At 41.3% G+C, this 272,054-nt stretch overlaps 1 protein-coding gene and 1 long non-coding RNA gene across 3 annotated transcripts; one reads left to right on the top strand and one right to left on the bottom strand.

The window, feature by feature from the left end:
• Positions 1–35,439: 35,439 nt before the first annotated feature.
• Positions 35,440–217,953, top strand: LOC139818466 (uncharacterized). Its single transcript, XM_071787209.1, has 6 exons — positions 35,440–35,602; positions 36,010–36,787; positions 143,366–143,571; positions 155,986–156,124; positions 178,012–178,145; positions 209,996–217,953. The coding sequence occupies exons 2-6, from the start codon at positions 36,517–36,519 to the stop codon at positions 210,317–210,319; spliced, it is 1,074 nt and encodes a 357-aa protein (XP_071643310.1). The 5' UTR covers positions 35,440–35,602; positions 36,010–36,516; the 3' UTR covers positions 210,320–217,953.
• Positions 217,954–240,335: 22,382 nt separating this feature from the next.
• LOC139817572 (uncharacterized) lies at positions 240,336–243,082 on the bottom strand. Of its 2 annotated transcripts, XR_011733272.1 has the most exons (5): positions 242,857–243,082; positions 242,633–242,742; positions 242,263–242,386; positions 241,886–242,005; positions 240,336–241,579 (listed from the first exon to the last, which is right to left on the bottom strand). It is a non-coding gene; the product is annotated as an uncharacterized lncRNA (long non-coding RNA). The 2 variants fall into 2 exon arrangements; XR_011733271.1 differs by having other exon boundaries at positions 240,337–242,005.
• Positions 243,083–272,054: the final 28,972 nt, after the last annotated feature.

Consider the following 272,054-nt stretch of genomic DNA (forward strand, 5'->3'; position numbering starts at 1 on the left):
TCGACCGCGCACGTGGAGAGGGAGTAAATAATATCCTGCGTGAAATTACGGTGTTTCGGAACGACTCGCGAGTGCTTGCGGGAAGCAGCTTTTATGGACAGTTTTGAGTTTAACGGTGCCCGCGGACTCACAGCCAAATGGCTGACCCACACCCGTATCCACTTACGGTTGGAATGCCGCTAGACGCGGAGCTTTGTAGCTTCCCACGTTCCACCCTCGTCTCGACCCTATTATGGTAATAACGCAACGAGTCCGGGGGTGTACTTGAGCGGAGCGCGAGTACACGTCCGGGAAATAATCCGTGACGGAAGCTGGGATAAAGACTTTCCGAGATGTCTGCTTTGGTTTTTCTCTCCGCAGCGAACCGCTGCGCCGCACTTTTTACGGATGGTAACGGCGAGCGTATTGGGAAACACGGAATGTTTGGCGAACGCATCGCGTGTCGAGGAATCGATTTGGCTCGTATTCGTGGCTTTTATTGTTCCACGATAGGGTTCGTGATTGAAAAATTGAACGGACACGATAGAGATATGTTTTTTTAACGTTTTTATTTTATACATATTTAAAATACAAAGAAAGGAAACGCAGATGAGAGTAAAATTAATATACGAGTGAATGGGATTCGAATTAATTGCGCAATGATAATTTTAACACTATTGCGGTATACTTAATTAAACCCTTTTAAGTAAAATTTTCTACTAAAATAAATGTCTACTACATTCTAATAAAAAATAGTAGACATTGGTCAATAATGATATTTGATTCAATCGCTATATTTTTTCCAGGACGGGAATTTCTCACTCTAACTTGATTCATCTTTTGATCCCAATCACTTTTATACTATGTACAGTGTACACATATTTTCGAAAAAGTCGTTTTGTACCTAGTTGGCTATCACTCGAATGATCGAACGATCGTTCATTTTGTTATGGTTTTTTGTTTTATTCCAACAATTTGATTGGGGATAGAGGAAATTTAGCATGATTGAAATTCATTCAAACCACTTAAGTGAACAATGGCACAAGTGCCTTTGTACTCGCCGTCGCTTGTCGAATAAACGTAACGTATATTCAATGCACTTTGACGATGGAATTTATGTTGTCGCATGTTCCGAAATTAATTCGGTCGAAAATTTTATAAATGTCAAGTATCCCGGTAGTAATGACAGTGACGGACTGCTCTCGATAATCGATTATTTAAATTGATTTAGAAGCTAAATATGCGTACTGTAATTTTATAATAAGGCCATCATAATATACAATTGATCGATTATTCGTTTGTTTTATATAGAATGCGCTTGTTATTATTTTTAACATAATGACAGCTATATCTACGTAATGTTTATAGTTCTTAGCAAATTGGCACAAATCTTTCAACAGCAACATAACAGAGATTCTTCTGCATTGTGCTGCGGCAACTTCTACATTCCTTCTGCAAAGAATCCGCAACAATCGATACATCTCGGCTTCAAATTTATTGATGCGTAGTCTTTACGAGAATGGAGATACGAGCGAACTTATTTTAACGATTGCTTGGGCATTTCTGCCTTCCGACAGGGTATTTCGATTTTGCGAGAATATATCTTCAAAGGAGCTTATTTGAATCTAGCAATTCGCAATGGAATGGATAATCTGTTTTTAAAGTCGAAACGAGAAGAATCGAAGAGAAATGTTTGAATCTTAAACCGGACATGACGACTCCGATTACTTGATGGAAAATCCAATGTTGTAAATTGTGGCATCACGTCAATAAGCATTCTAGTAGGTTAAAAATAAGTTATTTAGCGAAATTTTTATAGTGATAGAATCGTAGTACATGGTACATGTAGCAGTCGAGCATAAGAGATAAACATAAGATTCGCGATTACTTGGATCTTTTAAAGACGTAATGTAAAATCGTGATTTTTCCTTTGTATCGCTATCTGCCGTCGTTGATGCTAATTGTCCACTTGCCTCCTCGTTCGTGCTTCGGCGAGCGTTAAATCCGGCGGTTTGCAGGCAGAGCCGGAGCCCGGCCGCGCGGAAGGAATCCGTTCGCGGGCTGTCACGGCCAAGCGGCAATAATCCCGGCGGATTTCGAGTGTAATGATGAAGTTTCGTTTACGGATCCGCGGGGAACTTCGTCGTGAGCCGGCCGGCGAAAGTTTCGCGCGTTTTAAGTTCGTCCAACCGCTTGGACGTGCACGGTCGGCCGGGAGGAAGAGGATGCGCCACGGCCGAGCAGGCCGCGTTGAACGCGCGGCTCCGCGCTTGGAAATTAAAGTAAAACAGAGGCGAGGAACGGAGTAAGCGAATTGTTCGCAACGTTGAGACACTCGCGCCGAGATCCGAGATCGCTGCCGCCCGAAGTAAATCACGACGGGACAAATACGGGACAAGTACGATTAAATAAAGCTTATATATGTACAACGGCATCCGTGACGCTATTTAATTTCTTCGTTGCGTTTTAACCCGTTGAACACTAGCAAATTCAAGAGACTCGTGCATCGAACGCAAAAACTTTACTATTTTTACAGATCCAGCAACGTAATTTAAATTTACGGTGTTTTGAATTTAACTTCAGAATGAGTTAATTACACACTCGTGTCTGATTTGTAATTCAATTTTCATATATGTGATTGTTTATTATGTATTACAAAACATTAATGTCCAAAGTGCGATAACGATGTAGACTGCAGTATTCAAACTTTCGTAAGAAAAGATCAATAACTGATAAGCGAGAGAAAGATACTGACAATTTTAGAATACTCTTAAATATTTTGCATTTCCATGCTAACGTGACAACGAAATTTTTTTCGAGCAGACAACATTCGATCAACGCGTACGATTGTAAAAGGCCATTGTTTGGAAATTTTTTCGGAAGGTTGCCAGGTTGGTCCAACAAATAGTCTCAATAAAACAAACGGTAAAACAAACGGTGAATACCGTGAGGTGTCCTACGAGCACGCGCGACGATGGGCGAAGCCGCAGTGTAATTTCAGGTTTCAGGGTTACTCGTCGGTCGTGCATTCGTTAAAACAAGTTCGACCGTAACTCTTCGTCGTAAAAGGGAAGGTCGTTGGACAAGTTTGATAACGAGATCCTGCGGAATCACGGGTGACGAAAGATTTACGAGGCAGCGCGTGTTCGGCTATGCCAGACCACGGAGAAACCTGACGTAAATTCAGGCATCGCGCGGGCACATCACGTAGAAGTGCTTAAAGGACCAACGACGCCCCTTCGGTTTGGATTCGGACGCGATTTGATTATTTTGGTGTTGTCCCATCTCGAATCTTCGACTTGTTCATGACGCGGACGAGGTCCACGCTTCGACGATTAACGGTGAAAATCGTTCGATCGGCTCTCACGATGACTCGATAGAATTTTGCGACACGGGGCGCCAGCACGGTATTCGATTTGTATGCAGGATAAAAATAAAACAAAAGTAATGTAAAGCGTATAAAATTAAATTTATACCGTTAGAGCATGCTAACCTCGTAAACGCGGAAAATCGGTTTTAAATTCTGTTTCTCAATCATACTTTTATTGTTTCATTCGCATGCATAATTACTATGCCCTGGAAATTGTTAAGCTTCACAAATTCGCTTTTTCCGTGAATAAAATACGTACACGAGAGAATTTGTTTATTAATGGAATAGTAATGTATTTTCGGAATTTACCGTATGTGGATTTCAAAACATCGAGGAATTTTTTATTCGTGCAGTATAAAAAATTTCTCATCGTTGAAATCTCGTTTTGTAAATTGGTTTCTAAAGATTAAGGATGCACATCAATGAATTTATGAAATAATTCGGCATTAAAGCTATATAGTGCGACAGTGTTTTACATTATTTGTAATCTTCGAAGTGAAATTACGGCCGATAGTCGCTGGACGTTCTTCTGAAATGAAAAGCGGGATCGCATCGATTTTGAGAGCACGCGAACGCGTGATGAGGGATCGCAGGGTAAACAGCGCACACGTGAACGAAATAAAAACATTACTTGACGAATCGAACGAGTATCGCCGGATCGAGTACCGGGCGAGCGGGATATTAACTCCCGCGGACGCGCCGCGTGCAATACTACGGATTAATAATTGCCCGCGCTCGGGAAACAGGTGGGCATTGTGTTTAAAAGTTTACAAAAACTGTTCGCCGGGTTCTTTTTTTTTCCTACGGGCGCGAAAATATACGGAAAAACGTGCGGCACACTCGCACATGCACGTGTAACACGTACACACATGTCGCGCGAGCGAGTGCCGCGCCGACCGCGATCCGGTTTGCACGTTGACACGATGTGTAATTTCATTATCTTCTTCCGCCTTGGATCTCTCATGCGGCACGGAAAATTTCGAATTGGTTTCCGCTCTCTTTCGCGGCAAATTCCGCGCCGAGCGACACACTGAAAGGAGAAATTTAATGAATTTTCTGGAGAGCGGGAAAGTGTTGGCGAAACCGCGGGAATTGGCATTTTATGTCCGCCCCCTATCTTCGCGGCGATAATTATCCATTTTCACACTTCTTTCTCAAATTATTGAGCTTATAGTGAAATAGGTGTAAAGTGTTTAATCGTGGATCAAATTTAGAAAGGTTTAGATCCGTTACATTTGCGTTTCTGCTGAAAAATTCGGCTGAAACTAGACTTGAGACATGATGCAACTTAATAAATAATGTATCTTAAAAATCAATTTAATGTACTTAATATTACATTTACTATGTATATATAATCATGATTTTATTGAAAAAATATTTATATGATTATTTTTTCAAATAAAATTTTAGTCACGACTATAAATACGAGCCTCATTTTCAGTCGTAAACCATTGCTTTGGAAACGATATAAACCTATTATCGTATTCGATCGTCTTTTATATTCCACGAATACTGCACTTAGTTTTTATCGCTCTTTGAACAATTTCTGATTCTTTGACGTATAATGCTATCACACTGATCGACTTGAAATAAAATCACGAACAATTTTGTCGACGGTAAGCTTAATCTCGCTTTTTTGAGAGAGTTGTTATTTAAGCCCGCGATAAAAAATCTAACTGTGAACGAGTGACAATCGAACGGAAACGGATTTGTCGCGGTTTTATTACATCGTGATCGCACGGTGGGATATTTTGTATATTTGCGAAGTAATAGCGAGCGAATTGTTGCGAAGACGAGAATTTAATAATGCGCACGGTGCCTAGACCGCTTAAAAACAACGTCGCGTTGCTCCCGCGCCGCGGAAATATTTTGTAACTTAACGGAAAAAGCTTGTCACTTTTTCTTCCGTTTCCGTCGAATCGAATGCGAGTGCAATGTGGAACGTTCGATCATACCGTCGATTGGCCGTAATTCCTCGTGGCGGAGAAGGGAGATTCTCTACTTTATCTTTTTTATTGGAATTCCCGCGTTCATCTAAACTACTTTTTCGTGCTTTTACCCCACGCAGGATATTAATCTTGCGGAGTAATTCTGAAAAGTATTCTATTTTATCGTACCAATATGTAATCACATGATTCTGTTAATGGATTTCCAAACCATAGATATCGTTACCTTATTTATGATTGTCTTGTACTTACATTTAATCACCATCTTTATGGTGGCAGAAAACTCGAGTAAGGAAGGTAAAAGGTTCTCTTATGTATAACATTGTTATATGTCTAGCGCGACGATTTCCAATCATCGCACCGAGATCTGCACCTGCCAGTTTGTACTGGATATTTTCATATTGTTTCAACTGGATATTTCCATTTTATTTACTGAAAAGTACGCTGTAATATCGAATACTAGTTCCACTCACGCACTTCAATGATGTGTCGGCTATAAATATTCCCCGTTTTTTTTAGGAACCAGAATTGTTGTACAGAACTTTGTTGACGTAAGATTGCGAAAGATTAATTGCATCGCCGGCGGTGCTTTACGTCGTCGGTCGTCACAGACTATGGTTTCCGCGCTTTATCGCGAGTTTCCCATTTACACACGCGAGGATGGACTCGTTTTGCGTGCCGCCGCGCTGTGCTGACGAGTTACGCTCTGCCGTTACGTAAAGTTCCATGTTAACGTATTTATGGTACGACCAAACGTGATTTAACGCATGCGAGGTGTGCAACCGTGACGCAGCTCGCGATGGCATAGAAATTTTTATTAGCAACCATGTTGGCGATATTTAATTCAACACTCGTTCCACCCTGTTTGCTCGTTCTTGTGGTCTTTGTAGGCAAAAATGGTGAGACAAAGAAGAACAAGAGAGTACGTTTTATATTTGTCTTCTCTTTTCATTGTTAATCACTGTTACTATCGGAATTCGTTTTTTTCCGGTTTTTACTTCGCTAGAATGTTAAAGCTACCTCTTTTACGAGAAGCGAAGAATAAATATTTTTCTAAAAAACTTTTTTACGTATATTTTAATATGATTTTTTTTCTCGCGTATCATAATTCTTCAAACTCACATAATTCAAACAAGACGTTGTTTCGTGCGGATGAACAAAATTAACTTGTTCGGAGGAGATTCGCCGACGGTTGTAAATATGAAACTTACCGATCCTGGGTCGTTAGGAGCGACGTGATCCATTCATTCCCATAGCTCACATGAATAAGAAGAGGAGCAGATCGATAAGAGTTTGCGTGGGAAGGGCCTTTTACTACTTTGACACGTAAATAATGACGCGCCGTGGAGCGAATCCACCACGTTCGCTGGGATTCTGTCATTTATCACGCGGCGCTTTTCAAAAACCCTCAAAAGTGTCAAGAGATGGAGAGGAGAAGAAGAAGGAGGAGGTGGGTGCACCTGTAATCGAATCCCTTTAACGGAGAACCCAGGTGGCCATTCTCAAGTGTCGGCTTAAATTGTATCGCGGCCGTAGGAAACAGCGAGAGGAGGAGAGTTCATTATTAGTTCTTGAAATCCCCTGGAAACGACTGTTTTACGGGATTATAAAGAAGTCTTTTTCGACAAAGTCAAAACAAAGCTGAGAGAGCATAAGAGAGTGATAAAAGGATCATTTGATTGTCATATTTCCTATAAAAGTCTTCAATCAATTTAGCGACAATTTAACAGTTTGGCCTATATAAATAATATGTAATAAATCTTTATGTTAAAAAAAAAGTTTGATAGGGTACGAGATGGAATTTAAAATAGTATCATGCTCCGTGGACATTTTTTTACCACTTTTAAGCGTAAGTTTTATGGAAGAAAGAGAAATATAATGAACAGAAGACAGATACGATTATCGATAAGTATTTCAAGTTCTCGATAGCGAGATTACGGAGAGCAGTGACTAATTGGTGTTCATTACGCAATACAATGATTAGAGAGGAATGCTTTCGAGGATGTTACAGATCGTCTGCTTTCTCGCGCGACGCGTACTCGTTACAGTCATTTATCTCAATCTTTTTAATTGATTACGCGATAGGCTGTGCCTTCTCATTGTGGATCGCGAAATGTTTCGTGGCTCCGAGGGTGAAACCTTCGAGGCACAGATTTCGCGACGAAACGGAAGGAGTCGACAGAGAGGAACGACCGTGTTTCTCTTGAATAATTCCTCGATTAGGCAAAATTACGAATCTCGTCACCCTCAGCCGAGTCGCCGGTTTTCAGGCTAAGACCGATCGACTTCCGCATCCTTGATTTCTCCGGCGATTTTATTACACGGGTTGAAAAACGAGTGGTGGAGACGCACGGAATGCGCGAGGCCAATTGGACGGGAAAAGTTTCGAAAGTCGCCCCTTCTGTTCCCCGTATAGCTCCTTCGGTTCTTCTTTCTGATCGTCCCTCTTTCCAGTTTCCTCCACCCGGCGACTTGATTCTCCCTTTACTTGTTGGCGCGAAACTTTCCACTCTTTGAGATTGAAAGGATCGTCAGTGGCTCGCGAAAGTAGGAGTTGCCGATTGAGTATGCAACTGCCGGCCGTCGCATTGGGATACGATTGTTCGTGAATCGTTTGCGCGCGATTCCTCGAATTCGTTTTCTCTTTCTCCTTTTTCCACGTGCGGCACAAGACACTCGTGGGCAAGTGCGATGTACAACGGGATAAAGTGGAGCACAGCGAAAATCGATTCTGTGAGTGTAATTGCAGTAGTAGATAAAAAAAATTGCAGATCTGGGAAAGCTGCGTTGTCACACGATTTCTGCAATTCTCGCTTGTGTTGACTTCACGTGCCCGCTACAATTTCCCGGACGTATTGTCGGATTTAAAATAATTTCGCGGGTAAGTCGCGTCAGTCGGGAGAAAACGAGCTCACGTGCGACCACAAAGGTCGTGTAAATTGTGCCTCAGAAGAATTACACATTTATTAAACGTCGGAGTCACCGTGCTGGGAATGTTGCGTTTTTTCGGTGGCAATAGTCGAGATTGCTTTTTCCGTCTTTATGTCTTCGCAGAACTCGCTCGCGAAACGTTTGCAAGAAACTTTCACGCCCAGCACATCAATGTCGTGCATGATTTAAACGAAGTAATAACATACAATTATCTTTTAAGGTCTGACTTTCTTCCGATGCGAGTCGACATGAGCGGCGCGTAACTTCATCGATAAGTCTCATTAATTATTTTTCTTAATTGAAATTTCCCTCCCTTGTGATAATTACACAAAAGCGAGAGGGCGAAGAGCACACTGTTAACACTTTTCTCTTGTTTCTCTCTCTCTCTCTCCATCTTTTCCTTTTTTATCCATGTTTTACCGTTTGCTCGCGAATCGTGTTTTACCTGTCGCACCACTCGCTGGATTTTACTCGCGAAACGAAAAATCTCGCGTCACATGGCGGAACAAATTTGTCTACATAAACCGTGTTTCGTGGAAATTACACGCGTTTATTTTAAGCATCTCGGCGTCATTGTCAAAAATATATCGTATCTTATTTTCGGCAGCGGAAATAAGATTCAAAATTTATTTAGATTTCATGTCTTTACGAAATCTGTCGATAGCCTTTATAAGGAATATCTTCAAAGCGCGTTTCATATGATTTTAGTACTCGCAGTACCACCCTACGCAGTACCACCCTCTGGCGTCGTGACCCTCGATTTAGCGCGGCGACGATCCCGGCGAGTTCCGTCACGGTACCGCTCGCCGCCCGACTCGCCTACAAATGAGCTCGCAAAGCGCCGGCAGCTTTAAGGTTAATAACCTCATCTTCGAGCGTTGAGCGAAATTAAATTGGAGCTTTTCTTGCTGGTAAGCTGCGACACGTGCGGCACGAGGGGGGCCAGTGGGCGAGTAAGCCCAGGCGCGAGGAAACCCGGCGCTGGAGAATCGTTCCAGTGTAGGCAGCCTCTCCCTTCGTCAAGTTTCGATCGAGTAGCCGGCTTCTATTTCCGATCTCGTCTTTCCTTTACTTTTCCATTCTCGCGAAACTTGGACGATACGAACGCGCGTTAGTGGCACTCGTAAGCTTCTCCTATAGGTATAATCCGAATTTGCGGTGAACGATTAAATAGAATTTTTCTTGCTGTCAATTTTCCGGAAGTACCTTTCTCCAAGAACTTAAGAGTTCCTCCGTTACAAAGAACTTTAGTAACGTTACTCGTGAAAAATACCATTTATTATTTCCATCATCATGTATTGAAGAAAAATCTGTATGCGGATTTGTGATGGACGATTTAAAAAAGTATCTCCCAGTGTCGCGAGTATCCGCTCGAAGAGAATTGCAGTTAGACTTACCCGACGGTTACGGATAACATGCGAAATGATATAGAAATATCTCCCATGGACTGATATTGATGTAGTTGATATTAGGGCAGCGGGACCAATCCTCGGTGATATCGATAACAAATTGCGACAACGCGGCAAATGTCGGGAATTCGGTGCGGTTCGTTGTCTAACCGTGTTTTGCCCAAGTCCTTCGTGCTCTCCATTTTTCAATCGGCTGTCCGTCGTCGGCGTCGTTCTGTCCGACCGATTTTTTTATCGACGGCTGGCGACAGTCCTTTGCGAGCAGAATCCGGGCTATCGACGTCACTCATCCGCCGGCGGCTGCCACGAGGGATTTGTCTCGTAAGTCCCCGTGGGATCCAGCATGAGCATTCGTCGTCTATCGGTGGATCCGTGTAACGTGTCATCCTCTAGATCGGTCCTGGTACTATGACGGGATGTTTTACTATGAGAATAAATTTCACGGAGTGTTGCAAGCATTGGATTCGTCAGAGTAATTAATTTTAATAATCGCGACCAGATTTTTACGATACATAAAAATTTAGAACAAATTAAATTAAAAAAAAAATTATAAATTTCTTGCTCCCTTTTTTAATTAATTTATATTGAATTTTTGTTCGATGGAAATATAATGTAAAAATATAATTATAATTGAGGGGATTATTTAATATAGAGAGAGGAGAGAGAAAAGAGAGAGAGAGAGAGAGAGAGAGAGAGAGAGAGAGAGAGAGAGGAAATGAAAATGTGCGTATCTACATCCCGCCATGAAATGAAGATAAAGACTTATTTTGAGCCGAACTTTCCTTCTGAGCAAATCATGCTAATTTGCTGAAAGTTCCGCAAATACCGCGGCTTTCTGATCCTTCCAAGATATGACGCGTAATTAAATTGAAATATGTAAATGTAATGAAACGTAAAGGTATATATATATATATATATTAATTAACAAAGATACTTTTTAAAGGAATTCTCGCCTTTCTTTTTTGAAGCATATAACAAAGTGAAACAGTGAGAAGTTGTCATTGACGATGAGCCGATAAGTGAATCTATCAATGTCGCGTGCGAACGGTATAATAACTAGTACATGCACTGTTTGACGTGTGTCCGCATATAGGATATATTTGAATCTATAATCACACATTCGTCCCACCTGTCAGCTGGCTTCGATACGAATGACGTTCGCTGTCGGGTAACGTCTGGCAGCTGTATTGTCAGATTTACAGCATCCGGAAACTGACGCCACGGAATTAACTAAGCGTATCTGCTAGGATGACACAAATATCACTGTCGCGTGGGGCGCGGCCGCGATGCCGTTATCCGTGATTATCAAGAAACAGTAAAAAAAACCTGGCGTAATATGCAAGTAACTTTTGATACAAGCCGCCCCAAAATTTGCATTTGACGTGACGTTTTTCTCAACAATGTTTTACAGGACTTAATTCTTTCTTTAAAGTTTCTCATATTTAATATTAAGTATAGATTTAATCAGTTTGTAATTAAGAATTTACTACAGTAAAGTTAATTAAGAAATCAGAATATGCGGTCGCCCTATATTCTCTTACGCAGGAATGAAAAGAAAAAAAGAAAAATGCGAAGATCGTATGACAGCTGTATTAATACATTCGAATGGTCACAGAGCAGACGTATCTTCAAATCAGACTGATCACAATTCGGCTCATGAATAAATATTTCGATGCGCGTCTATAATCACCCTGTATTTCTATGCATATCTCGCCGAGCTATTATTACTATACTTCGACCCTGCTCGTCGTTCAGCCGGATGCTGTATCCGACCATTACATTTGAGTATGTTACACGGCGGACGTCACGCCCGTCTCCGCCTTAAATGCTAATAACAAAAAGTTGAGTCGTATGCTCATGGAGTTTGCTAGGAAATAATGAAACAGATTAATCAGAGGAAAGGAAGGGAGAGATAAAAGCGAGGGATGCGGAGGAACGAGGAGGAAGAGTAGAAAGAGCGGGGCGCGGTAAATGAAACAATGGTGAAAGTGTTGCTGGGAGCAAAATACTTAGCCGACGACGGTAAATTATTTCAGTGCCGATAAATTTAACGATGAAAGGCTTATCTCTCGCGGGAATTCGCGCTCTCACGCTTACATACGTGCCAACCGAAGTTTGCCGGAAATTATTTACCGAAGAGTTTGAGTACAGCACGTGATCCCCGTGATGGAAGTTCCGTTTTCGTAAATTTCATTAAAGGCGCACGGGAACACGTAACTATTTCCATGAGCTGTCGGAGTAAAAGGAAAATCCTTTTCGTGCTTATTATAAAAAAGATATTTCAGAATATATTTTGTTTTTATCATTTTTATAAAGCAAAGAAGAACGTAATCTTATCTGTAATTTAATATCAAAGTTTCTTAATAATGATAAACGTTAAAATCATGAGGCGTAAAGCGTGCATTTTTTTTCTAAAGATCAGTGTCCTATACAGGTGAAGGAGGAATCGTTATTAATTGTGTTAAGATACGCCGAAGTGGGTGGGATAACTTTTGATCGCCTAATTAAGCCCGTCCTCTTGATCCCTCAAGATCCCTCTTGAGAGACGGGAAGTTCCGTCTTGTTCCGATTAACTCATAGTTAAACTTCATATTATCTTCGCGCAATCGCGCGCAAGAAGGAAGGGCGGAAAGGACCGCGCAACACTAACCACCCATCCTATCGTCCGACTCGTCATCGTACAGGCTGCATTTACATACGCAAATCCGGCTTGCACACCCACGTAGAATGGCAGACCCGGATGTTTCGAGTGGGTGCAAATACTCGGCCGTTGCACACGCGAGAGTACAGAAACAGTGGTGGTTACGCGAGTAGATTCTGACCTAACGCCGAGCGTGAATAAATCCGAGGAGATTTGCGCTCTCTCCATGCATCCACCTTTTCCAGAGGAAACTAATTACCGAAATAACGTTTGCGTACGTTATTTAGGAAAAGTTAGACACGGCGGAAACGCGCTGTTTTACGTCAAAGTGATACAGATAAGAGTAGCGCGAGCCAAAACGTCGTGTTGCGCTCTGCAACGCGCAATTTTTTCTGTTAAAACAATTAAAATTTCAGGTGTCTGAAATTTTTTAAGTCTCTTATTGTTTTAAAAAATGTATTTAATAAGAGAATTGCTTGTGCGCGTTAACATCGGTGTTTTAGCTAGCGTTGCAGTCTTCATCCGCTACTCCCTTTGATTTTAAATCAATATTGTACATTCTTGTTATTGTGCTGCTTTACATTTGCGCGATACAGAGTTCTATTTCTAAAAAAAATAACAATGTAAATTCAGGATTGAAAACAGATAATTCCGAATTTTTTTTCTTTTCGAGATTTTCTTGCAGAGGATATTAAGAATGGCTGACTATATGGAATTTATAACTACTTACATCTCCTTTATGTCAATATTAGAGATTGTCATAATATTTAAAGCAATCGCTGAGAAAGTTATTATTTAGTTAAACGTTAATTAATTTAACGCTTTGCTATTTATCTAACACAACAACATAATATGTTTGCCCTCCACTCATGTATGATGAACTTGTTCGATTCAATTACACAAAATGCATGCTCGCTTTCACGCTAATTATAAGATTTGTCTTTGGAAATGTTTTTGTCGACATTTCTGGTCGATTGCTTGTATTTTCTCTAAGACCGTCTGTAATACCATCGCTTTTCCAAGATAACAGTTGCCAGAAAGAACAGCAAAACAAAGAAGTCCGAGAGAGCGCCGTATTCTCCTCCACAATTCCTGCGGACTCGCCGTTCGCTTCCTCCGGTGCACACTGATGTACTCGGAAATTATTCATGAAATTTTCCAGAGGACAATGTAAACTTACCAAGACTCCGACCGGGTACTCGAAAGGTTCCCGAAAATACATAGGCTACGTTCCTATACACGGAAATCAAAAGAGAACTTTTCGCTCGCCGGCACATATTCACTTATTCATTACTTCCTTATTTAATTTACTAATAACCCGATATGAACAAACCGTTAACTTTAGACGGACTTTATCGCGAATATTTTAATGGCATTTAATTATTATTTACTGAATGAATTGCGATACATTGAATGAGTACTCATAGCTGTGCACTAATAAGATTTGAGAGAAAGATGAATATGTTCTTCAGAATTAACTCTAATTAGAAACCACTTCCCGATCTTCGTACATAATTAGCTTGGTGCAAAGGTAAAAGTAGCAGTAATAATACAGCGTGGAATACAAATTTGTTTTTATTATAATAGCTACAAATTAATACAGACGTACATAGAAATATAAATTTGAAGTAGGAGGCTTTGATAACTTTGATAATAAATATCAAAGCCTCCTATCCATTGGTAAAAGGGACGAGTTAATTAAGAGTTCAGCGCGATAGACAGTGCGCAAATTATTCTTCTTTGTTGAGTTTATTTTGAGCAGTTTATTTTTGTATGTTTCGGTTCTAGTTTTGGGCCAACAATTAGTCATCAATTTATTCCGGCATGTCTATCGGTTACCTTAGTAACGCTTACGATGTGGAGAAGTGTATAAAACTTCCCCATCGCAGTTCCAGTCACAAAGGGAGAACTTGTCTAGTTCTGCTTAGTTCTGCTTAGTTGAAACCATTATTTATATCAAAACTTCATCGACTTTTGTATTTAAAATACAAAAACGCAATAAACACATGTTTATAATTTACGCGTGACTCTTCTGTCCTCTTTCGTTGGTTTGTCCGTCTCATTCATCAGCGAGGCGAAGAAGAGAGGCAAAGCATTTTGCTCGCGAGCCAGAACTTAGACAGGCCCGCTTTAGATGATGGCGCACAGTCGACCGAGTCCGGTCACCGCCGATCCTTAGCTTACTATTACAGGGCACCCACGGCTGAAACTATCTCGAGTTACACGTGCGAGCGACTAAGCCAGTAAGTAGAGTCCATTACTGCACAAGGGGTGTCCGGCGCGAGCCAGGCGTTCTTTCTCTCCTTAAATACTAGTAAAATACCGGATGCTGCTTCACCTTCGAGACATCAATCTTCTGTTCTGACGGAAAATACTTTACAAGACGCATCGTTACTTGCGGAGGTAGAGTTAAGAGATTCCTTTTCTTTTAAGAAGTTGCGAGAAAAAACAGTGACTAATTAAACTCGTGAAGAAGATCATAAATTCATCAAAGAATCGGCGATAGTAGCCGATGATAAAGAGCACGATTTTCGGAGCACACCCTGTATTTGTCATCATGATTTTCGCCTTCGTGGCGAAAGGACGGAAAGGGGCAAGTTGCGGGAATCGGGTGCAGGGTGAGTTGCTGACGGCGGTGGCGAAAGCGTACGTGCTTACGGTAGAAAGGGTTGGCTGTTATAGTTGGGTTACCTGCCCCCCGGTTTTCCCTTAGAAGGTGAGTCCGAGCGAAGTGGAAAGAGCGCTCTTTGGGGAGAGATTTCACGGAAACTTCTTGTCGGAGGGCAGTTTCGCTCTGCCATCGCGCATCAAAGGTGATCCAAAACGTCCATCAACGAGATAAATGTAAATTGCGGATAAGAATCAAAAGAACGAGTTCTAGCATTATCAAGAGAAATACAGAATAGCCATGTGTTAACAATCAATTATCTCTTATAATACCAATGAAAAAAATTTAAGTAATATAATATAATCTGATGATACGTAGTGGTAATTACATTAACAGATATTTATTATCAAATTAAATAAATGGTGTTGCCTTGAGGTTTTTTCATAACTACAAAAAGCTATTCTTCTGCATTGTTTGGTCGAGAGTAATTTGCGTATGAAATTTAATAAAATTACTCAAAATTAGCGAAGTGAATCCTTTTGTATATACGTAGATGTGCATGCATTCGTCCGTTTCGTAAAGTTTCTTTCAATTTCAAATTAATCGAGTAAAAATTGCTATTAAACGTAATTATTCAGTGCAACGTGTAGCAAGTACAAGCCAGGAATTACGGTGCGCGTAAAAGGTCACTGGCTCTCATCGGTCGCGCTTTTGTTCACGAAAGTTAATTACATCGAAATAATACGCGCGACGCATATATGACATGGATGTTTACATTGCAACGACGCCATCGGGGAAATCCTTTTTGGCGTACAAACATCGGCGGTATGCGCTTTCTCTATTCCGCAAGATAGGTAACGGAAAATAGAAACGACGCGAATACGTAACAGCGTTCTGACAGCAATTTCGTAATTTTTTATAATTATATTGTAAATGGATTGCGAGGGAAAAATGCAGCTGACAAGCGATGAAAATACTCAACAGCCATGGAAATAAGAGTGTGGAGATAGATTTTTCATATTTTTCGAGGAACGAGGAGAGGACTTAAAACCATAAAAAAACAGTACAATAAAATGTCCCTCTTGTAACGTACAAAATTTATTTATCTTACTTATTAAATTGAAGTACTTGAATTTCATTAGCAGAAGATTAGCATCACATACTACCTATTTTACAATCTCAAAAATTGATTAAGCAATAAATAAATTTAAATAGAAATATTTGGTAAATCAAAAGGATTAAACTTCAAGTAGATAAATTTTAAAACACAATAGAGATAAGAGATAAAGTATTTATATTCACGAATACATGTTGAATGAATTATCTCTCACGACATCCGTCAAAATCGTTCGCATTGCGGAACGTAATGCGAACGATTTTTCCGATTAAGTTTGCGATTAAATTCTACGGTGCGAGAAGAAGGAAACGGCGGTTATTTAACGCCGCTATAAAATCGCAGAAGAAGTGAACGCTTGCAAGCTTCCGGACGTCGAAGGAAAGTAATTGAAAGGATAGGAATGGGGACAATGAGACGAAAGAAACGAAAGGACAAGAGAAAGAAAGAGAGAGAAGAATAGATAGATAGAGGGAGAGAGACAGAGTGAGGGAAGAAGGAGGTCGAATGCAGGCGGGAAAAGGCACGGCAGCCACTGCAATGAAAACACTGTACGGAGAATATTAAAGAGCCGAGTGCTCGGAACGACTGAACGCTCTTGTCCGATGATGTTTCCTGTAAAGTTTGCCGAGCAGACTGGAGAGCTAGTTTCTAACGGAGCGAAGCTCTTCTGAAATGACTGAGGGCAATAAAAGCTTAGGAAGGGAAGGAGGTGTTGCAGTGGTGAGCCGTGCCGCGCGTGCAGCGGCAGATACCAGCTAGAATAATGAACGTCGGTGTGCTTAAAACCTCCCTTAAAACGGGTGCCCTACTAGTCGCGCAGGATGCGTCGTTGTTTGCAATGATAAGCCGCTCGCGGCCGGCAGTGTCTTCCGCGGCATACTTTGCGCGAGTCCAACAAGTAAATTGTTCAGAATACTGCGGTATTCAGGGCCAGAGGAAATTACCGGAAACTTAATGTTTAGGCACGAATTATGGATGGTCGCGACATTAGGATGAATTTTATTTTATTTAAGATTTTAGAGAAAAATTTAGGACTTAACGTTTATTTAAATTCTACGAATTCATGTTCGGAATTTTTTAATTGTATTAACAATGTAAGTTATAATCGTTGCAAGACCTCTCTCTCTTTTTTTCCCTTTCTCCCTATTGGTATATCTAAAATGGTAAATTAAAATTGATACGCGATACGAAAACAGCATGGTTAATCAGCTTCGATTCAGAAATGCAAGGCAATAAGCAATAAAGATGTCTATGGCACTCGCGCGTGGTGTATTTTCGTTATCGCCGGGTGCGATCTAATGGAGCAGCGTTGCTTGTTGTTCAAATTCCACGACGGTGGAACAACCGTCGCTATTCTCTGTCCTCGGCAAGAGTAATAATGTCTGCGGCGGGGGTTGGTGAAATAGACAGCGCGCAAGGGCCGGTGGCGAGAGCGCCGACCGAGATGAAAGCTGAAAAGGGATGAGAAAGGATGGTAAGAGCTAACGTAGTCTCTAATGGACGCCAAACAGGACAATGTTACACTAAAGCACGACACACACAATGTATACCAGCTATCTCTTTGCCAGTCTCTCTCTCTTTCTCTTTCTCGCACACCCTTTTCTTCCTTTAGAGTTTAGACCAATATTTCCGCTTCATTGAATTCGTCGTCTATGATCCTATATAAATGATTTGCAAACAAGTTTGCAGGAAAATTCATCCAAAGATTACCGTAGAGATTCTGTCAAAATTTCGAAAATCTTGTAAGGGCTCGATCATGATAGTGACGACTAGCGTGTGATGCATGTGAATTAATTAGGCCACTCTAATGTAATGATAGCATGGAATGTTTTGAAGAAATAAAAAAAAAAACAAATTATGCGAAATTATTAACGGTAAAAAATATTTGAACAATAATGAGAAAATTAAAAAAAGATATAAATTATAAAAGATAGAGGAAGAAATGGTTGCTTATTTTAAGCTTTTGCGGATAAGGTAAATTAAGGTAAAACGTGGAAAAAATATGGAAAATTTTTGTGTACGGAACAATAGAGAGGATAGAAAAGAGCTTTAAACGACAATTATTATTCAAGAGAAATTTTCATAATCGCGAGTATTAAATGTTAGACGTGGTTCGAGAGAGAGACGGGTGCATTAATCGCGTAGTCGAAATAAATCCGGCTGATTCCGCGGAACGCCAGTCGATGTCTGGGGCGTCGTTTCGAAACGTTTCGAGGTAATAATGTCATTTCGAGTGGCTCTTCTTATCGAGGGTGCAGAACGTCCGGCCACTCAAAGTCGAGTTACACACAGGCGACCCTCGTCGACACACAAGCCCGATTCTGGGGAAAAAAAAAACGCCGACGAAGAACTCGGAAATAGGCAGAACGAGAAAGCGAGGCGTTTCGACGTCGGCGACGACGAGGAAACGCGCGACGAGGGGGAGCCTCGTTGCACGGCGGGAACGATATCACGAAAACGGCGCGAGGATTATCGCGCCGGTCGAATTTAAATGGCCCTTTCGGTACGGGGAAGGCGGGATGGGCGAGTTTAATCGAATCAATCGAATCCAATTAAAGGCACCCTCGAGTGCGAGACCCGACTACGCTGCCTTTCGCCCTGAGCCTCGTAAGACGTAACGGCTAACCATTTCGAAGCTCTCGATCCTAAACGGAGGCGAAGGAACAACGGTATGAGGGAACGTGAGTAAAGGAAAGGGAGAAGGACAGAGAAGGATAGAGTTTCCTGCTTAGAGGAGCTTTTCCTGTCTCGAAAGGGAGACACGACGCTCGCACATCCGGGCTTTTCTCCGGCGAACTCGCGATAGGACATGACGGTGACGGAGGATGGTTCCGCGTGGAGGGATACCGGAATTATAGTTGACAATGATGTGATAAAATCACGATATCGACATCGTGAGTTTATCTCAATTCTCGTCGCGTTATTATGAATATTCACTTTACGCTCATTATTAACAAAAATACTGGAAGGGATAAAAGTAACCAACAATTTTTTAATTTCTTTATTGTTTAGGAAATTATTTTATCTTATTTATTTTTGCAAAAATTACTTGAATTCTAGATTTTTGTACAAATTGTTTAATTTGCTGTGTGAAAGTCTCCATTTCTGACGTTCCATCTCTCACAGGTGTTATTGTATTAATGTCTCGATAAATCCTTCTCTTGCCATATCCTGTAGCCCCTTGCCTGTGATTATCCGCCGTGTGAAACTGATATGTGCACTTTCTTAAATTATTTTCGTTTTATCCGAGTTACATTTCATCACCGACTGTCCGCTGGTTTCGTCTGTTTCTGCCGTTACTTTATTAGCGCCTCGCTACACAGCGAGAGACAAAATCTTTTATCAGATCGTAGATCTGCTATTTCTTTCTGTTGCTTTCCTCGTAATTTACGTCATAATACAACAAGTTATACCAGCAAAAGTTTAGTTTCTTTTGATTATACTTAACGTATTAAATAATTATGTTTTAAAAAGGAAAGAACATTTCTTCCTCTGTTATATAATACCTGAATGAAAAACTTATTACGACTCGATATAATTTTAATATAGCTTTCTCTGATACATCTACTCTTTTTCAGCCGTGTGTTAGCCTTTAATAAATCGCCATAACATTTATTAATCTCCGCAGTATCACGATTAACGCGCGCTTCGCGCCGCTTTGAATCACGTCGAGTTTTTTTTCCTCTCTCGTCTGCGCGACGTCAATGGGTCCGGCGGGTGTACGCGCAAAACTTAGTAGAAGCGCCGGTGCATTTTTAATTATTAATTAACGCCACGCGAAAGATAATGCCGCGGCTTAAAAGTTGCCGCACGTAAACTCGCGGGAACGTTGTTCGCGCGTCTGCGAAAACACAGGGTCCGCCGTAAGACCCTCATTAACCGTCCGATGCAAGTCGCTTTAACCGTTAAATCCGTCGGACGCATATTTTTCCTCCATCTTCCGTTTAATTCCTTACCTCTCATTTTTCCGTTCGTATCTTACCTGCGCGAGGCTATTCCTCGGTTTATTGCCGGTCTTGACTTACGGTCATATAATGAGGAAGAGCATCAGCATATTTAATTTTGATCATAGTTTAGACCCCATTGGTGGCAAAGTACTTAAACAGTTTATTAAGAAGCACGATGTTTTTCAAGAATATTTTATACTGAAAAGTTACATGAATTATTTTTCGGTTCTTATAAGTAAAAAAACGCGAAAATTAATGAGCACTATAAATTCAGAATAAATATCATTTTTGTCTGTAATTTTTCTTTGTAGTTTAAATTCGTGTCAGAATAACGTAATCGGGCCGTTACATAATTATATCGAGAAGCGAAAAGCGGGACTTAATCTTAGGTACAATTCGCGGTGAAACGCGGCTTACTCTCCGAAACGTGTCCGATCGAGGTCACCTGAAGTTGCAACGCGGATTAGTTCTCCGTGTGTAATCAGGGGAGAAATTACAACATGAGGATCCTCTGACCGCTGCGGTCAGTATGTAAGTGACTCGGTCAGCGGACAGCGGACATTTCGATCCTTGATGGTATCGAGGATTCGGGAATTCTGTCCGTGGCAAATGCCGTATGAACGTAGCCGTTTGCACGGCTCCGCGCAATTTACATACCTTGACCAAATTATAGATGGACCGGATTCAACAATTCGGGATTGTTCTCGTATTGTTGGCACTGTCCTTTCCACTCGCCGACAAATTCGTTGTAGTGGAATTGGCAGATCGGTTAACCATTTAAACAAAGATATTTCCTCGCGATAGAAAAGTAGGCTGTTACACAATAGAAAAGTATAATTTTTTTATAAGTCAATTAAAATGTTACAAATAGAGAAACAATTAAAATATATACGCGAAAAATTTCACTACAATCGAAAGGTATTTTAGAATGTCTTCGATATATTTATATACACAATTCGAATTAAATATTTGCGAATCGAATTGAATTTAATTCAGAATCAATTAAATTGCGATGGAAATGGCCGTTTCCAGATTTAAAATCCCGATATTAAATTGGTCGCTTTTAAATAAACTTATCTTCAAAATGTGACGAAAGTAAGAGTGCCGAAGCTCTCCTCTGATTACGTCCTCGTAAAGAAGAAGCTCTTTAATAACGTGAAATGCGGAGAGAAAATTTTACACCAAAGAGAGCTCTAAAAATCCTTATCAATTCGTCGAGAGAAAGAAGGATATTAACATTTTACAAAGCGACTAGTAAGTGGATGGTAGGTTCTCGCCTTTGTCCATCATACAGGAAAGCAACAGAGTATTGTTTTTAGTCACTAAATCAAGGATAACATGGAGACCGCCTCGATTTATAATATTACAAAGATTAGTATTACTTATCATTATTATATCAAGTGCAATTGTATTTTGAAATTATCTCCTTGCTTAGTTAAAATTGCCTTTTTCATTTTCATTATTTTATATTAATTACATTTACCACTATTCTGAGAGGATTTGGTTCTGCAATGTCAAGTAAATTAGCTGTTCTTCCGTCTCTAAATTATACGTAGAGCTCTTTGTACTTTCATAATGTCGGATAATCCGTGTTCGAGCACGGGAAGATAATGTTGTCAAAAGTGGAGAGCCTGAAGAAGTTTTGCACCCTCCCAAGTGGGTGTTTTACACGAGGCGTCCAAAATCTACTTCCGGCACTTTCGACTTTCCACACAAAACGCGCAACAAACTTATCCCCGTTACACATCGTGAGAGGCGAAGTGAGATATGGATGACACTGCCTGTGCAATCTTGCGCCTTTCGTGTGCAGCGGGACGTAAGTAGACTTGAAAATCGCATTTTCAAAAGACGAGAGGAAAGGAAACGCCTTCAAGAAATTCTTCGAAATGTCGTTCATTTTTATAGCTTATTTCCTTTTAACACTTAATTCGTAATTCGTATATTCACTCACGAACAATTGCTTTTTTTTCTAAATTAATTTTTGAGGGGTGGACCGATTATGTAGCGTTTGTTAAAATGACATATAACTTTTTTTGCAAATTTGAAACTTAAGAAAGCTTCGCTGAGAAATAAGAACTTTTAGAAGCTGTGTGAAGCCGCTATCAGCGCGTCATCCGTGCGACTATCCCACGTTCAGGTTAAATTCTCTCGATCCACCGAGCAGAATCATTCGATAGGCGTTGGAGCGTGTGGCGTTCGACTTTACGTTCTCGTGAAAATGTAAAGATCCATCGTCTTCACGTTGGCGTTGTATTGCGTGAGTGAAAAAATAAAAGATCGCGATGTTAGAGTCACGTCATTGGTCCTCGCAAAAGCGTATATCAACTACGGCGGCTGTAGGCCGCTATTTACCGTCTGAAGCGATTGTTCCGCGTTTTGTGCCGCTAGAATTGAACTTCGTTGTAAATCTTGTCGTGAGAAAATATAATAGAGTTGTTCTTTCATCCTGGAGTTGATTCTTAGCTCATATATCTTTTAAATTCTATCGTTTATTAATAGATCAGAAATGAAGCAATTTGTTATATGATGTTCTTCTGTATTATGGTCATTACTCATTAGAAGAGTTCCGATTGGCCATTCTGGTTGCGGTGCAGTCAGTATATCGCCATGGTGCTTGCATTGCAATGCAAACGGCGCTACCGCGTATTATGTTGCGCGATGAGGTTGCAGCTAAGAATCGCGGTGCGGAAACGTCGCGCCGACGACGCGGCGTTAATCCCCGCGCACGACAAACAACACTTTACACCCGCGGAAGAGCGGGCGAGTCATAAAGATTTTTTGCTATAAATATCGTACGAGCCAGGGGGAGGGTTGTCGACCTCTTCCGTTGTCGTTTTCTATTTTCAATGCACGTTGGTTGGCGCGAAAGCACCCACCACACTGGATGGCGTCCCGACGTGTTAAGATCTCGGTGTAATGGAGGCGTTAGCGCGGTTCTTAACGCCGATGACAATGTCGATTCGCGAACAATTATATTATTCCCGGTCTCGCGGAACTGTTCCACGAGCAGGAACGACGTTGTGTCTGGGCGAGCGTGAAACCGCGCGCAACGTAAATTACTTTTATGATTACGTCCGACTCGCGACGCGAGATAGTGCTCTTATAACTCCACATGACGCATATGCGCTTCATCTGGGGAAAGGAGGAAGGGAGGGAAGAATCGCTTTCCTGCTTTACTGTTCCCAATATTTTCGAGATATAATATTTCTCGCATGTTTGTACATATATAGATATTAAAAGACATTTTTATAAAAATAAAGAATAAATAGACGAAACATTATATTATTTAATATTTTATTATTATTTTTTCATGTACTATTAATATACAGCTACATTATTTAATGAAAATGTAATTTTATAAGATATTATTATTTTACATACATAACACATACAATTTTCATTTGTACAAAGCAACGCGTAATGCGAACAATCGCGAATTAATTCTACGTTTTAGCATTGCGTTTTCCCATATTACGATTTTTGTCGATAATACTACGTCGCGCCGGCTCGTTGTTTATTATTTATACGTTACACATTTGCTTGCTTAACTAATTGTATTTGTAAACTATGGGTCTTTATGTAAAATTTACCGAGCGGTCAGTATATTAATTAACAAAGCCGCCGATCCCCACCGATGGGATATAAGATTCCAACGAGATATCATTATGAGAGAAAGGAAACCTTTGCTACATTATCAGCGGAACGTCTAATTTACAGCAATTTAAATATTGTAATAAACGAAAACGACGGCACGCCAGCCAGCCAGCCAGCTAGCGAAGCAATTTCCGTACGTGTTCGGCGCAGACTCCTTTCCATATAGACACGCCGCTCTCGCATGCCGGCAAAGTTTCGATTCCTGATGCTCACAAGTGCAACCTGCAACCCCCACTCGGCTTGATGATCGCCCTCTTCCTCTCTCACTCTCTCTCTATTCCTCCCCAAAGAGTCGGCGATTGAGAATACGGAAAGTACCTATAGCAGGGATTGTAACGCCGAGAGTTTGTCGTGAGCACAAGTGCATGAGAAGGTAGTAAAAGGGGGAGAAAAGACAGGAACGGGACATAGTTGGCGAAAATAGAGAAGACAGGAGAACCTCGCTTATAGGAGTGCAGTCACTGTATAGCAGTAGCAAGAGTAAGTAAAGTGTGAGAGCTCTCACGAACACGAGAGACGACACACGATTTCGTTTCTCCATCGTTCGATGTAGCAGGAGACCCGGAGGCAGGGATGAATGTATGTCAAGATGACACATTCTCAAACGAAAATTTCACACTTGAAATACTAATTATCAAATTACGTTAGGAACTCTCAATCGATTTGAGAGGCATTTATTTTCAAAAACATCTGGTTTTTTAAATAGATCAACTCAAAATTTAACAACTGAAATTTAACAAATCGTTTGAATTAATTATTTAAAATTAATGGAAGGTAACACAGAAAATTTCGCAAGTGTTTCAGTTTTTTCAAGTTTCTAATATTTTGCTTTTAATACAATTTCAATGCAAAAAATTTCGAGTAGGTCTGGACGGTAAGAGAGATAAGTCAGAGAAAAATAAAAAGTAAAAAGAGCCGTCACGTTACAAAATAGATATTAGAGGATGTGTGCTAGAAGTGGAGATCAAATTAATCGCAAGTGAATGACTTCATTACCGATACACTTGGTGATCCGCCCGGTGATGCCTGGTTCTGTGCAACGGGTGTCTGAGTAACGATGACATTGCTTTGTTTGCCTATCTTTGGCGGCAGCGAAAGTACTTGCGAAGTATGCGAAACTTCTTCATGGTTGCGAACTTGCTCGGCGATCGAGTCGGACGGCTGAATAGGCCTGAAACGAAAGTGCAATTAAGGCACGAGTTTGGACATTTCAACAGTTGTGTCAAAATAGGAATATTTTATTATAAAAACTCTTTTCCTCTGCTCTCGCAAATTTCTTCAATTCTTATTTATAACCTTGATTGAAAGCATTCTTAGTAATAAATCAAACTAAAAGTCTAGTATATGTTCGCAAATTAAAGGATATAATAAATTTATATCCATTAATCCATTAATAGCCTCTTTATTTAGTTTATCTCAATGAGATCTCAATATATTTAACGGTTCAAGAGATAATAGGTGTGTTAACACTTAAATGAATTACCCTTATAGTCACTTTTGCAGAGAAAAAAAAATGAGATAATAATCCGTGCGTGCATCTGAAATAAATTTAATTTAAATTTAATTCAGTGTTTCACACACTATCAATTATCAACCGCGATTATAATTGCGAAAGGCAATGGCTTTTATTACGTTATTTATGTCAAGTACGTACTAATACGTACGTTTAATATATTGCTATTTATTTAGTTGAGTGGTTAAGGGTTTGTTTGTTCAAATGGCCGTATTATGATTTGCTGTATTATGTAGCAATTGTGTTCTCCGTGTGTTTAGATAGGGCAAAGTTCGTTTGTCACAAAGAGCTCGCATGTTCACTCGACGTCTCGCGTGTTGCGAAAAAGCGCACGCGAAATTGCGATTGTTGTTATTGATGAGAGTTATTAAAAAAAAAACTTGTGTTTCCGAGTTGTATTGGCGTGCTTCTCAAATTAGCGCTATCAATAAGCATCCGATTCTCATAACGCTGACAATACGATAACTCGTTGTAGACTATACCAATTATTTAACTAACGATCATTTCGCAGTGATAAACTATAGTTACTAATAATTAACAAGTAGCAATTTCGTTAATTTTTTTATCGGGAAATTGCTTCTCCCTTACGCATCGTCTCGTTCATTTATTTAAGTTTCGAGCAACCGTTCCAACTGTTGCGAAATATTACATGCGGGGACTTCCGAATATTTTTTCCCGGCTTTTCAAATGCGCGATATGTTTCCTCCGCAAACAAAAAGATCGCGTGCCACGGGTGTAATACGCCACTTGAAGTTCCCCAATCGTAACTCGCTTGTTGGGAGGCCCTCTCGAGCCCTGTAATTTGCCGGGTACCTCATATCTTTCCCGAGGAGTTGCCGCTTGTTTCCTCTCTCGAGCGTCCACTCTGGCGTTCTCTTGCCTATGTAGTAATTACCCTTTCGAGGTATTCTCAATTATCGCGCGCCCTGCTCTCCGCGATCTGTTCGGACGTCACCCACTTAACCTTGCGAATAATCTCCCCCACGTGAACTCCCGATCGAAATGCCCTCGGCTACTCCGATCCTTCAATTATCTCGCGCCACCGAGACTTTCGATGGTTCCCCGTAAGTAGAACGTCGGCTTTTTCATGTGGCTGCCCACTAGATTTATCTTATTAATATTTGCATTTTCTATTACTATACCATAATGATATCTATTTCGGTCTGTCGGAACATCAACGAGAATTTCCGCAGCTTCCACGGAGGAGAAGATTTTCAATCGGTTTTCCGCGAAGCCCCGCCTATCTACCTTTGTATAACTATTTCGTAATTGTCCATCAGGGTCTTCCCCATTTCGCGTTCTCGTCGAAAGCTCTCGAACTCTCGACCGACCGTCGAGGCTGTCGTAATGAGCTCGCCAATGTACAACTCGTATCGTTCATTTCTCTATCTTCGATCGCCAAACGATCACGTCGAGGCACCAAATACGGAAGTCCGCCCACGTGCTTCCACGTGCAAAGAACACCCTGTCGAGTGTTCGCGATACGCGAGTGCGTCAACATTCGTTATCGGCTCGCCTTCTTCGTTCTCGTTTTCGGCCAGTCGCGCGCTTTTTGCGCGCATCGGCTGTACGGCTGTAATTGGAGGGTCCACCAACCGTCCCCTTCCTCCATTTCGAGAGGATGGGATTTTTACCGGTAACGTAAAATATCTTTACCAGGGGGACACATGAGGTAGTTCTCTTTCCACGCGCTCCCTCTTTCTCTTTCTGTCTATCTGGTCGATTCGCTCGCTCACTCGCTCGTTCGTACGCGGAACGTTTAATTAATCCCGGTTTACCTTTGAACCCGGACGCGAGCCGCGAACCGGAGTACGTTCAATTAATGATTTTTGATATAAGCTCTCGGTCGTGCTGCGACCGCAGACGACAGTGCATTATATTGTCGGTGCGGCGAGTGTACGCGGCCCCGATTAATTCAATTGCGCCGCGCGCTCGCACCGCGAATTTCAAAGCGCCGCTCGCTCTTTCGTGATACGTGATAAAAAGCGTGGATCGAGGGAGTTATGGGCCCCTTTTCCGATCTTTCTGATTTTTAGTTTCGTTAGAGGCTTTTTTCGTACGTAGTCGAGCACGAATCGGGAACAGAATCGAAATTTTCGACATAATTGAAATAATTTTTGTACAAGACACTTTTCTCTCGATTATGCGAGCAGTCCGCGAGATATGAAATAAGAAATGATAGACATTGATCTTTTTTTCTTTCCCCCTCCCCCGTTACAGTTGGCGATTTAGTTTTAATAAAATTTTACGTAGCCGACTTTGTAATTCGGAATTAATGCGGTGACATTCGAGATCTCCGTAACTTTTGCGACGTGTCTGTGCGCGATGGTATGAACGCATGAATAATTCAATCCTTCTACAAATCGCTTCTTATTCGCAGAACTTTGCTATCGATTATGTCATACCGCGAGCCGCGCAAGCTATGTCGTATCCATTAAGTTACATTCGATTGCGATTCTTTTTGTGAGCTTGGGATAATTCGAGGATGGATAAAGGATGTATTAATAATGTGACCACTGATTTTTATAATAAATAATTGTAAGATCTCTATTTTTGCAAAACATAATACCGCGTTTAAAATTGCAATCATATAACAATTGAAAATTTGTAGCGTAAAACGTTTGCCTTTTTCATAGAAATATATATGATATAGGTATATTTGTTTCATTACTTTGTATAATACTGTCGATTCAATGGTTGGCCATCGGTTGTTTATCGATGCATCTATGCTAACAATACAAAAACCGTATCATGCTTCGTTGAAGCAGCGTTTTACGCCGATCCTTTTCACGCTCGGTAAACAGCGTTAATTTATTTGAACTAGGCAAGGAGGATCGCTATCGATCGCGAAAGAATACGTGCGATAGGACGAAAACGCGGGCGTAACTTTTGTTAAGTGCACAGCCGGCTCTTATTTTTTTTTCTCTCGCACGCGAGAAACCCTTGTCTCGTCGTCGCTTATTTACGGTTGCGGCGGTCATTCTCGGTCGTATACGAAATTACGGGACCGTGCTCGGCATGCCCGTGGCCCGCGTCGCCACGGTGTCGTAAATAAACTCACCTTCGAAGATCGCCGGGAGACACGTGAAAGCACTTTCAGCCTGGAACCAGTTAAGTACGGCTCGCGCCACTTAATTTCCGCGCGCGATGCGGCGCGGCGGCGGCGGCGCTTTTATTCTAATAAGGCCGGAATAGTAGCAGAAACGAAACGAACTACTGCAAGTACATTTAAACGCTCATCTATTACTGAGCTACTTATGTTTGCACTCTGGAATAATTAGCTCGGGACTCTCTGAAGCGCGTCTGGAGAATTAAATCAATAATGTGTGGTATTACCTTCAATTTGACTAACGAAGCAATATTTGCGACAAAAGAAATTTTGATTTATTTAGAACACAGTATTAAATGTCACGTACAATGTAATAACTTTTTAACGAGAATATCTCAAGAACGTGTTGAGACGTTTTGTGTATTCATAAGCTTTTTAATCTTCGACGTGAGATTCGCCAGAATTTTTTCCGATTAGCGTGAAAATCATTCGTTACGTCCCACGATTACGTCCTGAAAAATGAGAAGAACGCAATGCGCTTTGAAGGAGATTTATTATGCGACGTCCAGCAACGCCGGACAGCTTTTTTTTCATAGCGTGGACTCTGATGAGAGTAAAATCTCTTTGACGTTTCCGAGCTCTCCGCGGCGCGACGTCCACTCGTATTATCTGCGATACGTGATGCCAGCGAAATTAGACCTTGTTTTTCGCAAGAAGTACTCGTTTAAACTTATTCACTTAAAATGAAACTGAGTTTACTTGTTCGGGAGCTTTATATTTTTTAACACTGAGTACTGACTTTAGTAAGATTATTAGCATTAAAATATGCATATAATAAAATTACTATTTGACCTATTAGAATTAACGGAAAGATTCTACAAAATTTTATTCAAGATTAACTTAAACGTTAGAAAATTGTAAACAAATTTTGAATTTTTTCTATGAGAGAGCTGACTAACATACAATATATTAATCTGTTGTTAAAATTATTGCCATTAATTTGAAAATTTACTATGTACTTGTGCTTTTAATGGCATTCCAATTTTTAACAACGAGATTTACAATAATATTATTGAACACATGCAGTTGACATTGCGATTATTAATCGCAATATATTTTATTCGCAGTGGTGGCAGAGAGAAGTTCGTCATTGTTCGGTTGAAAAATTTTAATTTTCCTACAGTTAGTTCGATGTTGTTGCGTTGTCTGAAGACGAGCGACTCCCGCGTGAACTTTCGCCTCTCTTAATAGCCGTTTGTCTTGCTGAACTTTGGCGCGACAGCTGGCTTCTCGCGGGTCAGCGAATGACGGAAGTATTCCTAAGAGAGAGAGATAGATAGAAGGTCGGAGGGAGATGAAGAGGAAGTATTCGCGTTGAGTCTTGTGTGATACTCGCAGTGAGCATCTGCTGTGCCAAATTCGCAATGGACTTTGTGCGACTTTCGCCGTTTGCGAAATTCGGCGGGCAAACTTCGTTCGTCTACGAAAGGTCTACGAAAACTCGAGACCGAGACGGTAAGAAGATTCTTCGCGTGGAACAACAGGATCTGATAGCAGCATCGTGAAAGATAAGTTTATTTAACTGTTGTATATCCGTGTGGGAAGTAATTTTTTGCCGTCATTTTGTGTAAGAATGCAGCTTAAATTATTTTTCAAATTTTTGACTTGTATAAAACACATCACACATTGAATTAAAATTTTTTATCTTTTTAGAACTGCTAAGATCCTGTAAACATAACACACAGTCCAATAAATCTTACATTAGAAAGCAAATTAATTATTACGATGCCAATATGAACTCGTTACTCAATTACTGATTTTAAAGCGCTAATTACGCTCTAATTGCTGGTCGGAGACTTTATCACAATTGCCATTATGCGGTTATAATGCAACTCAATATGAGCGTCCGAGCGTTGATCGAAAAAGTTGCTCGCTAATTACGTTCTATTAATTTAACAAGTTGTGAACAATCTTGTCTTTCGGCAGCGAGAATAGAGGTATCAAATAGAGGTATCGATTCTGTCAATACAGTACAAACGAAAAATCGAGACGACCAACACCAGACACGCGCGCACAGACAGGCACACGGTTCTTGAAGAATTTGCTGCCATTAAAGATTGAAGCAATTTCGTTCCGTCCCACGTGAGCGTGCGTCACAACGAATTCGCACGTAGTAAAAATATATCCAATTCGATCTGACTAAAACAATCGCGCGGCAGATGTCTCCAGAAAAGATCTCCAGAAAAGATCGTTTTTGCTGGTCGCACACTCCTCGCGCGTGCTGGATCTGCTTCATAGAAATGTCAACTGCAGAAAAATAAGTGACACAAAACAATATATTAATCATTGATTGAGCAGCGATTTCTTTTGACAATTGACAGTTATCCCACATGAAATTCTTTGGTATATCTTATAATTAGCTGCAGTGAAGTCTCAAATTATTAGATTACATTTTTAAATATTAATGAATTATAATATTTGTCTAGTAATTTGATTTGGTTAGATATTTGTAAATTTTTTTACTTTTGCAAATTTTAAGAAATGCAAATTATAATTTCTTCGGAAATCTATTTTATTGCAAGAATTAATCAGATTTAGCTTTAATGCTAAAACTAGTGATATTTGCAATTTATATAACTTCCGCAGATCTTATATTGTATAATATTAAAAGGCGCATCATTTTCCATTTGCAAATTAATCGCAAAATATGTATATACAAATCGATGTCGTGGAACTTTTTCGTATTTCTCGAAGTTGCTTTCCGGACGTAAAGTCGACATGGAAAGACTCGCGAATGCTCTCCTCGTCATTTCCGTGAGATGCATAGCGATATGCGCTTTTGAAGGCGGAAGCCATACGCTTTTGAAGAGTCGCTATAAATTTGCGTTTGGATCACGGCAAGAAATCCGTTATTTCATGCGTGACCTATTCGATTTATACAAATTCTCAATCTTCGCGAAATTTACAACGAAAAAAGGGCTGTTTCCTTTGCTACTTTTTCATCATCTATTCATAAAATCTGCCTTCATAAAAAGACACAGTTGGATGCGTTGTTTATCATACTATGTCGCAAATTGTTAATCAACATGGCAGCGTATTTTCTCTCTGCAATTATTGACACGTTTAACACGCTGGCATTATATTACTCGTGTAAAAAAGAGAACACCTTCGCTTTGCGTAATATATTGAATCAATCCGAAAGCACATTTCTATATTTCATAGCACGACGTTTAATTGGCTATTAGCGAATTAACGGAACTTGCCGAAAAGCTCATGTTAAATTAAATATGGAATTAAATATGGAATACGTAAAAATTGGATTCGCGCGGCTACTTTGTTTTTTGTCGCATTATAGATCGCGCGCGCACAAATAGTTACTAATTAGCTTTTCATTAGCGGCATCGTTAATAAATGTCTCTATCAAAATAATATCGCCGACCAGTTATTTCCGGCCATTACTGACGCGTTTTAATCCGCATTAAAATCGTACGCGCATTATTATTTGTACATGTTATTTACGCGACCATTTGATTAGAAAATAATTGATGCGCGTAATTGAACGTGGTATTTACAAATTTTCAGCGATTTACACGCCGCATTGCCAATGGGTGCATCTGTACACGCGCGCGCGCGCACGATCGTATTAAGCGATTAAACTAATGATAAAATAACCGGACGAGCAATTAAATGCGCAATTCTATAATTAATGTTAGACATGTGAAAGTAATGAACCTAATGTAATGAACTCCGTAATTATCACGATTGAAGCGGATCTCGAGTCAAAAGCCGTAGAAGATGTGCAAGATTACTGCCTCAAGCGTTTCGCTGAAAAAAATTCGAGCCAGAGCAAAAAAAAGAAGTGATTCTCACAACGATAAACGTGTGAAAGTAGCGCTCGCAAAGCTCACTTTGCGACACTCGATTGGTGTTGGCGTGAAGTCTTTTGAAGTTGCAGACAAAACTTCGGGCTATTGCTCGCGCTTTCTCCGCCGGCGTGAAGGATTCCTCGGAGATCCTTAAGTTATTCAAGATCGATCGTCGTCCCTCTCGTGAAGTTACATCGCGCGTTTTTCTCGGTTGATTACGTCTGCGCGAATCGGCGGACAGCAACGCCAGCAACGTGTAATTCACGAATTTTCAGCGTCGCGACGCGTCTTCTCGCGTGTCGGGTTAACGCGTCGTACAAAAGAATTCTCGCAAATTTTCACTCACTTTCGCTGGAGAGAAGAGGTAGAAACTTTTATCTTACACGTGTTATTTTTATGGACAGAAAACAAAAAGAAATAAAGAGACCCGTTTTATCGTTGTCCATCTTTCGATTTTCCTGACTTTCAGAACTATTGATATATTTTATCACGCAAAACTTCAAGAAAAGCACTTAAGATCTAACTTTTCCGCGTCTGATGTATTATAGAGAGCGACTCAGATTCATCCTTATTTATATTTAACTACAGATTCTCCGACAAAATTGATGTACCACGTAGAAACTTTATCTTTCGCGATGAAGTGACGGACAGTGGAAACGGACGAACCGAACCAGACATACGGGCAAGTAGAAAGACAAACGATAGGTCGTACAAAGTGTTCGCGAAAATATTTAATAATATATCCAGATTAATATTTTATAATTATATGTACTAAATGCAATTCGATCTCATAATTTGTTTAGAAATATTTTGTTACTCTGAGCAAAATTCGTTACGGAGCACATTACATTTATTGAGCGATGTAACCGGATGAAAGCTGGCTGCTCGCTTTTCCGTCCACGAAATTCGTCGTCCATTTCAATCCACGGCCGTGACTTCGTGTAATATTTCATTCCTCTTTTCTAGTCTCCTCGGAGACCATCGTGGTCGTGTGCCTCTTTACAACAGGCGCACGACGACGAGAATTAGCGTTTTCAGCAGCGTGGCGGAAACGGGCGACGCGCATTAAGCTCCAGCAAAGCATACGCGACCTCGAGTTTTGATTTTCCGTGAGATCAGATGTCATCCCATATACATCCCGCGATGCAGAGTGCCTCAGAAGTTGCGCGGTATTCCCTCATAAATTTGTTGTCGCGTCCAATCTCATTAACTCTTCACAATAACATCTCTTGACAAGTTTCCTTTGATTAGACGTTATGCTGCATTTCAGATATTTTTTTAAATATCTTGTAAAATCTTAAACTAAATTTTAAAAGAAGAGATTAAAAAAGTACCTGAAATCGATTAGACAATAATATTTTATCCCTATTTACATTCGTAACACGTTTCTCCCTCTAAAAACTTTCAGTTTTTAATCGCCTGGTAAAACAAAAACAATCGATATACCTGCGGCGATATAAAATAGCCGCTATTTTTTTTAGTTTCGCTTGTAGTGTATATAGGTTTTTTTTTGGGGGGGGGGGAACTATGTGGGATTTCTGATGCACCCTATATATCGTTCTGTTCTTTGGTTCTGCGCTCGCGTCCGCAATGTTTGTAGTACGCGGACAAAGCTTAATGCACTGTCCGAGTAGACGGCGGTTTCGCAAGTTCACGTTACCATCAGACTAATTGGACGCTTTAATATTTGAAACGGAAACAAACGACCTCAGAGTCATTTCCGCCGGTGACGTTTTCTCCCCCGGATGCGTTAGAGAACCTGTCGTTTACCTAGTAATATATCTAGGATTGACATATATACACTCGAGGTACACTTACAAATCTTCCTCTTCTAACAACAAGTATATGATATTTCTAAACGTACATATAATAACGTTTTTATACGCAGAAGTATAACTATAAAGTTATTTTATTTAAAATGTAAATGCACTTTTAATTACACGCGTATCACAGCCGAGGCTAAAATACATATGTCGGCATTTAGGATAAAATTACATACTGACATTATAATTGCGACAAATGTGCTCTAAGAAATGTTCTTTATTTAAAAGAAATGTAATATCATTGACATTACTCATTCGAAATTAACGTGGCTTATTGGAGAGCATTTAATTCATTATCGTCGTACAGTCGAACATTGTTTATTCATGCTCGAACTCGAGACGCGAATCACGGAGCGAAATTAGCTATCTATCTGCTATCCGTCGGATTCATGTCAACACGCGCAATGCGCAATGTATACACGGCGCGAGCGACCGTAGCCGGACGTGATTGTCGATTGATCGGATGCCGATAATCCGATTTCGATCGCTCCCTGATTACTGTCCCGTCGCTTTTTCGTCGGTCGCCATTGAGCGATATCGTTACGCATAATTACGGAAAAATTACAGAAGTGCGTCGGCGTCGCGCTCTCTCGAGCAGCTAACAACCGCTATTGAATTCGTCACGAATCGCGCCAACTTGGTCTCATTTCCCACTTTCTGTATCTGTCATGTATTTAATTAACGTTTACGTCGACGATTAATTATCGACATTGTTACACGTAGCGAGGGAGGGGGGAAAAAAGAAAGAAGGACTGTCAATCACGATGGGCGACATTGAGTGCCAAGCGTTCGTTGCCAGCGATCCGCAAATTGTTCGACGATTTTCTCTATGCGAGCAATATTGTTGCTGCACGCTAATTTCGTTTTTGCGAAACGTCGTCCCGTTCACGATTGGATTCCACGCAGAGAGGAGGAGATGAGAGGCGGAGAAAGGGGGGGAGGTCAAAAATAATAATATGCAAAACAGTTGCGGCTTGTCAGCGCGCGTGGGGATGTGTACGAATGCCACGCATTCTGACGAAAATTTATTCAGCTTCGATCACAGAGCGCATAAAGCAATGCATCGTTCGATCGTGGCGCTTAATCGAATTCTCTTGCTCCAAAAGCATTGTATGTCACGAACGAGAATTTTTTTTTCTAGATAGGTACCGCGTTGCACTCTTGCATTGTATTTCGATTCGCGTTTGACATGGCAAACCAGAATGGAATGAAAAGAGCAAATGGAAGGAAGAATCCACTAATTATCCTAAATTTTTCAAGAACAGTAAGTGAGAGAACGAGAGAAGAATATAAACGCTAGCACAGGCTCGCAAAATAAAGGGAATCGCGAGTGAACGATACGTAAGGAGAAACACGGAAGTACCGGGGATTCACACGGGGCTGCGCGGAATAATATAAATAATTTTACACGGAATAAAATAAGATCAAGAGCCCGGGAATATAAAATTCGATATATAAAACAAAGGGGAGAGTGCGGAAAAACGAGCGAAGAAGAAGGTGCGCGGGAGGGAAAGGAGAGAAGGAGAGAAAGAGAGAGACATGAGAGAGAGGAGAGAAGCGAGAATATCCGAGGCGCGCCGCGCTGCCATCATCCCTCTGCGCCCCCGCAATCTCTCACCCCTTCCCAACCTCGCGTAGCGGCAGCAACCCCCGAACGGGCTCTCCTTCGCCTCAGTAGCGCCGGGCGTCTCGACGCGGCAGCACGTTGCGTTGGGGGTTTCAATACGCAGCTTTGATCGCGATTTCAGTGTACATTCTCACCTTCTCTCTCTCTCTTTTTCTCTCTGTATCGTTCTCTCTCTGTTCATCCGTCAAATATCTAACTCTCCGTCTCTCTCTTTCTCGTTCTCCACTACTGTCACCCGACATTTCCCCCCCTCCCCCCGCAACCCTCTCAAGGGTTCACGGCGAGACCCGCCCACCCGCGCGCGAGTGACTTTCCTCTTCCCCCCTCTCCTTCTTCGGCGTTGATTCCCACCCCCCCTCTTCTCTGTCACGGAGGACAACAGCGTTGCAACGCGAGCAGTCGCGTTCGCCGAAATCGCAAAATTGGGAGCGCTTTTCGAGATCGAGAGCCGCGAGCACGAGAAGGGCTAGCCTTTCCGGCCCTTTTTTTCTTTTCTCTGTTCTCTTTCTCACGGTCTTACCGCGCGTAGCGCCCCGTTCGACCAGGGCACGACGAGAGAGACCTGTCGCCGTTATGGGGGAGGACCTGCCCTCCGGAGACGCCCGGCGCGGTTAGTTCTAGGTGGAACCGAGCGAGTTCGCGAAGGCGCGCCAGGTGTAGCGCCACTCGCGCGGCGGTTGCAAGTGACGGTTTCGGCGTTTTGTTTTGACAGTGGCCAACCTGTCACCCGTTTGTCGGGATCGGAGGCAGTAACTGAGTTGTTTTCGTGTGCCCTGCAGCGCGCTGGAACAGCTCGCAAACGTGGCAACCGTAGTGTGCGCTCCCGTGTGTGTTTCGTTTGGATTGTGTGACTGTGTCGGTCTGTGACGATCGTGCCGCGGAGCGCCCGGCGCCCTGTCAAATTTCTCTGCCGCGTCAACCCTGGTCCCCGAGTGATTAAAGGATTACGCGGAGGAGGTCCTCGAGATTGTGCGCCAGTGACGTTGCATCTCGGAGCAACCTGATCTGAGGGAAGGATTTTAAACAGTGATCAGTTATGGCCGTGATGGGGACGACGTCGGTATTTCGACTGGACGGCGGCGGTGGTGGCGGCGGCGGCAGCGGCGGCGACGATCGCGGCAGAAGATCACGTCGATGCAATCCTCGGGCGAGCAGGATGAGGACCGGCGGTCGCCGAGCGTCGAAGGGGTCATCCGGTGTCAAATGTGGATCGGTTGCGGCGAAGCGCGGTGGTTCCGGAAAGTTTCTTCTGGTTGGCGCTGTCCTGGCCATACAATTCGTCGGTGCGGCAGCATTAACCAGCAAGGGTGAGTGCTTTTTCTTTCAAGTGAGCGTCTTGGTCGATGTAGTCGGAGGATAAATCTTTCTGGTTACAACTAGTGTGCGTATATATGTGCGCGTACTTTCTAAGTTGAAATTCTGAGGATAAGATGGCTCGAAGGGAACAGCGGGATATTGATAAATTGCCTCGAGTTTTTACACGTCGTTCTTGCACTAAAAGACATAAATAAAGCATTTTAATACTTGGATTTAGGAATATGCCCCTAATTCGGGAGATCTTATATAACTCCTGAATAAATATAAGATTGGTCTCCGAACGATATAGAGAAAAACTGATTTTGTGTTTTAATATAATAAATAATCGATGAAAAAGTAAATATCGAAAAGGAAGGTCTGTTTATCAAAGTTCTGCGCCTTTAATTATAGCCAGGATTTTCTAGTCATTATTTTCGAGAAATACTCTTTTCACTTCTGTGACAGAATATGAAGGACATTTTTCCTATAACGTTTACTTCTACTTATGTTACATATATTATGAAGATCGCGTGTTCAATTTTATAACGCAGAACAAGGCTACTTGTAGTCTTTGTACTCGGATGCACGAGACCGAAAACCGTCGCTCATTCTCTGCTGTCGATACCTCATAACCCAATGCCGCGACTTCGACTTTCCAACTTCGGCCGTTACTGGAACGAGTTGTGGGAGAAACGTGCTTGTCGGCGAATTATATCCCCACGTTCGATCCGCGAAATATTCCATTGCGAATCGGGGTAATCGACGCTGCCGACGATCGTGGCACACGCCTTAGGAATTCGCTCTTTTCGCCCTCCGAGCAATCAGCCCTCTGGCGCCGATTTCTGATTATCGGACTGTACGACGCAGACGAGACGGGGGGGGGGGAGGGAGAGAAGAGGAGGGGCACTCCGACCCCGTGATGCGCGACCCCGTCGATTTTGTATTCGAGGTGACCGACCGCCGTAACTGCGTACAGGATTTAAGAGATCGCCTAAGTAATACCGGGAGACGAAGATGCATACCAAGTGATGCAGTAACCCAACCGATTCTCGTTTCTCGCATTCGGATTGCGCCGCGTCAAGGATGAATTTCAGACAGTGTCCGGCGAGAAAAACTGTAATAATTTTTTTCTACTCTTTTTCTTCGTAACGCGGCGATTGCGACGTCCCGATGTCAACACAGATAAAACGAAATAATTGGCGCAATTAGCGTAATTTCGGAATATAGAGGAAATTTCATATTTTCGTCGCGCTTTTTTACTTGTTTCGAATTATTTGATAAATATTTTTTATTATTATTAACACGTGAATGTAGTAATTTTTTATTTATTTATTTTTATTAATATTGACATACCAGAATGAAAGCGCGCTACCGATAATATATATACATATATATAATTGCATTCGTCACACATATTGTTTGAACGCGCCTCGATTGATGATCTCGTGTTATGTGATCGTGCACCGTGTATACGAGACGAACTAAAAGACGTTAATGTAAATTTCCTGCACGACGTCGCAATATCGCGCGCAAACAATTCTTGTGTGCTCGTCTCGAGTAGCTGCATTATGTAAGGCAAAGAACGATATAGTTATCTAATCGATAGACGTAGCTTAATGCTTGCGTACTCGTATAATACGCACGCACACACATCTGTAAAATATACGCGTACGGGACAATAAACAATCACGAGTACTGTTTCGCAATCGCCGATGCTGCACATTTTGCGATGATAAAAAGCTATTTCGGACATTCTATATTGAACGTTTCGCTTGGAAATTATGCAGCAAACAATGGAATTACACCTACCGCCCCTTTTATCGTGCACGAGGTCTGAATATGAATCGCGTGTAAATTTCAGAAACCGTATTATTAAACCAACGGTATTTTATATGCACAAGAGAGAGAGAGAGAGAGAGAGAGAGAGAGAATTTATTTTAAATAAAATAACGCCACCAAGACGTATACATGGCTCGTGCGATCCGCCGCTCGAAAGACAGACATGGATGGTCCGCTATCTTGCAAGTTCTTTCGCAACGTCCACGGGACGTCGAATCACATCGGTGCGCCGTCGTTATCGTTCGGCGTATCGTCCAGCGGGACCGACGTTGAATTAATTGAAAGCCGTCGTGTCTCGTGTAGCACAGGCTTCGAGCTCCACCGGAAGACGTCATTTTGATCTGGTTTTAATTAAACAACGGACGTGTCGCGTGTCTCGCGATGAGAAGAGAGAGGGAGAGAGAGAAAGAGAGAATCGAGAAGGTCGGATCCGCGGCCGTAACCGACATGGGACGGATGGGGAAAATACGAGACTGGAGGAAAGAGACTTGACGAGCGCGGGAGCTCGTTGGATGATTGAGGGCAACGATGGAACGTTTAACGCGATTAAAAAAACGTCGCATGGCCGATCAAAGGCGTCCGCAACGATCGCTCGTGCCACGCGAAATCCATCGGCCGTCGCTGGTAAAAGGACGACGATCTCGTACAATGTCGCTCGAAAACGTTCGGCCGAACGTTCGCCATGTATAAAAGTGCAACATGATTAACCGAGCGAAAGACTCTATCGGCTAGAACGGTAAATGGGTTGAGTGAAGTTCACGCTTATTTCACGGAAAATAACACGATTTTTAAGTTTTATGTTTTACTTCTTCTAATAAAATATGATTGTACATTTGTTTCGTACATGTGTGTGGTAGATAAGATAATAGTATTCAATTCGTATTTTAATATAAAAGTTTATACCCATTTTACGAGACGAAATAAATGAAAAAACAAAAATCTATTTTGTATACATATATATACGATTAGTATACTGTTAATATTGATAATTAATATTCGTAGTTAATATTTGATCAATTAATACTGATGGTAAAAGTTCATCTGGCTGAATTATTAGCAGATACAGATAAAATAGCTAATTTAATATTTAAAAGATGTTAACAAACTTTAGCTTTTATCCTCTTTCATGTTGTATAGATTTCGCGGAAATAATAGGACTTTATCCCCCAAAGCTCGTCACCTAATTACAATCAAAACGTGCCGGATATTATCGCGGGTTCGCGCGACGGCTGTAGTTTCGGCGAAATTACGATTCGCCAATGGATTAACGATACACTGCGTCAAGCCGGATATTTGTACAAAGTTTGTCGGTTGGTTATTATAACTAGTTTGCACGTTTGAAATGTGGCGTGCTCATGCACGCGTCGTTGAGTCGATGCCGTAATATGAACCGTGCAAATTGTCGCAACGAAACGAAGATCAGTGGCAACTGAATTTATGGTAATCATACTGCTTCATTAATGAAACTCGACGAAATGTATAATACAAATGATATTATATTGCAATGCGTTGCGGTTATACCGTATTGTAATATAATATTCTTTAGTATATATTAATTAAATTTTATAAATAATTCGTACAATATATAATTATATTACATTAGGTCAGCTTCGTATATAAATCGACACGTTTTTATTACGCGCATATATTCGCGAGTATCTATTTCTGCGGAAAATAAATTTTTACTATTGAAAAGAAATTAATAATATTTTATATTCAAATATGAATCGGCGAGTTGTTTAAGTTACATATAGCTGTTATTTTGTAATGAGTGGATAATGAATTAAATGCTATACTATAGATTATAAAAGAAGCCCGTCATAAAAAACGATAATATTTAATTCATTTTTAATTCATTTCATTCTGTTCATTCGTTATAAAATAATAGCTATTTAGTTTCAGTATCTTCTCGATTTTCTCTCCTATACTTGGCTTCAAGATTACTTAGGAATGAATTTATTAATTAACCCGATATGGAAATATGGACGATATAGTATTATATTTTATCATATATTTCGTCTCATAGTTTTACTTATGACACCGTGTGCATTAAGTGTGATCACTTTCAGCATGAATCAGAGGTCTCTCCCATGTCATCCTCGAAAGGGTTAATCTGCGGGAAAACACCTGAATTACCGGCGTATAAGCGCGTATTCATAGAGGCAGCTTTCGCGAGCCGCCAAACTCAGGCGCGTTATTAAAATTAACATCGCGTCGTATTCAAGGGGAGGCGAATATCATGGGAAACCGCGAGAGCGAGCGAGCGCGCAGCGAGATTTTCGCGAGAGTGTACGACCGTTTTATCTGTACAGGAGTCACGTAACGCCACGGGTATCCTTTCTTATCCCGCGCGAGAAGCGATATGTGATTCGCCCGTGCTTCGTAAGGCCAGAATTATACGTGGACGTTTTATCAATTTTCATTCGTGAAACAGTCCGCGCTAAGATTGGCCGCCGCGTAACCTGGCGAGAGAACCCGAGAAGGCTTCACTCTTTCAAAGGACTCTCGATCTTTGACTCTAGAAAAGAAAAGAAAAAATATTTCTAGTTCTCGAAGAATTTCCTCGAAAAATTTACAAGAAATAGATAAAATTAAATTGTGTGCTTTAATTAATCCTAGGTCTGCCCCTCATGTCAGCAGAATTTTATTTTTTAAAATTACTCATAAAGCGAGCTATTATTAAAATTATGTTCGGTATTTTGGGATTGTATTCGCCATAACTTTTGTATTGCACGTCACTCGCAGACACAGGCGGAGTTCGCGTCAGTGTTGTAGGGAAGAGCGTCCGCACTCCGCGGTGACTCTAAAATTTTGGCGGACGACATGATGCGGTCGCGCATCGAGTTTCCTCTGTCTATGTCTATAACGTTAAGAGCTGCTCGACGGTACACGGAGGGGACGCGTATCGATAATGCCCGATAGCGTGCGGTGGAGTTTCACGAAGCTGAAACGCGATATGATCGAGTGAGTGGTCCGGCGGTCTCCGGTGGCCGCGTCTGCGAGGTATTTTTATGGAAAATTTATTAGCCTGCGGACATCAGATTGCGCCCGTGTCGCGAAACTATAAATTAAAAGCTGTCCCGTAATGCGACGGTCCGTATGTGTGCGCGTGCGTGTGTAATCGCATGCCGCGACTAGAATAAAGTGGATTACATTACGAAATTCTCGCGAATTATTAACGAAGTTTCTTTGGAATGTAAACTGCGAGCGACGAGGATGGATTCGGTTAAACTAATCGAACAGAGTGAGATTTTTATAACAATGGTATATGCCGAAAGGGCGAAAGGGCGTTTAATTTAATGAATAATTGTGCCTCGCTTTTACCTGCTTTTTCTACAACAAACTGGTAACATAAGTTTTACGCGCGTCGTAATTTTTACCTTTCCATATATAATTACAAAAAAAAATACGTGATATTTTTAATTCATATAATATCATGTTTTATGCAAATGTTTAATATTATTGTGCCAGCCTTTCGTGTTTTAACGATTTCACGTGGTAACGTCACCGACGTCATTCATTCGGATGTTATGCAAAAAGTCGCGATTTGCATAGAACGGCCATTACTTTGGTATCGTTGTGTCTGATAAAAAAAAATCGAAATACGTATTTGTTTTATAATTGAAGGGTATCTTGAAACCTACTTTACTCTAATACTCTTTGATTAAAATGGAATTGATTGTTTGTGAAATTATTAAAAAATAAGAGCTTATATATAACGATATAAAATTACAGGATCATGCGAGAGAGAGAGAGAGAGAGAGAGAAATCGAACTTTCGTCGAAGAGAAATATGGTCCGAATTTAGTCGGCAAAGTCCGTAATAGAGCGGTGTGGCATTCTATACGCTCTATTATATCTCTATATAAAATATCGTTCGCTATCTTGCTTGACTCGGAACGGAGAGACTCGCAAACCCGTCGCGCATCGGGGGGATTGTAACGGGTAAACGGGGAGGTCCGTGCGACTCACAATATGTTGCCGTTAATATTACAAACGGCAGACGAAACAATAGCGCGGAGTGTTTACAGTTTCGCAACGTTCACGCTGCGCTCGCCCCGGCAGCTAGGAGTACGATCGTAGTTTGCTCAGACGGCAGGCTGCTCCGCTCCGTACCGTACAAAGTGACTCGCTAGGATTACACGGGAGATTAAGGCGCACCCAAGGCGCGCGGCGTGTACGTTACAAGTCTCGAACGCGTTCTCTGCACAGTCTCTTAACGGCAGGCAAACGGACTAAATGCGACGAAATTATTTCCGTCACGACGGAGACACCGGATATTGCGACAGACACATTACGTACATCACGATCGAATGAGTCACGGCAGGCGTAATGAACTTCGCAATAATCAACTTATCTTTTCGCGTTATTCTTGAGTGCGCACGTTGTGCGATCCGATTAAGAGTAAATCTTGCAGCACGAATAGAATGATAGAAGTGTAAATTATATATTGTGGGGGATTACTTGCTCAAAAATGCAATATTTAATGCGGCTCAAAGCAGCTGTTGAGATATTGGAATTGGAATTTTTAAATTCGGAAATTTTTTATTTTTTTAACAGATTATTACTTCGACACAGTACGTTAAAAATTTAATGGAAATATTAGTATAAAGGCATTATATTTTAGACTTTAAATGATTATAGAATATTATAGAATACGAAATTAAATTGTTAAAGCACCGGTGTTGCGAAATATTACATTAATATAATATTCGCAGCCTCCGAATAGCGGAATAGGATACGCTCAGGCTGCACAATATAGATATTCGTGCGCCACCCTACGTGCACCAATTAAATTGGAATTTACCTCATCCTCTGAACAGATGCTCTCTCTCTCTCCCTCTCTTCCACTGCAAGAGTACAATATAATCGCGCGCCACTTTGCGATTTGGTATTCTTACGACCTCTGTATTGACGGCAAACTGTTATATCGGATTACGTGTCAAGATGAACGCATAGAGATGCATTGCGTGTTGTTTCGCTTAAGTAAGTTCTCGATTTATATACACGAACACGAACTCGTCTGACATCTCGCCTCGTATCTCGCACTTTCGTATCACCCCGCATTTTCGCGTCATAAATATACGCGCTAAAACGATTCGCGATTCGCGAGCGTTCATCTCGTTTCGAGAAACCTGGAAAACGTCGATACGTAATTTTCAGCGCTCTGCAACGGCCGGCCGGGCGATATTTTCTTGCGGTTCCATTCGGGAAGAGTTCGTTAACGGTTACGGCGATCGAGTTCTCGCTCTACTTCCACCGTCGTTAGCTGATTGAACCGGGATAACTAACGGATTGCGGCGGCTTGTTAAAAAGTCACCGGCCGCAAATATTAGATAGACTCGCCGTATATAGAGACTCGTCTGTCGACCCGAAAGAGAATCAGCATTGGCATATGCATAATTGGAATTAAGTCTGCGGTCACTGCATCAAGTGTACACTGCCACCTGGATAATTAACACACCTCGTTGCGTCTTCTTGTCTCGCAAGACCACTGCGTGTCACGAATTTCCGTTTTGATAAGAAAAGCTAGCTCATTTGAATTTAGATTATCAAATTTCGTCAGATAAGAAATATGATTAAACATTATGTATACATATTATCTAGCTGGTTATCCAGTTAAATATTCTAGATATTCTAGGTAATGTTCTAGATAATTTTCTTGCCTGATTGATTGTTAATTAATGTAATAATTAAATCCCGATTAATTTCCTAATTAATTTTTGACCAATCTACTCAATCTTTTGATTGATTCTATAGTTAATTTCTCGGATATATCTTTATTTGATCTCTTGATTAATCTAAATTTTACTAATTTTCTAGTCAATGATATTTATTCAGTTCAAGGCAATCGTTAAATTTCTGATTAATTTTCGAGAAAGATGATTGGGATATAAGGTAAACTACAATTTAAATATTTTAAATAACGCAACGTTACCATTCTTTCAGCTTTCAACAACATCGATTTATTGCAAATTGTAATATCGGTTTGAAATTACCAGCAATGCTGAAACGTGACGGTTAAATAAGATTTAAAGTAAACTCGCGGTTGCGATCACTCTCGCATTTACAAGACCGATTAATCACTATTGGCTTATCCGCTTTAATTGCGCACAAACGGATCGCGAAGAGTCATGAACGTCCGTACGTTCCAATGTAAACGGCATTAATATTCGTCACACAAAGTGGATACGATCGGGGGTCCGCGATATACGTCGATCGGCTACCATTGTTCTGCGAATTCAAGGATTTTGTGTGTGTATGCGTATGTGTATGTGTACGCGCCTATTTACGCTAAAACCAGCAGAGTGCTTGTGCGCCGCCAGAAACACGTTACTCGCTGACATTTGTGCGTGTACTCGCTCGCCTATCCGACCATCACGCTATGAATTTATTTATACGCTCATGAAATTGCTCCGAGTTTCCCCGCAATTCTCACGTTTATATATGTTTGTGGCACGATTTGGGCGAGGGTCATGTAGGGTATGTCGTTCTCCCTTCGTTCCAGTCACGGGCAGGCAGTGTTCTTTTGTCAAAAGCGCTCTATGTGTGCGTGAAACAAAGTAGAGGCGCCAGTTAAATAACCGTTTGAAATTTCCTATTAATTTTCGATATCGTGAGGTAAATTGGATATAATATCTTTCCTTTAATATATTCTTTAATCTATTAGATTAATTTTTAAGATATTAGATTTTTATTATTTTTTAAGAAATAAATATTAGAAGGAAACAACGTAGAATATATTATATCGTATAGTAGTGTCAGTTACATGTGTATTTACATGCTGAGATTACTTATTATACTCTTCTTAAAGAAACTTATCAAAGATCACCGAAGGATTTGCTAAATCTAAAATCATTGCTGTCTCTTCGAGTTCGTCGCTCGTCGATGTTTCGTTGACACGATCGCAATTTTGCTAGGACAGCCGCACGTGATATGTATGAAAATCATACCGGACGTCACTCGCTGTCGCGCTTTTACCAGCGACGTTATCGTCAGTTAGGATTTGCCTCTTGAAGCCGCGCGTACCTAACGAACGCACGCAGACGCACGCGGTGACGTCGCCAACCCTACCAATATTAAATAACATTGCTGATTAAATACTGACTGACACGAACAGCAGCGAAGGACACGGCCGGGGGTCTGACGCCCCCTCCTCGCTCAGAACCGTCACTGTACGTGCGAAACGAGATTAACCCGCGACACATGTAAACCCTCAAAGCATACGGGGGTGGCCCGTTTGCGGTATATGCAAATTCGTTCGCGGTAACAGCCAGTCAGCCAGCCCTTTTCCTACAGCTTTCATTGTCCTGCGCTGCCGGCGCTTTCAATGCCGGCTCATGACGGGATTCGAAACGGTCGGGGGAGAAGAACGGTTGACGCCTATCCCGCATCGACTGGGTGGTTATATCCGGAATTTTCGTTCCACGATCGCGGCACGAAATATTTAAAACGATTCGTCCGAGGGGAGATATTTCCGTGATAATTTGACGGCCAGAGGCGGCAACCGGAGATAAATTCATTTGGGGATACGGAGATCGCACGCAATTAATTTGTACAAAAAAATTGTGCAGTAGTGCATATAAATGTCCACAGAAGATATATAGAGCGATATTTTGAAAATTCTATGATCTGCATATTGAGATAGTATCACTTTTAGCGATAGAAAAATCTTTCTCGGTAATATTTTTCCCCCTATTCTTCTCAGCAATAATTCACGAAAATTCATAGTATTACATTCATTAGGGACTGCGGTCGTTTATCGAAATTGATAATTAACCTCGTTTTATAAGCTCCTTTATATTATAGAGATACCTATATTTAAGATATATACCTCTATATTCAAGATATTTGCCTCGAGATGCAAATATTTTAAATATATTGTAGTATTAATTTCTCATATTATATTTGACAAATATATAGCTTAAATAATCCAAAATTAATGACAATAACGGTTGTGACTTCGTATTTCAAGCAATGTGTAGCCAATCCTTATTAACTAGCATATTTTTTTATAAATTATGTTCAAGTAGAAGGAAATTGAATAAGCGCTTTTTATTGGACATCAAAGATATATTGGGCAATATTTGTATATGCATGATATCCGAGAGTAGATTCAACAAGTAGTCAAAGGGAGCGTTTGTCCTGATCCGTGAATAACTAGCAGGGTTCAATCCAGAAGACTTTATCGAATAATCTCCGCGCGTTAATAAAGAGGCCCGTATTAGCATCCGGACGAGATTAACGATAGAAAATTAGAATTAACCGCGAGCGATTATTCGACGTTGAGCGACTACATCTTTAATTGCGATCCGCGGGCGTTGAAGAAGAATGGCACGGGTCGCTTTCCCGATAATAGAGATTTATTTCGCGCGCAGCACGTCGGGACGAATTGTCCCTAAATAAAGATGCATTGCCCGAGATGAAATCTTTTTTTACGGTCACGTCGTCCTAAAGTGATGGCCTGATAAAAATGGCAAAAGGTGATCGTTCGGACATTGATTTAGAATATTTGAACTTTGCTCGTTTTGACAAAATTCCTGATATTCTTAAAGAGGAATCTCTTCAGAACATATTTTTGTAAAATATCGCTTCAAGAATTATTTTGTTTAAAATTAATCCTCGCCTTTTTTAAACTAGTTTTGCTTATAAAACGCAGCAAATCGCTATTTTCCAGTAAAAGAGATATGGAAAAGGCTGCTGTTGGTCTCCGAAAACGAAGGCTTATGTTACTCGTGACAAATGATAAATATGGTCGTGTCTATCAAAAAACGCAAATTTTAAATTCTTAAAAAGGAGAAAGACTGCGCGAATCCGGCAGAAATAACCTGGAGATCAAGCGACAATGCCCGATAAAAGTGGAGTATCACAAGGGACGTATCACGTATGCGGGATGCCGCGTCCGGGACATTTTTTTCCCTTCCTTCCTTTTTCCTTTTCCCCTTTATTCTAGATATACGACTCGCCGGTGGTTACGCCACTCGGGACTCTTAGGGCGCACGGTTCACCGGGGAATCGGGAGAACGAGCTCTCTCGCCGGCGCAAAAAAGGGAAAACTTACGTACATACGTCGTGTCGCGTTCTAGATCTCGAAATAGCTCGACGACCCTTCTCTCGCCCAGGTTAGAGAATACCACTCGCCCGTGAAAATACGAAATAGCAATATAGAGTGTTTCACGTACTTTCTCTTATTTACGAATTCTCAAATCGATTTGGAGTAACCTCTTTCCTAACTTTCCAATAACGAGGACATCGTAATGCTTGTGGAATTCATTTCTGATTGAAGAAAATTACTCCAAAGTGCTTTAACGCGTCTTCAAAAAAGCTGCGAATCTTCGTACGAGTTTCTTACTTATGTTATGTTACACAAACAATACTAATTTTTGTATATTGTAAAAAAAAAGAAGAGCGTTTTCCAGGTAAAGTGTATCGCATGTCGAATAGTTTATATAGAAAAGCAAGCGCTCCGCAGAGAGAGGATAGACGCATCATCGCTTTATTTATGTCGCGCATTATATGACACAGCCAAACCAAACATACGAAGCCAACTAACTGGCGTAAGCTCCCGCAAACTTTACGAACCACAGAACTGCTAACATGAAAGACATCGCGTTCTCACGGCAGCGCTCATAAAACGCATTTCCGATCGTACATGGTACGTACAAGTCTCGATAAGAAGCCGAAAGAGACAAGGACGATCTGTTGAGCGTATATACACGATGAGGAGAATGGAAGGGAAGAATAGGCAGTGTCGCTGAAACGAGTCGAGCTGGGCGTAGAGGAACAACCATAACTTCATCTACGTAATGGTTCTAGCCCGAGCTAGATAAGGAGCTGCCTTTTCGCCGCACGACTATCCGCCGTCATCCAAACGACTCATCCTCTTGCCGATGTGAAAGCCCCACATAATTCTCGTTGGCACACAGCCGTCGGGTTCCCACCTCCGCGTTCCACGCAGGCTAAGTCAATTACGGTGCGGCGCGTATAGGAGCGCGCGGAAGATGAAGAAGAGAAGAAGAAGCGGAAGACGACAGCGTGCACGCGCGCGCGCGTCGAGATTTTCACGCTCCTTTCTCCTTCCTCCTCCCCTCTAGACGATTTCGCCATCCGCGAACACGCTTCTCTCGTGGGAAGGAAACTTTATTTCCGCTCATCGATCGCGTTTGTGCGCGGGGAATACCCCGTTAGCCGAGCGAGGTCTGTCGATTATACTTGAACTGCGCGTTGATCGGAAATCAAAGTTTTTGCTCTCCCCTTCGGGGGAGGCTACCCTGGCGACCGGGAACATCGCGAGTTTCACGACGAACTCGGAATTTCTCGTAAAGAACATACTTTCGAGATGCTAGTAAGATCCAACACTTTTATCGTATTCCGTGTCTAAAGGACAACGCAGAATTTTGATATACTCGTGACTGAAGGATTGTAACGCGTATTTTACTCTTTTCCAAATAAATCTTCCCTTTTTATCACGGGTGTCTAAATAACGAGAGTGTGGCTATAAAATAAAATTAAAAGATCACGCTCTTTTGAGGGTTAATCGACCGTCTCCCCTATGTTCTCGCGTTACTGTCGCCGAGCTTTTAATTCCAGTCGGACACGCCCTCGGTGGCGGAAGGGTTGAGGCTTCCCCGTATCCCCCGTATCCCCCGTAGGCTCATCGAGCACGTGAGCGTGTACGAGGGCTTCCAGAAAATGTTTACTTTGCGCTTTTCGTTTTCGGATAAGAACGTACAAACGGCTTTTCAATGCCACCGCGCCCTTTTGTGAGGGAATGTGTCGTGTGTTTTACGGTTCGATAAATTTCAGCGGCGCGCACCAGTGTATACAGACAACGTATGTAGACCAAAGCATAACAATGTCATCAATGTCTTCCGGTCGACAGAGCACTTGCTGGCGTCGGCTCTAGCTTTTCTCGTGCGCGGACTAAATCGTGTGACGTTAAGGGGGTAAGAGGATCTCAGGAACGACGCGAGCCGAACACACGTGAAATCTTATCGCGTATCGACGTCATATCGCGGCACCTTCGTTTTCCTCCAAGCACGTCGTGCGATTTTACCGGAACGTGCAGTCTCGTATTTTGGAAAATACTCTAACCAAAACGGAACGCTTGTTATATCAATGGAACACTTGTTCGCAGTTCGAGACTTCCGAACAGGAGAACAGCTATGAAAAATGACAAAGCTGAAAACGATTTAGGAAGAAAGAACATTTCGATAACGAGCCGCTTGCAGATAATTTAGATTTATCACATTGTTACTCGGTAGAATTTCATATAATTATTTATTACGAAATTTATCGCGTGTCTGCAACGAAATGCAGATTAACCCCCGCGGCTTTAATCTCTAAATTAAATCGTGCGTAGCTTCGTAATTGATTTTGCAAACGAGTCACCGAGGATTTCGCCCAACAATGGGAGGGCCGTATTTTAATGTCGTAAAAAAGGGTTACGTTATTTCTTCCGTTCGCCGCTCTAACACTGTGTATCCTTATCTTCTCGCGCTAAAATACGAAAACGAGGTGACACCGAAACGAGAATTCTTCTCTCATCTTCCGCGCGGATACGACCGCGATTTCTCTTCATTTTTGGAGCAACACACATTATTTACCTGCACTTTATCACCATTTCCGCCGGCCCCTGGTGGTCACCGTAACACGGCCGCTGTTTTATCTCCCGTTTCCTTCACCACGTTATTCCGCTCCTTTACAACCAACTTTGCCTTGACGTCACACATATGCACGCTCAGACGGCGATGTCAGCCCTTTACCAGACTCAAACTTCCGCTTAAACTTTATGCTTTCCACTTAAATCCTTTAAGTTTTATCTGCTATATTTAGGAAATGTTTTGTAGAAACTCGGAGTAGATATAAAAAAAATTTAATGAATGTCTTGGTCAGATGACTTGATTTTGAAAATTAGAATCAGGCGAATTAAACTTCAAAGAAGCTGCATTTTACAGTTTATAAAGCCTTCCTTTGTGGACGACGTACGTAACTGTTATTATATTTAACAGTGTGAAAATGGAAAATAAAAAGAAGGAAATATAATTTTATATTCGCTGGAAAAAGAATTTTTTACCGTTAAAAACGACGACGTATAATTGAATTATTTGTGCACATGGTAAAAAACACTGTCGCCGCGCGAATTGAAGGGGCTAATTAGTCGTCATTAATTTTCGTGTACGAGGATAGTAACGATATTGCAGGCAGTCGCGATAACTCCGGTACATCGAAATAAACATGTAAATTCTACGTGATAGCGCGTTATATTTCGCGCTGCACGCGTTTTCGTTTGCAGCCGTGGATTTTTCGACGTCGGCAATTTCGACGCGGCAAAATATCCCCGGAGCCTCGTCGAGGCAATATCTTTGCGACGTACACGGGGCGTTTCGACGTTCGAGCTTTCGGCGAAGCGTCGAAATTAAATGATTTATTCCCGCGATGGACCGGGCTCGAGGTGTCTTACGGCAGAATCCGGCAAGTTGCCTGTGGACCTTGTACCATCGCGGAGTACAAAGGCTGGGTACTTGGCCGGGAGTCACGGACGGGGGCAGAAGGAAGCGGCGCCGGCGTGCGTGTCCTTACCAGGGTGTTCGTCATGGAATTAATGGCCAGCACGGGGAGGGTTACGGAAAGCATTATTCGGTCGGAAAGGCGACGAGGCAAGAAATTATGGTTTCGCGTTCATCGGGGTCGACGAGGGACCGTATCACCCGTCGGACGAAAGGGGTCTGGTTTATTGGGGATTACGACGAGGATATTGGAACATATGCTTTCTGCTTTACGTTCGCGGGGAGCCTTCGGTGAAAGCTATCGACTGCTTGATCGTCCGGAAAATACGAGAATGGCTTTACTGTCCATTCGAGCCACCGGTTTTTGCGCGCAAATAACGACGCGAAGAGATGACAGAGGAAGAAGTTAATTGTGACAAATCTGTTCCGTGATCGCTAGACAAAAACTCGCGAAAGAATCTATTAATTACATTATCTCTTGCGTCACACAGCGGAAACTTGCGTCTCTAATTAAAATCTCGTTTGTCAATTAGTCGCAAAATAAATAAAATAATAAACTTCGTTTTGGAAGAAGAATTTTATTCTGGCCTCTACATGGCCAAGATATCCAACATGGGAAATTAAAGTCGCATGCAGTTACGAAGTTGCAGATCCCGCGTGATTTTCGTCAAGACAACTTCGACTGCGAAACTCATTAAGGAGTAATCGCGCATTTAGAGCTACCGTCACATTAAACTGACGATATCCCAGTGCCCGATACAACGTTTCGGAATAATTGATCGCTGCTCGACAGCCATGGGATGCATTTCCACGCCCCGAACCCTCTGTCTCTCTCGTTCTCTCTCTCGATAGAATGGGACCGGATGCGCATACGTGTCTGCCACGTTTCATATCCGCGATACGTCCCGCGATGAGCGCTATGGCCGTCGAAAGACACGAACGTGTGCCCCGGGTGCGATTTGCTGACTGGCTTCCCCCCGGTCCGTGCAGACGAAGTTAATCGGCCCCGAGATAAGGGATGACGCCTCACTTCCGCGGTAATTAGGTTGTGCGGTTCAGCAACAATGGTGATAGAACGCGATAACGAGCAGCCCGACGTGCCCGCGGAAATGCGCCGGCGAAATGCTGGATTTATTGTTGCGACATTCTCCGAGCACGATTCCTCGGCTCTGCAAGGGAATTCTTGATGATGTTCGCGCGAATGTTCTCCCGACAACGAGATTCGTTACGTTTTGAGGGTGCGCCGAAACTTTTGCGTCTAATTAACTTAGTCTCCAATTAAAATTTCACGAAGTTGAGCGATCAGTCTACAATTGATACTAACTTTGCGATTACTTCCATAACAAGATGTATAAATGTGATTATATTTTAAATTTGTGATTATAAAAAAAACCATAAAACGTATAAAAACCATAACACGTGTAAAAAAATTCTCGTATATATTCATTATTATCTAATTCGAAATAGTAAGGAATTGATTTTCAAAATGTGATAACATTGTGTTAAAGACGAATGTATAGATTGTCTTTGATTTTATTGCTCTTGATTTTTAAATCTTTAGTACAAAAGTAATTACAATAACATAATTCGACAGCGGCACATAATGATTTTTATTAACAAAGTTTTATTGCTGTGAAAGCTCAAGAATAATATAACGATCGTTCCGTTTTACCTCAAGTACCTTAGCGGCAATTCAACCAAATACGTCGATACGAACACGACAGCGAAACGCCATTGAATCGCAGTAAACGTTATATCCGATCACAGTGCATTGTACGTGACGCATGACATCCTTACTTCTCGATCTGAGTCCCCTGTCTCTCTGTTAATGCGCCACTTAAAGGGGAATTCGCGTAAGACCGCATACATATTTCCGGGGAAATGGGATAAAAGTGCGACGCTACGCTTTCACTGGAATTGGATCGTGTAGCCCAGTAATAATAGTGATATAGTGTCTCTGCGGAACCCTATTATTACCTCATATATTACGGAGACGTTTCTAAGGTAATAAAACGACCGAAACGAAACTATGGAACGCCTCCGTCGCTATCAGTAATCCGTTAACTCTTAGCAAAACAGAAACTTTCGCCAGCTTAACGGAAATGATAATTCATCGTATCGGTTTAACTATAACTTTGCGTCTCCTATGATTGTCGAAACCGTTGACTTATCGTTTCCTCACGTAATACCGAAATACGAGCTCGAAGCCTTTATTAATTCTATGTCTTTTTATACTCTATTATCTCATCTCACGATTATCTGTAGAGAGATATCAACCCTTTTAGTAAATGAAAGCTCGAATCTCGGCCTGGTCTACGAATGAAAGCGCGGCATCGATTATGAATAACTTTGAATACCGAGCCAGATGATTTGCAAAAACCTCTGTGAAAAGAGGGAATCGCTGTTTTGAGCTAATTAGATTTTGCGCCTCAGTAGCGACGATTACATTATTGAATAGATGACAGCCCCGTCATGCCACTGCATCTCCGGCTTAATTTACTGCACATGGCTTTGGGATTGCCTTCGAGGTAAAAATATTGGATTCGCTATTCATTCGCGTGTGAATCAAAACGTATCAATTTTCAACAATTTCTATTTTCAGCCTTTTGCATAAAACATTGCTTCAAAAGATTGCGCAACGTATTTTTATCACATACAGAATATAATTCAGTTCATACAGAATATAATTTTAAAATCCCTCTCCAGACCTCGTTCGATTGCAGTTCAATTAATATCAAACACGTTCTTATTGCAGATATAATATATCTTATTGATATAAATAATTTTTTTGCACAGAATTATTAGAATTTCTCATATATATTATATATATGTATAAATATAATTAATATAATATTTCTGCAAATTTAAATTTAATTTTAAATTAAAAATCATATTTGATAACTATATCAAACCATTTATTGCAATATTACATCCAATATTTGCGCGCTCGCCAGAGGCGATATTTCCGGTTGACGGTCTGTCCTGTTTTTTCGCGTGAATTCACGGCAACACTTTTATTTGGGTTACATCAAACCTCTTCTATTACCGCCGGTCATATGTATGTATATAGTTATTCAATTAAAGGACAGCTGCATTTTTTTGTCAAATTATCGATCACGACTCTACATCCGAAATTTTCACGATTGCTCAGGACAAGTCGCGGTCTGGTGCTATCATGAAATCAGCGTTATCAAACACGCTTTTTTCTTTTCGTGTCCATTAAAACGACGTCTCATTGGACGATCTCCAGTGTTACGTAAGTATTACGATTTACGTTTAACACTTTAATAAATACCTTAGTTTAATGCCTATTATAGAGGAAACAAATGTCAATGAAGCATTTATGTTACTTCTTGCAACGCAAATTGGTGGTGTCGCTCTCAGTTGATCGCGCGAATTCAAATGCGATTTACAACCAACAGATTTACTCGCGGTACGCGGATTCCGCGCGCACGTTACTGGCAGCTGCATATGGATAAACGGCGGCGCACTCAGGCCATGTCCCGCCGATGTTAATCGTCACTGGGATAAGGGCCGACGGCTGCGTTGCATGGCAATTAGGTCACGTGACGCAATAACGATAACGATGACAATTATAACCGTGTCGACGAGGTGATAACCGGTACGTTCTCCCTTCAGCCTATCTGAGAGAGGAGTGCGTCCAAGTATTTCGCGCGTCCGCCTTCTCTCGTTCATTGCTCATCGTGACAATCTTCGCCGAACAATAGACTCGATAATTCGTCATTGATTCGACGAAGAGAATCAACGACATCGAGAACTGTCGAATTTTGCATGCGTGATTATTTATTAACCAGATCCGTGAGAATGAAATGAGAGCGATTTTCCGCCCGCGTCTCTCTCTCTCTCTCTCTCTCTCTCTCTCTCTCTCTCTGCGCGCGAGCGAATCGCAGTCGATTAATCGCGTTGCTCCGGATTTATTTTGCCCGGCGCGATTTTTCTGGTCATTTTCAGCGCACGCCATAACGTCGTTTAGATGCCTCGATAAAGAACGTACTGCACGGTGATGCAGGTAGGTTTCACCTGGAACTGGCTTAAAATCGGTTTTTAAACACCACTCTAAGGCTAATATTACAAATTTGCACTTTATACCGATTACATGTATGTCATACAATAATAATACATATTGTAACACTTTCGGTTCTTTTTTCCTGGCTTTTCACTCGAGCAACCGTGATGTCTCTAACCATCTAGTAAAATCGCTTAATTAATCACGATATGGAACGATCGAACAAAAGAAAGGGAAGCAAGTTTGCGACCCTTTGAAGCGACCCTCTTATCACGCGATGTATATATACCATAACTTCTGTACCCTTATAAGTTCAAACGAAGCGTCGGATATCTACATTGATGCATCCCTCGGGGGCTACAAAAATGTTAATAATGCTTAGTTTCATTATCTTACTTCATCCACCTAGTCGGATCAAAGTACAATGAAGATCCCAAGAAGAATATCCCGAGGGTACAATGAAAATCCCCGACAAGGCAACATTTCCCTTAATTATCTCGCGGCATGTAGCTTGCGCGCGGATGCAAGAAAATAACATCGACCTTCGATTTATTTAAATATTATTTTATCCATGAATAACGTCATTTCTCGTTGTGCTAGGTATGTGCTTGTTTATAACGTAGCCGGCTCGTCTACGTTATTCCTGATTCCAATTTGTTCGATTATAACATGGCCACTCCACTCTAGTCTGTTTCGTAACGAAGCAGTCACCGTGACTTACATTGAAACGCATTTCCGTGTTACTTAATGACATCGCGATGCAGAATCGCGCTGTTGTTTGTCGTTCCGACGTTCGTTGATGGCGATCTTCTCGCCCGAGGGATTTCCACGCGAGTCGGAGCGAACGCAATCACGGGATCGTCCTAATTACTCGCCCACGCGACATGTCCGACAGCGTAACCGCGGGTTGAATCGGACTCGCGAATCTCGGCACTTTTTTTTTGTTTACCCTCGTCGGGATTCCACACATGACTCTTGTGCATTCTCGCGCTTCTCCCTTTATTGTACACATCCCAGCATCCCACCACGGGGTAGTCCTACGAATCGCAAATCTCACCGGCGCGGCGCATTTTTAAGGCGCGTGCTCCGCCCTGCGGTCGATTTTCCGCGGGGAAAGGAAATATTTGCGCTACCACGCGTGGTAAATCGGCGAGCCCATTGCGATGCAACCGGCGCGGCGGCACCGGACGCGGCCGCAGTTGCATCCAAATGTGAGTCCGCGCGGGCCGTCCGAAACGCTGATTGCCGGGCGTACCTTTGATTGCACCAGTGCTACGCGTTATGCTAACTCCCCTTTATTCCCCGATCGCGTATTAAAGGCCTGAGCCAGGCATTACGCGGTGGTCGGGTTGGTTTATGGCGTGCCGTAAGTGCGCCGCATATACGCGAGCATTAAATTCGCCGGTAACAATGGCCGCGCTGCGCGTAACTTTGGCCGCGTGGAACTTTCGATGTTGACCCTCCGACGCGCTATGGAATTAATATATCCCTGTACGCGTCGCGGACCATTTCCTGATTATACATACATATCCATATAAATATGTATGTATATGCACATACTCGCAATTAAGTCCATATAATGCACGCTTTATTTTTGGCGGCAGATTTTCGATCTTCGTAAAATACACAATTTACGTAGTAGACGAAATTTTAAACAGAAATACTCTGTAATTAGTTCCGAATTTAATACAGAATTCTAATGATTTAATGGCGAAGCAAGTAACACTCTTGCTCTGCGTATCGCGAGAAATAATTTTAAAGAGTTGAGATTTTTACTTCACTTTGTTCTGCACTTAGCAAATTATCGTCCGAGCGATATGAAAATTTAGCCGTCACTTTAAAGTTTATTATGTAGAACTTTAGATAAGGTGCAAATTTAATAGGGCATCGGAGGGTTAATGTCCGCTGCAACTGGGGCAGAGTAGATCCACGGTAATTAATAAAATTAGGGTCGATCGAGGCGCAACTTGAAAGTTGCTACTCTCGACCGTGTACTTCAGATTGATCCAGATATTAATCTATTACGACATCTGCTCTATTATCAGAGAAATTTGTTATATTACTTGTCACTTATTTAATATGCTTATAACTTATTACACTTGCTTCTATTGTTTTATACGTTTGCAAGTTATAGTGTTACTATTTTAATATTATCATTTTGAGGTATACATTCATACTAATAAATGTAAAATTTGTTGTTGACATTATTGGCTAGAAGACGATGACGAGGGAGAGTTCACGAGATAACATTAGAATAACATTATTCGATAACATTGCATCGATAACACTGCATCGATTATCGCTACCAAAATGAGATTCTAAGCGGTCCAGCGCTTTGCGAATCCATTAGTCGATATAAAAGATAGTCAGGCGAGGGATTGGGCTACGCAGCGGTATTTTTAAGCAAGCGCAAATAACAGTGCATTTTCCCCTGGTAAACAAACGTATCGACAATCCTCCGAACGGATTGCCATAATTTGCATCGGCCCAATCGCGGGCCGATATCACCGGTAGCGGTAAACCCCGCGCCATAATCGCGACAATAAATGAGCGGTATTCGCGCGTCCGCATAAAACTGCACTCGCATTTGCAGTTACAGCTGCAGCTGCAGCACGCATCGACACACGTCTGGCACGTAACGGGCCAGCGCCCGCCATTTATATAACCGTCCGCCGCGAATGGCTTCGAGTGGGGAATGGATATTGCGTATGGAGGAGAGGGGTTGCGCCCATCCGTACTGCTCGATGGGCGCCGAGGGGTTGGGCGAGGGTGAGCCTGTGGGGCTGCGAGGAAGCGCCAACGTGTGGATACGGTGAAATGGAGTGACAGTCGTCGAGTAGTTGCGGACCGTAGAGGGGAGTAGATAACGTTAAGTGCATTACGCTGCTGTGCACCGGCTTCGTGCTTACACAATGACTGTCTCTGCGTTCTCTATTTTACACCCATACTTGCACACATACATATACGCACTGAGAGTAGTGCATACGTATTTCCGTCTCTGTCCTGTTCTCTCTCTCTCTCTCTCTCTCTCTCTCTCTCTCTCTCTCTATCTTTTTTGTACGCTTTTATCTCTCTCCTTCCGCTTTTATAGCCTCTCGTTCCGTCTCGTTTATCGCTCTCCACCAATTTCTTTCGTTTTTTTTCCTCGATGCCCGCCGGGACGGTTCTCGGCCGCGTTAACTCGTCGGGACCCTTTACGTATCATTGCCCAGCCGAATCGACTGAACGGCTCGCTCCCGCTCTATTGGCCTCTATAGAATGCTCTCCATCTGTCAGTCCATGTTGAGTTTCAAAACAAACTGCGGCGGCTCGTCGTCGTCGTCGTCGTCGTCGCAGTCGCTCTATATATGTGTTGGCAGTTTTCGACGTCTAGCGCAAGCGACAGAACGCTCTCGCATGGCCGCGATAGATCTCGCTGCCTCTATTTCCCTCCGCTTTTACAGCCGGTTTTCCCAGCCTCCGCGCCACGAGTGTTTGTCCTTTCCCGCATCGTTCTTCTCCCGCTCGCTTTTTACTCCCGCATTCGTGCACCGTTTGTTCGGCAATTTGCGAGCCTGCTTATTCTCGGGCACGGACGATATAAACGCCAGCTATCGATATCAGAGAAAAAAAAACAAGTGGCGAACGCGGTGTTACATGATAATGAAATAATCCATCAAAGAGATTGGCTTGTCGGCCCAATGCGCTTTGCATTTCGCGTGTTATTTCATTTTCTCTGCTAATTTTGCATAATATAATCATGCAATGATATAATTTTCGTTAATATTCTCATTATTAACACTTTAATGGCATATATTATACTATAAAAAAATATATATACATATAATATATATGCCGTTATACATAGGATAGAGCTGGAACACATTATGCATTAAATAAGTGGCACATACCGTACATAAATAGAAATACCATTCACGCTATCCTCCGCTATATCAATTTGCGTCAAGTTGCTGCGAATATGAACGAATAAAAAGAGCTTGCACGGAAATGAGAGGCAGATTTCTGTTTGACTCGATGGCACGTGAATTATGAAGCGACCAAGATCTGACGGTATCGTCGTTCCCGCGGGGGACGCGAATCGAGCGAAACTTTGCCGAGATGAAGCAGGCGAGACGTCCCCAGGCCCCGGACGTCCGTCGGTGATGCTAGAACACTTGCCTACGACGGAATGAAAGTTTCGGGTGCTTTGGTACTGCTGGTAGCTGGTACCATGCTGACGAATCCTCCGTACGTAAACATGCTAGACACGCTGCCACCGTTCGCGATTTCTGAACTTTTCGACGGGATTTTGCTGAAATCGTATCTTCACGAGACTCTGGAGACTCCCTCGTACGGAAGGTTCCCGTCGACATCGACTCTGTTCTACAGGAAGAGAGTTAACGTCGGGCGCGGTTGCTTCCCGGCGGGAAGCGACTGTCCTACGGTGCGTCGAAAGTACGCCGTTAAGATCTCCTCGACGTTAGAATTTCGTCCGTGCGAGAACATGCAGCCACGGGATTTATCAGCGCGAATGCGCCACAGCAATGATTTCGGAAGTCGCAATTTCGTCTTCACGAGTCCCCCGACGTTTCCGTCATTCCGTTGCATTACTCCTCGCGATCTCCGTAGTCTCCGGGAGTACTCCGCAGTCTTCCATGGCCTTTAGATCGATAAATATTTATCCTCGTCGTGTTCTCGATTGCGACACTGAGCGGCGCAGACCGAGCGGGATGAAATCGCGCACGTTTATTCACGCGTACGTTTCCCACGTTCGTAACATACGTTTCTCTCCGACAGAGAGAAACGCCGGATGGATTTCCCGCGGTTCAAATTCAGGGAGGGATATCGCGAGGATGTTAAACGCATTATCTGCGCCAGCTCGATTGCGGTATTTCGGTAACGCACGAATAACCGGGCGATCCACTTGAGCAATCGACGAATGCATTGTGTGATGAATCGGCATCGAATCGATTGTCGTAAGATGAAATAAACGCAACAGACGGAGGGGGCGATGGAGAGGAGAAGAAACAGGGCAATACTGCGATACCCGATTTAACTTCTCCATGCATACCAATCGGCCGTGGATTTCAGTATCATTAGTTTCACCGTTCTGAAATCCGAGCGATAGCTCGATAAACGATTGCTATTGGATGTTCTATTGATATCGGAGTTTGTTGTGTATTCGCGCGGGTTATGGCAATTTACGGAAATGAAATTCGACAAAGAAATGGATGACTTTTTAGACACGCGTGAAAGACATTTAAAACATTTTAAAACAATGTCTCAAATACGTCATAAATTGGGACGTAAGGTATCTTATAAATATTATACAAATGTCTTTCTGATAATTCCAGAAAAAGTCTTGGAAATTTTAAGACTTCTCTTGACGGTTTTTAAACGTTATAATATATCTTATAAATTTTCTGACGATGTTATATCGCGCACTTGTCGCTTTGAGATGCACTGGTTTGTGAATTTTTACATTTCGTTTATCACGCGTTTGTAGCTACGAATTTATTTTGCAAAAATTGGGACGAAAATCGAATATCGAGGCGGAAACTGAAAATGCGTCATTAAAATTACCGGTCAAGTAATTACGTGTATACCAGTCGCTGTTACGTTACTCTCCGTAATATCAGTTGTTTCGAAATGCAAGCACACGCGCGTGTCCCGCGTGACCCTTTGTGCGACGAATGCATACGAATGCATAACGCGCGGAACGATAAATCTAATTCCGTCGAACGAAACGCATCGAGCGACGTAACCCGCAATCGAGTAGTGGACCAGTCGCACGAGTAGTAATCTCCGTATGATAGCGAGATTAAACGGACGTGAAGTTCCAACTGTTGCCTCTGGAGATAGATGCATTATCAAAGCACGCGCGCGTTCCACCTCTCATAGATCGTGTGTGCTAGGCGCACCGCAATAATGACTTCACTTAAATTACAGTTGGATTAATATTGCGGGCGCATTCAAGATATTTGGATATAGTTTGCGACCGCAAACTCCATAACGGATACGAAATTGATTTGTGGTGAACTATCATTCGCAATTTCAGACTTTATCATTGAATATCTCCCCCGGCGTGGTTAAACGAGCTAAATTTCTGGGGAAGAATATAGTTCGAATTACACAGGAAATCGAAAAGATGGGGGTATTGTGCAATAGCCTGATACAATTCATTGGAATTAATATGATCGCGCTCGTAACGCGACTCAATTATAATGATCCTAGGCGAAATCGGAGGCGATGGAAGGTATCGTCAGCGATTTCTTTCACATAGCAACCGATCGAAAGGATCACGGCACGCAAAAGACTGACGGTGTCTTTTGGCCCGGGTATAAAGCACAGCCAGCTCCCCGTTGTGCGCAACCTCGATTCCACGGGATCAAAGCCACGTCGCGCGTCGTAAAGTTGAAGCACGTTGCAAAAGTCGGCGGGAGCGGAGATGACGGGGGTCGTTATTCATGGCGCGCCGAATACAAAGTAACGAGAGCAATTTGGCGCTCACTTGTCGCCGCTGGCTGGGGTAAGGTGCCGGTGCTGTGCCCGTACCCTGTCCTAGGTTATGGTCCTGACATCGCCGTGTTTCCCCCGAACCCTCGGTTACATCAGAGAGAAGTCTCGCCTGCTTGGCTCTCCCTCCTTCTCTTCCCCTCCTCTTTCTCTTGTCCGAGAATCTGTGAGCCCGAGAACCGGAGTCCGGTGGCCGGCTTGAAAGCTAAAAGCCATCGAGCATCAGCAAGAAGAGATGGTTTCCTGCTTTCATAGTCGGTCAGCGAGAGAGAAAGAGAGACAGCCGAAGGAAATTTTCCAACGTCATTCCTAGTCGCGCGTCCTTGGAAAATGAAACGTAAAAATATAGGAGAAGGAAAGAGAACGTACGCAAGGAGCTCAGGAGTGTAAAAGAGAGAAAAAAAGCTGAACGGAAACTAGCGAATCGGCGGGAAGATCGTCGATAGCTGGGTCGTCGTCGTTGTCGTCGTCATCGACGTCGAAGCGAAGCGAGGCGGGTCGACGACGACGACGACGACGACGACGATGGAAGCAGTGGCGATGGCGGTGGCTAAAAAGTTGTGCTTGCTCGGCGAACTACCGAGCCTGTCATTCGCACGCTTCCGCGAACGCCCTGGAACTGATTTAAAGACGAATGAAGGTCCACTCTCCTTGCGCACGGAGCTCCGGGATTAAGGAGAGCCGTTAGTTGCGCGTCGTTAATTGCACGACGACGAACGTCGTCCTTTGACCCGGGCCTTTGAAGGGGTCTGGCCGGCCGATGGAAATTAAAGTTGATGGTGATCGAGGGTTGGTTTTTACATGGAAGACACATGCGGCTGGGGGATAGTAAGTAATTTCAGCGTAACGACGGGAACAGTGTCTGATTTATGAACTATAAGTCTTACAGCGTAGACCCTCGATAATGAGGATAATTTTCATTACTTTTCATTAATAAAAATTATGGAACGATGATAACGACCTTCTCCAATCTTAATTTTAGCGATAGATACTCTTTAACTTATCTAGAGACAATTTCCTGTCGCCTGACATGCCGAGGTACTAATAACTTCAAGTTAGTTTACAAACTGTTGGAGGGAAATAATTATGCAAATTAAAATTTATATGCGCGAATTTTATTTTCCGTCTTCTCTGTTGTAGCACAATTCGTATTCTTCCGTATTGTTTACTGTTACATACGTGACAGTCGTGCTTGATGACAATAAAAACTAACCGAATTATCGATATAATGGCGGCGAAACAGACATGAAGTACCTCTCACCTTTATTACAGCAAAACCTTTGTTACATCGTAGCGTTTTACATTCGTAAATTGTGACACCGGGGAGTATTTTGCACTGTGGAATATTGCAGTCGCGAGTCCGGCGCCGTTATTTGCATACAATTCCGCGCGACCCCCGAAGAGTCGGCCACGTTTCGTAAAAACATCGTCGGCCGGAGCCGTGGTAAAATGAGAAAACAGAATGACAAACTGGTTCTACGCGGCTAAATGACGACTCCCGTCGTAAGGAGGAGGCTTCATCATTAATGAAGTAAGAGCCTTTTACCCCTCGAGATGCGCGTTTGCTAGGGACTGAAGCCCGCGCGTGGGCTTTTAATTAAATTCGTTCCTCCGCCAAGCGCGGCGGTACGCTTAAACAGCTTGCGAATACAAAATTCGTATTTGGGATTGCAAACAGTGTTCTCGTGCGCGCGCCGATAAGTCGGAGCTACGCAAAAAAAAAAAATGAAAAAATGACGTGCCAGGAATTTTAAGGGAACGCTGCGTGCCGATCTGCAGAGCGTATCGCTGCGTCGTAGCTAGGGAACGACGAACTTGCACGTCCGGCTTTTCCTTTCGCAAACACTTAAATAATAATCTAATTACATCGGGAATCATCCACTATATTAAAATTGCACAACGAAGCTTCGGTCTCGCGGAAAGTTCCGCGGAAGCTCCATAGAATTATATTTTAGCAAAGACTCAGTTTATTAAAAGCGTCTCGTGTCCGATATATGTCACGCGGATCCGGATTCACCAATTCCGGAGAATGCTCTCGTCGCACACCGGAAGTCCCCGGTCTGTCCTGGTCTGTTGGCGGCGCCGACGGGGAAGGTGACATTTCGAAAATACCCCGGGAACTCTCGCGTCGCGTCGCGTCGCGACGCACCGAGAATGCGGAGCGTCGAAGTGACGCGGCGCGTCGCTCGGATGCTCGGTGTCGGTGGCAGGCAGGTAGGACGAAGGGGCAGGGGGGCACCCTTTCACCCGTTAAATTACGCAATATCCCACGGGAAATTCTTCAGCCCGTGCGCGCCGGAAGTTCGGGCACCATCCCGCACCTCGCACGGAGCGGCCGCGCCACATTGCGAACAACGAAGATAGATGACGCGGACTTTGGCGGCCGGATCTCTGTTCCGCGTCTTCTTATCGAGCGCATAAATCAACGATTCCATCCCGCCGCGTCTCACTTCTCTCCCCCTTCGTCCTGCTGCTTCTCACTTTTCGTCTCTAGAAGCGAACGAGACCTCCTTGCCTGATTTTCGTTGCGTCCTCGATCTACACCTTCAACGACTCGACGATGATGAGGGTTTCGGTATGTTTTCCCATCGCTCATCATGTCCTAATTAGCATTTTACTAGCCACCGATAACGAGTTAACTTGTTTATAATCGACGATCAACGACCGCAAATCCGTGCAGGCGACTGCACCGCGTTACAATGACGTTTTTTCTATACCATTAATATCGGATGAAATAAGCTATCGAATAAATTTAGTATCAAGTAACTATCAAAGTAATTAAAAGGACAAAAGATGTTATCTTACATTTTACAGTATTTTAATTTTCCACGCAAACGCGAATCTGCTGTCTTCTTCTTTCTTAAATATTTTTTATTTGCATTAAATAAAAACACTCGAAAGATATATTTATGGAGCTTTGCGCCACGAACCAATGACATCTTGTATAAATGTATTATTTGAATTGTGAGACTTTTATCGCTCATCGTAGACACAAAAACGCACGTTCTTTCGACGTGCGGATCTTCATTAAATAATATGCTCCTGTTACGCGGCACGCCGTAGAAAAATGTAAAGAGTAAACGCGAGTGTGTGTGTGTGTGTGTGTCGCTTTTTGTGCGACACTCACATGAAAAATGCGACACTCGCAACTTATACAGATACAAAGTAAGAAAAGTTCTTTCACGATAAACGGACCGGAATAGTTCTTTCTCTTTTTCGCAGATGTCTATTATTCCTCTTCGCAAACGGAATCTGCTTTCTCGCAGCTGACTCGTTATTCCAATGTCGCGTTAATATATATCACGCGTCTTATTTTTCGATGGGATTCAAATACCGTCAGGGCAAAATTTGTGTGCAATGCAACGGGTAAGATACGAGCAAACCACGCGACTGGGTTTTATATTTGAGCGAATTTCGCGACCGTCAGATATAACGTAACTTTATTTACGCCAGAGTCTGATATTTAATTAGCGTTTTCTTGCATAATGCTGAGCGGCAGCGACTCGCGCAGATGGGAATTAAACTCTTTGACTGCCACTAATTTGAATTCCTTCCTTGCGCATGAATTGTGTTCTCTATGAAAATAACTTAATACGTTATTGAACCATAATACTCTTCGTCATTCGAGGCATTTCAATTGTTTCTTTACACTTTACACGCTTCATCCTTAACTTTAAAAAATAATTTCGATACACGTAATGTCTTTTTACAACGTATAAAGATTGTCTTATTTAATTTTATGTTTTTATATTTTTATTTCTCTTATTTCATTACATTTTTAAATTATATATTTTATTTTATACCTCTGGTAGCGCAAAAAAAATGGAAATTAATGTCGTCCTTTTTTTAATCGCCAGCAACAAGTACACCCCGGCGAACGTTTCGCTGCATTTCTGTCCTCGCGTCTCACGGGCGATACCGGTTTGAGTGATCACCTAAATCGAGAGGGGTTGTCCCGTTTGTCGTGTTCGAGATGAATCCCCAGGATTCGTTACGCTCTCTCGATTTCAACGCCCGTCTCCCCCTTTCCTCTCCTTCCGACCCGGCCGATTTATCCCCTTTAGTCGAGGTCTAGTTCTCGCGGAATTCCCGCAAATTACCAGAATCTGCCTGGCGACGTTGACTTTCCTCGCGCAACAGATTTCAATTATCCCGATGAAAAGCGGTCGGGGATCGAGTGCGAAATTCGTGGACGGCGAAAACGGATTCAGTTGTATCTGCAATTTGCACCTACAACACGCGCAAACGGATTTCTATCTGCACTTTACGAAGAACGCGCGGAAATTGTCTCAAAAGTTGAAAGCGGGCAGTTAGATTCCCAATTCAACTTTACGGTTAAATGATCGAAGTATTATTTGCACTGAACTATTGTTATAACCCTTTTTGTGAGATGTTTCTATAAAAAATATATTGTAAGAATGTTACTTTGTCACATTTTGAATATATATTCGTCTTAGTATCATTAGAGATTTAGTGCGCACTCTCTCTTTTAGTTAGAATTTATCATCTATATTATTATCATGCAAGTTAAATATTAGTACCAAAGTGGAATACTAAGCGACTCTACTTAGTCATTAGTACTTGGGCACTATTGTCCCAAGAGCTTATTTTGAGAATATACATCTCTCACGTAGCAGCCATTGCGACAAACAAACGGCGACTCGTTATGGAAGGTCCCAAAACCTCATTAGAGCCTTCGTTAATCTTTCTCTTTCACTTATTATTTAGCGGATTAAAATTATTCGGCCAGATGTATCCGACGAGGAAACTCACGAACTTATCGCGAAAAAAGATTGATAATGACAGAGCTGTCATATTAATCTGCGAGAAAATAGAAAGCTATCCGGAAGGTGGCTAGGTCTCTTTCTTCACGCAGCTGACTCTTCACTGTCCCGTTGCACAAATATTTGTGCGACTGAATTGCAACAGTAGGAAGTGCTATTTAAATTGCAGATGAAGCGCGCGCCAGTTCTGCGATTAGAGTTATTAAATTTGAGTGGTTAATTAAGTGAGAGCGCGGTCCACATCGTCACACGCCTTTACGTGGCTCTTCAAATGCGCGATAGAGTCATTAATGAGTCGTGGGATCCTGAATTTCCGAGGGGAGTAATTCGGATTTTGATAACGTTTTTATTGACCGCTGAAACCCGTGGCAAATCATCTGGGAGAGCATTAAATCTGTTTGCAAACGTGAGTAAAAACAGCAACGTCAGTCTCTTGATTGAGTAGAACTTTTCTTTTGCGGGATCAAATAATATATAAAATTCTAATATAAAATTATTGAGAGAATATCAGAGAATGTGATAGGTATTTTCTATTTTATAACAGCAGCGTATATCGCGCATGGATCAGTTTTATTATTTAACGCAGAAATCGTTGAACGTGCACCACCGTTTATTGACAACGAGATGCGTGTGCTGTACGAGATGGGAAATCACAAACAGCGGAAGGAATTTTTTATCCATCGTATTTGCAGAGCGCAATTGTATTTCGCCTGGTTCGTCGAAGGAAATGCGTTATTGGAAAGCTGCCACGCGATAGAAACTTTGTTGAAAACATTATCTAATATGTTCTCTTGATCTCTCTCTCTCTCTCTCTCTCTCTCTCTCTCTCTCTCTCTCTCTCTCTCTCTATATATATATGTATGTGTGTGTGTGTGTGTGTGTATATGTATATAGATAAACAATATGTCAAGAAAATGTGTTACAGCTGCGATAATTTCGTTTACTTTCTTAGTCTGGCAAGGGAAGTTTCGTGAGAGCTCAGCGGAGATCAGAGCACAAAAGTTCATACTCTCATTACATAATCCTCAAAATTATTATTCATAATTATTATTCACGAGATATTTACGTAACGCGTATTATTTAAGCACTTAATGTGTCACGACATAAGCGGGTTGGTGAAAATTTTTGCTCATCTCGATATTTGCGTAATATTCAAATTTGAAACTTTAAAAGGGAATTGGATGCGCGCAAAACGTTCCTCGCTTTTGGCGATCTTTGTACGTATAGCGGGAATTAAACAGCAATATACGGGAAAGCAAATCTGTCACCTTATGCAAACAAATTCTTACGTCGCACTTGTGCGGAAGCACCGGATGCAGAATGCATATTAAAGGTTCGCGCGAAGCGTCTCATCTAAAACGTGCGCTGTTTAAAGGGACCTATGAATCGCTTTGAGGATGGCATTTCTTGTGGATGGTCTATTCCCGCAGAAGAGAGACAGAGGGAGATGGAGAGAGAAAGAGAGGAAGGGGGAAGAGAGAGAGAGAGAGAGAGAGAGAGAGAGAGAGAGAGAGAGAGAGAGAGAGAGAGAGAGAGAGAGAGAGAGAACAGGCGAGTGATCCGGAGCGTAATAATTCCGCGTCTGTTCTTACCGTTAAGCGCTCTCGTATTGCATGGTTACGCCACGAATATGCTGTTAGAATTTAATATTATGTACGCGACGATAATTTAAGCGAGCTGAGCAAAGCGTCTCTTATGTCTTGCAACCTGTATACTTTAGACCTTAGACACCTTAGATTCATTAAACCCAGTATAAGAAGTTTGTCGTGATCTAACAAGTGCGATCGCTCGCAAAATATCGGTCATAAAATTTATCGTAGAGGTTTCGAACGGCGTAAACATAACATTGAAGAACTCCAGAGTATCTCGCTCTCATCTTCTGACGGGCTTCGATAACCCTTAATAGCGCTATACTTATGGAAATGTACTTCTGAATATGCATTGTAGTTTGCGTACATAATGGAGCCGTGGAATTCCAAGCGGAATTTAATTAAACGAACTACTACTATCTATGCATGTGTCCTTCCAATTAACGTCACATACCGGTCCGGATATTACTAAAATTCGATGGACTTCGATGGCGAAACGACGAGTCGAGGAATCGCGCTCCTTGAGAGCTACCTACGAGAAAATTACTTCTTTGAACGTAGCTCGCGCTAGGTCGAGAGGTCGAGTCGAGGGTCTCGACCGAGAGGGATTTCGTGTTACAAAGCCCAAGCTGTACATCACGCGCTTACATTTCAACTTATTCGCTGTGCGCGCGCGCGGAGGTCTGCCGCGGAAGTTCAAAGGGAGTTTCGCGAACACCGTTCTCATCCCATCATCCCTCTACACGTTGCCGGATAAGGTTTGCGTTACGGAAGCTGCAGGGATCCTCCCAGTGGCCCCGCGAAGTCCCTCGGAATCTTGCGCGGGGATCATATGAGATAGCGTCACGCTTCACGCATATAATACCTCTTTCTTCTGTCGGCGTGATTGCACGCTGTAATCGTGACTGCATAATGTCGGGAAACCCGAACGACGGCTGCAATACAACCTTTGGTTGTAGGAGGATCACGATGTGTTAGACTGCGCGACACGTTCTCAACGTGTTAAAACGAGGATGGCCAGTATCGTATGTAGAAGAAAGAGAATGGTATCAGATCTTATCCTACTGTAAGGGCTGTATTATTAAACTACGCTCTTTCAGCGTATCGATAGCTCGAAGCTAGGAGAGTTAATATCGCTTTGCTCTTTGGAGGCAAAAGAAAGAAAATGATATATGCACAGATCTTATTATTAAACTCTGTAACATTTTCAATGATCGATAGCTCGAAGAAAGAACGGCCGACATCGTCTCGCTCTTTAGATGTAGAAGAAGAAGAAAATGGAGATTCGAAATCTCCGCAAAAACGTGGCATATCGTCAAACTTTTGGTGAAGACATATAGTCTAAGGTTGATACCCTGATATTCAGATGTGAATCGCCTTTATCGCCATTTATGAAATTTTGGACCGTATATATCGCTCAGCTTTATTTTCCATTTTTATTGCAACCAATAATAACGAGCATCGTGAAACAACAGTGAAAAATTTACGTTTTTAACTGTAATACAATCTATAGTCGGTATTCATAGTCAGACCTTATATTTAAGATCGTCTTAAGTTTATGCTGTACGACTCTTTTATTGCCTACGAAGTATCTAAAGATGAGCTTAAGACTTATACATATAAGATCTGACTATGAATACCGGCTTATATGAAATAATCGTATATAGATATAACATACGCATCTTTTAGAATGCAACCGCGTGATCTCGTCAAGCGATTGTGCGCCGGCATCTTCAACAGCAAGATCGTGGAATCTTACACGGTAGATTAAAGCCATTAGCTACTATCGCGGTTATATCGATTCTCGGCGATATTCATTCAAGAGTGTCGTCTGATGCAATATGTTTCGTGCATTAATTATCAGCGATCGTTGCAGTTGACGGGTACGTTTAGTAAGTTTAATTCCTTTTAACAAGACTTACGTCGGTTGTGGGACGTCACGACGGACGCGCTTCCGACAAAGCAACGAGGGAAAGGCTCGTAGCCCTCTAATTATGAAACGTCGCTCGTGCCAGGCCCTCAATTACGCCTTAATTGGGATCGAATTGACTTGTCCGCGACAAACGGATTCCGAAGCGACATTCGACGAATGAATGTGGCCCGCGATCGAAAACTATGCAGCGTCGCGTCGCGGCGTCCGCACGATTGGATTAATTTTTACCGGCAACACGCTGCGCATTTTTTGCGTGCCCTTTGGCAACGCGTAGTTACCGCACCAGCAATCGGAGACGTGTGATGACGTCGATTCCCGAGTTGATTGACACTCGTGTTGATTAATCTCGAGTGAGTTGTGTTAATTGCGCAGTCATGGATAAAAATATGCGGTGTGCTTTCAATAAATTATTGAAAATCAAGCTGATATTTACGTGCACAAATTAATAGCGCATATAAATAACAGGTAAACAAAATTAGTAGAAAGGATTTTTAGAACAAATTATATTTTAAATTTAATTAAAAACGAGCACATCGTTACCTCGACTGATTTCATATGCTTTACGTATTTAATTTCACATAAAATGTAATTCTATGTGTATCGCGTACACTCGGAAATTCGAGGGATAAAAATACTTTTGCATTTGAAAGAAAATACGAAATGCTACGAAAACTAACAATAAGTAGCATCAGGAAAACATCAAACCACGTAAAAAATAAACTGTCCAGACGACAGCAGAGACAGCAGAGACCGTAGAAACGATTCGTTGATGAATCCAAACGAATAACAATGTCGCAAGCGAGACACGAGTGTATCCCTATCTCTTGAGGACTGGAAAAAGGATCGAGCCGTGGGTAGAGACACCTGCAGTTTGATGAAAGCGCCCGAGGCTCGGTCACAGAAAGGCCAATCCGTGTAAACAGAACGCGAGAGGAGAATCGAACGAGAGGAAAATGAGAGAGGATCATCGATGGAAACGGCAACCGCGAAAATAACCCGAAGACAAATCAAATCTTCGGTCTCGAAGGGATTTACGCGACTGGGAACACGCGCGTTTTTCGACTCTTGCGACTCTTGCGACACGCGAAATAATAAAAGCCGTCAATGTCCGCTTGTTCGAGGTGTCGGTCGGTGAGGAAAAATGAACGGAGAAAATCGTCGGGCGAGTAATTACGCGCCGCGGAAACGGGGACAAAATTCCCGATAATGAGAAATTCTCGTTTTCCCCGGCGTGAAAACGACGGCTGTTTATTTTTATAAATGAACGTCGGCTCGAGAAAGAGAAAGAAAAGGAGAGAAAGCGAGAGAGACATTGAGCGGGGGAGATAAAAGATAAAGAGAAAGAAGTGTGCGATAAAAATTAGACATGTTTATATGTCCGGCTGGATACAGCAAACAACGCGATCTTGTTGTTTCCTTTTGACTCTTTTGTTCCTTTCATTTTGTCAATTTTCGATACTGCATGCGATTTCACGTGCCGAATGATTGCGCGTTCGCTCGTGATTTATTCTATTTCGAAATAGCGGCGTCCGCCGTAACTGCAGTCGAGAATGCGAAACCAATTTGCGCGCAATTCCTCTGGGAAAGAAAAAAAAAATAATAATAAAATTTTGTTTTTTTCCGTATTCAAATCGAGCTCGTGTATTTTTCGGCGGTAAAACTCGTTCTGAAAATATTGCGTGGGAGGGTTGTATGTACTTTTCTGCTAATGGGAAACTGGCAGTAGTGCACGCGCCGTATTAGTCAGACAAAGAAATTCAAATTAAGTGAAAATTATATTTCATTCTCTTTCCCTTCAAATATAAATAAACAAATTAAGATATTTCTGTTTTCGAAAAAGTTTAGATCTTCTTTTAGAGGAAAACAAAATATATTTGTCGTAGAGAATAATTTTCCAACATTTATGCTTTTTAGGACAAATTTTTCAACCGTTTTTACTTATTTTAAAATTACGACTATCATAGTGGATAAAAATTATTCATCCGTTAGCTGAAAGTCCCATAAAATCAAGATACACCTTTATAAGCAAGTCAGGGGCACAGTCCGGGGAGTAATCGAGATTCGTAGAGGAGGATCGAGAATGGGCGAATCGGCGAAGCGAGAATAAGCGAAACGGACTGGGGGAAGCGGATTGAGCCTTTGCCAAACGGGAGACTGGCGCGGGTACGCTATTACGTCTTAATACGTCGGCGATGCCAACGGGCGGCCATATCGACGCGTCGTAACTCGCCCGAAATGTGCCAAAACTAGACAGATGCCTTATTAATAACACCCCGCGCTCCGTCGCCGCGCCGCACCGCCGCTGCCGGCCGGATCTAATCTTGCGGATGAGCCACTGACCTGTAATGGGCAAGATGGGGCCCGTGAAGCGGGACCTCCCAATATTTGGTTGACCAAAAGCACCAATATTTTTGTATTCTCTCGGGATAGACGCCAATGAAGCGACTCTGCTTATGCTGCTATAGATACTTGATTGCTCTGGCGCAAAATTATCTTGAGCAGATGCAAGAATATTAATTTCAATTTTACTTTACGTGTTCTCTCGGACATATTCATTGTTGCAAAGAATGACTAAAAGCTCGGAGAACATGGAGCACCCTATATATTTTTTGTGATAATAACGTTTAATTTTATTTAATTCAATTCAAAATAATCAGACCAAAAATAAGTTTTTGGATTCTCTATTGAAATATAATTAATTTTTATAAGCGACATCGACGACAGGATACCTTAATGAGAACTTTAATGAAAACAAAAGAGAATATGTGATTTATCCATTGGCCGTACCTGTTGCATTCTTTTTCGGGATATAAATAATATATTGTTCTCGCATGTGTATTTACCACTAATTATCTTTATTTACGAAAAAGCTCGCGGCGTCCATATTAATTATCCCAAATAATTAACTTACTATGTATGTTCTTCTCCGCAATGCTAACATCCCCGATATCAAATAAGTATAATTATGCTAATAGAAAGATTTACTTAATATTTACTTTCTCGTTAAAATAACGAAAATAAAATCTGTCGGTTGACGAAATGCTATAGATTAGACAAATGATGGCAAGATAAATATCAACAGCGTTTTATAAATATTTTGAAATTCCGGTTAGCCAACTTTTTTCAACGATTCGATCGTATAATCTTTTCAACGGTGACGCTTTAATTTATCAAGAATATCTCGGCAACGATGTAAGCTGATTATTGTAATAATTTATTCGAGCATGATCGTGAGCTCCAACATCGGTGACGTCCAGCTCAATGAGGAACAGCGCGCCGATGCAAATAACGAAGCCTCGTTAAGGAAGGAAATCCGCTTTTTTCCCAACCCGCTTGTCCTCCCTTGGGAGCTTTCTCCTTTTTTAAATGTGAGGGACCATCAATCCTCTTCTTTAGCGCCGACAGACTCGACCACCGCGTGCTATTGACAAGCGAAAATTCGCTGGACAAAGAAGACGTGGAAGGCGCGGAAAGACGGGGGTCTGCGGGAGAGAAGGGGAAGCGAGGGGCCGGACGTGGAAAAGAGAAGGGAACGGGTTGAGGCTGTCCTCGGCGTTTCAGAACGCCAGTCGTACTTCACCGGCCTGCCAGCCGTCATTCTTGACACGGGACATTAAACCCCGTGTTTTCATGGGGGGGAGGGGTGGAAAGCAGGTGAGAGACGCGCGTTACACGGTATGAGTCTTCATGAGCTTTTGTTTGAAGATACAGGAATGCGGAAGAGCGCAATTGCGACGTGTTTCGCGATAGAGATACTCTGCACGGAATTTTAGTGAGAAGAATTTTTTTTACATCCATCTATAAATCTTAATTTCATATACTGATAACACTTATCGTACCTTACTGCGAGCAACTGTTAGTGATATTACGATATTATCGTGCGTTGTAAACTTGAAATACTAGTTGCTTTGTGGTATCTCATATAATTATCTTTCTATTCCATTTGATGGATTTTTATGAACAACAGTCTCGAGAATTAAGATTAATGGGACATAAGAGGTTTGATAAAGACATCGCTAATTCGCATATTCACGAATAGATCATATTAGTCGTACTACTGCCAATTTTTATTACAAGGCGAGTTCCGCTCTTATCATGCAACCTTCGATTGACTGGCTTTGATCAACGCATCCCGCGACGGAGGTAATTTTCGCCCGCGGCTCGATTTCCAGCCCTTTTTCAGCCTTTTCCATGACCGCGACCTGTGGCGATTTCTGGGATTTCCTCCTTTTTTCTCCGGATTTCGTTGATGACGCGGTCCGATAGTGAGTTATAATCCACGTAGGGACCGCACGTGTAAAGCGGAGGGTTGCACCAGTGCGAAAGGGAGAAATCGGGAGATGGGGGGAGAGGGAAGGGAGAACACAGAGTGGAGGATGGCGAGTGGCAAGAAAGGTGGAGTGAGAGAGGGAGAGAGATAGAGAGAGAGAGGTGGCCAGTGTTCAGTGGCCGTTATAATCCGTCCATTGTGATCGACACAATGAACGGTCGGAGCTCAATTCCGCGTGAAGTATGGCTCCATAAACGGCGAACCGCTATAACTGTGTAATAGATATCGCGTATCGAATATATACGACCTCTCTCTTTCTCTTGGTCCCCTGCTCTGCCATTCCTCTCCAGAAGTGCCCGCGTCTTTCACACTTTTCCCGGCGCGGCGTCGCCGTTCCTCGATCGCGATTGTGGTGGAGACGACCACGATTTAAAATCCACCGCCGCGCGCGGCAACGAGAGAATTTTGTCAGAGATAAATCAGGTGTCGCGTATTGCGAGGTGTTAATCGACTGAAATTGGTTTTTGGATTTCATCTGCGAAGATTTAATTCGGAAAATCCTGTACAATCCTTCACCATAAAATTTTCATAAAATGTTCATCATACAGATTTTTTTAGAGACGCTAGAAATTCTCTTTTAATTTAATTAATTACGTGACAAAATTATACCTTTTATAATTATCCTCTGCCGATATGTTATTTTTAAAAACATTATATAAAATGAATATACTAATGAATATATTATATATACTGTATAAAAATAAAATACATTATTATTTTATCGAAGAGCTGTTATTTTTTTAATGGTATGAAAATAGCGATCACGCGATATTACTCCTGCATCGTGAGTAATTTTTAAAGCGGTAAGGAACATATCGCTATATTTTTCATACTCGCACCTCGCGTTTAATGTGTCGTTATCAAGTCACTATTCGCGCAGCGTAAAAATGCGGATTTTGTATTGCGATAAAAATGCATCGCAGCCATTAACGGGGGCTCGGGGGATACAGGAAGAGGGCGGGGAGGAGGGCGACCGCATAAAGATCGACGGTTACGTGCGTGCCGATAAATTTTTCATATTCTCGTCGGAAAATGCGCAGGTGACGGTCGCCGGTGTAAGCCCGGGTTACACCCATTTTACATCGCGCAACCACGGCGTCGCGTAATTTGAATAATAACGGGGCCACCGCTCCGCTGTTGTAGCGTGTCCGAGATTCTCTCATTATACCGATCCGCGATGTTTTCTAAACGCAAATAGACAAACCCGGCTTCGCGCGCGAGACGCGCGTGCACGCCGCTGTCACGCATTTTTTTTTTTTTTTTTGTTACCTTTTTGCATTCTCTGCTTTTCTTCATTTTCCTTTTTTGAGGTCGACACGCATATCCAAGCGAAGAAAATAAGTTACGAGGACGTGTAGAATGTAGCACGGAGTTAGGTAGAAAAATGTTGCTGTACATATATCACGGCATGTTACTTTGCCTGCACGAGAAACTTCAGGTCTTCCTCGATTTTAATTTGAATCGCGGTTCTTTTAATCAATTTAGGGTTGATTTTTCCCGAACTGAAATTCGGAGACACCGATAGTTCCCGAGCTACGAGGGAATAAAAATTCTCATTGTAGAAATGTATCTCTACATTAATTCTGATATATTTTATATATACAATATATACCTATATAATATCTTAAATATTTAATTGTCCAATAGAATTGTGAATATGAGCTCAAAAAATATAGTTATATTTTATTTTTGTAATCATTAAAAAGTCACGGGAAAAATGTTTTCTCTAAGATTCACATAAAAACTATATCGTCTCTAAAGTAACAAATTGAGGAGTTTACTTTACACCAGGTTTTAAGAAAGTTTGATGTATAAAAGTACGTCATTACTTATTTAAGACTGATTTGAAACATTCTATTTTTATTGCAAATTTCAAATTTATAGTTTGTGCTACCAGAAAAAATATCAGGCAAGTTTACCGTCGATAATGCCACGACGTAAAATAGTTATAGCTCGCGGCTCTAATAATTCCGGGATTATTTTGAAATTTACTGTGAGCTGTTTTCAGCTTCATCGGCAAAATTCTGCATTGGGAAAAAAATAAAATGCACCGAAAACAATGCAACGATAATACCCAAGAAAAAACTGGCGCATTAATCGCCTATTAAAAAGTTCTTTTGCAGCAACAAACGCGAATCTTTTCATTCTGTGTCTTTTATGCCCGGCCATTCTGCCCTGTGCTTTTTTCCACATCATCGTAATGTTCACAACGATATATTGCTTCTAAGGCTGAAACGGGGTATATCATGAAACATGAGAGGGCAAGAGGAACGGAGGGGTGAAAGGGGCGAGCGGCGAAGCAACGAGATTTACACAAGACCCCCTTTACTTTATTCCGCCTTGCCGTTTATGAATTATGAAATCATTTCAAACGTCGCGTCGCGTTTCGCAGTCGCGCATTAAAGCAGAAATATTCCTTTTTCCGCAATTACGCTTCATAAGGTCCTGCGCGCGATAATGTCGCGTAAAGTGCCCTTTCACGTAATGGGAGTCAGCGTGTAACCGCGGTCTCGCGAGAAATTGCTCTCGCTTCGTGTCCTTTGAAATTAATTTTTCCGCTGAAATTAATTTTCGAAATTAATCCCTTTTCTTTATGACGTTTCGTGACATTCCGAAATTATATGCATTCACTTAAGTCGTGGAAAATACGCGAGCTAAAGATCCTTTGGAGATTTTCTATTCAAAGAAAACAATTCGCGGCATGTCAAGCCCGAAATGCTCGGATATTCGAAATTTTGATATTAAAAATGATACTAGTATTTAGTATTTATATTAAATAGCAATTAATGGTTGGAATTTGCGCTCGAAGAACGCTCGTCGTTTTTAGTTGATTGCGATTCTTGGTAACCATCGTGACTATTCTCGAACGGAGAAATTACACAGAATTCGCCGCGGAATCGTTACGACACAATTGCGCGCTTCTTACCTTACTTACTTCGCGCCGCTAAATTTTCTCCCTCGTCTCTTGCTATTTCGCCTCGAAAGCGAAGTGCACCCTTGAAGACATTCGCTGTCATTATTCTAACGACGGCATAAGTGACACTCGAGCCGGCCGTTTATATAGTTTCGCGCGGCCGATTACCCGACGTTCGGATTCGCGCTTATTTCAGAAACTTCTTCACTAGAAAGAAAACACAAAGGAAGGACATTCGCAACACGCTTCCGATGGAAGAAACTCTATATCGAATTATCAGAGTTCCGTGCAGCCGTGAATAATGAAAGAATAATGATCGGTTGTTACGAGCGAAAAAAAAAGAAGACAACCGAAGGTGGATGAGAAACGAGGCTGCGAGGGCGAGGGAGAAAGGGGTCGTCGAGGGCGTAGAAATGGAGGCAAAAAAGACGTCGGATTCGCGGAAGGAATAAACGAGAACGACAGATCGCGCCGGAGTAGTTTCGTCGCAAGATGGGTAAACTTCCAGTTGGAGAGAAGCAGTTTCGCCGTGTTTCCTTTTTTACGCGGCCCTCAATCCCCCTGTCCGACCCGTTTCGTTCTTTTTTCACTGGTGGCTCCTCGCGTCCTCTCTGTGGTCGTCGCGCGACCACAATATCGCAATATTGCGAAGGTATGTGGAAAAAACATATCCAGCTTGCGTTTTGCCTTGTGGCTCACCCGTTATGCCCTGGGATCCGTTGCCCGCTTCTCCAGGAGAAGAAAGATAATATCATCCATATAACAAGCATGTTTATAAGAGACGCCGCGTTCTTTCAAATATCTATAAGATTTTATCATATTAAAAAAGATGTTTTCAAGACTTTTCGAAAAGATGCCTGAAACTTAATTTTTACAAGACATTTTTTAGAGCATGTAACGTTATTTATATTGTCGCAATAATTATTGATTAGAATGTATGATATAGCCAATTTGGATATAACATAATCCATATAAAGATACTAAGAAAAATTATATAAAATAATATAACGCAACATGAGATTTTATAGAAAATGTTTTTAAAAACTGCAACATATATTGAATATGTGAATATGTTAAATATTAAAATATATATTAAACATTAAAATTATTACGTTAACGTTTTCCAAAACAAATTTCAGCAATACCTTTTCGCCGCTCTTCGTCAAAACGACACTTAGGAAAATAACGAGGAAATTTAATGGAATTTTTATGAAGAATATTCTGCTTTGCTAAAAGCTTGGATCTCAATTCTTGCTGTTTACATTAATCTTTACGAAATACCTCGATAATACGCTCTTCTAATTGTTCATCATTACCACGAGTAAATCGTAATGTATAGACGAATCGTCGTTATTGCAAGTGAAATTGGCGATAAATTGCCGTACAAAGTTTGACTGATAATATTGAATCGATGAATACATCATTAATCGCGAATTCAGCGTGTTTTCTAACTTCCGTAGTAAAGTTTCGCTTGAATCCATGTCGGGTGTCAAACAAATTCGCACGCACGTATACATGCCAGTTATTTAATATACGATAAATGTAACGTACATATATAACAAACTATTGCGCTTGATTAAATTGTAATTAGCGCAAGGCGTTTACCTTCGACATGCAAAATGCAACGCCGCATAATATTAGCAATGCTCGGAGCACCTGTCGGAGGTAATTCCAGGCACAAGTGCTACAGACGCATAGTCAATCTTGGCCTCATCCCTGTCTTACGTCAACGTCAACCTCCTTACCTCCTTTCTCCCCTCGACCGAATCTCTCTCTCCCTATCACTCTTTCGCGAATCCCTCCGGGCTGTTTCCCCTGAATAATACCGGCCGGGATGATAGAACAGACTGGGTGAATATCGATGGAGCTTAACCCAGCAATCAGGCGGTAGTTTCCTCCGAATGGAACTCTCCGAATATCTGACGAGGTAGCGAAGAGCCTCATTCGACGCTCTAAAGAAGCGTGAAAAGCCGCAGCGTCGTGTATTTCGGTTCTCGGGATTTATGGCGGAAATGATGAGCAGATTCTATATCGAGGTAAGATCGAGAGGGCCAATTGAAATTTTTCAATAAACTATCTCTTGATCTCTTGACGATAAATTTAATTATTATTCCTTTATAACGCATTTTCTTAAATAAACATTCTTATCCTTTTTCTTGTCAATATTTGTTTTTCTATTCTAAGATATAACAGAATGTCGTCGAGATAATAAATTAATATCTCTTTAATATCTTTTTATAATTAATATCTTTTTAACATTAATCTTTTATGAAATGACGGTTTATGTAACCCAAAGCACGCAAAATAATAATATGTAGGTATAATATGTGTTACATTGTAATTTTATCTTGCAATATAACCGCTAATATATACGTTATTGATAACGTTACATCTAGTTCACAGCTAATTAGTGATAATGCGAGAATTTACGCGATGGATGTATGACAGGATTTTACGGATAATGTTCTATGATTTTAGCAATCTCAAATATACGTTCTTCCAATAACGTTCATTGTGCAGCAGTGTTTACGAACATAATTAATTATTGCGGAATGTCTAAACAAACAAGATTGATAATTACGGTTCGACGATTCTGCGTATGGAAATTTTATACACATTGCACAATCCATATCGTGGACAAAAATGCAGGTACTTAATTGATTGTCAAAAAATTCTCACAGTGTTTTTCAATTGTAAATAAGCGCTATGTACAAAAAAATAATGTAAATACTTATTTCACAACTTAATCGCTGATATCAATATTATCTTCAGCGGAAATTTGTTGTGATAATTTATGTTATTATTATTTCCAAATACAGATGTTTAATGATTGATAAAATGTTTTTAAGAGATGTTTTTATTGCGTAGTGATGAAAAATTGTGAAATTAAATTTAAAAGTGACGTAAACTGCTGATTTGTAATAATTCTGCGTTATATAACATAAATATCTATTATTTTTCGCAAATCAATTTATAATAATATACAATAATATATACTAATTAAACATTCATCGATGTATGGATTAAAGACCAAACTAAACCGATGCAAAATAATCTTAAATCAAATTTCTGTCGAAAAAAGTTCACTCTCTCTTCATAGCTACTATTAAAAATTTTTATAAAGCTTGAAATTTTTTGTTCGATCGCATATTGATCGAGGAATTGGTCGGTCAAAAATGAAGCGTCCGGGAAAATTCGCAGATATTCTGTACAATAATATCTACGTCTGTATTCCGCACAACTTTCTCGCGCTCACTTTTGGCGCGAGCAATTTTTCAGACGAGACCGCAATCGCGATGGAACGGAAAGGAGTGGATAAAATAACACCAGAAAAATGCCAGAGAGACGTTTGCCACGAGAAAGATAGTGAGAGAGAGTGAGAAAGAAGCAAACAGTGGGTGTCGGAGGACAGGGTCGGATATCTGGCGGGACGGATCAGGTGGAGGGAGGAGGGATCGATTTGCGAAAACGAGATTTGCGCGTTTGATTTGCGGGCTGGGGCAGCCGGGCTGGGGTCGATCACGGATACGGCTATGAAAAAGTAAAGCTTATCCAATTCGGTGCTCGATTCGACGTGGATTTGCGCCACGAATCATGAACTCATCCGGATGATTTAATCCTGCTTAGATGGAGCGTATAACGAGAGACGCGAGGACGAACGCGTGATTAGCCATCATTAAGTGTTTTAACGTTGTTTGTTTGTTTGTTGTCCGAATTATATACGTTGGCATCCTCCATTCTTATCAACAATTTTTTGTCAACTTCAGAGTTGCTAATTCCAAATTGATAAGTCAGAATATAGTTTTATTAATTTTGGACATTTATTTAAATATGCGCTTTTGAATTTAACAACTACTCGCTCGCTGTCTCGTGAATTTACCTAATTATCTTATATCTTTGTAAAAGAGGCACAAATGGATAAAAATCTGAAGAGCGAACAGAAATTTGAATGTAATTTTGCAAATGGCATAATATAATTTTGCATTACACGGTATCGTTGATTTTCGCGTAAAAATAATTATTCATATTAATACTCGTTTCATTTAATGCTATTTCGGTCTCGCGAAATTGTATTTTAATTTAACGTAATAAAGAGAAATAGTGATACAGAGCGGATTATTAAAAAATATGATACCGTTAGTTGTGCGGCGTAAAGTAATATATACCTATGATGGCCCTATTCGATTGATCTTCCCTAATTTAAATACGGTAGATACGAATATATGGAATAATAAATCCAATTCCGGTTGATGCGATACGATTTCAAACCGAATGTCGATTTCGCAAAATGATTTCATTCTATGTCGAATAAAGCATTAATATCAACAACGACGGTTGGCAGAAATCGCTATGCTCGAAAAATATCATGCTTTTTCATGAGTTTTCGCTATCGTTTTCCCACTATTTTCCTCATCAAAATACTTACATTTTTCTAATCTTTAATACAAAATTAAAAAACTTCTTAACAGAGTTACTGTGATATAGGACTAATTTGATTTCAATAAATAAATGTTATAAATATAATTAAACGATGCGTTTACACATCGTACAAGTGATTATATAATCCATGTTCACAAAATAATTTTTATTTTACTTTTAATTATTCACATCTCGTAACTACACGTAAAATATCCGTGACGTCTAAATAAAATTATCAAGAATGTATGAGGAATTAAGGGATATTTTTCTTTATATATACATATATTATATATATATAGATGTGTGTGTGTGTGTATATATATATGCGCGAGTTATAAATTACAAATACTCGTGAAATTTCCGCGATATTTTGACAAAGCTGCAGCGGGATTGCCATCAATTGTGTAAGGCCAAATATTGTAACCTTTGCAAATCCATGAAATTGAACGGGGATTACATGGATTGGCGCGCGGCGTTTTATTTCGATGATACAGCATCAATGTGTGTGCGTATGCGTGTATGTGTGCGTGTGTGTGTATGTGTGTATAAAAAGAGAAAAGATTCCTGCGAAATTCGACCAGGGTATCGAATCCAATCGCAATTCCAGGAGATGATTTAATTCCGTCCTAAACAACGTGTATCGAATGTAGCGCGGCTGGCGAAAATCGTTCCGCGCGAAAGTCACCTATTTATAGCTAAACGTTGTTATCGGGTAACGCTGTTACGATATATCAAGATAACGTCGTGTAATTCATGTTGTTACGTAGCTCGACATTACGTGTCGTGGTATAAAGCTGCCGCGCGGCGGCTCTAACGGAGACCGTCAGAATTTAGAACGTGCCTCCGCGCGTGTATTAATAGTAACGAAACACGCACCCGCGAATATAACTATATTAATTTTCTATCCTTTAATGAATCCTTTGTGCTCTGTATATTTAGCATTTTGGCGCAATTTGGATTATACGAGCGTCGCGCCCGTCGTGATGTAAACGTCGCGTCGCGGGGCGGCGGGGCGCGGCGGGGTTAATCCGCGAAAAGAATTTTTACGCAAAGCAATAACATCCGCGAATGCAATAACGTTCAGCCAGCCACCTTAACGTGGATTTCCGCGTATGCAAAGGTGGTTTTTGTTCGCCTTTGCACTCGTACTTCATACCTCGCAGCCGCGTTATATCCGCGCGTAAAAGAGAACGCATGCGAATTACATGCGGGCGCAGTAAAATGCGTAATGTTTTTTTATTGGGACGCGCACGCGGACCAGATATACAGGCATTGTTTCCCTCGAGGCTAGATCCGCGCTGCGCGCCCGGAAACTATATTTTTCCGCGATTATAAATCCTCCGCTGAATTTGGAGCGGAGCGGATCCTTCATTAGCGCAAATTTGGCCGAGAGCTGTTCTCTATCTCTCTCTTTCTCTGGAAACATTGCGCGTCTTGGCCATTGAGCCGCTAAATTAGAATCCTAGAGGCAGAGTCCACTTGAAATTAAACGAGGGACAAGATTTAGCCTTTTCAGTCGCATCTCTGAGGCTCAAATTTGCCAAAAGGTCCTTTGATCTTAAACTTAATGAAATAAGATCAGCAGGTAAAATTGAAATGACGTTGCGACGAAAAATATGAAGGGAATACAGATGGACTTATATAAACATGTCACAGAATTATTTCAACTTCCATAATTTTTAATGCAATCCTTCTCAGACGCTCTCTGCAAAAATCTTGATCGTGACGAGGTACACGCAGAAAGCCCGTCCATGAAATTTCGAAATCTCGACGAGACGTTCCGCGAATTTCGTTTGTCGTTTTCACTTCGAGGGAGACCGACCCGTTAAATTTTCTTTAAATCCTCGCATTTCGAAATCGTCTTGCGCCTTCGCGCGCGCGAAGACACGCGAAACTCGTGCAAAAATCGTGGAACGTGTCACCGTGAAATTCGCAATCCTCGAGTCATAACGCTCGTTCACCAGCCGATTTATGCGCGTACTCGGGGGATAACAGATTTCGCGATAAATCCCCTCTCGCCTCCTTGATACGTTATCTCGAAAATTCCGTCGAGTTTTGTTTTGCATCTCGCCGAAACGTAGCTCCCCGCGCTTCTGCTTTTAACTCAGAAATTGTTCGCTATTTTTCGACAAGAATTCCGCTCTTGCTCTCGTCGCGCGCGAAAATAACGACTTACAGGACGTGATTTTCCATTAGCTAAGCCCCAAGTATGTATCCCGGCGAGAGGGAAAACCTGCCGCACTCGCGCGACGACCTGAGCTATCGCGTTATCCGCCCTGCCTCCCGTTTTACGTACCAGTGCGAGAGTTTTAAAATTCACAGTTGATCTTAAAGTCGAGAGTAGCGAGCGTGGGCGAGCAAGAGGGGAAGGGATTTTCATTGGCTGTAAATTTTCCCGGCGTTTTCACGTGGAACACGTGAAAAATCACTATAGCCGTATGGAGGCTGCTGATGCGCCATGAAAATGAGAGCGGGAGCACGGTTGCGAAAGAGCGAAAACAACATTTTATTTGCCATAAAATCGATTCGCGATAGAGTTCACGCGAGATTTCGGTGTACAGAAGCGCTGACTCAAACCAACGCCAACGCGCGTGAACGACACGCGAAGCGATAGAACAATGAAACGCTTTATTTGTTATAAATTCGAATTGCACCAGTGATTCGCAATCTTCCGCGTATCTCTCGCGCGCGATTGCGTCCACAAAAAGTTCGCGAAAATTCCTTCGGGAAACCTCTCTGGGATAATACGAAACAAACTAGTCGGAAAAGCACTCTGTGGGAAAAAGACAAGTGCGAAAATAAATGCGCTATAAAAGAACTCGAGGTGATAACATATTAAACAATAATAATGATAATAAAGCACTAGGGGATAGCAATATAAATTTTTGATCGTCATTATTATACACAACGTCAGTAGAAAATATAAATTACGATTTTACCCAATAAATATGGTAAATATATTTTTTTTATATATGCTCAATATTAATTTATATTTTATTTATTCCTTTATTTATATTGATCTGAAAAATCGTTAAAATACTGATCGGAAAGGCCAATCAAACAAGTTTGCTAAATTAATGTGATTTTATTCGCCACGAGGATTAAAACTCGTCGAGGATTACTTTTGGACTGGAAATTTTTGCCTCTCGAAGATATGCCTCTCGTAAGTTTCAGATGATCATGCTTTTCTATCTTTTTTGTCTCGGAGTGGCTATCAAGTGGTTTCGCAGCATCGCTCCGTCGCCGTCTGTTTGTAAACCATTAGCGGCCCAGGGGTTGGGGGCTAATCGCACAAACGACAGCTTTCCAGTCTTCCATCAACGCGCCTCTATCTGTTTTCTTTCCTACATCTTTCTTACGTCTGGTATCCCTATTTATCTCCTTCTTCCGCGTCTACTTCCATCCGCCATTTTTACACGAGATTTCTCGTAAGAATGCATGTGACGTTCTTCAAAGAATTTACACTTACTTTTTTTTTATATAATCGCCTCGTGACGCGATAGTTTCGCTGTCACGTGAAAAATCTGAAGTCAGAAAATTTATAAAAAAGAAATTTGTGTCTCGTCGATGTATTGAATTTTTAATTTTACGATATTTTATAGTACCATATATAATTTTTACATCCAGGAAGATGTATATTCTGCGATTTATTTTTTTTTATTGATAAAAATTCACGATCCGATACTATCTTATGACTGTCTGGAGAAGATTGCCGCGTCGTTTGCGATTTTAATGTTTCTCGTGTCGCCGGCGAGTTGAACGATGCGCCCCCGCGGCTCAATGTATATCTCTTTAAACATTCGCCGTGTCCCCTCGCCGCTCCGCCACAATGCACACTTCGCCGCGTTCCACATTCCCGGGCTGCGAAACCGATCGCACAAATCCCGAGGACCAACGTCAGAGTCCGCCGTCGAAAGCCCGGGGATGAATTTCCAAGTCCGATAACATCAATTTTTCATACGGATCGTCGCTCGGCGTCGACCAACCCACGTATCTTCGACCGGCTCTCGATATATCTCGGCAGAACCAGTTACCAACACTCTGCTGAGTCCACCCCTCCCGGAACTGCCTGCCCCGCGGAGAATGTAGGAGATCTCTTGGCGCACCGGCGAAGATGAGCTCCGTTCCGGGACTTCCAGGATAAGCGTGAGGAATACGGAAGGATTAGAGCGCGAGCGTGGGCGAACGGGAAGGGACAGCAGGAAAAAGGGGGTGGAAAAGCTGCCAGAAGTGCATTAACCTCCCTACCAACTCCTTGCAACGAGAGGGTTTTGATGCAGGCGGGTCTCGAAAATTTATTATGGACCCCGTCTTTGTCTTCTTCTTTCTTTTTACAGTTCCCCTTCTATCGTTTTTCCACTCCCTTTTTTGAATCTATATATTCTCTCTCTCTTTCTTTTGCCTCCCTGTCACTTTCTGCATCTCGTCTTCTCGCGTTTCTCGAAAGAAGAACCGGAAATTTCTCTCGCGAAGAGTCCCTCTTTTTTGTAGATCATCGCAAATTGTCTGATTAATTTGGACGAATCTGTCTCTTGACGCGATTTTGTCTCCTCTGACCCTTTCTCGGTCACCCTTTCGCTCTCCGCCTTTTCCTCTCTTCAAGCATCGAACGAGGTCTCGTTTTTCGTGGAAAGTTGTTTATTTTTTCGGAAGGTTTTTCACGCGTTTTTTGTGTTTTCTAAAAGTGTTGGAGAGGCAGAGGGGAACACAGAGGGACAAGGGACGTAGGGACGCGAGCACGACGCATCGCTGTTTTGTTTCGCGCTCGTCTTTTGTCGCTCGCTGGTGAGTGAGTTTTTCGGGCGTGAGCTTTTTTGTCGGGTGTGCTAAGCTTTGTCCCGCTCGTTTTCCGGCACGCTGCGCGCTGCTCGCCGCGTGTACGTTAACTTTTTTTTTCGCAAGGCCGAGTTTCGAGAGGAGCGCGCATTGGCTTTCTCTCTCTCTGCCTGTATTTCTCTCTCGACTGATGCCGTTCAGTAAATACTTTTCATTGAGTTTCGACAGAAGCTAAACACTTGTTAACTTTTATAGTTTCGATGGAATGGATATTATTTCTAATACAAATAAATAGCACAAAATCAATGACCAATTTCATTTTATGACTTGAAGGGGTCATAAAATGGTAGTGTGTGGACATATCAGATAAACAAATATAATTTTTCTACCAATATTTTACTTCCAAATTGATTTTATCTTTTAAAAACAATTTATAGCTTAGACTTTCAATAATCGTCGACATTTTGAAAATTACTTTTGTAGTACCTTGCAAACGTTTGTTTGGAAGTTCGCGAACGACTTATTGTGCAAACATTTTATATATGGAGGTTCGATAGAAATCTCTAAGTTTTTACTACGGAAACAGCCTGCCCGTCGCTAAAATTTTAACGAAATAAAAAGATCGTTTATTCAAACGAAACGCATATGGCCAATAATCAATGTTAATGCGTCTTTTTCTTATTCCCTTACATTTATGACAGAAATAAACACGTAAAATATAAGTTTGAAAAGAGCCTGTTCCATGCTCTTTTCATGGAAAATTTCTCCTTTAATCAAGGTATTCAAACGGCTTTGCAATGGTGCATAAATATTTCGTTACCACTCGAGAATTAATTATCATCGCGATGCTTTATCCACTCATCAACGATGTAAAATAAAAAATAGAAAGTAAAATAATTCTGCTATCTCTAAATAAAACATTAATCTCAACCCCGTTTCATTTCGCGGAATAACACGGTGATGCGTGCGATTATTAATTTATTATAACTATTTACAGAGGAGTGCGTTGAAATAAGTCAATACCCGTGAACGCGCGATTTTTATCTGGCATCTCATAATTGGAATGTCGCGGCGTCGACCCGCGAGGTTAATTACCGGGGCCGGAAATCGGCGAGCTATTTACGAAACAGCAGCTATTTTCTCAAGTACCATAATGAGCCGGGCACGTAAATTAATATCGGATTATGCGTTTCGTGTAGCCGACGGCGTCGAGGGTCGCTTATGCGGATCCGACTGGGGAAAGAGCCGACTGGATTATCGATTAATTATGCTCGTTAGGTGGGCACCGGAATCATCGTTGGTGGCAATTAAAGCAGTACACACTTCCTGTATTTAGGATTCGCCGCGGCGTGCGCGACACTCATTAATATATCGCGGCCATATTCGACGGCTTAGTTAAACCAACAACGCGCGATTAAAATCGCGTGTAATTCCGGTAACATCGCGCGCGGCCATTTGGTCGGGCCGTTGTAGTTGCCGCTGTTGTTATGTCGGCCGAGCCGTTCTTGCCGCTGCACTGTTGTCTCGAGCGGATTCTGCTTGCGTTAATTTATCGATTAGTCGGCTACCAGCCAACCGTTTTTTTTTTTTTTCGACGTTTTGTTCCCGCCCAGATTATTCCGCGCTAGGGCCGATCGATAATTGGTGATTGTAATTAACGGCAGCTATCGACGAACTATTCCCTCTTCCTCTCACAGTGTAAGGAAGAGAGCTCAAATTTCCGCTCGTTCAAACGAAACGCCTCTGCTCAAACGTTGAAGTCTGATGCAAGGAAGTTTCGTACTTCGGAACAACAACGAAAGTCCGCGATGACGGCGATGATTTGAAGGAGGTGTTGCATACTTTCTGAGATTTTCAAATATTTGCTATCAGATTAAGGAATTGAGGAAAATTCAAACATTATCGTAATCTAAGTTTCGATTTAGGTTTGACTTTAAAAGTAGAGATATTAAATCCACTAAAATACATGTAATATAAGGGATTCGAAATTCTATGAAAAACTTTCAAGCTTTCTGAGAAATATATATTTACATGTACATATCGTCCATGAGAATTATATTTTACGAGGTAACGGCACGCTGTGAGATTAAAAAAAAATATCTTATTATGAGATCTGGCGAACCGGTAACGAGAAGCTTTCGTCGCCGACGATACGCTGTTGACGACCGCTTCCGATCTGTTGGCGCGAGCTTCCCTCGAGAAAGCGACCACGCTCCATTTCCGGCCGTGCCGGAAGCCAGCCGTTACCCGGGCTCACTGACACCGAGAAAATCTCCGGTGCAAGCTGTCGTTCTGGCGGCGCGTTCTTTAGCAGCATGCTGCACCGCAGCACGTGCACTCGACAATCCCGGTAATGCGCATACAAGCGTGCGTTTACCTATTTGTGCATTATGGTCGTTCCGTGCAGATAATTAACCCCGCGACGTCGACTTTTTGCAAGTTGCCGTAACGATATCTCGATGTTTCTCGGCGGGAAAAACCGGACGCTCGATTTCAGGTTGTTTAGAGAGTGAATTCTTGTTACTTAATCGAAATCAGATCGAACACATCGGTGCGTGATTAAATCGCGACAAAAAAAAGAGGAACCTCCATAAATTCAATTGAAATATCCCTTGTCCGATGAACATCGGCGCGGGTTCAGCTAATTTTCGCCGCGAGCGTTCCCGTAAATGAGAATTTTAATACCCACGCTTTTTTCTCTTTGAAAATAGCTTTGTGCTCGGCGGGTACGCGCGGCACGCGCTAGCTGTTTGCGCTATAGACACACGAAAAACAGCTTTCCGCCAGGGAGATTTTCCACGGTGTTCCGCTTTTTTTTTTTTTAATTTTTTATCCTTACTCCTTTTACGCGGGATATGCGCACCGCGTCCGAGCGTGAGCCGGAGCGCGAACACAATGAATCTTATTAAGGAATCCTGACCTCGTCGGGCTCCGGGTCCCATTGTGACCCCCTAATCCTGTTTAGCATAGAGCCAGCCCTCGGGATATACCGAGGCTGCCTCTATGCTATATGTTGCCGGTTAATGAATGCAAAAAAGCGACGCAACCGGGCTGTACATTATTCGATTGCATTATCCGATCTGCTACAGGTCGATCGATCAGCCTGGGGAATTTTGCTACTCCGTCGAGAAAGATGGAAATTGCGAAACAAGCGGATCAGAAATCAAAACAATACGCGATTTCTCTCTTAACAAAACACTTAGCACTATCTTATTTTATAGATACTGAATTAAGAATACTGAATGGTTTATCGAAAAATTCCTACATCTTTTAGTGTTATTATGCTACAAAATCGATATAACAATTTAATTAGTGGCTACAATGATGCTTAAGGCAAAGTTTTTACTATTTATATAATCCTTCTTAATTATGTTGCATACTCCTTTTTCATGCACATAAACTTCTGGCACAAGAACGTGTGCGTTAATATTAACTTTTATATCAGCTAAGTGAATAGCGCGTCACAGGGCTGATAATAGTGCCAGTGTTCCTGATGTGAAGCTAACATAATTTTGTACTGTCGTGGCGGTGCGAGTGTCGTTGTCGCGCTATATTATACTGACAGGGCTAAATGGCGCGCGAATTAATTCATGCGTTCATGCAAATTTCACGCGATTATCCATATTAATGCCGCTGTTCTGTTAATCTATTTCTTCTCGTTTAATATACGCCGCGCCGCGGCGCGGAGAGGATGGTGGGCACGCTTGGGACTTGCATGAATCCACGTAAAACAGCAGAGCTGGGTACGGTTAACAAAATGCGCTTCGTTCTCCGACGGGCATCACGCGAATCCCTCGGGTTGACGATACAGCAAATATCCTATGCGATCGATGGTCCCGGAGGGACGTAAACGCGTCAAAAAATAACCTGTTTTAGCAGCAAAAAACATTATTTTCAAACGCCCCGCATTTATCTTGTTTTTTTTTTAAACCCACTCTAAACCATCTATAATTTGTATTCTCAGGATAAAAACCTGACGCGTTTTTTTATTTCTAATTTTTCATGGCATGTACCTCGAATATGTGTGTGCTTAATAAATATATTTAACATATCATAGACGTATATTCTGATTCTTCAACTGTTTTATGTATTACATAGCGCGTAAAATTATAAATATACACTATTTTAAATTCTGATCGAATTATAGGTAATCTAAAGTGTGCTCTCTGAATTCAATATACGTTTATGAAACATTGTCAGACAGTTACAGTTCGCCCTTTTTTGAAAAACGTAGCAGATCTAGAAGTAATTCTATCTTGGATAAAGAATTGACATCTCTCTTACCGATATTGTTCTTGTAAACGTCGCAGTATACACAGTATATAAAATTTATGCACATGAATAGCTGAACATGAATAGATACATGAGATTTATCTTCGAGTCATGGTTCTCCTACGGTTGTTCTATCCTTTCGGAGAATAAATTTTGCTCAAGTTCAAGATAAAAACGACGTCGCATGCAAAGGAAATATTTGCAAGCCAAAATATCTCTCTGTTCCTTTTTTAACGGACCCATCTTTTAACAATCAGCTTCAGCGAGAACCGTCGAGGAAGAAAATTGCGCGCGGCAAAAGTACACGTTCACAGACTCTAATAAAAATCATCCGTATACATCTGGCGCGGCGAACGCACAAGCGGCGAGATTAAATAAAGATAAAATATTTCCACCGTCGTTCGCGCGCGCGTTCGCGAGTCCGGGGATTTGGACGTGAAGAATAGCGGGTCGTATCTCGACGAGCAGCTCGTGGCGGCGACGGCATATAAATTCTACGTACGATTTCGGTGTCGTTGTTATGGGGCCGAAGCGACCGCGTTTTCTTGCACGATGAAGAATGAAGAAACGAGGCGGCGTGGAGCAGTGAAAAGGAAAGAAAGAGAGAAAGAGAGACGATCGGGGGAAAGCGGGAAGATATATCGCGAGGTAAAGTGGAAAAGAGCGAGCCGGGCGAGTAGAGAAGGACGACGTCGGGCCCGGCGACACTCGTCATCGTCGCATTAAGTCGACATTATCGAAATATACAATCGTCGTCGTTACACCCGCACGGAATGCGAAGTGCGGAATACCGTGACAAGCCGCGATTGCTACGCTCTTCCTCGTAAATTCCGGGACTCGTCTTTTTATCGCGTCCCTCCGTCTTCATCAGTCAGGCTCGACAATGTGCGGCGCGGCGATAAAGTTTCGCACTTTTGGTGAGAATCACGGCACTTTCTTTCGCCTTGATACGTAACAATACCGCCAAGGAACACGCAAAACTGCGCACAAAAGCTCGTTCAGTTTCGCAGGTCTAGTCGAGTTGCTGAAGAAAAGTTATAAACGAAGATGCATGCTTCCTTCCGGCCGAACTGCCTTTAGGCGTGATGCACATTCTTTTCCCGTCATGTTTATGAAACATGATCATATTACACTTGTTGCGATTTGCATTTTTTTTTTAATATTTGCAAATTATGGGCGATAAAAACTTTTATAATTTTAGATCCAATTGGAAATACGTATATATAAATCTGTACAATAATTAGTTTTTTTAAGATAAAAATATCTCTTTGCGCGGCGCGGAGATGATTTCCCAGAAACTGCGGTAAAAATTAGAATAAAAAATGTCTTTAGAAAATGTTTGTCGACAATTTAACTCCTGAAATGAAATTCTAGTGATCATAAATTATTATGGATTGCGAAAGGAAATGGAAAAAAAATTTGCTTTCTGTACAACGCAACCCTCGTTTGGGATTTACTCCCTTCTACTAGGATTTGCATGTAATATACGAATTTCTTTAGACTTCCAAGCGCGTAAAATTTCTTTCCACGAATTTCGATTACGCGTGTCACTATTTGCATGACAAATTTATGAGATAACATCGAGGGTGTGAGCCAAAAGTACACTGAGAAAAAAATTTTCTGCATTTTAGTAAATATTAGTTTGCATACAACTGTGACTCCATTTACTAAAATGAAGAAAATTTTCCTTTTTATTAGTATATGTGTATTCACTAAGAAAAAAATATACTAATAAAAAGAAAAATTTTCTTCATTTTAGTAAATGGAGTCAGAGTTGTGTGCAAACTAATATTTAGATACTAAAATGCAGAAAAATTTTTTTCTTAGGGTAACGATCACGTAATAGTCCGACACATGCATGTAATTTATTTTAATATCGTTCTTGTTATATTCTAATCGATATTGTTATTATATATTTGGCGTTAAAAGTGTTTGTTTTTCAAAGTTTTCTTAAAATTATCATACGTTAATGGTCAGCAAGTAGTGTCATGTGCACTCACGTCAAATGCTTTCAAAGTTTATTAATGATAATGATATTATTGAACATATACTTGTTACTAATAGCATAAAGAGGTACTTGCTCTTGTATTCTTGACATCAAAATATTCTAGACATAATGTACTTTTCAAATATATAAGAAATCGAATTCGTTCCTTGTTCTAAACTATAAATAAAATAGTTTGTCCTCGTAGAGTTTGTTCTTACTGCGACAGTAGGAACAAATATGGTAAATAAGAGCTAAATGCGTAGTGAAACTTTAGCTCCATTAGTAATTATGGGCTTTGATTCAAAGACAATAATATAATCGGCCACATGTGTACTCATTAGTCGAGCGGAAAATCGTGAGAATCCGCTTGTTTCGCGCCACTCACATATTTATAATTGCACGAGATGTTAATTAAGCCGTTATCGATGCCACTGATTATTTTGTCAAATGTAGCGATAAGTGTATTATGATGGACCGAAAATCAATATAAGCCGCTTACAGTAATCGCTCATTAATTATAACGGCGCATAATTGTACAACGGAGCAACAATATTCGTTGTTACGTGTCATTCTCCCATGATGAAAATTTCTCGCCGGCACCGTGGCGGGGCAAGTAATAAGCGCGAAAATGGAAAAAGTTTGTGCGCGATTACGAAACATCGAGAGAGTAAAATTAAACGACAGAAATAAAATAGATCGCCGCGTACTCGAATTCGTTTTTTACAATCACCGTCTGAAAGTTTTGAAAATTATCTCTTCGCCAATAAAACACTCCATTTGCATTAGAGAACATAAAAATTCTTGTAATTAACAAACGATACGTAATTGAAATGAAATTATTGTCAATCCAATGTGCAATCGGAAAGGAAATATACGTATAACATTTTCATCACCATTTTCCCACCAGTTTAACTCTTTAATTTCTGTCTTTTTTCTGCGAAATAAAGTATCAAAGGCAATAAATAACACGAGGATGCGTGTGGCGAAATGGAAGTGCGATCGATCGGCCCGGAAGGGCTTAATCGTCCCGTACGTCGAAATTATTTCTTCCAAGGCTGTCTGCGTGCCTTTCAACCGTAGATATATCTCGACAATGTGGCCACCGACCCGGCACGTCTACCGGACAGGAATGGCGGCTCATCACGCTTCACTATATAACCCAGAGAAGATCCTGCCAGTTCGTCTCTCCTCGCGTCCCTCTCTCCCCCTCAATGGCAGCTGCCTCTGGTACTCCGGCAACACCGGCTCCGTCGTGTAATAATTTCATTTATTTGCTAAATCCCGCCACGTACGTGTCACGAATGATTAACGGCAGTGCGAAGATCCTCGCGCCCTCCGCACAGCCTCGGCAATATCCCTTCGAACGAGGGGGAGGGAACCACCTATTTCCCGTCCGCTTTTTCACAGGGCGCAGGCGAGAAAAAGCGAGCGAAACGGCGGGATATTCCCGGATTGTAATTCGCCAGAATCAGCTGGCTTACGTATCTAACGGCGCTTCTCCTCTCCTATATCTCAGCTTTCTTTTTCACATTTTTAAAAAGATATTTAGATTATGAATTTCCATTTTTCTCAAATATCTAAACATTGCAAAAGAAATTACAGTTGTATAATTTGTGATATGTTATGTGTAATAACATATATTTCTAATTGCTAAAACATGGTATCGAATATTATCCTTTTACAATATAATGATAATTAATTCGATTAGTTTAAACAAAATTATCTCCAGCTCTTTATTACGTAGATGTCTCTGTGCATTCTGCATAATTGTATACACTTTCTCTCACATAATCGCGAAAATATAGAACTTAATATCTACTCGAAGGAATCGATTGTTCGGAAAGGGTTAAAGAGCCCTTGAAGCACTTGCGAAAATCTGCGGAATGTACCAATTATCTAATATCCGCGTAAATATTGTCCCTCTGCCAGGGACAAATTTGCTCTGAGATTTTCTCGGCAGCGACCCGCCCGCGCCGTGTCGACCTCCCGGGAAATTCTTTGCGCGCTCCACTTCTCCCCCTTTCTCTCTTTCTCCCGCACTTCCGGCGATAGAACTTGCGGAATAATTATCAGCGTTAATCAAGCAATTTAATTACCGACTTCTCGCGGGAGGCTTCTTCCTATCCGTGCGCGCGCGAATAATCGAAAGCAGTACTTTAACGCGGAAAGGGATAACTTTCCGACGCGAGAGGATCGTAAATACATTAGCCGGTTCCGCGGATGAAAGGAGAAACTTTTAATTTCTTTTAGAGTACCTATCTTCTTTCTCGAGCGTGCACGTGAGGGATAGCGCAACCCTTTTTACCATCGCGGACGTGCGAGAACAAACCGTAATGGCGAGAGAACTCGCCGAAGATGAAAAGGAGTCATAGTGCATCGATGTGTTCGCGTCAACAGAACCCTGACGCGAAACAAATCTAATTTTCTCGTTAATATTACCGCGCTACGTACGTGATTATCGATTAATTTGACATAATGTAATAATGGGTATTACAAATTAATCATTGATCAGAATAATACAATTAATGGGTGAAAAATCTAATTAATAACCGCGAACTAATCTAAATTTAATAATTTCTAAACTTAAATAATTATTCATTAAATATAGCAGTATATTCAATTTGCTAATTTACTTATGTATACGTAATGGAATATACGTATAAATATCTTGCAGAGGTATGCTTTATTTATACCCGGCGAGATGTTAGCGTTAACGTCAACGTTACGTTATCGCGGACACGATGAGCCCACAATGCTCTACGGGGAGATAAACTTCCGGCGAATGTAATGTACGGTAATTGCCCACGAGAAGGGTAATTTCCGCTCAATCGACTACCTGAAGACTGACTATATCAAACTAGCGCTAAAGATAACGTCCATCGCGAAATTAACGTAAACCCCGAACGCTGTTCTAGGAATAGAATCCTTATCTTTTCACGCCTCGTGATTAATTAATAATAAATTAATAAATTTAGCGGTATACATTCGGTGTAGCCATGTGGAGTTGTTCACTGCTTATTGAAACTCGAATAGACGAATTGTGTCTGAGGAAAATTCTGAATAATGGATTCACGATGACAGGTTTCCGACTCCTTCTGTAGAATAACAAAGTTCACTTTGCAAATATTTTCTATTCTTTACGGAAGGTCTTCATATCAATGACCCGAAGAGAGCGTTACGTCAAGTGCAATTCACAAGTGTTCGTAAATCACCAGCAGAGATTTTGCGAAGATTATAACCGCGAGAGTAGCGTAAAGGCTTTGCAAAATTGAATTTACCACCAACAAGGGTGGAAAGCAGCTTACTGAACAACAATTAAATTCCGCCTCGTACTTAAATTACAATATCAAGCTTGAGCTAATTGAAATTTTTTGCGTGCAACGTCGAATCGATCTTGAAAAATGAAAGGTGATTCGACGACACAATTTTGCGTTATAAAATTTCAAAAATTGGTGAAGGCATGAGTCGTATCTATTTTAATTTATGCCAGTTTTAAAATATAAAATATAAAGTAAAATATAATTTGCAATTTTGGTAACGCACGTTAAGGTCAAAGGACCACGAGATTATTGCTTGGCGGCGAAAAATCCGGAAGAATTATTTGCAGTACGAGCGTCACGTTATTGCGAAATGCGCTTCAGCCATTATCGAAATATTATTCGATAGCTCGCGGATGTATACCGGAGTTTCTCAATCCTCACAGCGCGGCACGATATTCAATAAGCTGTGCCAGATGCGTCAATACCATTATATCCTTTCAACTTTATCTCGGCTCCGGCGAAACTGAATTCGACAGTTAATTTACGAAATATCGACACTGCGATAAGCAGCTTTGCCGTTCATAAGATACCACCATAAGTCAGAGATATTTTCCTGTATTCGACTGCACATAATACAACTTCTATCTATCCAGACGTTTCCATTTAAACTGCTAGTTGACTCCCCTCTCTGTCTCTCTCGAATGTAGAAACATCGAATGTTCACATAATCACTTATAAGCTAAGAAATTAACCATTGAATGTTAGAAGAAATTAAAAGGATTCGATGAATTAAGGGTACAAATAGCCACGTAGCGCTTTATTTCTTAATTCTAGCCGAATTTATGTCTCGATTTAATATTTCATTATTAAAATATTTAACGCTGAAAATTACAAGCTCCACTGAGGAAAGACCAACTTGAGATTCGCCACGAGATCCGTATTTAATATATCTTCTCTCACGCAAAACTAGCGAGACCGCGCAAAGACCAGGGCATTCGAGTTTGACTCTTTAGATCTCTAAAGCCGAAAATAGAAACTAACTCGTAACCAGCATCGTTACATTGCGCGCGCGCGCGCGCGTGTGAGTGTTCGTGTATATAGATACGTGTGGTAAGAGATCGCACGATTTACGAGTATTACGAAAATCCAAGGAGTTGCTGCAGCGGCGCGCGTCTCGTCGAATGAACGGGAATAAACGTCCGTCGTTTCGCGCTCGCGCTCACAGCAATTCACCCAAGTTCGGCCGTCCCCTTTCCTAATGCGAAAGGTAATTTCGTGCCGATCGAAGGCTTTTGAGCTACTTATTTACCGGGAATAGAAGCGAGACGTAGCAACGACGGCGGACGGTAAAGACGTCTAGCTCGGGACATTAGCATGACTCCTGGAAGAGCCGTCGTATAAATCGGCGTGATTTCTCCGTTGCCGTAACGTTTATCGAGCCAACCTCCGTCACCGCTGCCAGCAGAAATTGGAGAATCGGAAGCTAAGAAGAAAATGGTTCGAGCTCCTCTGAGACGACGGGGTACTCGAGCGGACTGATCGATTGATTCGCCGGCTTCAATTATTATTATGCAACGCAACGCTCAGTCGACTCAGATTACTCCAATCGCGTTATATCATGTGATAAATATTGTATAAATTATTATATAATACGAGTCACAGAAATTATATTTGTTTTCGATTGACAAGATTTGTTTCTCGTATTACGCGATATGGCTGACAGAAAAATCTTTCGAAAATTATTGTGAATGGAGGCAGTAAAAGATATGAACGGTTTAGAGAATGTAAATTAATAATTTAAAATTTTTTGTGTTATTAATAATTTTAACTTATTGATTTTATGGAAATCAATTTGTTGGTTTTACTGAAGACAAATAAAAATATATATTGGCAGATAAGATACAAAGTATCTTATTTCCAAAATTTAAAGTAATAGATACAGCAAATATATCATTACTTTTGTAAGAGAAACAAGTTTGAACAATCAAAGATTGTAATTAAAATAATGCATTTATAATTTTTCAATTTTTTCATTAATCGTGAATTTAGCGCCTTACTTTTACCTTTTCTTTCGAAAAGATAATAATTCTTTCAAAGAGTTATATAATATTGCCGAAATGTATATTTATATTCTGTTTCTTTGAAAGAAATTAAACAATTACAAAAAATATGGACATTTAATTTTTCAAGTCGACTTTGACGACCATGCAGAGTATTTTATTCGTTTCTACATACTGGAAATAATTTCCAATTTTTAGGAAAGGAGTTGACATAGATACGCTAACGACTGTAACGGTTGGTGTGTGTCTGTTCGATGAACAAGCAGTCGGTTTTACACGGAAGAAGAAAGAAGCTTGTTCCCCGTTCTTGCCCCGTTCTTGTAATTAGGTCGACTCTTAACGATGCCGGGAGGGAGGGGATGGTTTGCTATTCTTTCCAACAAACCTTCATGAAACCGGGGACAAGAGAAACAAACTCGCTTTGTTCCCCGAACAAAATGACCAAGAATTCTTGATCATCATTTTTATTATTTTCATTTCGTCAATCATATCTGTTATCTCGCACAATCATGTATCTCGCTATATTTTATTGTCGATTTATAAAAGCCACATCAGTTGCGTAAAGAACTTCCTAAACTGTCTTTAATCTAAAAAATATGATAAAAATTATCGAATCTAGATATGTAATGTGTATATCATGAAAGGATTTACACTATTTTGAAAACTTCCGAAATTAGTATATTTCTCTTATTCTTATTTCGTAAAATGGCGATTACTGTAGATCGACCCTTTTAATTTCAATTCATTCTAGTGATTTCCTTTCTCTTTCACCTAATCGCATCGTTCTCATCAGACCGCATCGTTTGAGCAGCATCCGCAATCCACGAAAACGTTCCTCGTTTCCGAAGCGCATTCGCAAACAATGAGAAAAAGAGAAAGAAGGGCGATGAAGAGGAACACGAAGGGGATAGATAATAAGCGACGGTGGAAATCGCGCGATGTGAATGTTGAAAAAGGGACATTTGGTTCGATCAAAGAATGACAAAGGTGCTAAACCACTATTCCTTCCTCTCTCACCCCTCCCCCCACACACACACACATAAATTCATTTCTTGTTTGTCCCCGTCGTGTGAGCGACAACAATCACTATCGCTGTCCTGCTTGTCCTCCGACTTGTCGGCACCCCATGGCGTTTTCATTCGGCCCACGTCCGCGCATCCTATGGAAAATAATATCCTGTGTAAATGGGCGGCTCAGTGCTCCGTGGGGTGCCCTCATCGAATTTTTCCTTTCTCTCGCCGTCGACCTTCGCCACCACCCTTCATCAAGCAGTCGACCCATCCCTAAAGCGCGCGACTGCTTTTTCTTAATCCTCCCGGTCGCTTCCCGCGGCAGAATAACGACCTCGTTTGTTTGCGAAATTCTTCCCGGCGCTCCGGAGATTGCCCTGTACGGACTGATACGACGCAACGCTGGGTAAGGAGCAACAGCGAAAAGAAATTGGGCGCCTTATATAAGAGAGAAAGGGAGTTGGTTATGGGAGAGCGGATTATAGTGGAGCTGAGTGGTTCTTGAAATCCATGTCTTTAGTACTTTTCTTTCTTCCGTGACTTGCACGATGACGTGTATTCTTTTTAACCCTCCTACTCTTGTATTACAAAAGCCTGAGGGACCATCAATCGGTCTAGGATATCCGCGCAAGTAAAATTCAGGATTAATTTAAAAAAACAAAAAAAAAATAAAACAAACAGAGAGATAAATGTATAAAATAATGATGCAATCAAGTTTATATGTACACTCTACCGGCAGGAATGCCTGGACATAATACATATAACATATACATATATGTCATATACATATCAAAATGTCCAGACATTCCTGCCGGTCAGTGTACGTGAAGTATTTTGTGCGCTTATAATTTCTCACACGCGCCGACGAATAAGCCGATATTTGCCTTGAAAAGTATCCTCTTTTTTTTCCTCTCCGGTGAACGGCGTGGCGCGGAAGCGTTGATTTATCGAGGCGATGTACCGCATTGTCGAGCGCACTTTGTCCGACGCTTCTTCGCAACTTCCAATTTGCCTCGCACGATCGGCCGCCTTACGTCACGGGTCGCCCTGATGATTTATGTATTACCGTCCGTCGAACGCGGTCGCGAAAGATATTTTTTTTGACGCTGATTATGCCGCGAGAGAGCGAGAGTTGCCGAGATTTTCATAAGTTGTCGAAGACAGTGCGAAGAGCTCGGCGATGTAATTTTAAATTAGTAAGTTTGGAAAAATCTTAGACTTCGTAAAAATAATTTATTGGTCAGCGTAAAATAACTAATTAATTTCTTAGAGCAATGGAGAGAGAGAAGGGGGAAGGGGAAGAGCACATTCTTGAAAGCAATCTGCACAGTTGATGATAGATCAGTATAATTTATCATAGATGTCGGTTAGCACTTTGAACTTCATTACGAAGAAGGAGTTCCTATGATGAAGCACCGTCATTCGATTTAAAACCAGTTGAGATAACAACGATGCAGTTCATTGTCAGCAGAGCATAAGCAGAAATTCGATGAGCGCACCTATAATCGCCACGTTATTAACAATGTATCTATTCGGCCGGCGCGTTTATGAACTTCTTAATGTTTTATTTGGTACCGCAATCCCCGCCCCTTTGTTTATCGCATCCATTCTCGATTCATTCTCTTTTCTTTTCGCATTTGACGGAAAAACATCTACGCGAAACGCTTTTCTCTCTTGCTGACGTGACTCGGTGCATCATTCAAAAATAAGCACATATTATACTTTGTTAGTTCAGTATTTAAATAAAAAAATATCATAACACAGTAGATTAAAACATAAATTTCACAGAAACAGTTGAAGCGATGAAAAATGTATTTTCTCTATAATCTTGAGAGTTTTTCATAGTCTTGAATTGACGTATGAGAATTTATAATTCGATATCTATAATTATTTTTATTGCGGGATAGTAATTCTAGCGTAACTATTGCATGTGAAAAACCCGAAATAAACTCGAGGAAAGGCGAATTATATTAAATTTATTAAAATCAAGAATACGCATGTTTGAATATACATATATTAATTGCACGTACTTACAGAGAAACTGAATAATTCATCAAAGCAATCGTTGATTAACATCCCTCGAGCGATTTGCTGTGCCGCCTACGGCTTTTTTCCTTGACATCGAGAATCAGCGCTCCGTAATCAATACATCCCCGGGGCTATGGACAACGGAACGCGCGTACACCTGATTATACAAACGACAAACGATAGGCATGTTCATAAATTATCACGAGCGACTGATTCGCCAGAAAGAGAAGGACAAGATTTTCGTGGGTGGCCGAAGTTTTACGTTCCACGGGAATGAATCTGGAAAATATTTTCGACTTTAGTACGTCCGGTCGGTTCGCACATCCGGCAGAAGGGTGAGAGCCCATATTTTCCTCCCTCTTTTACGCCAACCCCCGAATTTGTACGACGCGTCGAAGGACAGGCGAAAAGCGCGAATTCCCGACGCGAAATCGTAACGCGTACCGGACGCGGATCGTTCATCACTAAAGTACCGTTTTTTATTTGCCGATACAGAAAAATAGAGCGAGAGTGTGAGGGAGACAGACAGTGAACGAGTCTGATGCAACGCGCGCCGGATGTAAGCCCCGTCGCTGTTGATATTTTTTCTTCTCTTTTCCGGCGGGGTGCAATGATGCGAGAATCGTGACACGACGAATTACGCAAATGCGCGTTTTGACGCGGCGACATCAATATCGGCGGATCGCAATAATATTTACGAGTGGATCGCTCGTAAAATACTCTAAAGCAAAAAAAATAATAAGTATACGACATGTAGGTACGTATGATAGAATATGCTGCAGCAATTAAGCATGCATTCTACATTTATGAGAAAAATGACGTAAGAGATTGCAATAGTAATTTCAACTCTCGCGAAATATCGACAGCGACTGGCAAAGTGGCGCCGAAGAAAAAAATCTCATGACGCAGCTGTGGGATTAATTAAATATTTTCCCCTTTCTCACACGTTTGTCGAGGTGCCAGGTCCGGGGGCGAACCCCTTCCTCGTTCTCCTCGCGACGCCTACGTCCGCAATAATCCACCTTGTCCGACAGTGCGATCGCGCAGTGTCAGACTCGAGCAATCTCGCCCTCTGCCTAAGCCGAAAATAATTGTGGCCGGGAATCCCCTGGCACCTCGGCTCTCGAGTACGTGAGCCGAGTGCCCGCCGAGAAGTTCTCCGGGCCCCGTGACGAGGCGATCTCGCCGTGACCTCCCCTCGGCCTCCTCCCGAAGCCACTAGAAGGGCGATCGTGCGATGTAAGAGCGCTTCTCGTCTTCTCGTTAATGCCCTCGCCGCCTTTTATCTCCACGGCGCGCGGCACGGCGGAAATCGATCCTTCTAATAACGACGCGGCCGACTACCTTCCGAATTCGGGCCGCATCGTGCACGGCTGGGTTTCTCATAAAATTCTCACGATCAGGCCGCGACCGATCGACGAACCAGAAAGCACGAGAAGAGCCCGATATAGCGTCGATACCGTCGATGAAACTATATCGGAGGCGATATCCCGGCGTTTCGCGAACGATCGAAGGTCTTGTATTGGAAATGGTAGAAGCGACGGGGAGAAGTGTCGGAAAGTTACGCGTACTTTGAATTGTAGATTTTAAAAACTGAATTTTCAACTCAATGACTCCGAGCTGAAAATTGTGGCGCGATAAATCAGGCTGCAGAGGACCGTAAATACCAACGTGTCGTTCTTTAGTCAATTTCAAACGAGATTTACTCGCGTAGAATTTTAAAGAATCTCCGAGGAATATTCCTCTGTCGTGTGTGTTCACGCGCAAGGCCGTAGGTAATTGTGTAAGTGTAAAAGGAGAAACAAACGAGTCTAATCATCAGTTAAAGCAGATGGTCGGTGTGATCGCGCCGCACAATTGTCGAGATACTGATTGAACAGATGCAGAGGCGTATAACGGTCGAGTACGGTGGCAAAAATGCGGAATAAAAGCGAACGCATGAAATAAAAAAAAAGATATTGCGCTGTATAGGCGATGATACTCGGCTTTTATACCGGCAACATGAACCGCGCGCAACGCAGGAGAAATTAGAGCGCATATAGAAAATAACGACTGATTTTTGCTGGCGCCCGGGCGCCACCATAACGCGGCGCGTAACCGTTATCCCGCGGCGATCGACACGAGGAAAGTGTCATCGTCCAATGTGCGCATTGTCGAGGCGGTTTTGCAGGTGGTTCGACCGTTGAATTCTGCGACGCGTGTATCGAGGACAGGGCAGGGCGGGCGATTTTTATCAGACGCGGAAACTCGATGGTCGGCAGTATCGAGGTGCCCGCTGGGCTTTTTTCCCGCGCTGCTTCTGCGGCGGGCCGGAAATCGGATTAATCATCGGACTAGAGAGCCGGGCGATATCGTCAAAGTGCGTTTGGATTACGGCGGCCCCATCGGGGTCCCCTCCAGTGATATTGCAGTGAAGAATTTCTAAAACCGCGACTACTGGGACTACGTTGCTCGTCGCCGCGGGTACCGCCTGCAATTGGCAATTGACGCGTTCCTATCTTGGATTTGTTCGATTATTAGATAATCATTTATTTCGCGCGTAAGATTATTTCGGGAGAGCGAACGGACGTTTTAACGGTAAACCGTTAATCTTAAAGTATTTGTCGAGGCTTTCTTCCGGCGAAAACAAAGATGCTTCGATCCAGATATGTAAATAATAAAATATCAGTATTTAATATAAATAACGTTCACTATCGCCAACCATTTTCTCTCGTTTAATTATATTAATGACCCAATATTATTATCTTTTTAATTCGTAATTGTTTGTTCGAGTTGCGTTATGATAGTTTTGTTCGATTTTTATCCGGCAAAATTGCCGTCGATAGCTTGGAAACCAGCATGTTTCATCAAATACTGCGTGTACAATTTTTGCGAAGCGGCGCGGAACGGTCAGATAAATAACGCCGAACCGTATTGTTCCGCCGGACCGTATTGCCAGATCGCAGCCGGCTGATACCTTGGCGACGTCGCTGAAGTTTACAGTGATGCATCACGCGCTGAGCTGCATACCGGCAACCGCCCGTGGACGCTTGTATTGTCGATTTAGCCGGAGTAATTCCTGTAAACATACTACAGCGTGCAATACACTGCAAGTACGTGGACAATGCTGACGCGTAATAGCCAATCAACGGGCGACGGCCTGTACCATTTTGACAGCTGTGGTTAGTGCGCGCTTCATACTGTATGAAGAGCAAATCGGCGCCAGTGTCATATATAGAGGAGTCGAGTTTAACTAGGATGCGTCCGTTGGATTTCGCTAAATACGATCAAATAAACGAACCGCGATATTGGTCGGACTGACAAAAAAGAAATCTAATTCGATACAGACGTATGCAAACGAAACCTTTCCTCTGCAAATTATTTACACAATAGAACTCCAGTCTTCTCAATTACGTTTAAATGAATTTTAGCGTATCAGTACCTATAACTTTTCCATGTGAGCTTGATTAAGGAAAATCTAATCTGCGGACAGATAATATGATGTAGAACAAATATGTAAAATAATTCGTAAATCTATACTACAATACAGAATAAGTACCATAATGTAGGATAGGTGTGCAAAATAAATATTGCAACGGAATTAAAAACCGTTCGAGTGAATTGATGTTTGTTGATGTTTGCCAAGCATCAACATTTACGACGGTAATGCCGGCGCGTTTTCAGTAGTAAAATTTCGGTTGAAAATTACAGCGTTTTACCAAGCATCAATTTACAGTCCAATAATTTTTATCAATACTGATTCGCATATATCTCGGGCTTTCCATTTGCGCCGTGATTTACTACTAAATTATAAACACGAAATTTGAGGGAGGTACATTCTGCGATTTCTATGGTACTTAAATGTATGTTTAATCACAAACGGTTCATTGAAATCGGCGTAAAATTTGAGTCGCCTGCAGTTTGACAAGAAATTATTTATCCATCATTATTACGCGAGAAATTATTTACCGTACGTGAATGATATAGGCGAGAATTTATTTTGATTTATTGGTGAAAATAAATACTTTAATCCGCGGCGCATAATGTGCAATGTATAATCAATACACTGGGTGTCGCGCTGATTTTCAAGCTTAATGCATATTTCATGCCGCTTATACAGGGAGTTTGCGATGTGCATAATCAAGGTTCCCGCGTGGATTAAATGTCTGACTAAGTACCCGTAGAAATTATTCACTAAGTTTACTCAACTCCTCCTTAAATGTAACTCGCCGTTGGCGACCAAGTTTTTCTTAACTATAATTAAACAGCTTGCGCGCGCGCGACCGCGACCGCGGGAGATACGAGTTTTTAACGAAAACAATGTGGGACGCGGTAGGGCCGCGGCCGGGCCGATCAATTTTGCATTAATCCTCTCGAATGACTCGCGATCGATAACGCCAACCGTTGTAAAAGCGCGCTCGCCATTGACATTCGCCGCACGCGACGCTAAATTAGTCGATGCGACGATGTTCCGCTCTTAATCCCCGAAAACCCCCGACCGCTGACATAAATCGCCATTTCGCTTCGAAACCGTGCGACAAACGTGCGCGACGCGTTTGCGCCAGTTGAACGTTGAACCTCCGCTCGTTTCTCGTCGATTCGCCGAGAGAGACGCTATCGGACGATATCCATCGTTCGGCCACGATTTTATCCGGCCTTTCCGAGTCATAAAATGTTTCTCGAGTGGAGGGTAGATTACCTTCTAAGAGAGACTCTATCGGATGGCTTTCGTTGGATATCGGAAGAAGGAGGTCAGGGAGGAGGAGAGCGGCGAATAAATTCCGCGACTGAACGCACAAACGCGTCCTAAAAGGATCATAAAGTCCGCGATAAGGATCGCGCCCGTCGATAGAGGAGAGATACCCGCGCAGCCCGTCGGGATAAAGGAGATGTTTATCCGCCAAAATCGCAGAGCCGCGCTCGTATCGGTTCCTTATTATTTCTGAGTTTGTCGCGGAGACCGCTGACCGCAATTATATCCACGATCACGGAAACGCGCATGAATTTCGAAAATTCCATCTCGAGGAAACAAATCGATCGAAGTTCTGTACCCTTTCTTAGTGGCAGGGGAAGGAGAACGGTCGCGCGATAAAATCCTCGGCAAACGCGCGATGCGCAAGATTGATACCATCGGTTGATGTACCATCTACGTGGGATAGCGTTATCATAGAAATATTCGGACTCTCGCTGGGCTGTCTCTCGACGCAAACGGCGCGCAACGGCGATTCCACCGTCACTTACGAGATCTCGTCGAGATACTTTTTGTTTAAGCCGGCGTATTCGCGGCACGAGCGGCCGAGAGCGGGCAAGCGCGCGCTTCCATTGCGCGTCACGTTTGCTTCGTATATCGTGAAAGCAAAATGGTCGTTTATCGAGAAAGGGAGGGCGGAACGGGGGAGAAATCTCGAGAACGACACTACAAAAGGATCCTCCGAGCTATCGATTGCAACGGCTTCTTTGTCGAGATTGCGTCGATGATCGATAAGAGCACCCTTCGAAGGTCAGATACGTTTCGGAGTTGCTCTCGTGGAAATGGAGCGGAATAATAACATACATATCCCTCCTCTTCCGCTTATTGTGTAGTATATTCTTTTTTTTATGGCACTCATAAACAGGAGAATCTGAGATCTCGCGTTGAATAATTAACATATATTTCGCCTTAACTTGAAAGTTTTATGTCGTGCCGAGACGATCCCGCACAAGAACTGGTATCTGTCAAAGTTTCCTTTTTATTGGCTCGAAGCCCCGAAGGCTCGTGTATCGCGTATATCGTTCGCGGATTAGGCGGAACTACCTCCCGCCTGGGAAGTTTCCTGCTTGTAAACTTCTCCTGCGAAACCTGCATTTACCTACGCTTTGCCTTCCGGAAAGGTGTACTTAAAGTTAGACGTTTCGCGCTACAGCACCTACCTTACGGTGCCTTGTGTATTATAATGTTATTACTTCGCGGTGGGAGTATTTTATTCTATATTGCCATTGCATGTCAGAGAAATATAAAGGATAGTCGTCTAATTTCGAAATTATAGAAATAAATGAAGAAAAAGGTAGGCACGCAATTAGAACTTTGCGGAGAAGGGGAGAGGGGAAGTGAAAATTAATAGAGGCGGGTAAATTAGACGGTCATTAACAACTCGGCCTCACAATTGCCTCGAAGCAAAGGGAAACTGGATTTTCGCTTCTCCCTGGCGCGATAATCCGCGAGGAAAATAGGGGAGAATGTACGAAGCGGGCACGGTGGTTGCGCGGAAACGGTACGGCTGTTTGTTAAGATCCCTTTGTAGCGTCCAAGGGTCTTCAGCCGACTCTGACCTCCTCGTTTGCCTGAAATCCAAATGGCTCTTGGCGAGCGAGCGTTACTCTCCCTTTGTCGTGGGTGAAGAAACCTGTCGAAGGTCGCGGCATAAGACAAACGACTGGCCTTTAGCAATAAAGAGACGTGGAAAATGGACCCGCCTATTCTCTAGCGAGCGATAACGAAGTATAATCGAGCGATTTCAGCAACGCATAACTTTTCCCATGATGCGTGATAATGACAGTCAAGTGCGGAGTGGCAGCACAACTGATAAGCGCGTTGTCAACGTGGAAAAATCTCCGTTCAAATTTGCAACTGTTCCAGTCACTCTTCCATTCTTATTAATTGATGTAGTTCAACGCCAAATTACACCTGAAGAATCCTAGAGATGAAAAAGAGACGTGGCATCCTATACTTACTCGCGTGCTATCTTTATCTCATATATCTTCAGTGTTTTGCATACTACGTGCTTATCGGATTATGCTACACAAGCAATCTTCGTCGTCGTTTTAAATTATACATACAATACCTTTTGGCAATGCAAGCTGAGGACGGAATGGTGGCATCGAGGGATTAATACGCCGACCGCCGCCGTCGCGTCCGCGCATTCATTCGTCTTCCCCGCATGCAAATCCCGCACGGAGAGTGCCCGGCCGTGTACACACTTCATTATTTCGACACCGTACATTTCAATCCCGCCGGCGATTATGAAAAGCCCGACGCGTGTGGATGAGCGCCACCGTGCACGAGTGATTCCCTTTGGCTACCGCGGCATGTCGTCGCGGCAATTTGAAAAAATTGTCCGCCAAAACGAGCTATGTTCTGTTACGACGGATCCGTCTCGCTGTTGTTGGTGCGATACCCTTTTATTTACAGTAAAAAATGGAATGGAATTTCGCGCCGGGATATGTTCTATGCTGAGAATTAATATATTTATTCAACTTGTTTATTAATGTTTCGCATTATCGCCATTAATCGTCCACATTTCTCCCGTTATCGAGAGATCGCGATTAAATGTGAAAGATATAAAATTCATAACATAAAGCGGGTTATTAGAAGAAGAAACTCTGAATATAAGTTCTTTATATTTCAGAGTATTTTTTCTTTTTACATTACCATTTTATTTCTTAACGTGTCCGTCACATTTTCCAATAGTTACCTTTTATTCCAGTTTTAAGTGAAAATCTTTAACTTTATTCTGAAGAGAAAGGATCTCGTCTTCGAACGAATGTAGAAATGGAGTCGTCATAATTTCCGCGATTCACCGCAAGATTCGGCGACGATCCACAAAATCAATAGCAATCAATTCTCCGAGCGATATCGGCCTGTCGGCTGCAGGACTTTGCCGGGCGAGAAAGGCCAGGCGACACAGAAGAAAACGAGCGAATCTGGACTCGGTCCAGGCCCCGGGTTCAAATGCATCCCGAACGAGTGTCCGCCCCATCGCACCGCCGGCGCCGGTGCCGGTGCATCGCGTCAGAAGATAGTCGGCCGGGAAAAATCGTAAAAACTCCGGGCGTTCAATTAAAGGGCGTCGAGTTGTCGGGGGTTGGAAACGGACGAGGGTGGAGAACGGTGGAACAATTGAAAACGCGTTAATGGTTCGCTGCGAGATTAGTAATTAGCGCCTGGTAATGCACGGTTACCTGTCCCCGACTGCCCTCTCTGGTCAGATATATTATGGAAGAACGAAAATGACCGTTCAATGACGGCAAATTTTCCCTTCGGGGAAAAGAAACGCCGCTCTTTAAAAGCTAAACATGAATGGATTGTATTTTACTACGGCGCTGTTAATTTAAAATGCAAAAAGGACTCTTAAACTTTGATAGGTAGCTCATTAAAATTCTGTGATTTTTCCAGCGGTAGAATTTTTTTCTTAAATAATGAACCATTAAGTTTCAAATATGAACGAGAAAGAATTTTCATTTTGCTTCTGATGTCGCTATCAAAAGCGGGGAAAGTCATAGATTTCAATCGAAATCATTTTGATTATTTCCCGATTTTTCGAGCGAGAAAGGAATTTCTGAATTCTTCTCAACTTTCCGGAAGAGCGACGATCCTAATGTAACTCTTGCTTACAACTCTCTGCCGCTCTAGACGTGTCGTAACGACGCGACGGCGCTCGAGTTTTGTCGAGTTTCGACGCGACGATAGCGGTAATCTCTATTCATAATACGTTGGCAAAGTCGCGCGGAAACGGTGAATCCGAAGTGGGACACGGGCGTCGGGTGAGGTGAGATCTAGGACGAGACAAGACATGAAGGAAGATCTTCGCGACGGAGATAAAAATGTATATATGCGCGACGAGAAAATCGCCACAGGCGTGGCCGCGGCAATCATCCGCCCCCATCAACTCCCACAGGATCCAACTAGTTTAGCATTTTTCTACCTCCTCCTTCCTAATCCTTGCCACCAACCTCCATCCTGTGTCCCCGTCCAACTTCCTTGGGGGATGGTTCTTGCCTCATGAATAAAGATGGCAGATTCCGCGGGTGGAGGAGGAAGGAAGACTAAGGGAAGAAGAAAAGGACAAGTCAGGATAAAGCAGGAAAGATCACGGCGACAGCGACAGGGGGAGAGAACGAGAAAGATTAGGGAGAAGAGGGACTTCGTAGCTTGAACAACGGAAGCTCGGCGAAGGCAGGAATTATCGACGAGTCCTTCAAGAGCCTCGACTTCGAGGCGGGGTTGCCTTTGAATGGAATGAATACCGGTGAACCGTCGTACGCAGGACTTTCAGGGTTGGCTTGAGAGGTGTTATCCTCTCCCCCGTGGGGGTGGAAGTTTTCGCGGTATCGATTATCCTGCTGTGTCGCGTAAGGGAACCTGACGACAGCGACGAGCGGAAGAAAGCGGCCAAATATTTTCGTTTGTTCTAAGTGAATACCGCCGAGGAAACGGAGAACGAGCGGCGATGTCGAGATATCGTGCGAAAAATTCCCCGAGGACTCGCTCGCCAACGGGAAAATGTGGTTTCGTAACGATATTGTACGCTACTGTATATCCATAAGTCCGAGAACGTGAAGAAATTTCGAACAAACTTCAACGTACTATAATAATAAAATGCACGTCTAAACGTGTATTCGAAATCATTAATTTTAAAACATGACGTGAATTCGCTCTTTGTTGCATTTGGTCTTGACACTTGTGTATCATTAAACTTTTACCCTGTCAATACGCGATGGTGGACATTTCTCTTAATTTTTAAAACTCAGAAACGATACAGGAAAGATCTCGCCCGATACGGATCATATATTTAATCTAAAACAATATTTATATGTATATACGTATAGCGAAGAGTGGAAGAATTGTTATTATAGAATGAAAGATATCATTACTTTTTTTTGTAGTAAAGTGTCAAAAATTATTTATGGCATCTCTTCGCCGCCGGAAAAATACCTACGTTCAATCATTTTATTAGAAGTAAACATGCAGAATTTTTAGTGTATTGAATATTTTCGGAGCCGCAGATCATATCTTTGCGTAGCGTAAATCGGAGCAAGAACAATTGTTCGCACCAGCACGATCGTCCACTTCCTTAACCCGAAACATAATTGCGTGCTGCTGTTCGTTGTGCAAGAGAGAATGCTGCGCGCGCGATTTTGCACTTTCACTCGTCTGTTTGCCCGCTTCCTTTCTCGCGGAGGCAGGAGAAGATGGATTTCGCGATTATGCGGAATTTATACGGCGTGAATGGGACGTCGGTACAGTCGTAACAATATCTCGGATTCGCGCCCTCGCGATAAATAAGGATGCCGGTACAGAAAGCGCTCTATAAATTGGACGGCTTTTATATAAAAGCAGACCCAAGTGCTAGTTGTTACAACTATATCGAGATAAAGACGCTTTGGGAATTCTTGTGAAAATTTTCGAAAACTTTCAGGTACTATTTATAAGCCTCTGTTATATAATCTAATAATTTATATAGCATAAATATGTAGTAGATATTATATAACTATAAAATTATTCTCATGTTGCAATGAAATACTCAAATACATTACATCTTTCGAGAGAACTCTAAAAATCTATTTCTCAGTTTTGACGTAGCTTGGTTGCTTCTATGTAAAAGCCATCCAACTGAAAAGCGAAAACCCAAGTTGAAGCGGAAAGCCAAGCTGCACGGACGTTGCGGGCTTCTTTTAACGCGACGTTTATGCGAAACGCGGCGGAGAATGACGTCCATTGTGGGGCGCGCGAAGAAGCACGATGACGTTACATGTGACCCCATCTTCCTCTCCTCATCTATGCATACGCGAGAGGTGGAGGGAAGATAAATCACCCGATTACAGGAGATTGGTATAGCACCGGAAACGAGTGCGCGACGAAACAGGTGCACGGCACGCCGAAATGAGGAATAAAAAAACGTCTAAGCAAGATGCATCGCTGCACTTCTCATAACTGTAAAAGACGGGACTGGGTAGAGCGATGTTGTGATGAGCGATGAAAATTCCTTCCTTCGCTGATCCTGCGCTTATCTTCATACGTGGAAAGACGAAAGATGAGTACGCCCTGAGCGAAATTCATTTCTTGTAAATTCCATGCGGAAGCTATACGACCCAACGCGCGCGCGTCACAAATTATTTTTCGTTCGTTTGCGAGAAGACATTCGCGGTGCAGTTACGACGTCGCGCTTCCATTTTTCCTCCTCTTATTTCACTCCAGCCTCCGTCTGTCCTCCTTCATTCTGATTCTCATTCTTTCCTCCGAGGGGCACCGGGGAGAAGATGGATCTACCGATTATGGGGAACCGGTATGAGCACCGTACAACACAAGGGGTTGTTTGTAGGGGTTGTTTGTACATCCACGGCGACATCTCAGACCCGTGCGCGGATAAATAGGGGCACACACGCTTTTCGTCCACACGGAGAATCACAGAGAGAGAGAGAGAGAGAGAGAGAGAGAGAGAGAGAGAGAGAGAGAGAGAGAGGAGAACAAGTGTGAGTGGTGATGGTGGCGGTAGGGCGGATGTGGAGTGTGGAACGCGGGGCATAGCGTGGGTGGTAGACGGCGTACAAGTTCACGAACAGTATATATCTGTCACGAGGCGTCGCGTGATAAAGGGTAGTGTTGCCGGTGGGTCCAGGTTAATTTATGGCCGCCCGACGAAATATTGTTCCCACAGCAGAGATTAGTATAGCAGCCACTGTCGTTGACCCATCCTCGTTACTCTTTGCTCTTTTTTTCCCTTGCCTCTTTTTCTCTTTTCTCTCTCTCTCTCTCTTTCTTCAATGCGCTACCGGGAACAGAGCGAAGTGCGTCCGACGAAAAGCAAAGATTACTCACCGAGCCGAGTGAAAGCGCTAATTGGGCCCGACTAATTAACCGGGCTGGTTCGCAGTGACGACGAATTTCGGTGGTTTTCAATGTGAAAAAGTTTCGAGTTTTTAATTTTCACGACATCACTAACAAAAATCTTTGAGGATTCTGCACGTTTGTGAAATTATTAAACATGGACTACATTTTAATTTTTACACTATTTAGATCCTCATTTCACTGCTCCAATCTTCGTACAGCGTAATAATGAGTTAATTAAAATAAAATGTTCAGCAGCAAATTTTCGTAAAATTCTACGATAACCGATACGCAAAGAGACGATATGTTACGGCCAACAAATTTTTTAATTCGTGCGTTATCGAGCACGTCTTCAAGCACTTACGTGTTGGGGACAATACCTTTTCTCATTTGGCCGTCTGTGATTCGCGGCGCAGACCATTCCGAGGCGCGCATTAAATTATCAGAACGACGGACGAGAGTTTCGCGAAGTGGTTGAAAATTTGTCGTGGGCGGCGTTGAAAAATGGTCGGCACGTTCCCCGATAACATAACGAAAATGGGGGCACCGCTCTACGGCCAATTAACGTGTCGCTGGCCTAGTCAGAAGTAATTGCGGATTTAATTAAGCGACGAGGCAGTCGGATCTTTGGAAATATCCATCACGCTGAAAGCATACGCAATCCTCGCTGCGATTGATCATTTCTATGATGATTGCCCATCATCCTCAATAGATAAATGCATAGGGTATTCCGGAGTTAAATGCGATTACATAAAAAAGAGTATAAAAAAATCTAACGTTCATTATGCAGGCACAAAAAAATTTGATATTTTTACTATATGTGTATAACACGAGAAAGAAACTATGCATTTTTTATTATAAAAGTCATACAATATGCAAATACTTTCGAAAAGCGAGTTGAAAATAGGGAATCTCGGAAAACGAGGTGAAAATACAGTCCGTTATCTGAATGTAACTACTATCTAGAAATATTACAAAAGCGATAAAAATATGATACAAATATAATATATATGTAATTACTATATAGAGAAATATATCTATATAGATGTTGATTTAGAAATATATTAATAATTCACTAGCTATTTTTCAACTGTAATGAAATTACACGATTAAGCGATTCTCTCGAATTATACGCGGTCCGACTTGAAAGTGCTAAGAAAGAAGGAAAAGTAGAAACCTGATAACTCATGATCGTGCAAACACAAAACAACAGCTGGATACTGCTTCGCACGAATGAACAGTTAAAAAGCGCGAGTATTGTCAGAAGGTAAAAGTGAAAAAACGGCGTTTCCACTATTAAGAAAAATATAAATTGTGTTTTTACTACTCTTCCAACCAACAATATTTCGTTTAGTAATCATCTATTAAAATGGAAGCCAAAAGCTTACTATTTTATACTTTATATAACAACAAAATTACAATGACTTGAAAATATGATTACTTTAATAAGATAAAAAGCAGCAATTGTAGACACAATAAAAATTTAAAAATAATATTTATAATATAAAATAGTATATATACATACATAATTAATTTAATTTAATCGTTATTATCAGTACTGTAAAAATTTTTAAACTTCATTAATTGTAACACGTAAAAGCTCTCTGTTATAAACGTTTCCCTTCCAGCAGATTAAATCTGATAAATTTAGCACTTACATTTTACCGCGAAACCCTTTAATTATGCTATTCATTATCCGTCCCAATTGTTCCAATCGCCTGCTGCGAGGGAGAGAAACAAACGAGCGGAATGCAGTGACCCGTCATGGCGTAAAACCGCGATGATGTTGGGGTATGGATCCGCAAACAATCAAGAGAAGAGAAGGAAAGAGAGATAGAGAGATAGATAGATAGATAGATAGAGACAATCGACGAGGGGAAGAATGGAAAGACGCAAACATCGTGGTTGGCTGTGCGGGGCGGCTGTTTACGGTGGCGAACGGCGGTGTTTGACGTTGGTGGGCCGGGGAAAGGTTACTACAGATAACGCAGGACCAGTGGACGATACCCGGGGGAACGCTATCTAGGAGCGTACCCAATGGTATATCCGTATCCGTAGATAGAACGACGACCCGGCCGACAACCCCATCCTGACGACGCGTGGCAATCCCGCCAACTGTCGCTCCTCCGTGCTCTTCTCGGCCACGACGGGATATTGCCGGACGTGGTCCTCGTCCCGAATGAATGCTCCCGTCGAGGAGCGTTTTTTCAGAGAGAGAGAGAGAGAGAGAGAGAGTTTTGCTGGGTAATCTGTAAGAAGCAGTAAACGTCCCGAATGGTGAATGCCTGTCGACGGATTTCTTGAGAGTCACTGGAATCGTTTTCCACCGGAAGTTAATTCTGAGTGCAAGGTATTCACTTGCAGCTTTTGAATGGTCTCAGGCAGAATTGAAAATAATCTTTTTTTGTCAGTTTATTTCCGTACGTGATTAAAGCTAAAGTTTCTCTGTCAATTTCACACCATCTCGATCTGAAAATGGTGCCATTTGAAGTAGAAGTATCATCAAGGAAAAAGTTTGATTGGGTTTGAAAGTAGAGGCTTTAAAATGCCTCTAACTATTTCTCGCAAAGTTATTTAGTTCGTAATTTTCGTCATTTGTACTACTGATTTAAAGCTCTTTAATTTTGTTGAAGATTAGGATACAAATCAATAATTTACCAAATTAAATTTTATATATTCACACGTTCTTTTTCTAAACCTAATTTATTCTTTCGACTTTCCTTTATTCCTACAACGCGTTATCAGCATGCAATCATTATGAATGCTCTAGAAAGTAGCTATATTTGAAACAATTAAAGTTATATTACAAAACTATTTTATAAAAAAAAAATAGAATAAGAAAACGTCTATATATAATATGTTACTTAAACTTTATGGCAGTACGTCAATTAACTTCCTAAGGAAGTTAATTTACTTTCAGATATTTAGTTATCTGGGATTTTGTTCCGAATTTTGTACGATATAAAAAGTAACGAAAGAGACTGTTCTATTCGGATCACCGTTGAGCACCAAATCCGCATTCTCGAATCTATCGATAAATCCTGTTTCGACATTTCGAAAGGCGATTCGTTCACTTAAGGATGGAAAGGAACTTTCGAGAGTACAGTCGGCAAACGATCCATCGGCTTTCGGACAATCCTTGTCCTTTGTGCAATACGCTCAACAATTAAACGTTACGTCAAATCCTATCTGCTGTTAGAATTGTCGAGTATACTCAATAAATATCGTATTATCTAGATATTTATTATCTAATACGAGTTAATTATGACAAGTCAGCAGAAAATTGCAGAAAAGCTTAATCCATATTTTTAATATTACAAGTTATATTTTCCATGGACAAAATGACAATTTAAATAAATCACGAAATATACTATTGATTAACTTGAGTGAAATTTGATTGATATACTTGATTGAAATTTTTATCGCTGACTTAGTTATCAAGAAATTAAAGTAAAAATAGAAATAAAAGCAGAAGTAATTTTTGTGGCAAACAATCTACTGTCAAATTTTGAGCAAGAATTTGGTGTTACCGATTTCATGCAGTAACAGCGACGGATACTTTGCATACATTGTCACGGATTATGAATAATTTCATATGGTCGCTGTCATAATCGAAACGTGAGTTTAATTGCGAGATGGAGAAACACGAAGTGCATCCGCACGTACACATTAAATCGCGTGCAACTCGCGTTATTAAATTATACACTGGTTTTCGAAGCTTCGACGCGCACGTGACCGGACTCAGCGTGAATATTGACATTTCGAAGAAGCCGGAGGGATATTAGTATGAAAAGCGATCCGCGGCGAAAGCAAGTTACTCCTCGGATCGCTTTTGACTGGCTTCCTGCCATCGGCAACTTTCGAAATTGAGTCAAACGCGCTATGTAAATGGACGTACCGTGTCGAATTAACGGTGTCCGAATGGATCAATATCTAATTTACGGAGGAGGCGAAAAGGGAGGGTCGGAATGAATGGAAACCGTGTTTATCATCGGAATGCGAGTAGCGTCGTGTTTAGCAAACGCCGATTGCATGTTCGCCAAAACGTCAGAGATAGCAAACTGCAATAGAACACAATATCTACAATCTTCATATAATTTAAAGATAGATGGTTATGAATAAAATATTTTCGTACTCTAAATGTTTGACGATTGTCTAATTAATTACCGATTTAATTTCTCTAAATTTTCGTGACATCGATTCTATCAGTGTTATATATTTTCGTTGCATAATTTTCGTTACTTATTACATTGACACGTAACGCCAATGTGTATGAGAGTCGCGCGTATAAAATTTCGATCGCATAAACATGAGTCCCGTCCGCGCTTTGTAGGACTGCAGCAATGAATCCAAAATGCGAAGCACCCTTTTACGTCTGTTCGCTGGAGAATCGTAATTGGAGAACGCAGCCAGCGTTCGCGTGGATACAGGATGGCCACTTCGAGAGCGGCTCCTCGCAGTAAAGTGAAAAATTACGACTGCCACTCGCGAGACCAACGCGCAATTTTGTTGGGGTTGCATAAAGGTGAGATTTGTATTTGTGCTTTCGTATGACCAATAAAAACTCCCGCATTCGCCCGAGCAACGCAGGTAACTAAACTCGACAACGCGTATCCACGATGCGGAAAAACAGAAACTTTTTTTTTCCTTTCATACATTCAATCAAATCGTCCAATCAGCAAAATGACAATCACTATTCATAATTCATAACCACTGTGCTTACTTGTCAGAATGATTTGTATAGTGAGAAATTGAACCTAATAAATATTCAGAATAGATAAGACATAGAAATTTGTTCCTGTGAGGATTTAATATCGAGATAAACGCGCGACAGGGAAAAATGTCTGCCGCGAATTCACGATCAGTTTATTTATACAAAAGCGGACCAAAAATCTCGCTTCGAGATCCGAATCGTCATTTCCCGCGCGAGAGAATTTTTCGATATCCCGCGTGAAGCCCGAGAAATATATAGCAGCGATATTCCCGGAGCGGGATGTAAAGTTTCCCTCGGAGGGAAAAAAGGTCGGGGGGCAGGAGGGGGTGACTAGGGGGTTGAGAAGGCGCGAGGTCGAGAAAAATTCATAATCTCGCAGCTCCGTGGAGTGAGATATAAGCGGGATAGGGTACAAGCAAAGCGCGAATATATACAAGGATTTAAAGTTAACTGCGAAGAAAATCGTCACGGTATAAAGCGCAAGCGGCAAGCGGCGCGAGAGATGAAATTCGAAATCTAATATTTGCCCCACAAAATTAAATCCGCGGCGAACTCTCATCACGTCGATTTGGAATTTATGCCTATGTCGTTGCGAGGATCTAAAAGACTTAGGCCTTTAACAACGAATAGACACATCTTTTTATTTTTAAACACACATCTTCAAAGAGTCATATTGTCACTCCCCCCCACCCCCAAGGTCACACATTAAATCATTCATCGTCATCTAAATTTTCCCAAGGGAATAATAAACGGAGAGAAAATAAGCCCAGCGAACAAAAATCTTCGAAGAAAATTAATATCTTCTTTTTTTTTTTTTTGCAAGAACTTGATTCCGAAAGGCATAAATCTCATGAGCTCGCGAGGCTCACGGGCTCGCGTTGGCTCGCCGATCGATCCTGTCGCCTTTAATCGGGATTTATCGGCTGTGAGTTCTTCGGGGCCATTGTCGATCGCGCTTGACGCACCGGGCGGTAAATCGTGCGGAAGTTACCGCGCCGCGGCCATCGGGTACACATACTCGGCCAAGTTCTCTCGTGCCCGTTCGATGGGCACCACGGTCGATCGGTTCTCGATGCGGTTCGGTCCTCGGCCGGCCCGATATCCGCCGCGCCCTTGCATCTCGTTAATTCTTGACGACTACATCGATGCGGTCGTAAAGTTGACCGAGAGAAGCCCCGTGAATTCGCATTTCTCGCTTAATCATGACACCCTCTAACTGATGCACCGGCCAACGTAATTTGCCCGATTTGTCAATCGGTTTCCGCGGAAAAGAACAGGGTAGCCCTGATCTTTTTTGAATCTTTATCGATGAATAATAATTTAATTAAATGATAGAGACATTTAATAAACTTCATATTCATTCGGCAGATTGATATTCGTTTGACATTTGCTCGAAACGTGTAGCACCGATATCTTCAAAATGTATTGATGCTTCCTCGAACCAGCATCCGCAAATACGATTTGCTTGGAGATCGGTCTTGCGTATTGGTCGGAGAGCGTGATCATCGTTATGAGAAATCGGGATCAGCGAAATGGTGATGGTTCGCAAGTGTACGACGAGGGGGGAAAAAAACCAGAATGGGGAATGTGTGTAGCTTCGTGGCGAGCTGAGACAGGTTCGGATTTATGAGAATCGCGCAGAAATAAAAGCTCGATCGAGAACTCTTTTACAGTCCGGGCTGGCGATGCTCGTTTTTACGGTTTTCGAATTTCGGAGCGCACGCGGCTACGATTTTACCCCGGCCATAACCACGGGCCAATTTGACACGGCCACCACTCGATCGAATATCGGTGTTATTGCTTCGTCGCCTTTTCCGTATCAAAAGCAGTGCGAAAAGGAAGTATCGGAAATAGCGACGATAATGGTTGAACCGGAAACGGCGCGATAACGATTTTTGGTATTGTCGTGTTGTGCCGGATATTTTCGAGTTACAAGATTCTTAGTTCCCTTTCCACAAGGCGATTTACAGTTTTTTAAACGATTATTATTCTACTCAATCTTCAATGTAACAATTACAGCTCGATAAACATTATTCTTAATGTTATGCGTTAGTTTGTTTCTTCTATGCCGAATAGTCAGAGGCACGAAGAGGCATAATTATAATATTTTTCTAACAGTCATCGCTGTCAGTCGTAAGCCGGCATTGTCATCCGTATAAGCGTTTCACGCTTAGTTAAAACATATGAGCTTAATAAATTTCGCGCCCGCGCCTTTGGCAACTTTCCTCCGTTACAAGAGTCGTGTCATCGCGCTAACAAAGGAGGTAACGTGATCAGCGCGATCTAATTAATCCGTCGTTGTCAGCCGCGCACGCTTTCAACAGAATTCGACCGCGACTTGCCTCCTAATTAGCCTTTTCAGCGGAAGTTTGCGAGGTGTTGTCGCGGCGTAAACCTTTCCGTGGAAGCTGTCTGAGCAACAAAAATTTCCAATAATCCCTAGAAATATTCCAATTAAGAATTCTAATCGACTCGACTGGCTATCGATCGTCATGACAATACGACCATTGATTTTGGTCAGATTATCGCCGAGATGTTTCAGACCATGAATTTTGGTCTTTCTAAATTAATTTAATTAATGTAATTTAGATGATTATATATAAGCATCCTATTTAAATAATTTAATTTATTGCTAAAAGTATTATCTCAGTCAGAGTTTAAGTATTACCTCTGCCTTACCCTGGCTGAGATAATATTTTTCGCAATAAATTAAATTATTTAAATACAGGATGCTTTTATATAACTATTTAAATTACATTAATTTAGAAAGACCAAAATCAATGGTCCGTATTGTCATGACGATGATAGCCAGTCGAGTCGATTAGAATTCTTAATTGTTTATTTCTGGCAAAGTAAATGTCTCTTATTCGGGATAAAATTCCATTTTGTTTTTTATTACTACTGTAATAACGTAGCAGTTCAACGTTTGCGACGCGAAAAGAGTAAATAAACTGGTATAGTTTATTTACTCGAGTGCGTCGTAGTACACAAGTGAAACCTCGAAAGCTGCGTCGACGAGCCGCGAAGCTCTTTGAAAATCCGGGCAATGATTTTCGTGAGTTCGCCTCGCCTGGCGACGGCTTTCATCGATTAAAGCGAGTCAAGCCGCCGTAAAGCGCAACAAAACGGACGCCAGCGAGGAGTAACGCGATTAGCGATGATCCAATTAATTCGTCATTGTGTCACCTATTCGGCCCTTTGAGCGGGATCCAATCGGGCGTACGTCCTAATTTGGTGCCTCGCCGTCGCCGTCGTCGTCTGAGTTGGCCAAGTTTGCGAAACGCGGCGGTGCGGAAAGCGCGTCGTATACGCGAGCGCGCCGCGTTATTACGCTGAACGCACCGCGAGGCTCCCGACCGGAATATACGGCGCGGAACCCCTCCGGGTTCGAAACGGGGAACCCGTTGCCGCGTATTCGCGACCTCTGAACTTCGATTCATATCCGGCGCAGTATTGTAGCCGGAGCTAACGTCGCGACGGGCGTACGTGGCAGTTTCCGTCGCCGTAATATCGGGAGATCCTATCGGCGACGTCGTAACCCACGCCCGACGAACAAATCTCATGTGGAAACTAGGGTACACAGCGCTATCCTCAGCTTAATCCGTCGTTCCATATTACGAGTAGTTGTCTATTATGTATAATGATTCCAATTCTTGTCACGGTAACTTTGCAAATTTTATTATGCAAGATTGAAGAACGGAATTATGATTTCCAAACTGCCGCGCAGAATTGCAACACTCGAGATTCCGAAGTATTCTTAATACAAACATATAAATGTATTCACGTAAGAGTCTTCTTTAGAAATTGTTGGAATTTAATTAAGACAAAAAAATGTATGAAAATAGTATGTGTGAACGTTCGAGACTATTAAGAACGAGATCTTTAACGTTTAAGAGATCGTTATCTCCTCTTAGGCATTGAGACATGTTGCTTTTTCGTCCGAGCGGGATATGGAAGCGCTAAACTCATTAGAAAGTTCCTTCATTACCACACCGACCGACGTGTAACGCGGAAGCTCTTAATCCGGAGCGGCAAGTAAAAACGGCGGAGCCCTCGCGCGAGTTGCACACGATATCGCTGATGTTATTACGTTCGATATTACCGCGAAATTGCGCCCGTACTGTAAACTTATTAATCTCGCGGTATATACGAACAACGAAAGCAGTTCGCAGTCGGCGAAAGCACTGACATGATCAATGCGATCTAATTAAACCACTGTCACGCGGCTTGATTACATCTAGGTTTAATTAGATCTAGCAGTTACGCCGCTCTGTGTTGCACCAAGAGATTCCATCGATTATGTCGCGGGCGGGTTTATATACGTTCGTATTCCGTCATGCGTTTCTTTGCCGGGAGAGCATAATAAATCAACGTTTTAACAAACCCCGTCCCCCCTCTTCCCCCGACGTGATTAATTTATGTTTCGCATTTAATGAACATACCCGATATAATTATACGCAAACATTTGGAAATTGGTACACCGATTCGAGTGATGTCCGATGGATTGGGATCAAATTCCCCTATATTATCATTTATGCACAAGTGCAAATATTAATGCGTTCATGAGTTTGAATGTACATACATTTTCCATATAACGATTAATATTAAAAAGGAAAAAAAATTGTCACGCATCGAATTGAAGTTACCTCGCTACAATATCTCTCTGTCACATCTATTATACACATCTATATTTTACTACTCTATTATATTTATACTTGTACTATCATGTCGGCATGCTAATTGGTAATCTTGTTGCTAATTCGCGTGGACGTTGATCCGGCGAGCTCTCGCGCGAAAGGGTTAAATTACTCGCGGCAGGACAGATGACGGTAATTCAGCAGTCTCGACTTAAGGGCTTACGAGATGCGGCAAGGCGTCAATTATGGGCAACCATTTTTGACCGAGATGCAGGGAAACGCGTATTATACCAGATCGAATTAAATTACCGAGCGCGACTACACGTTACACGCTCTCGTTCTCTCTCTCCCTCCCTCTCTCCCTCCCTTTCTCTACCTCTCTCTCCTATGAAGCAGGATTCGTTACAGGCGCCCCTTAATTGCCTCATCAGGCGAGTTTGCAAAGTATGGATACTGTGGCGCGCACCTATGCTGCGTATTAACTACCGCATACGCCTAATTCTCAGGCACGCACATGAGATACATGTATATATATAAAATAGGTATATACATGTATCTCATATATATGTGTATGTACCTTAGGGCAAAGTCGCGACAACGGCCGAACATCATCTGCCGCGAACAACCATGAACTTCATTTCGCATATCCGACAATATTGCGTGCACGGTGTGCATGCAACTCCCACGCCGTATAATTTCTAACATCGTTCTGGCCCGCGGGATACCATACCGATTATATTATACCCGCCGGTACGTTTGTACTCCCCCGACAGTACAGTCGCGGTACAGCCCGCGTAAATCATCCGCCTCTAATTTTTGAGAGGGATTAATATCGCGATGCCGCGCGCACTTGGGGTTAATAGCGCGATGTTTGCGCTGCCTCACTCTGGCCACTCTCATCAACCCTCAAAGTAACAGGATCTCGTTTAACCGGCACGGTAGCTCCCAGATTTTCCTAAATCTTTTACGTTGCTATAAGAGAAAAGGAATTGACGTCTTATTATGAAGAAATCTAATTCTATTAATTATTATAAAAAATACAACAGGATATAATAGTAGAAACAAACTTGATTTTTTCAATCGTCTTAAAAAGCAAAATCATTTAATAATTTTAAAATGTGTTTTATTGTTGTTAGAACGATTAAACGTTAGAAAGAATAAATCATATCTGTATTGTGATACATAAACATTTATAATAAATAATAAGTCTTGCTCTGCAATCGTATTTTAAAGAAATCGATTCAATAATTCTGTCCTGTGACAGAACGTTCAGTCGGAAATAACAAACTTGATAATAGAATGTTAATTATTCAGTCGAGATGAAAGTTTTTCCTTCGCGCATGCAATTCACCCGTTGACTACACCGTGTTATTAAACGTAATCGATCCTCGCTACAGCACCACAACGAATGCTGTCCGGCTCTCGACTGTTATAAATAATTCATACCGCGGCGCATTTGTTGTTCGGTTATACCGTTACATTAGTCGATCCGCCGTAATTGCTCGCGGCGAACTATCCCCGTTCTAGCGCCCTCGATCGAAGTTCTAATTAATCCGGCAGCCAAGTTCGAAACACGATCGGCGATCGCGTCCGCCCTTTAATTGGTCACCCAAGTAGGTCTCCCGTTCTCGCAGGCGCGCGCTATGCAGCGGGCAACGAACGGTGCATCCAACCGCTCGTCTCTTACACATGCACTCTCTCTCTTTCTCTCTCACTCTCTCCGTATAGTCGGCAAGCACGAGGTATGTTTCGCCTGTGTATATCGAAACTGGCTTCGAACTTGGGCTCGCTTCGTCGAGACGTTGTTGCATCGCGCTCGGACGTAAATCAGCAACGTCTAATTTCCTATCCACGTCGTGTCTGTAGAGAGAGAGAGCGAGAGCGAGAGAGGGACGGTTTTTGCACCGATTCAATTGCACTGCTGCTTCGAGGCACGTACGCACGTATTAGAGCCGACTCCGGACGTAAATCACCAACGTCTAATTTCCTAAGGATAACGGAATACGCTGTAAATGCCCCACCCCCCGGTAAAAGGGCTAACGGTCGACCGGAAATTCCCCGCGAATGCGACCGGTTCGGAAAGCGAATGTGTACTGCAGTTGATCGAAGTTGCGGCGTTTAGAAATGCAGCAGCCTTCTCCCTATATACAGATAGAAATCCGGTCAAACTGTAGATTGGTTCTTAGATATTTGTACGATTATTTAATGGAAATCCAATAACATATATATCAGCGCTGATATTATTTTTTCATTCACGTATCTGTGACGTTAAACTGTTACAGCCAGGATTTTGTTAACCTGACCGTTAATTGAGTCCCTCAATGCAAACCATCCATAATAATGAAATAAATATTAATTAATAGCGAGTAATATATCAAATATGCTTTTATGACGACTCTTACTAAATTACAGAATTATTGATACATATTCATTCAATAAATATTGAACTTTGTACAATGTTATAACCGTAAAGGAAGTAAACGAGATTCGATATTATCGTTGGAAAATTACTGGCAAAATTCATTATTTGATCGCAAAATTATTACTTTATTTTATTCATTTCCGTGATGATAGTTATTCCATTTGATCAAACACAATTTTTTTTCAGCATAATTAAAAAATGTGTTTAGCGGGATTATGTATGTACATCACAGGGTTAACGTTCTCTTCCGTTGAGACATGAAAAAAGATGATCGATGCAGCACCCACTCACATACATACACATATACGAGGAAGGAAAAATCGATCACGCGGGGAAGACCCATAAGACATGCGATAAAGACGGAGCTGTCTCTTCATTAAAAGCTCGGTAATCGATACGGTGAACTCGCATCTCTCGCTGTCGGGGCGATTTCTCATTTATCAGAGGCCAGCTATAGATTCCTCGGCCAGATCATCGTGCAAAATCCTTCTCGCCGAGGTGGGATCGATTGCAAGGTAGACAAGAATTTCTCACCGGACCGATCGCTTCGTACCCGGGAGCTGACTCCTAAGGAAAGGATAATCCGTATCCCGCAGGATGAGGCTCACCCTAGCTCGGCTTAAGCGCCAAGCTTGCAGGAAGATCTGAGAGTAAAAAGAAAAAGAAGATAACGGATATGCGATGTGAGAAAGAAGAGTGCCGAAGCGAGTGAGAGGAAGCCGAGACGCGAAAGGAAAGTGAGGAAAGACAGTGGTGGGTCAGACAGTGGGGCTGAGGATAAACAGTGAGTCTAGTCCGACGGAAACAAAAGGAGGAATAGGAAAACACGGATAGAAAGGAATGAAGTGAAGGCGGGAATAGGGGCTAGGGATTTGGGATTGAAGGGAATGCAGGCGAGAAAAGGCAGCGGGTGGTGGTGGTGGTGGTGGTTCGAAGGTGGAAGACGACACCGCGGGTGGTCGGCTAGGGAGTCGCTGCCGTGATTCAGCTTGGTTTCGTGTACCAGGTTAAGACGATGATATCCGGCCGTGGAGAACAGCCGGCAAAGTTTCTCTCGAAACTTTTATGATACATCGCGCGCGGCCGGGAAAACTCCGTAATTAAAACTGGCGTGTAAGCGTGACCAGCGTAACGAAAGAACGAATGGTGTCGTAACGGTGGTTACGTGTGTAACGACGAGATGATAGCGACCAGCCAATTTGAACTCATTCGTCGCGACATGGAGAACACACGGTTCGATAAGTGTCTGTTAATTGATATGTCACGTTAATGCCAATTAAAGATTACCGAGAGAGTCTATCTTTTCCACGCGCGCCACGCCCATCGAATAAATTTTATAATAAAATTAAAACCCAGTATTTTTTTATAATTATCTCTCTTTTAATAAATATACTATATTTTCGCCTTTTCCTCGCCTTTATTTGCCTATTTTCAATATCTAAACGTTAAAAGAAATATTAAAATATTAGCTACTGCTTGTAACTTCATGAGTTTTTTGTAAATGCAATTTGCAAAGTAGATACACGGTTTTAATATTCTTCACCGGTTTTTATATACTTAAATTAGTAGATAATAATTTATCTATATTTTTAAATATATATCTAGATTTGTTCTCAAAATATCTAGGGAGATTCTCCTCTTCTACTTATGTACACAAAGACACTCTGTCTATTAGTGTACCGCGTCCTCAATCTGACTCAATGTGAAGAATTATTGCAAAGCGTTTTACATGAACACTTTCCACTCGCAAGATTTTTCCACTTTCGATAACGGTGTGCCAGGACTTTTTCGCAGATTTTTACTTAACGAATTCGAACGACTGGTGCTGAGGACGATAAAATTTCGCAGCGTCGAGTCAAAAGACAGACGGTGCGATTTGCACGAAAGGACGGGAGGCCGACAGAGGGGGAGATGAATTCTCAGGGCGGACTCTACATTCCCTTCGTAACGCGGTGATTCATCCGGATTTCTCGGAATCATCGGGATTGAATACGACGATGGGCGCGAGCGAACCTACGGACGGGGAAGGGGGATGATCTCGCGACGACGAAGAATCCGAGAGAGAGCTGGGGAGCAGTTCGCGCGTTAGTTCTGGAGCGCAGAGCTAATATTTGAAGTTCCTGAAATAGTTACACGCTCGGTCGCGTAATGAGCTCCGGCGGCGCTCCCGAATAATCATTCCTCGCGAGAGAGCGAACGGTCGCGGCGCGAATCTCCGCGCAAGTTCTCCGCGATTCGACATCGCGTGATCTCGTGCGGTGGAGGAACACGAGTTCCAGGGAGACCCTCGCGAGAGACGAAGACGGAAAGTTCAATAAGCTCGTCCCCACGGGCAGAGGCGGCAAGAGAGGAAGAGCTTCTATCCGTCGGATGCATTCTCGTGCAACGACATCCGATAGACGAGCGATGTTACGAGCTGTGCATCGTCGTCGTCATTGTCGTCGTCGTAGTCGTTGTCGTTGTCGTGGTGCCGTCCGTCTACCGCCTCTCGCGACGCTCGCTTCATCGTGATTCACCGGCTATACATTAGTCCTCGGGATTTCGGGACGATGTTACCGAGAGTTGACACGGACGTCTCATTGATTTCGCGATCTCCGGAATACTCCGCGCGTCCGTTATAACGTCCCAGTCACGAATTATGCATTAGATCTCGACTGCCGGCTCCTTCGAAGGAGATAAAGGAGCAGTTTTCGAGGAAACGTCAGAGAGACGAGAGCGACTCGCTGAGCAGAACTAATGAATCCCGCGAACCATTTATTGCAAATATCTGTTCGGAAATATACATCGGAAAAAACACATTATTGATATACCTTTGTTTATAAAGAATTGATTTTTCATATCTATGTTTGTTCGTAAATCAATTAGAGCGTTCATTATTTTGCCAAACTTTCCTCTGATGATGAAAATGAAATAAATGAAAACATGATCGAAATATAAACAAACTATAAGGTTCATTTTAACATAAAAATATAAAAAAAGTTTAATACATGTTATTTTTAATTAATTTACATTGAATTGATATTGCCTTTATTAACGTATATCGTTATTGATTTAAATAGATAAACTTGTTTTATTTTAAAAAAGATTATCATCTTATAATATAAATTTTGGTTTTCGATGCGAAATTATGCGATTCTATGGGAATCGTGCCGCGGACGTGACGTACCCGAGAATCAAACGTCGTCATGTAACTCTGACGAGGGGGGTTACAGCCGGTGCTTAATTAAAATATTAACTCTCGGCGATCCACGGGCCACACACAAAGCTTAAAGGCATGCAGGTGGCTTTAAGCTCGGGGGACAGCGATAGCTCGACTCGAATCGAACTGTACGAATGTGAAGAGCGGCGGCGAGAAACGGGGCGAGGACAAGTTCCGACCAAATTGTAATCCGGTGATCCCCACCTGTACAGCCAATCCCGCGGCCGAACTTCGACGGCAACTCCGGACATAACTCCGGGAGAAACTTCCCGGAGTCCCGGAAACGGGATTAAGAGGCGCAACGTGAAAGCTCATCGCCTCGCCAAAGGAATCGCGCCGGTCTTCGTCGGGCGTTGCTTATTAACTTGCAGCGGAACTCATTTATTTCGCCCTAGCTACTTCGCCTATTAGTGCTCATAACTGGTCCTGATTTCCACGCGAGCGGGATGTATACGTACGCGAGCGCTTGACGGAAGAGAGTTTGCATGTCGTTCTTCGAGAAAATTCGCCGCGACAGGTAGATTAGTTTTGCGTCATACAGAGCGTTACGTCGGGATACGTTCCGATAACGTGTTCTATATAAGAAATTCGAGGAATTTGAGGTATATTAAGCCAAATCTGAGCCAAATATGCTGTTTTTTTTACAATGGCGTAGCAGCTTATTCTTAAGCTATCCCAGCAAATAATTTATTATTAATTTATTGCTTTGACTTATGTATATGCTGTTTTTTTACCATGGCGTGGCAGCTTAATCTTAAGCTATCCAGCCCTTCGTAACTTTTTAATAGCTGGAGCAAAAACATTACTTTTAAAAGCAAAAATTAGCAAATAATTAGCAAATTAATTCCATATAAAATTTTTTGTGTTCTGATAATTTGGCTTAGATATCTTAATATACCTTATATAGGAATTCGTCTTTCTCCGAGATTCTAATAAGTTCTTTATCTCGTTCATCTGCATTTTATTTTAAATATACAGACTATTAAAATCTCTGTATAATTAGCTGTCGATAATAAATAGAAGAACCAATATCTTGATAAGCGTGACTATCACATAGTTAGACGAACTCTCAATGAACCATATCCTAATTCCGCTGTTTAAATTGCTCAATTTTATTGAGCTGTGTTCAGCAGAAAATGTAGTTTAGTAATTCTACTTAATGATTCTTTATTACGTTTAGTTTCTACATTTATAAATCCAATGAAAAACTAAAAGCAGAAACCAATCATATTAAAAAATCACTAACCGCATTAAACTGCTTTTTCTGCTGAATGCAGTCATTATCTTGTTTTATTCAGGCAACATTAAAATCCGATTCAATTGAGAGGTAGTTTCTATCGAAAGAGTTGGAAATTTAGCATTAACAAATTATCTCATTTTTGTTATGCCTAAAATCCAAAAACTGGAATATTTCGGAAATCTTGTTTTTTCTTCAAAATTTTCAAGTAGGTTCAGTAGGTACCTTTCTCATCTATCAGCGACGTCCATAAACACTCCATTCGAGATACATCATTAATATACCGGCGAAGATGCATTCAGCGTCAGATTGAAGACGATGAATTAATCTCGCGAGCGTTCAACTTACTTTGCGCATAAAGTATCGGTGGTTTCCGAGTACCAAAGCGTCGGGGGTTGCATTCCTAATCGCCACCCCGTCACAGGCGCCACTTCTGGGACCGGATGAGCCGGCGCCGGATTCCCTTAGGAAGGGCGCGAATGGAAATTGAATCATATTATCAGTCTCAGCACGCCCGTCTGCCTGCTCCTGGTTTCTCTTCGCAAGATAGAGGCGAGCAAGAGGAAAGAGAAGGGATAAACAGATAGATAGATAGATAGATAGATAGAGAAAGAGCGAGATAGAGAGAGATAGAGAGCGTGATGGGACTCGTATGTCGTGTCTCGTTATTCCCGTTACCAGACCGCGCGCACCACGTAGACGCGATGTTCATTACGGGAAGTGTACGGTGTTTCAGGACGTCTTGAGGCTACGGCTCTCTCCTATCTTCTAGCAAACGCGCGTATCGTCTCCTCGCTTTGTCGTACGTTAAATTTACATCTAATGTGACGAGATTTCACAGAGTAATTTCTCACTATGTGCCGCTTCGAGTGGCTTCGCCGAATTTCGATTATTCGCTGTTATCAGCGTCAATAAACCGGATTAATTATACTTTAAATACCTTTTAGAATTCGAATTGAAACTCCTCGTTATATCGCACGATCTATTTCGAGGAAACTTACTCTCTTAAACTATTTCTTTTTAAAATATTAAATTAATGTGCTACTTTCTTCATTTTTTTCAAAATTGTTTGTTAATGGTAATAGTATTGCTTTAATAGCCGATAAACGATTCTTGTAAAATAATGTATCATTATTCACGATGTAAATGATAGATATTGCTTTCACTATTCGATTGATTATTCGTATAGCTACTTCCATTATTATTATCATTATTATTATTATTATTATTATTATTATTATTATTATTATTATTATTATTATTATTATTATTATTACGTTTCGCAAATAGTAGGATTTATCTGCACATGCACTCGAGGAAAAACTTTTCACGTAAGCGTAATAAGCGTGACTTTTGGTCGTTTTTTTCTCTCGCTTTCTCTCTCCTTCTTTTTCTTTGCCTCCCGTGTGTCTGACTCATGCTCCATTTTCCACTCGTACCGGATATATTCCGCCTTCGTACCACCGCACCGTCTCGCTCGACGTCTAAGTTCTCGTACGCCAGCGGCGGCGCAGTCTCCTGCAAATTTTGTAGGAAAGCTCTCGGCGGTTTGTGTACACATCTCCCGGATTTAACTCAGGACGTACTCGGAGGACTCGGACAGACGCAGACGTGGCGAAGCGGAAATCCGCGGCGCAGCCACGATTGCGAGCATCGCGCTCACGATAACTGTTATCGCACCTTATGACGAAGAAACCGAATGCAACGACGATGTCGACGACAAAGACGATAACGAACGATGCGCAGCTGACACTCGTGGTTTCGTCAGCGGGATTCCACGTGAACGCGCAAATGTGATTGAAGCCTGGCGAAGCTTCGGCAAGGATGGGGTCCCGCGGGTTACAGACTGTTATTATACCAATATTATTGAGGAGAATGTAGTTTCTATGAAACCACAAATCATATATTATTATTTGTTCGCCTTTAGAATCGAACGAATAAGAGAGGGAGCTGGATATTTATTCAAGAGGTCGAAATGTTCATATACCATAAAAATAGATATTTTTCGAGCATTTCTAGATCGCCAAATTATTTTGTAACAGCGAAACCACTTATTATAGTCCTGCTTATTATAGTTAATTCTTGAGAAAGTAGATGGAAATTATCGTTGTCTACCACAACAATTCTACAAATATTGTATCGATCAATTGTTATTGGAGCAATCTCAGCTATTTTAGTTACAATGTACGAATTATTTATGTCTAGAAAATAAACGTGATTCGTATCAAAGTGCGTTTATTTAGAAAAGATGTCCTTGGTCTCCCGCAATTCTGCTTTTCTCTAAGAAGTTACTTTTTTTTAATGACATTAAATTTTGGAAAAGAACGCGGGGCTGAAATATTCCATCGGTATACTCCGACGGTATTGTGTCGAACATAAAAAAGTTCCATCAATCTTCTCGCGTCGGGGAATCGAACCTTCTCGTTTCCACCTTATCAGCAGCTCTCCTTCTCTCTTCTTAGATCCCGTGGAACACATGGGCGTCGTTCTTGTTTCCGTGGTGATACCATAGCGCACCGTTCGTTCCGAAATCCTTCCGACTTCGATGCGATCTTCGCATTGTCCTGTGTGCGAAGCTCGCCTCGTAAAAGCCGAGGACGGCCGTCACCGTCGGATCGACGTCGGATGAGCGACAATATCCGGCGAGATATCCGAATCGAACCGACTCGCGCGTCGCATCGAAACGAATCCGGAGAAGTGAACGCGAATTCCTGCAAGAACTGCAATTTACCATGTGTCGTGCGATTTTTTTATACATAGGTACGCCATGTGAAAAAGAATGGAAAAAGCAACGAGAGCCGAATGCGAAAAATTTCCAGGAATGTGCTAAACGTATTTTATTCCAAACGAAGGGTAACATCTTGACAAGGAAACTATGTTATTCGTTCGAGTTTCCCGTGACCGCAAGGTTGTATTCAGCTATACCCAAGCTATTTTGCGTTATCAATTAGTTGAGAGTTACATGGATATATTGAGTCCTAACTTTGCTTAAAGCTCAAAGCGACCAAAACGGTAATAGTAAACGACGAAACCTAAACTGGCGCAATTGAATGGCTTACGGAAATGTTTATTCGTGCACTTCGCGTACTCGCTTTAATCCTATTGCTAAGTTATAATTATTTTTTAGTAATTTAGTAATTTCTCTCATCAACATGCCCGACAATATTTATATAAATCTGAAACATCAAAGAATCGATGTTAAAGGATTAATTGTATAAAGATAAGATATATCTACAATTTTAACGAGAGAGTATAACCAACATTGTTTCACGAATTTTAGAATAACGAGAGCTGAAATAACAAAACACCCTGTATTCCGTAGACTTGACGCTGCTTTATTTATGCTACCAAATTGAAAAATATCGGCTACCATCGTTAGGAAGATGCAGATGCAGGAGCGCGATAAATCGACATTTAGCCACTGCGACCGCGGGAACGACAGCGCCGAAAATCCACGCGGCTTTATTAACTTCGAACAATGCTCGGGCAGACGGTAATTTTGTCGAGCGTGTAACAGATAGCCGGTGCGCATTAAACACCCGTGAATTTGTGATTAATGTGCGACACAGGACGGTGTCACAATATGTCAAGAAAAAGGAAACTTGACAGCGAAGATCAATCTATATTAAAGTCGAATACGCATGGGCAACGTATTTACTAATCAATCCTTGTTTATTTGCTACATTTTTAATAAATTAAATGTAACCAAAGAGTAACATGCAGGTATCTAAAATATAAAATCGATATAAAATTTATTTGTATAACAATCATGCCTATACCAATTACATGTTCGTATAGACAAAGGAAAGCTTTCAAGTTGATATCGTAAAAAAACCGTAAAAAAGTCAATGGACCATTACGCTTCGATGTACAGCCGTATGTTTGTCGGGTTAATTGCAATGAAATTTTGTTTAATTAGCGAGCTCGTCTACCTCACCACTCACAACTCATTGTTTACCATGCGCCCATGTGCATGCGGCCTAACGCGAGACACTAATGCCCGACGGATTATTACCGCGCGATAAATTACAGTTGTTCTGTGCCGCGCGACGCGATGGCTTCCCTTTAACGTACGGCCAACATTGCGCGATTTAATGGCTATCCGATTTCAGCGTCGCGCACGAGCATTCCGCTTATTTATTCGCGCTGGCGACATTGTTCCTCTTACTCGGCGAATCTTGAATCAGGATTTTCGGGAGAAAAGAATAAAAAAACCCTGTTCCGCTGGAATATAAAAGGCCCCTAGCATGCTCGACGATCTGTCCCCCTCGAGAAATCGTTTTCCACGAACTAATGTCTGATTTTACGAATAAAAAATAAGCGACTGCTTTATTTTAAATTACAGTTACGAATGTTAATTGAAAAGTATATAGCGTGATAATTGTGGGACTCCTTGATGAAAAAACGAAAATGAGATCTCGATTTGCGATATAATGTATTATTAATTCTGACGATTACTGTTGTTCAAGCAATGGAGCTAACTCTATAGAGCGACTTTGACTACTTCCGGTGTCAGAATCATGTTGAGCAAAAAGTTAGTGAGACTTATCGATTAGAGTTTCGGTAGCTTCGGTAACTTTTCCGACAAATTGTCGGCGAGAAGAATTAATGACGCCGCCAGCGCGGTGCGGAAACGCGAGACAATAAAGCGATGCAGAACTTTGTTTGATGTATAAATAATGGAGGATAGATCCAATTACTTGTTACAGGAACTGTAATAAAGTAACGTGGTATATATATAAGAGATATCGTAAAATTTATAACTCATGTTGTAAGATTTAAACACGCGCGTCTTTCTACAGTCGCGATTTCCGCCGATCCTTTTGCGGATCTACTTCAAAGAGCGAATATTTTAATTCAATATAGCTTGAAATGGTTCTTATATTTTTTATCTTATCTTTTTTTTCTTATAATTTTTATCACAAAGGGAAATTGAGAGGAGTGCTCGTTTTGTTACATCGGATAAATTTCCATCTCTCTGAAAGTTGGAACATCGTTAAGTATCGATGTTCCAATTTGTATACCGTACACAACTTCTATCTTTTTTTTTTAACGATAGGCAAAGTTTTTATCGCGCAGCCACTTTCGACATGTCCGCTCGTTAATTACCGGGAGGATACCCCGCGCACGCTCGCTACACACAGCCCCGTGAGTTTTCCTTCTTGGCACCGGGGTCGGCTACGTGTACCGTTGATGTACGGTGGATTACGTGGCAAACGATAAATTACGGTCGCCGAGGGACGGCTTTCGCGATGGTGCCGCCGATGAAACGAAAGGCGGCGGCGCACGAGCCAGGCAACGGACGCAGTGCGTGGTGCACGGTGCACGGTCGAAACAAGTCAGTCGCGCGTGTCTCGGCCCGAGCGAAAATGTCACGGGAGCGCGTTAATCTCATCCCTGGCGTATAATTCAATTCCGGTTTAACCTTGTTATCCGGCGGCTACGTTTGCTCGTTAAACACGACAGGAACGAGTTCGCGGCTTACGAAACGAATCATAAACACGCGCGCCTGGCTCTTCGAATCACTCACGCTCGCTCCGAAGGGACGAAGGGGAAATGTATCTTTTTTTCCCAGCCTGCCTGACGCATGAAATTTTATTCGTTATAAATTTTATTCATTTCACGCGAAAAGCCAGCCACATCAGTTTGTTTCAATTAGAACGGCACGTCGGAAAATGACACGGCTTTTGGATAAAGGATGCGAGAGAAATATAAATCGATGCACACATGATCAGCGAGAAATACTTTAAGTAATTATTTTTGTTAAATATTTCAGATTAAATCTGATAACTACCTTGTTATTAATATTCCATGAGAAAGTATAATTAAAATTAATAATGAGAAAACATTTTTGAAGTAACCAACAAAAAATTAACTCATTTTTTAATTTACACTTGTATTTTGAACAAAAATATGATTGAAGCTATGCACTTAGAATGGATTAAAACAACACCCATTGTTCACGCTGCGGTTAAATGTGTTCTCTTCCTTGCGGTGAATATGAAAATTCAATTACATTACCTTATACAGAACTATTTCACCGGATTTACTGGCACATTCATTCTGCCTTCCGCACAGAGAACGTTGGAAAAAACGTTGGAATCACCGTCATTCGCATATTGAAGCATCGCAAATGTGATTGCGAACGACGTTGAACGAGAAGCGGCGACGACAACGACGATGACGACAATGAGACCCCGAGAAAGCGGCGCGGGATGGGTTTATCAAAAACTTCGATCACTGGCAAATGGGATCGCTTGGAATGGAAGCGTTTGTATACAACGACACACGACGAAGAGGGAAATGAGACAGAGAGAATACAGACGAAGATAGAGAGAAAGAGAGAGAGGGGGAGGGAGGGAGAGAGGGAGGGAATCTTGAGCAGAGAAACTGCAATGCAACGACCGCTGAAACTTTTAGCAATCTATCTTAGAAACTCACCCCTTCACGGATCTTCGGCTCTACGTGTTTCTGCAGGGTATATCAGAAAGTGTAGGATATATTCTGCGGGAAAAAGATTTAGAATCGTTCTCGCCTTAGGGAAAATTAGATTAGAAGTCATAACTTGCGGCAGTTTCTTAATTTACCATAATTATAGCTAAAAAATTAAGTGTCTCATTAAATATCTGAGTAATCGATGTCTGGTTGAAGCTAACCGGAGGATAAAGTAATGATCTATACTCACGCAGTGTAGAAGTTTTTAATTTTACCTATAGAAATTCTCATGTAGTTTATAATATTAACTAAACTCTGTTAATTGAGTCCGAGGGGGAAAAGTTGTTTAAAAATTGTATGCTGTTTGCCGAGCGTTCTGTACACATGTTACTTTTTCGGTGAACCGTGTATGTGAAAATAAACGGCCTACTCACGCGTTGATACAACGGGGGACCCCTCGCCAGTTCCCTGCATAGATTTTAATTATGCGACCACGTCGACCGCGTTTCAACCACGTTGACAGAGTAAATACGGCAGGCTTAAAACTTCATGGATCGTCATTCGTTGATGCAAGCACTGATTACGGTTGTCGCGAAAGCCCTTTGCAAAGCACGTGAATTGATTAAAAATTTCTCGCATAAAGATCTAATTTCTGGTGATATTTGTTTAAAAGAAACATTTTTTAATTGTCACAGTGCGGCATAAGAATGATTTAAAATGTGTGAAAATCGAAGTAGCAAAGGGAGTATAAACGATTTGTAAGCATTAACAATAATAAACTGAGGAACGCAATGGAATGCAATTCTTACGCAAATATGATTCGAGATTAAATTTTCTTACTCGCCCAGGTTATACTTTCTTTGCTAACGGTGAAATCACGTTTACGGATGTAATACATTAAGGAATCACGAGTAATATTAAAGAACTAAACATTTTTTCTGCAACAGCGCAATAATTTCCGCAGAGAGACATTCATGGGTACCGTATTGTATCTCAGATATTGCAAAAATTTCACAATATCCTATTTTAATTTCCGCGAAAGCTCGAATCTATAGATCAATCTAAATGCAGAACACTTTATTTTCCGCGTCAAGATACGCGATTGCGGTGGAATACCTATTGATATTTTTCTTCTTGACAGGTCGAACGATATTCGATATTCGAGAAGTTCGCGCATCGGCCTCGGGTATATGGATATTAAAAATGCACTCGAGTAAAATTACAAGATTCGACGTCGAAGGATTTAAGAAACTTTGATCGCAGGCTATCGAGCGGACGAGTCAACTTTCGCATTATCGAAATTAAATCATGAACTTTAAATAGTATGTTCTAACGGCCGAAGGCGCGAGAGTTATCTCGAAGAAAATTCGTCGGTGCATGCTCGAAAGCACGAGATCAAAAGCGCAATTTTGCTCGGAGGCGAAACAAGTTCTCCTTTTACGTCCGCGGAAACAGTCCGACTCGATGGCCAATAAAGGCTACGTCGAACTTTCATAGACCTGTAACGCCAATGAAAGTTGCGACGTAAATATGATTTAACGCTGGCGAGGGTCGTGGCTTCTATCTTTGGGCAGGAATCCTTTGGCGGAGAAATATCGTATACCGTGATTAATCAAATATGCTAATGATGTAATTTCAAATTCAGCTTTTTGGACGAAGCAATTCATTGAAATAAAGTGACGAATTTATTGAAATGCCGAAATGTGAAACCAGAAAATGAGAGAAGTAAATAAAATAAAAAGTAGATATGTGAATATGAGATGCATAATAAATTAAAAATATATATACTTTAGCTCTCAAATGACAAATTACCCGATTGCCAATCGCGCGGTAAAATTACAGGGTAGGTATCTTTCTGCAATTGCTATCACCATCTCGACGATGCGATAAAAATCTGATAACGGTTTTCTGAAAGCTATTAACGTGGTTGCGGTTTTCATCTTCGGATTCTTCTAACCGGATTCGTGTGACTAAGGACGTAGTTACCAACCGCTGACCTGACCGTAGCAGATGGGAGATAAAAAAAGGCGGTTAATCCGCTCTAAGCTCTTTCGATTTTCCGCGGTAATAACAACAGGTTAAACTCACCGTCATCAGTTCGCGGCTGGCGAGGGATAGAAACCATAATACAAACCAGCGGCGAACCGCGTCGTGAGTTTAGTATCGCTACTAAGACTATAAAGCTACTGGTGAGCTTTCAGGTAAAAAAAGTTTTCTTTCTTTCTCTCTCTGTCTCGAAGCGGAAAAAACATAAACTATCAGAGGTAGAGAAAGTGTCAAAGAGACCACCTATTTTCGCTTTTTTTTACTAGTAGCGAGAAATAAATTGGCGGAAACGTGTATTCGAAAATAGGGGAGCTGTATCACAAGGAAAGAGAGGAAGGAAAAAGTGCATCGGAGAAAGGGAAATGCGCGGGTCAACGTTTTTCCGCGGCAATCTCGTTAAGGAGCCTCTGGAGCCTTGTTTCTTTCCGATCGCGGTACAAACAGGATTACGTAAATCCGATTTACTAATTAAGCGCGCCTGGCTAGTTCCTCATTAAGGTGTACTTTAATGGCACCTCGACGCTTCTCGGCCGTTATGCGCCGTTGATTTTATTTCTCGCTGTAAACGATACCACTTGCTTCTTAGAAAAATTTTTATGAGCCTGTGAAATATATATATGTTATATACGTGCTACAGTTATTGCACCAGCTCACTTAATAGCGAACGGTTACGAGAAGAAAGGAAATTAATAGACGAAAATGTGTTGGGCGCGCGATAAATTACGGAGAAAATGAGCGTTGTAATATTTCAGTCGTTTACAACAACTTGACTCGCCGAAATTGCCTCAAATTTATTACATAACTTATAATTTGTTTATAAAATGCACATGACTATTCTATGAAAGGTGAAAAATACGCGCGCTGCTTGTTTTTCTATGTTAATCAGAAAGAAATGCTGTAACTTCATTATAACGGTTTTATAAAAGTGCCGAGAAAAATAAGGCTACTGCCGTAGCATAGATACTTCAAAAGAAAATAGGCGAGGGGAATTAAAAAGATACGTTCCTGCTGCAGCAGCATATTTGAGTTAAACGCCTCATTTATGATCCAAGTTTGCGCGATGGCGGATAATAACTACCTAATGTACTTTGAGATAACGCAACCCTCGAGGGCAACTAAGGGTTCTGTTTCGCATTCGCGTATATGCGTTCCAAGCCATTATGGTATACACGACGCTCATCGTACACTTCGCGGGCGAAAAAAGAAAATTTTATCGTTAATGGATCAAATGAAGGATGGCGATAGCGGTAACAAAGAATCCCGGTAGAGAACAGAAAAGTACCAGTTTCATCCCTTGCATTATGATACGAGAGGAGATTATATATTTCATTGGCCGCGGTTGACGAGAAGTAGGCCAGCTTTATTCTACCACGTTCTTCTTACGCCGGCAAAATTGCCTCGGGCTCGATCAAAGCGGGGAAAAGTAAAGAGCCGAACTTCTGTAAAAGGCGCTTTACCTTTTTATATACAGATCGCGGCGTAATATCCACGAAATAACGCTAGCGGTTGCGACGTACGAAGAGAGTTCCGCGAGATTTACGAGCGCGCGGGTAAAATTTTCGCGAACTGTTAAATATCGCGGCGCGGAGTCAAGTCCGTTTTCGTGAAACGCGCTTCAGGACGAGAAATGTACGTCCGATATCTTTCTCGAGATAACCCAGAGATTTCCCGTATTTCTAGGTCAATCAACAAAATTCCTCCGAGTGCAACGGAATAGAATCGTGCGAAATCTACAATAAGGGCGGCAGGAAAAACATTTTCCGGGCGGAACCCTTTTCGTGCGCGCCATCCTAAAAAGGACATTTACGTTTACATCTACTTCAAAGAGCAGCTCTTCCACAAAATTGCGAGAGGCCCCCCCAGTCAAGCGAGCGGCGCGCCCTGCTGCATCGACTTGCTACGGGGAGTCGCGTTTGCATAATCCGGAGACAAAGGGAAACACGCTGAAGTGGCCGTCGTGTCTCCGCGCGCGAAAGGCACGTAAAGCGCTTTTATTTATCCAATCCCTCTCCCTCATCCCCCTTAGAGAAAGGGCGTGCAATCTTTGGGAGGTAATGAGGTTTCGACTGGTGGCGAGCTAGCCGGAAGTCGTTTCTCTCCCCGAATCAGGCTGCTACGGAGCTTTCGCGCGCGCCGGACAGAAATTGGTTGCGGGCAACGGCTGGCAATCGGAAAAACGAGCGCCCGCAATCAGGACCCCGTGGAATTCGGTTGAGTTGCCACGGCGTTTTCTCGCGCGGTTAACGAGCGGTGATTATGAGCAAGGAGATGAAGGGGCGAATGAGCTTGTTATTCGTTGCCGACGCGACTTGTTATGCGCCGCGTACGTGAACGTATATTTCCGAGAGGTTTACCTGATACACATAATGCTCCAATAAAAATCTCTAAAATAATTTGTCCCACTTAAAATCAGTTAAAATATCTAGGCAATAGACATATATTGTACATAAGTTACGAAGGAGATTAATTATTCTGAGTTCTATACAATTAGCTTTTAATGCACAGATACTTTTACTTGGATTCGAGTGGATATCGCTTTTTCAGAATTTTATTTGAAGATTCATTTATTAAAGAAAGAATATTTGATGCGAAATGCATTATAAAGTATTCGTCAAAGATGCAATACATGGTGCACCTAAATATTTAATGAAATGAATAAATTTATTAAAATATATCTTATTCACACATGTATGCGCGGCTATATGTTTTCAAAATCAGAGCAACAACATGTAGATAAAACGATGATGCGAAATACACAGAAATGCTTCTGCTGTCAGAAATATCATTTCTCTTTGCTGAGCGAAGAGGAAGGAAAGATCGTATCGGCAAACGCTTTTGATTTCGCGCAATATTTTTGCTTCGCGGATGAGAAATCGCAAATCTAGACATTCACGGCAGAATGTATGCCTTGTTTAGAGATAAATTTCATGCGAATGGGAAAACGGACGCGAGACGAGGGTTGTCAGCAAAGGCGAAACAGTAGCCGAGACATTCGATTTCAATTCACAAGAGGAGTCTTGCATGACTTGAATGGAATCCGGCAGAGATCAGACACTCGAAAAGGAAACGCTTGAAAGACCCGCACAGTTTGAAAGACTTAGCTTTAACGTTCGCGATGAGCAAGAAATATTTCCGCCATCGCGTCCAGAATGCAGACGGAACCCGACGGCAATATGAGGTGACTTTGATCGAGACAATTGGACAAATTCCTTTGCGTAATGTGCTGTCTTTGTCGTGGGAGTAACGAATAGCGGAGGGAAAGGATGGGATTTATGGCAACTGCGCGACTGAGAACGCGGATAGCGAACTGTCGTCGCACTGGAGCGCATTTTAAGGAAGCTTTTGTCCCGCGGCTTTCTCTTTTGCTGACTTCATTTTCACGAAAGCGGGAGATCTTCGCAAAGAACGATCATAAAAAGTGCCCGCTCGATAAATTTCAGGTAGCCTAAATGTGTATAATATTTGTAGCTTAATATGTTAAAGATTGCCGTCGAGTCTTATATTCTTTTGGTGCTTTTACGAAGAGCGGGAAATATTTGTGATTAAACATAATTGTAAATTTGAAATAAAATTAAGTTGAGAAATTAAATTAAATCTGATTATCATTCAAATTATTATCCAAATTATATCACCGAAGTTTTCATTTTGCAATAACGATCACACGTGCATTGCGCGCGATTAAAATTCTCCTCGGCTGAAACGTATTGTAACTAAAATCGATGACTCCGTACACTTTTGGCACCTTTCTTCTCGCCCGTCCCATTGCATCGAAACAGTTTTCAATACACCAGGTGCCGTTGATAAATGGCACGGAAACGTTCGCGATGCAGTCTCAACTATGAGATGTCAAACTCCATTGGCAAGTTAACGACTCGGTCGTTGTAACGACGGAAATTGACGACGCGCGGATGAGAGATATCGAGAGAGAGAGAGAGAGAGAGAGAGAGAAAGAGAGAGAGAGAAAGAGAGAAAGCGCAGTGACGGGGAGGCGCATTCGAAAACGCGTCGCGAAACGCAAACCGCGCCATCGGAAGCAGCTGCGAGTGACACCAACGGTTAGGTCAGTCCCGTCGAACGTCAGTATACTGTTCCGTATATTGCGAGTCTGTATACATGTACATCAGTTATATCGAACTGGAGATAAGCTTTCCCTAACTGAAATTCTACGGTCCTTATAAAAAATATTAATTCATAACGTCCTCAACAGAAATAATTGAACAATTAATGAATCGCAAACAATATTTCAAAACATTTTAACACGTAGATCCATAAGTCGCTTGAGGTGGCTTTGGAAAACTTCGTACGACTTTCTTACTTGAGATACATTAAGATCTTTTTTCTACCGCGTCGAGATCACACGCACACACGTGATCATAAAACGCGAGAGATCGGCTCGCTCTTTGAAACCTTAATCCGCAAGCCGAAATTCGCGAGTCATTAAATATTAACACGCGCGACTGTAAATTACGGCTACTGACCGGAGGAGCAAATGCGGAAAGTAAGCGAGGTCTCTCGACATTCCACTCGATGGATCTTTAACGACAACGGCCGCCACACTTAATCCCAACACGCCTCGTGATCGTCGCCTCGCTTTCCCATGCGCGACCGACTCCGCTCGACCTTCCAAATTAACCCGATACCTGCTGCAGTATATGAGCCATCCACCAGAATTTATGTATATCCGGTCGTTGGCGGTCTAGCGTAGAGTAAATAAATTTTCTCACCACGTACGATTGACGTTTCCGTACAGCCGAACAAATTCGCCATACTACTTCAATACAGCTCATTGTAATTCACAAGCCACTTGGACTAAATTGTCGATAATGATTTACTAGTAACGATGGCATTATGTGATTGTTACGTAAATGAATTAAGAGAAACGATGTGTAATTATTCGTATGAATATGCAGCGTATTCTCAAATGACGCGATTGATGAATTAATCATTATATGCAACTAGATGGGATAATTACATCCTAAGGTAAATATCTCATTTTTAATATTGCAAGAAAATGTGGTCATATTTTTCAAATCTTTGAAGGCACTTTTAGTATAATATATATATTCTTTATGTATTAAACATATTCAATTCTTAACATTTTTAATAATCATTTTTGTTGATAATTGATATGCAGCATCAAGTCTCAATTTCAATAAATAAACGACTATCGAACATTAAAACTATAATGTAAAATTTATCTGCTTTTGGTTTGAAAATCGTTATTTTTAAATATATGTAAGTCGAGCTTGTTTTATGCAAAAGAGAAAAGTCAATGGCTAAAAAAACGAGCAAATAATGACTTGATCGACATTTGATATCGATTTATCACTGCGCATCTATCACTGAATATGTTACATAACTCGTGTTTCTCTCCTCTTGTATTACATTAATTACGCATTATCTTCTTGCTGCAGATACTACCTGTAATTATTACACTTTTTTCACCTTTCGATTAAACTTGAAAATTGTAATCCAGTCGAGAAACGTAGTTCTGCAATATTGCAATATAACTCTATGCAAGTTTTACTACCTGTCTATACGCAGCTAAGTCCATTTATTTCGAGTTTTGGAGGAAACTTCTGGATCGCGTTTACCTCGACCCCGCCGCACGAACGTCTAACCCTTCCGGTAACCACGTATTTATTCCCATGCTTAACACACGCCACCCTTTTACCATCCGTGCCTGCTCTCGGCTGACAAACGCGGACGGTAATTGCGAAGCGACTGTGGATTCCAAACGTCGTCTCTCGTGCACGTGGATTAACGAAATGAAAATCCCGAAAATGGCGCAAACTGTGCGCCACGCGAGATCGACAGCCCTATACTCGTGATCAAGAATTATAACGAACTCAGGAATACGATTCGTGAGAGCTGGATTACTCGTCGTTCTCAATTACGTAATCCGTATATTAGAAAGTACATGATGTTGTTGCGAAAATCACTAATTGAAAGAAAGAGAAGTTTGGAAACAAAAAAATCTGTGAAGATTTATTACTGCTAACTTGCTTTACAATGCTTTAGCACGCATAACATTCGTAACGTCTAATATATATGTTCATTCATCGTGATATCAAATTAAACTTTATATTCTTATTTGTGTTTCAGCGGGCAGCGATATCAAAGTGGAGTTTAAGATGCCAAAAGAGGCTGTGGTGGGTTCCTCGATCGAGGTGAGGTGCGAATGGCGATTACTGGGTGGAAGTAACCTTTACTCAGTTAAATGGTACAAGGATGACCACGAGTTCTTCCGATATCTGCCGGATAGCAGTCAGAGGACCCAGATATTCCCCCGGCCTGGTGTAAAAGTCGAGGTACGTTCCTTAATCTCTGTTTGCTTGTTGAAATTCCTGTACTATTAAGTTGTATCGTTAATTTATGTAATACTTGATCTAGCACAATTTGATACAAGATACATGATTAAAATATCCTTATGCATCTTGTAATGTTTGTTGTGCGTAGAGATTTTTTAAAAAGATAATGAAAATATATGGTAAATCAAGTAGGATAAAGATCATAGCGAGGAACGTTAATTAATGATCGTGGAAGATTAGCTGTGGTTCGATTCTTCCGCCTTCTCCCTAATTATCAGAGCATCCTCGTAATTCTCTCGTATGGCACCACCGGAAGTGGAACAAGTGATATCCCATCACCAACCTAGCGAAACGTTCATCACTATTCACGCGTTTCGTGGTCGGAAACATCCTCCCCCTTCCGTCGTTTCACGATGCAAGCGAGATTCCTTAAAGCGCCGCGCGGAAACTCAGCACCCTGTCTGTCGGTTTCTTTCGCCGACTGTACGTGGGATTCGATGCAATCAATCTTCTCCCTTCGCTCCCTCCTTTCGTACTTCCTCGTGTCCCTCATTCGCCCCAGCTCCAGTATCGGGACATGAAAAGCTCTAGAGCACGCGAACCTTCGATAAGACGAACGAAAGAAGGAGAGAACCGGGTGGAGCTACCGACGTGTCTGAATCCGTACACAAGTTTCCGCGATTCTGATCGGCGACGCGACCGTGAGCAGACGCAGACGGCACCATCACGTCCCGATGTAATTCATCTTCCCAGAGCTGGCTGGCTGGCTGGACGGCCGGCCGACCGGCAAAACGTGCCGGGCAGCGTATCCAGACGCGTTCTTGCGCTGGTACAAATGAGGCGCGAGTTCATCCCGCGGCCGCCACTATTGCCGCGATACTACATCATCTTTCCCCACAAGCTCCCCAGTGCAAGTTGTCAGTCGCCGGGATCTCCTCCGGGGGTCGGTAAAAGGAAAGCGGAGTTACCGAACTCAATGAATAATCTTTCGTATTATATTATATCGATGAGAGTCGCGTCGGATATAACCGAGTCGGATCGGTCATGCATTGATGAAAAGGATCGATATGTACAAAAACGAGGAAACCAACGTCATCAAACTTGAGGTGAAAGCAATTAGAATGAAAGGAAGATCCTAGATCTATACACGTGAGATATAATCGGAGAAAGAGAGAGAGAGAGAGAGAGAGAGAGAGAGAGAGAGAGAGAAATTGATATCAGAATAAAAAGAGATTGTATTCCAGAAAATATTTTTCAGTAAATTGTTGTTTAAATCCGGATTTTTATACCCGATATGATATTTTCTTTCTCTTATTTTTAATTTGTAGAATAATATTGGCTATTCCAAGATATTGCAGCACAGTACATTTATTACATTGATATTTATAATTAATTTCAATATTGATTTATAATTAAACCATGACTTGAGATTGTATTAAATCGAATTAAATGGAACTCGCGTTGCTGTAAATGAGGCGAGAATTTATCATTTTCCTGCAATAGGCTGTCAACAGTGTGATATCTTTATATAAAATTCATTAAAGAGAAGTGAGATTGCAGTTTGTTGAATGGACCTTTATGTGGCGTTGATAGTATCGCATTAGACGCAGTCAAATCGATAACAGCAAGTGTATGAAAAAAAAATAATATTAAGATAATAGATATTAGTTTTTGCAACATTGTATTAAATTATATATTAAATAAAATGAGAATATACACGAGCATTTTTTTATACGTTTATAACCAATATTAATTTTATTGCCTTGTTTGGTCTGATCATAGTATGACCATTTCTACTTATTCCCTTGGGGTTGGCGAAATGTTCGGTCGTTTCTACTTACATCCCGTCTGATTATAACAGGTCTTTACTACTTGTAATTGCGTACGAGCGTTAAAAATTTGAATTAAATTTGCAAACAGCTGGACAATTACAAAATTAAAAGAACCTCAATTAGAACCTCCAGAAGTCCAGAAATGTGATAATTTATATTTCAACGGTGTCTCTAAAACGAAGGCAGTATTTAAAAGTGTTCTTTCACATATTTGTAAGCGGCGACATCGATTTAATGTTTAATTTATACCCCGCAAAAAGTTTAAAGAGGCTAGTCTATATTTTAGAGATATATCGATTGTGAATTAATCCGCGTACGTAATGTAAAATTCAATCACCATTGTATAATTACGACAGTTTCTATCAACGACGATTAAACACACGAACATACTCGATAGAATCGGTCCCGATCGCGGTACATTTGCCGCATCCTTTTGTCGATGGAGAGACAGGAGCTTGTACGCTGAATCTGAGGATACGTCATTTTCTCTGGAATCCTCGATATCCTGATGTGGATTCGCCTGTCGGCATTCTCCGTTAGAAACGAGATCTCACTATAGAGTGAAAGAGAGAGAGAGAGAGAGAGAGAGAGAGAGAGAGAACGCAGAAAGACGTTGAATAACGTATCGACGCGATAATGGATATTTCCTGCGTACACGTAGAATTATGTTTTACTTCAGTAAAGCACTTTTGATTTATCTATTTGCTTACTACGGCATGTATCAAACGTGCATATCGCACAGGTTACTCTGTTTTCAGGATGTTTACAAAAATTCGCGGAAGCCAGAGCTCTGTAAAATTACTAAATGCAAATTGAAAATTATCTGATATCAAGTCTGAAAGCAAATATGAAAAATTTATCTTTAAGATAAAAAATATTTATCTTTAATTAACGGCAATCAAGATAAAAAGAATTTCTCTACTACATTATTAGGAATAGGAAATAATTAGCACAAGCGCAACATTTGTAGCGTAATGAATATTTATGCATTTTTCTCTTCTCTCTCGAGAAAGAAAATATTTCTGATATCAAATGTGATATTGCTAGGAACACAAGCGGATTCAGAGCCTATTTCGTGTTACGGTACGTTATCTTCTTTCGAGATCTCCACTGGTCTTCGATTCTCTCTCGCTTTCGTATTTCTGGTCTTTTCGCCATTGAGGATCGAATGTTTCGAAGAATGCAATCCACCAGATTGTACTCCAATATTCTACAAATGACGTTCCGGATTCACCGGCCTCTCCTCTCGTCTATGAGCCGGAACATCTCGTAGGATACTATTCGCGAAATGTAACACACATACACGCGAGGTCAAGCTTCGCGAATAGTAAAATAAATTCTGGCGAATATGACAAACAATTTTTATACCTAGATACGATTAAATTGAATTGTTTGTTTTAAAAATGCCACTAGTTGAGTTTGGAAAATTTTGCTAAATATATGCGAAAACATTTTACTAAATAACATTTTCTTGTATTTTTATTTTATTTTATTTTATTTTATTTATCCGACTCACATGTTTTATGTTATTTGTTATTTATTTTAGAAAAATAGCTTAACATCAGGATTTTTTAAAAATTCTGCTAAAATTCGTGCATTCCATGTAAATTATGTCTGCATTTCACTGAAATTCATAACATTTTTTTGAATTTAACTTACGCAGCTTTTAAAATAAAGCGAGTCAATTAAACGTTTACGAAATATTCACGTAGTATAATCGTAAACGTATAGAATCAAAACAAATAAAAGAAGAAAACGCGAAACTCCGGAAGTGTTGTCGACAGTGTCGACACGCAACTTTTTTGTTAATTTTCGCTACACGTGCTATCGTCGATCGGCGGTAATCCCCATCAACAAAAACGAGCTTGTAGTATCGGGAAATAAAAATGTAAATCCTCTTCGAGGACATTCTCGATATCGCGTGCAAACATTTCCCCGGCTTAGCTAATGAGGATTTTAAATTTCATCAACTTGCCGATCGTTGACATCGTCGTAATAATCTAAAGCTAAAGCGTAACATAAGGAACGAAAACCACAAGTGTACGTTCTTACAAATATTAAAAACAATGAAATTTTCACTTTTATTAGAAACTAAAGTTACGTCAATAAAATTAGAAATTTCTTGAATAAAAGCCAAAAGTATAAATATTAATATAATGTTATAAAATATCAGTTTTCTTTAATATTAAAAATCCATCAAAAATAATTATTGAAAATAGAATACAATTTTATATTTTAAGTTTTTATATTTTATAGTTATAAGTGTAATTATAATTATATAAAATATAATTATCTATATTCCATTTTTAATAATCATTTTTTGTGGACTTTTGGCTTATAATACTGTAAATGGTGAACATCTTCGGTCCATGAAGCAAATCCGTGAAACGAACCACCGACACTTCGGCGTAGCAACATCTAAAGCAAACAGAACTATTAAAATGGAGATTCCTCTGTCGAATGCACACATTCGCGAGGCGGCGAACTTCCGCAAGATTTTCGGCACGTCGTACACTCGGCGCGATCCGAAAACAAGGTCAGTAGCAACGATAGTTTGACGATAGTTTGAGGATAGTTCCGAGCGAGATCACCCTCGATGCGAAACTTTCCGGCGATTCGCTAGCTGGATAATACCCTTTCCTCGCGCTTTTTTTCTCTTCCTTCTTTGTGAGTTCAGCCCGCATGTGCGCGCGGTCGTTTGTGCAGAAATTTAAATGATTTAGCTCCCACCCCGAGGGAACACGCCAATTTTTGATGTTCCGGCAGAACTTCGCCTTGCGAGATATATCTCTCGATGCGGGAGAATAACCAGGTATAATGGCGGCGCAGAAACGACGCTTACCACCCAATTCTTTCGTCGTCTTATCCGGTACGGAAGTTGGATTTAATTTCCTACTTTCTATGTTTGTCAAAAACCAGTTGTATTCCTCATTGATAACATGCAAAATTTTATAACATGCAAAAAATTTGCATGCTTATCAAAATAAAGGATTAAATTTTGAGTTTTTTTATCCATTTGAATTCAGTCATTCCGCACGTTGTTCTTTCATGATTTAAGGAAGTCTTATTTTCCTGCGGATTGACATGACACGCAAACTTTGTATAAAAGTTTACAATAGAGAAAAGTTGAATATACGCGACATATGGAAGGACTGACAGAAGACCATTACAATGCCGAAGTTATGTGTATCAATGTGGCTATCGTCCGGACGCACACGCACTCAGCATCCTTGGACAACATTAAACGGCCACGGCTTTATGGTTTCCGCGGATTGAATATCATGGGTGACCGTAACTACATTAATTATCCGCGCGATTCATCTAATGGAATGGAAAGCCGTTTTAAGCCGTAACGCATTCCTGCCCTCGAAATTCCCCATTTGTATGCAGCTGCTGTTCCGCATTACCGTTCTCTCGACCGTGTCACATATCGAGATACGGTCGCGGCCGTTCATCGAAGTGCAGGAGAAAGAAAGAGAGATATTTAACCGCGATGTGGATTTTCACGCTCGTCCATATTTGAGCATATTAAAATAGCGATAGCGCAAGCATGCGTTAATATTGAAAGCGAGCATAACATTTGTCATACGGAATAAAACAAAATTAACCTATTCCATTTTCCGTGCCTTCGCACAATACGTCTAATTCATTAAAATCTCGGCATCGATTGCAAATATCACAAACGCGATAAGATAATCGTGTCGCTAGTAATTTCAATATTTTATCAAAATATTCGGTTGGTGACGAGTCGCTCATTTATTTAGTCCAAAATCTGCTTTAATTTAAGTGACTACAATTTAAGCAAAATTACATAAAATAAGAGCAGAGTCAAGAAGTGATAGAGATAATTTAATAAACTTTGGTCGAATGGATTCGGCTTTAAAACTCAATAATGTGAATCGTGAAAATCTACCGACGAAAGATCGCAGATTTTCCCGATCGCTACGTCGTGTCCTAAGAAAGGAGTATAAATCAACGGGCAACGAGGGAACGACGTTGACACGGCGCCGCCGTGTTTCTTCGAGTTCCCCGCCGAAGGAAACCGGGCTGCGTCGTTCGTTCTTTTATCGCACGGCATTTGCATGTGCTTCGCGTGCGACTTAAGACGGCCCGTAAATAGAGCGACTTTCCGAGCAGCCGGTACGTGGGCAGGAAACGATCGAAAACTCGCGCCGCGCCAGGGTACCCAGCAACGGTGATGACCTCCTCCTCTTCCGCCTTCGCTTCCTCGGTTGGCAGGAAACCAATGAAAATTTCCAAACAATCTGACTAATCTGCCGCGACCCCGCGAGCCGCGATCTTCCGCCCCATAAATCGCCGCCCGACAGCTCGATGGCAGTAAAACCTAACAACGCCACCGTAAGCGGCCTGTATTATTCACGAACCGTCCACCCCTGCATTCCGAAAGCCCCCTGTCGCGACGCACAATCAACACGATAGCGTATTGCGGCGTATTGAGTGCTACTTTCACGACCGCCCATTAACGGGACGATCGTGAAATCGACGGCGGTCGATTAACGATAATCGCGATTCTAGGACGAAATGTTGCACTAACAAGAGACGAAAAATTGCGTTGTCTCGGCTTGAGCGATGGTGCGTCAGATTTTTATCCTGTTTTAACATCGCCCAAGAAAAGTGCACGAGATTATCTCTATAAGACACGTAAGAGTTTCATCCGCTCGATTTTTCTGCCGATCGCGAGGAGGGATGCAAAAGGGCCCTGTATCGCCCTCTCTCTCCCTTTCTCTGCCTTTCTTTCTCTATCTTTCTCTCTCTCTCTCTCTTCTTTTTCTTTCGTCCCCACTGAGAGCAAGTAGATCCAACAACATCCATTACACGTCTGTATCCGTCCATTAACCGACGAGTCTATGGTCGTCGTTTTGGATGCGCTTAATGGATTCCGCGGGAAGGTTAATTCAACGAAGATGAAAGTGAATGGAGAAGATGAATATCTTCGTGGCGAGACGCACGGCGAGTGTGAGGTGCACGGATGCGAATTTCACGGTGCATTATCCTCCGCGATTTTTTTATCAGTCACGAACGCGGATTAGCGGACGAGATTCTTCAGCCGTTCATCATTCTCGCCACGAGTCTTCTGCAATTTTCTTGAAAACAATCGTATCTAATTATAAAGTAATGAACTGGAGCTTAACGCTTAACGTACGCGATATATCCTGAGAATGAAAGGACGTGCTTGTCTCCCTTTTCACATCTCCGTCATGTTCCTCGGTGACTGTGCATTGTCGAATCAGACGATTCTCATTGTATTTAATCCGACGGTCGGTGCAGTCCGCTCGAATAATTGCGAGCGCACTCGTGCGATTAACGTTCGCCTATGATGGTCTTACACGACGATTATACGTCATTGCTGGCCGCTGGAATTTAACGGCCGTTGTCGTGACGTTCGTTCGTGCGCGACTTTTATCCGTGGAAACTCATCGCGAGGAATAAAGATTCGGAGAGATGGCGGTTTATGGGTTATTCAAAGTTAACGCGCCATGTAACTTGGTAGTCTCGGCGGTTCTCCGTAAGACGGGTACGTCGTAAGTACGTTTTAAAAAGCGGCACACGAGGGAAACGGTATTCCTCGCATTAATGCCGGCGGAAGACACATTGACGGCGGCAATAAAAAGAATTGAATATAAAGCTGATTGTATATATGCGCGGGCACATTAGAACCGCGAAGGGAAGGAATTCGAGTTTATGGTCAAATAAATGTAATTATCCTACGCCGCAATAGAATACAACGATGTGTTTCGGTATTATACAGCCACTAATTCACCCTCTCTGAGAGGGAAAGATTGCAATCGGAGCTAAAAGTAGCTGAATATCGTAAATGAATATTTGCATAATTATCTGCTTAATTAACTGGTAATTTTTAATTGAAATCGATTTCCTATTGAAAACCGTTTATACTTAAAAAGCGGTATCCGTAGGTATTTGAGAAGAATATCAGCTTCTGATCAATTCTGAAATGTAATGAAAGTCTGATTCGACGATCCAAAATTGCTGCAAGATGTAGGGATTATGTAGAAAGAGAGATAAATATATTTTCCATTTTAAACCTAATGCGTGTTAAATATTAATCTATTATTTTATAGTTTATTATTTTGTAGTGCGAGATTAAATAGGGATACTTATTTCAACAAAATTGTAAAAAAAAGTCGCAGTAAAAATGATAACCGATTAAGAAATCTTCTCCTCCGATGTGACTAATAAAAAATTATAAAAAATAATACTACAAATGATAAAATAGAATCGGAAGTGCGAGAATAGTAGTAAGAAGATGACTTTGCTCGTTCGCAGTTGCTCGCCCACGACTACTTCCGCTTTAATAACGTCTCGTGCAGCCAAAAGACAAATTACTATGGCGCTCGCGTTTTCCGGAAAGTACCTAAGAGCATCTTTCCTGTGTCGAGCGAGCTGAGGTTCTATTCGGCGACGTAGATTAGCGAGGACGTTGCAGCCAGTCGAGTAAGGTTTGCTCTCCCTCTTCCCTCCCCCCTCCCCGGGTATTATACTTGCAGCCGCGGTAAGAAGTTGCGAATCAACATCTCGTTATCTAGAATTCGAAAACTTTCGCGTCTGCAACCAACCGACCACCTCTCCCCCCGTTACGTTTCTCTCCTCCCGAGAAGAGGCTGATTGTTGCGCGACCTTTTGTATAATTTCCGTCTATCTCTCGAGAAGATTGGAGCCTCCTTCGGGATCGCGACAAAAGTAAGTAGACGAAGTTGCGAGATTCAATTGATGAAAACAGCGAATTGTGTCGACCGGTAAGGAGCACACAACAGAGAGAAAGAAAGGAAGAGAGAGAGAGGGAGAAAGATACTTGACAACATCGATAACGAGGCATCGCAAATCTCTTCTTTTCAACCCTTTCTCTCCGTCTTTCTTCCGAGAGCAATGACTTCGGCCGTGTGGACTTTCGCGAAGAGAACGCGACAAATGGAGACGAAGTCAAAGTCGAGGAAGCACCTCGTTTCCGAGGCTAAGAATACCTTATCGTCAGCATCTGAAAAATTTGGTCTGAGAAAAGTGACTGAAAAGTTCTAGCTAAAATAATCCACGAGAATATCTTGGATAAGGCTGGCTTATTTCAGAGACCGAGAACACCTTTAATCCTCAGGCAGAAACCTTGAAATTATTAATTAATCAATGGTCGTAGACAAAGAGAACATCGTAATTCGAATCGGTTGGTTAGCACGGATACTTTCGTCATTCACAAAGCACGCCACTAAATCTCGCTCCGCGCGATTAATTTTACAGCGCGGTGTCATCAAGGGAGTCGAAAACTTCGAGACGACTCCTCGTCTCCTTGTATCCTATTTCGAGGGGGATCTGGACCGGCGTAGTTTCATCCCTCATCTCTCAACCCACTCCTTCTCTTAATACGCGAGCGGTGTACAATTTCGAAACTTAAAGGACGAAGTCAAGGAGGGCTCCGAGCGAATTTGCCTAAGTTCTCCGACTTCGCTTCCTCGCTCGTCCCTCGAATTATTTCGAGCTTCTATCCGCCGGTAAAAGTAATTTTGTTCCCGAACAGAGAAAGCGAGCGAGACCGACGCTGTGCCGAGCCGAGGTGAATCAAGCCGTCCGTGGCGAGGTGAGGCGAGCCAGTACAGAGACGGTGGGCAGATTCGGTGGAAGAGCACGCAGCCGGGGAAAGATGCTTTTAGTTTATTACCTCGAGGAAATTACGCCGGCGAGCCCCCGTCGACTTCGTTATTTTTTTTTCTTTTTTCGCTTCACTTACGACTAGCAGCGCCAGAAGACGCGAATCATCACGACGCAACGCCACTCGCTCACGAAGTTTAAAATCCCGCTGCTCTTCCCGAAATGCACGATGTAAGCTCCGCCGCGCATTTTGAGGAATTACATCTTACGTTCGTAACGCCGAGATATTTCGACCGAGTCGTTACCGCGGCGCGTGTACAATCGCGCGGCGCTTTTATCCGAGAGGATTTTACTCCGGGGAAAGGGCAACGCGATTGTTTCTTCCTCGGGAGGGAAGAGAATTGAGCAGGGATTTACATTAAGAATAGGTTATACCTCTCCATTTCAGACATAAGAACTTCTGTTTATTAAAGAAATGACTGAATTTTTTTGCGAGTTATTCTCGCAGACAATCCAGGAACTTTGAGCATTTCTCATCGTTAAATAAAGCACCAACGCTTTACGATTGACAATCTTCTTTGAATGCGTTCATACGCGACAGTTTAACAACTTAGAATTAAAACGATCGATAAATATCAACGTCATCGCGCGGAAGTATTCCTTCCTCCCGGTTTCCGCGGCCGTAATGCGTTCCTTCCACGACGGTTTACGAGCGTAATCTATCCTGTCGTGTCATCAGGATGCGCATTATGCAACTTCGAAACTTTTGCGCGCGTTAGGCGCCTCTCGTAAACGCGAACTGAGAAGTTCACTGAGTGAAATTAGGCAACGACTTATGCTTGTTGTGTAAGCATACTTTCGAAAAGCTAAATGTAAAAGACGACAATTGGCAGCTCCGGACGGTCATTCTTCTATCTCCAAATTGTAGAATTACATGGTTAAAAACTAATGACATATGTAACAGAGAGCAATAAATTATCTATGACCAATTGCCGACTTTAGTACTTTAGTACTTTGAGTGCTGAATCAATATTGTAAACATTTTAATATACTGCTAGAGTTATCATAGAGATCATTTACGAAAAAAAAACGTTTTAACCAATTTTAAAGGCAATCAACGATTGCGATAAAAAATATATAAAAGATTTGCTTTTAATAATAAAGAAATATATACACAGAGATATTGGTCAAAGAGTTTCCTATCTCCGTATCATGGAAAACGGGCTGAAATTCCTAATTCACTTTAATTAGCCGTCACCGCGAGCCACCCGGACCGGCGCGCGGCGATCGAGGGTGGAGGCTGCCTGTCACTACCAACAGCAATTTTCCTTGGCGTCTGAGATTGCGTGGATTATCAGAATATCGGGAGATCGACGAGGCGACTGCCGGAGATGCCGTTAATGTAGCCGGAAATTACGAAAGAGACGGCTTTTATCGGACGTGCGACAACGAGCCAGGTGCGGCACCGCTCCGCGCGATCGTTTCAACGACGAGATTGAAAGAAGCTGCGTCGATAATCCGCTTCCATCCGTACGATAGTCATTACGAATCATGCGCGATGGAAGAATTAAAAATCGTGATACGGACGTATCCGATGTACACGCAATCTAAATATAACAGCATAATAAGGCGCTGTTATTTCAGTTATTTGATTAATTTCTACCACCCAAGAACATATTCAAAATTAAAAATTGATCTACAATCCGGAGAATTTGATTTTAATTAGATTTTATCCTCAATTATTCTAATCAAATTTGGATAACACAATTACTATGCCATAATCGAATTTGAGCTCGCCAGGAGGGGGTTACACGAAGATTTCAGAGTTAAAAATTAATTAGATTTTCAGCCCCGCACACCATGGAATTAAATATTCATAATCCGACGGAGATAGTCGCGGATCAATGTCAAATGATCGATCACGTCGCAACTAGCGAGTATCGGCATCGCGGCATGTCGAGGTGCACGACATTTCCGGCGATCGAGTCAGCGCTCGGTGATCGATACGGACGCTTGATTTCCTATAGATGTTGAATGATAGGACAGGAAAGGAACTCCCCGCATCGTCGCGCCCGTCTCGTCGTCGCATATCGCGGAGAGCTAATTGGACCGCGGATGTATCTAATCGAACCTAATGCGAGAGCAACCGAGACCATATCTCGGGCTCTGGTAACGGGCCATGAATTATCGATAAGCCACAAACGTTCCCGCGCCTTCCCCACCTCGCAACGAAGTCGCACGTGGAGAACGGCGATGCATAGCCCGCGAAGACAACACGGTCACCGTTCCGATAGCGGAGACATGACTCTTCGAGTACGTGACAGATAGAGACATGCGGTAGGTCGAGTCTAATTAACCCTGTCAAGAGCCAGCTGCAAAATGTACAACTGTTTGAACATGGTCAGAGAGAGTCATATAAACCGTATACACCGTAAATCGTGCAGCTTTGAGAAATAAAAAAGCATAAGCACGTCTGATGTAGAATCTCGCAGTGCTGCTTTTATGAAAAGTTTTACTTTAATGTAGATAAAAGAAGAAAATCTTGATGTGTAAAGAACATGTATTTTCTCAAAATTTTATTTTTCTATTTATTAATACTTTGTACAATCGCGCATCTGTAATTTGTGTGCATGTCTTTGACATGTAATTTGTCGCTTTGTAACTACAATCTTGATATTGAATTTTTGAAGACGTGTACGTATCTCAGGGGCTACTGTAACCATTCTCGACTCGAAAAATTGAATTCCGCGTTATCTTCGGAAATTCCATTACTCCGCCCAATACAATCAAGCGTTGATTGTCTCGGGTGCGCACGAAGTACACGTGCACATACACAATCGTAAGTAAGCCCTAACTTCGAGTGGGATCCGAGTCTAGATCCGTCGCTACAGGACAATATCACGTCCCGATACAAAAATCCTCCATTAGCAAAGCAAATACCTTACCGCATTCTTTCTGTCCGCAGACACGACCGAACGGCGAACAAAGATGGATAAGATTGAAGGACCTCGCCTTGCAGAGCTCCGGCCAATACAAATGCGAAGTCTCCACCGAGGCGCCGTCTTTCGCCACCACTTATCAGACGGCCAATCTGACGGTGATTTGTAAGCATCTATTTCTTTGTTAATTACCTGTTCTTAAATATCATGTTATGTACCGGGAAGATATCGTGTCGTTGCCAATGTAGAACACAGAATTAAATCAATTACTGTTAGATTTTATTCGGCGAAACGCGAGTTTCAGTTTTTTTTTCATATATTTGCGTTATTTAAATATATCCATTATACTAAATTATGTAAATCTTGTAAATCGATTAAAAGTAGCTCACGAAATTACTTTTAATGGATTCAATCCTTCCCTAATTAACTTTTGTGATAAATCGGTAATTATATGGTAATATATATATTCTCCTGTTATGTTACACATAAAATTCTACAGCATCTCATTAATTCATGAAAGCCCAATAGAGACTCCTACCTGCCTGTTTGAGTTACCGCCAACAATATCTGCCATTATGGAATATTTATGTATACCTGCGCGCGATAAACTATTTCGGTAACACCCGCGTGTGTGGCGTGCTGTTTTATTGTAAAATAGTTGTCCACCGGTTTTGCACCGCCAACCATTCCGCACATCCTTGCGCCATTAATTCGTGTCTTGGATGCTCTCCCACTCAAATATACTTTTTAATTACACGCGCATTCGGCCGTATTGTTGTTTTATGCATATATATAATAATATTAAACGAGATACATTCAATTACAATATTTTTCGATATTTTGTAATATTGCAATTGTGTCATCACATTTTCTTTTAATAAAAACTTGATCACATTGTTATTATAATTCTCTGTTTGCAATAAAAGCTATATCTGCGGATTATGTCTTATGTCAAATATTAAATTTTCCTCGAATTAATCTATATTAATATTAATGAGTACTCAGTGGTTAGCGTACAGCTTATCATGAAAGATAATTTTTTAAAGTATTATTTAGATATCAATTATGAATATAGGTTTAAAAAATTTAATGCAATTTATTTAAAAAAGAAAAAAATATGCCACTAATCCGTGTATCTTTTCGCACGATTATATTTTAATAATTTGAACATTAATAGGCAATTAAGTGATAAAAGCCGCGCGTGGCCAGCCGAACATTTTACGATAATATAATACACTTACGCTGATTTCGTTCGCGTTTCCGCCGCTCTCGGCCGCCATTAAAACTGTATGTTTCAATTAATCGTTTAATTATGTGCATTATAATTCATACACGAATCACGTAAAATACGCGACCGCCAGCGCCTATCAAGTTTCCCCTCGTTGAAATGGCATTGGGCGACACTAATTTGCCCGATTCAGCAACGCGAATGAAATCGCCAACAAATAAATCGGCACAATGCTCGATTTTGTCGGGCCACGGAAGGGAAACAGCATTATCGCCGGTGGCATCGTTATCGTACCGCGAATCAATCAACGCCGAAATTTATCTTCGCCAAACGCCTCCGTTCGCGGTCCGCGAGATCGATTAAATGGTCGCCATACGAACGTGTCCCTTTTTCTTTTTCACCGGCAACGTGAAAGCCGGTTTCGGAACGACAGGTACCGATGAATAGGCTCCCGCGAAAAAATAACGCGTCCGCAATTCTGGCTATCGCTCGCGGCTTTCGATTCTTGACCGGGGCTACGTAAATCTCCCGCGAGTGACGAGACATGTCCAGGATAAAACACTGTATACCTATCGAGCAGACGAAACTGCCATATCATGGATTGGACGGTGAGGTTGTAAATCTGCAAAACAGTGAATGCTCGAGAGCGACTTCGGAAATAACTCTATTCTTCATTTAAACATTGAGTTCCGATACTTCATTGTCATTTGCGTTAATTTAAATTTATGTCTTTCAAAAACTTTCTTTTATTTATTAAGGATTATATCACAGGAATTCGACGAATTATCTACAACTTAAAGTAACGAAAAAAATGCATAATCGAACAATATTATATGATACAGTTAAGCAAATTATCATTTTAAGTAAACGTTTTTGAAATTAATTGAAAAGAAAATATGTACGATTATTTGATCTGTTTAATAGATGTACAGCGTTTTAGAACGATATGAAAGAGGGAAAGAAAGGGAAAAGAGGAAACGGAAACTGGCCGGAGAGGAAAAAGAGGAACGCGTAACTGCGAAGAGAACGGGCTTCCAGTTGCGAGCCCTGTCGACTATACGAAATTTGTTTCTGTCCGTGGCAAAGGTGCCACAGGAACTCCTTCTCCACACACAAAAAATTTACATCGTTTATCACGATGCATCATCAAAAAAAAAATAGAAAAAACCGAATTCACCTGTCCCGTTGAATATTTTCGCGAGAGCGAGCCTATCTCGGCTTTCGATTCGCTCGAGTTTGAACTTGCTGGCGTAAATGTCGAGGTGTTACGATCGTGCCGGTCGAATGCAGATTTTGTACATCCCGTGACTGCCGTTCAATTGTTTTCTCGTGAGCGTTGTTTCACGTCATACTCGAAGTGAAATTGATCGAGTCCATTGGCGACGTCTAAATGGAACGGAATAAAATCTTTTTTATGTAAGGCTCGTTTTTGTTTAACCGATGTATATCGATGTGCGTCAATTTTTTTCGAAACTACAACTCGTTGCGATGTATAAAATAGTTACGTAAATACGGCCTGTAACGAGAAAAAAGTTTTCGTAAACACGATGGCGGTTCGTGTTGATCGATACGGGAGGAAAATTACGGAATCGCGACGTTTGCATAAAGTAATTGAAACGGCGCGAGCTCGCAGACTGCTACCGAAACACAATGAAAAAATTCAAGGGAGCCCTCGGAACGTTTTCCGCGTACCATTCCGCGTCGGATTAGTTTTGCGATGAATGAAAGACACGTAATTTGTAAATGGCCTTTGTGTCGGTGCGATATTAAAAAAGCAACGCATGCAGCAAAAATATTATTCGGAGATGAATTCCGCGAATATTGCGCGAGATCTTATGGAGAAATACAGAAAATTGTGCGTTGGAGCAATTATTACATCTGCCAGCTGCTGCCGGCGTGGAAATTGTTTTTTATTAATTCGGAAAAATGCGAGAGGTATATCGTCACGCGACCGGTAATAGAGATTTCACGTTGTTGTTAATGTTAAGTACTTGGCTGAATTATTTAAGACAAGAAGAGTCAAATGCACGCTTCATCTCGTCGACAATTTGCGAATAAGAATTTAATATCACTTATACGCAGAGCATTTACTTCGGTAAATTTTTACCAAGGCAAACGAACATAATTTATGCAGTTGCGAAAAGCGCGATTCTCGTGGAAGCGGCGCTTTATACCCTTTGGGGCCGCTGATATTTCTCATAATGAAGAGTACATATATAACCGTATACGCGTATTTGAACAACATATAAAAAAGGGGCATCCAGAAAAAATGTATAAAACGGTTGGAAATGCATATATTCTCATGAACGCCAGCAGCTTAATGAAGCGTCTTTCTGTGTCTGGTTTACTAGTGATTCTTCACATTTCTGCGGTCATAAAAAGTCATCCAAATGGAAACATTGCGAGCAAATGCTCCTTTCAGCGCGTCTATTGTATTAGACACTGAACAGCGAACAGCTACTCGCGCTTTACTGTTATAGCAGCTATTAATTTCACGCTAATTAATAATACACCTAAAAGCGAGCAATATTAAATTAAGAAACAAGAAACTAGACAGTTGAGAAATTAAGCAAATACAAGTTACTTCTTTATGTATATCCGAGATATTAAATTAAACTTTAACATTATAGAATTACTGAAGAGTGACCTATATATCTATGTCTATATACCGAAGAGGTCAAAATAATAAAAAAAGAGAAAACAAATTTATGAAATTAATTACCTGTATATTTTAATAAGTCAGAGAAAATTTCAGAAATTGTGATGTTTGAAAAATGAATAATAATTAAAATTATTTAAAATAATGTTAAACAAGTTATTTTGACTCCCTTGGTAGTTTTAGTTAAATTAAACAAAATCGTGGAATTCTCCGTTGTATTCGGGGTTATTCAATTTTAACACGATTAATTTTTTAATTTTAATAATGCATATGAAATGCGCAATGCATATAACACGATTTTCATCGCGCATATTACAAGGCGCTATCTTGGCCATGTAATTTGAAAAATCTCGTTAGGATATCGCGATGTGAAAGTATTACAGATGTAGAAACAGAAATACCTAATCTGGAAAGCATACCCAGGCAAGATGGCGTTTTCTCGAGAAGATACAAACTCTTGGATTATACATGAGAGACGTCGTCGAGGATTTGGTCTCCTCTCGATCGTTCGTCCTCCGCGACACCCTGCCAACTCATTCGCGTCCCCTCGATAACATAAGTCAACCAACAAAAGAAGCAAGTCGGATAAAACCGGGGCTCTTTCTCTTTAAAGCGCATAAATTCATTTATTAATGTCAAAACGCACTGTTTTTCTTATCAATAACACTTTTCATTATAATCTTCATAATCCAGATATATCAATATTTTGCAACTCTCATAAATTTGCAAAATGGAAGATTTTTTTACGTCGAAATAATATGTAATAATTTATTGAGATTAAAAGATTTTATCTTCAATATATAAGGAGACGAATTAGCATAAATTATTGTCGCGAAATTCATTATTCAAAAAGACAATTTATGATAAATTATTACCGCGTGCTTATTGATTATCGGTGGCACCTAATTAGCGATATATATTTCAGTAGCATGTACAGTAATAATGTCAGCCACGCATAATACAGTCGATCGATAGCTCGCAGACAATGTCGGAAGTAGATCATTTTCGTTATAGGTAGAACAATTTCCCATTATGTCGCAATTCAGCACATCAGGCTATTCTGATATTATACGTAATTATAATTCCATGTGTGCATTAAATATCTCAATCTTTTACTCTTATATAGAATCCCAATTATTAGAATTAATTGGAAGGTAATAATGTTAAGAGGAAGATAAAATAGGAAGATATAATAATCTATCTTCTCCCTTTTAATTTTTTCAACGATTTTTCTTTTCTACTATTTTTCTTTTAACCTTTTAATCTTTCCAACTATTTTTCTACCGTTCGCATGTCTCTCTCTGTCCAAATATTTTCTTAAACAATACTCGGACGATCAAATCTTCAGTTAAATAACGTACAGATAATCGGGCAGCTTTTGTAATCGTGCTGAATTTCGATTCGCGTTCGAACTCACGGCTCACTGTCGAGACGATCAACAACGCTCGAAGAAGCAATTAATGTTCGTTTTTATTCCACGCGACGTCCGGATGTTATTAAATCTTCACGTGACAAACCGGTGGTTTTAACGAAAGATTTAACGGAAAATACAAGACGAAAATTATCGAAAGTGCGCCCGATTTGCGCCATTTGTGGAATGGCGTTGAGTTTAATTCTGGCAAAGCGCATTATTCTGATGCAACAAACGCAGGCGTTACGCACGACGAGCTACGAGCACCTCGTTGCACTCGCGAATTGATTACGGATACCTACTCGATTGGTGGAGGATGTGCCCTAATGAAAATCAGCCTCGAAAAGGCGGGTGCGGAGGGGCAACGGGGGAAAATGGGGAAACGACCCCGTGCTCGTGCGCACGCGGATTGATCATTTGTGGCCGACGCGTGATTGCTTAATTAAAGCCGATAGTACTTCCGCGAGTACACTGCGCGCAATACTGCGCGCGATTTCGTTTCGATAAATGCCAATTTAACCCTCTCCATAATTCGAGCCAGCTGCCCATCGTCGGAAAAAGTTATTTGCGGCGTGACGGAGTGACGAGTTAATCGCTATCTGTATCAATAAAAAATTGGTTGACCATTGTTTTCGAATTAAAAGATTAACGTCACGCGTCAGTCTTGCGTTTTTACATCGCAAAGAATTTACATTGATTGTTTGCCGAACTGCTCATCCAACTTAACAGCGTAATGAATGAAAGCATAATAATAATAATATCCGTTTATCAATGGTCTTTTAACCATAAATTGACAAATGCATTCAGTTCATGCGTGATTTTCTTACTTTTTCCATCAAATTTGACATTACATTATAATAAAAAATTTTTTTCATGGCACATTGTTATAACAGCACAGCTGTTGTGTCAACAGCATGTATAATAATGATAAAACTGATGATGATATAATTATTATAACTTTGATAAAAGCGAAATGGTATAGAAGAGAGGCGCGAACGAATGTTCACACGATCTGCGAACAGAAACGGAGAGAAAAGAAGAATTTTCGGTTAAAGTGCATCGCTTATTTAGCTGGATGCCCTCGTGACCCAGCTACTACTTGGTAATTCTCTCGAACAAGTTAATTTGTACGACCTATACTCGTTCCCTTTTCCTGCTCAAACAGGGCATTGTCATTTCCGCGTATACACGGTATTCTCACACCTCTACTACTCTTGGCTGAATATTAAATTGCGAAGCAACTTCCGGTGGACCTTATTAAACCGTGCCGTCGCCGGTCCACGTGGCAGGTATAACCGTCGCACGAAATCCCCGAGTTCGTGGTTCGTGTATCTAATTAAGCGTATCGTGCAATAAGCGCCGAATTCCGAAGTGAGAAAACACGACTTCCGAAAATTGGAAGTAACGAACCGGTATAGGGATTTACCCTATTTACCAGATATGCCATAAAGAAAATGCAGCGCGCGATTAGCGACATTCGCGAGCAAGATGAGATCACTGCTTCTGTTATTTCCATTCTTTAATTAATTCGATATTAATCTTGTTTGAAATTCATGTCCTGCAATGGATTGCATTTTTTTATTACTATTACTAAATTATTGGATCATTGCTATGTGATTTATTGTGGACCACACCTCTCTCAATGCAAATGCTCGCTCGCTTGCCCCATTACAGCAGCTCGAAATTTTATAAGTAAACCACGCCGATAAGTTCGCCCCAGAACTCGCGTGAAAACGTTCGTGCTAACTTACGCACACACACATATAACTGAATGTTCTCCCTGAAGAAAAAGGGAAAAGTGTGGCAGGAGCACGTACCGCGTGTGCATGCCAAACCGTAGAATCTACCATTTACCTGCGTGCGATGCGGCTTCCGGGCTTTTCGCGTAGCACGTTAGGAGCCACGTAGGAACTCCGGGTCGGGCGGATTTATTTAACGAGAGTATAAATGCGGATACGCTACAACGCCGCGTTCTTTCGCCGCTTTATCCGCCGCGTATCACCGCGATAAATTAGACCGGCGTGCGCCATTAATTAGCTTTACGCGCCGGAAAATATTCCCCCGGCTGCGCCTTCTCGCTGTCTCGAGTGGCTCCAGTATTTCCTCTTCCAGAGGAGAATATTTAAATCCCCATGATAAACAGGAATTGTACGCGATACGCAGAGATTAAGAACTGAATTAATTCAGCAAAAGGCACTAGTTAGCTATGGAGTTACACCAGCTCTGTTTGCGTAACTAATAACCGAACGATATATTATATTGTTACCGAAAGTACATGCTACGCAAACCACGCAGGCAATAACGAAAACGCAATGTACGACATCGTAATGAGATTCTAATACTGTTCAGCTTTTGCGAATGGCTTCGTATAATTTGATAATCGATATGTGATATTGATTCGTAGCGTAACGTGCAATCATTACGTCATTATCACCGCATTATTAGATGAGATCAGTTAACGATATTGCACCGATATTAGGTTTATGCAACTTGTAATTATCCCCGGACTTATGCCATTAAGTTAATGGAGTTGGAGTTGTTAAGACGGATAATGCAGATATTCCGAACAACATGGTATAATTAAATCACTTACACTTCAATAAATCAGTGAAATTATTCGTTCTCTCGAAGTCTTGTCAAAAGAGACATGCAATGAAGCTGAATGCTATTAATATCTAACTTTTTATTATATATTTTATATATAGTTAATTATAGTCTTTTCTGAGATATTTTAAAACATTGCGGCTACATAAAAAAAAAGATTTAATTCATCCCAACAATATTAAAATAATTCAATTTTCATGTAAAATTTTATATATTTCATATTTTATATATTATCCAAATACGTTAAATTGTCATATATTATATCTTTACTAATTGATCAAAGCTAAATTTTCTCGCTAATAATTTTTTTTAACTATTACTAAAAACTTGTTAAAACAGAGCTTAATATAATAATTATTATATTATTTTTTTAATAATATATGAGACAATAATATATCTTATTTTAATAGTAAACGAGCAGAATCTTGCTGCCTGTTCTCTTTTCTCACTGATAGCAGAAAGTAATTAATCAGAATTAGCTCCAATCGATTGAACTTTTGCATGCGGTATCTTGGCGGCATTTCAAAAAGGCGCAACCATAAACAAGTTGCAAAAGATAAACGACACTAGATGGGAATTACGGAAAGCTACGTGAAAAGCCCTTATCGATGCATCCTGACCGGCAGATTCTGTCAGAGCATCCTCGTGGCTTTGAGCGATGAGTAAAAAAGAAAGTAGATGCCCGAGTCTAGCCCGAGTTCTTTCTTCGTGAGACCATCCAGACGGCAGTAATGTGAAACGTGGATGACGGAAAGAAATTTAGATCGCAGACGAGGAGCCGAAGAACGATCGCCGGCGCTCAGAAGCAAGTCTGTTAGATCGCTTACCTTCGATAATGATGAGACAGAATTTCCAATGTACTTCGATGCCGATATGTATATATGACGATCTTCCGTTACTTAAATCACTTGATTTGAAAAAGAAAAAGAAATTAAATTAGAAAAAGTAACAGTAAGTATTTTTACAAATTGAATTTTTTATCGCCATTTTTCGAATTAGTTAGCGTTCTTAATTGTCATTAACTAACGATTAGAATTATATAAAAAGTTTTAGATAATCGGTCAGTCGCTGATATTTATAATATCTAATTTTAAATAAACGGTCTTTTTTTTAATGGATCAATAACTCTTTTCTATATTTCAAAATCCAGCATTCTATTGTATATACATATATATCATAGTAAGAATGTATATTTTGAGGAAGCATCTACGGAACGCGTAATGCAGAAAATTTGTTTCTGTCGCGCTACGTCAATTTTTCGCCGAGTTATAGCGTTTCGAAAATCCGGAGCGTGCGCACAATTATTAAAGAAAGCAACGTATAAGTGTGTTGCTTATGTGGGACCTACGCTATCACGTTACTACACTCAAGTGATCAGCTGATCAGCTGATTGATACTAGTCATCTGTCACATGCTTTTCGATATAAACAAAGCAGATAAAATGTGTGGGCTGGTGTAGATCGAGATCACGGATCAATGTAATCGTCGATGTTTTCGCGCAAAAAAAATCACAGGAAAATCTATTAGACTCCGTTTGACAGTTGAAACTCTGATAATGAGCCCAATATCATTTATTTCAAATGACTCTTGCGAGATATCGTTAATTGCAAAGTAAAGATGAGTTCATCTCTTTAAGCACAAATCATTAATATATTCAAATTATAATACGTTGGATCAGCTAAATTGTAGCTCAGAAATTATAATGAAAACTACACATTTTGTCACAAGTATTAATCGTCTTCTTTTATTGAAAAATAGGATTTAAAAATGTTTAATTTTCTCGCAAACTGCAAATTAAATTTAAATAATTGTAATAAGTTAATCTAATGAATTCTCAAAGCTGATTTCAGCTGATTTCTTCGGCAGAAATGCAAACCTCAAAGTCTAGCTCGAGTCTCTCCCAGAGAGACACTCAAGAGTAAAGCGTTTTCGGAATGGAAAGTAAAGTGTACAGAAGACTCTCGAGACAAAATTACAAGAGAGAAGAGAATACAAAGACAGAAGAGAAAAACAGGAAAAAACAAGAAAGCATCCGTCAAACACAGCGCGTGGTGACAAAGAGAACGCATCAGAACGATAAAAGAAGAAAAGGCGCTAGTAAAGTAATGGCGAGATGGTTCAGGATCGAAGAAGAAATGAGAACGGTGTGAAAAAGGTGCGAAAAACGAAAGAAGGGAAAGAAAGAGAGAAAGAGGGATAGATAAAGGGAGACGTTAGGCCGCATAAGGACGGCCAAAAGGATTTGGCGTGCTGCCAGAACCGGTCAATCGACAGTAGATAACCTCCAGACTCATCCCGCGCGACGAGAATTCTGCGAGTAAAAAGCTTACGCCGCGGAAGAAAAGAGAACGAGGGAAAGCGATATCAAAGGGAAGCCAGCTCGCAAGTCACGCTGGGCTTCAGCCTCAATACGTCTCATGCTGACTTCTGGGCAGCTGCATTAATATCAGGCAAGGAACGATCTGGCCGGGCTTTGCGATAATTTCGCGAAATTTTCCGAAATCTAAACCACTAACGATATTATGCAACGTTGTGTCATTACAATTGAATGTCATAAAATGGAAAAGATTTGTAAGTGGCAAAAAAAAATTTGAGGAACAGAATTTAAACGAGTTAAAGCGAGGAAGTCACTTTCTTAAAAGTTTATATATCCTAAGAGGGACTATTTGTTTTTTAATAATAATTATTGATTTTTCTATAAACTCAAAAAATTATGTATCGCAGGCACGTGTAAATACTACAAAATAATTATAAGAAATAACGTGCCAGCAACGCGCCACGAAAATGATCCAAAATCTGCAAAATTAATATGAAACCTAAAATGTGTCGAATTAAATTCCCTCGCAATATTCATTCCGCGAAAGAAAGAGAGAGCGCACTCTTTTCCTACCTTAATATAATACCCGCGCGAATTTTCAACGAAGATAGAGAGAAGGCTTTTTGAAGTAGTAAAGATGTCGAACGTAGTCAAAGATTGAATTTTCGACCGGGGCTACACACAAGAAAGATATTCCCCTTGGAGCTTCAGTACGTCAGATAAGTAAGTGGATAAATTTCTACCGAGGGCCACAGAAGCAAGACCGACGAAAGAAAAGTTCGACAAGATGGAACCCGAGGAAGCCGGTATAACCAACTGTAGGAACGAAGACGTAAGATTGCAATTTGCACCCTATTAACCATTTGATCCCTCCGAGTTTTTCAAGTAATTTTTTTTTTTACGTTCTTATCCTTGCAGTAGACAATGATAATATCATATTTAATAAGATAATATCACATAATTAAATATTCTTTGGCATAAAAAGATTTATTTAACATTTTATGTAAATTTAACGTGAGACGCACGTTGAAAGATCTGATCGACAATAAATGTCGCGGAAAGCTAAAAATTATGAGAAGTTTGTAATTCATGCTGAATGAGAAAATTTTCATCGCTCGTACAGTAAAGAAAAAGAACCTGTTCGCCGCCGCGAAGATATCACGAGAAAAAAAATACGAGGTGTAATCTAGCGTAACCGGAGCGAGAACGTAAGAGAGGGAAGAATATATAAAAAAAAGAATAAAGCTCTTGAATCTGAAATGTCTAAAACGTTGAAACATAAGACCGGAACGACGGCAAACGGTCAAAGATCGAACTTTCGAACCTTTCTGGGGTGACGACAAACGAATGAAAGAGAGATAGAAAAAAAAAGAGAGACAGCGGGGTTGATGGAGGGAAAAAAAAAGAAAAAGGAGGAAAAGACGGCTGGAAATCCAAGAGTTACGAGGACACGGCCGATATCTGAGTGGATAAATTCCCGACAAAAGAGCCGCCGCCGTTAGGGAAGAGGTAAGGGGTGAGATGTAAAAAAGGTGTTCGAAGGGAGGGAAAGTCGACGAGGGTGAGGGCTGGGGGTGAGAAGCGCGGGGTGACATGAACGTGGAATGAAGGAGGAAGATGAAAACGATGAAATCCGGTGTGCGCTCTCCCGTTTCTGCTTACTAATACAGCGCGGCCATATGCTGCGTAATATCGCGATTTCTATGATAACGATACCTGCTCTTTCTCTTTATCCCTCCACACCTTTCCTCTCTCTTTCTCTCTCGCGCGCGCGGAGAAACTTTGAGCTCATCTGGTGGGACGGGAGGAATGGAGATTATGTACCCGGCGACAGATAAGTGTACTCCGGGTGCGCTTATCTCGATCTAAGGGGGATATTCACTAGTCGCGGTACACTTGTATTTACTTTCGCGTTTATTTATCATGCTGATGAGGAAAGGCGCGCCCGGCTTATCGCGAGCGCGACGGGATTTCGTTGTGTATGTAGCTCGGCATAGCCGCGGCACCTGATCCCTCGACGCCCCGGAATTCCACGGGATTATATTTCGAGACCCCTATTTGGGATTCCGGGACCTTAAGGTCCCGGTCTTCTTCATCGAATTCCGAGTTATGACGTCAGAAGCGAGAAATAATGTGAATCTTTTATCTTGCAATATACGCCGAAATGGATTGGTTTTTCTCGCATGCCATGCTCGCGCGTTCGATGGTATATACATGGATTGATAGAATATACCATTATATATCCTATTTAATTTATATAGAGAGTAACGATGTAGACCGAGCATAGTTCTCTATATGCGACACTACGTAGGAACATAGGTTACTTAGGTTGAGATGATTGAATTAAGCGCGAACCGACGTAGTTGCTTCCCAATATTAACTCGATTTGCGACGAGTATTCCGTGAATTTGTTGTAGCAGGAGAAACAATGAGTATTATTTAGAGGAAAGCGAGAGCAGACGTGACTACAAATATTACAGGTTTAGCTAAAAGTAAAGACAAATTTGTAAATATAAATTGTGATATCTCGACTTAATCTCATAATTCTTTATTAATAATCATTTTTTAATTAAAAACTGATATTTAATTTTTTAGTTTAGTCAACAATCAAGATGTGGTACTAATTTAAAAATATAGTCAAATAGTAATAATTAAAATATATTTTACTAGTAACCCAGCTTCAATGTTTACTACAATTCAGTGACAACATTAACTTCGCCTCTTAATTTGCGAAGATCAACTAGTTTATTAAAAATGCTCGTTTTTTTTTCGGAAACTGCAGAAACCTGATGTAATTTATCTCTCGTCGAGTTTAATGAAAAACGCGGCGCATACTCGCCGGCCTTCTTGTAACAGCTCGACGGAGCTTTTCGTGAAAATTTAGCATTCGCCCTCATTTCGGTACACTTTGCAAGTTCTCGTGGAGCTGCAGCGCGGCGGCTCGCGAAAAGACGCTCGGGATACTCACACGCAGAAACTTGCGATGCGTTCGTGACTCTCTCTCTCTCTCTTTCTGTCTTCTTCCTTTTCTCAGACAAATAGCAAAAGGAGATACTACAAAGGATAAGGAAAAAAGATCGGACCGAATCTCTTCGAAGCGTTTACCACGATTGAACGCGATGTTTCCGCTCGAATAAACCGCAAGACCGACCCGCAATCGTTGCTTTAGACAGAAATCCGTGGTCCCGAACGTCGACGAACGTACTTTCTTTCGTGTGAAAATTTGCAAGAGTTCTAGAATCCTCACATATTCATTTTCTGATGAAATCCTTATGAATAGATACAATTGATGCAACAATATCGAGATCTGGTTTGATAAAATTCGCCAAATTTTAGCGAGTCACGTTTTTTAAAAATTAAATAAAGGCATGTCTGTATTTGAAACCTTTCGATATCAGAGTTGGTCGAAATTCAGAGAAGTTATTCCCCAATTAATTTTACTTTACCTGATTAAACAAGGTTTACAAATAATTTATAATATTATGCAAAATATAGCGGAATTATTACTACGATCGTAGAATACATGACTAATCTGAAATAATTTACACCCTTTAATAATTTGAATGTTTAGATTTGACAAATTATCCGACAGAATGTAGATGACCGATAACCTGATACCTTCATAAAGATCATTAAGCGGAATTTGCGTATATATGTGGGCGACTGTGTAGATCAAACTATTTAATCGGATATGTAGGTAACATTGCTTTCTATGATTAAGAGCGGCTCTCGCAGGGTCAAAGGGACAGCCTTGCAATCAGTTGCTATGTACGCGAATCTGTATCATTGCCTATTGGAATATTAAGATCCACGATATATGAGATAGTTGCCTAATAATCTATCAGACACGATAATTTGAAACGTTCAAAGGGATCGGCAGCTGTATTATTTACTGTTTCCATATCGACGAATTAGTTCGTCGTGTATAATGATAATAATTAGTACCTCTCGTATCATGCAGTTATTAAAACTTAAAACTATTTAAATTGAATACGCAGTATGGCATAAAATTTATTATAAAAAATGGCTAATAAAATATAAAATAAACATAATATATATAAAATAAGTAAAATATTATAATTATGACGTAGTAAAATTGTATTTAAATATCGGGGGGCGTTGGTATAAAAAGTGTACATTTCTACGCGAATCTGATATATTTAAGGAATGTTGTTATACTAGCTCGGCACAAACGGAGTGGGAAAATTAATTTCACCGGGGTGTTGCAAAAGAAGTGCTCGCCGGGAAATTGAAATGATTGAAGAACCAATTGGTACGCTCGGGGGTTGTAATATCCTTGAGTAAACGTACCGTGCGCTTTGTAGTTGTAATATTTCACGTTCCGATACTTTCCCCTTATACAAAGCAAGCGATAAGCGCCAGGATGCTTCAACTAAAGGTAAATATTTCGCTTCTGCGAAGTTAGAAGCCTATTTTAAAATTTTTTATACAGCTAATAGAATTCTCCACCCCAAAGACCTCAACTTTTTGGATATATCTAAAAAGTATTTTGACTACCAGATATAAAAAATAAAACTCAAAGAAATCTAAGATGCTGACTTGACGTTTTTGTTTATGCGAAAATGCGCAATAACTTTCTTACTTTAATCAGAATCGAATTGAGTCGTATCATTTTTTGATATGAAACTTCTAAATTATTAATCTTGTGTTGTTATCGTTCCAATGAAATACGATCTTCCGCGAGCAGAGCAGCAGGGAAGAAAACCAGAACGGTGTAAATGCCAAGCGGCAACTACTTGGAACGGAAATTTATATGTTTCTCTACTTAGCCTGAAAATAGTACAGCAGATTCTCTGAAACATGAGTAAGTAAATCACGAAGATAATAGTACTAAAACATCGTACTTTTCCTGGAATTCTCATTTCGCTCGAATGCCATAACTACTGCTACCATTAAAAACTTCCTAATAGAAATACATCTTTATTAATTAACCTGCGATGCTCATAATAAATAAACCGTTAATAACTGTACAAGAATGAATATTAGATTATATTACTTTCTACGCTACATTTTTTACAGTTAAATTTTTTAATATATGAGAAATAAAATATTCGCCATATATGTCGATCTAAGGTATATTAAGCTATCTAAGCCAAATTATCAGAACACAAAATTTCTTTGTTTTATTAGGATTGTCAGAAAGCCACCATCATTGTTGTTCTTTTGAAACAGAAATACATTAAGATATAAGATAATCAGCAAATACAAATGTGTGAAAATCAGATGTAGTTGATAGAAAAATGGATTGTCTCTCAAACGTGACTTCAATTTCTTGCTTCCCCTACTCTTAAGACTAACCATAAATCGCTTAAGTAAATAACTGGCTGTCCCCAAAGAAAAAGAACGAGGCATATCGCAAGTATGAGATGTGGCGATTAGCATTCCATCGATTGCGCATCGCGCGATACCGCAATGCATTGAACGCATTAATCTTGTGCATTGTCATAAAACGCCGAAGTATTCCCATTTTCCGGCCAATACGCGTATACGTACGTATCTATGTACATACGTTATAACGACGTTCCAGCATGCACGCGTACCTTGGAGTATCGTAAATATTCATGAGGCCATAAATATTCATGCCAGCCCCGTTCAAAGAGAATCGTTTCAAGAAGGAAAAACCGAGAGAAACGACATCGGGCTCCTTCCAGGGATATATCTCCCTCTTATCTGGCGTCACTCGAGACGAAGAAAGACGAAGAAAACCAACGTCTCGGAGGTGAATCCAGATAATGCGACGCACTTTTGACGCATCATCACTGTTGCGATAAAAAGCGTATTGCGCGAGTTCACCGATCTGTCACACACCATCAACTCCCGTGACAAATTACCGATATCATTTTTAAGATAAGTGTGGCTTATTAATTGCACTTGTAAACTTGAAATTAACTGCATACATCTCGCAAGGATGTACTTTTAATATAAGGTACCTTATCTATTATATAAAACACCTGTTAAGAAAAAAAAACTTTATGAATTTAAAATCAATTTGATAATTAAAAGATAGGTTAATTATTTTTCAATTTTTAATATTAAACGTATTTGTATGAAGCTCTCTTAAATTAAAATTCCACTTCTTATCAGAATAATAAAAAATTTCGAAAAATGCAAATAATTGATGCTTAATAATCAACAACTCGATATAAATATGTTGCGACATTTAATTATAGTGTGTAACACAAAACTTAAAACTCGCGACGATTGTCGACGGGCTCGATCAATAGAAAACGTAACGTGGTTTCTTGATTTACGAGCATTCCTTGTATGAGACTCGAGAGAGTGACTCTACGAGGGAGGATTAAAGGGGAACGAACGTTCCAGATCTTACCGAGCAAACCATAAATTTGCTTCATAAATATATTGCGAAGATTGCGGACCAGAGGTTCCTCCGACGATTTATACATCGTGTTGCAATCATCGCGGTTTCCCTTACTCCTTCATGGTTATCTTACATCGCGTATTGATTCTATCCAGTATCAAATCGACATGCGAGATCCAGCTTGAAACTGAGTGTTTCATATCAATAATTATGTCATCATATCAATATATCGAAAGAATTAATTAAATAAAAATTATTTTTCCGGCAACCATAACAAAAGTACATAGCTTTGTATTGTGGCTGACGCGATTACGACCGCAATTATTTCATTATCGACATCGGGATGACGCTCGTCAAAATTTGCGGAAGGATGGCCTTTATCTCGCAACGAGAACTCTTATACGAAATTTTACGCCGTAATAAACGTAAATGTTCGCCTGTTTGGCCCATTACGTTTTTCTTTCCACCTATTATCTCTCGTTGCGCGGTCGCCGTTATTACCGAAATAGAACGGGAGGAAGCTAAGCTTAGGAAGTGGAAGTCCGTCCCTCCCTCCCCGCTTTACACGTTTCACCTAAGAAACGTAAGGGAGCCTTGAGAGAACCCTTGTTGAAGAAAATTCATTTCCTCGACAACGATCGTACGAGCGTGTTACAGCCAAGTCTGCGGAATGCCGGGGCTGGGATGCCGACGGGGAGGAAGGTTACAAGGAAAACAAGCTACTGCAACTACTGGCCGCAACATGCAGTATTGTGGGGATACGAATTTAACCATCGTCGGTCTGCGAATTTCGCTGAAACGCGAAAGCCAAAGAGATCGCCACATTCAGGAGATAAGACGAACACATCGACGTACAAATATTGCCGCTGAATCTTAATTTAGCAGATTTGAAGTGAGGGAAAGGGAAAAGAAAGGAAGCTAATTCTGGTCAAAACGAAGCTCGATAAATAGATACAAATTTGATTATAAAAATGTAGTGCAGTGCACGTCTTCAGAATTTTCTCCTAGTTTCCAGATATCAATAAAAGATTAATATCTTTATAGAAAATACAGATTAAATATCAAAATTAATGATAAATTTAAATTTTGATATTTTGATTGATAATATATAATCCATTATTAAATTTACAGTATTAGTCGGTATTGCATCAGTGTCATAATCGCGTGTCGGATAATCAACAAGCGCTGTGTAATGTTTACGAGATTGAAAACACGAGAAACATATATTCATACGCATAATCCTCTCGCTTGGTGCCTTCGTAAAGTTTTAATTGCTAATTAAATCAATGTATGTCAGTGAGTTATATTGTGTCGGGAATGCGATACTACGTAAACCTAATTCAACAGCAATTAGTTGCGCGTCACGTATCGCGCGCCACTTTGCTTTTCGAAACAATACGTGCAACCTATGTCAATGATTTGTGGAAAATTTACAGCATACTTTTTACTCAACGCTTATCTATTTTCACAAGCTAGATATAAGAATGTGAGAGATAGTAAGATGGTATAATAATATTATATACTGTAAAAAATAAGCATGTAAAAAAAAACAAATACATGTATGCATGCATTTGTACACTGAAAATCGTATATTTTTATTTGCGGTTCATGTAAGTTTACATATCCTTTTTTCAATGTACTTCAGTCCATTGAGCAAAAACACTGCGACATTCTTTGGTATCATGAAAACAGCTAACGAAGAAATAATATTCAATCTTAAAATCTCGGCGCTTTTGCGCCGTCGCGTTGTATCGCTTTACTTTAAAATTTATGTGCAAATCAACAGCGAATAGATTATCATCGTCGATAGTATTTCCCAATATTTTCGTCCGCGTTCACACAGATTTATGCGGACAGCGGTCTACGCCGACGAATTAATTGGATTAAATCGCCCGCAGTTTAATATTCATTTCATGCCTTATAGAGACGCCGCGAAGCTCGCAATCCGTATAAATTGCAGTGCCTTCAAAAAGCAATTTCATTTTGTACGTGAAGTTACCGCGGAATATGAAAGCAAGCTATCTTCTCTTGACAACCCTCTCAATTAGGAACCTAACTCTCGTAGAAATTATTATACCAGAAAATGTTCGGAACGATGCGATGTAATACCGGGATTACTACGGGTGAGCATATGACGTAGAAAGCGAATTTTTGGCGAAAAATCAAATTTTTCGACTCGCGATGCGATACGTCCAAAAAATCCTGTTTGTCTCGTCTCATTATTTATTGCTGTTAGATCTGCTTGTATCACTTTACGTTATAATTCGCAATTTTTTTATAAGATAAAACAAGATTGTAAGGATATATTAGAACAAATCGCGCGACTTAATAATGCTTATGTCAAACAATAAAGAATGCTTAGTTTCTTTTCTTCTATATGATCTATTATAAACAATTTATTTGCCGCTCAAAATTATATTCCATTTATTGTTTAGTGTTTAATTATATTAACTGTGTATTCATATGCGACCGATTGTAGCGAGAAGCGGAGAGTAATTTTTAAAGCGGTGCATATACATAACGGCAAAACCTTTTATATATATATATATATATATATATATATATATATATATATATATATAAAATTTCGTTGTTATGCATATTAAACTCTCAGAAAAAATAAAGAAGAAAATATAAAATTGTGCCATGACTGCAATAACCTTCTGTAATTACGCGCTTAAATCATTGTCAGCGGAGTTATTGCAGGGGAATACTTTCCACGCGGCCGAATATGCGCTAGCGAATGCTCGAATCCTAGCAGAGCGTCAGGTTATCCAACTTTCCGCAATCCTGACAAATTTCTTTTCCTTCTTTCCCAATTTTGGTACGCGCATTATTTTCGATGCGTCGTGAAAATCGATGACGCGACTACTCTCGCGACGTTTGAAACTTCAAAAAACGTTCAACTCGCCGCAAACATGAAATCAGCAGACTTTAGGAGCAATAATACACTAAACTAAAGCGAAAGAAAAATTATGTCAAACTAACTACCGCATTACACACACACATGACAAAATAGATTTTAAATGTTTATTAAGCTAAAAGCGCAAGCTCTTTCTTATTCTCTTCCTTTCATTTTTATTTTATAAATGTTCACATTTCAGTTCGCCATTAACTCACTTCTAGAATTAATTAAAAATTCTTATTGAAGCATACATCCGCGAATCGTATAAGCTTCCACGAAATATTAGATCTCTTTAAGACTCTTTTTCTTTGACTCACCTTATCTTCATTAATTAAAAATTGTTTCAGCTGTTTGTTTGCCAAATCTTTCTTGTACGACTTAATGTGCTTTTAACGATTCTTTAAAAATGCGAGCAACATAGCTATCAGCTTTGAATGACCATTTCTTCTTTTACGTTTCTAACCTAATAGAATTCAAGTCGGCTCTCGTTATCATGAGTGAAATTCTACGGAAGAAACCGGCAATCTCGGCGAAATAATTGGCTCCATTACAAGCTTAATGCGAGCCGAAATTATGATGGTAGAACTTTTGGCGGCATATGCTGGCAGTCTCAATTTTCCAACGTGTTTTTCCGTGATCTCTCGAAAATTTCCTTCTACCTTCGTCCGCGATGCTCTCTTTCACGTACTTTCCAACCTTCCGCGCGTTCTCGTTTCACCCAAAGCGAAATCGACAGCGGCGACGGTCGGAGGATTCCCGGCGCGTGACGTGCCCCAAAATTCTGGGTTTTAATTGCGCCCCGGATATTTCGGCGGGAGAGGGCGGAAGGCATTAATGGACCGAATCCGAGGTGGAGCGTGGAGCTGCAGCGCGACGTGCTGGTGCAACGCGTGCACTCGGACAACAGGGCGGATGTTTAATTGAGCATTCGGTCGCGCCCGCCCGAACGCGAATGTCTCTCATAATCCGGCGTGCCAATTAACGCTATTAGAGACATCGAGCGCGCCAGCACGCACCCGACCGACAGCGGTCCACGATAAATCCGATAATTGATTGTGGATCGACGCATGTGCGACGACCCATTGCGAAAAATTCAAGGCTTACGATTACCTCGCGAAAACGAATCGTCGTTAGCGAGTATGAGAATTGTTAAGAATAACATTTGAGGGAGAGTTTAATATTAAGAGATTATAATCTTCCGTGACGTCACAAACGACGAAGCAGATGAAAGATACAAATCATTTCCCATTTCTCATTTTTTTTATGCAATAAAGTGGACAAAATGTATAAAAATGGATTTTCTATTAAAAATAATTGCTTCAGGTACTATAAATCTATATTCAATTTGCTGTTATTCAGATAATAAACTCAGATATTAAACACTTGTGTATAAATTACGCGATAGTATTTCGAAAGCATAACAGTTACCACATTGGATTTAATTATTAGTCCACACCGAGTGATTAATTGCCCGGAGAATTATGGCTCTTGGCTATTGTCCCGTTGTAAACACACGCGGTATTCCATGTCAAACGCGAGTAAAATTTAGTAATTTTTCGCTTCAGCGATCACAAGCGCAACCATTTCAATCGATTCTACTCATTGCGTCCTAATTTCATTTGTCACGTAAGCGGATATGCAGAACGCTCGTATCAATTATTATCCCGATTTTTCCACCTCCATAATCTTTTTTAAAATTACGCAATCGTTCATTGTGTGCAATTCGCGTGTGACATTTGACGCGAATCGATATTTGCATCCTCAATGTGACTCCTCGTTTAATTACGATCGAGAAAAGTCACGTACGTATTCGATCTAATTGAAAATTAATCCCCTTCGTGCTGAACAATGCGAAACTTATTCCGGATTCATGTGTCGCCAGAAGATCGCGTTTCAGCAAAGTAAATGGGAATTCGAATCGCATCGATTGAGGAAAAAGAAAGAAAAGTACAAGTAGAAAGCCTCTCGAAATTGCCCATAATATATAATCGGACTTGTGTCGAAGTAAAACTCAACGCTGCTCCATCATTCACTATTCATCATCGATGTGTACAGACTCGCTGAATTACCTATCTGAATTTGATTTATTTTGTCGGAATTCTATTTTGCTTAATAAGAAAAGTCTCTCTCATCCATCTCACGGTTAGCAACTCGCAGCCCATCGCTCAAAGGTTAAATTCATTATTTGCGAAGGCTGTTTCAACCACTTATAAATTTTATCAACGAGTAATCTGTGTATTTTTTGCTTACAAGTGCCTTATACGTGCAGCGCAGCCTTATCGCGGTTCGTCGTGCTGAAAATCATTGACGCTCGAAAAATTCATCTTGCATCGCACTAAACTCGCATCTTGCAAAACGAGAAAGCCTCTTTTGATTCTTTTCCTTCCCTTATCCTATTTTCTCGATAAGGGTAGAACGAACGAACGAACGAACGAACGAACGAACGGATGGACGGACGGACGAACGAACGTAGGGGCGCGGAAAACTTCGAGTAATAGTCAAAAGTTTATAGAGTCTAACCGGAGGAAAGTAACTGGTTTATGGGAAAACTTTCGCCACGTCCTCACACGGAAAATTTACGTTTGCAGCGCTTCCGGAGAGGGGACCGGAAATCACAGGCCTGTCCTCGCACTACGCCGTCGGCGAGAACGTGACTGCCAACTGCAGTGCCTGGCCGTCCGTGCCTAAGGCCAATCTACGTTGGACCATCAACGGCGAACCGGTAAAGTACCTTTCCGCATCCCCGGCGCTAGTCAACTTCCCCGAGGCCTCGTTCGCTGTATACCGGTGTATTACACCGCCGGCGCGGCGTCTACGTGCTCACCCGGTTGCGGGAAATGGTTTTGTGTGTTCTTTAGATCGAAACTTTATACAGACGAAGCCGTATTAGTTTATCTTCGCGTGGAGAAAGAGCCGAAAGTGGACGGTGCCGTTGCTCCAGTTACATTTGCTTTGTTACATTTGCTTAAAGAAGACGAAATTAATACATGCATGAAGGCTTTACATGAGAAAACAGATGCAGCAATGTGTACAAACGTAGCTGAGTAAGATTTACTTCTTTTGCTGGAATGCAAACCAAAAGTTGACATTTTAATTTAAATGTTGAAAAGCTAGAAGAATTTATAATTTTATAATTCGTAATTCAAGTAACAAAAAAAAAACAGAAATCCAAGACATCTAGTTCATGAAATAAAAAGGAGATTTGTAAAAAGATGTTTTATGAAAAATCTATTTTACTAAATTCTGTATGTAAAAAAAATTTATTTTTTAACATCGATTATATCTGGATGGTCAAAGTTCAAATTAAAAAAAATTCATTTAATTATGCATGTACATACTTGAGGTACATTTCGCCGGAAGACTTAAGCTTTACATGTTAAATAGCTCTCTAATATCATAGTTAAACTTCGCGTCACGTTTTTCACCGGGAAAAAGCGGCTTCAGTTTCGTCGACGGATCTGTCCTTAACGGGAAAGTCGGAACACCCTACACGTACATACGACGGAATTGATTGGATAGGTACACGCGTATACACTCCGATCTCGCCGGTAAGCTGCTTTCGCGGCGGAATCTGATTTCGCGTAAAGCGATAGTGTCCGCGCACGTAGACACTGGCACGGCAACGAAAGCGTTGTCGAGAGAAAATCCTGTTTCCTGTCACCGGTGTCGTGACGACGAAGTCGAGGCCTCGAGGCGTACGCCTCGCGCATGATTAGCGTATTCGTCGTTTCGTGCGACGAACATAAGACTCTATCTTCAAGGATTTTGTCTCATTTTATTCTTGATGAGACGAAGACGATCCAGGAAAATAGATAGAGTCTACTATCGTGTGTTAGCGAAACTTACGTCGCGAAATTTACGTTACTGCAAGCTGGAGATTGAAAACGATTTTTTTTAATTTTGGTAAATTTAAATCCGTTTTTAATTTTTACGAATTGAAATTTTTGTTCTTTTCTGTTAATAAAATTGTTTTTGGTTTTAATATACTGTATAAATATTTTTTCATATACATACAATATGATATAATTACATAAACGCATTTTTCCAAATTAATATTAAAAAATAATTTTTTGAAAATTATACCAAATTTGAACTTCGCTGTTGACAATTTTTTCATGAAGTATAGACACGAGATAAATTAAAATTCGTTAAAAATGTAAAGCATACATACGTTTAATGATTACGACGGAGTTCTAACAAATTTTTCATAATGCCATGATAACTTTATGTTCGCGCATTATGATTAAATTTAATTCTTAATTTAAATTCTCCACGAGAGAGCTACGAGATAATATGCTAAACGAATATTGCGAGTAGCCTGTATAGTACTCATTCATTAAAGTATGCACGAGATAACGAGATTAGTGAGCCAAAACGTGCAGTATCCTTTGATCAATTTAGAGTCAATTTTACCTTAGCGAAAATTCGATTGGTCTCGCCACATCCCTTCGCATTTTTTTAATCCTTAAGATCAAATGTTTCGATACGAACGCGTTGCAAATAAAGAAAATCCTTTGACGCTAAAATCAACGTGAAATGTTAAATAAATAAAAAAATTTTATTACATTATTTGCAGCTTGGTCTAATTCTTTTTCTTATATATCTAAATGTTCAGCACAATTTTAAAGCTAAACTTTTCTACTTCGTCTACATATCGCGAGGGATTAATCAATGCACGCAAATTTCCTGCTTCACTATATTCGCAAAACTAAAAAATATTAATACCGAGAAGAAAATGTTGTGAGAACAACGCGAAGTGTAGTAATATTCGCGGAACAATCGGCGGAAGGGAAAAAACGGACGGTTTGCTGAACGGGCTCGGCGAAATGTAAAAGATTGTCGTGCAATGTGCGAAATGTGTTCCTTAGAAAAGCGTAATTTCGCGCCAAATTGATCGCCGTTCCCGGATCCAAAGCAAATCTCCGTTGAACCGTCAACAAAGCAGCGGGCAAAGTACATTTCTCTCCTTTGCCCGGAGCACTCTCGGCACTTTGATTGTCGCGGGCGTTTCTGTAAATTAGAACGGACTGCAGCGCCTCGAGAAAAACGGCAAATTGCTCGCAGCATCGCTCGCGTTTTGTATGCAGGTCGATTAACCCTCGCGGGACTTATAAGTTCTGGAATTGTAACATGGCGAATTAAAACTGATTAAATTATCCTGCAATCTAAAACTCGTATCTAAAACTTTATATTATTCTTTATTCAGTACTAGACTTTACACCTTTCCCTCCTTTTTAGCTTTTAAGATATCCGCATTCTAATATAAAATTTTACTTTGTTTGAGTAATTTTATAAATAAAAAATAATTCAATTAAAAGCAAATAATTCGATTAAAAATTGAAATGCTTACATATTTGTCGATTTGTTTTAGCGTCAAAGTAATGCAATCTCTCTATAATGTTGTATATCTTTTATAAACCTGCTAAAATTCATTCCAATTTATAACACCATGCATATGTTAAAGTTTAATACTTAAACAAATGTTATTAACAAGTTAACAGTAATTAATAATATTTTATCGATAAATAATGCCAAATTGTTTATGCGTTTTGCGAAAAATACTTGCTATTTTATTATACACTTCTAAATTATATTTTGTTCGACGTAATTACTAGCGACAAACATACTACGCGATGCATGTGTTTGCGAATTTATTACATTTTATTTTCCCGGCAGTAAAAGACAATCCCGCGTAAACTCTTTATTGCGTTTTTTATCTTTTTCTTCCGTAGAATCAATGTAAATTTTCTTGAGAGAAATATACAAAGTTGGCGATTCTGATAAGTTTTCCCTTGTCTACTCCATTCCTATGTTTGATTTTATTTCGCAGTTGGACACGGTATTACTTCGCGAATAATTCGAATTTACGATTTCGAGGAGATGAGACGAGCATCGATGCGGCTTTATCGTCCGCTTCACAAAAAAATATATACATGGAATTGAAATTTTTTTTATATTTTACGTATATCACATTGATCGTACGTCAAAAGCGTTATACATGTCCTGTCGGTACACGTATAGCTGTTACGGCAATTTTACTTCGCCCTCGTGCACCGCTCGATATAAGTTCGCAAATAATTTGAATTTACGATTCGTACAGGATAGGAAAGGCATCGATACGAACGAACTTTATCGTTCGTTCCGGGCAGGGAAAAAGTGGAAACAAGATTTTTTCGCGTTCTCCGGCAGAGCGATGGTTCGATCGTAAGTTATCGTGCATTGTACGGTAAAGCCGGCCGGCCGACCGACACAATGGCTGGTTGCGTGTCTTTTTATTAACATACGAGCCGAAACTGCAATCGCGGTCGATATAGTGACATATGGCCACGCTGAAAAGCACCTATGCGCCACTTTTTACACGTAATGGCTCGAATCCGACGTCGGTTGCACGTCTTTTTTTTCTCCGATGCGGGGTGATATACGGGCGACTGGCATCGGGCGAGATGGGAATTTAATGCGAGCCCATATTTGAATGATACGACGCTTTTTCAGCGACTAGCGCAATGGTAATAGTCTTTCTTTATTATTATACGCTCCTACACGAACAAGTTTCAGCCATTTTTTAAGCGAATTACGCCAAAGTCGCGCGGAAGTTTCCGACAATCCAAAATAATTTTTCCAATTCGATTCAGATGCAGGCCGACTCGTAAAATGATATATATAATTTAACCTATCATGTTCTTATCTAAGTATATGTAAAATTATTAAGTTATTGCTATGATTAATACAATTCACTCTTCTCTTCTAGCAGTTATTATCTTACACACAGTGCAATCATTCTCTTGCGATAACTGCTAATATAAATTTCTTGAATGTATAAGAGATAAATTTAAAGAGTAATCAATTATTAAAATTAAAGCATAATAAATAACTGTAAAATAGGTAAAATTTTATGCGATATACATATGTATTTTTCTCTTTTTCCGCATCACGCGAGGGAAGGACCCTTTTGAGGAACAATTTGTATTCTCTGCGTAACGTGCTTGGACCCGTAATAAAATGGGTGTCTTTATGCGAAAGGAGGAACCGCATTTGAGAACGTGATTCCGAAAACGCCGTAATAAAGTCCCTTCACGGTTTTCATCGCAAATTCTCGGATTCTTGCGAATTTCACGAATGTGTACGGGGCATCGTACACATCAAAACGCATATTCAAGAAAATATAGCGAATCATTCAGCAGAAACGTAGCAAAGATTGAAATTGAACGGATTTAAGAGTCTGAAACACTCTGGCGAGATTAGATTGTCCTAAACCACGCCGTTTTTCGGACAATTTCTTGAACTATTGGAAAAAACCTTTATTATTATATATTCCCCCTCCCCTTGGAGGATGTGATCGCCATACTGCCCGCACCCAATATTCTCTCTCGTCCTTGCGCCGGAAGCCTCACGCACTTTGGGAAGAAACTCTGAAAGAGACTTGTCGTAAAAGGGAGGCCGTCACTCATGCTCAAAAGTTATCAGATCCTCTTAGAACGTCATTAAAATTCACGTGAAATCCGCGGTACTTCGAATTTAAATTATCTCATTCTGAGATGTATGTCTAAAAATATACGATAGGACGTCAGGAACAGATCTTATTTCAACTCTGCAATAAAAAGTCTTTTCTGAGTGGATTTGCAGATATATGCATGTCTCGAAATGAAACAATCTAAATTCTCGAAATCTTTCTTTTTCTGTCGTTGAAGAAGAGAAAGAACGAAAAGCTTATTCAACATCCTTTTTAAGATAAATTTCAAGATTAGTTTTAAGAGCTGATAAAACGATACGCGAAATCCCAAAAGATGATAAACACAACAAGGCAATTGATTCTAAATCCTACTACCGCTTCGTTTTCCTTCTCAAAAGCGAAGGATTTCTTCGTATCCGGTACGACTTTTAGCGGAAGGTCGTAACTCCACGCGCGCCCTTATCCTAAGAAAGATCCCAGAGGAACCTGCAGAGCCTGGTAGGCTGACACGATCGCACCGAACGAGCCAGATCGAATTCAGACGTTCAACAGAATTAGGGGGATCGATCCGTGGTGCACGATACCCGCGGGATCACCGGCGGAAAAATGCCCGTCCGTCGCTTTTCGTAACGTTTACGAGCCTCGTAAAATCCCAAAGAACGAATCTATATATCTCTCTCTCTCGTCTCTCACATCTCCTCGTCATTTTTCCTCCGTGAGTGGCGACAGCCACTCATCTCGAAGAGCCGCTCCACGATCGCTCGCATTTCCTTCGCAGGTGACGTGCGAAATAACGCAAAGTACCTGATCGATCGCAAGACACTTCCGACATTTGTTGGAAAGAAGCGAGTAAAATTATCATATAAATTCAATTTGTATCAATAGGGGTACGACATTATAACGCTATAAACTTGCAAGAGGCTAAGGCTTGAATGAAATAAAACCTAGCTTTCAAACCCCTTTTTAGATCTGGATTACCAATAAAATGTCGAAAGCGCTAAAATTTATTTAACTGAGTTTCTAGCATCCAAGCGATGTTCATGCAACCGATTTTAGGTCGCACGCAAGAGAATTCAAGATTTCAAGCACAGTTATAAATCGTCTCCACAGGGAAGGGAAACCGTTCCTCCAAGATCCACCGACGAGAAAATTGTCCCTGGCACTCGCGTGTTCGATTACTGCGACTTCATATGTAACACGAGGTTCGTCTTCGCATGGGATCGTCTGCGCACCGTGTATATCGCCGGCCAGACTCACGGGAACCATATAACGTTCACCGTTATACACGCGCGTACTACATGTATTCCGCGCGGTCCATCGGGAGTTCTGACGTTAGGTTCAAAAACACCGCTGGGAGATTACCCGATAAACAATGGCGAAGTCAACTCGTACGAGCCGCAACGTACGTGAGAGCATTTCTGATCATTGCGCTGATCAGGGGCTTTTAACCGTTGGTTATTCGCAAAGTTTCATGAATTTGTACAAATTTTCACCGCAAATTTCTAACAGCTCTTTTATAAGAAAATGTATACATAATAGTCGGATATATATAATCTATTTTTATTAATATAAATATCTTTTCATATGTAGAATACTTAGGAAAAATATTTCTCGAAATAAGTTTTCCTCTATAAATATAAGTATAAAAGAAATTAACAATTTCTAATTGTGAATGATTAAAAGAGGTAGATAGGAGCGTTTCGCGAAATTACCTCGCGGAAATAAAATATGTCAATGTGCCATTACACAAGCAGGATAATACAAAGTATTATAAACGATACGATGTATAAGAGTATAAGATCCAAGATACAGAGAGCACACGATATTTTTCGTTATTTAAAAGTTCACCCGATCGCGCGCCGTTGGGAAATCATCTATAAACACGATAGTAACTCGATATAGTAAGCAAGAGGATGAAACGGTTGACCCAGTTTTACGATCTAAATAGTGATAGAGGCAACGAACACGGTTTATCGATTGTAGTTCCAGTCATTGTTCCTCTTTCTGTTACATGACTTCCGTCGTTTTTAGTACCATCCAGCGTCCTGGAATTTTTTTTAACACCGCGAAATGTTCCCGTGTCTTTTGAAGGGATATGATGCAACGTTCGGGAAGAGTGACAGGTGCGTCCAATGTAATGTAATCCTTTCGTGAAAAATGCGCTTTCTGTGTGGACACTTCTATTTCATCGATACCATTCTGTCTCGATAAACGATGACAGGATTTTCAGTTTGCTACGTCGCGCTCGCGTGTCTTTCGAATAATTTGGTATGCTCAAAAAAGAAGGAACAGGGAAAAGACGAATATTCGAAATTCATTATTGTCGAAAGCGACGAGAAGAGGCGAGCTTGAGGAGAAAAGGGCGACAAGGGAATCGTGAATCGCGCGAGCGGAAAGGGCGCGGGAGGATCGAATGGTAAGGGCGGCGGTCTCGAGGGGCCTCTTTGCCGGGGACAGCTTTGATCGTGTTTTCGTCGATGGGGAAAATTCGAAACGCTTTCGCGAGAAACGTGGCCTAAGCCACGACACCCTCTTCATTGCGAGGGAAATAAAGAAATAAGAAGGATCGCACGTGTGCATTGCACAGTGTGAGCTATGCCAGGTACTTTTTCCTCTGACTTGTCTTGCCGTCTCCTTTTTCTTTTTTTTTTGTGCCGCGCCCTTTTGCCGTTTGCTCCGATTTCTTGCACGTCGGGTAGTTCGCCTGCGCGATTCGTGTTGGTTTTTCTTTGACGTTTTTAGGTTCATTAGCAAACGTCAAAGTTAAAACTCGACGTCGTAAAAGTTGCTATTGGTGTTTGTGTAAAAAGTTTCAAAAAACGTCGTACTATTTTTGGACTGCCTACGTTTAAACCGCGAAAGTTTAATGCAACAAAACTCAATTTCGAACTAGTCAAAGAATCTGTAGGGAAAAACGCAAGCAATCTCAGATATGTGTTGCACTACCAACGCAATAATTGCATGTTGGGTATAAATGGTATAATTATGTAATAGTTTTAAAAGATCTGTTATAATATTAGTGTTATAACATTTAGATCTGTATACTATACCTAACAATAAGTTCAGAATTCATAAAATAATTATAACAATAAAATGACTATTAAGCTAACAATTTAACTCAATTAATAGACGTAATAAAATTTCACACACACACAGCACTGTATTTTTTCTGGTTTACGCACAAATGTCAATTTGAGAAACTACATAGGTCTTAAATGAAACAGAAAAAGAGCAAATGCATGTACGATTTTTCGTACATCCACGAATGCGATTTAATAGAGGCCGGAATAAATGTAAAGGGCGGTTAATCTTCTTATCAGGAAATACGGCACCCCTCTGTTCGGGGGACAAAAGCAATCTACACGGGGACAACTAGAAAACAATTTATTCGGTATCGAATGGCCGCATTTTCTTGTTTTCCTCGAAGTTGATTACGTGTCCGACCGATCGATCGATCGAACACCCCTATCGTCTCTGCGTAGTCTCGCTACAGTAAGTCCCCTCCTTAATTTCTATCACGGGACCCGATGACAAATAGCACGATACAGAGAAAGAAAAAGCAACGGGCTCCATTGATTGGATGGGAAATGAAATTATTAATATCTTGCTGTCCGCGGGATCGCGACGCCATGATATTCATCAGGGACGGAAAATCGGACGGGCGGACTCGCTTTCTCGATTCGTTGGGCATAAAGTAAACTAAAAGATTTGATTAATTCCGACACAGTCGGGTAGAGAGCAATATACGGAGAGAGAGAAAGAATCCAATTCACCTACAATAGAATTATCTAGTTATCCAAGATTGTGCAGATTAATTCAGCAATGTGTTACCTAACTCGTATAAAGTACCATGCATGTGTAGAAAATTTGTAATTACTTTTAAATGAGAACATTAATGTTAACTATTGTACGAAATGCAACTCATCCAAACAATGTATAATTGTTATGCATGGCAATATGAATTTAGTTTCAATCGGTTTCCAATCTAACTATTGTGTGTGTGCAACTACATTATAAATATTTCATTGTACTACTACTCCAGATAGTTCACAATACCGACAATTTAGCAACTAAACAATTCAACATAACGATAAATTAACACTAATTCATACTACCTGATATTATTTGTAATAAATACCTCATAGGATTGACATCTTCCACAGCTGTTACAATTGCAATTCAATAATTAGACGAGAATTAATTCGACATGATAAAGTTTATTTGAACGTAGACCTAAGGTCACATTCTATATGCTACATTTCGCTCGCTATCATTTTTCATAATCTATCTTGTGAGCTCGATTACACGCGTTATGTAAGACTGCCTTCTACCTGCCCCATCTTACATCCTCCTTGTTACCCACATCCCTCGGGACCACATTGATTCGTCTAAGCTAAGCGGTAATCCGGCGGGTCTAATACTCTTCGCCTCGACATGTTAACCGATTCCTATTAATAGCCCTGGTCACATTTGAACACTGCAGATTATCAACTAATTGGATTAGCAGTATTAATATCGACACAGGGGGCATACCCCTCATTAGATTCACTCAATATTGCACGGCGATATTCCCCATTGCGGATCGGACCGTGTACACAAACGCACACAGGCACACGCGACGCCATCGTACAACACAGGTCTCGCGTGCCGTAAACCCTGTCACGTAGCTGCCGGCATAATGGTCAGCGCGGGTGTTTCCTTGTGGACACACGCAAGCAGAGGCACGCGTGCACGCGCGGGCTCGTCATGCACGTGCTCGGGGAGGAGGCAAATTCCGCGATGCGACGCACGTGACCGGAAGTAAACACGAAATCACGGATCGCGAGCATCGTTAACGCGGAAGGAAGACCCTAGCCTGATTATTGTATTGACTCGTCCACGCACGTGCGCTGATTATTATCGCCATTCGCAATTCCCGCGCGCGACTGCTAATGATCGACGTGTGTCTCATCCGTGCATTGTCTTCGGCCGATATAATGCGTGTTTGATATAAATACAACTGCGTGCTGAATATCGCATTGTGTTTTGCGACGTATTCACCGTCGGGCGTTGCCCGACATACGATCCTCGTTTAAACTACCGATAATAAAGTATGCGCGGAAATCATGTATGCAAAGCGAGAATCGTCGCTAATAAATGATTAATTAATTCATATATTAATACAGCAGAAATATAATAGGAGTTATATGAAAATTGTCGTTTTACCGCAGTATTTATATATTGGAACTTTAATAAAGATTTTCATTCTCACACACCACACACACAAAAGAATACACCAAACATTACTTTATTAATTTACCAGATTAATATGGTGGCGTTATGTGTCTGACATTTGCTGCAGTGCGCGAAATATACACATTACGGAGGAAAGCCGTCGCGAAATTACCGCGAGATTCCAATCTGAACGACTGATAGATTTTGGAAACAAGCTTCTCGCGCCTCGTTGAACGTTTCGAGTAAACGTACGGCTGTCCTTCTTCTCGACCGTTCGCGGAACATTTGTTCGGGTTACGTCCGCCAGGAAACCGCAGTACGATAATCAATTCACCCGAAGACAGGAAGTGAGATCCGTTTTACTTCGACAAGTTTCGAATTCTCGAAGAATAATATGCACGGGCCGAAACATAACATCGAGGAAAAGATCTGTATGTTCGACGGCTCGAGTTAAAAAGACAACGAATCTGGAATTCAGCGGAATTTTATATTTTGCTGCATTATATTAAACGTGGATTCATTAAATAGATATACGTTAATCGATAAATATAATAGTTATCGGATATAATTCTAATAATTCAGAAGCTGAAACCATGAAAATATGAAAAATCGTGCAAGATTTGCATAACGAATAATAGACTATTGTAAAATATAGGTAATATGAGATAAATAGAAAGATATTAAAAATTCAAGCGATAACAATAGGATCAAATAACATTTCGCAACTCGTCAGACAACCTCGCGCTTATTCAATATCGGAGAGGTGCTCCGCCGCCGCCGTAGCTCCCCTTGAAAATTTCCTCGACACTCAATTCCAAAAGTTCTTGTTATGCAAATATACTTCCCGTAGCTCAACGAGTATTTATGTTAACTTCATTGCAACTGGCCTCGTAACTTCGCCTATGCAGTACTTTCAGCCGTGCGACTTTGCTTCTAGGAATCAGCAATTTTCCGTGAAAGGAAAGAAAACACTGATTGCGCGGAGGATCTCGTAGAAGAGTTTAATAAACTTCCTCGAATCGCATTCCGCTCTAATTCCGTCGTATAAAATACTGACGTAAAATGTAGGAAAGTTACATTCGAGTAGCAGTATGAAAATTAAAGCGCGAGACACATAAGAACATGAAACATGGAATATGGAATGCATTTAATAATCAGAATTTTAAAACGATTGTATTTTGAAAGAAAGATGACTGTGTGCTGCAGTAGCTCCGCAATAATACAATCATGACATTAAAGTGTAGCCTCCCTTTATTTTCGTTATTCTGAAACTCATTTAGCGGAGAAACTGCAACGTCGTTCTCTGAATGTTTAAAAGAGCTAGAAGATGCGCATTTTGGAGGCAAAAAGAGAGGCTAAACGACCGGTGCATTCTGCATGCAGTAGTGCGATCGCCCGCGAAAGTCGACAAAAATCTGTTTCCGATATTCACAACGGAAGCTCTAAATTGACAATTGAAGCTAAAATCGTCTCGCAAAAATCCGGTACGCTACGTAAAAAGAGAGAGAGAGAGAGAGAGAGAGAGAGAGAGAGAGAGAGTGGGTCTCTCGGTGCGGTTCGATCGCATAAAAGTCCGGTGGCTCGCAAAGTATCCTTGACTGATCCCGCGTTGCTTATCAAGGCGCGTACGAGCAATGAATTTTTACGGAAACGCCGATAAGGCCGCGCGCGCTCGCGCACCCGGGGAGGAGAGCTACCGGAAAACGCCCGATAGGAAAACGCGCAACCGGTAGGTGGGCAGCGGAAAAAAATAGAGAGAGAGAGAGAGAGAGAGAGGAGAAAAAAACAGAAGATTTATGCCGCACGTATCCGCGCTGCCGATACCGGTCATCGATTTTCCGGTCGCGCGCGCCTATCGCGCCACTGATTTCGACCTGCTACAAGAACGAGGCGATACGTGTCTCTCTCTCTCTCTCTCTCTTTCTCTCTCTCTCTCTCTCGTTTTTTTCCTTTTTTTTGCGCAAAATCAGCCAGCGTCGGTTGTACCTCACTTCCGCGTCGCTGTACAACGGGAGCGCGGACCGACGAAGATTGCCGCTCCCGGTCACTTAATTTCGTTCTCCTCTCCGTGAACGACGAGCTCGAATCCGACATCTCTTCCATTTCGACAAACGAAACGATGCACCGTTTTATTGCGAACGTCATCGATCGAGAATCTCGAGATGTGTGCCGAAGTCATACTTCATTATATTCATTTTCCGACGAGGTATTTTCGCTCAAGATCTTGGGTGTATATGTCTGTGTATGAGATTTATTAAAAATACCTCATTGCATCACGGTAAATTCGATGAGTTTGATCTGAAAAACTTTACTCGATTTACGTTACATAAAACAAGTTCTTTTTACGAAAAGATTACAATATTTTTACAAGTCATGTCTCATGTCCGTTTTAACCACGACGTACATATCCCTTAATCTCCCGTACCTCGTAAAGAATGTTAAGTTATTTATCAACGATATAAACCGCGATTTCTCGCAGTTCAGTAAAATTATTCACCCTTTTTGCGTAGTGCAAAATATATAGCGCTTTTTACTCTTTTTCCGATCTGTCACGGAGTGTAATAAGCGTTCTCCTCGTTATAGCCTGACAGAATTTAAATCTCGAATACTCCATTATCCCTTCATCCTAGCATTCACTCAGTATGGGTGTGTACATACGTGCGCGTGTTAGAGTACACGTATGATGCAGAGTGAATGGGTCAGCACGACATATCGTTCTAAAACAGAACTCGAATAAGGATCCATTAACGATGCTGTCATCGTTAGGACCGCTTCATGCGGACGTATAATTCACTAACGACGCGATGAGTCTGTCCACTTGTAATATCGATCTCGCGTTAAGCAAAATATGAAATCATATAGAATTCATATAGTATTCCCGCCGAACGAAGCATTCATGATCAAACATGAATTAAAAGAGATTAAAAGAGCACTAATCAAAGAGAAAAGATGAAAAGGGGAAAAATTGACATTGTCAATTCACAAAATTTGCTCATAGACACATTTCCCGTATTACAAGACTTTCGCTTTTCAGAGTATTATTAATTAACAAGTATATCGGTATGTTCGTAAAGTAATTGTTTTGAGCGAAGACAATGTCATTTTTCCCCTTCGAATGACTTTATCGGATTTACCTTCGCAATAAATGATTTGCCAGATTGCGATGGATTATTGCGCCATTTATACTACGTCACTATGTTTCCAACTATCGATAGGCGTGCCGAGCTGACGGAGTACAAAACAACGCGAAAGCGAAAAAGAGAGAGCAGAAATCCCGGGCAATGATCAACGAGACGCAGTTCAATCGTTAATCCGACCTTGCTGTAAGGAGAGAACGCCGGAAGGGATGGCGAATCGAAGGAGGATAGACGAGGAAAAACTCGTCGCAGTGTACGTAGTATCCAAGGGATATACGTGATGCGCCGTACGTGGTGCTCCCACGGGAGATTTTCCTCTCCCTCGATTCCTACTCTCCTCTGTTCCTCGCAATATCCACTTATCGACATCCCTCGTCACGGGATGCGTTACCGCGGAAATGATACGTACGTGTCAGAACGGCGAAACCGACGCGCGGCACTCTTCGATGGCGAGCCGCAATTCCGACCGATGGATCACGCACGGATCTATTTCCTCGAGATTCCCGGAGTATCTGCAAAGTAAGGACGTGCGTACACCAGATTTTCCCGCACGATGTACCGGAACGTGTTCCGCATTATACATTCAATGATTATGAGTTGAAAAATACGTTGAGAACGGCGGATTGAGAATCAAGAACCGCGAATTGTTCAGAAGATTGCGATTCGAATATTGAAGAATAATAATTGAGGAAAGATCGAATGCTGAGAGACCTGCGTAAAATTAAGACTTGCAGAGTAAACAATTAAACGTTAGAATTAAAAGTTCGGAATTTATTCTTTAAACTTCAAAGATGAATTTCATGCACCATTTATACCTAAAATTATTATACTTGTGTTATTACGATGTTGGATATATCAAAAGAATTTGTTTTCTTATTAGATTCACGAAGTATTCTTTACTCCTATAAAATGCTAATGTCTAAATTATTACGTGATGTACGCTACGAATTGAATAACATCGAAAACTGACTCGAATATAAGATCGAGAACAACAAGTCGGGAAAATGCTTTCAACATCGCAGAATCTATTATCCAAAGCTTGTTTGGTTTCCTAACGATATGTGCGTCGTGCGCGCCGTCGAAATAAAATTCTATAGCGTGTCCACAGACATTTCCATAAATTTCCTATAGACTTTCCCTGTAGACTTTCTTATACTGTACATAGAAAGTCGAATAATACGACGCGCTCTCGTCGAAATATCAGATTGCAGATAAAAGCACCGCTTCGTTTATCTCTCCACGCGAATACGCGCATGCGAATACGTGTGTAAATACTAATAACATTCGCAGCACACACATTCTGATATTGCACGAGAGAGTTGCGCAATATGTTTCATGCTTCTCCTTAAAGACTCTTATTTGAAACGAACGAGACCTGGACGTGGCTGTTTGGCATGAAAACGGTATTTCGGAATTTTTCCGTACGACGAGAAGTAGACTCGGAAATGTCTTCAGTAGAAAAAGTCAACGAGCATTCGGGCATTCTGGCATTCGTGCGTAACTGATTAACGTCCATTTAATCTCACGGTCAAAAATACAGACGGTTACGTTCACACACCCGGCTAACCGGTTGGTGCAAGCTAAATATTTAATTAGGTCCCTAGGACGCTTTCGTGCCGAGTACCTGCGCGATTATCCGAGTGTCCACTCAAGATAATGGCAGGAGCACGTGCGAGGCATATGTAATTTATGGTACGAACTTCGCGTATTTATTTTAGCCCCGTCGTAAAATTAACGATTATCACAAGCTGGTAATTTTCCAGCAGCATATGTTTCGTTCCAACTTATCCTGTCGGATTTCCACCTCAATCCAGACCAGATGACTCCTCGAATATATAATACATACGAAGAGTACCTAAACTATTCCGCGTCTTGAATATTTCACCCGATTTTTATTCCTTCCTTTTTACTCTCTCCACTAATTACCTCAAGTAAAACGATTGTAAAAATTGAGTAATGGAAAATGATAGAAATTGTATTAATGGAAATTATATTATAGCTTCCATCACGTTTCTTCCCCGCTATGACAATTTTACGACGATCAAATTATAGCCAAGAATAAATAACCGAGGTACTCAATAATCTGTCCGCGGATGCTGGTAGATTGTCGGTTCTATCGAGTAAGCAGACAACCGCATGTTTCGCAATGTTGTGTCACCAAATGTTTCATTAGCACTCGGGAAAGCGTTTCCTGGCACAATGTAACTCGTCGAGGGTAATATTCGTAAACGTCGCGGAGGCTTTGCCGGCACAAGGGCCGGCAGTTTGTCCGTCGAGGTTGAAGAGAGGAGGGTGGGGGGGTTGGTTAGAGGCACCCTCCGTTTGTTTTTATGCGAAGAGAGCTTCCTCTTTTTTCGTCCCTCTTCTCCTCCCGATGTGGAGATGCTCGCACGCTTCGAAAGTTTTAACGAGGGCGTCTGGCATGAGAAAGCGAAGAGTTGTGTTTGTGAATGGACCGTATTAATGGCCCGAAGCCAGTTCTACGGCATTCCCATAGGAATTCATTAACTTCGTGAAATGTTTTCCCTGCCCCCCCCCCCCTCTCTCTTCCACCCGACGCACTCACTCTTTGCGCGTCGCGCTCGCGGTGGCTTATGAATGGCGGCTACACGTTAATTACGGTATGTTTCCCTTTTGCAACTATTATATTTGCGGCGAAATGGAGACGTTTATTAATGCGCCCGTAACGTAATCAAAATATCCACGGAATTATTCAGCAATATTTATCGTACGTACGGCGTTAACAAATATCAAAATAGTGAAAATCGAAATATTTCGATTTAGAAATTATTTAACAAAACTAAACGAGCGAGGAGAGAGAAGAAGGGAGAGGGGAAATTTTATGCAAGAATGATTCTACGTTATTAAATCACGGCGAAAAGCATTTTCATCGCTTCAATTAATTTTATTGATGACAGTGCAAAATCGTAAAATAATAATGAGACCAAAATTAGTATTGTTATTTAATAAATAATCCATTTTGATGTTTATCAATGTTTTGATATCTTTCCGTCCCTTTATGAGACAGCATTGTCTTATTTTACGCACATTTCTCGGTCGATACTTCTCGATACAATTTTATTAAGATTGTAACATGTCAACCCGAGTTTGTTGATATTGCGCATTTGCGTTGACTTATCTAGCGAAATGCCGTAAAAAGCTTTAGGCAAGTATACGCGATACACGTTAACGGTCCAATTATGGCCCGCTAAAAGGCAACGCGGATTGAGATTTGGCCGCGATAATAGCCGGCCGCGCTGTAATAACGATTACCAGCATGCAATTTGATAAATTACCCTAGGGCCAACTAGGGTCGGCCAAGTTCATTCCAGTACGCGAAGTATCGCCGGTGCCTCACCCGTTTACGGCGTCCGGCGGTATACCGTATCGTAAAATAAATGGCACGACGATAACGCGGAGATAAATCAAATTACGGACTCCATAATCAGAATTGTGCGACTGAATCTGATTAATTTCAGAATCCCGGGTACCGTTGCTATGAAATTCAAAATAGTGTTTTGCAATTCTCCAACTGTAACTTCTCTCTCTCCATCTCTCCCTCGGCCTTTCCTCGAATCTTCGACTGTACAAAGCCATAGAGCAAATTTTCGCCCTTATATCCATGGATTGTAAATAAAACTACGAGCATTTTCGCAACTCTCGATCTTCAACGATATATATCAATGTTAACGAAAAATGGATTTGTGCATACAGCCACGCATTGTAAAATAGCTCTATTAATTCTTTTAGTCCATAGGGACGTATGTTAACGACATATGCCAACCAATTTTTAAAAATCGCTATAATATTTTTACATATTTTAATCTGTCAGCAACACAAGTATAAATCGTGAAAACCATACTAAACGTTAAAATAAATCATTACTGTCGTCACAATTTTTTTTTAAATAATATAATATATAATATAAATTTATTTATTCGATCGCGCGTAAGTGATGTCGGTACAGTTATATGAGAGAAAATCCGAAGAAATACTATTTAACGTTTATCAATTGCATTAATGAAAATTGTTGAACCGCGGACTCTCGAGAGACGCGAGTCCGTACGCGCATGTGTCTGTGGGCAAAGAATTAGTAGTATAAACCAACTTTTTTCTGTCGCATACAGGAGACGTGGAGGAAAAGTAGGAGTGCGGATCGATATTGCACGATCGCTCGTTTACATCCTCGCACACGAATAGCGGCTGAATGTAAACGTGCCTCGACGGTCCTGAATATTCATTTAACTTTTCCCCGGGGATATATTCGCCGATGGAGGACGAGAGAGTATTCCGAAGATAAAAGAAAGACTCCCTCGTGAGGAAAAGAGAAAAGAAGATTGCGGAGAAAGCTACCGTCGCTACTGCGTCTTCTCGAGTTCGAAAAGTGGCAACATTAAAAAAGAGGAATTGCTGCGCAAAGAGATAATCCGGTGCATTATCAGGTTATTATGAGTATAAAACGCGTTATAACAGAACCTTTCATACATACGCAACGCATATATAAAATTATAAAATACGTCGCGAGTTTATCTGATTAGTGCATAAAATATATGGCGAGTTTATTGAATTAATATCGTATCGTAATGCGTGTATTTACATCACGTATCTGACGAACCGATCCTGTAGAAATTATATCATATTAGTATATACGCGGAGAATAAACTTGTACAACTAATATTCGCTTTGAAAAACGCTGCTGTTCACAGTAATTTGAGATTCACCAAATGTAATTGCTAATACGAATATTTTGCTTTAAATCTATAAAACGATAATATTCATCAATTTTCAAATAAAATACTGTTGAATAAATTGTAATACAGATGACACGAGGTTTCAATAAAATTTAATCAAATAAAATACCGCTATTAAAAATTTAGTCTATAATAACTATAATAAATATATACTCAGAGGATATATACGGGAATACTAAAAAATGCATAATTTTTTTTTGCATTGCTCCTCCATACGATTACGGGCGGAAAATTCATTACAGTCACAAAGGTACGAATGATTCGCGGGTGATCGGAATTTACAGACGTTGAAATACGTTCGAGATTGTCACGGCGTGTCGGAAGACGAGCGCGACCGCGACAAAGCGGTGAAATATGTGGATCGTCTGATTGATCGTCTGGTTTCGCAGTCGTCGGTTGGCGCGGATGCGGAGGCGAGAAGCGGAGTGTTAAACGACGTGGCGATTAGCACGTCGTGGAAACGGTTAAGGTCGATCGAGCGTGAAAGGGAGACGGCTCGCTTTTTGCTAGCCGATAAATGGCGGAAAGCATTCGCGACCAATTACGGAACGGATACTTCTTCCTGCGGTCCGGCCCGATCGGCATTCGCCTCCACTGCCGCATGGCGGTCTGAGCGGAAGCAGCTGTTACTACTGCCGGCCTCCATCTGCCGGCGCGGTCCTCTACGCAATCGACCTAAACTCCTCACGGCGTACTTGTCTAAATTAAAATCGCACTCTTACGCGTTGTATATATTATATTATTACCAATATTATATCTAAATTTTTTGAAATAAAGATCACGAAGGATATGAAAAATGCAAATGTCGCGTTTGATACAAAGTATATATTGTGAACAAAAAAAAGAACAATTTTATATCCTCTCGAGATATCGAAATGAACTTTTTCTGCAATATAACTGATATATTTTAAAGGATAATTGATATAGTTAATAAATTCTTCTTTATATTTTTTTATTTTTAGATGCAAGCTGTGCCTGCGCTTCCAAAAGTATTAACGTTCGTTATTAATTTTACGAGCGATATATCGAGTCAATATGAATTTAATAAATTGGTGAAAAAAATTGCAATTTGATGAAAATAGTAGGACCGCTATAAAAGCTAGGTTTAATGTCCCAAATTCGTCGAGAGTTTCGTCTCGCTAGTGGACAGATTAGCGAGGCGAAATTTCATTCGTCCTATGTCATCGTGCATGTATTTTCAATGACACAAAACCCGGTTTGGATTACGATCGCATCGAGCGACAGCTCGATATTTCGAGATAGAAGAAGAGCGAAAAACACGTGTTCAAAAATATTACCGCTTTTAATACACACAACATATGCATTATGTCAATGGCGATTTGCCGGATTTGAACGGTACCGATTGATGCATCGAAATCGCAAAGAGAGATGGCGAAATATAATCCGGCGTGAAAGCCGGCGGCTTTTCAAGACGACCTAGCGAAAGCTTTCACTTCGCCAGCGTAATGCGTAATCCGCATGCCTTCGAGAAAAATATCTGTTCATTCACTAATAATATGCTGAAAAAATGAGGAAAAAGCAATATTACGAGCGAAATTCACTGCACAGCAACGGTGAATAGTAATCCACGCGGAAACACATTTCGAAATGCCTTTGCGACTTGAATGACGTGACTCGTCGCATAAAGTTTAACGACGTCTCGACACTCCAAGGTCGTAATCGCACGCGATAAATGCCTTAATTATACAACTATCTCGCTCGCTTTGACTCGCTCGAGAGCATTATTCTCTATCCGTGTCCCGTCGCGGATCGATAGATCGTGAAAGAAGCCGTGCGTGATGCACGCGTGCGAGAGGCGTCGCGACAGATTCTAGACCGGATCGAGAGAATCGACAAGCGACGTTGAGCCTCGGGACAGACGGGATTCGCGCACGTACGGCAGACGCTTAAAATCGACGATAAAGCGAAGCCGGCCGACTCCGCCGCCGCGGATTTATAAGCCTTCACAAGCCCCATTGATCGAGCACGAGCTCGCAAAATACCATAAAACCCCCTCATCTCCGCGCTCATCCATCTTTCCACCCAGACTTCAGGTCCTCCCGACACTCTGTCTCCTCTTCGAGAACGAGCGAGATTTCTCCCGCGCTCGTGCGCTCTTCTCTCAGGATAAAAGTTTATCTCCCTCATCGAGATCGCGGAAAACAGGGCGAATAACGATCTCGAACGTAGGATCGTGAACTACTGGGATTTATTGAGCACGAAGATGTCGCACCCATCGAAAGAGACATTGTCGTTTTAATGGCGAACGCCGACAAATCGAATCTCGTGCGTGTGATAGTTGTCCCACACAGATTTAAGTATTTTAATATAAAAATCCCCCCTAGCTAAAAGAGAGAATTAAAATTTAAACGCTCGTGCAACATTCTTCTTAGACATTCCTGTAACTTTCTCATGTAGCGATTATGTGAGAACAATTTTGTCATGATACGTAACGCTTCTTCATGTATTAATAAAATAACATAACGTGTATTAATAAAATAAAATAACATTCGGGAAAGCGAAAAATAGTAACGCGTGTCCAAAATTCGGCGACACGATCCGCAGAACCGGCGCACGGTCAGAAATCGAATTTCATCCGGAGACATCATGTCATGGAAAATCCCCCCTCGAGTCTCTGGCTTGACGGTGAATCAAAATTCAACCAGTACGTCAAGCCGTCTGACCGTCGCGCAAATGGCGCATGCGGATGAATTATGCAGTGTGTCATGTCGTAGCAAGCGACTCATCAAACATACATGCGTGTTCGCACATCGGAGAAGGCGAGATCTAGGTGCTCCAGAGTGCGGGAACGAACACACAAGGGACTCTCGCGAGATAGGTGAGCGGAAACGATAACGGGGTGGAAGAGAAAACGAAGGGGAAGCGCGAGGGGACTGTTAATACAAGCCACAAAATCAGAGAACGGAACGGAACGAAACGCAAGCGCACTAAGCGTGATTGATTGGTACCGGGATTGGGCTTCGTTCTGGTAATGTCAGTTTTGAATTTTGCAATTAGGCTGCGCTGACGCGCACTGTGATTAATAATAGAATTGGCGAATCGTGATTAGCGCGTCTGGACAATCAAAGGGGAGAGGCGAAAGAGAGAGATAGAGAGAGAGAGAGAAGCGAGAAGGGAGTGGTGGATTATTGAAATGCCCGACGAGCCTTTGAAATCAGTCGGTACATGAAAACCCACAGTGCAGTGCCTGTTATTTCGTTGTAATTAACGTTGTCGACATTATAATCGGAACCAATGAAATGCGGCCGTTTCAGTACGGATATTATACAAATTAGTCGCAGCAAGTATAAAGGATATTTCAAACTATCGCGTTTTCCGTAAACTGCAAAGACTGTGCTAGAGAGATCAATAGTTATCTGGATGTCGGATTCGTTAATATCAACAGAATTGAGGGATTGCTCTGACGGGTGTTAATAATATAATTCTCTCAAAGCGTAATTTTTAAATAAAAATTTGTTTTCGTATTTAATAGAATAATAGATTAAATATATTATTACGAGCTTTATAATAGATTATGTTAACCAGAGTATCACGTAGAACGCGAGGATAACGGCAACAACCGACAATAAGTGGGAATAGAAGAGACTCGCGTCACGTTTGAGAAACCTGAGGCTTCTATAACGAGTCTACAAAGTTCTCCATGAAATCACGCTTTGTCAGGCCTCGAATTCGCGTGTAAGACGAAAATGGGAGTGCTGAAGGTGGGCGAGAGAAATCGCGCACCCCTATCGCGCTCTCCACTTGAATTCCGGACGATTCTTCTGACGCTGGAGAAAGAGAAAAAGAGAGGAAGAGAGGAAAGGGGAGAAAGGATAAAAGCCAAGGCTAAGAAAGCAAAACGTAAAAGAGACGGGAGAAAGGAAGGAGAGAAAAAAGAATGCAGGGGAGCTCGGTAATGTACGAAGTACGGACCGTCGTCGCCGTTCTGCCACTTAATCTTCACTGTGGCAATGAAAACCATGTGAAACGGTTGAAAAAGAGGCGGCCGAAGGTACACGGACATTCCGCACGGCGAAATAAGCGTGGAAAAACGGCCAAGAAAAATTGCTCGTCGAACGAACGTTGTTTGATTATATTTTATCGCTACCAGAAATCTCGCGACGATTGCTAAAGTGCGAGCAAGCGATAGTTGTATGCGGTATACGAGTTTACACAACACAAAATGGATCGACATTTCTATTTTACCATGGAAAAGTCTACTTTGCTAATAAAATTAGCAAATAATAGTAAAGTTTAAACTTGAAATTCGAATCGCCCGAATTGCGTTCTGCCTAGACAAATTTTCTGAATGCTTTCTGTCACTCTGATAACACGGAAGATTGTAATTGTAGCCTTTTGCATTTGTATCGCGAGAAAAAGGAACAGCGGAAAACGCCGACTAAATAGACATCGTTATTTTTTTCCACGGTGGATCTGTAACGGATAACAAAAGCAATTGCGAAGGGGAAGGAAATGAAAGCCAAGCAGAGGAGGAAAGAAGAGGAGACGGCGACTCAATAACGCACGAAGCCCGGCAGATTGTCCGCGTAGTTGCTTCGCCATTTAATCTCTGCTCTGGAAATGAAAACCTTGAGGAAAAGAGAAGCAGCACAAGAGAATCAAGTCTTGTAACGGAATGACAACGGGAGAAGATGGACGACAATGGGAGAAGATGGACAACGTTGAGGAGCCTGTATAAAGGCAGGATCAATATTATCGTCACAAAAATATTGGCATGCCATGATTACGATAGAGATAAAGAAATGATATTCTTTTGTAGAGTGTAAAACACAAAATAATATCATTTAAGTATAAATCTCAACGAAAGATAAAAAAAGCAGAGATAATTACATGCTTTCTCGCTTTAAATCTTTCTTCGAGACTTGCAATTCGAAAGGAAAGCATCTTGTTTATTAACAATACTGATATTGTAACGTATTTTTCTGTACTATTATATTTTTCATTTAAATTCACCGAAAATTTAAAAAATCTAAGAAAAGATTGAGAGAGAAACATTCCGAGTCCAGTCTGGAGTCTATCTGAATCTATCTTATTGTTAGAATCATCCTAGATCCAACCTGTACCAATAGTACGCCTGATGGTGTTCTCGATGGTCCAGGCTGAATCCGGGTTGGGCACAGGCTAGCCCAGCTATTTGATCTCTGTCGGCGCAATGGAAACTGAGGAAAGGAAAGGGACGGGCAGAAATGGGGGATAGAACGAGGAGGAAACTGCCGGGAAGAACACCGGGATCAAACGAGTAGAAGTAAAACGACCACACGACAAAAGCTCACCGAGACGGAGAAACGAGAGGAGCTCGCAAGTGTGGGAAAACAAATCTTCAGCGGAAACCGCAGTGCATTACCACGCCAACGACTATTCAAGGGATGAGCGAAAATTAAATCCAGTGTTTAGCGTCGTGTAGTATCGAGGCGAGACTCGAAAAGGTATACGATAACTTCTAGCGTGTAATCAACCTGACGCGGGAGAGAAGACTCGATTCGCGACGCTGTTTAGTAGCCGAACAGCGAGGAGAAACGGAAGCGAGGAGAAAGTTATGTCGCGTTTCCGTCGCGGAAGCAAATAAAAAGCAGAAGTGTGCGAAACCGGAAGCAAGTCAAGAGACAAGCACGGAAGTTCTCGAAGGAAATGGAAGCGGACGTGATCATATGCGAAAAAGCGATATATATATATATTCTGCATCCGCAGAATGAGGTTGAACTTATTGAAAGAAAAGTATAGTCGTGCGCAGAGTAAATATGCTGAGAGGAAGAAAGAAAAACGCGGTAAAATAGGACAATGCGACATGAGAAACATAAATAAAGTAAATAATACAGAACACAGGAAATATTAAAAATATAACGAAATAACATGCACCGAAATAATAAAATAATGATCTACGAGATTTATAAGATACGTAAATGGATAGAAAAATTTGTAAGTAAAAAATTATATATTATACGATACTTAAATAAAGACAACATGCATAGAAACAGGAATAAAATTAACTCTGAAAATGCATTGAAAAATGTGTGTATAAAAGTAGGTAAAGGTAAACCAACAGATAACAAGCGTGTAAGAAAAAGAAATCGATATAAAGATAATAACGGATGTAGGTCGTAAAGCGGATAATCAAAGAAACTAGAAAGGAGGAGCAGAGGAAACAGAAAAAATGGCGAAGGCGACGATGTACCTGGCGTATATTTTACCTACGAGTTTGCGAGTGGTAGTAAGCGAGCGAAAAATGATTCGCATTTTTATTCGCGAGCGGAAGACGGATATAAAGCGGGGCAAATACATTTTTCATATGCAGATACGTCCAAGAGAAAGAGCGGAAATGGGCTAGAAAGATTTGGAAAGATACGTTCTACAGTCGTTAAAATTGATAGTCGTAAGGCGCTATCGAGAAATGCGGTAGTACATTTTTAGTGCAGGCACACTTACGGTCATGCTGAGCTCTCATGCAATTTAATTTCCCGCAGTGTTATAATTTAATAATATGCAATATATGCATTGTATATACATATATTTATATTAATAAATTTATATCTATATTAATAAATTTATCTAATGAGAAATTAACACAATTGGTGGAAAATGTATGTAAATAATAAACGAACAAAGCGTAGCTTTAATCATCATAAAATAAAAGTGAGATTTTTTTTCTTATATCGTAAACGTATCAAGAAATGAAAGATAGAGTGCTATTCTACTGCCTTTCATTTATCACAGTACAAAAGGGACTAGGTTATGATGAGAGCGAATGCGTTATTACATCGACTTTTTCGACACCTTTTCATCCCAGATGTTATATTTTTCTCGTGTTAACAAAGGCGGCCCTGAAGAGGAGAGCGCGATATTCCCCGGGTATATGATTACAGGACAGGAAAAGAGAACATAGAAAACACCAAGCAAGCGAAATGCTCGAAATGAAGGTAGGTGGCCGGGAACGAAGGGAACGGGACGAAAGGAGATAGTGGGACGGGGTAATGCGGAAGGCGAGAGTTCAGCGTTAAGAAAGAGAGTACGATAAGGGAGAAGAGACACACCGGGCGCGAAGCCCTGCAGGCGAATCCCGTGGCGGGGCGCATTGTCGTCAGCAAATTGCGCGTGGGGAAAAAGTTTCGTTGTGTCGAGGGACGAGGGGAAACACGCTGATAACAAAGCGCCGCCGCGTCCTCGCCGATTTGAGAAACGCGTCGCATAAAGCGACGTAGAAGAACTCTGGCCAAAGTCCGAAGCGTAACTTGGGTGAATATCTTATGCATTCGCGCGGAAGATGCAACTTTGTAAACGCCGCGGGATTTATTTCGCGATCGCGACATTCTTGCATTTTTGAGATTGCCTTATGGCTCGTCTGCCTGAGCGTGAGGTTCCTTCAAGATGCTGATGGGTCATACAAAAAATCCCTCCATGATTAATATTTTGATAACAAAAGTTAATAATTATAAGATAACGAAAAAACATAAACAATGACGATATTTAAAAAAAAGCTTTCCAAAAATTATTAATCTCTACTTTTAGATAATTACCAACGTGCGTATCTAAAGCTCTCAAATATCTTAATTCACAATGGGATGAACTTAACGATAAATAGAAACAAGACAGAAAATGAAACCATGATCATCTTCGTGCTTCTCTTAAGTAATCAGGAGAGTGAACTCCCAGTGTTGTGGTCGACAACGATGAAACGTCTTATAATTTCATGCAAAACGATTTAAGAGGCGCAAGTTAGACGGTCTCCGGGCTACTGAATGCGCGAAGTTAGTATGCGACGTTAAGACGGAAAATTGTCGGCGTTTAAATGCGATTGCGAAATGAAACAGCCGCGGGCGACGGAACCGAGACTTCCGACGATGAGACTTTATCCGCGTTTATCCGCGACGAGGATAATTTCAATCGGACGCAATTGCGTCTCTCCCGTGCTAAATGCGCGCTGTATCGCAATATTTCTCTCTCGCGACGCGGATAATAATGATACTTGTCCCAAAATGGCGTAAAGTCTTGCTAAAATCGCTACATGAAATTATATATTTCATATAAAATTAGTACAATTTGAAAATTAGATTTGTATTTGAAAATAAGCGGCTTGCTATTTCTAGACGTACCAATTTAGCGAATCTTTCAAGTGATATTTTTCGCGACGCGCTTTCGAAGACAAAAGTACTTTCTTTGATGACAAAAACCTATATTGGATTTTGTGCGCAATTCCAGCTCCGCAGGAGCCCAGTAAGTGAATTTGCCACCAGCTAACTTAACGAGAACGGACGTTTCATTACTAGCTTCTTACGAAAGGGGCTTGCGGTTCAAAGAACTTTTGAAAGGTTTGCGCGCTTAATCGATAATCTCATCCATATCGATGTGGCCCATCTTGAAAAGACATCTCATAAATTTTCAAAGAGAGCTTTATCTTGTCATCCGGATACCCAGATTCAGCTACTAATACTCTTATACATTAGGTTGCGAGTAAGTCACGTTACTGATCAGCCTTCTTCAGGGATCTTAACCCGATTTCGCGAATTAATTTTTACTTCAGTTTAATCATATTTTTTTCAAAAACTCAAAATCAGAAAAAATAAAGCGTTACATTCAGAGACACCAGCGTTGACGAAATTATTGATCGCCGCTCTCAACGGAATATTTCTTCGACCAAGAAATCTAGACTTGTCAAAATGAGCCACCGATACGTGTGTCGTGCTGTAAAGATCCATCCATTAGAATGACGAGGCCTGATACGTGCCAGTCGACACGTATAATTCAAGCATTGAAAAGCAGTGTGCTCGTTACGGCGACAGGGTCGCAAGATGACATTCGCGAATTCAGCATGAATCTCCCCGCGACTTGTTACTCGTAAATACGGTTCAATATCGCGCGACGAGTGTAACGCCCGTCGCCGCAGTTCGCGTAAATCAACGATATCAGGCATGCACGAATTACCATTTAGGTGCGATTGTTATTCGCTTCTGCGAGACAAATGTCTCGGGCGACCCGATACCACGTCCACCTCCCTTCGCGCCGTTTGTTCGCGCCCGAATAATGAATGCCGGCTTTAATGAAAACGGCGAAACGCAGCCATTACCCCGGAAGATCAATCTCAGATAATCCCTTTAGCATCGCGACACGATTTTACTTTGCTGTCGCAAACGCAAAAGTGGGAATCAAAATGCGGAGAAAAAGGTACGATTCAACTTTATCGCGAGTGCGTGAAATTAATTTCTTCTGGGAGGCTATTAATGACGTTTCTCTCTTGAACCTGAGATAATTTTAATTTTAACGTCGGTCTTTCGCAAGCTTCGTTACGATGCGTTTCATGCGCATGCATTTTAGATTCTGATTCGTATCTTTCAGCGGCAGACGTGCAACCTTTGTTACTCGTGCGCATATAAGCCCCATCGGGCATGTGCTCATAAAGTCTAGATTATTCTCGCAAACGCCACGGCTACGTTGGCATTAAGAAACGCGCGGGCACAAAGCAACTGAAAGAAAACCGTGCGCCGTTACAATTCACGTGATGTAACCCGGAGGCGCTGTTAAAGCAGATATTACGGGAACGTTGTTTTAACATCAGCTATGAGCTGTATCCCAAGGCAGAAACCTTTCCCGCTGTTGTTTTGAATTCTGCCTTTGCTCCTCGTATTATGTAAGCCATCCAAAACAATGTTACGGTGGAGTTACATTGTTTTTCTGGGGCCTCGCGAGATAAAACGCCAAGGCGAAGAGCCGTGTAAAGTGATACAACGAGAAATCTTCCTTTACGAGAAGTAGGAAGTTCCGACTAATATTATTTTTCGCGAGTGCTGTGCCAGCGTAATCCGCGTAAATAAAGATTAAGATTCAAGAAAGAGTAAAATTAGTTAATTCTGCAACATCTCGCGATTTTCGCTTAAAAAAACGAACAACATTGCTGAAAAGGGAACGGTGCATAATTAAACTGCGAGATATTTCCCTGAATAATTTCGCAAAAGAAACTTTGTTTCAAAAATATGTGCGCTTACGCGTGCACAGCCTGCGTACCAATGTCCGCGCCGGAAATGAGGATTTACACTGTTCTTAGTCAGCTGGCGGGTATAAATTCTGTGTGGACAGAATTATTTCAAAAAATATAATTACACGCGCGCGTACCGGTCCACACGGCACCGCAAGCTTCATTATTCTCGCGTACTTTCATCGTCACTGAAAGTTGTCGTTCGCACCGTCGAGAAATATGAGCAAACGAGAGTAGCATAAATCCCATTTTCCTGGCGTTTTCTCATCCATTTAGCGCTGACAATGCATGGTCGTATGTATAAAATATTTGTAATAATAAAATATTGTTTCGCACGTACTTGTGACTTGTGACGTTATTATTAACCGTCGAAATGTATTTTTTCCTGACTGACATGAGAATAATTACGCGGTAGTTTCAATTGAAAGATAATTCATGTTTTCAGTTCTAAGATTTATTCGAAATATTTAACGTAAAAAATTGTCAGTGACGGTTCTCAAAGTTGTCCCTGGAGAAAAATTTGTATCAATTTGTGGCTACATGATAACACACGAAAAATGTATGTAACTGATTGTGAGAGATGTATATCCCAGTGTTTCTTTCGTCACGTACGAATCCTGGATACGCCGCGAAACCGCGCGACCGAAAAATTCCCGGCATGCAGGAGGTCCGTGTTTCCTCGCGGGAATGCATATTACACATACGGTTTCCCAATCGTTTCCCATTGTCGCGAGCGCGGGATTCCGGTCACGATCGGCGATCGCACAATGGGATCCTTCAGAAATTGCGGGCAAATCGCCCTTATGGCCGCGGCCCGCGGCCCCGGACCCCGCGGCAAACATTGTTCGTACAGGACGAGCCGTTCGCGGTGAAAAGGCGGAGCACAATGCACGCGGAACGGCAGCGTAGATGCGCGGAGCGCCGCCGTGCGAACGACGAACAATGATCTTCCGGTATCTGTACGGACGTGCATAAATCATTGATATGACGTTGGCCAATCGTCGCCGAGCTGAACCGATGCGATGCGACGCAGCCTCGACACAACGGCCTTGAAATATCGCCCGCGCAAACCAGCCCACCCTGACGATTAACTCCTGTCACCGATAATGATTGCCTTCGAAAGGTTTATGGAGGCCGCCGTCATCGTCCGTCCGAAATCTATTGCCAATTACAATTATCAACGTCTCCGTTCTGTGGACCCGTCGTGGCGTCCCATCGCCTCCGACAATCAAGCGAGAATAAGCGAATCAAGGCCCCTCGTGAAATCTAGCCTGCGATTTACATGCACGATGAAAGGATTTGGGTAATTAGCGCCAGCACTTTTTTCGCGATATGCGGTGCTCGTACATTATGTCGGTGAAATTTTAACGCGGACGGGAGATGCGAATTTAATTAAACGGTACTATATTTAGCGCGCTAATTAGCGCTGGAAAAAGACGATTTGCAGATAAAACAATAAAGCTGTAAATAATGTAAGGTGTACAAGTGTAATCAGCGCGCTTAATAATTATAAGCCGTTCAGTATTAATTTATTATACGTTTGTTATCAGTAATTAATTCATTGGAGTTAAAAAATTCACAAAATTACTTCCCATAACATAAATTTGCATGCGAAAGGTAGAGCTTAATAGGGTCGAAATTTATAAGCGCGCATCACACTGTAACATTTTATATAGTCATTATACGTTCGCGTAAAATGCAAAACACTTCTCAAAAAGCTTCGAGAGCCGGGCTCTCGTAATAAAACGTAATAACGTATAAATCAAAAAAATGTCAGGGCCAATAAAATTCGATTGAAACAGCTTTGGCACATTTGTTAAAATCCCCACTTCGACGCATTTAGAGACTCGGGTGCGCCGCGTTGCGCAAAATGCAAAATACAAAACAGTGTAATGCATCAATAAACCCGACACGACCGGTATGGATACGAGCAACAAAATGTAACTACCGTACAACTGGTATTTTCGAAAAAAAAAGAAGGAAAACAAGAGGAAAACAACGATGATGCAAGTTTTACAGCGCGACGTGTTTCGGCGAATTCTTTCGTTACTATCAATCAGCATACATCGTGCATTTCAGTTATTTTGCACACAAAATACATCCGTCAGATATAATTTTTATTCACGCGGGGGCAGCGATAATGCAGGCGATTGTTCGCCCAGCGATCATCGCGGCGCTTTATACACCGAAATTTCGTGTCATGCAACGTCCATTATTCTCGGTTTCACTATACGGAAGTTATTGGTAAGTAAGACGGTCCGGACCCGAGCATTATCTACGAACAGTAGTTCTCCATGGACTGGGGGCTTTAACTTCGGAGTCGGCGATCCTCGCCACAAAGCGAGGACGATAGTTTGGCTCGGTCCAATGTGCTAGTTCGATTAGTTACATGGCTCGTACCACGGCTTATGGTTAACGTTGAACGCTTAAAGCCAAACGCCCGCTGATCGTCCGCTGCATATGTATGCGTCCTGCAGCGTTTCGCAGACGATCCTATGATCTGTCCAAGTCTTTCGAAACTCCCCTAACGATATCGCTTGCCGTACTGAAGCGGCGAACTACGGAAAACTATCTCCATATTTCTGTGAAAGTTTGTTCATTGAGGCCGAAAGAAAATCCTAAGTAGGAAGATACAAATCTCCTATAAATGTTCAACAGAATTTTAGTCATTAGTCATTATTTACGAATAATAGAAACTTTACGTGTCTGGTTAAAATTTACTTACATTAATATGTGTAATCGTCAGAATACTCTCGACGTTAATTAATTATTGCAAGATTAAGATATGCCATCTTCCGGCATATCAGAAGACGCGAGGTATTCAAAATTGCAAGCAATTATTTTCTCGCGTCGCACAATAGCCGACGGTTTCGCCGTGAGAAACAATGCGCCGTGTAAAATAGGAAGTCGCAAATAATAGTCGAAAAAATTCGGTTAACGGAACAGAGAAATGATCTGACACGTGAATTTATCCGCCGTCAGAAATTAAAGCGGACGTAGCCAATTTTTCTCGCTCTCTCGCCTCGGCCTGAAAGAAAAGCTCGCCTTTAACAGCACGCGAGACAAAAATTTCAGCGAGCTCGTTTCTCATCCGCGGCTGCGCCGACCAGCCGCCGCTTTTCTTTCGGTACAGCCCGGCGCGTAACAAACGATTCGCGGTGTGTCGACTTTCAGCGGAATTTTCCTCTTATTACCATCGCACCATCGTGTATATTTAACATCCGCATAATACGATCCCTAATATACACCGAAAAGGGGTAACATTTGAATTGGCAATTATCGAAATCGATCGAGCGATTACATAAAAGTGCATAATTAAAAGGGGATTATATAATTCCCAAATCAATTTTTAATCCATTTTCTTTATATAATCACGTAGTTAGACGCGGAAAGTCTCCTGTTATATTAAATAATTATCGTTATTATATGATAATATTCCATGTTTTAGAACTGCATTATAGAACTGTTCGATATATTATAGAACTACTTAAGAGAATTTGAGGATAAAAGAGATAATATAGGACGTGAACACTTTTTCAGTTTAAATATTTAAAATGCTATAAAAAGATAATTATATATAAGATTATTTGTTATAATTAGATAATTATCAAATTATTTATCTAATTCGAAATTAGATGGCATCTCTTCGTGTCGTTTTTTATTTTGTTTTAATGATGGACAAAGCTGGAGCGACATAAGCACCCTTTTTGCTAGATAAACTATATTGACGAATCTTACTAGAAGTTATAGCTCTACAATGTTTCTCGCAGAAACATGATTAAATTTAGTATTCTGCTACACAAATATATTTTATAAAAATTTCAACGAAATTCTTTCCTACTCAATCTAATATGCTAATATCTGCACGTATTTCAAGAATATTTAAGTTCTTTTACTTAAGTTCATTACTTAAGTTCAGACGCCAGAGTTATTTGTTTCCATTATTTCGTGAGAGAGAATTTCGTGGACCAGCCTCAATTCCTATGTCGCCGGAGATTGCTTTTTATTAAACTGCTTCAATTGTATTTGTTGCAGGTACCACTCGAGAACATTGTCCAGCACCCGCCGTTGTCGCCCACGAGCAACGGAGACATTCCCAACAGCCTGGGGCTGCGATTGATGATCGAGCCTCGGCATTTCACGATGGAACCGACCAAAGGACAGATCAAGATCAAATGCATCGCCGAAGTCGGCTCGCGCGTATTCGATTTCGAGCGTAAGGTGTTGAAGGCATACGTAAACAACCAGAGGCTCAGCGCCGGCGATATATATGTACACGCGGCTGCACACAGCATCCGCGCCGGCATCCTCGCTCCACTGCTGACGGCGATCCTCGCGCTCGTTTTGCTCACAACGTGACCTATCGGCCTCCTCGCGTGAGTCGGCCTCCTCGCATGGGAATTACGTTGTGGCGCGCGCTCCAGAAACGCGCGACAGGTTCAGTGTCAGTTGTCCGATCCTTAAATATAAAGTTAGGCTTAGCGATTAAGCGACGATAGGCGAATCATCGGTCGATCAGCTCGCTCTCGGTCCAACCACGTTTTCACGTTCAGCGATGCATTACTGTCATATTTGCTTGTCAACAGATTGCTCAGAAAACCTTAAAAGGCACGTGAGAAAATCTCGTTGAGATAAGACGATCGTATATAGCGATTATAAAAGAATAAATTTCTGTTAATTATTATGACGCATTAATTATTTAGTTATGTTAATTATTATATCTCATTTTATTGTCATGTAAAAATTATTATATCTCTTTTTAGTATACATATACACTTCATATGAAGAGTGAAGGGATCGTTTTGGGGTCAATATTATCGTGTGGTAATTTTGATAGGAAATGATTAGACAAACGCACCTTCGCATATTTAAGAAATTTTTTAGATCAGTATTTCCCGTGTTAGACGAATACTTATTTGAAAGTTTCCCCGTAATTTTCATGGAGGTTTCTCTCTTCCTTTCTCTCTTTCTCTTTCTATCTCCCTTCGATTTCTCCTTATCATATTTAACCTTTAATCTTTTTAACGAGTTCCAGATCCAGGAGACTCTTTAAAGTTCCCTTCGATTTCGGCTCGCAATCATTAACTTCTCATTGAAGTTTCAAGATTTTACGGTTAAATGTAAATGTCACGAGTCAGATAGCCCGATCATAAAATTGTTAAATAGTAATGAAAAATTTACAATTTTTAACCTCGTATTCTCTTAAATTTGTTAAGATTTCAAGCTTTTCCGACGTTTAAATAAAGTTTAATGTAAATTTCGAAAGTCGTGCTTAATCCGCGTTTCACTGTATTCTCGTAATAAAGTCCGTTCTATTTTATACTCCGACAATTACCGTCGTGGGGTTTAGACAGAACTAGCCGTACTTCATATAGCATGCATGTCGTACCGCGGAGATATAAATTCTAGCGTAGCGCGCGTGCAAATTCCGTTTTACGACACGCATGAGATTAACTACCGAAACGCGTATAAGTCACTACACCACGGCGAAATGCGAATTACGTATAAATCGATAAATGGATTTGCCGTACCGGCATCAACAAAACGAGATTAATAATTCAGATATCTCACATTGCAAAATTGCAAATGCGCGGTTGCACAGTTATATAGGTACAAATAATAACTTTATTGAAAGAGAGGCTCCCTTACAGGATCGCGTAAAAGTTTAAACTTGTGATTATTTCGACAAAAACAATTTGCATGCAACCTGAATAATGACTAAATAACGTTGAAAATCCAACCCAAAGCGATACATTCACGTCGTCGTAATGAAAACACATAATGTTGAATCCAAAATTAGTATACTAATATTATATTACAGCGCAGCATTCGTTCAACGGAAATTTCCAATTAACAATTCAACTTTCGTATGTTTCCCCCATTCTTTTTTCAAATATAATCGGTCACGCAATATGGCATTCTGTCCGTAAATAAATTTTAACGCATGATTATTGTTTCATCGTAAAATTGCATAGAATTTTCCATAAACGCACAATTCGACGAAATATTTGGCGATCTTTGGACGCGTCATCACGTACGATCGTCCGACGAATCCGACAGATTTTCACTTTGCCGGGTGCAACCGTTTCACGTGTTTCGCTGCCTGACAACAAAGGGCGTGTGGTCACGAGAAGCGAGCACGGACGTACGAAGAAAAGAAGAAAATTCTGAAAAAGAGAGAGAGGATTCCGCGAGAGGCGGTGACCATTCGACCGCTCTTCGGAGAAGACGCTATAAAAAGAGACGAGGAAGCGTGACAGGAAAGTAAGAGAGTGCGCGTGAGAGCAGGTGTGAGACAGAGAAAGTGAAACGAAGTTGAATCGTGCAGCCGCAAAGAGGAAAAAAAATGCTGGGCAAGCAGGGAGAAACGTTATGTGTGACCGAAGTGGAGACGCGAAGTTTGACTTCAAGAATGAAAGTAGGTGTGATATTATAGTATCTAAGGTGCGACTCGTCGGTCTTCCAAAGTGGCCACTCTCGTCTTTGATTCTTTGCCTTGAAAATATAAGTTAACTACCGTACAAGTTTTCTATTGAGTTGAGTAATTATTTTCTTGAGAGGAAACTTGCGCGATAAACGCACGAATTTATGATGTTATATTCTAAGAGATATACACTTTTTCGCCTCATTCAAAATTTGTACAAATTTCAATGATAGGATGAGTCGAGACGGCGCATTTAAATTTTATTCGAATTATCGAATCAATTCTATTCCCAGACAGGATCATTTTTCGCTTGATGCAACACGCAAAGTTGCAAATTACCGAAGATGGCCAACTTTCGAAGAAAGCGAGTGACTAACGGAAATAAATGAAAGCGTGCTTTAGTGAAAACAAGAGGATGAACGCGACTGGCCTCGCCGCACATATCACATCACCGACACACGTTACCATGTGCTTAACACACACAAATACATCACACAACCCATACACATTACCAATGCGCGCATGAGCGCACGTACAACGTCTGGATTAAGAGATGGAAGGAGCAGCCATCTCCCCCGCAGGGTGCGCAGGATACACATATATCACGAGATGGTTTCCTTTTGATCGCTATCGCTCATCGACCCGAGCATTATTTATTAGCTGTAATAATTTACGAGTTCACGAGAGGGACACGCTCTGCAACGCGCATAAATGTCGCTTCCGGTATTCGGCGATATTCGGCTGAATTTTTGTGCCTGTATGTGTGTATGCGTAACATTTGCCTGGATCCATTCGCGGAAAATTACGGCGTACGTATTTAAAAGCCATTCCCAAAGTGCCAACTGCCAAGAACACTCTCCTCACGTATAATTTTTCCGATTGGATATATTTATGCGCGCGATATGAGAGAATCGTTAGAAATGACGATAAACAGCAGTTTATCGTGTCTATTATTGCTTAAGATATGTTAGATAATAAAATCCTAGTCGTTTAAGGTAATCCTATTAAGTATCAAAGTTTGATTACGAAAGAATGATAAACTTAGCAAAGTATTTCGATGAAACGAGAATCGTATGAAATTCACTTCCATGATTTTAAATATATGCATACGTACTTCACTTTAAAATATTTCTTCTATTCTTTAACATTTAAATATTCGGTTTTACAAGGCTACATTTTGACACAGCTAAAATTTCCGGAGAATAATTTTATTCTCGTGAGTCAAGCAAGATACGGATTTATCACGTAGCTTCATTAAAGATAAATCGAAACGATTAAAGTTTGCAATAAAAACAGTTCGAAACGTTTGGATTGATGCATCTCTCAATTAAAGCATCGTTTTGCAGCCATTATTGCATTTATGAAATTATTATTTTTTGCAATTTAAACATTGCAGAGAAAATTCACTACTAATTCAACATCAGCACAGTTAATTTCTCCAATTGAGCAATTTACGTAATCATGCATTATTTCGCGCGATTTATCAGACCGAATATTAAGTGTTATTATCGTTCGAGACTCATTTTCCTAATTAGATAATTTAATTGAAACGGTGTTTCTTTCTCTATAAAATATCAATACTGTCTTGTCCTATTTTCGAACATCATGTGACGATGTGCACGTACATACACATTTAAGCGTAATCGAATGATATCCGTTTTAGTATGATATCCGAATTGCATCAGAATTATATGTCGTTTCAATCGCAACAAATATCGCGGAGCGTTACGTCCCCATCGCCGAAAGTTCTTGTATTTGCTTAACGTTATTGATGTCGCGAAACACAGCTGGTCCCAGGTGAACGCCTAAATCGACAGTGGTAGAAATTTTCTTCGCCGCGACCTCGATCGACCGATATCCCAATTTTACGGCCCGTCGAATCGCGAAAGCCGGAGGCAGGTTCGAGGATCTTCTTTGGTGCTGGCTAGATCCTTCGCGTTCTCCAGAAAGACTTAAATGGATTCCTAGCGGAAACTTAGACGCGGTAAACGATTCCTGTTTCGACGACGAAAACTACTCTCTTCAAAATTTCCGTGCAATTTTACAAAATTTATGTATTTCTTTGCAAGATGAGAAACCGGAAAGTTTTTCAATCGAGTTTATTATTCGCGTACAGAAATCAAATGTATCTTTTGACATGAAAAATTATATTGAGATTTCTCGAAAAGAAATATATATATACGAATTCATGTAGCATAAATTTGGAGTTAACGTTAATTGAAAAAAAAGGGATTTAATATAAATTTTTTGTAAACTTTATGTTATCTAAAAGAAAACTGTGGTATGAAGAATAAGAAACTAAAAAATTTATCTGCAGTAGTATTTTGATAGTGCAGGTCGATATTTCAATTTCACAGTCTGTCGAATACCAAAATTCGGAGACATGCAAGATTTCAACTAGGGAATGTTCTCGAGATCCTGCTTGGATCCCACAAATTTGCGTCTCGTCGTGAAATCCTTTACTGGATTTCCCAAGGAAACTTTATCTCTCTCCATGCGTTGTTGAATCTTATTTTTACGGATGTAAGCAAAGCTCAAAACAATGCATCCTGGAATATTTACGATCCTCGGCTATTTTCGTTGTTTGCCATTAATTAAATATGAACTCATGTAAAATTCATATCTCAAACACGAGGGAGATTTGATATCTCAACATATTCTAATTCTCCTAAATTCTTCGATTTTCTATGTTTCTCAATTTAATGTAAAAAATAAAGAAGAGATGCGTAGCTGAAAAATACGCGTCTTTATTATAAAATAATCTTTGTCAGGAAGAGTGAAACCTTAGCCATCCAAATAGACACTGCCACGATAATTATTCGATATGTCGAAAAGTATATTTTATAAGATCCTTAAGATGATTTTAACGAGTCCGTGTTCAAGTTTTTATCAAAATCAAATCACATATTCATAGAAACATATTATAATTACAACTAAATAAAAATATTACAATAGATCCCAAAGTCCCTAGGTCTAAAAGTTACGTATGTTAAAATCAATCTATGAGAGGAACACAAGAAAATAAATTCAAAGCTATTTTTTATTCCTAAGTCGCGCGAATTTACATATGCCCGCACACGTCGTTCGGGTTAACGCAGTCGTATACATTCCTTCTGTTCGCCGAACTATAAGTGTGTCAGCGAATCCGATAAAATCGTGGATCGAAGAGCAAAGCGGAATCTCTTTGTCCGGGCACGATCGATATTTCGATTTTATGGAACGACGAGCAACCGAGAGCCCACGAAAAGCTATCGTACTCGAAACGCGTTCTCTACTTCGCACGTTTTACCGATTTCTTTCGTTACTCGTTACACACGAATTCCGCATAGCGGTAGAAAAGAAACTACGACTTCAAAAAATTGTGAAAAAACGTACGTTTTTACATACGTTTTTTTTGCAGCTTCGCGTTGTATTCTCGCGTAATTTCAGTCACGATTGATTAGGCGAGTTATCGAATACGTGTCCATAGATCAAATAGCGAAATTTTCAACACGAACACCCTGCGGACGCCACGCGCGATGTGGCGATAGTCACACACGTACACGCTCACTTACACAAGTATACGTAGCACACACAAAACGTACGCTGCCGGTCTACGAGAGCGTTAGATAGGAAATAAAGGGCCCCTCTAGCGATACGGAGTTTAACATGTAAATCGATAAAGTATTAATTTAATTAATACAAGTGTTAATCCCCCTGTAATTATAGAAGAGCGCCTTCGCGAGCCACGATCGAATCTCGTTAGTACGTGTAGCGTATTCAAAAGGTATTCATTCGATGTAATCGTGGATCGCGAAGGTCCGCCGGCACCTGAAGGAGGGAAGGGAGGTTCACGAGATTATGTTCGAGTTGGATTAAACTTTCCTGAGCACTCGAGATCCCCAATTATCCTCCATTGCGTTAAGAATTGTCAGTTTTCCGAAGGAGCTGGGCGACTTTCCTAATAAAATGAATTAACGTCTCTATCTACTTTCTTCCGGATAGTAAAAATTACATCAATTCACAGTAATTTGTTCCGCGATAAGTTCAGATCGATCGAACGGTTTCGGCCAACCATGTAGAATTATCGAGTTCACAAGAAAGACGGGACTGTATAAAATCTGTCAAAAATTTGACAAGCAATAGTATATAGTCAACAGAATCCAACGCGAACGGATCCACCTTCTGCTCGTCGCATTTCGTATTTTCAAGCTCACGGATGCACTATTGCGATTTGAGGTAACTCAAATAAAAATTATGCTAGGGACACTGTAGCGGTAAACGTCATCACGATGAAAGATTAAAGTAATACTTCTTAAGGAACTCACATGCACAAGATGTCCCGTCGCTCTTCTATTGCTGTCAAATCTTTTAATAAATTTAGGGTATCTTCTTTCTCAGTAAAAATTAAAAAGTTCCATTTTATATCACAAATCGATTTCAATTAAATCAAATAGATTTTCTCTTACCATGAGATTTCATTAATAATTATTAAAATTAATTTGAATTAATATTAATAATTGCTTTTAATTAATGCTAATCTAATACTAATTATAGAGTATTGGACATTTAATACTGACAATTAAAAGATACTGCGAAATGTCTCATTTTTTATTAAAAAATAATATAGGTAGACGAATAGATCGAAAGTCATATGACGCAGAATGTACTCCATTAAGAGAGGAAGATAGCAACGGGACATCTCGCATATACGTACGTATATACATAAAAGAAGCGATCTCGCGATGCGGAGTACTCAATTAATTATTTCGATTAAGTGCAGTCAGCGATTAGCATAATTGACCATACACCATGGCGTGAACGTGGAAAGCGAGAACGAGTTACTCTTCGTGCAATGTAAGTATAGATAATGTAAGGAGCCCCAGGAGAGAGAGAAAATCTCTCCGACCGCGTGTGTAAACATGCGGGCACTATGCGTGCGGCGTACGCACGCCGACGCGACGTGCCTGCAAGGCGGTTGGAGCTTTAAAGTGCAATGCACAGAATCGCGTGGACGTTTATGTACGTTTATGTAAGTAATATATTAATTGTAAGATAAATATATTGAGAAAGAAAAACGAGAGATTCAAAGATTATATATATATAAATATAAAAAAATATAGATATACATATATATATATTATTATATATTGCAATAATTGCCACTGTAAGTTGTCGGAGTGTTTCACGCGTACATATATAAATATATTATATATATATCATTGGATATATTTTATAGGTTAGACCATACGTTTTTGCTAAACTGGCGAATCGAACGACGAAGTTATTACGACAACTTATCGATTATCTCACGATTATCGGGAGGACATTTAATTTTCTATAGCTTTTCCTCGGCACATCCATCTATTACTGTGTTTACTGTGATGTGTTATTTGTCGACGTTCATACGATTTATATCCGCATACGTTTCTCCGGTAAATTACGGATTCATTCGCTCGTCTGTATAGATTCACCTAGATTTATGTCACGTCGAAATAGCTGTGATTTACCGATTGATTTGTGAACCTTATTCTCTTAGGGAGATTACTACGATATAGCGTACTAAATAAATTGGACGAATTAAACATAACTTCGAATATCATAAACGTACCAATTTTATATTTCTTTGTTCCTCATCCAAGACTTCGCTCAAGTTCGCACTACAACTCCTTCGAGATTAGAAACACAATTCTATTTTTTACTTTTCAACGTGGTTATAAATACAAAATGTAAATTTTCAGTCCTGCTTTGTTACTTTTATGTTTTGGGTCGCAAAAACTTGAGAATAACAACGGAACATACGCAAAAAATTAATCGCACAAATACTTAATAAAAATTTAGACGTGAATTATTATTGCGTAGAATAATCAGTTTCGTTTAAATGCTAACCTTGATACGGAATAAAATTTCTGCGAGATAACTAGACGGTAGCAGCAGAACCCGCCGTTAAACAAGACCGAAACCGATAAACCAGAATTCACATGTGAGCATGTGTACGTGATGGTGTTACCAAACTCGACTGAGGTCTCCAGTTTCCATGACATTAAGTTAAAAGAGCTCCTTTTACGATACGGCTGGATTTCTGCTCGATGTCTCACGTTATATGCTCCAATTTTCGTCGAGACAATAATTCGATAACAACATGTTACTGCCGTTCGAAATAGAAAGTGATGTACCAACATACGAGAGAGGAAAATATTGACACTTGGAGCAACATGTTAAATTATATTAATAATAATTAGTAATAATAATTAAACAATAAATAAAGATATACGATTTTTGTGACACTTCGTAAAGTTCAAAATAATGGAAATGTGAAATTATTCTCATATAAGGACATTTTTTTAGATTTAAAATACTGGGGAAAATTATTATTTGTTAAACACAAGAGTAAAAGCGTAAGATCTGGAGCTTATGATCGAATGGGAATCGAATTAAACTTCTTCAGGATTAATCAGGATTATTTAACGATTAAAATGGCTTTAAATTACGTCGCACGGTGAATAAATTGTCTCAACTTATCGCGGTCGTTTTCGTACGTATCTTTACTGTATATGCCACCTGCGTATGCGCACTTATTGCCATATTGCTCCTTGTGCAAGAAAACGAAATACGCTACTTGGGCAAAACGCAAAATGCCGCCTCGAGCGATCGTAAAAACGGTGAACGTGACCGGGGCATAACGTGTGCGCGCGACCAAGATTACGGGAAGAAAACGGAAGTGGATTCGGCATAATGCGGGCTGGCGCAGACGCTCCTCGGTGTATGCACATTATTTTTGCGCATGGTATCCGCGAAAGGATGTACATTTGCATGCAATTCCGCGCGCGCACACATACATAAGCATACATGAACATTTACGTGCGAAGAACGACGCTCGCATCCTGCACACGAATGCAATGCATACGATAAATGCTCTCCCTTATATACACGTACATATGAAACATTGCAGATCCACCGGATGCTCTCTCAACAATGAGTACGAAGAAAAATGCCAGTTGTTTCACAATGAGTCGAAGCATCAACAATTATTTAACGGTGCAAATTAAGTGACTTTCGTCAAAATTGAATTTCGGTATTCGCGATCAAAAGTGTTAATACATTTTCTGGTTAATTTTTGGTATATTTTATTTTACAATGGTGGAGTATTTTTGCGTTTTGTACAATCCTTTTAAATTTTATCAAAAAATCTGCGATTAAAGAGATTCGATCTGCGATATTCTATACGTATGACAAAAATATTATGTTTCTATTTTTCTGCACGTTCTGTATTTTTTACGCAGCATTTTATACGTACAATTTCCTGGTGCAGAAAAAATTTTCTCGCGAAAAAAATCCGACCACGATACCAATTACAAAAGCGTCCAAGACAAATTTTTTATCAGTTTACAGTACCACAAAATATCGAAAAGAGCATTATCGGTGATGACGTTAAAAGCATGTCATCGAAAACTCGAAACGCACGATATTCGATATATCTGATTGTGAAAGCATAACACCGTTTTAAATTGCCGCTGTCATTTGCAAATAGTTAAGCTTCTCAACGTTTTTCTTGTATAATTTATCAAAACAATTTATAGATAAATATTATTCAAACAAACTATGATTATTTTCTTTTTAAAAATGTAATCGTTTAGCTTTGAGAAAAAAATATCAATCCCATTTATCAAATGTTATCGATAATATCGAAATATATAAGGTGCACGCTAAATATAAACTAAAATAATATAGTAGCCTTTCCATTATCGCAGATAAAGTTTAATATGAAATAAAAAGAACTCAAATATAAAATCAACCGTAAAACGAGTTTCAAGGTAGTTCTTATTCGGCTAACAGAACGTTGATCGTATCATAACAGGAAATAATGCGATAGTGTTTGACAAGTTGTTGCGGACGTGAAAATGGTATAAATTTTAAATATCATCGTGCCACGTCCGACAGCAACGACGTGCGGAAATAAGAGGCTGGAAACGGAAGAACAACAGAGAATCGCAAACTTTAACGATACGGCAGAATGCGCAAACTGCGGCAAACTTGTCAGTTGAGTAAAGGCACGAAAAAGTCTGTACCTTAAACTCGCCGAGCGAACGGGTAAAAAGGTCTCCGTTCACTGTACGAAACTTGAAATTTTAAGGGCAAACCGTAAGATTTGCATAACTGGATAAACGTTTCGCGCACGTTTCAGTCGAGCCAGTTAGGGACTTTGCGCGTAAAAAATACGGCTTGTTCCAAGTTTATCGAGCCGTGTAAAATCTATACTGATCGAATCTGGTATTTATATATTAATTCTTAAAACTATTACGTCACGATACTATATATTGGCATATAGTATACAGACATGTAACAACAATTAGAAATTAATCTACAAAAGAGTCAGACTTTGATTAAACACTGCGGATTTTTTTTGTAATTTACGTTGCAATTGTCGTTCGTCGACATCGAAGTAAAAAGTAACTGATAAATAACAATCACGTTCGTGAAATACACATTGCACGGATCCGACAAGCAAGTAAGAAAGATGGATGTTGCGATTAATGAGACGTAACAAGTACGACCGGATAACAACAAGTGAAATTGGCCGCAACGATATGCACGCGGTTTTGTATATCGAGCGTCGATTTTACGTCATACATTACGGCGTGCAACGCGCGTTCACGACAGCGGTAGATTAATGACCACGATCTGCATCGAACAGCCGTTTCTTTGGATGAAACGCATCATGCGCTTCATCCAAGATAATCATTCTTTATTTCGTAGATAAATAAACTTGAAATTGCTTCGACTGAAAGAGAACCAATCATGGTAAAGATTAAATGCAAATTTTATCACAGAGAAATTCAAACGATGCATCGAAAACTATAAAATGTTCCGCCAATCCTCTCGCAAATAAATTCCCTCGCGACAGATATCGCGAAATAATTCTTATTCATTCGCGTGCACGGGAAATGAAGCATTTCTGGCGCGCGCGGAATTCATATAATGCGCGTTGCCACAGATATATATATATATATATCTCTCTCTCCGCGAAAAAACCGCGAAACATCGATAAAGCAAACCGGAGATAATTCGCGCGTACACGCGGCGCGGCGTCTCGACATTGCAATCACGTGTGACGCTATTAAGGTTCGTTTCGCGCGTCAGTATTCATTTAACCGGCTGGCAGCATAGTGGTACAGCATCGGAAATTCCATGTGTTATCCACGTTGACGCGATTAGGATTGTTTCGCTATGCGTTTTCTCGCGGCCGCATGGTCAGCGCGTGTTTTGCCGCGCTTCAGTAAACCACGTAATAAATAACAATGCCGGAACGTTAACAACAATTTGCGATCCGCGCTATTTCACAGTTATACGAATGGAGTATTCGAATGCAGCAATTGCTAGACAGCTAGTAGTTCCGTTATTTTGGCAATTATATTTACTTAAAAGCATTTGTTAAAAAATAATTTTCGTAAAAAAAATCTTACGTAAAAAAAGATACGTTCGTCTATAAGCGATAGTTAAATAACAATTTTAAAAATTCATTCATTACTAATCTATGCAAGATTATTGATTAATGAAACAACTGATATATTTCTTTGCTCCAAAAATATTAAAATTAAACATTAAGACTCACAATTTTGCAGCTGCAAAACGTGTGTTGCAGCTGCATCTCGGAACATACATCTTCCATGAAGTCAGCTTCACTAGTCGCACTATACACACTCTCGCGACACGACGTTCATGTCCCAACGCGGAAAAAAGTTTACGACGAAACAAAAACTGTATGGTCTCCTCGGATTAATAAATCAAACAACAATCCGTGTAATCGCAACGTGAAAGCAATAATATAAAGTAATGTACAAGATCGTAAATCGTAACGATTCCTGTAACTCACATCCGCGAACGAGTTTAATTACGACAGTTTTAGTATTTTGCGCGACATTATTACACGTATACGTTGTACGACCTCGGTATTTTGCAATATTTGTTTAATTCAACGATGTCGACGTGGAGCGCGGAGAACGACCGATCGAGTGCGAGAACGATGTAAGACTGTTACCTCGGTGTGTCAAGGGTTGCCCGTGTCCTCGACGTTCCTAAGTCAAACTAATGAATCTTGACCTTCCTAAGTGAACAACCGAACTCGCCGAAACTTATTCGCGATGGCATATTGTTAAGAAAGATATAATTTATGAGATATTAAAAACAGACATTCTGTAGTATGAAAATGAAATGTTTGCTCACTATGTGGCCTTCAAATAGAATGATAGCGTATCATCGGAGATGCAAGAATACAAATATTATTTAATATAATATTAAGTTAATGTAAAATTACTAGATTCTTAAAAGAATATTTTTTACTGCTATTTAAATAAAGTTATGATATTTTCATTTAAGTTATAAATTTTTTAATTAGGGATTTAAAAAAATTCGCGATTTCGCAAAAAATACGTAACACTTTGGCCGTTCTAATCTAAACATATATTTCATCTGAAACTTCACGTTTCCATTATGTTAAATTACTACTTGTCTACATGTCTATTAGCGCTGTCATTCTCTTTTATTCTCCGTTCGCTTATTGTATAATTCTAGTGACGCGTTACATGAAATAACGAAATATTCGACGCTGACAGAGACCGAGTAATAAAGCGATAGCGCGGCATGCAAATCTCCTGATTTCACAGGGATGATGCGATTGCACTTTTCCGCGGCGGGTCCCGCGGCTGTGTCATTTAACAACGAATTAGCGCCGCGGTATGGAAGATTTGTCGGATGTATTTGATAGCGTCACGCGAGATTAAACAATGTTGGCAAACACCTGGGATTATTTGTCCCGGAGAATATTGGATACGTGCCAGCTTTTCCGCGCGTGGTACCCTCTTAGGTCTTATTATCAAGATAAACGCTGTATCCACGATACGGCAAATCGGCTCAAAGAGCAGGCGGCTTTTTACCGAGGTAACGAATTTTCCCGAGTAAACATTAATTTCGTTGTAATGCCGTTGTGTAACGAATACACGATCACGTATCACAATCCAGTATAGAAATAAATACGTTACATATATACGCGAAATGAAATAAAAATAAAGAATATATATGTCTCATATACCTAAAACTGTGCAATAAAAAATAAAAACCGTCACGCACAATACCGAGCGCGGAATTTGATTAAGCCTCGCTGCCTGCATAAATGCGCAAACCGAAAATTTTTCCAGTCAGTAAATATTGCTATAATTTGAACATTTAGCGAGCAGCGGCGTCGATGCGATTAACTGTGCTTCACGTCCGTAAAATACATTTACGCGCTTACTGTAATATTTTACAGAATTTCGGATCTAACCGATTTTTGTCTTAACGAAGTTACAAAAAGGACATCGCGACCAGAACAGATAAAATTAAAACGTTACCGCGCCGTACGTTAAAACGGCAAATAACAAAACTGTAAAATTTTTAGAAATAATTATTTTAAAAATTTACTAATATATCGAACTGTAATTTTCCCATTGTCGAAAATAAACCCCAGGATTATGAGCTTACGAAAAATTTTCAACTAAAGAAAAGATTATTTTACATTTTTTATATATATGTAGCATATATTAAACAGATTTGACTATTCGTTTGCGGTTCGTAGCAATTTGCAGTTTTGATTTCGCTGTTGCAGGGTTTAATAAATACCCTCACATCGGCCTTTCGCGCAACGCGCGTAATTTAACGCGGGGGTGGAATATATTCGACGCTGATTAAAGCCGTTAAAAACAATTGCAATGGCGGGATTACGCGAGTCGCGCGATAACGCGCGGCACGCGCGTAATAACGTCGTCTATAATCTCTATGTTATATTCGCGTGCGTGCAGAAATATCACCGTTACGATGTTCAAACAACCCGTTACACGACCCCCAATGCAGAAGTTTGCTCACCGGCAGGCAGCGTTGTCGTGTTACACAGGCTATAGTCGAAATTCGACGATCGTGCAATAACGTTGTAATTCCCATTTCTCCGATTACATCGGATTTGATCTTACCCGAGAGCCGATCAAATCGAGTGATATGTTTTTTTATTTGCAGATTACTCCATAACCCCGGCGTAAAGCCATATTCGATGCTTATCTGTTGAATAAACGATAACGATAATTTTGTAGGTGAAGAAACGCAAATAATGCGTACGAAATTGATCAATACCGACGGAATGCAAATGCAAAATCCAACTAATAATGAGATAATTAAGGATCGTGATTACAACGTACCTACAGATAGAGGAAATTTGTCGTGATTAAGGAGAAAAACAAGCAATATATATATATAATATATATAATGCAAATTAGTGACTAATTATTATGATTCAGATTAGCGGAACAATGTAAAATTATATTAAGTACACAGAATGTAATGAATCTATTTTACGAAATACGCGTCGCCACCGAGTTTCCGGCAAATTCGAGATTAAATCCAAAACTACGGTTGATGAGGCCAATGCGATGCAAATCGCGTATGCAGATACGGAAAATAAAAATTCCTGCGTCGATGGAATTCGCCGTGCTTTCATTTGCAATGTTCGTCAATTAAACCGGCTGATTCAATTTCATCTTTCCACATTCTCATTTCGCAGCTATCACGCGAATATTATATCAAATTGTATCCGTCTGGTTATCAAATTAAGAGAATATATCTCATTTGGTCCACAAAAATAACTGTTTTCAATTTTTCGCAGTGCTTTTTCAGTCACGTCTAGTCAAAACGTGAAAATAAAGCAATTTTATCGATCACCGAATACATCGCCGTTCGACAAAATAGTGTGGAACATACGTATTAGGGCGGCGGAGTAAAAATTGCAACAATTACAAGAAAAGTTCGCAGCTAAAGTGTGAATAATAGAACGTGATTAACGAGCCCTACTTTCCGTGTTCATTATTGCGCGAAAGAAATAATTGCGCGCGTCGGTGCATAAACCTACCTCTACCACTGTGCGCGTTTGCCTTTTTCTACTGCAGCTTCGCACGTGCACCGTTAATCGTTGTTCATTTAAAAACTCTAAAGCACATGATATTGGTATTAGGATTCGGTATTAGGATTTTTATCTAACACTTTTATAAAGAATCGGTATCATTAACGAGACTTATCCTGGAGTGTAGCTCGCGAAAAATTGCCGAAGGGATAGAACACGTGGGAAATAACGCGATCGGGACATGTGTTACAAGTAACACGATTGCAAGAAAGAACTTATCGGTGCAACACACACAAAATTGAAGCGGAGCTGGTAAGAAAAAGCCAGCTGGAGACGAGGAGAAGATGAGGAGAACGGAGAGAGAGAGGCTGGCGACGGAGGTTGGGGAGAAGTGTGAGTAGAAAAATAAAGTGAATAACTTCGGCTACGTGACTTTCTTGAGCATATCGAAAGATTGATACACTCCTTTCGTCACTGTTACTACCCCCAGCGAGACGAACCCACCAGAGTCGGTGGATGCAGAATTTGCAGGGAACGCGTAGATCGTCAACTCGCTCTTTATCAGCTTCATGCGCTTCGTAACCTACCACATTGCTCTTCCGACGTCGCTCATCGATCACCATCGACGCATCGAATGTTCGCGATAGCGTGGAGTGAAGGATCAAATTGATGCGCTTATTTAATCGTCACTCAATTGCATGGATAGCGACAGCCACAATATTATAAATACATAGATATATAGATGCTTTATTTATTTTTTTACTTATTACTTCAATAATTTCTAATAAATTGTTTTAACATTATTATACCTCAAGTATTCATAATTATCTTTTTGTAATATCAGTATACTTAAATTTCAAAATTGTTAAATATTCTTTGCAGATAATATCTTATATTTTATAATATCTGCAATTTGTACTATTCATAATAATTTTATTTTATCTTCTACAAAATTAATCCTAGGAAGTAAAAGAATATATAATTTCGCATTCGTTATTGTAGCATGTTTTAATTTTTTATTTGCATCGAGATACAATGCACGTGCGCTTTTATTCTTTGATTCATGACCGCACATATTTCTGTACGGGGAAACGTCGCCGCGCGCGTGCAGGGACAGGCGCGACGCCTAAGTTCTTACATCTCAAATAGAAAAATAAGCTTCATTTTTCGTTGGTAGCGTCGCGAAACGTCACGCAAACGCCCAGAATTCCACTTATTTTAAAGCCGACGTTGTTCTCGCGCTTCACCGGAAGTACATGTCACTCGGTACAAAGCGAAGCCATTTACGTATCTCGCGGTTAGCGGCTTTAAAAGAGATGATCCTTGTTCGCAATTTTATTGATGTCACTTTTATGGATTAATATTGAAAAAATTAAAAAAGATATAAGAGCAAATAGAGAGGGACAAAATATTATAAGTTATTGTCGTTGAGCATTGTGTTACAGACCAGTTTTTCCTTGACAAAAATCAAAATTATATTCTTCGACAAATCTTGAAAAATAATTTTGACGGGTTTCTTTAATTTAATGGCTCGTATATAAGTTACACTTGTAGATTCAAAAAATGTATTAATGTGACAATAATTCAGACAATTTTGCAATATATATGTATTTATATTGTACTATGTAATATATATTTTTTCTATTATTTTAATATATTTTACTTTTGCAAGACACTTCTTCGATATAACTGAATATATTCTAAAGGATAATGAGATATCAAATGCAATCGACATTTTTAATGCGCTCTTAAATATTAGCTTCGATTTCGTCCATAACTGCATAAGAAAAAGCTATTTCCTATGACGTATTCTCTGCTTTCTGCGCCAAGAACGACAACTCAATCGCTATATCTAATTTTGCTCTATGTTATCACGCTTTGAAGTTTTGTTCGAACACGTTTAAGTTTACAAAGATCAATATCGTAATGAATCGGTTTCAAGTTAATCGGATCGTGTCAGTAAAATTGTCTTTGATATTAGTTATGATATTTCAATCAATAATTACATTCGATCATTCTTAATCAATCCCAAGGAGTTTAAATATTATACGATCCGTACAATCAGTCCTGGATTTCTCCTATCGATTACCGAATACTTACAGGAATAGCTGGTCTCCGCAGCTATTCGTACAAAGAACCCTCGCTCCGAACCGGATAACGATTTCTTTTCGCGTGCGCGTTTTACATCATCGCACCGGGCGGGACACGTTGGAAATTCCCGCAAGAATTCCACACTGCATAATCCGCGCTACTCTTCAGTGTAAATCTCGATCATATTCTCGAGTTATACAAGACGCGAGCGAATAAAGGACAATGCGCAAAGTAGAGAAAAATATCGTGGATCGTATCTCTTTCGAGGAGACGACGCGTCGAATAAAAGTATCGCGCAAGCGGCGGACGGATCGCGTTAACACACCGCGCGTTGCGTCTATATCTCGGCGAAGAAAATTGCTCGTAAATTATAAGACAAATGGAATCCCATCCTCATCCCGTCACGGTTGATTCATGAGTCGCGCTCGTCATTTAAATCAAAATCGCGTTAAAATTCAGATTACGCCATTATGTTTTCAGAAAAGCGGGACCATCGCCACGAGTATCGCTGCTTTTCGCATCCGTTTATATCGCAATATTCCGCGGGAAATCAATTAACTGCATTCGTTACGCGCCCAGCACGGTGCTCTTTATACACCCCTGCGATTCCCTCTCGTCGACTTGCCGAGGGTGCTTTAAGTGCTATACGCTATGTAGCGTCGTCTTAACGAGGGACCTTTGAGTGTTTGTTTTCACAGCGGGAGGAATGAATTATTTATTCGCAAATGTCTGACGACTCTCATCGATACCGCATACAAAGTGGTCTCCCTTCATTCCCCGCTCGGCGTTGTCCTCTTTATTCTGTTTATTTTAACATATATATTATATGTAATAAGATTATTCTTATTCAATGAAAATAAAGGTACTTTGTGTCAGCTTACAAAAGTAAGAGAAGTAATCTTTTGTATTAATGAGTCGGATAATAAAGATAAACATAGCGGAGTGAGAATTGTTTAACTCAGCAATTCTCAGGAATAATTTATGAGATAATCACTAAAAGAAATAAACGCTTTATATCATGCTTTATACTTTAATATCCCAAAATTCTACAGCGTTAAATACTGCAAAAAGAAAACAGCGCCCGAATGTGCATCTCGGTATTCTTTTGCGGATTCATTGCCATTGTCTCAGATGAGGATCCACGGAGCGGAGATAACACGATGCTCTGGAGCATTTATTTAGAAACGTCTGAATTATTTATTTATAAATGCCTAACGAGCCATCACCAACTCGGTTCCCCTCACCTTCTCCCTCGATTTCTCTTTTTCTCTTTCTCTTGTCGCGTAATTTACGCGCGACCTGGGTGTACTGTGGTCGGTGTGGCAAGGGAGAATAGGGTAATGCGGGGGAGGACCGGACCAAAGTGCAAAGGAAGGAAGCCGAGAGGACGAACTTTCGCGTTGCCCGTCCAACGAGCCGTTGCCGTAACCGTTGTTACGAAAAAGAAAAGAGACTTGCGACATCCGCAAATAAAAAAAAGAACGAAGAAGAAGGGAACAGAAAAAGTAAAAAGAAAAGTCGAAAGAATGACTTTGTTGAGTTAACTGTCAGTTATTGTGCTCGGATTCTAGTTGTCTAAGGAACAGATACTTTGGAAAGAATACAACCCTCTAAGCTTATGCGTATGTGTATATCTGTCCTTCTTTCGCGGTTTTATGGTTAATATTTATATAACCATAATATTAATAATATTAATAATATTAATAATATTTATGGTTATTTTACCACCTTCAATCATGACTAATAACGTTTTAGATTTATCTGAGAAAACGTAGGAAAACTGATCTTAACATTAACAAAGTTACTCTACGTCAAGTTAATCATCCAATTATTATTAAAAGTATTATAAAAATGTAGAAATATGAGAAAAATAAAATACATTTCTTTAATAATATATTTTGAGAATAATATGTCTTTAACCAATAAACTGCCAGTAATAAAAAAGAATAAAATATTCAACAATAAGGACAATAATAATAAATATGATTTTACATATTTGATGCAAACCATTTCGCTTTATAATCGTAAAATGTAAATTTCAATATTGATTAATAAAATAAAAAATTAATAATTATTCAAAGTTTCATCAGTCATCTTGTGGCATTCGCCATTATCCTATCGCGAGCTGCAGAATCACCAAGCAGGATAAGCAGAGATTAACTTCGTGTCGGGGAGTCGACGCAAGTTACGATAAGCCGACAATAGGGAAAAAAATTGCCGACTTGGGTTAACGTGATTAACGATCCGCCACATTACGCAACGACCGATGGTGAAGTCGCGTATCCGCGCAATCCGTCTACTAAACACCGAGCCGAGAGCGGAAACGGAAGTGGCAGCGACGTAAATTACCGTTGTGGGCTTTACGCAACGACGTCATTTAAATAATACCACCACCGTAGGTTCTGCAAGAATAAGATTTATCGTCGCTTTCGACCGCAATTCGCCAAGAACGCAAGAAAATCCGCAATGTTGTACAACAATATGTATGAGTTTTAAACAGAATAATAATTGACGTATCAATAACAATTATTTTCGCAGAATGTTTTATAACGTAACATTTTGGAATTTTGTCCCCTTGAGTTTTATTTTATCCCTCTTGTGTTGCAAAATCAAAAAGTCTCCTCTTAGATTTTCCTCTTTACATTTCATCTCTTTGTCATATAAGAGAAAGTACTGTAATAAACTAGCCAGATATCACGTTAAGTATATTCACAAACCCTTTGTCTCTGAAAATGAGGGAAATATGACTTGTACAACTGCTCTGTCTCAAATGCGCGTAATGTATTTTGGTCAATTTAAGTTAAATAGCTTTTGAAATAAGGGCATTAGCCTCGGATGAATAACGTACGACATAATGTGGTCCATGTAACTCGAAACCTCCTGTGCGACAGCAGCATTAATCTTCATTACTTTTCATAAATGAGAAAAGTAGATTCCTTTCATAATAAAAAGTCTTGATATTTTAAATTTAAAACATTGTTTAAAGAGTCTTTACGTGAAACGCGATATATTAATCCCAGCATTGGCGATTATATATATGCATCTAGAATTTAGTTTTTCAAGCTCTTTTGCACGCTAAATTATAGAGTTACTACTTATATTATTTGTTGCTCGCAAGATATCAATATGCACGATTGTATTTCCGCAAATATAATGTCATCAAGAACGAAATTCTAAAAGACAGACTGCAGATGTGCCCGAGTAAAAGATAAATCCGAAGCGACAGGTGGTAGGTAGCTAGCGACGTGGCATATTTAAAAATGCATTTGACGGCGATATTAGCGGTGGCACCGTGCCGTTACCGCGGTTCTAATAGACAACGTAATGTCTCCCGTAAATAAGTGAGATCGTATCGACCGTTATAACGCCATTATCCGTCACTCGTCGAGTTCTCGCGTCGTGATCGTAACAGCTTGCACACGGCGCGATATTTTGACGCTCATATAAGCGCGGCTCGTAACTCGAGCGATTATCATCTCCGAATTCGATACTATCGGAGGCTTTGATAACGTGTCCATAAACAGAATTTTGCTTCACGTATCTACAGCTTACAACGTAGACAAAAGCTCGGATATGATCATCAAAGCGAGTCCCGAAATCATCTCGGCTTGCTCTCGTTTTGCACTAGAACATACATCTACAGATGCACGACGGTGTTTCGTTTGAATGTCAAAATCTCCAATGGACTTTCTCAAGCATATTCTACAGAGGTAATTAACGTAAAATAAGCTTAACGTGTGTAATAAACGATACATCGAGGCATGCGCTTACATTGCAACGACAGAGGGTACAAAGAGAGAAAAATAACCAGTTGCCCCATTTTATCGCAAGTACTGACTTCATTGCGTCTTTTCAAAAGAGAGATCTAATTGCATTATCGATTCGCCTGGCAAAGTTTCGGTCAAGTCACGGCTTTCCACCTGCGATCTTTCACTTTTATCGTCCCCTTTTTCATGATATTCTCTTCTTTTCTCTTTTCCGCTATCCGAAGGAATATTCTTCCATGCTCGCGGACTAATGTCGATAAGGACGTCGAGCGAATAGCCGGGTCGCCATATAAATGGAAACTTTCCTAAATGCAACGCAGTCTCTGAATTCATTCGCTCCGACTAATTCCGTGAAAAAACTTTGTAGATCGACGGAGCGGCCGGCAGCGTCCTACCCTTTAAAGCTAGCCTCCTTTCTCCTTTTTCTTTCACCATTCGAGTCGACTTTGGAATTCTGTCCGAAGAAGTTTAGAGTCTCGTCCGAGGAGAGTATCCGAACGCGGCGGGGCTCTCACTGCTCAATGTTACTTGGTGTTCTCAAGTAACATTGATAATATTCCTTGAAACGACAAGGTGAGTAACTGACTAAATGTAGAAGTTTTAAATACAGGCTACGTTATAAAATACAAAAACGGCTGCGAATAACATTCTGGTAAACTTTTTTTTTCCCTAAATAAATTTTTGAATAATTCGAATTTATCATCCTAAACCTCACGTGATATCGACGCAATTAAAGATTCACTCTTTGTCATTTCAACGAGGAGACCTGCGAACGCGAACGATGTCGAAGTTTCCGAATGCATCTGATTGTGAGTGAAACTATCGGAAACTATCGGAAGGCTAGAAATTTTCAACGAGAGCTCGCAGAGACCGCCCCGTGCGCACCGATGGTATTTTTTTCTGAAATATTTCGATGGATCCTGCTGAAAAATGGAGAACAGAGAATAGCGGGTAACGTGGAAATACGTATTTCTTGTATTCCCGTGCGAGTCCGTCGTGTACATATATACGCGACTACACGACGAGGAGCTTAAAATAATCCACGCTTCGGGAACAAGTAGATTTTTCACACTGCGACGCCCGCGCCGAAGTGATCTCCCTCGAAATATCCGATACTTCGAACCGTGCACCATCGATCGCGACTACTCCCGCTGCATCGGTCCTCGATAATACATGACCTACAAAGCGATAAGAAGCGTCCTCCGAAAACATAATCGCCGGTTTGAAACAATGATTTTTTTTTCGTGCGCGATCAAAAATCGGTGACTGATTAGTAGATAAAATCCTCTTTAATTGTCAGAGTTAGAAAAGAATTAGGATTACGAATGCGTCGATTTAATTATTTTGAAGAAGTTATTTCCTCGTACAAAAATATATGATCTTATTTAAGTTCCTTGAATTTGACAGTTTTAGCTCGCCGTTATTGCGAAACGTAAACGGGTAGAGTTAAAATAAAATATTATACCGCGTAAAGTTTTGCAGAGCTCGAGGAAACTTTTGTGACGGGAGCGAGTCGGTTTACTCTAGACCTTATATTCGTCGGGAAAATGTAGCTGACGAGCGCCACGAATCACGGACGTGTCAAGGTGCATCCGCGTGAAAATCAACCTTAAACATTTTGGCGTTAAGTCGGCGGCACATTTTCTCGCTTACTCAAGTTGCTTCTGTTTTCAAGTTTACGAAGTAGTCGCGAAGAAGGCTGGACAGACAAACAGAGAACGTTTTCTGCAGTAATTCTAGCAGTCCGACCTGCGTTTAGCGGGCACGTCCCGCTTAAATGAATAAAGATTCTCAAACATTTAAATTTTTTCAAGCAGACGAAAAATTGTACTGTTTAAAGTTAAATCGAACAGTATAACATAACAACGATAATCATCCAGAAATTTATATGTCCATCCATTATTTCCGTGCAATATAAATCGCAGGGAAAATCCAGCTTATATCAAAGACCTCTAAATCAAAAGTTAACTATGCGCCTTACACAGGCGCACAAAAGACAAGTGCATAACGATCCACGCCGGAAGAGCGTATCTCTTTCCAACGTCGAGATTTATCGATCGACCGGGTAGTTCAAGCAAGCCGTGAACGTTACGCCGCTTCCGCGCCTTCGATTCAATTTCCCGCGAGCGAAGGTGGTTTATGATTTGTGGCACATATTTCCGAGGCATCGTGTGCACCCTCGACGGTGCGGCGCCTCGCGACACGGTATCGTCGCGACGATGGAATTAACAGAGCAGCGCAACCTACGCCATGAATATGAAACAGCTCGCGGGGTGCATAGAGAGAGGAACGCCTACCCTGTAGCGAAATTAAAATCCTCCTCGCTCTCTCTCTCACGAGTCACGCAGTCCCGTTTGCTGCACCCCGGCGCGGCGCGGCGCGGCGATCCTCTCGCAGCTGCCGGAACAGCGCGTCTTGGATTGATCTTTCAATTATCGAATCAAGACGTTCGACCCGCGTTTTCCTTCGCTTGTTCCCACTCGCGCCCGACCGCGTCCTAAATCATGAGCGTAATAACCGCGCACGCGATAGCGCGGAGCTCCTAATAACGGTGGCAGGCCTCGCGATAAAAATGGGGATCACGTTCGCCGGGTTAAAGTTCTATAGTCGCCGCGCGGAGCCCCCGTAATTTATCAGACGGAAAATATGCTTCGCCGCAAGCCGACGTCCTTTATTTCCCGGAGATAATTTGTATCTGTTACACGCGCTTTATCGAAGCGACTTTCCGTTATCTCTCATGCTCGGCTTACTTTCTTTCTGAAGATTTCATTTATTTGATAAAGCGTAAAAACACTTCTAAAACTAAAACGACCAGGCTGTATCTCAAGAGTATACTCTCGAAAGTGATATCGATATCTTTTGTATCTATGGAGATATCTCGCAAACATTTGTATGTACAATGATATCTTAACGATGTATTTTAAAGATTAAATGCAATCAAAAATCTTAACATGCAGAAATGTCATGATTTCGCTAATTTATCGATGTATGATTTAATTTCTCGTTTCGACAATAATTGCCAAGAAATAAATATATAAACAATCTTTATAGACTGTTCCATTTTTATCAGATATCGTTGCTGTCAGATCTTGACTAAATTTGGATTCGAATTTTTCTAGTTAAATTAAACTGCAATTTCGTTTTTAGATTTGGAATAAATTTTCTCCAATAAAAATGGGTCAACCTATAGAGATTCTTTAATTACCCAATTTTAATTAGCCGATTCTAAGCAGATTCTTCGGCAGTTCTTTTTTCTTTGCACATGTAACCCACTTATAATTCGGCAAGCATTACCATATAAATAGATATATCTTTTTGTTATATTATTTTTGCAAATAAATTTTCTTATTATATCAATTTGTTACCAAAATGATTTCCTGCAGTGTAATGCACTCGAATTATAAATTTCAATAATAAGTATTTTAATTAATTCGTGACTCACCAATAACGATGCGCAACAGCGGAGTTTTCAACTACGTTGCAAACTACGGTGATCTGTAAAATACAAATATTGAAGTTATTGTACAATGCCCATAATAATTAATATTTTAATAAAAAATAATAATATTACTTTTAATTTAAATAAATTTTTTATTTTTTTTTTCCAAGAAGTTATAATTATGTAATCTTCAAAAATTATTTAAAAAATCTTTATTTCAAAAATGTTTAATTTTCTTTAAATATGATTTTATATAAAGTTCCAAATAAAATTCTTCTTCTCTAATTTTTAATTAAACCAAATAAATCAAGTAAAAAAAATACAATATTGTAAGTAACAATAATTAAATAATAATAAATTAATTACCGCGTGTCGTTCCGCCGGCGCCCGATGCCTCCTAGGCCTGCTCCTCCTCTCAGATTTCTTCGTTGCACTCAACACTCGCGAAAACCCGATTGATTACAATCGCATGCTCGAACTAATTACCAGGATACGATGATCGCGCAACACTTCGCAGGACACTTCCGACGTTAAACCGCACGCAATGTGGAATCTGCGAAATACATTTTGTACATAATTTATTAGTAAATAGACGATATATCACGAACAATATGTATATCACCCGAATTATTCAATCCAACGATCATTATTTCATGTTTTTCTTAATCTGTAAAAAGCAATGAATTGCGTTTCGATCCGCGAGAGATTCAAAGTGCGACGTGCGAGGAATATTCCAATTAAGTGTCGTTGGAAAAATAATTACCGTTCGTAAATACGTATTACAACGAGATGACGCGACGGTAACTTCCCATTCCTACGATTCTTTAGTAAATCTGCGATATACCTATTCGCGTAAACTTATTCTTCGTTAATCGAAGAAGTTAATTAACTGTATAAGCTATAACATTCGCCATTCGTTCATAAGAAATAGTTCCGATAGTTCAATTGCATTGAATCGTAATAATACGGTGACACGCGGAGCGGCTCAGGCCACTAACCAGCTTGCTCGACTCTCGCTGTGCGAATAATAGCGCCGCGACCTTGCGTAAACAAGGCCGCTCGCGTCGTGCGCCGAGAATCGTTTATGATGTCTACTGCTAGGGTCAAATACTCAACGCGCTATTTCAAATTTAATCAAATTAAATATCGGATACACATCAGTTCTCCGTTATTTCAATCGCTTATTTGATACCGATGCGCGACGATGCGAATATGATCAAAATAAGTGACAGTATGACTGTTCCGATCTGAACGGTAAGTAAATTATCTGTCTTGCAATCGAGAAAGTAATTATGTGATTTGATATTCATTATTATTACCTTTTCTCTAGACTTTAACGTCCTGGAGTGAGATTATATGATTTTTCGATAAGGTAAAAATTACGATTAATACATCAAGAAAACGAGATTGACTCATCGCAATAAACGCGGTGAGTTAATTTTATTTTTACTTTGTTTTTAGAATCACATGATTTTACATCTCTCAAAAAGATATTGAAGAACGTGATAATATTAAACTTCATAATTATTTTTCTGATCTAAACAAAAATAGATTTAACGATTCTTTTTATAAGCAAAGTATAACTAATCGACCATTTCTAAGTTTTTTTTTAAAGAAAGATATTTACAGACACCATTATCCAATTTTGATTGCTTATACATAATAACTCAAAAATTATTATACTTTTGATACATTTATATTAAAATTTTCGATTTTAAAATTAAATATTATACAGTGTTAACAATTAATTAAAGTATTACATAATAATTCAAAGTTTACTTTGCGTAAACTGTAAATCTCATTAAAATTACATATCCCTTACTAAAATATGGAAATTCGGATACAGAAACTCTTTTTCAAGTAAACACTTTCGCACAACTGTCGAAAATTGGAAAGGGACGTTTCTCGAGCTTGCAGAATAAGCGCAAATGTATCATATCTTCCACTCGCGTCCTATTGCGTTCAATTTTATATCGACAAAATGCTTAAACATTGTCTTCTATACAGATAGATGAAATCGCGTAGGAACCTGTTGAGAACGACACAGAATATCAAGTTTGCGAAAAGATGAAGAAGCAGGACGATGTTCCTCGCTGGAAGAATACTTGCTTTCGCACGCTTGCTACTTTGTTCCCGTATCGAATATATTTGACTGAAGATTCGAGAATAGAGATAGAGTTAAAAGCTTTCGTGTGTTAGAAGCCCAACACGCGATTTTTCCGCGATGTTTTGCTCTATTTGTTTTTTAATTTTTTTGCGCCATTTCTCCCGCAATACACAATCCGTTCGCGATTAATCGCGATATCATTTCTCTATTACATATGTTCCTATATATCGTGTAACGCCGATGAAACCAAATATTTGCGCGTATCGTTGAATAATATAAAATAAAATATCCATATCAAATATAAATAAATCTAGAAGCAAATTGAACTTTATAACCACTGAACTTTAGGAAAAATTGCCATTTAAAAAAGTTGGATATTTTGCATTAAATAAAAAGTCTATCGAGAATTATTCATTATATCTGTACAGTCCGCTCACATTTTATGTAAATTCGAGAGCATAAAAAATAGCAATAATGTATCACACACACACTTCGTGGAAAAAAATTTATAATAATATGAGAGTAAAAAATGAAACAAAAACTATTAGTGTCAAGTTGCACGAGATCATTGATGAGAGGTACGTTGGTACGTATCGTTATAAAGTGCTATAAAATGCTGCCGCACGCTGTGAACATATTGAATTATAAATAAATAGCTGGGAGAAGGAACGCTTTATATCCACAGAGATTATTTTTATCCGTCGGGTTCTAAATAAAGAAGAATCGCGTTAGACGTATGTTTTTTTTCTTCTGACAGATTTATATATTGATCATAATTTATCACGAATCTTGTCTGGCATGCTCTCCTCATTCTTTTATACTCTTTAACGGCCTTAACGTATAGCCCTCCGCCCATCCGGACGAAGTTTACGGCCTTGAACCTCTATTGTTCATAAGTTTTCCACCCATCGATCATCCGTCCGAGCGTAGCACCTCTCTCGAATCCATTACTGCCCAAGATGTACGTAGCCGGTGCAAAGATGGATTAGACAAATTAGTAATTATCTTCTCGCGGAGCTGCGGACCTTCAAAATACATCAATTTTCCGCGGTGCATTTTCAGGCGCGAATGCTCGCGAGGTAACTCCTCTCTGTCTAACGCCGAGGAAAAAGAAAAGGAGAAGGAAAGAGAAAAAGCAGATATCGCGGAACCCGTATTATCCTGCGACCGTTACCGCGGACAGATTTACGGCACCGAAAGATCTCGAGTCTCGATGGTATCTACCCATTCATATATTCTGCATACATTCTGAATTCAAAACATGTACTTCGGGACGCTCTTAACTCGCGGATGTAATCCGAATTTATGCCGTTCTCTAACCAAAAGAGGGTAGCCGAGAGAGAAACGTGCATTATCGATATGGTCATTCAAACGCATTATCTACGTAAGGCGGAAACTTTATAACGTCACTTTGATAGGTCGTTCTCGCGAACGAGGTTTTAATCTCTTGTATTTTTGACGACCGCCAAGCATTTTATACGTCACGTTCTCTCTCGCGACTCATTCCCCCGACTGATGTCGCGCAAATTTAAAAGGTCCGACAAGGAAAAGCGACCCCGTTGATGTGCGGGAAACGACAAAGCTTTCCACTGCCCGTACTGCCCTACAGGGAAATCAAGGCGGGGACCATGACTTATCCTTCTTCCCCTGGAGTTACGCACTGACGTAACACGCCACTTGATATTTCGCTCTAGCTTTATATTGCGAGACGAAGCCACATTCGGAGTATGGGTAAGACAGTAGATGTTCCCTCTGTTTCCAGAAGGCGCATCATTACCTGCACTCCTAATTCCCGTTTTATGAATCCTCATAAAGAAAATATGGACGCAACAGAAGTTACATTTATGATGAGCTTGCTCGACAATTAAAAAACAAATCAGTTTTTATTTGTCGAATTTAGCTAGGAAAATAATAACTATAAAAACAGAGAACAAAATTTTGCTAGTTAAATAGTCGAGGTAAGAAAATTTATTGGCTGAGAAAACTTTTGTTTATTCGAATTTTCTAAGCTAGCAATATTGGCGCAATCCATCTTAGAATATTAACTTGCTTATAAACAACTAGTTTATTTTTATAAATAGTTTGGAAAAAAGCAACATCGTAACACTGATCAATTCTCGTCGTTGACACTTGAGCCGACTTGGTAACAAAATTGATTCGTTGCAAGCAAGTTGCAGAGTTCTCCGACCCTGAGGGCACTCTAATTAAGTTTCCATCCTAATGAAAGTGTTTCGCCGCAAAGTCTACCGACGAGACGCCGCTCAACCGTGCTCAACCCCCCGGATAGTGCAAATCTTTTCTTAGGACTTCTTGAAACTTAGAAGAGATGTCTACGAAAGCGATTAAGTCCAGCCACTCACTCAGGTGAAACATCAAAGCCGACCGACATCTCAATTGCTTTTTGTTTAAATTAAGTACTATTCTATATTTGAGTCGTCTGAACATCTATATCTAGATGTTATCAATTAAGTTAATGTACCTAATATTTCATATTCCTACCATATTTTTATTTACCTAACGCGTTATTCCCACGATGCGCGAAACACGACCGCGTCGCGAAGGGCCATTTGTAACAAAATTAAATTAAGTAATTTTAAAATTACTACAGCGTTCAAAATCTATTTATTATCGTATAAACTATAATATACGCAAGTGATCATTTTCTCGATTAAAAACAAAAAAGATTTTAATTAGTTAGAGAAGCTGTTAATTTGGAAAAAAAACCTTTAAATCAACCGCGTATGTAATCCGAATAAATTCGACTACATTTTACGAATAATAGGAACTTTAATTTAAATCTGATATAAGCATGCAGGATTTAAATAAAAATGCAAAATGTAAATGAATTACAATATTGACTAACGCAAACTGAAAAAATCTAAGGCCTATTTTTGCTTCCTCATAGAGGAAGCTTTGTTTTCGTAAATTCGTATATTAACTTTTGATTGCGTATAATCTTGGGTTTAATCAACCAAATTTAAATTAATTATATATGAAATAGGGGTAGAAAAAACTAAAGAAAAGATTGGTTTTATAGTTTTTGACGTTAATATCTTCAGATTGTTGTAAAACGTCAAAATATTGCCCAAAAAAAAATGTCTGTATGTATGTATGTATGTGCACAATTTACTAAAAAATCCATAACTTCAAAACTAATCAACCGAATTTAAATTTTAAATATATGAAATAGGGGTAGAAAAGACTGAGTAATTTAATAGAATTATTAAAAATAGTTAATATTACAGGGGTTACCCATTTCTTTTAAAAAAATGTTTTGGCACGTACATTTTTTTAAAAGAAATCGGTAACCCCCTTAATATTAACAATTTTTAATAATTCTATTAAATTACTCAGTCTTTTCTACCCCTATTTCATATATTTAAAATTTAAATTCGGTTGATTAGTTTTGAAGTTATGGATTTTTTAGTAAATTGTGCACATACATACATATACAGACATTTTTTTCCCCTTAGAAAGAGATGGGTGCAAAGTTGAAACTTGGACATTGCTTCCTTAGAGTTCTTAAGTGTGGGTACATAATTATGTATACAGGCTCCTAAAGAGTTAAGTGTGCGAGTAGAAACCTGCACATTGCTTCATTAGAGTTTTTAAGTGTTTAAGTAGAAACCTTCGCACACAAAGCTTCCTCTATGAGGAAGCCAAAACAAATAAATACTGAAAATTATACATTGAAAAAAATAAATGCTTCCTCATAGAGGAAGCTTTGTGTGCGAAGGTTTCTACTTAAACACTTAAAAACTCTAATGAAGCAATGTGCAGGTTTCTACTCGCACACTTAACTCTTTAGGAGCCTGTATACATAATTATGTACCCACACTTAAGAACTCTAAGGAAGCAATGTCCAAGTTTCAACTTGCACACTTAATAACTCTAAGTAAGCAATGTACAAGTTTCAACTTGCACACTTAAGAACTCTAAGAAAGCAATGTGCAAGTTTCTACTTGCACACTTAAGAACTCTAAGGAAGCAATGTGCAAGTTTTTTTATATCGTTTTGCATATCGAGTCTCACCTCAAAAGGATGAGAAATAAAGAATTAATGACGTGAGATCCGAAAGAGATAATCAAGTTCCTGCACAATATTGAGCTAATGTGAATACTTTATGCACTCGAGCAAACAATTTAAATTTTGATAGAAGTTACATCTTATTATTACGATAATTATACTATACTACTTAAAAATCAAGTATTTATATATTAACGCGAAATTAAGTAATCAAGTTTAAAATAATTGTTACAAAAAATTTTCTGTTTTGCAAAACATCATTTATCAGATCTCACGTCATATCGCTTTAACTAGTATAAAAACCAGTTATCAATACATATATGAAAAGACTGTGAAAGCTTAGGCTAAAATTGGTGCGTTATAGGAACAAATAATTTTAAATAATGATCGTGAACACACACAATTTTGTTAAATGGATTACGTAAAAAATATATTAAATAGATTGTATATACATAACAATAAATGATTAAAATAGTGCAAGTACTTTTTATCTTCAATCGTGATATATGCAGGCTAAAAGCATCTCTAAGCGTATATATTGCATTCTTGCACCAATTTATATAACACTTAATCCTGAAAGATATTTGGGATGGAATTTACAATGACAAAATGTACGACAAATCAATTTATGTGATTTATCCAGGATTAAATGTTAAATCCTAATCTGACCCAGTCATATTCCATTTTAAGACAACGAATCTATGAAACGTGATATATGTAATAATTTATTGTGATAACTTGACTCTGCAATATATTTGACGTAATAATTGTCATAAATTCGTTACCTTAATTATGAAATTTTAATCATCACTCACCGACCGATGCACAACAGCGGAGTTATTCTGCAACGTCGCTACGATGATTCTGTAACAAAGAAATGTAGAATCCGAATTAAAGCAGGGTGCAAGAGAGAGAGACAGTCAATATTTCAAAAAATGATTACTATATAAACACTAAATTTTATATTATTGTTTATTAAGCAAATTTAATGAAATAATTTTGTAATTTCTTAAGAATACTCTATCCATTGAACATAAGCTTCTATAGAATTTCTAAAATAAAACTATTTTTCTCTAACTTTTATTTTCTGAATAACTATCCGGTTAAAAAGTAAATGACCCATCAGTATAAGATATAATATGTGTATATGTATAAATAAATTATATTTACCGCTTGTTGCTCCGCCGGCGCCTGATGCCTCCTCCTAGGCCTCCACCTCCTCTCAGGCTGCTCGGGATGTCAGTTACTGTTTCCTCGATGCGAAGATACTCCTTCCTGCGTGGATATTTTCTGTAACATAAAAATAATCGAATCGACTAAATAATTGTCACGCACATCGAACATCTTATTCGTTATTACGATTAATGTTTTCCTAAATTACATCTTCGAAAACAGTCTCTACGTTAGAATCAACTTGAATCAAATTTTTCGATTTATTTTTTTTTACTAATTTATATTCCAAAACATGGTTTAATGTAGCAACTAAATAAAAACAAACGAAAAAAAGATTCTATAATATCTGTGGAAAAATAAAAAATAACACTTACCAGAAATGTTAAGTACGCCGATGCCCGATGCCTCTCCTAGGCCTCCACCTCCTCTCAGGCTGCTCGAGATGTCCATCGTGTTTTCTCGATGCAAAGCTGATGGTCCTTCCAGCGTGGATATTTTCTGTAACATAAAAATAATCGAATAGATTAAATAATTGTCACGCTATTCGTTATTCAGATTAATACACATTCAATTTACTTCTTCGCAAAAAGGTCTCTACGTTAGAATCAACTTGAATCAAATTTTTCAAATTATTTCTTTTACTAATTTATATTTTAAAACACGGTTTAATGTAGCAACTGAATAAGCACAAACGAAAAAACAGATTCTATAATATCTTTAGAAAAAATAAAAAGCAACATTTACCAGAAGTGTTGATACGCCGATGCCCGATGCCTATCCTAGGCCTCCTCCTCCTCTCAGGCTGCTCGGGATATCAGGTTCGCAGGATTCCCTCGCTGCTCCGATGTCACCTTCTGCGTCGTTATTTTTTGAAATATTCAAATGAACGATTCGATTAAGTAAAGACAGAAGAGATAGAACATTGTTGGACATAAGTGACATAGTACGTAAAAATCAGTTACACTCACCACTTTCTTTCCTGCTGTTCCGGCCGCAAAATCCACCACCACCTCCGGGTCAGATAAGAGTCTTGAGCCACATTGAGACTCGTGGCAATGCAGTGTGACTTCATCCATTAAGCAAAAAAAGTCAAGAAGCCATTTCGGCTATATTGCATTAATTTTACGACGTTGTTGCAATATAGTCGAAATGTTTCTTGACCTTTCTCGCTTAATAGAAATGTAATTGCTGAAAGGAATTAAAAATTGTTCTCTACTTTTTTTTTTTTTTTTTTAACGTGGTGGAAATCTTCGAAAGACACCCTCGCCCTGTGGTAGGGAGGGGGAGTGTCGGATTCTACGCGCACGCGTACCACCGTTACGAGGGGCGCTTCAGAGGACCGAAATCCCCTGAGCCTCCCTCAGCGTGGCATCGCGCGCCCATAGCCTACCGACTAAAACCACCACGAGCAACCCTGACCTAACTTTCTAAGGGTGGTGGGTGTCGATCCGCAGACACACGCACCCCGCGCGACGCGACGACCTAATCGCCTAAACACTCTCAGGGTGGTGGATGTCGATCCGCAGACACACTCACCCCGCGCGACACGACGACCTAATCGCCTAAACACTCTCAGGGTGGTGGATGTCGATCCGCAGACACACGCACCCCGCGCGACGCGACGACCTAATCGCCTAAACACTCTCAGGGTGGTGGATGTCGATCCGCAGACACACTCACCCCGCGCGACGCGACGACCTAATCGCCTAAACACTCTCAGGGTGGTGGATGTCGATCCGCAGACACACGCACCCCGCGCGACGCGACGACCTAATCGCCTAAACACTCTCAGGGTGGTGGATGTCGATCCGCAGACACACGCACCCCGCGCGACGACCTAATCGCCTAAACACTCTCAGGGTGGTGGATGTCGATCCGCAGACACACTCACCCCGCGCGACGCGACGACCTAATCGCCTAAACACTCTCAGGGTGGTGGATGTCGATCCGCAGACACACTCACCCCGCGCGACGCGACGACCTAATCGCCTAAACACTCTCAGGGTGGTGGATGTCGATCCGCAGACACACGCACCCCGCGCGACGCGACGACCTAATCGCCTAAACACTCTCAGGGTGGTGGATGTCGATCCGCAGACACACTCACCCCGCGCGACGCGACGACCTAATCGCCTAAACACTCTCAGGGTGGTGGATGTCGATCCGCAGACACACTCACCCCGCGCGACGCGACGACCTAATCGCCTAAACACTCTCAGGGTGGTGGATGTCGATCCGCAGACACACGCACCCCGCGCGACGCAACCTAATCGCCTAAACACTCTCAGGGTGGTGGATGTCGATCCGCAGACACACTCACCCCGCGCGACGCGACGACCTAATCGCCTAAACACTCTCAGGGTGGTGGATGTCGATCCGCAGACACACTCACCCCGCGCGACGCGACGACCTAATCGCCTAAACACTCTCAGGGTGGTGGATGTCGATCCGCAGACACACGCACCCCGCGCGACGCGACGACCTAATCGCCTAAACACTCTCAGGGTGGTGGATGTCGATCCGCAGACACACTCACCCCGCGCGACGCGACGACCTAATCGCCTAAACACTCTCAGGGTGGTGGATGTCGATCCGCAGACACACGCACCCCGCGCGACGCGACGACCTAATCGCCTAAACACTCTCAGGGTGGTGGATGTCGATCCGCAGACACACGCACCCCGCGCGACGACCTAATCGCCTAAACACTCTCAGGGTGGTGGATGTCGATCCGCAGACACACTCACCCCGCGCGACGCGACGACCTAATCGCCTAAACACTCTCAGGGTGGTGGATGTCGATCCGCAGACACACGCACCCCGCGCGACGCGACGACCTAATCGCCTAAACACTCTCAGGGTGGTGGATGTCGATCCGCAGACACACGCCCCGCGCGACGCGACGACCTAATCGCCTAAACACTCTCAGGGTGGTGGATGTCGATCCGCAGACACACCACCCCGCGCGACGCGACGACCTAATCGCCTAAACACTCTCAGGGTGGTGGATGTCGATCCGCAGACACACGCACCCCGCGCGACGCGACGACCTAATCGCCTAAACACTCTCAGGGTGGTGGATGTCGATCCGCAGACACACTCACCCCGCGCGACGCGACGACCTAATCGCCTAAACACTCTCAGGGTGGTGGATGTCGATCCGCAGACACACGCACCCCGCGCGACGCGACGACCTAATCGCCTAAACACTCTCAGGGTGGTGGATGTCGATCCGCAGACACACGCACCCCGCGCGCGACGACCTAATCGCCTAAACACTCTCAGGGTGGTGGATGTCGATCCGCAGACACACTCACCCCGCGCGACGCGACGACCTAATCGCCTAAACACTCTCAGGGTGGTGGATGTCGATCCGCAGACACACTCACCCCGCGCGACGCGACGACCTAATCGCCTAAACACTCTCAGGGTGGTGGATGTCGATCCGCAGACACACTCACCCCGCGCGACGCGACGACCTAATCGCCTAAACACTCTCAGGGTGGTGGATGTCGATCCGCAGACACACGCACCCCCGCGACGCGACGACCTAATCGCCTAAACACTCTCAGGGTGGTGGATGTCGATCCGCAGACACCACCCCGCGCGACGCGACGACCTAATCGCCTAAACACTCTCAGGGTGGTGGATGTCGATCCGCAGACACACGCACCCCGCGCGACGCGACGACCTAATCGCCTAAACACTCTCAGGGTGGTGGATGTCGATCCGCAGACACACGCACCCCGCGCGACGCGACGACCTAATCGCCTAAACACTCTCAGGGTGGTGGATGTCGATCCGCAGACACACTCACCCCGCGCGACGCGACGACCTAATCGCCTAAACACTCTCAGGGTGGTGGATGTCGATCCGCAGACACACTCACCCCGCGCGACGCGACGACCTAATCGCCTAAACACTCTCAGGGTGGTGGATGTCGATCCGCAGACACACGCACCCCGCGCGACGCGACGACCTAATCGCCTAAACACTCTCAGGGTGGTGGATGTCGATCCGCAGACACACTCACCCCGCGCGACGCGACGACCTAATCGCCTAAACACTCTCAGGGTGGTGGATGTCGATCCGCAGACACACGCACCCCGCGCGACGCGACGACCTAATCGCCTAAACACTCTCAGGGTGGTGGATGTCGATCCGCAGACACACGCACCCCGCGCGACGCGACGACCTAATCGCCTAAACACTCTCAGGGTGGTGGATGTCGATCCGCAGACACACGCACCCCGCGCGACGCGACGACCTAATCGCCTAAACACTCTCAGGGTGGTGGATGTCGATCCGCAGACACACGCACCCCCGCGCGACGCGACGACCTAATCGCCTAAACACTCTCAGGGTGGTGGATGTCGATCCGCAGACACACTCACCCCGCGCGACGCGACGACCTAATCGCCTAAACACTCTCAGGGTGGTGGATGTCGATCCGCAGACACACGCACCCCGCGCGACGCGACGACCTAATCGCCTAAACACTCTCAGGGTGGTGGATGTCGATCCGCAGACACACGCACCCCGCGCGACGCGACGACCTAATCGCCTAAACACTCTCAGGGTGGTGGATGTCGATCCGCAGACACACGCACCCCGCGCGACGCGACGACCTAATCGCCAAAACACTCTCAGGGTGGTGGATGTCGATCCGCAGACACACGCACCCCGCGCGACGCGACGACCTAATCGCCTAAACACTCTCAGGGTGGTGGATGTCGATCCGCAGACACACGCACCCCGCGCGACGCGACGACCTAATCGCCTAAACACTCTCAGGGTGGTGGATGTCGATCCGCAGACACACGCACCCCGCGCGACGCGACGACCTAATCGCCTAAACACTCTCAGGGTGGTGGATGTCGATCCGCAGACACACTCACCCCGCGCGACGCGACGACCTAATCGCCTAAACACTCTCAGGGTGGTGGATGTCGATCCGCAGACACACGCACCCCGCGCGACGCGACGACCTAATCGCCTAAACACTCTCAGGGTGGTGGATGTCGATCCGCAGACACACTCACCCCGCGCGACGCGACGACCTAATCGCCTAAACACTCTCAGGGTGGTGGATGTCGATCCGCAGACACACGCACCCCGCGCGACGCGACGACCTAATCGCCTAAACACTCTCAGGGTGGTGGATGTCGATCCGCAGACACACGCACCCCGCGCGACGCGACGACCTAATCGCCTAAACACTCTCAGGGTGGTGGATGTCGATCCGCAGACACACTCACCCCGCGCGACGCGACGACCTAATCGCCTAAACACTCTCAGGGTGGTGGATGTCGATCCGCAGACACACGCACCCCGCGCGACGCGACGACCTAATCGCCTAAACACTCTCAGGGTGGTGGATGTCGATCCGCAGACACACGCACCCCGCGCGACGCGACGACCTAATCGCCTAAACACTCTCAGGGTGGTGGATGTCGATCCGCAGACACACCACCCCGCGCGACGCGACGACCTAATCGCCTAAACACTCTCAGGGTGGTGGATGTCGATCCGCAGACACACGCACCCCGCGCGACGCGACGACCTAATCGCCTAAACACTCTCAGGGTGGTGGATGTCGATCCGCAGACACACTCACCCCGCGCGACGCGACGACCTAATCGCCTAAACACTCTCAGGGTGGTGGATGTCGATCCGCAGACACACGCACCCCGCGCGACGCGACGACCTAATCGCCTAAACACTCTCAGGGTGGTGGATGTCGATCCGCAGACACACTCACCCCGCGCGACGCGACGACCTAATCGCCTAAACACTCTCAGGGTGGTGGATGTCGATCCGCAGACACACGCACCCCGCGCGACGCGACGACCTAATCGCCTAAACACTCTCAGGGTGGTGGATGTCGATCCGCAGACACACGCACCCCGCGCGACGCGACGACCTAATCGCCTAAACACTCTCAGGGTGGTGGATGTCGATCCGCAGACACACTCACCCCGCGCGACGCGACGACCTAATCGCCTAAACACTCTCAGGGTGGTGGATGTCGATCCGCAGACACACGCACCCCGCGCGACGCGACGACCTAATCGCCTAAACACTCTCAGGGTGGTGGATGTCGATCCGCAGACACACGCACCCCGCGCGACGCGACGACCTAATCGCCTAAACACTCTCAGGGTGGTGGATGTCGATCCGCAGACACACTCACCCCGCGCGACGCGACGACCTAATCGCCTAAACACTCTCAGGGTGGTGGATGTCGATCCGCAGACACACGCACCCCGCGCGACGCGACGACCTAATCGCCTAAACACTCTCAGGGTGGTGGATGTCGATCCGCAGAACACACTCACCCCGCGCGACGCGACGACCTAATCGCCTAAACACTCTCAGGGTGGTGGATGTCGATCCGCAGACACAAGGGTTTTGCCACCCCGCGCGACGCGACGACCTAATCGCCTAAACACTCTCAGGGTGGTGGATGTCGATCCGCAGACACACTCACCCCGCGCGACGCGACGACCTAATCGCCTAAACACTCTCAGGGTGGTGGATGTCGATCCGCAGACACACGCACCCCGCGCGACGCGACGACCTAATCGCCTAAACACTCTCAGGGTGGTGGATGTCGATCCGCAGACACACCACCCCGCGCGACGCGACGACCTAATCGCCTAAACACTCTCAGGGTGGTGGATGTCGATCCGCAGACACACTCACCCCGCGCGACGCGACGACCTAATCGCCTAAACACTCTCAGGGTGGTGGATGTCGATCCGCAGACACACGCACCCCGCGCGACGCGACGACCTAATCGCCTAAACACTCTCAGGGTGGTGGATGTCGATCCGCAGACACACTCACCCCGCGCGACGCGACGACCTAATCGCCTAAACACTCTCAGGGTGGTGGATGTCGATCCGCAGACACACTCACCCCGCGCGACGCGACGACCTAATCGCCTAAACACTCTCAGGGTGGTGGATGTCGATCCGCAGACACACGCACCCGCGCGACGCGACGACCTAATCGCCTAAACACTCTCAGGGTGGTGGATGTCGATCCGCAGACACACGCACCCGCGCGACGCGACGACCTAATCGCCTAAACACTCTCAGGGTGGTGGATGTCGATCCGCAGACACACGCACCCCGCGCGACGCGACGACCTAATCGCCTAAACACTCTCAGGGTGGTGGATGTCGATCCGCAGACACACTCACCCCGCGCGACGCGACGACCTAATCGCCTAAACACTCTCAGGGTGGTGGATGTCGATCCGCAGACACACGCACCCCGCGCGACGCGACGACCTAATCGCCTAAACACTCTCAGGGTGGTGGATGTCGATCCGCAGACACACGCACCCCGCGCGACGCGACGACCTAATCGCCTAAACACTCTCAGGGTGGTGGATGTCGATCCGCAGACACACGCACCCCGCGCGACGCGACGACCTAATCGCCTAAACACTCTCAGGGTGGTGGATGTCGATCCGCAGACACACGCACCCCGCGCGACGCGACGACCTAATCGCCTAAACACTCTCAGGGTGGTGGATGTCGATCCGCAGACACACGCACCCCGCGCGACGCGACGACCTAATCGCCTAAACACTCTCAGGGTGGTGGATGTCGATCCGCAGACACACGCACCCCGCGCGACGCGACGACCTAATCGCCTAAACACTCTCAGGGTGGTGGATGTCGATCCGCAGACACACTCACCCCGCGCGACGCGACGACCTAATCGCCTAAACACTCTCAGGGTGGTGGATGTCGATCCGCAGACACACGCACCCCGCGCGACGCGACGACCTAATCGCCTAAACACTCTCAGGGTGGTGGATGTCGATCCGCAGACACACTCACCCCGCGCGACGCGACGACCTAATCGCCTAAACACTCTCAGGGTGGTGGATGTCGATCCGCAGACACACGCACCCCGCGCGACGCGACGACCTAATCGCCTAAACACTCTCAGGGTGGTGGATGTCGATCCGCAGACACACGCACCCCGCGCGACGCGACGACCTAATCGCCTAAACACTCTCAGGGTGGTGGATGTCGATCCGCAGACACACTCACCCCGCGCGACGCGACGACCTAATCGCCTAAACACTCTCAGGGTGGTGGATGTCGATCCGCAGACACACGCACCCCGCGCGACGCGACGACCTAATCGCCTAAACACTCTCAGGGTGGTGGATGTCGATCCGCAGACACACGCACCCCGCGCGACGCGACGACCTAATCGCCTAAACACTCTCAGGGTGGTGGATGTCGATCCGCAGACACACGCACCCCGCGCGACGCGACGACCTAATCGCCTAAACACTCTCAGGGTGGTGGATGTCGATCCGCAGACACACGCACCCCGCGCGACGCGACGACCTAATCGCCTAAACACTCTCAGGGTGGTGGATGTCGATCCGCAGACACACTCACCCCGCGCGACGCGACGACCTAATCGCCTAAACACTCTCAGGGTGGTGGATGTCGATCCGCAGACACACTCACCCCGCGCGACGCGACGACCTAATCGCCTAAACACTCTCAGGGTGGTGGATGTCGATCCGCAGACACACGCACCCCGCGCGACGCGACGACCTAATCGCCTAAACACTCTCAGGGTGGTGGATGTCGATCCGCAGACACACGCACCCCGCGCGACGCGACGACCTAATCGCCTAAACACTCTCAGGGTGGTGGATGTCGATCCGCAGACACACTCACCCCGCGCGACGCGACGACCTAATCGCCTAAACACTCTCAGGGTGGTGGATGTCGATCCGCAGACACACACGCACCCCGCGCGACGACCTAATCGCCTAAACACTCTCAGGGTGGTGGATGTCGATCCGCAGACACACGCACCCCGCGCGACGCGACGACCTAATCGCCTAAACACTCTCAGGGTGGTGGATGTCGATCCGCAGACACACGCACCCCGCGCGACGCGACGACCTAATCGCCTAAACACTCTCAGGGTGGTGGATGTCGATCCGCAGACACACGCACCCCGCGCGACGCGACGACCTAATCGCCTAAACACTCTCAGGGTGGTGGATGTCGATCCGCAGACACACTCACCCCGCGCGACGCGACGACCTAATCGCCTAAACACTCTCAGGGGTGGTGTCGATCCGCAGACACACTCCCCGCGCGCGACGCGACGACCTAATCGCCTAAACACTCTCAGGGTGGTGGATGTCGATCCGCAGACACACGCACCCCGCGCGACGCGACGACCTAATCGCCTAAACACTCTCAGGGTGGTGGATGTCGATCCGCAGACACACGCACCCCCGCGACGCGACGACCTAATCGCCTAAACACTCTCAGGGTGGTGGATGTCGATCCGCAGACACACTCACCCCGCGCGACGCGACGACCTAATCGCCTAAACACTCTCAGGGTGGTGGATGTCGATCCGCAGACACACGCACCCCGCGCGACGCGACGACCTAATCGCCTAAACACTCTCAGGGTGGTGGATGTCGATCCGCAGACACACGCACCCCGCGCGACGCGACGACCTAATCGCCTAAACACTCTCAGGGTGGTGGATGTCGATCCGCAGACACACACCACCCCGCGCGACGCGACGACCTAATCGCCTAAACACTCTCAGGGTGGTGGGATGTCGATCCGCAGACACACTCACCCCGCGCGACGCGACGACCTAATCGCCTAAACACTCTCAGGGTGGTGGATGTCGATCCGCAGACACACGCACCCCCGCGACGCGACGACCTAATCGCCTAAACACTCTCAGGGTGGTGGATGTCGATCCGCAGACACACTCACCCCGCGCGACGCGACGACCTAATCGCCTAAACACTCTCAGGGTGGTGGATGTCGATCCGCAGACACACGCACCCCGCGCGACGCGACGACCTAATCGCCTAAACACTCTCAGGGTGGTGGATGTCGATCCGCAGACACACGCACCCCGCGCGCGACGACCTAACCGCCTAAACACTCTCAGGGTGGTGGATGTCGATCCGCAGACACACTCACCCCGCGCGACGCGACGACCTAATCGCCTAAACACTCTCAGGGTGGTGGATGTCGATCCGCAGACACACGCACCCCGCGCGACGCGACGACCTAATCGCCTAAACACTCTCAGGGTGGTGGATGTCGATCCGCAGACACACGCACCCCGCGCGACGCGACGACCTAATCGCCTAAACACTCTCAGGGTGGTGGATGTCGATCCGCAGACACACGCACCCCGCGCGACGCGACGACCTAATCGCCTAAACACTCTCAGGGTGGTGGATGTCGATCCGCAGACACACTCACCCCGCGCGACGCGACGACCTAATCGCCTAAACACTCTCAGGGTGGTGGATGTCGATCCGCAGACACACGCACCCCGCGCGACGCGACGACCTAATCGCCTAAACACTCTCAGGGTGGTGGATGTCGATCCGCAGACACACGCACCCCGCGCGACGCGACGACCTAATCGCCTAAACACTCTCAGGGTGGTGGATGTCGATCCGCAGACACACTCACCCCGCGCGACGCGACGACCTAATCGCCTAAACACTCTCAGGGTGGTGGATGTCGATCCGCAGACACACGCACCCCGCGCGACGCGACGACCTAATCGCCTAAACACTCTCAGGGTGGTGGATGTCGATCCGCAGACACACCCCCGCGCGACGCGACGACCTAATCGCCTAAACACTCTCAGGGTGGTGGATGTCGATCCGCAGACACACTCACCCCGCGCGACGCGACGACCTAATCGCCTAAACACTCTCAGGGTGGTGGATGTCGATCCGCAGACACACGCACCCCGCGCGACGCGACGACCTAATCGCCTAAACACTCTCAGGGTGGTGGATGTCGATCCGCAGACACACTCACCCCGCGCGACGCGACGACCTAATCGCCTAAACACTCTCAGGGTGGTGGATGTCGATCCGCAGACACACGCACCCCGCGCGACGACCTAATCGCCTAAACACTCTCAGGGTGGTGGATGTCGATCCGCAGACACACGCACCCCGCGCGACGACCTAACCGCCTAAACACTCTCAGGGTGGTGGATGTCGATCCGCAGACACACTCACCCCGCGCGACGCGACGACCTAATCGCCTAAACACTCTCAGGGTGGTGGATGTCGATCCGCAGACACACTCACCCCGCGCGACGCGACGACCTAATCGCCTAAACACTCTCAGGGTGGTGGATGTCGATCCGCAGACACACGCCCCCGCGCGACGACCTAACCGCCTAAACACTCTCAGGGTGGTGGATGTCGATCCGCAGACACACTCACCCCGCGCGACGCGACGACCTAATCGCCTAAACACTCTCAGGGTGGTGGATGTCGATCCGCAGACACACTCACCCCGCGCGACGCGACGACCTAATCGCCTAAACACTCTCAGGGTGGTGGATGTCGATCCGCAGACACACGCACCCCGCGCGACGCGACGACCTAATCGCCTAAACACTCTCAGGGTGGTGGATGTCGATCCGCAGACACACTCACCCCGCGCGACGCGACGACCTAATCGCCTAAACACTCTCAGGGTGGTGGATGTCGATCCGCAGACACACGCACCCCGCGCGACGCGACGACCTAATCGCCTAAACACTCTCAGGGTGGTGGATGTCGATCCGCAGACACACGCACCCCGCGCGACGCGACGACCTAACCGCCTAAACACTCTCAGGGTGGTGGATGTCGATCCGCAGACACACTCACCCCGCGCGACGCGACGACCTAATCGCCTAAACACTCTCAGGGTGGTGGATGTCGATCCGCAGACACACGCACCCCGCGCGACGCGACGACCTAATCGCCTAAACACTCTCAGGGTGGTGGATGTCGATCCGCAGACACACGCACCCCGCGCGCGACGACCTAATCGCCTAAACACTCTCAGGGTGGTGGATGTCGATCCGCAGACACACTCACCCCGCGCGACGCGACGACCTAATCGCCTAAACACTCTCAGGGTGGTGGATGTCGATCCGCAGACACACGCACCCCGCGCGCGACGACCTAATCGCCTAAACACTCTCAGGGTGGTGGATGTCGATCCGCAGACACACTCACCCCGCGCGACGCGACGACCTAATCGCCTAAACACTCTCAGGGTGGTGGATGTCGATCCGCAGACACACGCACCCCGCGCGCGACGACCTAATCGCCTAAACACTCTCAGGGTGGTGGATGTCGATCCGCAGACACACGCACCCCGCGCGACGACCTAATCGCCTAAACACTCTCAGGGTGGTGGATGTCGATCCGCAGACACACTCACCCCGCGCGACGCGACGACCTAATCGCCTAAACACTCTCAGGGTGGTGGATGTCGATCCGCAGACACACTCACCCCGCGCGACGCGACGACCTAATCGCCTAAACACTCTCAGGGTGGTGGATGTCGATCCGCAGACACACGCACCCCGCGCAACGACCTAACCGCCTAAACACTCTCAGGGTGGTGGATGTCGATCCGCAGACACACTCACCCCGCGCGACGCGACGACCTAATCGCCTAAACACTCTCAGGGTGGTGGATGTCGATCCGCAGACACACTCACCCCGCGCGACGCGACGACCTAATCGCCTAAACACTCTCAGGGTGGTGGATGTCGATCCGCAGACACACGCACCCCGCGCGACGACGACCTAATCGCCTAAACACTCTCAGGGTGGTGGATGTCGATCCGCAGACACACTCACCCCGCGCGACGCGACGACCTAATCGCCTAAACACTCTCAGGGTGGTGGATGTCGATCCGCAGACACACGCACCCCGCGCGAATCTACGCCCTATAATCCACCCGTAATCTCGCAGGGTTGGGTGGGTGTCGATCCGCAGACACACGCACCGCGCGAATCTACGCCCTATAATCCACCCGTAATCTCGCAGGGTTGGGTGGGTGTCGATCCGCAGACACACGCACCGCGCGACTCTACGCCCTATAATCCACCCGTAATCTCGCAGGGTTGGGTGGGTGTCGATCCGCAGACACACGCACCGCGCGACTCTACGCCCTATAATCCACCCGTAATCTCGCAGGGTTGGGTGGGTGTCGATCCGCAGACACACGCACCGCGCGACGCGACCTAGTATTAAATAAGTTTTTATATAAAAATTAGTATAATTAAATATACATTTAAGTTGTTATTAGATATTAAAAATATAATAATAATAAATAATTATATTTATTATTATTATATTAAGAATATTACTTTTATTTTGTCTATCATACAATTTTTTCTATCGAGTTATATCCCCTTGTCCCGCGAAAACATAAAGATGCGTTATTATGCACGTTTTTCAGGCGATACGCATCTTGAAAATATATCAAATAAGATATACAGAATAAATGACGTGAGATCCAAGAAAAAGAACTTCCCCCACACGTGGTATTATAATTAATGAATAATCGCGTTGTTATAATTGAATAATATATGCAAATCTTTATAAACTTTTGTATCGATATAAATATATCTCGTTATATTTTTCATTTTCTACCAAACGTATTTTTAACATATTCATATACATATATTACTGCATGCAAAATTGAATATATAATTGTATTATACGATTAATTCTAAAATAATTTAAAAAGTTTCAGCGTTTCTTGACAGAATATTTACAATCTCACGTCATATATTACTTGACTGGCACAAAGCCAATTTCTCAATCAAAAGTAGATGGATAGGTTACAACAAATTAGGATAAAATTGATGCTTTATTAAAATAAATTTGAGCAATTAATAACAATTATCAAATTTTCCATAAAACAAATTGCATAATAAGACCAAAATATTTTTTATTCATGTATAATTTATGCATATTGTGGCTGAAATTAAATTAATTTACTAGTTTATGCATATTGCACGCTTTTCTTTATACTAATATTCTAAATATATATATATATATTGTTTTCTTGCATCAATTTATATTATATTTAATCTTGGATAAACATATGGAAAGGAATAAATGAGAATAAAGGAATAAATAAAACATTCTAACTAATTTACAATTTTTCCCTATCAACAGATACTTTTTTTAAACATCTAACATGATATCTCTTTTGTTTAAAAAAATAATTCTTTAAAAAAATTTAAATAAAAATTTATTGACTACAATACAATTTAAAAAATCATAACTTTAATTATCAGAGCATTATTTTATTTCTTGTTTCTCTTTCTTGGTTTCTACTTTAACTGTAAATAGAATTGATCTACGTAAGAAAATTCCAAAAATTTAATTTTTTATGTACTTACAAATTTTATTCAATAGTTATTTATAAAAAAAAAACGCGGCAGTTCGTCAACGTAACTCGACGAACGATGTTGAACTCTTTGCGAGCTCCGTGCATGCAAAGTGTGCGAGTATTTCCTCAAGCACAATCGCATAATATATCGATAAATAAGTGATACCAAGATTAAATATATGCCATAATTAATTTTAACCCATCCATTTTAAGGCAACGGATCTACGAGATGTAATAATATTTTTATACTATAAATTATTGTAATTCGACATGTACCGGAGATATATTTTTGCTCTATATTTAATTATATATATTCGTAGATTCGTTACCTCAATAAAAAAAATTCTCATTGACTCACCGATTCGATGCGCAACGGGCGGAGTTATGCAGCCGGGTAGCTACGGTGATACTGTAACATACAAACATAAGATTTACATTAAAATAACGCTCAAAATTATTAACATTTGAAAAGTTAATTCTTACGCGTCTCTAATTCGTCTTTCAATAAAATATTTAGCAATACAATTATTTGTTTATCGAAACAGATCTTTACGGGAATAAAATTTTAGATAACAAATTCTCTTTCTTTAATTACTTTTAACTTAAATACTTTTAACTTTAAATTAAACAATTCGAATAAATGGAAACAAATTATTAATTTTATGTAGCTAAGAGATAATACTTACCCCAAGGTTGCTCCGCCGGTGCCCGATGCCTCTCTCAGGCTTCCTCCTCCTCTCAGGACGTCAGGCTTTCTCCTTCCTTTCCTCCTTCTCCTCTCACCGCACAGGACACTCGCGGATAATAAACTACAATCGCGCGCGGACTAATTATCAATAAAAGTCTTTCTCGCGCGATACTGTACGGCACTCCCGATTAGAAAAGTCCTTTAGTCCGATTACTTGAACGGCACTCCCGAAGCAAACGCGACGAACCGGCTACGGTTCGTTTATTCAATTAAATCGGCGGACGCGAGGGTACGTTAGCTTCCCCGTCTTTAGATTTTTATCCAAGCAGAACAAGTGTTTTGCTTGGGTAAAATCCTCGTACTGGGTACTGAGCCTTTCCACCTCGCCAAGGTCGTACCCGTGAGAAGGAAGTACTTTACTTTGTAATATGAAAGCAGCTAGGTAACAATGTTTCGTGCTTTGTACGCCACACAACTTTGTAAGCCAAGATTGGACTTATCTGGTGAGATCAAGATATGTCTGACTAGGTCTGCTCAGATCCAGCAAGATCGAAAGAGATCTGATTGGATCAGCAACACAACTTTGTAAGCCAAGATTGGTCTTATCTGGTGAGATCAAGATGTGTCTGGCTAGGTCTGCTCAGATCTGACAAGATCTGAAACATAATGTTTGCTCGTACTTCAGGAGATCTGAAGCAATCAGATAATGTCCGATTAGATCGGAAGAGATCCGATTGGATCTGCGATTCAATATCGAACGGCAGCAATGGTCAGATCTGGTGAGATCGGATTATAGTTCAGCATATCTGGCTGCATGTGATTAGATATGGTCATGCAGATCTGGCGAGATAAAATTGTATCCAATCAGATCTGACTTTACTTGAATTTCAGATCTCGTTGTATCTCATTTTATCAAATCAGACATAGTCAGATCTTCTCCATTTTTTCCCGGGTATAGGTATTATTCGCATTTAATTTTTGTTTTTTAATTGCAAATTGTATAATATAATTTTCATGTTCTGTGAATTTTATATTACGACTTCTACGGTGCGATTTTGTATCCCACAATTTTCATTTTCTCGAGTTCGAGAATTTGTAACGCATAAAAAACGCATTGAAAAATGGAAAATGAAAAAATAGAAGGCAGAGAACTCAGGGAATGAAGATATTCGACGACCGGCAAGAACCGATAACTTTTTCCACAGCGGACCAGTTCCGTGTGTCTGCGTGTTTCTCACAGGGGATGGACCGGAGGGACAAGGAAGGAGAAGGAGCATATACGATAAGGTACCAGACGCCCAGGAGTCTAAGCCAGAAGGATCAAGGACGAAGGTGCAAAGACGGAAACCTCCGTCGACCAAAGCTCCCAAATCTGAGGGTTGCTGATCCTCGAGCAAACTGGATTGCTATTTACATAGAATGCGCGCGTGCATCTCGGGAACGTCAGCGTTGACTTTCCTGGGGGCTCTCCTTGATCTTCCTCCGTCGCTTGAATCAAAGGTCCGGGATACATTATGCCGCACAACCCTTCAAGTGCGCGTATTGTCTTCAGAATTCCGTATGCACCGTTAATTATGGATTGGCTTGATGAACTCCGTCGTACTCGCGTTTGCGACTTCCCCGGGCGCGCCGGGATGCGTCTTGCATCGACGAGAGATTGAATATAATGCCGAGAGATTGAATCGTAATTTCGAACTTGCTGAGCTAGCTTCGCGAGCATCCGACAGTTGCAACTTCCAACTCCGCTGTTGCAATGTATCATTTTTAATCATTAATGTAAAAAGTAAAATATAAAAGACAAAAATTATGAAAATTGCGGAAAAAGTGAGAATGTTCGACGACTCAAAAAATATGAAAAGAATGATGGGAATTACGTTATGGAACGCGAAAACTGTGAAAAGTTTCTATCAATTCTGCGCTGCTTCATCGAGATACACTACAAATTTAAAAAAAAAAAACACAAAATTGCATCGTTAATATGCTATGTCAAAACATTGTCGATATTTCCCAAACAGATGCGTAATAGGTGAAACAATAATAAATAACATGTCGGACCCACCAATAAATTACCATAAATCCCATAACAGAATAAATTGTAAAATACGTTCACCATTATTATATACGCACACACGCGGACGCGCAGTCCGTGCCAATAACTGCTACGTGCGCTTCCCGCCTTTCGCGCGCGCAATAAATCTGTCACACGCGTCACTACCGCGCGTTTCATCGCCGGCAACAACAACAACAAAAAATGATTACTGCGAGCGAAGCGTTTTCGTGATAAATCCATCCCTCGAGCCTTCGCACGAGCGACTCGGCTCAATAGCCGAGGCTGTCTACTTTCCACGATATGCGCAATGACCGGTCCCGTATACCTACAAACCTACACTGTGCACCGATACAATCCGGATCGGTGTCGTCCGGATATCCGAGTACCTATATACATCCCTACGTAACGTAAATCCGTACGCGATGTTTAAGAGCTTCCAACCGAGGCCATCGGCTCTTCCCGCCCGACATTCGCTACATCCGACATGTCCTTCGCAGAATTGGCCCCCAAGGCCCATTTTCGCATGACTAATGCATAGACACTTACTCTCTCATGATAGTGTGGCAACGTTATCGGTATGACTAAACGTTTCTACTTGCTGCGTGTTATCAAAATGCAGCTGCACATTTGCGGACAGATAATGATACCATTCTATTTTCGAGAGAATTATCGTCGAAAACTTTATAGGTTTGCGCAAGAACTTTGAACACATCACAGTTGTTAACTATATTTCTATAATTTTATTATAAATTATAGAAAGAAATAAGTATAATATTGTGATTAGGAAGTTCGAAGGATAGATAGATAGAGGAAGAGTGAAAGAAAAGGAGATGTACAACCTCTATACGAGCCATTTTATATGCAACTCAATGTGCAACTCAATATGCTTATCGGAACTTTCAAACTTCACTCATTTGCTGAGCATTATCCGCTCACGAAAGGTTGAATTACGTTAATCGTACTAATTTTGTTACTCAATCCATCCCCGTGCATATTATCCAGTTAGAACACTGAGAAGGAACAAGATATCGCGAGAAATCAAAATTAGTTAACCCCGAAGTATTACAGATAAGCAAAGTCAGTCAATCAAGGCTGTTAGCGAAACTTGATGGTAGCGTAAATCAAGCGCCGGGTAATTCAAGCGCTACATAAATCAACCTCGATTCAATTGCGCGACACTAATGTCGGACGGGATCGTTCTCGCTATCGCGATGTCGTAGTGCAAAATTTTGTCGCGATTTGTCGACGGTAATTCATAGCAAATCTTGAACGTGACATGTAGACCCGTAAATGGATCGTACGTTAATTCCGCTAATTCGGCGTGCGCTTTATTCATCGCCGAAGATGAACTGTAAGACACGCGCTTAATTAGTGCTTATACGAGGATTGAGGGAGGAGTGCGGGGGAGGAGAGAGAAGCAATCGCGAATATTTGCATATTGTCGAGGACGGTGGGCAATTACAGTAATCCCGTCTCGGCACGACCTTTAATTCTATGGACGATTAATTTTGTGGATCCGTTAATCCCGCGGTCTCAGGTTCGCGCTCGTCCTCGTATCTGTATCCTTCTAGTCTACCTTCTTCCTTCTTCTTTGTTCTCTTACATGGGATGGCCGTTTCTTCCGGGCGGAGAGGGACGAGAAAGCTTTAAGCACACGCGAAGTTGCTGTCGGAACCGTGGAGAAAGAATACGTTACTTGAGATAGTACCCAATGGCATGGTACGCTCACGTATCCTCTGGTGAATTTCCTCCTCTAACGAGTCTACGATTTCGTTGTTGACTTCCGAAAGCTACGATACACGTCGTACTTTGATTGACTATATTCGACATCGCGAAAATTATACCGCTACTAATTTATTCGTGCGCGCACTATACGTTATTCATGCTCATTAATTAACTCTGCCCTGCACGGGAAATAACACATACACACATTCTATTTATAATTCATGTATTTACTTGCGGTGCGTGATTACTCTCTTAAAATAATATTCGCTATCTTGCTATCGCGAAGGGCATTTCAATATTTAAAGTACGTGAAATAAGGCAAATAAGAGCGAACGCCGTTGTTAAAGCGAGATGATATAATAAATTACTTTAATACAAAGAAATGATACATATTATAAATGTTTCGGTCACAATTTAGACCCTCTTCAGTGTAACAAAATAAATTTGTTGTAAAATAAAATGTTTTACATCAAAAGACAAAATAATGGCATTAATTTACGAGACACATTAAATCTTTGCAATAATTATTTCCCGATTGTTGAGAGACTTCTACAAAACTGACACTTTTTTGTTTTTATGTTTTATTTATTTGACTAACTGCTTCTCTTTATACATGCAATGCTTTATTATATTTGCTGATATTTAGACAGAAGACATTGTCACATATCACACTCAAATACCGGTGACAATTACAAAGTTGTCAAATAAGCGCAGCATACATCATTACATAACGTGAGTTTACTGTTATGGTTAAATTTTGTTTCTTTTGATTTTGTTTCGTTTGATTCAAAAGGCAGCAGTCGATTTTGTGATATCCCATTGGTAGATTCAGTTAACTAACTTCGCGTCCTGACCACTGGTCTTAAAAGAACACATCTACATTTCTTATAGTAGGTATGTGTTATTGGCGACTCTAATTTATCAGATCTTTATTAAATTCATTTTGTTACACTGAAAAGGGTCTAAATTGTGGCCAAAACGTTTGTAATATGTATCTTTTCTTTGTATTAAAGTAATTTATTATATCATATTTCTCGCTCTAACAACGTTCGATCTTATTTGTTTATCGGCAAAAATTATCTCAACGTCATTAATCTCAACGGATTGGCCGGAAATGAGTTCGCGATTCGGCGAAGCTCGAGTCGACGAACGAAGCAATTTTCTTTCATTACTCTTAATAAATGTCGGTATGAACAGGAGAAAAGCATGCATCGCTGCGGGTCGCCACGATCCTCGCGCGTGAACACTTTGCGTGACATTTACTATGGCTTTTCTATTTAAAAAATATAAGTGGTACCTCTTCGCGAACGCTGCTGACTAACGTTTTTCTACTCCGGGAAGAGCGTCACGATCAAAAGTTTATTTTTTCACGGGGCAGTGGATTTTCTCCCTCTCGTTTTTTTTTCTCTCTGTCTCTCTCTCTCTCTCTTTTTCCCACGTAGCCGGCTTTCAAGATATACTTGAAGTGGCCACTACGTGACCTTTGAACCCCGTACGAAGCAAAAGTTACAGGACACAGGTCGCGCGTGGACCGAGAGCCTGAAGGACCTCCCTCGCCGCTACATCAACCTCGATTACTCCTCTTTCCGCTCTTAACCTCCCGTCCTACCTCCCTCGGAGGCCACATCGTGGTCCTTCCGGAATTACGGCCAGAGACCTTTATGTCTCGATCTTCGTGCTTCCGCGACAGAATAACAGATCACGCTCTTCCGGCCGTACCGCGGCTCCTCGCGATTTCTGTGCGGGCCATCGGAGCGAGGTCAATATTTCAACTCATCCATTTTCTTCCCATGGCGATTCTCAAAATACTAATACAGATCTTTGTGGAGCATTTTATGTCCGTCTGCGTAACATCGTACGGAAATATGAAAGTTATTAGATTAAAGTAGAAGATTCCGCGTTCTTTGCTCTTTTTTTGCCGGTAGAAATTCTTGTATAAAAAGGAAGAGACAGCGTCCTTTGATATCACTCTAGAATATTGCGCTAGAAAATTATCTGATTTATCGAAAATAAATCTTCAATAATCGTCTGGTCTATATAAATTCATAAAATTTTTCTAACGAGCTGTTTTTTGTGGAACACAACCGAAAAAAAAATCGAGAAATGGAAATGCGAGAAAGAGGCGTTCTTTGCCGATATTCAGCCGATAATATCCAACTTCTCCGCGATTCAACGTCGCTTCGAGTTATTCCGACCCATTAATAGTAACGATAATTATTATAGCCGCTTTCGCGTCCTTTCGCGAAATGATCGATTATTCCCGCGACGTTAATTCCAGCTTTTTTTTTCTTCCAGTCGTTTTTTAATATCAATTATCGCCAACCAGCCAACTCGGTCGAGAGAAAGATAAAATTTTAAATGGCAGTACTAACTGGATTATTCAGTATAATCGAATCGGTCCGCGAGCTTTGTCAATTTGGAATCTAACAACTTTAGCATACCCCGTGAAAAACGCGGTTAGTTCATGCTCTAAGTTCGTTTCGCTACAAATTTTTTGACAGAGAGAACGGGTAAAAATATCGGCGGAAAACGTGTATAAAGAGAACGTTAACGTATGCAGATTATGTCAGGTAGTAGGAAATATAGAAAGATAGAAAAATGTGAAATATAGAATAAAAATTTAATACCTCGATATGTGTAACTCTAGTTCTGTAGAGAAACATAAACTTGTAGATATATGATATTCAATGTGTATGTGTGTTACATATAAACATTTATTTTACATTACTTCTCATTACCCAACAAAATTAATTTTTAAAGGCTTTCACACACAAGGCGAAAAAACTAATTGAGAAAAAAATGAATTTTCCATGTTATTTCAGTTTCTTCCCTAAAATTAACTTTCCTCAATTATTCCATGTTATTTTTCTTTCCTGCCTGCGCAGCTATGGATTCCTGTAATATATCACACGTACATTCGGCGGCGTGTAAAAATCGTTTTTACAATTCCTATTGCGATCGGAGTTCATGGAGCCGTCACGCGCGCGAAGGTATAATTAAACCGAGATATTCCGAGGGTTATACAGTTTGATAGGTTGCATGCATTTATGTAGTACCTGCACAGGTCCGGCCCGGAATGTACGATATTCGATTTTACGTCCAGACTGGATTTACGAGTACAACTCGCCGAATAAAATGCGGAATTCACCATTAATGAGTCTGTTAGATAGTTAGATACCATGAATGTTGCTCGCTCTTGCAACCGTCGCAACCGCGGAAGATCACCGAGATGATATATTATCTCGATAAAGAGAACGACGCCGTTCATCGTTCTGTTCGAACGCGCATGCACGAATAATAAATAATATCACGGAGAAAAGCAAAGTACAGAACAAGCGGTGAGTAAAGTAATGTTGATGTAAATTACGATTTATTCCTATGGGAGAAGGAGGAGAGTTCATTAACGCTGAGATTGCGAGAAATGAAAGCAGACGCAAAACGAAAAAGAAAACATATTACGGAAAAGATATTACGTTGATATCAGCAATTAAAAAAAATACTTATCTAAAAATATCCATTTAAAATTCTTATATCTTATTTGCCTAAGATAAGCATTGTTGGCTGCTGTTCGACGTAATTAAATATTATATATATATATATATATATATATATATATATATATATATCGTGCAAATATCATCAAAGGCAAGCTGTTCCGGAATCTCAAACTCACACAACGTAATGATAACGCGATAAGTATACCAAGTTAATTTCACATTTTCGTGTCTATACGCCATATTCTGCCGTACGGTAAACGAAAGATACCCTCAAATTGCAATTTTCCACAACCGCCAGTTGCGTTTCATCATCGTTATAGCGCGCACAGAATGGTATAGAAGAAAGAGCTAACACGTCGTAACTTTTAATCGATATAGTCGCAATCTAATTCCGCGGAGCGAGACATATAGCATTTGACGGGAGGAACAACGCTAACCGCGCGCGTACACGCGGCTCCCACCACGCATCATAATTCTTAATCACGATATCACGGCGACGGCCCTGGGTCTGCGGTTAATTAAAACAGCGAGCGTCTCGGTTCTAGCTTTCCGAGCCCGGCCTTGAAATTAACACGGCAGTTTACGGTCCGTGTTTACTTCGCGTTCCCAAGTTTGCATATTCCCCATTACGTAGCCTGTGTACGTACGCCTGTAACTCGCCCTCGCGAATGTATGTGTGCACGTACTTGCGTGCGGTCGTTCCGCGTGCGAGCAGGAACCCGGAGGTCCCGCAGGACCCGTGATATTAGTCCAGTGTAGGATATAACTGCGTGAGGTCGGATCAACGTGAGAGAGAGAGAAAAAGAGAGAGAGAGAGAGAGAGGGAGAGAGAGAGAGAAAGGGGGGAGATGAATTAATTACGAATAAGATGCCGGTAACACGAAACACACATTATACTTTGCGCGAAAACTTCGTTCTACTTCCTAAGTAGCAAAGCGGAATACGGGGTCTCAGATTCGCACGTATGCTTCAGAACTGTTTTAAAACTGTTAAAAAACAATAAGCTCTTACTTCGCGATTTACCTCGAGAAGATTTCACTCGAGCATGAAATTTCAGTGTAGCTCCAACTCCCAAGATATCTAGAATACAATTTTCACACAACTTTTAGATTCTTTCTCTTGAATCAGTCACGAGAAAAATTGTGTTCTCCCCATCTTAGATACTTATAATGCCCCACCTTCCTAAGCGGCATTTCGTGAAAGAGATATTAAACGAAGAATATTCAAATATAAGATTTATGAAAGCTACTCGCCAGAGGCTTGCACTGAGTTGTACTCTAATCTTTCGACGACTTTGGCGAGAGAAGTTCCAAAGTTTCTTATCAGCGTGCGCAAGATATATCCCTCGGTATCCGTCTATTGGACCCTTCCTTCGCGGATGAAACAATATCCCTTATCAAGGATTCGTAGTTGCGAGAAGTTCGCGAAAGAAAATTATCCATAATTTTATCTTAATCATCTTAACCACGGGATAGCGATAGGCATTACGATAATCTAGTAACTAACAAAAGCGTGACATTTTATTTCAAAATTAATTTTATCTATTAAATTATAAAGAGCGTAGTATTATGAGACTTTCAAAAATTATCTTCTTTTTACGTTTAATGATCTTTAATTCTCTCTATTTTTTATGTGCATTTGAAATACACAAGAACTTTATTCTCGATGATTAATTTTAATCACAAAGCCACTAATCGCGCGTATAATCTGATTTAAATATTTCCAGTTTGGTCCACGCAAACCAAATTTATCCGGCAAACAGAAATCCTATTTAACGCGTCGCGTCCTAATTTAAATATTTAAGGAACTTCAGTTCATGCGTAAATACACACTCAACGGCTTCATTAGCTTCTTTATGGCGCGACGGGAATCCTCTCGGCACGTACACTTATTCAAAGCGCGCGCAGTGCGAGAGAGAGAGACATTCGAGATTCAACGTAAAAGTTCCGTGACGTGGCTTTTCGCCTTTTACGAAGTCAGATCTGCGTTGGCATTTCGCAACGCAGTGTGCGTGTCGCATGTGTGTGACGTATGCACGAAGCGCGCGAAACTAAGTTGTCGTTCCTGGTAAAAAATCCACGCGCACGCGGCACGACGCCACGCGGCGCGCGCGGGCTCACCTCGTGCAAAACAATTGTTTGCTTTCGCAATTAACGCTCGGTCGCCTGCGCCGCGTGCAGTTTTACGCAGATCCGCGCTGTAGATCTAGCCGACACCACGGAATGCATATGGAGCATGGTGCATCGGCTTCCATATCACCGAAATGCGAACTTCCGAGCGAACGGTCGCACCGCAGCAAAACGCGAAACGACTCGACTATTTTTCAATGGAAATTGGAAGCGCGACGCTTTCACGCGTTTCTCGTATTTTACATCGCGAACGACGACTTTAGATTCCACACCTCTCGCGGTATTCCTTCCCGCAAATAATAATCGTATTTGTGCATAAAGTAAAAACTGTAGAAGTACGCGAATACACAGCTTTTTTATTTGATGCTTTTGTAAATTATAAACTAAAAGTCTTGTGATTCCAAAATTTAATGACGTTTTTCCTATTTTTATATTAAATATCTCATTAGCGAGATAGACTAAACTAAAAAAATATTATTATTTATAATTCCTACAAGTTTATAAACACACACGATGGAAAATCTCATTCTTTGTCCAACTAGTCCATATCGATATTCAAAACTGAAATGGAAACCAGATCACGTTTAAAATTCGTGCGAATGCGATTACGTTTGATATGATACACTTATCGTTAGTATACTTTATCAAACAGAAACACTAGATAATTTTATTGGTCTAGCAGATAAGATACGTTTTATTCAGAGTGCAAAATTCAAAACAATTTGTTTTCTCGATTCTCGGGTGCACGCGAAAGATCCTATTGTATACGTTCGCGACTCTCGCGGATCGCATCACCGCCGTTGGAGAGCATTTGATAACGAGATCTCGTCGCGAACGTCGGAGACGAGGCATCCTGTATCTCGCATCTCCAGCCACGATCATGGATATCCCGGCTCCGCGTCACCGAGATTCCTGCATAATGCCGCAGCCGAGTAGCGCATCACACCCGGCTGTTATGCAGTCCATCTCGTAAACGGACAACGACCCCCCTGTGCATTTCTCGGCGTACGACTTTGCCTCCACTCGCAGCCGTTATTACGGCGGGCGTATATGTTCGTTGGTCCGAGCAATATCGAGAAGACGCTGTTGCATAACGACCGCATTTGGAGCAAATCTACTCCACTTAACGCGAGACATTCAAATAAACGAAGTGAATAAAAGTAAAATCACATAATGCATATGTGTAGTCCATTTATCATTAGAGATTCGATGTTTAGTACACAGAAAAAAAGGAATATTCTTGATTTGAAAATATATTTAGTTTCAACGTTGGAAAAGTTGGAAATCTTGAAATGAGATTATATTGCGTTAAACAAAGAAAATTCTTGAATGAAGTCATTATATAATTCAGCCAAGAAAAAAAAGTTGAAATTCTTATAAGAAGATGTAGATTGTTTCATATATACGCAAGATTACTATAATCTTCTTATAAGAATTTCAACATTTCAACTTTTCTTTTCAACAATTTTTTTCTTGGTTGAACTATATAATGAGTTAATTCAAGCAAGTTTTTTTCGTTTAACGCAATATAATCTCATTTCAAGATAATATATTCTTGCGTATATATGAGTAGGTATAAACAGTGTTGATTTAACACTTCTTTTTTTTCTGTGTACAACTAGAATCTGAGACACTAATGTATAGGAATTTTTTTATAAATCATTATGTCTATTATGCAATGTAACTCATATCTATTATGCAACGTAAGTGTTATAATATTATAGTCTGTATTTATGACATGTCTCTTTTAATAAGATCTAATTATCTTTATGTATTTATATTTATCTGTATGTCTTTTATTATAATTCGATCTATATGTAATAATATAAAAATATGATCTTATATATATTTATCTATATGTCTCTTAATAATTCGCTCTATATGTAATAATGTAAAAATATGATTATATACAATAAATAAGTTGTTCTGCCAATATTTAATAACAAAAGAAGTATTTAATTGTCAAAAGTTGTCAAAATAAATACTTCTTTTGTTAAAAATATGACCTTTAATTTCTATATCTTTTAAGATTTCAATATCTTAGGCTTTAATACTTCTTCTTTTCAATTGTTTTTTTTCCTCTCGCAAAATTATCTGCATGCGACTTGCATCAACCATAGGTTTCTTCGTTATCGGCTCTTGCGATAAATTTCCTTCTTGATTATAAGTGGGTATTCCCTTATCGTCTATCGTTATCCAAATTTTATTATCAGATACAGATAAAATAGTTACTTTAAACTTTAAATATAAATTTTGTGTTTTGCATAAGAACAATTTTTTTTAACAGCACTTTAACAACACTTAATAACTTTCCAAACGACATCTTTGATATCAGCATACAAGTAGTAATTTTAGGTTTAAGTATCTCAATTGTGTCGAAGATTAAATCGCAACGATGTCTCTCTCCTTCATGGTTATTTATAATTAGCACGATAAGAAAGCTGGAATTTACGCAACCTCATGATAAGATCTACTTCAGTAATCACTGATTTCTACTTCATCTTCTTTTTGATTAAACACACGCATATAATAAAGAACTCCTTCTCCAGGTTGAGTTTTAATAATAGCGTCTCAAGTTTATTGGACAAGATATTTTGAACTATGAAAATAATAGATAAAACAGTACGATAATGTTTCACATATCATTTGGCAACATGATGAATTTAGTATTTGCTCTCTTTCCACCTTTACATAAAATTTATTTAAATTTCTTTCTATCGAGAAATAAAATTCTAAATCAAATTTTTTGAAAAATGGAAAGAAGAAAAATTAATTAATTATTTTATGAAATAAATTCTAAATATCGTTAAAGATCTTTGAGGATTATTTATATAATTTAGAACTTAAAGAACGAAACATTTTGAATATCACATGAATATATAATCAAAATTTTCAAAATTTGCAATTAACTCAACTGATTTAATTTAATTAACCAAATCTGTTCGACGTAACTATTTCTTTGTGTTATTAAATATAATTATTAATACTGTAGTTAAATTGCCTTATAAAATAATTTCTAAAGTAAAAGTTAACTTTTGTTCCATCAATCAGATAATTTCAGATTTCAAAAGCGATTGTGTCTGGTGAACTTTGCGCTCTAATATATTTTTAAGTTCTTCAAATATAATATCTGGTAGCGAACAGATTAACAGATGTGCAATGCGTTGTCATTTATCGCTTTACTGCAATAATGAGTAGAAATCGTGATGATACCGCTCGTAGCCGTAATAATCAGTCACCGATCACGATGGCATTATCTCAAAAACGTGCTTCACCGTGTAATCACGTGCTCCGCTCGCACGATTCACGCTCGAGGGACACGCATGGATTGCAGACAAGAGTCTCACCTGTCGCACGTGTCGATAGCTGCGACCAATCGCGATACGTGAATCTTGATTCACACCTCTGGTTTGGGATCAGACATGAATTTGCGATTGGGTAACGAAATTTTACATTTCTACGTTGTTCCTTAAGTACTGTAAATATAATATCTGATGCTATCCGATCTCATGAGACGCCAGCTACCTGTTTACCTGAGGCTTTGTCATCTCGTAAACCCACCGATTGTTGCACAATTTGTAGGAAACGTGCGTCAATCGGCATTACTTTGCTGACAATGTCAACACTCGTTTCGCAAAAGTGTCCCAATCGAAACTCTGACATATTTCTAAGCTTTTTAAACGAAATCTTGCACTTTTTATTTTATTCCTGTTTCTTATTTCCCTTTATAAAAATTTAATATAATACCAACATTTCAATGTCTCATTATATGTTTTACGAGAGAAATATATATCAAATATTAAAAATTTTTAATGCGCGGTTAAGAAAAAAAAAATTTCCTTAATCAATTCCTCGATAATATTATGCAGTCTTCAGTACAACTATCTTAAATCAAAAAATACATCTGCAAGCTATATTAACTAAGCCAATTACAATTAACTCGTGAGAATAAATCATACATGGATTTTCACGTTAACGTTTTTCTTTCTTGAGTTATTGGCCGTAATGCAATTTGCATTAGTTACCCGTACTTAAGAGCAATTATCGCATAATAAATTTGTAGACATTTTTATGAAAAATTGGAGCGAGACAGACGCACGAGAAAACTCCTTTAATTTCACATAAATAAAAGATGCGGGAGAGATGAAAACGGAATAAATTTTTGAAAAGAGAGTGATTTTCTCATTAGTGATTGTGAAGCAATACAATTATCGGATATTACCGGATAGATAAGATTACTTAAAATAATAATTAATAATACGAGGATAAGATTACTTAATATTTTTATAAATCAATTTTATAAATTAATAAATATGTTTTGCACCTTAACTTCATTATTGTTATACATCTAATTAGTATAGAGACAAGAAATATGTTTGGACTCACCAAAAGTGTAATGGGACTATCAATAATAATAAATCGCATTGGCCTCGATAAAGCTGCCCATGTCGATATTTCTGAAATAAAAAAATTCTACGTAGTACTTAATCTTTAACTAATTAAATAATTACAAGAGTCGAATTGATATTGTTATCAAGATTAAAGAAGCAATTATTATCGTACAAATGGCACTGATATTTCATCTCGCTTTAATAAACGATAAAACGATATTAAACTGCTGTCTCGTATCAAATTAAAAAAACTAATAAATAATTAGACGTATAAAATACACAGCCTATCTTATCTACTTCTGGTATCAAAAAATATTGAAATAGATGTTATATGTACCTTAATAATGTAATAAATGACAATAAACAACAAAAGATAAAACCTGATAATAAAAAATTAAGAAACGCAATTAAGAATATCTCTTGTAGCATAGAAATTCACTACGTTAATGAAATATCATTGACACTAAACACATTTAAGTAAAAGATTCATTCCTTCATAATGAATATTACATTAGTAATATAGTATGTTTTAACAGGTGCAGAAAGAATTCAAGCTTTAATAGCAAATCGGAAAAAATCAACACAAATACACGTTGATTTTATAATATGGACATTTTACCTTGAAAAATACGCTCAGAAATAAATACAATAAATCAATAGATAACGGTATTTTGCATTAACGTGCGACTGATTACATGAATATTATGCAATAATCAATAGATAAAATAAATCAATAGATTTATATCAGTATTTTGCATTAACGTGCAATTAATTACATCATTATACAATATTATATGTATTCCATGAAACGTATTGTGTTTAATGATCATGTAACGTTCATCAACCAACATTTTTTAGAAAGAATATTCTGCAAAAACTAACAATAAGTATTTATAGAAATTATTAGAACATTGTTATTTATATATAAAATTTTCATCTAGTTTTCATATAGAGAGTTTTCGTATAGTTAAAAAATAACATCACAGAGTAACTTATTACTTTTTGATTAATCATAATTAATCATAAATAATTTTTGATTAATCATAATATGAAGATACTTATATCGTTTCGTTTTTGTTTGTCGACCAATAGTAAACTATTGTCGCATTACCTCGCCAATAATTTACTACACTCAGAGAAATGGACAGTGCGTTCAAAAATTAACGAATGGATAATCCGATATTTTTAGTCGGAATTATGAAAAGCCGATCAAGATTAGAATAATGTCCAATCAATGATAGCCGGATATCATTGATAATTGATTGGCTATTCATAATTTCGATTAAAAATATCGGATTATCCATTTGTTAATTTTTTAACAAACTGTCCATTTCTCTGAGTGTATTGGTCTACAAATAAAAGAGCAATGCGCGCGGAGAATACCTTCTCCAATATAAGAAAAACTATAAGAAAACCTATAAGGTTGCAACTTGCAAC

The sequence above is a fragment of the Temnothorax longispinosus genome, chromosome 8, assembly GCF_030848805.1.
Source record: "Temnothorax longispinosus isolate EJ_2023e chromosome 8, Tlon_JGU_v1, whole genome shotgun sequence".
Classification (NCBI taxonomy): Eukaryota; Metazoa; Arthropoda; class Insecta; order Hymenoptera; family Formicidae; genus Temnothorax; species Temnothorax longispinosus.

Bases quoted from the DNA above. Each gene is read 5' to 3' on its own strand.
- LOC139818466 (XM_071787209.1), top strand. From the start codon at position 36,517: ATGGCCGTGATGGGGACGACGTCGGTATTTCGACTGGACGGCGGCGGT. The intron at 36,788-143,365 runs GTGAGTGCTTTT...TTTGTGTTTCAG, and splicing joins GGCAGCATTAACCAGCAAGG to CGGGCAGCGATATCAAAGTG. The intron at 178,146-209,995 runs GTAAAGTACCTT...TATTTGTTGCAG, and splicing joins GGACCATCAACGGCGAACCG to GTACCACTCGAGAACATTGT.